The following is a 231,640-nucleotide window of genomic DNA, read 5'->3' as shown; positions in this document are numbered from 1 at the left end:
ATGTTTTTGTTGTAGGTATGCATCCTTTCTGTCTTTCCCTTAATTGTACTCAAACGTCTTCTTTTCATTGTAGCCGATTTGCCTCAAAATTGGTTAAGCACACAAATGCACGCTGTACAACTGTATTGTACATATTTTTTCCAAGGTAACTTTTCTTTGCCAAAGTTTGATTTTTTTATGAAGGTTAGTCTTTTTTGTTTTTATTTTCAAATTTATGTGAGTTTCCATGGGCAACACTAAAACGTTATGCCAGAAGCAAGGACAAGTTCACTGCTCTAATTTGTTCTCAACTGATTGCAAGAAATTTCGTTAATGTTGGAAACCTCCTTCCAGCGCTTGCTTTGCAACATAAAAAAAAATTATACATAGGACATCTCTGTTTCTTAAACTGCTTGCTCATTCTGCAGGTCTGCCTGCCATAGATGTCGTGCTACTGGAGAGCAGGCGAATTCGATTGCTGGTTTTGCCATTGCGTTTTTTTAGACGTTGTCTTAGTAGTTCTTGTAAATTTTGAGATTTTCCTAAAAAGCAAGCCGGGAAGAATATTTAGTTTAGTTAGGAAGCTGAAAATAATGATTTAGTACCCCTTTGTCACTAAAATAGATACTGTGTGCCGCTGTTAGTGTCAAGCCGAGATCCACGCTTTTTTGGCATTTTGATCAGAGTGGTACCCATTCTTATTCGTTAGCCTCTTGGTGTGCCAACTAAACTCTTTGTATACAGACACCTGCCCTCTGCTGGTACACTCTACCCTCATGTTCAGCGAGTGTATGAACCGGAGTTGTATCCACAGTCGACACTCGCTGAGCACGAGGGTAGGAAAATCTTTCCATTGCAGCAGAGCCATATATGGGGAGAGTCTGGCAGTCTATGATTTCGCTGCCGTAACGTCTCCCTTCCGAGTGAGCTGATCAGCCCGCGGCACAGAGCAAGAGGCGTGAGCGCATGCGCGTGAACTCTAGGCTGCTCCCAGCTGAGCGGGGAGGGCCGCCATTTTCATTCATTCGCCCGGCATGGGATCGATATTCAAATTTCGGTTCTTTCCTTTTATTTGGCAGGCTCTGGCAATAAAATGATATACCTAGTGTTATTCCTCGGTGGCTTAAAAACCCAAAGAAAGAAGTTCCTCCATGTTTGAACGCACTTTTATTTAGGCAAAAAAAAATAAATAAGCCCGTAGCAGACGACACGTAGCCTCAACAGTGCTCCGTGCAGACAGCTTTGCATCAAAATGGTGGTCGTCTCCTCTTTGTTTCCCTGCTGCCTTCTCTCTCCCTCCTTCGGCGTTCTCCTCCCTTTCCTCCTCTCCGGCGCCTTCGTTGCCACACCCGCTGGCTAAACTCTCCCACTATACGGCTTTGCATTGCAGTAGTAGTTTTATTTGTAGTCTTTACAGTTGAATGTGAATATTTGACAGAAGTCTCAGGTTGAGGCGAAAGGGGGTTAAATGAATGCATTTGATCATTCACCTAAATTCGGTACCCATCATTTTAACGCCTACGTAGCTTTGTCCTGGGGGGTGACTATGACTAAAATAAGAGGATCTATGTGCTGATCACGAAAGAATATGCTAGCCATTCTAATGTAGCTCTGCCAAGTACTTGATTGTGATTTGTTTTTATTTTCAGCTACTTGGGTGCCTCAAGATCTGGAGATCCTAGTGGCCACAAGCTTGGACTCAATCTTTTTCTGTGGTCTGGGCAGGACCATGGGGGAGGTAATCCCAGCAACAAGAGCATCGCAGTATCTCCCTGGCTGTGACTTTCGGTCTGCGTCACGACAGGGGAGTCCTCGTGCCACCAGGTGTTAGGTATGCCACTTGAAATAAGCATTTGTCTTACCTATTAATAGAACATAAAAAGCACTACTAAGCCTAAAATGAAAAAAAAACATATTCAAATCTTGGGTTGGATGAAATTCCAATTACAAAAAGGAGTCTGCAGACATGATTAACATGTGAACTTAAAGCCCGCGGATGTAGGTTCGACGGTGTCACAGAAATAACTTCCCGCAGATCGCCTTGCTCGTGCTATACCCAAACAAATTCTTAAAATAATCAGTGTGTTTCGTTGGTGTCATCAATCTTATGTCCCTACCACACTCACCAGTCGGGACATGTGAAATATAAAAAAACAGGAACTTGCACATTGTCAGCTCTGCAAAGATTTATATAGTAAACAGAGCATAGCACGTTCAGCTTAAGAAAAAAATTCAGTGCAGGCCTATGTTCATGGTTCACATATGTGTAATTGCTCTTTATAATGAAGTGAAAACTGCTTAAGTTGTGGCCCACTACAGGCTTTCTATTAGTGTTAAAAAGTGCGGTAGAAAATATGATTGCGCTTGGAAGACGGGGACATAGGAAGGACAGACACAACAGAGCGCTAACTTTCAACTGATTTAATTCAAGAACCTCAGCGTAGAAACGGACTGTGTCACCGCACCACATCTCAACCAATCCGTGGCAGGGCCACGGATTGGTTGAGATGTGGTGCGGTGACGCAGTGTGTTTCTACGCCGAGGTTCTTGAATTAAATCAGTTGAAAGTTAGCACTCTGTGGTGTCTGTCCTTCCTATGTCCCCGTCTTCAAAGCACAGTCATGTTTTCTAACGTACCGTACCAACTTGCCCAACAATCAGCACTTGCTAAAAAGTGCTATTGTGTTTTAAGCAGCTCGCACCAAATATTTTCTTGAAATACATAGGTTCATGGAAATTATTATGTAGATGTTGGCAGACAGTCATGGTGAGGCCAATCTTTAATGCCAAGTGGTCCACTTATTCAGAGTTAATTGAGTTTGTAAATATTGTAGGTCGCAAATTAAATTTTTATGGTACGCAATGGGCAAAATCATCCGTAATGACTAGCTCTACCTAGGGGAACTTCATACGTTTACTACGGCAAGATGGTTTCGAAAAACAAAGTATTTAGTTTATTCAACTCCTGCACTAACCTTGTCTTTAGAAACTTTTTATATTCTTTGCGATGCTGAGATAAGATTCTGGAAATAGTTTTTCTAGAACTACTCTAGATATTTCCAGTTCATCATTTTTCTCGCAAAGCATTCGAGAGAGCCAAACCCTGTAATGTACGGAGGGAACTCACAGAATGATGCGACTGACAGTTTGGAACATTCGGCACTGTAACAGTAATAATGACATGTCACTTATGTAATGTTCATTATCGCAGATCAAACTGCTTTTTCCGTCTACACTCATTTTCAGTAGACTCATTCAGCGAACTCCCACCTGAGACTGCAGCGCTGGGTTCTGCAAAGTAATTTGAATGAATATAGATGCAACAGGTTTCTTTGAGCGTGCGTCTAACACATATTCTTCATATTGAATCTGCTAACTGTATTCATGTCCATGTCCATAATTCCACATTCCAGCTTATTTTTATTTTGACATCTGAGTTTTCTTCAGTACTTTTCTCAACATCTGTGCTTGCTGAGCCGTACTCAAGTCCATACATCTTGTCTTTCGCTATTACATTAATATATAAAACTGTTGATGCCGAGTGAGAATTCAAGGTACCGAATCTGTCGTGCGAGCTAAATAAGAACCAATAAAAAGCTCTACAAAGGAAATTTTGTTAAAGGATGCTGTATGGGAATTAGAATAGCACATGCCATGCTAAAAAAAAAAAATACAAATTCTTGTTAGGTATGCGAGGATGACAGTGCTGTGCTGTTTCTGATGTGTCACAAAAAAAAAATCAGTGCCATACAGTGTTCCTTATGGAAGTACAAACTGTTGAATTCGAAGCCCAGAAGTTTTATTCAAGAATGTTCCTCAATACAAATGTATTTAGAGATCTGAGCCACTGACTCATACATGACTATGTGGCAAACATTAATTTTCATGTGGATTATAGTTTACAAGGTCTAGTCTGCATTGATTTATTGCATTCATGCTGAAACTGGGAGGGGTTCTCTGGGTATGAATAAAGAGATAAATATTTCTTGAAATCAAAACATTTGAGAACGGACAAAAGGAAGGATCTGAGAACGGTATCTTAGATTCTCTTCTTTTTCTTACAGTATCTCTAATGTTCACTTTATTTCACCTGATGCATTTAGTTTTTAGCGCAGCTCTTAGCACCCGTTTCCGCGTTTCGCGGCGTCGCTGTCGGCGTAACCACCCTGCTAAACTTGGCAGGAAATTGAATTAATGTTGTGGTCATGTGACGTTAATATTTCCGCTAAGTCTAGCTGAGAAACTGAATTTTTTTTATGGCTGACGTGACACGGTCATGCGACGTCATTTTCCCTGCTACTTTTAGCGGAAAAACTGCATTTGTGTTGAGGTCATGTGACATCAATTTCTGCGCTAAATTTAGTGGGAAACTTAACCAGCTAAATTTAGTGGGGAAATTTTCCCGCTAAATTCAGGGAAGTTTCCTGCTAAATGGGAGGGAGCAGAAGAGGAGGAGGGGAGGGGGAGGAGGGGCATACCTTCCCATCCTCCTCTTCAAGATCTGTGCTCTAATTTCACGTTACAGAGAATTGTAAACGTCTCATATTTCATCTCATGTTTATTCAACTTTTATATTGCAGGTGCGCTCGCAGCACAAATCTGGGTTGTGCTGATCCTCTACGCACAAGTTAGGAACTCCTGAGTGGCAAGAGTGGGAGTTTGGTCTGACAGCTCAAGGGACACCATTGTTCAGTATTGAATTTTTAATAATCTTCTTTTAAGCAAAGTTAAGCTTTGCTGCATGCAGTTCTTGTAAAAATAAATACCTGCAACCAAATTTACCAGGTCACGACATTTCGCCTCTGCTCTTAGTGGTCCTGGTGAGCCTCGGATAAGAGCTTACTGGTGTGCAAACACCATGCTTGTTTGAAACCACTCACTGATGTAGAGACTCGCTGACATCCAGCATTCCAATGAAACGCTTGATGTCCACAAGTCTTTCTTGAACAATGCAAGCGGGGAAGGAACCATACAATCGTATTGTATTGGGGGACATTCTACAGAGTTTTTTTTCTATGTTTTACAGATTTTTTTTAAAAAAGCCGTAAAAGCTACATTTACGCGGTCTGTGCACGTGAGTTATATGGCCAGGGCGGCATAGTATAAAAGGCTAATTTGTAATGATCCGTCGGCTTATTACAGAGATGTGCCAGACTTCTTTCAGAAAACTAGATGGAGGTTCATTCTAGCGTAGTTTTATCCCGCGAATCTGAATATCCCGTTCGTTTTCCTCAAAGATATAACTAAACGTGAGAAAACACAAAAAACATCCCACCAACAGTGACATCGTAAGAAGACCTTTCGGCCGCCAAGCGTGTGTCGCTTAAGGGCCGCGCGTCCAATCGCAAGTTTTCTAGGTATATTCTCCGGCACTGGCACCAGTCGTGACACATTTTTCTGCCCTTTTAAAAAATAGCATGTGCGTGCATAGCTTTGATAGGCGCTGAAGATGCGTGAACAAAGATTTTGAAAGCTGCTGTTGTGACATCGCTCTCTAGGGAGGTGCTTTCACAGCGCTTTAAAAATGACTATGCAGCCTTGATTAATTAAATTAGCAAATAATTTTGATATTTGAGATTCTGGAGGTCGAATGAAGAAGATTTAAAAGTGTTTTCTCAAATACAAAACTGCTTCAGCCTCTCTCTAAGTATAGTATGTTCGTGAAATTTTTGATCAGTGAAAATAGACCCATGGTTCCAATTAGAAACCTGCTAAGCATCATCAAAACACACTAAATCAATTTTCTTTGTAAAGATATAAGACGAGTAGCATTTTATGGCGTTATAAAAAAATGGTCAATTTGGACGCATTTCCAGACTTCGGTGTCTTACCAGAGCGCATCTTTGTACCTGCGGTCCAGCTGCCCGGTGACCGCAGTGCGAAGCCGCCCCCTCGCCTCCCTCGTAGGATGAAGGGAAGCAAGTCGCATGTGTGTTGCGTGTCTATGCCCCTGGGGAACAGGACCGTGGGCGCAGAGATGAGCTCTGATAAGAAACTGAAACCTAGAAACTCGTCCAAATAAAGCTTTTTACAGAATGCATAAAACGCTACCCCTGAATTATATCCTTCTAAAAAAAACTTGATTTTGTGGTTTTCAATGACTCAGCAAGTTTCTAATTGAAACCATATTTTCATTTTCACTAATTAAAAAGTTGATTAACAAATTGTATTTAATTATCTGACTGATCGTTACGACTAGGTCCCTATACTACGTACGCCTGGCCGTATAACTCGCCTGCACAAACCGCATTAATATAGCTTTCACGACCTTTCTAAACATATATGTAAATCTTAAAACTAAATCGCCCTGTACAACAGTGAAAAGGCGAAACCAACACGCTGGAGCCATACGGCTCCACCATGCTGGTATCGCCTTTTTGCTGGTATAGGATGCCCCATATTACGTTATGCATGTATGGTTCCGTCCGCCTACATGGTTCCGCCTATATCCACTACGCTGGTATAGGATGTCCCATAATACGACACGCTTGTATGGTTCCGCCCACCTGTATCGTTCCGCCTTATTCCACTATACTGGAGCCGCCTTTTTCGCTTGTATAGGATGTCCCATATTACGGTTACGCTTGTATGAGCCTTTTCCGTCATCTTTCCATCATCGAGATTTTCCAACAGGGACTGCCAATTTTAGAAGTCTCACCTCCATAATGACGACTGCAAAGGTATATCTATTTCCTTTGGGTGTCTCTTGTGGTATGAGTCAGTAAAATTGCTGGGCTTATATAAGTGCTTGAACGTCGCCAGCGAAATTGGACATACGCAGGAGGATAGGTGTACTCTCTTGCGCATACACTCAACAAAAATCAACAAAATGCAAAAAAAAAGAAATTGAATCTCTGGAAAGAATCTAGGCTAGGAACGTCTACATGTCTAGTACAACAATAAAAGAAGAAACCCAGGTTCCTAATTCCCATTTCCAATGCAGGCTTGATGGCCAACTCCTTTGCGTGAAAAGCATTTTGTTGTTCCCCGCCTCCGTGTTGACCGTTACAGTACCCCACATAAGTGCTTTGTTATCGTAGAACTGTATTACGGCGTTCTCTGTTCTATAAAAGTGGCATGTCTTTTTTCGTACATGATAGATTTGGAGTAAATATGTCACAGAAGCAAATAGTAGACAGTCATGTTGATTATTAATAGGACTTGTAGCGTATTTCTTAATGGTGAATCTTTTGGTAAAAGCTCCTTTGGCGTAGACATTTTCTCCCGTTATGTTTTTGGCAGTACCAAGGGTCGCTAAGCGACCCATGTCAATATGTTTGATATAAAATAATTATGGATGTCAGTATTGTTAGACACGTTTTGTTAGCTGGAGCTGTAAAATAGAATGGTAAAAATTGTAATTTAATTCACAATTTATATTAGCCTGGTTCAATTCACAATTTATATCAGCTTAGAGTTGTAAATAAACCTTTCTCGTGCAAAAAAAAAAAAACAATTAAAAAAAACAATGTTTGTCCTTTGTCCCTCTTCTCCAGGGATTATTTTCATCATTCTTGTCCAGCTCGCTTGCCCCTTTGCATTTAATTGCATTATAATTATCGGCCGTTGGTTTATAATTTTTATTTCACGTGCATTAAATTCAGAAATTCATAAATCAAGAAAGATATGGATCAGGTGGAGCCGAGCGAAAAGCTGCGCTCTCCGGAGCAAATATAAGCGTCGACCTTCCTTTCTGCCCTAAACTTCGTTTTCAAGTCAGGTGGCGTCCTATTGGAAAAAAAAAATTCAAAAAGTGGTGCGTGCACACGTACACACGCACATACTCCGGTTGAGAGGCTCTAAGAGATACGGAGGTACAAAGGCAGGCCTAGCTTTAAGCCTAAGTAGAAACAATGAAGACAATTTCGTATATTTTTTTATGATAGAAATGGCTCCCAGGCACGTCCCAGGCAACGTTGCCGAAATTTCAGCCGAAACCGGCGCTTGTGTGCCGCTCAAATTAAGTAAACAGTCGCGGTAACGATCCTTCCGGGATCGATCGCCGCGACGCCCCGAGAGTTGCGGGAGAAGCCAGGAGAAGCGGAGTTCGCGTGACGTTGCGTGAACTAGAAGTACGACTTTGCAAGAAACGCGCCAGCGATTGGCCGAAACGAAAGGCGTGGCCTCCGTCACGCTTTGGTTCGCAATTTTCATGAACACTTCCAATTTCCACTTGAATAACCACGCAAATTATGAATCGGACCCGAAATTATCATTAAGCCGTAAATAAAACGTAATTAGAGAGTTTTAGGGAACCGTTTTTGCACATCCGATACGGTACAATGGGACCTCCGGTACGAACTGCGCATGTGCCTGTTTTCTGCGATCTTACCGTAATGCGCTGGTCAAACCGTAAGGCACGACCGGCACGACCAATGGCCGACATGGACAGTCTCGCTTGGTTGGCAAAACGGCTATTTCGCTGGCGGAGAGAGCGTGCCGGGGCTCCAAACAGGAATAAAATAAATCGTGGCAGTGCCTGGCAGGAGCGCCATGTGTGACAGCAAGTCTATAAAGGTTGAGTGAGCAAAAAAGAAAAAAAAACAAAAAAAAAAACGCAAAAGGACTTTTTCAATAGAAATAAATTAGTGTTTAGCGTACTCAGAAATCGTCTGCTCGGAAGTTCAGTGGATTGGAACACCTATCTTTTGAGCTCGTAGAGGACCGGTAGTGGAGAGTTCGAATCCCGCTAGCGCAAACACCTTTTTTTTTTTTTTTACATATTATAAGTTTTTTTTTTGTTCTTTTTATACAAACATTGGATGTCCATTTTGAGCACTTATCACCCGTTTTTAAAGCTGCTGTTATGACTGAGGATTATCTGTAGTGGCAACAGAGTGAGCAACAGCCTTCTGCATCAATGCTCTGGGTACTTTTTAGTTTAAAAATGTTGCATGAATTAAAAATTTCTGTACAAATGCTAATCACATATATCCTATAAAACGAGCCCTTTGAATATTGGTTGATAGTTTTAATAGGTGTACAGCAGTAAAGTTTCAGGTTTTCCTTTATATTTTCTTCGTGGTCGTACCGTGCACGGCGCAACGATCGGTACTCGGGGCTCTGCTCGGGCGTACGACCGTGATCGTCTGCTACCTGTACCGTAAGAGAGTAACATCAGCGCCGCATCTAGCACCGTCCCTCCGCCTTCTCCTCGCAAGCGGTTTACAGCAGTAGACAACATCTTTCTACTTCGGGAGGTGCTAGGCGCTACTCCTTTTTCGCTCTAGCACTTTGGAATGAAGCAGCGTTGAAAAAGAACTCGTTGCGAGGAGCGAAGGAACGGATTGACCTCCTCGTAAATAAAAATAGAGATTTGAGACGTACTGAAAGATACGTCATTCCAAAAATATTTACACTGTATGGAAAGAAAAACAGAAATCATTACATTCCTTACTTATTTAACGAACTCCCAGAGTCCCTTATGAATATAGAATACACTAGGGTACTAAAAAGAAAACTAAGGAATTGGTGTCAAGTATTTGAGCTGTAGATATCGTAGCCTAACCGTTGGAGATGTTTCGTACTTTTATTTCATGGTTGCGTAAGTAGACTTGGCTATAAACACCTATATTTCATGCTCTAAAGTGTTCCTTTTTGTATTTATTTGTGCTGCTAATTTTGTGTTCCTTTCATTTTTTTTTTGTGCTGCGGAGTGTTTTCTTTTTTTGTAACAACATGTATTGTAGTTGGTCGCCTGACCCCACATACAAGCAGAATGCTGCTTTTGTGGGCCAGCTCTTTATTTTGTATGACTTGATCATAAAATAAAAATTGAATTAAATTAAAAATTGAATTGAACTAGCTTTGTACAAGAAAAATGGCCGCATCAACTTGAAAAAGTGAGTATATTTTGGTTATTTTTGTATTTTCTTCGAGATTTAATATTTCTAGTTTTATTTGACCATGGCTTTCTTAATACTCGATCCTGCATTGGGCCTCACGGGAAAGAGACAGGATCGCTAGCAGACGACTTCGAATGTTGATGATAAGCGCGCGCGAGCGTGTTCTTGTGCCATATCGAGTTTGCTTTTGGCAACGTTTCAGCATATCAGGACGTGTTTGGTGTAAACATCATATTTGGTTGATGTAAAACACCGAACCTTGCCCGCTGAGAACGCATGATTTATTAGAAAACAAGTTACCATGTACGATCGAGGCATTATTTTATTCCCCATGTATATCAATCTGGTAAACTGAAAGCAAAAAAACCCAAAATACGCTGGCACATCATTCGTGGTATCTGCACATCATTCCTGGTATCACAACTTTTTTGTTTACTCAAAAGCTACGCCAAGTTGAACGTCCTATGCCTTGCCGCCAACAAGCGGCTTCTCTTAGTGTATCGGTGCTCGGCGGCACCCGAAAGAAATGCGACTGACTCCGTGTCACGGCCCACCAAAAAGAATGTTTATTCCCTCGTGCCCCTGCACAAGTCACGGGCCCCACGGCACGCGCGTGCGTGCCTCGCTTATAGAAAGCGGAAAGTTCAAAAGAGACTCACGCCACACTTAGTGCGCAGACGGTCGTACAAAATCACTTTTTCTAAATTTCTTTCGCTGAATAGAGCCAACTCCAAGTCATGGCCAAAAAGATCGAGCGCCATTGTTTTCGGAAAGCTCGTCTGCTTCTTAGCAGACTAACATTTTAGAACTTCGCTGTGCCAGGGGCGACACGCCGTGGTGCGCCAGGTTTTGTATTACGGAAGCGCATTCATTCCAGTAAAAAAACGAGACGAACTATAAGTAGGTATACCATATTTTTGGTTCTCTATATAATTTGGGTGCGATGTTTATTTGCTTGAGTTTCTGCGATTTGTACAAACACACACATATTTGTCTTTTCTCGATGAGGCAGATGCAGGTTTCCGTTGCCAGGGGCGCGACCTGTACCGATCGTCTGCTATTGTCTGCAAATACGGTTCCCCCAAAGCCGTTTCAGGGCACACGATCGGTCCACACGCCCGATCCAAGGTATCGATCGTTCTTGTTTATCGATCGTATTTTGTTCCGGTTTCCTAAAACTCTCTATTATTTACGTTTCTTTTCGCTACGCTGTAAGCGGAACGGTCAACAATCAACTATGGTGTCGTGTTTACTTTGGGAACACGGCACTCGAATGATTCCTCAAAGTGCCCGAGCTCACCGGCGAGAAAGGCATAGTCGTCCATGTTGACAAATGCGACGAAACGACCGCGCCACCGCTCTGCTATGACCCACCGCGGTAACCACAGTCTCGATCTCCTAAATGCCACCGGTACCGTCTATTCACACTTAAGGCCACTCGCTACATCACCTCCGTTTTCGGAGGACCAGAAATGAGAAAGAAGATAGCTCTTTTCGGTTTATTCAGTTCTTTTGTAGCACAGAATTACGCCTCACAAATGTCTATAAAAAAATTGGGCAGTGTCCTAGGTTCCCAAGAAGTTTAAAAACACTATTAAAAAAAGTAATTAAAATCGTCTTCATTGTCTTTTTAAGAGAGCAACGCGTATGTGGCAGCCACTAAAAAGTGTCATTTATGTGTTCGTAAACGCTCTGAACTGTGCGAACAAGTTCAATCAAGAAAGATTGGGTAGTTTAAAGATATTCAGTTTTATGGTCAATCATCCAACAGCTTTAAATGCTTAAAGCCCTGCAAGAAGAGAAGGTGAAATGGGTGGGGGGGGGGGGGGGGGGCGCAATGATTCTTGGGAGCATAAAGAAAAAAACAAATTTTATACGGGAAAAGCAGTTTTTTTTTTGTTTTGTTTAAAGAGCGTCCCGAAAAATGCAAAAAAAAATTATTTATTTACTAAGTTATACAGGAATACCTCTAGTTCCATTCAAAACTTTTATACCGGGATTACAAAGGTTTGAAGTTCCTACGCTCGTTGGTGGTACAGTTTAAGAACAAACACGATGGGGAAGTGTCGCAAAGTTGTTGGTGTCTTAGATGATAGGAAGTTGGACGAGACTCAGGGGTATCGTCAGAAACAAAAGCTCATTAATTATGACAAATGGTAACTAAAGAAATGTTGACGTACAACGATTTATATTGGAGCGAAAATAAAAGGATCGAGGAATTTCAAGTGAGGGATTAGGTTCAGCTCACGAGTCTGTGGTAGGAAAGCACTGGCCACAGATTAGTCTAGATGCCATAGAGATGCTGAGTAGAATCGGAGGTGCGCGTCTGTCTTGAGGTCCTTGGGGATGGTCGGTTCTTCAGTCACAGCAGGAGCCTTTGTTTATGCTGGGCGCCCGATGTGATCACTGTCTTAGGTCCCTGCTTCCAACAAGATCTGGTCAGTCCTGGGCGGATTCGATCAATGACAGGAAAGCATGACATTTGGTTGCACCTTTTAGTGCCTGTACGATACCTTAGGTCCAATGTCCACATTTCCAAGCCTAGTTCGATTGTTCCCGGAGGATGTCTCGTGCACTTTTTTGTTTCATCCCGACGCGCTCTTTTTCATCATCTTTAGGATCGGCCATGAGAGGGACCAACTTACACAAACTATAAGATGGACAAAATTGGTCCAAGCAGATGATTGTACAGTCTTTGCTGAAATGTTAGAGCCCACTGTGGTTGCGGCCGGAGAAAGCTCGCTCCCAAGCAGTGGCGTTGATACCGTCGTCACTCTCTTGCTGAAGTTATTTGTGTGAGGGGGAACTTCGCTCTTGCGCAACACCACCTAGAGTCAAGGCCGTAGCACTTGGAGGCGTTCCGCCCTAGTGTCAGGAGGACGCAATCCTATAAGTTGGGCTTCTCTCTAGTCGTCGTTTTGGGGGTTTTCCAGTTTTCTGCTCTTCTTTCTTTCCGGACACTCAACTATCCGAACACCAAAGTAGTTGTAGTGCCGTATTCAAAATGTTGCGAAATATAATCGTAAGTTCAGACGTTTCTATAAGTTTGCATATTTGTATTAAGATACATGCCCCAGGTAGCACGCCAGAGGAATGCCCAACTTGGGCAAAGGTCTGGCAAACATAAGGGCCCAGCTTTGGCGCAGTTAGGTTTTTGCACCATGGCATTCATCAGTGCCAAAGTACGGTGCCTAAGTATAGCCATAGTTGGGCGATCCTATGGCATGCCAAAGTTCGGCTCTTCTCCGGTACGCCAGAGGAGTGCCAAAGTTGGTGCCATACTTGAGCCATAACTGCCATAGTAAATCCTAATCTGGGAATTCGGGGCATGCCAAGGTTTGGCATTTCTCTGGTCTGCCAGAGGAGCGCCAAAGTTGGTGCCATACTTCAGCCATAACTGCCAGAGCAACGCCTAATTTCGGTATTTGGGACGTGCCAAGGTTTGGCGTTTCTCTGGTCCGCCAGAGGAGCGCGAAAGTTGGTGCCATACTTCAGCCATAGCTGCCAGAGCAACGCCTAATTTCGGTATTTGGGACGTGCCAAAGTTTGGCTTTTCTCGGGTCCGCCACAGGATTGCCGAAGTAGTGCAATACTAGAGCTATAACTGCCACAGCAATTCCCAATTTGGGTATTTTGGACATGCCAAAGTTTGGCGTTGCTCTGGTCCGCCAGAGGAGTGCTAAAGTTGGTGCCAGACTTCAGCCATAACTGCCAGAGCAACGCCTAATTTCGGTATTTGGGACGTGCCAAGGTTTGGCGTTTCTCTGGTCCGCCAGAGGAGCGCCAAAGTTGGTGCCATACTTCAGCCATAGCTGCCAGAGCAACGCCTCATCTCGGTATTTGGGACGTGCTAAGGTTTAGCGTTTCTCTGGTCCGCCAGAGGAGCGCCAAAGTTGATGCAATAATTCAGCCATAACTGCCAGAGCAACGCCTAATTTGGGTATTTCGGACGCGCCAAAATTTGGCGTTTCTCTGATACGCCACAGGAGTGCCGAAGTGTGCCATACTTGAGCCATAACTACCAAAGCAACGCCTAATTTCGGTATTTCAGCCTCGCCGAGTTTGGCTTTTCTCTGGTCCGCCACAGTTGTGCCAAAGTAAGTGCCAGACTTGAGCCAGAACTGCCGCAGTAAATCTTAATTTGTCGATTCGGGGCATGCCGAAGTTTGGCTCTTCTGGCTACCCACTGAAGTGCCAAATAAGTGCCAAAAGTGGCAAAGAAAGCCGAGAGGCCAGCCCAAGTTTCGAATATCTCTGGTGTGTCACAGAAGTGCTCTTTTACGCGTCCCAGAAGAGAAATAAAATAAATAAGCGTTGGAAGCACGATAGTAAGATGTCATCACCTCCGTTCCCAAGCAGCACGGCAATACTTTGCAGTATCGTGCCAGTGCCGGCCGAAAGTCGGTTCCAATATCGCTCAACTGTCCAGTTTCGCACCACTGTTTGATACCCGGCAGGTATTGCCGTACAGCTGTTTCGCCCCGGCCTAGCGTTAGCGTAATATTGTGCGAAAACTCTACGATGCGTCTGCTTCGTATTGGCCGAACGTCGTGCAAGTATGTGTACGTTGCATGTCATTTGTTGCATATCCAATCACTTATACGGACAAACAAATTTTTTCGATCGCTCCCAGAAGTTTATTAAACAACTATCATTACACATAGTGTATTCTCAACATATTTACAAAGGTCACACTTCTCTGTAAAACGAAAAGCAAATTATAAAATACAATTAACACTGTCCTCATGCCAAGCAAAACTCATCACACGTAAAACCGCGGAGAATGAAAGGAAAGCAGGACGACTATCAGAATCATGCTTGCAGTGTACTTACTAATAAAAGAGCGATATCATGTAATCCTTGATAGATGCATAATCCAACTCAGGCACCCCACAAACACATTCGAGGAAGAAGGTTGAGCACATTCAACTGACGTCTCGTCGTCGGCGAAGGGCAGTTTTTGTCGAAGCGTGTCCAACAAACACATCACAAGTATTCCACGAACTCCGGTGAAAAAAATGACTGTTACCGAAAAATTGGCATGGACGTATTCCGACCGTTTACGACGAAAAAACACGGCCGCGTCTGCAACGCACGAAAGCAACAGAACACTGAAGAGTCCAGTTCGAAAACCGGACCTACGTGGCCTGCTTATTTCTATAACTAGGCAAACGGCGAAAACGACAGCCCCAGAGATCCCATCAGCGTGACAGAAAAAGTCACGTGACAAATTTTTGTCCAAACGTTTTTGTCCTACGCGTCCTATGTAGAGAGGTCACGCTGAGTCACGCGTTTCGCTTCATCCTTTTGATTTGATTAAAGGCCGGCCGGCAAGCAGAGAGAAGGAACCCGACCCTCACTTTCCTTCTCGCCACTGTGAAAGGAGGAAATCGCCTCTCGTTTCCTCCTCGCCGTTTTCCGACTTTTTTTTTTTGTTTTTTTTTTGCCAGCTGCCTGTTTTCATTTTTTTTTTTTTTTTTACAAGTTTGGGGTGGAGGAAATGAAAGCTTCAAGGATTTGAAAAGATTATCCAGAAGCCAGCCGGCACACCTGCGACAAGGAGCTGAACCAACCGAGTAGCTGTTTTGAGCGAGCTTGGCACTTGCTCTTCCCGACGAGTTGCATTGGCTCTTTTTTAGCATTGGTTTGGAAGACGATTTTTTGCTGTTGTGAGAGCACAAATGCCCTGTTCTGCTCAAAGAAGTAGTCATTGGAGTATCAATTTTAATATAAATATCTGATTTGGCATCTTTCGTTGTTTAGGCGGATTCATGGCGACAACGGGAAGTACGAGCGGCGTTTTCTGTATATCAGGGATGGCGCTCCATAGATCAGTGGTTCTGAATCATCATGGTTCGTAAACCGGCAGAGGTGACGGAGGATCCCATCCGTAGTGGGTCTAGTACTTTTCGTTGTAGAGCGTTTTTCTGTAGGGCATTTCGGTGCGGACTTTTTGGTGCACAGACGTTTCAGTGTACGGACTTTTTGCTGCAAAGACTTTTCGGTGTGGGACTTTTCGGTGCGCGGATATTTCGGTGCACGGACATTTTGATGCATGGACATTCGACGCTATGGTTTGCTCGCCGGTATCTCTTTTACAACGTACGCAGACACGCTTCACATCGTGTTTGTGCGTTGAGTTGATAGATTGTCTCCTCTATAAGGTTTTGGCTTTATTATTGGTCCTGCGTGTAAAAAACGACCCAAACAGCAAGTCGTTTGAAGTTGTTTTTGTATTCAGAACAATTTTGAATATCTTCAAATGTGCCTCGCCTCCTCCGCGTAATCGCAGAGCTCCTATTGTTAATAATAAATTGTGATGACCTCGCATGACAAAAAAAACAAAAAACAATCTAATTGTCACTTGTAACTCATTAGGGAATAAAGTAGGCGTGTGCGGGTACAAAATAAGTGTAATCAAATCAATTATCGATTTGAATCAAGTAAACAAGCCGAATTTGGTGAATGCTCAATCTATTTTCTTTGGTATCAAATGTTTGCTCATTCTGGTACGAAAAAAAACAAAAAAAAAACAGTGACCACAGATCATACACAGAGTATGATCTGTGGTCAACGTCTCCTTCCATGCCGTAATGATGTCGCCGGACGTAAAGAACTGCCTTACAATCGTGCTTATACAGGGTGTTTTTTTTTTAACGACTTGACATTTTTCTAGAAAAGACGTCAAAGTTACGCAATTGCGGTTTGTGCCTTATCTGTTCTCATCAAAAACACCAAATCATTCATTTTTAAAGAGATGTAGTGGACGTGAAGTGGCTCACGGCGTCCTAAAAAGCCTAATTTGGACGCGAATCGTGTTACCGCAATGTTTTCGGCCGCCGTACTCCTCGCCCCTTCTACAGTGGCGTTGTCACAGCGATGCGCATGATTTGTCGCTTTGGCTTCATGGCGTTAGGCTGTGCCACGCGGAGATGGAGCCCACATAAAATCAGAACTATATTTTCGCGCCCAAATTAGGAGGACGCCGTATAATAGTGTACGCGCGTTACATCTTTCTAAGAATGGATGGTTTGGTGGCTTGCGATTATGGCCAACACCTTTCTAAATACAAGATGCCGTTTTCTATTCTAATTAAAAGGTTAATTAGCGAATTTTAGGCAATCGGTCGGTTTTAGTTACGTTCGTTATTGAACCTAATCCTCGCCTGGCCGTATAGCTCACCTACACAAACCGCAATGGCGCTAATTTTCACTGGACAATTTGGTGGCTTTCGATTACGCCCAACAACTCTATAAATCAACTATCCCGTTTTCTTTTATAATCAAAAAGTCCATTAACAAATGTTAGGTAATCAGTCGGTTTTTGTTGCGTTCTTTCTTGAACCCAATCTTCGCCTGCATCTACAAAACGTTCATTTCCACGTTTTTTCTAATATCTAGTAGGTGAAAAAAAAAATGAAAAAAAAAGAAAACAATAAACGTTGTATATAAAACAGGGCAGTTCTTTTCTGATATAAATGAAGTGTGGGGCAGTCTTGCATGCATCTCTTTTTTTTTTTCCGGCCTATGAAAACAAATCCTGGGACATTCGAAATTGAGTTTATGATGGGGCGGGCGCTTTATCACGGGCTATTTTGTCATGTTTCAGAAGCTTTATTACTAGTCAGAAGGAAGCCACGCGAGCCTTATCACGTTGCAAACAGCTAATCGGGTGTTTCTCAAGCAGCTCTAGAACTTTCCATTTGACATTTTTGTTCTTAATACATCTAAAAAAGTTTGGTACTTAGTCCTAAACATTTAATCTATTAGGCATAATTAAAATACTGCAACTCTCGCAAGACGTCTGCCCAAAACATAAAGTTGGTTTCATTGGCGTAAAGTGGCTGCGTCTTTCATTTTTATGCTTGGTCTTTAAAGATTCGTGAAAAGCATTTGTGCCCTTATCTGTCAAGCCGCGTACGCGGACAGCGCGGCCTCCTCGGCAAGTTGCTCTCTCATCGAAGACGATAATGAATAAAAGGTACGATCAAAATCTTAATGCCTGAAGAAAGCGCAAGTTTAAAATAATTCTAAGGGTGTCAGTTGATTTTATTTCTACTACATTCAAATTTCAACTCTCGTCGCGGGCAGCATGAAAGGAAGCACTGCACTCTTGGCGCAAACCAGTGCCCAGTCAATGGTCCTACACTCAAACACGCATCACCACCCGACCTGTTTGAAAAATAAATAATTTCCAGTACTTTTGGTAGAAAATGCGAATTTTATACTGAGCGTGATTTTTTGTGGACCCAAAAGTCCTGTAGCCGAGATCGGTAGATCATAGCTTCAGGAAGACGAAGAACGACGGATGCACTGTTTCCCGCGGAAGTACTGTTTTGACTTTGAATTCCACATAAAATTGTATATGCACAAATTGTGGCACGATACCGAACTTGCTTGATTACTTTTTTTTTTTTTAAAGACAACATAACCAGGCATAATCTACAGATATTGCAGAATTCATTTTAATTGGCGTACAGCGCGAAAGACAAGTATGGACATAAAGAACACAATAGAGCTCTGCATTTCTACTGCATTTCTTTCTGTACTTGTGGACAGTTAGTCCGCATGACTATATTCAAAAACTGCCGAATCGTTTAAGCCTACAACTTTTTATGGGTTTTTTTTCGTAGATGAATTGTGGCGAATCACGGCTGGGTTCGGGAAAAGATCTCGCACGTGTTCAAGGACACATTTCGGCATGATTTCCTGCTTGGTGACGACGTTGAGCTGACCGCTGTTCCGCTTCTTTTCTAATTATCGGGGAACGCTAGACGCCTAAATTAGCGAAGCAGCCCCAAAACTTGCGTTAGCACACCTTCCGAACTCCTGGGTTTTTTTGCATCAGCGGACAAATGCGAACAGAAGAGAATGAAAACTTCGTAATACCTGCTGTCTTTTAATAAATGGCATAACATGCTACTATTGCTAGTTGCACTATTTTACGCGAAGAAAATTGTGATTTTGCGGTTCAATCTCCGTGTTTCCCGTTCTCTTTGCTGATACGCAAGGTATTTGTCGGGTGTCAAGTTTTCATTTACATTTATTGACAGAAACTAAATGCACGTTTGAAAAAACGAAGACATTTTATTCAAAGACTGAAGATGGATGAAATATACCATAAACCGTTTCAGTTTTTATGGAAGTTTGTTTTTACTCTTCTTAGTAGCTTCAACGAGGCGGCTGTCACTCTAGGAAACACCTGAAGTACGAACCTATATATTATGCCCCAGAAATGGTCAGACTGTGTCCCTCTGACTGCAATATCTTTGACTTGTAATTACTCATGATTATTAGTTTGTACAAAAAACAATAAACAAATACACAATAGTGATACAATCACTCTTCAGTGTGCCGTTGTTAGAACGACAAATTTTCAATTCTCTGGGTAGAGCTCAAAGTTCGGATAAAAATATCCATTTTTTTTCCTTCTGCTGTGATGTTCAAGTTCCGTTCACTCGAGATAAATATGCGGTGTTGTAGCGTGTGTGGCCGCATGCGGAAGTATCTGAATATAAAATAACTTGTTGTTGGGCTAGTTGGTGTTGACTATCTGAGTGTGTTCTAGAATTGCAGAAAAAGAGCAAAAAAAGAAAAAGAAGAAAAGCGAGCCAGCCCGAACCCTTCCGAGCTCATATCCAGCCTGCCTAACTAATCCCTGGTGTTAGGGATTGAAGCAAAGAACCTTGAAGGGTTACAGAGATTTTGTCGGGGGGCCGGTAAGCCCATTAGCACTCGTGCGAGAAGGCCGTAAAAAGCGAGGAGGAAAATGGAGGAGGAAAGGGGAGGAGGAAAAAAGAAAAGAGGGGGAATCTTCTGCCACGCTGAAGAAAATTTTGAGCGCCCGCCTTTAAAGCGGCTGTCGCGCTCGCTGACAGCCACAAGAAGACGCAAAAGCAGGTGGGGAGGATTTGCAAAAGGCGAGGTCGAAGGCGCATCAACAACGCATAAAAGAAAGGCCGCTTCTGCCGGTGACCTTGTCGCCTTGCCTAGTCTGTCAGCGTTCGGCTTCCATTAAAGGGGTCATGAAACGCTTTTCCAACTTTTTCCCAAATACTTTATTTGTTTGTATGTAAAGTATTTGTTTTTCCTGTTTCGCTTTCCTCCTCAACTCATAAATCGCGCATTCCACCAAACAGTTAAAGAAGACGAAAAGGGGGAGTCCCCTCTTGCTCGCACTCTCGTTTGTGTAATCCTGGACACATCCATTCTCCCCCTTGAAGATTAGCCCGTCGCTCAAAATTCAGACAAAAGTCGCTTTCCCCACCCCGTTCATTCCGAAGCTGACAGTGCTGTTGAAGCTACGTGCTCGTTGGGCCAGCCACACTTGCCACGTGAGCGTGGCAAATGTGGCTGCAGAGAATGAAGTCAGGTGATGAAAGGGAGGCGGCTGATTGGTCCGGCAAGCGCGTAGCTTCCACCACAATGTCAGCTTAGGGGTGAAGGGAATAAGTGAGGTCCGGTTGCGTGTGACGTCAGTTTGGACCCGATAACGCGCTTTTGGGACCGCGGTTCTGTCACAGTGAAAAGGCAGAGAGGTTTCGAAGGGGAGGAGGTACGAAATAGTCCGCTTTGTTTTCAAATTTTCGCACTGAAAGTCAGGCTTTTGACTTTCTACCTTTTTCTTTTGGTCCACTGAACGATGTGCTATTAGTAAAATCCCAATCTAAAATGATTTATCCCAACCCAAAAATCGTTTCATGGGCCCTTTAAGGGCCTCAGAAAGATAATCTCCTTTCTTGAGAGCGAAATGGACGGGGTAGTTATGTTTTCCGGGCTTGTCGCCATCCGATAGGCCTCAATTATTTCTCTCCCCATTTGCTCGCAGTGGCCTCCCATGGCTGTCGTGCCGGTGAAATTAGGAGCGCAAAACTACTCCACAAGCCGGGCGAAGACGTGATAAATGTAATAACAAAAACGGCTTGACATAACAAAAATAACAATTTAATTAAACGTTTCCCCTCCCATGCGGGAGGTATCTTCAGTAGAGCGCAGAGCGAGTGAGAGTCGCACAAAAAAGTTCGGTTATTTAGGCATAAAGTTTGTGTACACGTCCGACAGGGGGCCACGGTTCTTGTTTACCAGCGATGAATCACTTCCGCGTTTGTCGTTCTGGATGAACCAAGATTCCAGCAGCTTCCTCGGTTCCCACCTTTTATCCCCCTCCAAGGTCGATGCCTTGTCAATGTCAAATTGGTGTCCTGACGTCCATGCGTGGTCGACGAGTTCGGACATGAAGCGGGTGGCGGTCCCGTGCGTGTTCTTTTAGTCTTGTTTTTCTATTTCGTCCCGTCGCTCCAATGTATGAAGCGTCACATTTCTTGCACTGTACCTGGTAAATCACGACCCTTTCTGCCTCTGGCGGGGTCGGATCTTTTGGCTTGGAGATAACATTGGCGATTGTTCCGTAGGGTTTGTATACAGTTCGTACCCCCAACGGCCTAAGGCCGCGTCCCAATGCCTCCGAAACCCTTAACGTAACGTGTTCGTTCGGCTCGATCCAGGCTCCGATGCGACATTTGTTTGTTGGTCAACAAGAACGCATTGCTCTTAATGAGTTGAAGTCAGACAGCTCCATCATGATTTTAAAGGCCGATAAAGGAAAGAGAACCGTTGTGCTTGATAGGGATGACTACATGAAGAAGATGTATGAAGTTATAAACGACAGTCACTATTTTGTCAGGCTATCAAGAGATCCCGCTGCTAAGTCCGAAAGAGAGTTAGTTGACCACCTTCGAGAGCTGAAAAATAAAGGACGCATCAGTGACGACCTGTCGTCTCTTCTCCTTTGACGCCGCGACACCCAAGATGTATGGACTCCCCAAAATTCACAAACCGGGTTGCCCCCTACGCCCGATTGTATCTTTTATTAGTTCATCCACTTACAGCCTTTCCAAATATCTGGTTATGATTCTGAGCCCTCTTACAAGAAAAAATTAGTTTAGCGTCCGGAATTCCCATGACTTTGTTGAACTTATACGCGCTCAGACCCTGCTCCCGCACGAGGCTATGGTATCCTTTGATGTGATTTCATTATTTACGAATGTCTCCAACGCCCTGGCAGTTGATGTCGCCCGTGACCGGTTGTTGGCAGACCAGTCGTTGTCCACTCGCACAACCCTCCTTGTTGAAGACGGTATACTCCTTTTGCGTTTTTGTCTCAACCAGCGTAATCTTAGTTTTAATGGGGACATATATCCTCAGGTCAGCGGATGCCCTATGGGGAGTTCAGTTTCCGTAACCGTCTCGAATCTCGTCATCGAATATGTTGAGGAAAGGTAATGTCTGGCATTGATTTCCCCGTGAAGTTCTACCGTCGTTATGTCGATGACACTTTTGTAATGGTTAACAGAGAGAACGTAACTGATTTTCACCGCAATTTGAATAGTGTCCACCCCTCAATTCAGTTCACCTGCGAACATGAAACCGATAGTACCTTGCCGTGTTTAGATGTACGTGTCCATAGAACTAGTGAACCTTTTTTTTAGATGGAGACATCCGTATATCGTAAACCATGTGACAGACAAAACTTTCTTGACTACCACTCTCATCATTCTACTCAACACAAAAGCTCAGTTGTAAGATCGTTACTTCATCGTTCAGAAACTGTCCCATCTAAGTCAACAATTAGCATTCAAGAACTTAGCCATGTGCGGGAGGCTTTGAAAAAACGTAACTACCCCTACTGGTTTGTCAATCGCGTTAAGAAACAAATGTCCCGTCGGCGCCCGGATCGAGCCGAACGAACACGTGACGTCGTGTGCATCTCGGAGGAATTGGGACGCGCCCTTAGGCCGTTGGGGGTACGAAAGAACAATTGTCAATGTTATCTCCATGCCAAAAGACCCGACCCCGCCAGAGGTGTGATCTACCAGGTGCACTGCAAGGAATGGGATGCTTCCTACATTGGAGAGACGGGACGAAAAAGAATAACAAGACTAAAAGAACACGCACTGGATGTCGCCAATTCCACGAACGCCACCCGCTTCAAGTCCGAACTCGTCGACCACGCATGGACGTGAGGACACCAATTTTACTTTGGCAAGGCATCGACCTTGGCGAGAGATATAAGGTGGGGACCGAGGAAGCTGCTGGAATCTTGGTTCATCCAGAATGACAAATGCGGAAGTGATTCATCGCTGGTAAACAAGAACCGTGGCCCCCTGCCGGACGTGTACACAAACTTTATGCCTAAATAGCCGAACTTTTTTGTGCGACTCTCACTCGCTCTGTGCTCTACTGAAGATGCCTCCCGCATTGGAGGCGCAACGTTTAATTAAATTGTTATTTTTGTTATGTCAAGCCGTTTTTGTTATTACATAAATTAGGAGCGCAACCGGGACATTTTCTCCCGTGAATGACGATCGGGTGCTTGGACTCCGAAGCAGCTCTTTCGGCGTCCATTTGATGTTCTCGGAGTCGGTCGTTGAGGCATCGCCCCGTTTGCCCGATGTACCTGGTCCCGCAGGACAGGGGGATCGCGTACACTTCCTTCGCTTCCTCTCCTTCCGCAAGATTTCTCTTCCCACGGAGCGGGCGGGTTTTGAGGTTGAAGCCGAAAATAAAGTTCGCTCTTTCCACTTTTTTTTGCGTTTCCTCCTCTCCTGCCCTCCTTTCCTCCCTTCACCGACCTCCCCTGAGGGGCCAACACGGAGAATGGATTAGGAGACGCCTCCGTTAATCCGGCATAACCCGCCGTAGAGGGGGCGTGCTGCTTGACTAAAGATTATCTCGCTGCACAAAAAAAAAAAAATAAATAAATAAATAAATAAATAAATAAAAAAAATAAAAAATAAAAAAAACGTCGCGGGCAGCGATTTAATGCGCTTTGCCGGATGCGTAATGCTTCGTCCGCCTTGAACAAGCTGGTATGCATTGGACTAACATTTTTCGAAGCGCGGCAGGTTTAGTGTAGGTCCTATCATAATGGTCCTGCAAGACTTCCCTGCCCGCCACAAGCTAGCCAATAATTCAAGGACATTACGACGGCAGCGTATTCAAACAGTATAAAATAAAATGTATATAATATTTATAAGAACACCATCGTCTTCACTGCTTGGCTTTCAAATTTTTAGCGCCGCAAATAATCGTAATCAAAATATTTTTTTATAATTGAAGACCCCTCGTCGTGCATCGAACCCAAAATTACGCTTACGTGAAACATGATTCGGCGCAGCAGCAACTCAAGTCACCGTAATTTTTTTTTCTTAACGTGGATTTTGCTTTTTAATCTAACTGAGGTACCACTGGCAGAACACGAATCCCATACTTGGAAGGATCTGAAAACTCATATAGCTGGTTGAGTGAATGCAATACTATCGCATTCGTTGAAGCTCGATTTGTTGATTCGAACTTCAACAAATCACACGCACCCATTCTCCCTATTTCTGTTTACCCAGTCATAGTCGTTCCCTCACGATGCAATACGAGTACAAGTAACGGCAGTTTATGCAATGTTGACGATACACAGCCGTGATCGCACGGTTTTTAGAAGCGCTATAGAACGAGCACAAGCGTCGAATTTCGGTACTCTGATTGATTTCTGTCTTCCCGCCGTGACACCACACGAGAAAAGCGATTTTGTTCTGTCTGTGAAATTAGGAACAAAGAAATCAAGATATAATCACGTAATAAAACAACGCGAAATGGATCTCTGCAGCCAATACCCAACCGTTCGCGAGGTGACTGGGCAAAAGCATATATTACCTCCGTGCCTTTACCCTCTGCGCACCGCCAGAGAGAGTCATACAAACTCCTTTGCGCTATTATCAACACGATTGCGTTTGCAAGCCGGTAGTTTGACTCGGCTGGGATTCGTCCCTTCTGACTTTCATAGCTCTCTATGAAACCAGAAAGGTAGATACTTTTATCCATTGGGTTGGTTTGCCCGGGGCCTCCAGTTATTTACGGCCAAAATCACACTGGAGGCGCTTCAGCAATGTTCACTCTGGTCGACACACGTGCTCCTTAAAAATGCCTGTCATCAACTCTTTCCCAAAAGATACTTGAAGAGCCAATCTTAGAGACCGACGGATAACGAGGCCTTAGACCTCAAAGAAATTATAACAGAAATTTAGCGTCGTCATTCCCGAACTGGTTGCCGGACGAAATCCAGGGTTGGTAATAGTAACATAAGATACGTACGGCAGAATTCCCTGCCATAAATAAAATGATTTGGCTAACGCCAATGTAACGCGAAATAGGTGCAAAGAGTTTTGCGATAGGAAGCGTAAACCGAAAAAAAGGAAAAAAAAAAGAAAGAAAGAAAGAAAGAAAGAAAGAAAGAAAGAAAGACTGACTGAAGAAAAGGAGAAATTAGAAAAAAAATCTCTGGTGACTTGGCCTAAAAAAAATTCTGTTCATGTGATTTTTCTTGCCACGTGACCAAACAAAAAAAAACGAAAAAAAAATAACACGAGAAAAAAAACAACCCCCTGCCCGGTTTCGAAGCTAGGCCCTCTTGATCGTGAAACTAGCGCGCTATCCGTTGCGCCAGCATAACTTTTTTTTTTCTTTCTTTATTGCAAGTTGCGCCAACTTAACTCTGCCTGTAATGCTCACGCATTCCCACATCATAGGCGAAAGCTTAGGTGCCTTCGCAGTTTTTCATGCATGTGTTATTTTTATTTGTGGCAAGGGTTCACGTCCAGAATGCTTTCAGAGTTTTCGACCAAAACGAGTTTTCTTCATCCGAGTCACCTTGTAGAACCAGTAGACCGCACTGGGTCGTCCGGCTAATCAAGCAGCTATTTTCAAATTCTCTGGCGTGCCCGTCCTCGGATTCGAGGTCGCTGTTTGACAAGCTTAACTTTCTTCCACCTGGTAGCCGGAACCTCCACGGCCAGCTTTGTTCCGTCCCCACTCCCTCTCGAGAGGATGGCTCGCCCCGAGGCTAATCCCATTCTCTAAACCTCTTTCCATCCAACGGTTGACCTTTCCCTCCCCGTCCCCCAGCTTCGGGAGAGAAGGTTCTTCTCTGCAGAACGTCCCGTTTGTACAGCGGCTTTAAAGTTCAGAGATTGTCCTGTCTTTATCGTCCCTTTTGTGTCTCCACTTTTTAATGTTTAAAAAGTATCAACACGCTAAAATAGTACAATTTCCGGGATTTCATTTTCATCCCCCAAGTGTGATGCGGGAACCGCGCGATAGAGCCACGGTCGTTTCCGCACTTTGTTATCGCTAGGATTTGACAGTGCTCAATCACAATGCAAGACGCGCACAGAGCCACGCTAGCTTTTGCAATGCGCCGCATAAAGGGGTGTCCAAACAGGACACGACTCCGACAAATCGTGAAAATTGAAGCGGGCTTGAAGCGGGCGTGTCCGCTTCAATTTTCACGATTTGTAGGAGTCGTGCGTTTTGTAGTGTCCTGTTTGGACACCCCTTAATAATGATATATCTTGTTGAGACGTGCGCACATCCGTCTTGCGCAGTGTTAGCTCAATGGCAGCACTTTCTGTAAAGGCGGATTCACACCGGGGATAGCAGTCGCGCGATCCAGCTAAATCGCATCGCAAAAAAAAAAAAGAAAAAAAAAAGTAATTAGTTGGTCAATTTGGCGTGCGCGATGAGCGAGTCCAATGCCTTCGTTGGCGAGTCGCGTCTCAAAAACTCTCGCTCCGAACGCCGTTGGTTGGCTCGGCCTCTCCGCGACTAGAGTGCATCGCAAAACGTCGGGTCAGCAAGCGACTGCTCAAAACCCGTCACGTTTTGCCCGCGATGGTCGCTTTTGCGATGAAAGTTATGGCGCGACTAGATCGCATCGCCGGTGTGAACGCGCCATAATGTCGAACCAGTCTCACGGCGTGTCCCGATATTGGCTTGTGTACCTACGCGCGAGTAAAACATCTGGCACAATTTGCGTTTGCAAAGCCTGCTCCAGGCGCGTCAAAACATTCAGCCAACCTTTGGACTGCAGAAACCAAGAGACAACCAAAATAAAATAAAGTTGCCAGCCGAATAAAACTTGATTTCTATTTAATTAAGATGAAGACCACCCGCGTACATCAAATACCTCATCAGCCGAACTCCAAGGCAGTAAGCCTAGTTCTGGCACTTGTTTGGCACCTTTGGCCCGTCGCTGCCAGATCACAGCCAAACTATCGGGAAGCGAAGCCTAACTTGGGCACTCGCTTGGCGACTTGGGCCCAAAGATGCCAGATTTCAACCGAACTACAAGGTAGTAAGCCTAACTCTGGCACATTTGTGGCGATTTTGGCCCGAATGTGCTAGGTGACAGCCGAACTGTCAAAAAGTGAAGCCTAACTTTGGCATTAGTTTGGCGATTTTGGCCCGAAAATGCCAAAGCTCTGCCGAACTATAAGGTAAGCCTAACTCTGGCACATCTGTGGCGATTTTGGCCCGAATGTGCCTGGTGACAGCCGAACTGTCAAAAAGGGAAGCCTAACTTTGGCATTAGTTTGGCGATTTTGGCCCAAAAATGCCAAAGCTCTGCCGAACTACAAGGTAGTAAGCCTAACTCTGGCACATCTGTGGCGATTTTGGCCCGAATGTGCCAGGTGATAGCCGAACTATCAAAAAGCGAAGCCTAACTTTGGCCTTAGTTTGGCGATTTTGGCCCAAAAATGCCAAAGATCTGCCGAACTAACGGGCAGTAACCCTAAATTTGGCATTTGTTAGGCGATTTAGGCCCGAAGATGCCAGATAATAACCGAACTACCCGGCAGCGAAGCCTAAGTTTGGCACTTGTTTGGCGAATTAGGGCCAAGATACCCAGACTGTTGCCAAGGGAGGTCAGGTTTGGCACTACTTTGGCTTCTTCGGGCTTTTTAATACCCTAAACTGCCAGACGCAAGCCAAGTTTTGGCCCAGAACTCGGTGCTGCCTGGGGCGCCATATTTTTATTTTTTTATTTTTGATGTTTGGATTGGAATATTGTATAATTTCTACTACAAAATAAACGAAACTACCGCCTGGAAAAACAAAGAAAAAACAGTTAGGGCGCAGGCGAGCTGGTGTAAGTTTACCATTTTTTAGACCACCTGAGAATGGGTGAAACCAGAGGCATAATGCCGGTTTCCGCCGCCATTGGGCTGGAAAATTGACACTATTGAAACCGCATGGGTGTCCATTCGTAGAATTGCATCGTTCCTTTCTGGATTTTCTTTCGTATGTTTATGAGATTCGAATGCCGACGAAGGACATCGAGACGCCGCAGAAGAAGATGATATGCACAAAATTCACCGACGAGCTCAAGCACGACGATGACGTCTTTGAGTATGTAAAACACTTTCCACTCCCAAAAGGGCTCTACACTATGCAGCGTTTGCGGATTACTTCTTCCGTTATTATGTGTGCAGGTTCGTCTGCGAATTGTTTATGCTACGGCTTCTGTGTTCTGTTTCGGGTGTGGCTCGACAGACAGCACGAACCCTCTCGAGCGATATCGTGAGGCATCAATCGGCCGTTGCCTGAGGTAATAGTACCCAAATTTACTTATGGCGTTGGCTTGACTGTGTGGATACCTTTAAGAGGTAGAATTCTTTATGCCATTTTTTTATGTCGTATAAGACGCTACGCGATAGAATGATGCGTCCGTATCTCTGTCTTTATCAAGACATCCGTCTCGTGAGCTACTACCTCTGGAGGGTTGGGCTCTTCTGATGATGTATCGGTTGCGATGCAAGATAGTCATGCTTTAAATGTAATGAATAAGAACACGGGGGACCTTTCGCAGACAACAAATTTTTTTTTATTTAGCGTATGCGAATGTTTATTTCCGGGCGCGAAACAATTCACACGTTGAGCAGAACGGAGGAGGGCTGAAGGAGTGGAGGTTACAATCGGGAGCGCCGATAAGGATTGAGTCATCGTACCATGACTGCGCATGTTTATTTTTTTTTTTAATTTCCAAGCTCTGGCCAGATAAATTTTTTTTTTTCACGTCTTTTCAGGGCTAATGATGGAGATGAGACGTTCTTTTTTGCGGACCAGGAGTGAGTCCAGAGGGTAATATCGTCGGCATAAAGGGACTGCTTGAGGTCGGAATGGTGTCGAGTAAGGGGGGAAGGTTCATCACAGCGATGGTTGAAGAGAGTAGGGGAAAGGACAGAGCCTTGAGGGGTGGCTTAGTGAGAACGAAACGGGTGCACTTGTGATTGCGGATTTGAAAGGAGGCGGTGCGGGAGTGAATGAAACTTTTAACGTAGTTATACTTGTTAGATCCACAGTCAGTCTGCGCAAGGATACCTAGAATTGCCCTGTGTAGCTCGTTGTCGAATGCTTCATGTACATCAAGTGCAAGGATAGCTCGGAGCTGAGCGGTGCTAGGGATCTGGTATACGTCGTTGGTGATGCGGAGGATGCTGTCCTGCGTGGATACATGTTTTCCAAAGCCGATGAGGGTAGGGGGCAGGATGTTGTTCTGCCCAAGGTGCTATTCAAGGCGAGTGGTGACCATCTTTTCTAGACGTTTGCCCGCGCATAAGGTGAGGTAGATAGGGCGGAGATTATCAAGTGTGAAAGATTTTCTTGACTTGAGGATGAGTACGATCTCTGAATGTTTCCATTCAGATGGTAGGTGACCCGTTGACCAGATGTGATTGAATAGGGGGAGGAGGGTCGTGAGGTTGTCGGAGGAGAGGTTACGGAGCAGCTGGTATGTGACACCAGCAGCTCCGCGGGTGGGGTTACGCTTTAATGGAAGAGTGTGCCTGAATAAGCTCTTGTAATTCAAAGGGGGCGTCTAGGGCGGAGGGGAGAAAGACGTGGTAAGGGTACTTGGGGGGTGGGGGGTGGGGTTTAGGGTCGGTGGGGTAAAAGGCGTTTTGAAGGTTCGTCTCAAGTTCCGCAGGGGTGAGCTGGGTAGTAAGGAGGGTTCGGGCGAACGGGTCTTTTGTAGAGCTAGGTTGGATGAAAGATCGAAGGATGTTTCACGTCTGTTTGGCTCCAAGCTGTCAGTCAAGGGAATCCCGCAGGGAATGCCAGTTCTGACGCACAAGGTGGTCTGTCTGTGTCTCGGCCTTTGAAGTGAGGAGTTGAATCCGTTCCTTAAGGCGTTTATTGTGCTTTTGTTTTCGCCAGCGACGGATAAGATCCCGGCACGCGCCCCACAGGTGAACAAGGTGCTTGTCTACAAAGGGGGCTTCTAGTGCAGTGGCGAGTTGTTTGGTGCGTTTGGAGCAGTTTGCTTGTATGCATGAGAACGACCCCACAGGATTAGAGATATCGAGGGAGGTTTGGTTCCTGACGAAATCGATCCCACTCAGTAATTCGGGTGGAGCGATTGCTTGGTGTTTTCTTTCTGGCGTTGTACGTGACGGTGAGTTCGACTATGTGGTGATCGCTCCCAAGCAGTTCTTGTGTAATACGCCAACGGACTTGGTGGGAGTCCTTGTAGTAGGCCAGATCGGGATTTCTGTCCCGTTGGACAGAATGTTCCATACGGGTGGGGTAGAGAATGTCATTGAGGAGAGTGTAGGACTGTGCAGATGCTTCCCTGGCTTGTGCTAGACCGTTGGGTTAAGTATAGGGGTAACCCCAGCTAGGGTGGGGGGTGTTGAAGTCGCCAATGAAAAGAGCGTTCGTGGGTTGGAGAGTCCGCATAGCACCAGCAAGAAGGATTTTGAGGTTCGGGGCCTTCCTGTTCGGGTGACAGGATGTGTTGAGGAGTGTGAGAGGCAGGTATTTTGGTGTAGGAGGTTGCATGACGACACCAACAACTTCCTGGGTGTCTGTGACATGGGAGAAGAGGCCGATAGGGGCGACTGTGAGGCCTTTTCGAACAAAGGTAGTGGAACGAGCCGGAAAGTCAGGAAAAGTTTGGGTGTAGAGGACATATCCCGGGAGCGTGAAAAGTCCGTGCTGTTCTTGAATAAATATGATGTCGGGAGGTTGGGGTGTGGTTTGGAGGTAAATCTGCAGGGCTGCCTTTTTCGATCGGAGGCCGCGACCGTTCCACTGCCAAATGACAAACTGCTCTGTGGCAGACTTATTCACTGCGTTCGGATGTCATTGAGGAGACGCTGTTTCGGCGTTGTTTGGGGGCTTGTGTGTGTGTGTGTGGGGGGGGGGGGGGACGGGGCGTTTGCCTCTCTGGGATAGGCATAGAGGGGTAGTTGAGCCCATGCGCTCGAGGGCCTCGATACGCCGTCCGAGGTTATCTATTCTGTGTTCGATGGCGGTGAGTAATTCCATGATATTTTGGAAGGTGGGGGCCACAGGTGTTGATGTAGGAGGAGCGATTGTAGACTGTCATTGTGTGTTTGATTGCATGGGTTGCTGTGTGCGCACTGTTAGAAGGGCCGCGCGGTAAGCGTCTGTAGAGGAAGCTGGGAGGGGACGAGCAGTCCCTTACAAAAAATGAATTGAGTTTCAATTGGAAGTGTAAAGGACTCACTCAATAGACGGCCTTCAGTCTCAATTGACTTTTTCTAATGAGTCCCTATTGAACCGTGCCAGAGTATTGGCCACTGAGTCTTAATTGAATTTTTAGCAATTGCATTTCAAATGAATTTTGGCAATAGTGTTTCAATAAAACTTTTGCTATTGAGTTTAAATAAAGATATTGCAATTGAGTTTAAATTGAATTTTTGCAACGTGTTATAATAGAATCTATTACAACTGCGTTTAAAGAACAAATTTTTACTGGTTGAGGTTTTTTTTTGTGTAATTACTTGAAGCAGGCAATATGAAAGGAAACAAAGCATATGGAGGAGACGAACACAAACATTATAACTAAGCACTCACAACCCACTAATAGTACCCCCCTTCACTACCCTACCGCCTTATATGCACTACAAAAGAAAGGTATTGATTTGGCCGGTAACCACCTCAGCATTTATTGAGGTTCCCAGTTTGCTATTTCCTCCTTGGAAGTCTCATAAATGATAAACAGTGTTTCGAGGTTATTGGATTCTATCCCTTAATAAAATAATAGAAACACATTGGTACTGGCAATAATCGTTCGGTGTAGTAATCCACAAACGACCAAACTCAATTGCATTCCTAATGAGTAAATTCAATACAATCGATTATGAGTTCCTTATGACCAATCTCAATTGCATTCCTAATAAGTAAATTAAATAGGATCGATATTGAGTTTCTAATGACCAAACTCAATTGCCTTCCTAATGAGTAAATTCATTTGAATCGATATTGAGTTCTTAATGACCACACTCAATTGCATTCCTAGTGAGTAAATCAATAGAGTCACTATTGAGTTTCTTATGATCAGTCTCAATTGCATTCCTCATGAGTAAATTCAATAGAATCAAAATTGAGTTTCTAATTATCAAACTTATTAGACATTAAGTTTATATTGAGTTTCAAGTGACTCTATACGAACACAATAGAAAGTCAGTTGAAACTCATTGACCATTTTTGTAAGGGATTGGGGAAGGCGGGAGTGGCTGGATTATCCTGGGTGTGCTGAGACTTCTGGACCGGGCGGAAAGCTGGAGTCGATGTTGAAGCGTGCGAGAGGGCCCGGTGATGGGTGCCTTGAAACTGTTGGGACCCCGGCTCTGCTGCGGCTTGGGGGTAGAGAAGCCCTGCTGTGGGGGTGGAGGAGGTTGAGGTTGCGGACCTGGCTTAGAAGGGGCTCTTCCTCTGTGGGTAAGCTGGGCCTGTCGCTGCGGTGAGGGTGAGGACGGTCGGGAAAATGGGCGTTCGGCACGTCGTGCTTGGAGACGTTATTTGTACACCACTTGCACTGCTTTAGCATCCGCTGTGACTCTGGCAGGGCAGGTAGAGGGATGCTCTTCCCCGCAATTGAGACAGGAGGGGGAGCACTCATATCCTTCTGGTAGGGGCTTGCGGGTAGACATCGGCGCGGTGTCCCTAACGATGGCAGAGTGTTCATTGTTGAGCTATGGGGAGGTGGGGATAACATCTGTATATTGCTTGAAAGAAGAGCACCGTGCGAGGCACGTAGCATCCTTCATAGGTGATAAGGGCGGTTTCTGTACGTCCCATCATTCTTGCTATGATTATTGTATCGCCAAGAGCGATGAGGTTGTCGGTGAGGTATTTGCTAGAGGTGTGCACGGGTACTCCGTAAATTACACCCTTGCGAAGTCAGCCGGGGCCGCGGGATTGGCTGCAACACCGTAAGTAGCGTCTCCGATGGACAGGCTTTCGAGCTGCAGTACTTTGCTCATAGGTGTTTATCGGAATGTCTTGAAAATTGCGGCTGCTTCACGCACCTCGGTAGGCGTGAGCCGCACCTCGGTAGGGGTGAGGCGAGCCGCGGCAACGAGGCTGTGCATGGCTTGGGCCGGGCGCGTTTTTGCGAGGGAGAGTCCGTCGTGGTGGCCGGATGATGATCCGTGTGAAGGTCAGAAAAAAACTTGCGGCCATAAGTGACCGTTTGCCAGGGTTTGTTATCTTCAGGGCCCATGTTCGTGCGGGCAGATGGGGTGCGGTTGGCAAGGAGAGTGACGACTACGGCGCAAGGCCGACCCGGAGTGGCGCCGTGGCCCCCCGCCGGTCGCGTACTCGATCGGGAGCTGTTAGGCTTAGCGGTGCCGAACTGCCGTGGCCGGCTTTTCCGGCAATGCAAAAGAGAGTGCGTTGACTCACAGTGGTGTCGTAAAAGATCCTGGAGTGCCCGGAGCGGAAACGTGACCTTCGGCGAAAGATAGCGAATCGGCAGGAGCGAAAAATTCGGCGAAAGGGTCGGTTCCTGTCGGATCGATGCGAAGACGGGTTCATCCGGTTCCGCTGCTGGTGGCGTCCCCCTCATCTATCCTGAGGCATTGTTGTACCCATCTTGTTCTTACAGTGTGCCTCTATGTTTCTGTGCCCTAATAGTTTGCCTGTGTACACCTTTCTAGCTTAACTGCAGTGTGTAACTATCATTCTAAAAAAAAAAAAAACATGTCTGCGTTAAAAAGAGAAAGAAGAAATTGCCGCTACGAATGTAAGTTTAATCGCAGTGCTCATTTGTCAGAGCCGCTCTGCGGCTCCCGGTCGCTTCCCCTGCAACCATATTTGTTTACTAGACCACCTGTTTTTTCTAAACTACTTTATTTACAATTAAACATGTTTGTATAAAAAAAACGTGTTTTTACGACGTCATATTCGCGCGTGCTACCTTCATATTGCCGTCCGCAGGGCTGAGAAAGCAACGCTCGATCGCAAACCTCTAGAAAGTTCTCGTTTATTCTTGTTCCAGACGTAACTTCTATCGTCCATCCCTGCTTTAGTTGTTCCAGAAAGTGCGTGTTCATTCTCGCCCCGAGCGCGCTACGTTCGAACCTTCTCCGTTGAATCTTCGCGATAGTGACTCACCTTAGATAAGAGGCCGCCCGCGACCTTGTCGAGTCAGTTTCGCCCCAGCGTTCGACTCTGCTGCTACGCCGACTTCGACGCCCGCGACGCTCTGTTATTACCTTTTGTACCCTTTTATTTTTGACACAACTTCGCCACATTAAAGGTTTATTTATTCCTGTTTATTTCTTGTGTATTGGTCACCACCTGTGACATTTTGGTGGAGGTGCGGGGTAACCGCTTGCCCGTGCAGCGCTCCCCTCCGAGTTCCCGCAGTGCAAGTCCGAAACCAGCCTCCCGAGGACCGAGCGAAGACCAGATCGAGAACCGATCCAGTCGCTGCACCCAAGGTCTACCCCCGGAACACGGACTTCTGCCACCCCGGACCAGGCAGCCAACGATGCCGACGATGGACAACCAGTCGTCGCAGAACCCGTCCGCCGTCGCCGTCGTATACCTTCCCGTCGCATCCTGGACTCCGACGCCATTCCACGGGGAGGTCCACGAGGACGTTGAAGACTATCTGCAACATGACGAACGAGTTGCTCGCCATAACACATGGACTCCGGAGCAGTGCCTTCAGAACGTCTAGTTCGCTCTGGAAGGCACGGCACGCACCTGGTTCGAGAACCACGAAGCGTCGATTTCGTCCTGGCAAGACTTTCAGGCGGAGCTTCGACGCGCTTTGCAAGCCAGCAGCGACATCAGCGGGCCGAAGAACTTCTTCAAGCAAGAAGCCAAGGGCCAAACGAGAGCGTCGCAAGTTTCGTCGAGGACGTTCTCCGCCTCATGAACCGCGCCGACCCAAACGCTCCTGAAGAGAAGAAGCTGCTGTTCCTGATGCGACGAGTGAAAGAGACCATCTTCGGAGGCCTTGTGCGGAACCCGCCTATCACCGTCCGAGACTTCATCACCGAGGCAACTAACATCGAACGTGACCTTCAAACACGCGCCTCCCACTATCAGAGACTTCCTGGCTTCGCTGCATGCCCCCTCGCCGTACAGCACCAACACCCCGGACATACGCGAGATCATCCGGGACGTCGTTCGGGAGGAAATCAAGAAGCTCCTGCCGGCTACCCACCAGCCTGCTTCGGTGTCAATAGCCGAAGTTGTCCGCGAGGAGGTCCAGCGGGCATTCCAACCTGAGGCTCCTGCCAGGGTACCAGCACCCGAGGAGCCCTCTTTGACCTACGCCGCGGCAGCTCGGAGACCGGAGCCAGCCGCCCAGCAGTATTCGACGCCACCTCGACGTGTACTACAAGAGCCACAAACCTTCCGACGTGTGGAAGGGCAACCCCAGTTCTTCCGCACTGAACAACCGGCGTCAAGGAAGACGAATGTGTGGCGCACGGCCGATCGACGACCGCTGTGTTATCCCTGTGGCGAGGCCGATCATGTGTACCGCCGATGCCCATACCGACGACTCGGGCTGCACGGATTCCACCCAAACGACCCGCGCCCCCGGTACGGTGAACGCCCTCGGGAGATCGACGAGTACCTGCGACGACTCAGTCCACCGAGCCTGCGTCCCGCCAAGAGTTCCGATCGCCTTCGCCACGACGTCCAGCTTCGTCGATGCACCGACCCCGACGTGAAGGCCTGTCGCCCCGTGCTCCTCGCCGGGGAAACTAGACGCGGCAACCCCTGGAGGTGGAGTTGCCGAAGACGACCGACGCAAAGAACCTCCAAGAACGATGGAGCGCTCCTACTCTCCCGACGCTACGCATCACAACGACGCTCCTGCTTCGGTGTCCAACAACCTAAACGTTGTTATCGACGGCCTCAACTCATCGACACTGGTGTACACCGGAGCAGACTACTCAGTCTTGAGTGGGAGGCTCTCCCGCCGCCTTCGAAAAGTCATGACGCCGTGGGATGGACCACAAATAAGAACCGCCGGAGGACACCTGATTACACCAGTCGGGAGATGCACCGCTCGCGTCGAGATTCACGGCGAAACATGCCCTGTGAAGTTCGTCGTTCTGCAAGACTGCTCGAGGGACGTCATTCTTGGAATGGACTTCCTGTGTGAATACGGCGCCATCATCGACCTTTCGGAGAACAAGCTGACGCTTCTGAAGCCTGTCCCGTCGGTGGAAAATCCCAAACCGACGTTAGCTGCAGTGCGAGTCCTCGCCAGCCACGTAAACCTGCCGCCGCTGTCGAGTGTCTTCGTGCTTGTCGGCACCGAAGGAGCCGCCTGCGGTGTAGCACTGCTGGAGGGAAGCGTCCAAGTTCTCCTCGGACGAGGGATTGGCATTGCAAGAAGCGTAACCAAGCACCAGGACGGGCGTACCGTAGCCCTTGTCATCAACTTCCGGCAAGAGCCGCAGCACCTTACAAATGGTACAGCTGTGGGCTACGTCGAAGAAATTCAAGACTCAGCCGCGATCGCCGTGATATCAGAATACGCCTCTCCGACGCAGAACAAGACATTCACGTCCTCAGAGCTCGACATCGACCCGTCCCTCCCAGCCCCACAACGACGACAACTTCGTGACCTTCTCGCCGAGTTCAGTGAGTGCTTCTCCGAGTCGTCGAAGGTGCGCCAAACGACGGTTGCGAAACATCGGATGATTACTAATGACGACGCACTCCCTGTGCATCGGCCGCCGTAAAGGGGTCTCTGTGAAAGAAAGGGAAGCCATCCAGACGATATTGTCCAGCCCTCAAGCAGTCCGTGGGCTTCACCGGTAGTCCTGGTGAAAAAGAAAGACGGGACTCTTAGGTTCTGCGTGGACTATCGCCGACTGAACGCCGTAACAAAAAAGGACGTCTACCCGCTGCCACGCGTCGACGACACCCTGGACCGGCTGCGCCACGCCCGATACGTTTCGTCGATGGACTTGAAGAGCGGGTACTGGCAGATTGAGGTCGACGAACGAGATCGTGAGAAGACAGCCTTCGTCACGGCGGATGAACTGTATGAGTTTAAAGTAATGCCATTAGGGCTGCGCACAGCGCCGGCGACCTTCCAGCGCGTTATGGACACCGTCCTTACCGGCTTGAAATGGCAAAGCTGTCTCGTCTACCTCGACGATGTTGTGGTGTTCGCAAGCGAATTCGACGAGCACCTGAGACGACTGCGAGCCGTGCTACAGACCTTCCAGGCTGCTGGGCTGACCCTCAAGCCTTCCAAGTGTCGGTTCGCCTATGGTGAGCTGATATTCTTGGGCCACGTTGTGAGTGCTCAGGGTGTAAGCCCTGGTCCCGCAAAGACGTCCGCTGTCGCCGAGTTTCCGAAGCCATCAGACAACAAGACCGTTCGAAGATTCTTTGGGCTGTGCGCCTATTCCAAACGTTTCGTTCGTGACTTTGCGCAAATTTCTGCACCGTTGACGCATCTGACGAAAGACGACGTGCAGTTCCAATGGGGAGAGGAGCAAGAGCAAGCGTTCGGCGAACTCAAGCGAAGGCTCCAGTCGCCCCCTATCCTCGGACATTTTGACCTGTCGGCGGAGACTGAAATCCACACGGACGCCAGCAATACCGGTCTCGGTGCGGTACTCGTTCAGCGACAAGAAGGGGCAGAGAGGGTAATCGCTTACGCAAGCCGGCCGCTGTCTAAGGCAGAACAAAATTATTCAACGACCGACAAAGAATGTTTTGCTGTCGTCGGGGCGATAACCGATTTCCGCCCGTATTTGTATGGGATCCCGTTTCGCGTGGTCACAGACCACCACGCCCTCTGCTGGCTTGCAAACCTCAAGGATCCGTCCGGACGCCTCGCCCGCTGGAGCCTTCGACTGTAGGAATTCGACGTAACCATTGTGCATAAGCCCGGCCGCAAGCATAATGACGCTGACTGTTTGTCTAGGGCTCCAGTCGAACCTCCAATCTCCGGCGCCGACGGCGATGACGACTCCCGTTTTCTAGGCGCCGTTAACGCTACCGACATGAGGGCACCGCAACGCGACGACGCGGAACTTAGCTCCGTGATCGACCACCTCGAAGGTCGAGGAGGCTCTGTCCCAAGGGTCTTTTCTCGGGATCTACCGAGCTTTGCACTGCGGGGAGCCGTGCTCTTCAGAAAGAATTTCGGAACCAGCGAAACTCCCTGGCTAGTGGTTGTCCCCGCCAGCCTCCGAGAAGAAATCTTCCAAGCGTGCCACGACGACCCAACGGTCGGATATCTCGGCAACAGCAGGACCCTCTCCCGGATTCGTGACAAGTACTACTGGCCAAAGATTCCGAAGACCGTCCATCACTACACACGATCGTGCAATGGGTGCCAGCGACGCAAGAAACCGCCGTTAAAGCCAGCAGGTCTCCTTCAGCCGATTACCCCGCCAACCAAGCGCTTCCAGCAAATTGGAATGGATTTGCTGGTTCTTTTTCCACCGTTGACGATGGGGAACCGCTGGATAATCGTCGCCACCGATTATCTTCCTCTTTACGCCGAGACGAAAGCCCTTCCGTCGGGGACTGCCGTCGAAGTCGCCAAGTTCTTCATCGAGTCCATCGTCCTCCGGCATGGCGCCGCCGAAGTACTGACCACAGACCGAGGGTCATCGTTCATGGCACAGTTGACCCAAGAGATCCTTCGTCTAAGCCACACGGAACACCGTCGAACAACGGCATACCATCCAGCGCTCGATCCTGCGGTTTCGCCGACTTCGACGCCCGCGACGCTCTGTTATTATCTTTTGTACTCTTTTATTTTTGGCACAAGCTCGCCACATTAAACATTTATTTCTTCTTGTTTATCTATTGTTTTTGGTCACCACCCGTGACAATTTCATTGAAAAAGAAGATCATGCATCTAAAACCGAGAATGATTTCCCTGGAACTTCGGCAGATCTATGCGAGCTTAATGCTGTGGGAGCATCAAGCACATCACTAAAGCTCATGATCAAGCTCAAGATTGAAAATCAAATCATGGATTTTCAGGTGGACTCGGAAGCGGCCTACTAAATCATCAGTGAGGAAACATATCGGCAAATGTGGCCAAAACACCAAAGGCTAAACCAAGAAGATGTGACCCTACACACCTGGTCTGGCGAAGGAGCGGAAGTGCTAGGCACAGCTGATGTCCGGGTACGACACAAATCCAAGGACTACGTACTACCTCTGCTAGTGACGCGAGGAAGGGGCTGCAATCTGTTGAGAAGGAACTGATTCAACGCACTAAGAATCCGAGTGAGCGGAATACATCAGGTGGACGCCAACAACAACGTTGCAAGGGTTTTAAACACACACGACAGATTCTTCGGCTGCAAAATCACCGGACACACTGGCCCACCTGTGCACCTGGAGCTCAAAGAAGCTGCCAAGCCACACTTTCTCAAGGCACGACCGGTGCGGTTTGCGATGCGGACAGCAGTGGAGGCCGAAATTCAGATGCTCCAAAATCAAGGCATCCTCGAAACATCTCAACACTAGGAGTGGGCCACGCCACTCATAGTCGTGCGGAAGAAAGATGGCACTATCACATTGTGTGGAGGTTACCGTAGCACGGTCAAGAGAGAAGCAAGGACAGCGGTGTACGCAGTGCCTGCGATTCCCGAGGTGCTCGCGAATCTCCAGGGCGGATCAGTGTTTTCAACTCTGGATCTAACTCAGGCCTATCAGCAACTGAGCCTGACTGCTGAGACTGCAAACGTGTTGACCGTCAACACCACGAAGGGAATTTTCAGGGTCAAGAGGATGACTTTTGGTATTTCAGCAGCTCCGGCGATTTTTGAACGATTTATGGAGACAGTGCTAGCAGGAATTCTTGTAATCGGAATATACTTAGACGACGTAGGTATCAACGGATCAACACCCTAGCAACATCTGGAAAGGCTCAATACGGTACTATCGCGACTTTCCCAAGCAGGCCTTCATCTCAAAAAGGAAAAGTGTCGTTTCGCAACTGATCGAGTGCGGTACCTCGGACACCTCATAGATGCGGCAGGCGTTCATGCTACCGACGACAAGCTCAAAGCCATCAAGAAGATGCCTGAGCCAACGAATCGCACAATGTTGCAGTCGTTTCTCGGCCTGTTGGCAAGGCATAACCGTTTTATAGCAAATCGGACAAGCATTGAAAAGGAGCTCTACGCTATCCTCCAAAAAGACGCTTCCTGGAATTGGGACAAAAGGGCACCGGGAGGCTTTTCAACAATTGAAACAAGACATTACCCAGGAAATGGTGTTAGCACATTATGACGAGAAGAAAGGCTTGGTGGTATCATGCGCCGCAACACCGTATGGCGTTGGAGCGGTTTTAGCGGAGCCATATAAACATGGAAACAAAGCTCCCGTCATGTTTACCTCGAGAACCTTGAAATACCCTGAAAATAACTGTTCGCAATTGGATCGAGAAGGACTGGCGGTTGTGTTTGCCATGCAACGTTTCCACCGATATCTTGCCTTACGTCACGTGGCAGAAACCACCGACCATCAGCCTTCGCTGGGGATTATAGGGCCGAAAGCTCAAGTGCCAGCGGTTCTGTCACCGCATGACACGATGGTGTGTGAAATTAGCAGCATACGGCTACGAACTCGTCTACAGAGCAGGGAAACACAACCCAAACGTAGACGCGTTGAGCAGACTACCATTAAGAGAAAGTGAAGATTAACCGCGACCATCAGGGGATTTCCTTATGCTGGAAGCATTGACTAAGCCTCCCATGACAGCTAAAGAAAGACCTTGCAGACCAGACTGCTGTGGACCCCACGCTTCCTGAAGTTCTGCAAGCAGTCAAGAGTGGAGAGGTGAAGAAAATAGCTGGCGAGCGTTTCAGAGCCTACAAGATGAAGTCCACGGAACTACCGATAAACCGAGGTTCCCTGATCTGGGAATCACGCATCGTAATTCCGACTTCTACGAGACCAGAGGCGTTAGTCTTGGTACATGCAGGACACAGGGGAGTGGACGCCATGAAAACTTGCACCCGAAGTTACCTCTGGTGGCCGGGGATCGACAAGCAGATTGAGTCCTGTGTTGCCCAGTGCGACACGTGCCAGCGACACCAGACGGCAATACCGAAAGGGAGCAAGCAGCCCAACATGGGAAATACCGTCGACTCCGTGGGACACCCTTCATGTAGACTTTTCAGGACCGGTGGACGGAAAAGTGTTCCTGGTGAATGTGGATGCGTTCACTAAAGGGTTTGAAGTACGTGATGTTTGAGTATGATCTCAGCATCCGTCATCTACGAGTTACACAACGTTTTGGCGACGTTTGGTGTACCACGAAAAGTGGTATCAGATAATGGGTCGGCTTTTGTTTCCAATGATATAAAGACATTTTACTGCCTAAATGGAGTTTTGGCGGTCACAAGTGCGCCATACCACCCCGCATCAAACGGTCAAGCATAACGGATGGTGCAGCAGCTGAAGCAGGCGCTTTCTAAAAGAGAAAGGGAGGAATTTAAGTGGTTTCTTTCACGGCTCCTCTACATGCAACATACCACAGTGCACACGGCGACAGGCAAGACACCAGCGTGGATGATGTTTGGACGAGAGTTGCCATCTCCACTTGAGAGACTGATACGCGTACCCACGGACGAGGTACCAGCGACAACCGAAAATCCAAGTCAGTTTATGGTGGGACAATTCGTATGAGTTCTGAAGTTCCTATGTGGACGAACTTGAATGTTGGGGGTCATCACAGAGCGCCTGGTTTCGCGGTCATGAATAATCCACACGAAAGACGGACAAGTTCGACGGCACGTGGACAACATACGACCAAGGCTATTTGCTGCGCGTCAGTCGAGCGATACACCCTCAGCAGCATGGGGTTTGGACGTTCAGGCTGAAGAGGTACTAGCTGAAGCGATATGTGCAGAAGGTCACGAAGTGTGCGAACCTGTGGCCATGCCCATCCGGACAGGAACGCGGGAGCGACGACCGCCCACAAGATATGGGATCACAGCCAAGTGAGGGGAACGTTTGATGTATCTGCTTACGCTATAGCTGGGGCTCCATGTTTTCGGATAAATCCGAAAAACTCCGAAGACCGCCCGCCGGTAAAACTTTGTCAATTCGGATTTATCCGATAAGCTCCGAATGTTTATGTGCCAATGCCACCCCCCCCCCCCCCTCACAAAAAAAGTAAAAAAAAAACTTTTTTTTTTACAATTTGTTTGGCACGGAGACAATGGTCCTGGGAAAATGGCACCATAATTATCTTTCAAATCTCAGACCGTTGTCAAAAAGGGGCTTGCCGCTTGTCCCGTCGAGGTTGATTAAGGGCAACAGGTCATTGTACATTCGGGTCAGAACAAAAGCCACTCTTTTGGTTTTCAGTTTGAGCCATGCGATTTGTGATTTAGAGAAAGAAGAAGGTATGCTTTTGTAAGAGTGCAAGCTATGGACCACAGAGATTGTATTAAAAAGAGAAAAGGGACCGTTGAAACTCTATATCACATCCTTAACCACTCCACCCCGCGCGGCCGCGGGCTAGATTGATCGAATAGGATCGGATGACTACGAGCTTCGTAGCGACTACCCCCGGGAGTTTATTGATTTTAAGGTATCGAGGTTTATCGAAGCAACACTTGCGTGCGACTTTTGTCGAGGGACAAATTAATATTGCCCATAATAATGGCACGAACGTCAAATTCAACTGAAGACATTTTCATCGATGCAAGCGCGTTTTATTTTTTATCTGGCATAAGTTTACATCCGGTTATTATTTACACATTTGTTTTCAATAGGAAACACTGCGAAATTAAACTTCGAATTTCGAAGAATTGGGAACCAAAAAACATATAAACTCCCATAAACTCCGAATCCTCGGCAAAAAAAAAGAACTCCGAAAAACACCCTCCGAATTTGACCAAAAAATAAACTTCGAAAACACGGAGCCCTAACTAGAGCAAATGGCGGCACACGTTGGAAAGCGCGCAGTCCCCGCGTGGTGAGAGCACGCAGTTTGAAAGAGCACAGGTTTCGGTCAGTCGGGAGCCATGATTACAACGAACGAGTCGAGCGACTAACGGCTGCAACTGGGGTCTTACTCGCGATACATCACAGGTGGCAAACTGAAGCAGATAGGAACCACCCTACGTTTGCGGCATGGAGTTTCGCGGTTCTCCCATAGTGTTCCCCCACTATAATAATTCCTGGATCGCGCTTCCCCGCTTTGTCACTGCAGCGGCTGCAGCGCGAGTGCGGCCACCGGATGGCCATCTTCCATGCTGAATAATCGTATTTTTAGAGCGTTGCGGAAGCTGGCGCCAGCGTGTTGAAGACACGTTTTCTACTTGTTCGTCGTCATTTGCCGCAGAATAATTTTTTTTTAAAACTAAGGCTATATGCATGACGTCGTGCAGCTTGACCGGAGAAGGCCATACCCACGACGTGAAACTTTTTGGTTCCTGTTAAAACCAACTGTGAAGACGAGACTTCAAGAGTTATAGCGTAGCCTAGTGGTAACCCGTCCGCCTGATACCCACCGGACCCAGGTTTGATCCCCGGTGTGAACCTACTTCTTCCTTTTCCTTATTTTGTTTTCTCGGACAATTTGTTTGGTAGAGACATTTTGCGTTATTTACATTTCTTTTTTACAATTATCACCCGAAAAAAAAGAACTAATGTTTTCAACGAATTTTTCTTCAACTAAATGGTATGGGACCCCTTTCCAGAGGTGCATGGGGGGCTGCGAGGCTTGGGTTGCCGGCTGGACACCGCGAAGCGACGTGTAGGGGGGAAGGCGGGGGGGCAAGTGTGGTAATAGTTTTGCAATTAGAAGCCGCATAGTGTCGCCGCGGACGAAGGCAAGAGGGGGGGGGGGGGGAGGGGTTAACGAGCTCCCAGTAGTACTGTCCGGCATTAGCTCTCCGCGTCGTGCGTATAGCCACATCCGGTCAAGGTACACGACATTCTTCGTAGAGCCTTAGTCTTCTTTGAAACCATGTAAGCCGTGATGCTTGCCGTTGACAACACGTGGACATTTTTACGGAAGCGCAGTGCCGCACGAAAAAGGCCCAACTCGTCGAAAGCAAGTTTCGCCGGTCTCGCGGCGGGGTCAAAGCTGCTTCCTTGGCACGCCGAAGCACTGCATCTCTGTGCCTTCACACGTTTGGATACCGAACAATAATAGGCGCCGCTACAAATTTCTGAAGGTATGTCGCGCGTAGATATTTTAGCGTCATATATCGGCTACGGAGTTCTTGATCGCCCAGCTGCTGGTCACGTCTAAATACAAGTGACGCGCTCATTCAAGAAATAAAATGTTACATACCATGTGTCTCGAGAGTAATCCATACGGCATTTATTTAAACTCTGATTCGAAAAAAGTGAAAGCCATCAACAACTCCCTGTAACGCCGAGGAGGAGGAGGCAAGGGTACTGAGGGTCACGTGTTCTGGGGGGAGGGGGGGGGGGGGGCACCCCGCTAAATCACGTGACCCCCCGAAAAAATTTTACGCTAGGTTTAGCGAGGAAATTTTTCCGTTAGATTTAGCGGGGTGCTTTTCCGCTAGATTAAGCGGGAAAACCTTTCCGCTAGTTTTAGCGCGGGAATGTTTCCGCCAGAATTAGCGGGGGAATTTTCCGGTAGATTTAGCGGGGGAATTTGCCGGTAGATTTGGTGGAAAAGTTTCCCCGTTAGATCTAGCGCGGAAATTTTCCGTTCGATTTAACTGTGATATTTTTGCGCTAGATTTAGCGGGGAAATTTTTCCGCTAAATTTTGCGGGAAAATTTTTCTGCTAGATTTAGCGGTAAATTTTTCCGCTAGATTTAGCGGGGAAAGTTTTCCGCTAGATTTAGCGGGAAAAGTTTTCCGCTAGCAGTAGGGGGGGAATGTTTCCGCCAGATTTAGCGGGGGAATTTTCCGGTAGATTTAGTGGAAAAGTTTCCCCGCTAGATTTAGCGCGCAAAAATTTTCCGTTCGATTTAAAGGGCAACTCCGCTTCATTTTTAATAGTTAGAAAACTATATAGCCCTCTTCAGTATCATATAGGAAGACCCCAATGTCAAATATTACGATCTAATTCCGGTTATATATTTAATAAACTGGCCAGCAAACCTTCAAGCGAGCCAAGTCGCCGAAATCTGACAACTCTAGCGTGCGGCGCGAGGCGCAATCATCAGCGCAGTCAATGCCACGGAGTTGGAGCAGCCGACATTGAGCCACTACGTCAGAGGCATGACTAAGTCATTTTGACGTTTTGTTTGCTTTTACTTCACAGAGCGAAATTGAACAATAACGTCATGAGTTTCTCCTCCGGTGTTGGCTGACCGGGCGTTCACGTGATCACCGTAACGCGGATGCGCTAGTTTGCGCTACCCTGCGCGCTTATCGGTCTGTTTCTCCGCTCCTCTACTCCTCTTTTGTCTTCTCCCCCTTCCCCTCTCCCCCGGGCCATCACCGTCCACGCCATGCGAAGCGACGTGCCCGCGTCGCATGTCCTGTTTCTCGCTCCCTCCCGTTTGTCATAAGACCACGTGGTTCGACGTGACGTGGCCATGACTCTGACGACCCGAGACCAATGTTGCCTGACGCAACCGAAGTTTCGCTTTCGGTATCAGCTAATGTTTAAATTAGGATTACACAAATAATATTCCACATTTCGCGAATCCGAAGACGTAGAGTTGTTTAGTAGTGCTTTGTGAATTTGAATCACATGTAAGCCTAAATTTTTCGGAATTGAGCGGAGTTGCCCTTTAACTGGGATATTTTGCGCTAGATATAGCGGGGAAATTTTTCCGCTAAATTTACCGAGGAAAATTTTTCTGCTAGATTTAGCGGGGTAATTTTTCCGCTAGATTTAGCGGGGAAATTTTTCCGCTAGATTTAGCGGGGGAATTTTCCCACTAGATTTAGCGGGGAAATTTTTCCTCTAGGTTTAGCGGGGAAATTTTTCTGCTATATTAAGCGGGGAAATTTTTCCGCTAAATATGGGGGGAAATTTTTCCGCTAGATTTAGCGGGGAGATTTTCCCGCTAAATCTAGCGGGGAAATTTACCCATAATGCACCGCGCGGTTACGCCGATGGCGACGCCGCTCAAGCCGGAAACGGACGTCTAAGAGCTGCGCTCTAAAACAAAACTAAAAAAAGATTGACTCGACGAGAACGTCGATTACCGAGAGCTTTGGGCACCGCAGCCACTCCGAGTTTGATGAGAAACAAAATTAGGCTACTAATCATACATTCGAGGTCATTGTTCGGCCTATTCACACGAGTAAGGTTCATAGAACAGAAACGAAGGTCGTGTGGGCATCTCCTTCCGCCCTTCCATTCAGCAGGGTGATAGGGTGTACGGTCTGCAGGCATGGAGCGCCTAGGAATATGCCGTGAACCAGCTCGGCTCCTTGTCCGCTCCGTCGGTACAGTCGTAGTGGTTCCTGTGACGGCTTCCGGGAATCCTCGGCGTGTAGTTGAAGTTCTTTCTGTCCGTTCTTTACTTGAAGTCGGAACGCGCCCGAAGTCGAAGAGTATTTAGAAAAAATCCGTCGCCTTTTCGCGGCAAATATGAGCGACCCAGCGACGTAGATGGACATGTCGTCTGCAAAGTGCGGAAGACAGCTCAGGAGCTGTCTTGGTAATCCTTCGTAAGTCAAGCAAAATTCACGATCATTTCGCTTCGTGATTACGGATTTATAACATTTTTTCGTACGGACGTTTTTCGTCGTAAGATAGCTTTGTGAATCTGGCCTCTGTTTTGACGACATAATATTGTGGTGCAATAAATATACAACAAAATAGTATATGTTGGCAAATTTTTTTTATTTATGTGAGAAGTAAAAGGAGCATTCAAAAAGCTTCATCTGGTTTCAATCCATACGGCTCGGGCCTGCTAGCCGGCTGTTGTGCGTGGTGGTGTAATGGTGCACCTGGGAACACCCTCGCCTCGCCTCGCCCGCCGATTCCTTTGCGAGAGGATTATTCGCATATTGGGAGTACGAGTATTATCGCCGGGTGTCTCCGGTCAAAGGAAGGTGTAAGTGTGCGCGATACACCTAAAAACACCCCTTTTTTATGAGAGTGTACGCCGTCTCGGGCCAGGTCACTTTCGGGTACTAACGCCGCTGTTTTTTAATATACTTTAAGTTGTTGGTCAAACGGTCGATAAGTTAGGGATCTCTTAGACACGTCAGTTTTTGCCTGTAACAAACTAGATAATTTAAAGGCCAAATTAAATAATACGTGCTCGTAATCGCGCGAGTCGCATAAGAAAATACGCACAACACCCAACAACCGTAAATGAATATGACAACCGGAAGCTGCCATCTTATTTTTTTTTGTTTATCTTGAAAATGGCCCTATTCGTTTCTTGCCCGTACTTCAGTGAGAACCATGGTAAATGCGCCGTGTTTTTTCTGTAGCAATCAATTTAGGTACAAAAACGGCGTCGGTTTTTAAGAAACTATGCAAGACCTCGGCGATCGTTTTATCGAACTTCACTGCAACAAAGCAACTAAAAAAAGAAATAGAAAATAAGACTGAGCGGAGCTGACGCCAATGATGCAGGCCTAACTTATCCAGTTTGTAGGATGCATGTGCTTAGCGGCGAGTTACTGCACTTATCTTGCATGTTTATGTTTCTTCAAGCTTTCGCAGCGGCCTTGTCCGTGACTTGGATGCTCTAAGCCTGTGGTTCTTAAATGGGGGTCCGCGGACCCCTTGCGGCCTCTGAAGGCATTCTAGGGGTCGCTAATCCCTGCCTCAATGGTCAAGCCCGGCAATAAAAGTTGTCTTTCTTCAGATTGGAATCGGGCTGCATTTTTCGGGTGAGTTGTTTTGTGCGTATGTCAGCAAAAGAAGTCTATTTACACAAGGCTTAGTTACATCAATTGTTTAAAGCATTATCACAAATAACCAATATCTTTCTTTTCACCTCACCACAAAAGAAGTCCTCTATCATCATCACCTATCCATAACAGGCCCGCGCATGATCAATGGTTGAGAACCACTGTTCTAGGCCTTTCGCTTCATCACGCTGGTAATTGAACAATCCTACAACTAGCACCGAACAGGACACGATGCGCCTTCCGTTCTTTACAACCTCTTCGCCAAATCGAAACTACTTCGCGGCTATTATAAGTCCTTTCAATGTCGGCTCATTGAGCCTGTCGTCGTATTATTGTGAGATTCAAAATGTTTACACGCCTTGAACCGCTTAATCAAGCTTGTATTGCATACACGACGGTCCATCTCATCAAAATCTCGAGTCGGCGGCATGTCGATTAATTTTTGCTCGTAATCAGAGAGCACTAATGGTGGTAACTTTTTCACAAACTGGTTGAACGTCGTGATAGCAACCTCAGTACGTTGTTTCAAGATCACATGTCCAAAACTAGGAGGTGTGCTGAAATGATGTACTGCACGTGTGCGCATGTCCGGGCAGCTAGCCGCACCATTCGACTTCATAAGCGCATACGTGTGGTGCGAAGTCAACCATACCAGCGTGGCATGGGAAATAGCCGGCACTTGGTGCATCGTCCGTATGAATGAGCTTCTCATGCACAGCACACATAGAAAAATGCCTGCTTTATCAGCAGACAAAACGAAGCTTACAAATCCGTGTAGAGTCCTGCAAGACTTGTTGGGCTGGTTGGTTCCTTTTACTCATGCTATTGAATGATTTATACGCGAAAACACAGAGGACGAACACGAAGGAGTGGACGAGGACATGCGTAACTTTCAAGTAGTTTTATTTTCGGCCAAGTGGTTGAGAAAGCTTAATAGCGACCATGCGAAGCATGTGACAAAATAAGAAAAATAAGGAAAGGTACAAAACAAGAGAAATTCCAGACGTGCCAAAAATCACGGTATCAACCCAAATTAGATTTGAAGGGGACATTTCAAAACTTGGCAGGTTTGTCAGACGATAATTTTATATCTTTACTGGATTTGTAACTCAAATCTACTTTTAGCGTTCTTAACAATGGGTTCTACAAGAAACGCTAGAGTAGTTGCATATGGTCGTATGTTGCACCAGTGCTGTGGAATAATGTTTTTTTGGCAAAAACTGGTCGAATCCTAGATAACCAGTTTGGCGACCACAGTGTCCTGAAGGTTTCCGTAATTTGACGATATTAAAAATTAGTTTAAAGAAGCAACTCGGTGCACCTTTTGACGACTCTCTAGATGAAATATTAGGCGCCTTTCGGAGCCATGGTTTGGGCATGTCCTTTACACATTAGCTCCCGTTTTATGTCTCACTCCAGTTCTCAGATATCAGACTTATTTTAAGAGATGATCATACGCACTGGAGTTTCACCCCTCGCGTGCAGAAAGATATGTTGCCGTTTGACTCGGTCCATTCAAAACTTGTAAAGCGAGGTTAGGACACCTCTGCTTAGGATCTGCAGTCAGGAACCCATGCTCACACACAAGGCAGAGTAACTATGATAATCAATTGTCCTGACTGACGTGGGCCGGTTTCCCCTGTGCGGTCATGACGGCCGTCGCTGAGACGCTGCTCCCGGAAAATCAAGGGGACACGCAGAGAACGGGACGGGCCGCTTCAAAGAGCTTGCCAGCCAGAGGTGGTGCCGTATGTACATCAACTCTACCACAACCTGAAGAAGGTAGCGAGCGGGTACAATCTGCCTACCGTGTTTTCCGCGCCACACCAACTTGCGGGCGAGGAAAACAGGATAAGCACGATAGGTTCGAGGAGTTCTTCTAAACGATAAAAAGACAAGACACATCGTTGCAACAAAAAGCATGCCAGGCTGTGTGTGGAATGCTCTACCGCACTGGCGTATGATTAGCTCACGTGTGGGAAAGCCAAAGGGGACGTTCGTTAGTGACTGACACAAGGGCATAAGCTATCGTTAAAAAAAATATAGGAAATGCGTACTTGCCCATGCATTGTGGGATGCGACTTCACAAGATTAGGATCCTAGGAAGGAGTAAATATTATACCGCAAGAGAGGTGATTGAAGCGTTTTATATAAAAAGTAGAGAAATGCCCGAGTAAGCCACACTTAGGTTTCCTTGTTTAATACTAAATTTCAATTCTTATCCTGGTTGATACAGTGATTTTTTCACGCCGGGGATCTCCCTTGCAAGAGGGATCGCCGGCATGCCGAAATCACTGTATCAACCCAGATAAGAATTGGAATTGAGTATTAAACACGGAAACCCATAGAAACCCACATACGAATCATGCTTCGTATGTTTTCTTACTCTTTTTCTTCCATTGTAGTATTCCACGCATGCTCGCTATGAACCCTTCGCAGTCGCTTAGTGACGAATAAATCTAGTTCAAAGTAGCGCTTTTCCTTGTCCACTCATTTGTGCTTGTCCTTTGTGTTTGCGCGACAAGTCCTATCCAGTACCTTGTATAGTCTGCACGCGTAGATAGTCCAGATAGTATAATAGCTGAGTTTGGGATGCCCTTCTGGGAATTCCTTCCTGGCCTCTGCTCGCGTCCTGAGCAGACTTACGGATATGACATCGGAGGAAGCAGTGCCTAAATATCATCATGTTCTTGTTCAAAATTCTGCCGCACTTAACGCAGCCCAAATATTCCATTCCGGGCTCTTATTCTGTTTTTATTGATTACCACTAGTATTAATCACAGGTGAAGATACTCCGGTTAAAAATGGGTCGTCGACTAGATAGTTCAGGTATGTTACACGTGGCACGCCGTGCATGTATACAATCTACTATTTGCATTGGTTGTTTTTAGCGGAAAGAACTGCCAGCACGAAGGTTTGGCACATAATCATACGTGGCTTATACATCAGGGCATACGTGCTACAATTTTACAATACCTCCGGAGTGTTATCAAATATTAAGATTTTGCAGACGCACCGCACAACCTTATGTGGCTCGTGAGGCCTGCGCAACTTGTCTTGGTCATGACCTCGGAGAGCCGCCCACCTCCGAGAGCCGACCTCGGAGTGCCGTCCTCGGAGGGCTAAGCTGGTTTGAAAACGTACCCTTCGTATTGTTCCTTACTGGTTTAGAATTGCCCTAACCATAATCTGATTATCTTTGTAATCAACCTAAAACACTCTCCTGTCGGACACTGGGTTCCAGGATTCCTCCGTATAAAACTTGGTGTTTACTACGGTTGATCGAATGCCATTTCGTCGAAGCACATTTTACAGAGCGGGCACGTTTTATCGAAGCTCGGTTTAGAGAAAGCAGAGTCTTAGTTTACAGAAATGCCATTTATCGAAAAGGGGACACTCTTTATAAAAGGCTTTTCTACTTCACGCGTGTGTCACTTGTGCGCGCGTTAACCCAAGCCCCCTGCTGCGGTCCCGCCGCTTTGCGGCTGCAGTCTGGCGGCGGATCCTTACAAAAATGTTAACTCACCTGACTTATCCGTACAAGCCGCTTCGCGGCGGCCGAATTCGCTAAAGGAGGCTCATCGCCATTTTCACTAACTTCGGTTTCTCTATAAAGGAATTCGATGAACTGGGGTCGGTAAAACGGCGTTCGCTTAAACGAGCTTCTCTAAACCGCGTGCCTCCACAAAAAGGACGCCATTAGGAAGGAAAAAGGGGAGTTAGTAACGGTTACAAGTCATTTTGGTACTTACATAAGTAATCTGATTACGCTTGGAATCACTTTTTGATAAATGAATCCGAATGATTGGAAACATACTCTAGTAATCGATTACAAATAATTTGATTACTTGAATCGAGTAGCGTACAGGTCTCCGTCTGGATATGGCCCAGAGGGAGAGCGACGGCAGCTGTAGCATCGCCGCTTGTTGAAAGTGTCGGTAGCTTCATTGAACCATAAGTCCCATGCGCGTGGTATTAAAAAACCAAAATGATAAACAACTTTTCCTATGTTACCTTAGTTGTGACATAAAGATGCGACGTCCAAACTATGAAATGTGATCACTAGGCATGCGATTCAGAACCGATGCCAAGGGCGCGAGCTCTGGCTCCTTGCATCCTAAAAAAATCTGCACACCTTATTTCCCCCACAACACTCAATTAGCCTATCACCACAGCTTACAGAGGCTGCTGAGCGAATGACGGTGCCGAAACACATGATTAGACCAGAAACGCAGTCTCAGTTGTGATATTAAGCAATGCAAGCGTCCCGTTTTGCATTGCTTAATGTCAGAACTCAGACTGCGTTTTTTAGACTAATCATATTTTCGGCATCGTGATTCGCTGAGCTGGCTTCTTAAGTTGCGGTGATAGGCCACCCGAATGTTGTCCAGGAAAGTAGACGCACGTACTTTTTTTTAGAGTGTGCATCGCTTGTCAAGTATCTCAATAAACAAAATCGAAAATTCATCTTCTAGTAAAAGCATGAGATCCAGTACAAAGGCGGTACATCAACGCACACGAACTCTCTACAAAACGTTATAAATCTAAAAATGCAAGCAAGCAACCCATAATTTCATTATTTCAGTGTTCACAAAAACTGTGAGATGCTGTCCTGACTGGTAGGAAAAAGCATTATTGATATCTGCTATGGCCCGCCAAGTGGGAACCTCTTTTCTCTTTTGGTTTACTTAGTTTTTCCTCGATATCGCGAATCAAAAAATAAATACAACGCAATCATGGGAGGCGAACTGAATCTTAACATGCCACTTTAAACGACATGTTAGTTATAGTACAATTTGATGCGCTCATTAAAGCGAGTGAATGTGATATTATGATAAATGCTGCAACAAGAACTACGACTGAATCATCGAAATAATTGGATTTATTTCTTACAGGCTACAGTGCATCACATCAAATCTGTCGTGGTTCTAGCTCATATAGGCGATTACTTGGGTATATTATTGTGTATATAAAAAAGCAAACACTGAACATAAAACATAATGAGCAGTTCGCTATACACTTTCAGATTATAACGCCTGGTAACATTTACGACTTCAGACAGAAACTATCTTGTTTGAATTGTGATGATGTCTTGCATGAAACGAACTCAGATGAAGCATGATATTTGTTCTTGAACAAAAAAGGAAAGGAGAATATAAAAGCTGATTTCCGTAAAATGTTCAGGCACTGATAGAAAGGATGGGAAACCGTGAATTACCAAAGAATTACTCACAAATCTTCGTACGAAAAAAGCGTTATATAAAAGAATTATGTAAAAAAAGTCAATCGAACAACTAACAGTTTTCAAACGCTATCGAAACCAATTGAGCAAAGAACTGTGAAATGCCAGAAAATCTCTTTTTTTTTTGCGACTTTTTTCTACTTTCGTGTAATAACAAAGTCGACGTGTTTAAAAAAAAAAAAAAGCAACAACTAATCCTTGTTTTGGGTCGTTCTTGTTCCATGAAACAAGTGGAAGAGATCAACCACAATGGTTAAGAGCTGTCGAGAGAGTGTCAAATTCGTTTAATGAGTATCTTGTAAGTCTAATTAAAAAAGTGACGAGTAAGATGCTTGAAAATATATCAATGTTCGGAATAATCACATCCATGTTTCTCATGTCTGATAATTGAATAATTTCTTTTGGTGCCTGTATCACAACTGCTAGCTTGGATGGCTCACGGCTTGCTAAATTGTTTTGCACAGCTTTGTTTTATCTTGTGACCTTCTCAACATTGGTTTTGTTAAAACAAATGGTACTAGCATTACAATGATTACTTTAGCTAGTGTTTGAAGATGTCTGTGTGCCAGAACCAAGACCTTATCTGGGCACCAAATAGAGGAATGATTGATTGATGATTATTATTATTATTCTTTAATACAATCCTTCTCCTCCTTCTTCTTCTTATTATTATTAATTCATTTAATTCATTCAAATAAATGTTGTATTGTATTATATTGTATTATTATTACTTCCTTTTCTTCAGCTTTAAGCCTAGTAGGTGTTCAGGCGTGCATAGTCTAACACTTGGATGTCTTCAAAGAAACTTCAGATATCTGCAGGATATACTTCTTTTCATATTAAATGGATTTATCGAATCGGGCGTGATCCCTAATGAGCTTAAGACTGCTATTGCGCGACCGATCTTCAAAGGCGGGGATCCTAAAAAAATTAGAGAACTACCGCCCGATTTCGGTTTGCCCGTGCTAGAACATGTTTTTTTTAGAAACACATCTTTCGTATAATGAACCGTTTCATAGATAATTGTTCACTGTTTTCTTCTAGGCAATGTCGGTTTATATCTGGGAGTGGTACGCAATTGCTTTTAGAGGATGTAGCTGACAAAATGTACTTTGCTTTTGAGGGTAACATGTTTTGTTGTGCCGTTTTTCTAGCCGTCAGCAAGGCCTTCGATAAGGTAAATAATTCAGAAGATGTTATTGGAGAGGCTTTGGAGGTTCGGTTTCGGTGGACCTTTTCACTCGCTCCTGACAAATCAGTTAGAAGGTAAGGCCCAGGTGGTTTGTATAGGTAAAGTTAGTAGCTCAACGCATTTTCTCGAAACCGGCGTCCCCTCAGGGGTCGGTGCTATCCCCATTACTTTTTAATGTTTATGTAAATGACCAACAATCTGTTATTTCTGATGTAATAGTTTTCAGTATGCCGATGAAACCTTGCTTGTTTCACGACATATCAATTTCGAAAAGGCGGTTCACGCTCTAAAGTTAAATGTGCTTAAAGCTATGGATTGGTCTGCGTCCAACCGTGTAAGAGTTAACCCATTAAAAACTAAACTCGTCCGTTTCCGTAATCCCCTGAAACCTGAATTTTCTAATGCCCCTTTTCTCCTACACAGTTCTGGTTGTAAACCTTGTTCTTGTAAGCCTGTTCCCTGGGTAGACAATACAAGATATATGGGTCTTGTTTTTTGGATATGATATGTGGTGGAACAAACAAATGGCTCATGTGTGTAGTGTGCTAAGGGGAGTTGCATGTATGTTGTATAATATGAGAGTGTTTGTTACTTTTAAGGTTAGAAAAACGATTGTTTATACTCTTGCGTACAGTGTACTGCGATATGGGGTGACGCCACATGCCCATTGCACAAGATATTGGCGCTCTAAACTCGACAACATTTTGAAAAGAATGTTGCGAAGTGTAGCGTACAACTTAAGTTTTTTATACAGTGACGATTTTTTTTAGAGATTTACAGATGCCAAGATTACGTAGTTTGTATACTGAAACTGTTGTGCTGCGCCACGTTTGGACTGAAAGTTTTAAAACGCTTCATACACCATCCTGCCTCCCCAGAACGTCTCCTCGGTATGAAGTACAAAGATGCGTCACTAGATATTGAAAACGACTGCGGTTATTTCACGTCTCAGATATTTTAATACCCTTCCTGAACATTTTCAGTGTTACTGACAAAGGAGAGTTGAAAAAGTTGCTTCATCATTATGCTTGTGAAAGCTAATTATTGTGTTGTTGTCATTTAGACTTGAATTGGGAGGCTGGTTAGTTGCAGCTTATGATCGGGTGTTTGGTTCTATGTGTGTTATTTGTTTTGTTCTCGCTTATGCATACTTGTTTTTTGGATTTGACTTGGGAGGCTAGTTAGCCGAAGCCTTCTTTACGTGTTTTTTTATTTATGCGTTCTTTTTTTTTCGCCTATGCGAATTCGCTGGGTCCAGTCCTACAGGCCATTGTCGGCTTAGATGGACCCGTCATTTGACATACCGAAAGCGTTGTGTGAATAAAAATATTATTATTATAATTATTATGTAGCAGCAAGAGTTGTGATTCCGATAACGGAAACGTTGATGATTATTTTATATGCTTACCAGATTGGGATGATCAGATTATTGCCCATGTTTTGCTTGGTAGATAAAATTGAGAGATGGTATCGAGTAGTCAATGTTTTTATCAGCTCTAAAGCGCCTTATATTCTGGAATATAGTCCAGGGACTATAGAGGTTTGAAAGTTGACAATTTACGCGGCGTGGACTATCTACGGGTGCGGACAACGAAATGATTTGCTTTTTAATTTTGTTCAACATGATGAGATAATACAAATTTTGTACATCCCAGATTTTTTAATGATGAGTTCTTTGTCATAGAGGTTATTGTTTCGTCTGTGCTAATAAAACTCGCACTTATGAAGATGCGTTGATAATTACGATTTCACGTGCGACCTAGGGGAACTATAGTTCGAAAAACACGACAGGCAGCAAAAAATATTGAACATTATAAAAACAATAAAGCGTTTGAAACAAATGAGCCGCGTAATTTTGTTAAGAACAAAAACTGGCCGGAAGAGTAGCAATTAGGCAAACTGATGCAATGCGAGTTTTCTTAGATTTTTTTCACATACTTAAACTTTTTTATATCTACATTATCAGTGCACATGCGCGCCATGAGAGATCCAGGTTTTAACTTGGTGAATTTTATTCAATTCAATATGTATATTGAATTGTGGCCCGCGTTGGTTACCACAATGCGCACTTCTTTTGAATGTTCATAATCGAGTTAGGACTGCAGGAGAAAACACGGATGAAATCTGGAGAATTTCCCATTGGAATGTTCACCCTGGGGAAAAAAAAGGAAGTGCAACTGTAACTCCTTTGTAATGTCTGGATGGCTAATTTATTAGAACTGTGCTTCACAGAAAACAATGAGAGTATAATTGAATAAAAAAAAACGAAGGCAGTCATTTTTTGTCAAATAAACTATTCCAAAAAAGAAAGCCGAAAGAACTAATGTATCTCATTGTAGAAAGAAAAAAATAATTTAGAAATAGCATAATTTAAAGGAACAGCAGGTTTTCCTTTGACTGAATACATAGGAAACATAAACATAGTTACCTTGGTGTCACCGGAAAGAGTTGAGCACGTTGGTTACACATATTTAGGAGACACCTGCTGAACAACCCAAACACACAAATGTAAGAAGGACGACAGAGACGCATTCAACCGCTGGACTACCAACTGAAATTTAATGAAACACCTCATCTTCATCGACAGGCTAGGATCAATCATACCTAGCTTGCTTTACTTCCTCCTCTTTTTCTCATTTTTAAACTAAGGCAAGTACCGCCCACAAGTAGACAGACGAGGAGGTTGCCTTAGTTTAAAAATGAGAAAAAGAGGAAGAAGTGAAGCAAGCTAGGTATGATTGATCCTAGCCTGTCGATGAAGATGAAGTGTTTCATTAAATTTCAGTTGGTAGTCCAGCGGTTGAATGCGTCTCTCTCGTCCTTCTTACATTTGTGTGCTTGGGTTGTTCAGCTGGTGTCTCCTAAAAACTTTGGTGTCGCTTATGCTCAACTTTGAACCAGAACTGCGCCACGGAAGTTTTACTTCATATAATCATTTCGTAGGTATTCCCTCAGATTCACTTATCAATGATTGTGTTAAAACGCTTTGACTATTATCGTTTAAAAGAGCTCTGCAAGAATTTCAGGGCTTTGCTTAAATAATTGTGGAAGTTGATGCCTGACACTTCTGCAGTGAATTACAGAAAACACATTTTGCTTGGATACGCCAGTTTTTATTTAAAAACAATGAAAAATATCCAGGTTTTTGCCGCCTCTCAACTCGTACATCGTCTTCCGGGTCACGTGCGCAGTGACGTCACTTGAGTAGGCGCGGGGTTCCGGAAAAGTTCTCTCTTTAGAGCCATCAGCGAGCAGCGAGAACTCATCTGCTCGCGACCGCGTGACCACGTGCTGGCGGGCGCCCCGGGAAATATACGGTGAAAGGAGGAAAGTTTCATCCGGGTCCGGTCATACCCGTCCTTGCCCGTCCGGCGCTGTCCCCCTCCCCCTCCGGCTTCTGGCGGCTATTTGCGGTTTTGTGGACCTAGGATAGAAGGCGCCACTAAAACTCCGTATAATGAAAGTTTTGTCGATAATACCAGGGTTATGAAGCATTTATATAAATGTTGGAACGACAAGATTTATAGAAAACTTACCTTATATCGAGCAGGTATTCGCACAACTTGCTATCTTTTTTTACAACTACCCAAGTGACGTCACTCCGCTTGTTTCTCATGGCCGCCGCTCGTGGCTGCAGGTCGGGAAATATTCTAAGTTTTGCCTCGCTCTTACGCGGTGGAGTCGCAACATTTTGATGAAAGGAGGTGTGTTTTCTACCATTTGTGACAGAGTGAACAATATAAAAAGCAGAAAATGCCAATTCTTTCAAGGTTAAAATCGTTGCACAGCTCCTTTAACGAAAAACTGCAGCACTCTTCCGGTCACGTAGCTCTAACACCGTGCCACTGAGGTTGCGCACCCCATAATATAGGTAGGCAAGATTTTTATAAAAGTTCATATGCCAAAAGATAGGCAATATTATTGAACACAACGAGAATTAATGTGACTCCGTTGTCCACATTTTTATGAATTATTATCCTGGGAAGTGTACTTTCGTTGTGTCTAGCTTTTTTATTTTCAAACTCTCCAACGTTTCTTGTTAATTATAACTTCGCTTAGTACACCGTGTTTGACCAACGCCACCGAAACTGTATTTATTGTTTAGCTAGGCTGAGAGAGTTTCTGAAGACACATGCTCGCGTTACTATCAGTGGCATATCTTTTATCGTTCTCCGTGAATATCCTTGGATACCGTGATCACGGAATACAAGACGGACGGTTGATTGGTCTTACAAGAACATCGATTCCAACGTGCTGTCGGGTTAGAGGTATAGGGGAGATGGTAAGGCCCGTTCGCTCAGATTTTAACGCCATCACACAACGATCAAACACTGACACAGTGTGGATACAAAGGCTGCGTCGGCGCGTTGCCGTAGATCGAGTTTAATCAGTGTTTGAGTTGACACTTGGGGTCCAAATCGTTGAGTTGAAGCTGTCGTTGTATGATTACGATTCTGAATGAGGAGGAACTGAACAGGAATTAAATATACTCAAGAACAACTTGCAGCGGCATTTAGGAATACATGGCGAGCGTTCGTAGTGGCAGCAATGCCAAAAGTGTTAGACATATAATGTCAAAATCCGCGCAGTTTATAGTCTCACCTGCGCACTTTTACTTCCTTTAATAAAAATCTTTCATTTATGCTTGTAATTATTTAGTTCATATAATAAATTTAACTTTAAAAAGGCAAACACGTATTTTTGCACAAATTCATGTGACTGCCTCTTTAGAGATGAGAATCAATTTGTTTCACCGAAGCGCAACTAGAGGGGTCAGATGCCGGGTGATGGCGGCTTACGCTATAAATACATTTCAAAATTATTTTGTTCTATGATCTTCGTAATATTTTAACTATCAAGAAACTCCCTACATCTTCTAGTGAGGCTGTGTTCAGTGTATATAATCCATACATAAGGCTAGTAAAAGCAAGCCTTAAAATACTCATTTTATTGTGGCTAAGGAATGAGGATTTATTGAGATTTTTGTTGAGCTGTCGCAGTCACCCCTTCCTAAAATAAGCTATAATACGATAGAAGCAAACCCAATTGAACTTTTGCGAGATGTCTAAAAGCAAGAACTGAAGAAGACGTTTGCCAGCCAACAGCGACGCGAGAGGGCCGAAGACCTCCTTCGAGCAAGGACCCAAGGCCTAAATGAGGCACACCCGCTTCGTCTAGGATGCTGTGCACCCGATCGCTCGCGCCGACCCTCAAGCAATCGGCAAAAAAAAGCTGCTTATCCTCATGTGGGGTGTGAAGTATGACATTTTTCGTGGTCTTGTTCGCAACCGTACTTCTACCGTCGAATATTTTATCACCGAGGCCATAAACATGAAACGTGCCCTCTTCTCAAGAGCTAGCCACTACCGTCGACACTCGAGCGTAGCTGCTTCTTCGCTATCGTGCTACGACATCAGTTTCAGCATCACTGGCATCCGCGACATCATACGTGAAGTCGTCCAAGAAGAGCTGAAGAAGCTGCTGCCCGCTGCCACACGCACGGCCCCACTTTCCATCGCCAAACTATTGAGAGAGAAGGTTCAACGAGTTCTCCGAACAGAGCGACTGCTTTAGGACATCGTTGAAGGTATGCTAAACCGCCGTTGCAAAGCACCGCATCGTTACCAGGGACGACGCGCTCCCTGTGTATCGATCGTCGTAAGGAGTCTCCGTAAAAGAAAGAGACGTGATCAAGGAGGACGTTTAAGAGATGCTGAACCACGACATAATTTAGCATTTAACCAGTCCGTGGGACACTCCAGCCCTACTAGCTAAGAAGAAGGACAGAACGCTCAGGTTCTGCGTGCTCTACCGGAAGCTAAACGCGGAGACGAAGGAAGATGTCTACCCACTCCCCCTAATCGACGACACGCTAAACCGGCAACGCCACTCTCGATACTTTTTATCGATGGACCTGAAGAGCGGCTACTGGCAGATTGAAGCCAAAGAACGGGACCGAGAGAAGGCAGCTTTCGTCACGCCGGATGGACTGTAAGACTACAAGCTCTTCCGCTGACTGGAAAGTTGCTGGCGCCGTGCATTTCCCTTCGGACTATGCACGGCGCCAGCAACGTTTTAGCGTGTCATGGACACCGTACTGGCAGAACTGAAGTGGCAGAGCTGTCTCGTCTACCTGGACGATGTCGTAGTGTTTTCCGGCGACTTCGACGAGCACTTACGGCGACTTGCTCAAGCCATTCTTCAAGCCATATGGACCGCCGGACTCTTCCTCAAGCTGTCAAAGTGACGGTCAGCCTATGATGAACTCAAGTTCCTAGGTGGCCTGGTTAGTAACGAAGGCGGTCGCCCAGACTCAGAGAAGACTCGCGCCGTCGCGGCATTTCCAACGCCGAAAAACAAGAAGGCCGCGCGAAGATCCCTTGGACCATGTGCCTACGCTCAGCGCTTCGTTCAGGATTCGCAAGGATTTCCGCACCGCTCACAAACCTCAGAAAGGACGCCGAGAATTTCAAATGAGCCGAGGAGCAGCAGCAGGCAATTGACGAGCTGAAGCAAAGAGTATAGACTCCTGTTCTCGGACCTTTTGTGATCAGGATGCGGAAACCGAGATTCACACGGACGCTTGTAACACAGGACGTGAAGCGATACTGGTTCAAGCACAAGAAGGCACCGAGCGAGTCATCGCATACGCCAGTCAGACATTGTCCAAGACGGAGATAACTTACTCCACGACTGAACAGAATGTCTTGCGGTCGTCCGGTCAATCACGAAATTTCGTTGGTACTTGTAAGGGAGCCCGTTCCGTGTAGTGAAGGACCACCACTCGCTCTGCTGGCTTGCAAACCTCAAAGACCCTTCGGGACGCCTCGCTCGATAGAGTCTCCGACTACAAGAGTTCAACATGACTGTAGCGTACAAGTCAGTCCGCAAGCAAAGCGACGCCGACTGCCTGCCCAGGCCCTCTGTCGAGATACCTTCCGGCAGCAGCGCCGACAATGACGATGTGTGCTTCCTAGAAGCAATGACCACCGACAATCTGGCACGACGTCAACGAGACGATCCTGAGCTGTGGGCACTAATTGAGATATTGGAAGGGCGCGTGAATACCATGCCACGCAGTTTCTCACGATCCTTGCCGACATTCGCATTCGAAAAAGTGTACTCTACAAAGAAAACATCGGGGACAACAACTGGACATGGATGCTGGTAATCCTAACCGATCTTCAAGAGAATATATTCCGAGACTGCGACGACGAACTGACGTCCGGACACCTAAGTTACAGCCGGATACTGGCCTGCATTGGCAAAAGTATTACTGGCCCAAGCTTTCCACAACCGTTCACCTCTACACAGAATTATGCAACAAGTGCCAGCGACGCAAGAAACCGCCGACGAAGCCGGCAGGTCTCCTGCAGTGAGTTCCTCCGCCAACTGCACCGTTCGAGCAGATTGGAATGAATCTACTTGGTCGTTTTCAGCAGCCAAGCCTTGTAAACCGTTGGATAATCGGAACCAGTGATTATCTAACACGATACGCCGAGACAAAATTATTTCCCTCCGGGACTGCTGTGAAACTCGCCAACGTTTTCGTCGGGTCCGTCGTCCTACGACATGGCGCTCCTCAAGTCCTTATTACACTTCGGGGATCATTGCTCATGGTGCAGCTAACACAAGAAATTATTCAGCTCAGCCACACCAGTCCTCGCCACACCACGGCCTACCACCCGTAGACGAACGGGCTCACGGAGCGGCTTAACAATACAGTCGTTGACATTATCTTTTTATACATCGACGTAGAGCACTAGACGTGATACGATGTGTTGCCCTACGTCACGTTTCCCTACAACACTGCGCTTCAAGAAACCACCGGAGTTACAGATTTAGATCTGGTACGTGGTCGGAAGGTAATGGCGATGGCCTACGCTATGCTGCCCCACGAGTCAGCTGACGATGGGAGCGGCGACGCTCAGGTGGTTGCGCATAACAACAGAAGTCTGCCAGTTCGTCCGACTCCGGATTTAAGACAAACAACGTGTCGACGCTAGCCGCTACAGCCTTCATCCGGAAGGAAAGTGTGGGTGTGGACATCTATTCGCCGCCGCGGTCTCAACAAGAAGCTGTTAAAACGCTACTTCGTAGCCTACAAAGTGAATCAAAAACAGTGAGCGCGCAGGCGAGGTGGTGGATATTGATCATGATGTAGAAAAGCCGAGACTGTGGTAAAAGCAGAGAAACTTGGTCGAAGAAGAAAGACAGGGGAAAGTACGTCTCAAACTCAACTACTGCGTTTATTTCCTCAATGTCTTATATATCCACAACCTAACAACCGACGTAACAAGGTCAACCTTTGTTATCCATACAATCCTACCCACACTGGTCTTCACCTCAACCGTAAACGGTGACCTCAATCCCAAATTGACAGGTTAGGACCTTAAGGAAAATAAACACACGGACGAAATTCCCTTCCAGCCGGAGTATGGAAAGGCTGTTTTTCATCTAAACGAGAACTAATAGGATTTCCAACTGAACCCCTGCCCGACAAAATTACTCATCGCACATTCACTTACAACTATTAAGTTACAAGTTACAACTATTAAGGATTACAGTCACTACCAGGACTATCGTCGCTGGAACTCGGGAGAAAAGGAACTCTTCGAGCGGCTGTGGTATTTGAAGCGAAGAATAGTATTAGACAGTCCTAAGAGTATTCGAAGACCAGAGAAAGGAGTGAAAGTACACCAAGTTCGGGACACGTGACGGACGGATCTAAATGTAACATTGTTAATCCTTGCAATGTGGGCATCTCGGACAAAGCAGAGCAGATGTTAAGCAAAGGCCCAAAATTTTGCTTACATGTTAAACCTTGGAGGTCGGATGTTTTTGCCTCGATTCAGGACATTTCGAAGGTGACCAATTTTGACGAGAGGGTAGCGTTTGTAGATAAGGCAGTTGATAGAATGGAATGTCTTCTAGATAAATCTTATCAAGCAGAACGAAGGAATTACCGAGGCGTGGTTTCAGTTCAGAGAGAATTGGGAAGAGGTTCGCTTCAAGTGGTGCAGACAGATAAATCCGGCAAGTTCGCTATCCTGCCGTCGACGAAGTTCGAAAGAAAATCGTCTGACGCTTTGAGTTCTCTTTTTTTTGAATGGAGGGGAAATATTGGCAAACTGAAAAAAGTGTTGTAGCGGTTTTAAAGGAAGATGGGTTAGACGCACTGGCAAAAAAAGGTTACGAACCAAGCAGGAATGACGTTAAGTGTAAAGTTATTTTTGTAAAAGATCACAAAATAGACAGGTCCTTTCGTGTAGTGGTGAACGAGAAGGAAACGTGGCAGCACACATTCTCTCGATTTCTTCAACAAGGGTTTAATATTGTGCAGCTCGAAAAAAGTCTCGCCCTTAAGAATTCGAATGAATTGATCAGTGTCCTGGAAGGAATTCATGGAAAGAGATGTTCGGTAGTTTCCATGGACATAGACCACTTATATTATTCGCTGGATAAGGCACGTCTAGTGCAGAGGGTTCGTGAGGCTTTGGAATCGAATTTGGTTCATTTTCAGTCCAACCTAGGTATACCAGTGGATAGCTTTTTGTCAATTCTGGATCTATATCTCCAGGAAACGGTAGTCGAGTACAGTGAACGAAAATTCGTACAAAGAGATGGCGTATATATAGATTCATCGGTTGCTCCAATGCTAGCAGAAATAGACCTTAACACCATGGGTGCTGCCGTAACAGATAAACTGAATTGTATTTCATCGAGTACGGGCTTTGTAAGGAGATATGTCGATGACATATTGATCTGCTCATTTCGCGAAGATCTACTCGAGTTGGAACGCAGAGTGAGAGGAGCGCTGCCGGAGCTTAAGTTCACCTTAGAAAAGGCGAATAATGGTATTTTACAACTTCTGGACTTACGCATTCTAGTGGAGGGGGGGTTATGTTGGGAGTACGGAAAAATGGCCGAAAAACCCGTTTTGAGTAGGAAAAGTTGTTATGCTAAATCAGTAAAGGCAGGTGTAATCAGGTCTATAATCAGCAACGCACTAGAGAAGTCATGTGGCCATTTTATGGGCTGTGCGGTAGAAAGGCAGTGGTGAAGGTTAGAAGATGCAGGCTATGACAGTGTGTTCATTAAAAGACAATTGGAATTACAGCAAAAGGCTAAGCAACGACCAGAAAAGGAAGCAAAAAGACATTATGCGGTTATTCCGTATTTTCACGCAATTTCTCAAAACCTTAAAGCATGCGCAAAAAAATTTGGGATAGATGTAGCGTTTAAGTCCGACTTTAAGCTGAACCGTGTGACACCGTTTCAGACGAGTCAGAAAGTGTGTTGGAAAGCGCAGCCGTGAAAAGTCGATTGATTGCAAGGAAGGGGTGGTCTATGAAATACCACTGGAATGCGCTTTCAAATACGTGAGACAAACGGCAAGGTGTGTAAATGACAAATTGGTAGAGCACAAAAGAAATTTGCAAAAATAAATGCACCCAATTCAGAGATTGCTAAACACATTAGTGAGTGCAACTACTGTACGGCACATTGGTCGCAAACTCACATTGTACACAGAGAGTGCAACAACACTAAGAGGCTCATAAGAGAGACAGTGCGTATGAAATCCATCGGTAATTGTATTAGCCATGCTTCGATGCAACTCGGAAGTAGTTCCAAAAAGTTTCTTTAAATGTAAATATTTTTTCGCCGCCTTTTTTCGTCGATTAAGTTTCTCTGCTTTTACTACAGTCTCGGGTTTTCTACATCATGGCCTACAAAGTGCTTCGCCGATTCGGAGATATGAACTGCGAGGTGATACGCGACGGAACATTGACTACATCACGCTGCCCTCCAGGACCGAAATTCGTCCACGTCGTGCGTCTCAAACCGTAGTACGATATATATATAGTACTATGAACTGCATTCTTGTACTACGCTAGATGGCACCTTGTTTTACAGGCTTCCGTAGTGCGCCATTATTTTTGTTTGTTTTGCTGTTTTGTTTCCTGACACGTTGCATCGAGACGATGCGCTTTCAAAAGGGTGGAGTACTGCCACGCTCGTCGTCGAACGAGCGCGAGCGTGGCCGAATGGTTACCGCGCTCGGCTATCGCCTGCAGGCTCAAGATTCGATTCCAGGAAGCGGACTCCTCTTTTTTTTTTATTTATTCTTTCGACTTGATATTCTTGTAAGTTCAAGACCCTTGTCACCTGATCGAGTTACGAGTGGTCTACGCGCCTACCGTTCGGCGCCGAATGTTCCAGAATGCCACGCTGGTACAAAAGATGCTCCGCGTGGCGGTCCTGAGTTAATATCGCTATCGCCATTGATCGTGCTACTCCGTTGATCTTTGACTTCTGCGGCGCTTCTTCTTTGTATGTTTGTTTTCGACACACGTTCACCAACTTAAACGTTCAGTTTCTCTACATTCGTCGCCTCGTCATCTGTCACTTGTGACAATATGAGCCATACATGAATAAGGCTAGTAAAAGCAAGCCTTGAGATAGGGATTTTATTGTATCCAAGCAATGAGGATTTATGGAGGTCCTTGTTGAACTTCCTCAGTCAGCCCTTTTAACTTAAGATATATAGAGATAAAACTAAACACAGTTTAACGTAATAAAACACGATTTGTTTCAGTACGTTACGCAGATTACACGTTCAAAGCACAGATGTTTCAAAACTTAAAGAAACATAACTATATGAATACCACTTGGGAAGCGGCTGAAATGTGGAAATTTCCCAAAAAGGCTAAGCTATGCGATTTTGTGAAACATCGATTCTACAATACAAAGGAGTGTCTTTTCTAATACACGTATATCAAATAACTGTACACTTAGAAATACAAAATTTACGGGTGTCACTCTAATATATCTGCAGCATCAAGCTTCTCAAATGACGTACCGGCAAAACTGATCTCAAACATAGAGAGATAAGTATGATTGAGCGGTGGAGCTTGCGAGCGAACATAATGGAAAACCGCGGAGGCGACGATACAATCAAAAGATATTCTGGTGCTTCTCACACCTTTTTTGCGTCCCCTCGTCGCTGGGGTATTTAAGTGTGTTCAAACTTCCAATTTGCCTAGTTTTACATCTCCGCCTTATGAAGAACTTCAATCGTACGATAAAGAAAATTGAATAAACTTTTGAACATGCAAGGAGAATATTGTGGTATGAGAGTGCTCGTTATAGTGACACACAGAATTATTTTTGAGGATCTCGTTTCACACCATAAACATTTACTCACCGATACTTGCCAGGGCTGTGGGGGTAATATTGTACATGATGTCGCAGTTCTTCTACCCTGTTGTTTTCGCACCATATCTAGAAAGGGCAAAAAATATAGAGGTTTCTAATCTTTGTAGCGCCGAATTGGAGCTCAGCTCTTGGGGAGGAGGAGGGCGGAGTAAGGAGGAGAGTGTATCCACCTCCTCCTCCTTCTTCGTACCTCTTCTCCTCCTGGCCTTCTGCCCTCCCGTTTAGCGGGAAATTCTTTGCTAAATTTTCCGTTAAATTTGGTGAGCCAATTTAGAAAAAAACATCTTCCGCTGTATTTAGCGGGAAAATTGAATTGGTATTGCGGTCACGTGACGTGAATTTTCTCGGTAAATTCATCGATAAACTGAATTTAAGTTGAGGTAACGGGGCAAGAATTTCCCCGATAATTTCAGCGGGGAAACTGAAGTGATGTTGAGGTCACCGATCGTGAATTTCTGCGCTAAATTTAGTTGGAAAACTTAAGCGTAAAATTTTCCCTGGTAAATTTAGCGGTAACTTTTCCCACACTGCTACGCGCTCAATTATGCCGACGCCGACGCTAACGCCGACGCCGACTGCAACGCCGACGGCGACGCCGCTCAAACAGGAAACGGGCGCCTAAGAGCTGTGTTCTGAAACGTAGCAAAAACATACTGCTAATCGAAGGGTACCATGCTCAATATATTGCGATTATTTACTGTTTTCGGCGCCTGCAAAATTTACTTTTAACTCTCGTATCCCAGTCAGTGAGAATGTTTTTATTGCATCTCGTGTAAATTTGTTCTAGTAGGTCTACTAGTCAGTTCACATGAATAGATGAGCTAAATGTTTATTACATCACATCTTCTCTGTCATCGGTCTGTGTTTAATATTTTTTTATGGATCAGCACAAAATAGTACACTAAAAACAAATTTAATTTTGCAGATAAATAAAAAGGTATAATAAAAAGTGTAAACTTGGTTTATATGTCGAGTTAACTAATACTACATGAAATATGCTTTGTACGCGATGGTGGCCAAACTAGGTAAAGGTTCGCGGCAGAGTTCAATGGATTATTAAACAAAAAGTACACTTAACATGTGCTAAATGTGTTCTTAAGCTGTTGAGAGTATTCCGCAATCTACTCGTTACATACTTGAAGGTTCGTTGGTATATTGTTCTTTGCCAAGAAACAAAAACACTCAAATCAAATACGCTTTTATTTTAATGTCACATGGCCAAAAAGCGCATGACAAAAGGGAACTGGGGCAAATAGCTGTTCAGGAGCAGACTGACGAAGAACCCAGATCACCATACAGTTTGTAAAATCATTCGTAAGTGAAGTGAAAAATTCTGCACATATAGCCAGAATTATGATAGCTCTAAACTTTATATGAAAGTATGAAATGATTTCTCTTGGTTAGAATATATGTTTTGCTTTTTTTTTCTCGGTTTAACTGGAATGGCATGGAGTCGCCCTAAAGTCACGTTCTTCCAAGGATTGGGCTACAGTTTTTGAAATGTCCTGCTGGATCTAGCACCAAATTCTGCCGCCGAGATTAATATTATCGACATTTGTTAAATATTATTTACTGGACTTATGAAGAATATCAAGATGAAACTTACCATTGCATTTGAAAGGAAAAACAGCTGGTCTCCTGTTAAGTTTAACCCGGGGAGCACCTCGTCAGTGTCATTAAACTTTCTGAATGCCTGAAGTAAATGGAGAGCAAAGATCGATATATTAATCTTAAGCTAGATATATCGACTGCCCAACAATGCTTTACTTAACTCCTCAAACTTTCTTACCAGATACGCCGCTCTTATGCCAGAATAGTCGGCAATATTTTCACCCTGAGTATTTATTCCGTTTATCTGAAAAAAACATATGCGTTGCATTACTGGAAAGAGCGTAAAATACTATAAACTATCGCTCATACCTCCAGAGAGAGAATGTACATATTCCCATAACTTCAAACTAATCGCTCTACCTCAAAAGTGCGACTACTGAACAACGATGGCTAGGATGCATATAAGATGAGTAACGCAGCGATTTACCCGAAACTTTACTGGCTCACTTTGTCATTCGGTGTTAAATGGTATGTGAATTGAAGAAAGACCTGAGCTGGAGGCGGAGTCATAAAGCAGTGGGACATAGATTCACTACTTCATTCTTCTGCTGCTTTTAATTATATCATCAAACTTTCAGTATCTTCTATTGATAATAGCGTCACCTCTCTTTCTCTCTCTATATATATATTTCAAAACTCTCTTATACATTGAGAATGGTGATCTATGTTCACATCGATAATGAACTAGACCGTAGCAAGCATGTGCTTGACGAGATTGGAGAATTGCAGGTTAGTGGTGGAAAGAACAGAATCTTGTGAAACTTTCACCACGTTTTACGAGAGAATTAATTTGGCATACAAACCATGTAAACGTGTCAAGCATTTTTTTCAGAACTTTCTTTCCAAGAACGTTAACTATGCAGTTGTTTTCAGGTAAATGGGAATATTTTCAACGTGTTTAACTAGTCGAAGATTTTGTGTAATGAAACGGTTCATCTGAGCGGTGATGTAACCATCCCCGTTGGAATGTAATCTCAAAAGATAGAGAGGGAGAAAGAAAATCGGTTTCCCTCATAGTTTACGTATCACTAAAATAGGCTTTTCGGAACATTTGGCCTTGAGGCACTGACATTTTTCCTGTGCTTACATCATGTGCGGTATTATAAAATAATAATACCAAGTTTACTGTCTCCTGGATTCTTTTTTTTTTGTTTAAGTAACTTCCTTGATATAGTTTCCTAAATTAGTGGCCACACGAATCTACTTGAATAAAGCTCTGGTTTCTGCCGCAAAGCAATGGTTTCGTGCGGCACAGGTAGCGTTTTTATTCTCTTGGAGTAACGAGGCATTTAACCTCGGGTCTCACCAGATTTTTTTCGCTGTTGGAGTTCACTGTCCTAAGACAGTACTTGCCAGAAAATTTCATATTTCTGGAACCGGGTAGCGAATTTCACCGTATGGTAATACTTTTGCTCACACACTTCATTATTTTGTTTGTCCTTTTCTTTCTTTTTAAACGGAATATTATTTAAGGATGCGAATGGTTTGATATTAGTGAGCTCGAGATCTGCCACACCATGCAGAACACTCATTGCGTCCTCCTGTTAGTTCAGGTTACTGCCTGCCTCTAGTCTACGGCCTTCTTCCCTTTACCCGGTGTTTACAGTATGACTTTGGATCACGATCACTTCAATCTTCACGATTAAGCGTATCGACACCGAGGTGACACCAGTTATCTGCCGGGTAACCTACTATTGAAAAATTCCCTTGAATCAACTGGAGCGCCGTCAATGGCAACATCAGCGGCTTCTACGAAACCGTCTGCAAACGCTTTATATACGGCTGTCATCGCTGTCCAGCCTTGAGTGAGCACGGGATCTGCGAGGACATGCAGACTACTCATGGCGCTTTTTTGTTCGTACAGGCTGGTTCAAGTCTCGTGTTTAACGTGAAAAAGAAGCAATTTGTGCTTACTGGTGTCTCCGTGCTCACGTGTGTTTTGTAAAACTATGTATGACTGTGCTATATGGGGGGCCTTTTTCTTAAGGTTTAGGGTGACGTTGAGTCCAATCCCGGTCCGATGAGTGAAGCTGAACTTAAAAAAAAAAAAATGAAATGCATGATATGCTAAAATTAGTCTGTGAACGGTGTCACGTAAGCGCTGAGACTTAGTCGGGAACAGTGACGTCACTTAACGAAGTCAAACAAAGCCAATAGTCATTAAAAACCGCCATAACTGATATTAAAAAGAAATTGGCTGATGTCCAAACTAAAACTGCTGCCGTGACGTTGCTTCGCGAAGAGAAAACTATGTGTGGCTTTGCTATATGTTGGGCCTTTTTCTTAAGGTTTCGGGTGACGCTGAGTCCAATCCCGGTCCGATGAGTGAAGCTGAACTTAAAAAAAAATAATGAGGTGCATGATATGCTAAAATTAGTCTGTGAACGCTCTCTCGTAAACGCTGAGACTTAGTTGGGAACAGTCACGTCACTTAACGAAGTGAAACAAAGCCAATAGTCTATAAAAACCGCCATAACTGGTATTAAAGAGAGATTGGCTGAGGTCCAAACTAAAACTGCTGCCTTGAGGTTGCTTAACGAAGAGGTTTGCATGACACGAAGTTTGATTGAAGTTCTTAAAAAAGTTAGCTGGGATCTACGTACAAATAAAAGAAGATCGTTCTCCTCGTGATAATTTAGCTTTCTACAGGATTGCTGATACATTATATGAAACCCGGCCACAAACAGACGACACTGTATTAAATTTATTTAGGTGATCACTAAAGCTCCAAGTAACGGAAAAGCGATTATACGTGCCCGCAGAATTAGGACTTACTGTGAGAGTAAGTGTATACATGTTATGGTAATGTTTGCATCAAGTAACTAAAATAGAAGACAACATGTTACTCTCCAGATAATTGCTAAAACCTAGTCGTGTCAGCATGAGTGAAACATTTTCGCTTAGTTACGCAAGTAGAAATCTAATATAATTTTCGAAAGTAGAAATTGGCGTTTTGAAGCTTCGATACAATAAAATGTACATTAACATTCAGTGCTTCATTTACTATCCGGTGATCGATACGATTCTTGGAAATGGTCCTACTACAGCATGAGTAGTTGCAAATGCACAGATTTCTCTCTTTTTAGTAACCCATCTGAGGCGTCGGGATCGGAATAACAGACCGCGAAGTGTAGTGGTCGTGTTGTATTCATTTGCAAATGTATCAGTCCTTTTCACTAATAATTGATGCTTTGTGAAAAAACGTGGTGAATTGTGTTCAAGTGTCTTTTTTTAAAAGATGATGTTACTGTTTTGACAGAAACTATGTTTTGTTTGAAGTTGCGTGGCTGTGAATTATTTGATGGACTAATAAAGTATAACATGTAGAGGAACGACAGATGGGATAGGAGTGGTGGCGATGTATTTATTGCAGTCGCAAATCATGTAAATATTTTTTTTTGTAAATACGATTAGCTGTTTAGAAATAATTTGGATGTATGTTGGTCCTAACCGCAACAAAGGAATTTTGGGAGAATTTAGGACAAACCCTCGAGACTAGGGAAAAGCGAAATACCACTCAACACACCCTGATTCTGCAAGATGCAAGCTTCGTCCCCTTCACGTTTTGTTCTCCTGTGTTGTGTTGTTCTTCGCCTTTCCTCAGTCTCGGGGGTTTGCCTAAATTACTATAAACCTTAACCAGGTCGTTTGCGCCTAACGTTTTCTACATCCCCTAGCGTATCCACATTCATTAAAGCTCTGTATGACTCATTAAGTACCTTATTTACAAGATTTACCGTTTCTTCGATATTTCCTCTAGGTGACTTTAATTATCCTCCTATTGTGTGGACAAGGAGTAATTCATCTACGACCACATATTCATCCGAATGTAATGACTTTCTTAAACTTTGCTTAGAAATTAACTTAATGCAATTAGTCACTGAACCTACGAGAGTTACCCCGTCATCAACAAATGTTTTGGATCATGTTTTGTCAAACCATCCATATCTTGTTTCTCGCATTTACATCTACCAGGACTTACTGACTATTGTTTTAGGCATTTTAATGTTAAAGCTGCAGTGCCCAAACCCTCCACTCGCACAAAACTAATTCGAGATTATTCGAAAGATGGCTTTGAGAATATTAAAAATAAACTAGCATTATTTCTAGATAATTTCGTGGTGCGGTTCCCACACAGATTAGCTGAATAAAATAGGCAGTGACTTCAGAACAAAGTCAATTCACTACCTGGAGCTGAGCTGGTTGGTATGACATGATTCTGAAGGTTTCCAGTGGAACGTAGAGGGAAAAAACCCGTGTTTTTTTTTTCTCTCTATGGTCAACTGGAAACCTTTAGAATGACATCACTAAGCAATCTGTCCATTCCCATTAGGACAGTTTTTGAGACTTCCCAGCCACCGTGGTTTAATAAAGCCTTCAAGCGTCTTTCAAATAAAAATAAACGTTTATTTAGTGCTGCTAACTTCACAACGTGTAAACAACGTTGCACAAAATATCGCACAGCCGCTGAGGCATACCAAAAATACATTGACAATGAAAAGGTTTATTATTTTCATGCGCAAACTACCGGAAATGTTATTAGCAACCCATAAAACTTTGGAACATTGTGTGAAAATATCAAATTCTTCAGTTGTGCTAAAAACACGGAGCGGCACTGGTATGCCGTAGAAAGCGAGTCCTAATGTTTTTAGTACAGATTTCGCTAAATCTTTGTCACGTGGTGATAAGCAAGAATGTCCAGTATTGCGCAGTTCTGAGTTTTTGCGAATGGAGCACTCTGCCATATTGTGCTGGGGTTGAAGATCATAGTGATAGGTTAAAGTTATCTCCTTTTGCAGGAGTGAATTGTAGAGATTCTAAATAAAAAAAGAATACTAACGCATATTCGTTAATTATACTAGGCACACTGTGTCAACAATCTATGCAAGAGTCCGTTTTTCATTCATAGTGGAAGGTAGCTAAAGTGTCTCCCATGTAGAAAATAGGTGACAAACATTCTCTTTTCAATATTCGGGTGATTTTCATTGCAGTGCTTTCTGCAAAATTCATGGTCATATAATAGTCTCCCACCTGGTCACTTTCTTGGAACAAATTTTCTAACCCATCTCAACATAGTTTCAAAAGACATTTTTAAGTGAAACTCAAATTCTATCACTCATTCATGATCGTCATTATATAATAAACCTAGGATCGCAGGCTGACTACATATTTTTGAACTTTGCCAAAGATTTCGAACAAGTCTAAAATAACCTTTTGATTCTTCGGCTATCAAAAATTAGGAAGCCACTGAAAAAAAATGTTTTTTTCCCAGTCTGTCTAAAAAAATGTTTTTGTTTTCAACAGTCTGGTTGGGACACGCGTGCTAAAAAATTCACTTTAAGCGAGAAAAATATATATATTTTTTGTGTGTGTGCAATATTGACGGCGCAAGATTTATTTTAAGTTTTGTTCATGATGTCACGAAATGGTCATACACTCTTTTCCCCTCGACGAGATGGTCATACACTCTCTGCACCTCAACGTAACGGCAAAGCCGATCCATCTCTCCTCCACGCGCCCGAAACGCGGAGAGAAAACTAGTGGAAAGGAAATGACTACCGACTAAATCGCGTCTCCCGCCGTCAATGTTGCTCAACTTTTGTTTTTCGTGTTAAATTTATTTTTTGAGACGCGTGTCTTAACCAGACCGTTTTTTCTACTCAGTAGTCCTTCAATATAGACTTTAACAATCTTGCATGAATTCAATCATCCTTAACCAACCATTTGTAACTGTCAATAATTCCAGCTCTTCTCTCGTTACCGTTGCTTCCGGTGTTCTGCAGGGATCTGTCTTAGGACCATAGCCATTCTTAATTTATGTTAACAATCGTCCACTTCACATCCCCTTACCTATCTGTATACCTGCTGATGACTGTGTGATTTATGGGGAAATAATTGACCATAGTGGCGGCTACGTGCTCCAGTCTGATATTAACAATATTGTCCAGTGGCGTGACATGTTCTAAGAGCCTTAATTCTGACGAATGCAAATCTATGCGCGTATCGCTAGTCCGACGAAAATTCTAATTACCATCCTAATTCAGCGAACTTAGAAGCTGTTACATTGTACAAATATTTATACGTGCACTTAAATTACAATTTCTCCCGGAAAACTCATATTGAGTACATCACGCGCAATGCTAATATGATGTTAGGTTACCTTAAATGTAATTTTCACCAACGCCTGTTCCTTTGAATTTAATTTTGCAGAGAACCGTAATTCGACCCAAATTAGAATATTCAGCATTGATCTGGGATCCCTGTCATAAATTTTTCATTGATGCATTGAAAGCCATCCAAAACAGATTTGCTGGTTTCATACTCACCAATTATCATTACACAAGTAGTGCAATAAATATGGTATCAAACCTTATGGCTCCCTCCCTTATTTCCACGTCGGAAAATTTCACTTCTCTCCTCATTTCGCAAAGTGTAATTTTATAATTCTATACTACGGAACAAATTAATTGTACGCCGAATTTAATTTTGCTCATCAACAAAATTTTGGCGTCCCAAGCGCTAACACAAATTACATTTCATTTATCCTTTCTTCCTCGTATATTTAAAAAATGGAATCACCTTCCGGCTTCAATTGCTTCCATAATGAACGTGGTGCATTTTAAAATCTTCGTTAAATAATGGTTAACTAGCGTTGGTATCATGGCCGCGGAGTCACTGGAAACATCGCCGCTGGGCGCCGCCGATGCCGTAATCGCCGAGGAGCGCTCTATCGCGAGGCCTTTCGCTATAGCGTCCGGCCGTCGGATCACGGCACGGCGACAGTTGGTCCGGTCCGGTTCGGTCCTGGGTCCTGACCAGGAGCGACCATTTTCTTCTTGTGGGAGTTGCCGGTCCAGGTCCAGTGGGACCTTGGGGCAGACCAGGACTGCCCCGACCACAACCAGCTGTTATGTGCTACTTCGGTTGTTAAAGGAAGATCCACGATTATTTTATCCGACCATCATGTAAGTTAGGAATTTCACTTACCGTCAAGTTCACTTCCTTTACGGTAACATTGCCGTACTGTTCTATGAAGCATTGAGCTTTTTCTAAAAAAATTCGTTTAGCGCTTTCGGTCCACCAGTTTCGCAGATGTCCACCAGCATCATATTGTCTTCCTGGTGGCAGAAGTGGACCAAGCATAAACGTAAGCATAACAATATTTATCTTATCTGTAGCTTAGCCCCACGTTGCCGTAAAACAAAAAAAAAGATTACACTTAATTGCGAGCTCAAAATATGTTTTATCTTGTACAGTCCGTTAAATAGTAGGGGCCGGAAACATGCAGACATCCTAGTCGTCTTAATTTCGAACTTTCCGTGTTAGAGTTTTCCATATTAAAAATACTTGGCAAAAGAGCCAGAACACGTGCCTCAACTCCGCTTACTTCAGTTCCTTACCGCACAATAATGTCTGTCTGCTACAGTCACCTTTACCATGGCAGCGAAGCCTCTCCCGGATAAACGTATACACCTAACGCAGCTTCTGAATCGAGCAATGGCCGACGCAAGCTTCCAAACACGGTCTGCTAAGAATCAGCGCGGCAATTCTAGCCAAAACCGGACGCGCAGGCGCTGAGGTAGAACCTGAGAGCAGGACGCGCTCGTATGGTAAGCCCCAAGGGGCAAGCACGCCGCTTGGGACTGGCCAGACGAGAGTCCCTGCAAACCGGCGAACGCGCCTGCCTTTGCATCATCGCGTGCTAGTGTTGCGTTCGTTGTGAGAGGCTGCAAGACTCATTGGTGGTGATGCTTGTGCACGCTGAGCATCACTATGTGTATTCAGCAGTGATGACGTTTCGGTGGAAAGGTTACAGGAGAACCATACCCAATAGGCTTATCCAATACAGGAGACCGTACCTTGTCTTCTATATTGGGCACGCGTGGTCTGTTTGGAAGCTTAGATTGGAGACCCAAGCTAGTGTTTGCGCGTATGCATTATCAGACGACATTGAGAACATAGCGTCGGCTGTTGCTAGCTTCCGACTGCGTTTTCGTGTGCGTCTATCCAGCAGTCGCTTCGGTTTTATAGCCACGGTTACCATAGCACATGGTATTTACCATTTGGAAGAAGACGGCGATTTGTGGCGACCAAGTGAGCGTTTTGACTCTTTATCATTGCTTCTCAACGGGCGGAATGTGAAGAAAACGATTTTAAGGCAACGTTACTGTATATATGCGCGTAGGGAAACACCCGAACGCGGTGACTGCTGGGAGACAATGACGTTTATTCTAGCGCTTTTGGTTGCGACTACCGAGGGCTGGCGGCGCTGTTTGTACCGGTAATGCGTATAACGATGCCGCTGCTTACATCTCTCTTTAATAAAATAAAACAAGACTGGAGCTAAGGCTTTGCTCAGTCACAGTTTATGTAACGACGTGTCTTGCGGGGCTGCATTGAGGTTCTCCGTAGTGCGACGGGTTGGGTTCCCGAAGGCTGTGGCGTCGTCGTTGCGGGGCTGCGGGAGCGGATCTGCTCTGTTGTGACGAAGCTGCTGTCCATCTTTGTTCGCCACTATGTAGGATCTGGGTGCAGGATCGTCTGTGACTACGACTGCTCGCGACCACTGAGAGATCCGACAGTCGAACACGGAGACCGTCGACCCAGGGTGCAGACGCCCCAGACTTCTAGTACCTTGGTTGTAGTAGGTCTGTTTGCGCTGGCGCATCTCCTTAAGTCTTGCAGTCACCTGCTGGGGTGGCACTGCCTCAGGCTCTAAAAGCTTGCGATGCGTAGGCAGCAATGTCCTTGTCCTTCTTCGCATCAGACGCTGAACTGGGGACTGCAGGAGCGTGTCTCTTCGCATATTCCTTCATTCCAACAAGGCGCTGTAGAATTCTGCCGTGTCGTAGGGAGTCCTTCTCACAAGCTTCTTTGCCACTTGGACGGCTTGCTCGTCCATTGCGTTTAAGCGGGGGTAGTGTGGACTTGATGTCGCGTGTATGATGTAACAGCACTTCATTTGTTAAACTGTGGCCCATTGTTACTGATCTGCCTGTGGGGCAGACCATGCATAACGAAGACCTCTTGGCAGAACTTTATGATAGCATCTGACATTGTGTGTTTCAAGCGTCGAAGTTCGAAATAAAACGAATAAAAAACCACGATGATCACATACTTTTCTGGTGCTTGGTGGACAATATCCATGCCAACTGTCTGCCAGGGCAGTTCTGGGACATCATGGCTCATCATCGGCAGCCGTTGGTTCCTGGGCTTGTGTTGTCTGCAGAGCGCACATCCTTCCGCTTCTCGTGGATGTCCGCTGATATACCAGATCAAAACATGACGTCTCTTGCACGTTGCTTTATCTTTTTGTACCCCCCTGGGCTGCATGCAGGAGGTCTAGGACTTCGTTCATCATGGTGCTGGGAATGATCAGTCTGTATGATTGAAAGAGGAGGTCGCCTTCCAAATGGATCTCATCACGGTTCGGCCAGTAAACTCGGATTCGTTCGGGGATGGCATTTTTATCTTCTGGCCACTGTGTGCTTGCATACTCTCTCACGGTACGAAAAACCTCATCTTGGTTCGTTGCCCGCTCGATCTGCGGAAGCCTTTCCGCGGAAACAGAAAGCTCTTGGATCACGTTCACTTGAAAGTGTTCTTCCTCTGGCCTTCTCTTTCGATGGAAACCGATACAGGGCGTCTGCGATGAACATCTCGTTTCCCGGCCTGTACTTTAACTGAAGTGAGTACTTCTGGAGAGTCAGGCACATTCTTTGCAGACGTATCGGACACTGGTGAAGTGGTTTCCTGAAGATCGCCTCAAGAGGTCGGTGGTCACTTTCCACCAGAATGCACGGCTGAGCGAATACGTAGTCGTGAAAGCGTGAGCAGCCATGCATAATGGCTAGCATCTCCTTTTCAATTTGTGCATATCACTCTTTAACTTCAGTCAGTGAGAGAGAAGAGTAGGCCGGGGGGCTTCTATTCTGTAGGATCACAGCTTCTACTTCTCGTTGGCTAGCATCTACCTGCAACACAAGGGACTGCGTCTTGTCGTAGTATGCCAGAACCGGTGCCTGAGATAGGGCTGTCCGAAGACGCTCAAAGATCTCTTGTTGGGAGTCGGTCCAGACCCAAGCGTTGTCCTTCTTCAGTAGGTAAGTAAGTAAGTAAGTAATATTTATTTTCAGCAATATTGTGCTGAGGGCACCAGACAAAAAGCTTCCATGAGGTAGCTTGACTGGGCCTGGTGCCCCTGCACTTACAGGGCATTGTAAAAAAAAAAACAAAAAAAAAAAAAACAACAAGTACTACAGAATACACTTTGACTAAACAAAACAAACACGTACATCTTTTTTTGTTAAACAGTGAATATCATTGTGGTCTATAAGGAACTTGTTAAGTAATGAAGGCAGGTTATGCGCAATAGATTGGAGTGCATAATTTGTACGAAAATGAGGCACGTTCCAGAACTCTCTGCGTCTGACAAGGATGAAAGATTCACGTTTTGTCAGATGGGATACATTAGACAAAAAAGAAGCAAACTCAGCGGTCGAAAATAAATAAGAACATAGCAAACGGTACTCGTATACACTGGCAATCCTCATGATGTTGAATTTAAGAAATAATGGCTCAGTATGAGTGTCGTAAGGCACGTTTGCAATAAAACGCAGCATTTTCTTTTGTAGGATCGTGAGTTTGTTAATATTAGATTTGGTTGTTGTGCCCCAAACCAAATGACAATAGTTAATTTGTGAGCTAAACAGAGCATGATAAATTTGCATTTTAATATTTACAGGCAACAAGGAGCGACAGTGGCATATTATTCCAACAACTTTTGACAGTTTCGTAACTAAGTATTCGATGTGATTATCCCATTGCATATGTTCTGAAAAAATGACACCTAGCGTTTTGTGCTGTTTAACTATTTCAATCTGGTCAGTTCCAATCTCTAAAGTATAATTACTAATAACGTGCTTATTTACAGGTCTAAACAAAATTGCTTTGGACTTTACAGTGTTTATTTTAAGACCATTTATTTTTGACCACGAAAGAAACTTTTCCAAAACTAAGTTTCCCATGGGTATAAGTTCGTCCATATTCGATGCAGACAGAAATATACTCGTGTCGTCTGCATACATTACAAAACGTGCTTGATGGCAAATATTGACTAGATCATTTATATATACATTGAACAACAGAGGGCCGAGTATGCTGCCTTGGGGCACACCAAACTTCAAGATTTGCAAAGAGGAAACATGATCACTCACGGAGACAGATTGCTTACGGTGTTCTAAATATGAATGAATAAGTATCAAAGGCGTGCCACGTATGCCATAACATGAAAGTCTTCATGTTATGGCATGGCAGTCTTGTAGAGGTGCACTTAACTCCGACATGTTCGGGATAAACCTGGCAACAAAGTTCACCATTCCCAGGAATGTCTTCCTTTCCTTTGCATTTTTTCTTTATTTCTGTCTGCGAATACCTGGGACCTGAACTGCAAGGATGTCCTGTGCTCTGTTCGAGTCGATCGAGAGTCCTTTGTCGGTTAGCACAAAGCCGAGGTAGCGTACCTCAGCTTTAAAGAAGTGGCACTTGGCCAGGTTCAGTTTGAGGTTCACCTCTTATAAGCGTTGCAGGACACTTTGTAGACGTCTGGCGTGCTCTTGTTTTGTAGAACCCCACACAGTATGTCGGTCATGACCACCTCGACCACGTCGAGACCTTGGAGCACCTAGGGCATTGCTTTTTGAAAGACGTCTGGGGCAGTGGCGATTCCGAACGGCATCTGGAGGAATCTCTATCTTCCATAAGGCGCGCTCGTGGTGCAGAAATACGAGCTGGGCTTGTTAAGTCGAATCTGCCAAAAGTCTGTGGCGGCGTCTAATATAGAAAAGTACTTGGCCTCCTCGATGTTTGTGACGATGTCCTCCAGCGTGGGCATGTGGTAATGCTCTCTCCTGAGTGCTTTGTTGAGGTCAACTGGGTCCAAGCATATTCTTATCTTGTCTTTCTTGACCACAACTATCATCTGGCTGGCCTATTTAGTCAGTTCGGAGATAAGGTTATTACTCATTTTGCTTGCATTCGGTCGCGTTGAGCTTTGACCTTGTCACGGAGGACCAGTGCTACGCTACGGGCTGGTTTAACTACACCTTGGTGATCCTTGGTGCAGTTTCATGTGGTACACCACTCCACGTAGTTCACCTAGACCCTTGAAAGTCTCTTCAAACAGTCGTGCCATTTCGCAGGGTTGGCCCTCTTCTGCCACTCTGTCCACAAGTTTGATGAGGCCTATCTCCTGGGACAGTTCACCACTGAAGGTTGCTTGCACCGGCTCTTGCACAACGAAAAACTGTGCCCGAGTAGCTCCGTGTTTGCTGGACACTTGCAGAGTAACCTTTCCGGCTGCTTTCCTTTTCTGGCCGAAAAATGTGTTCGGTAGTGCGTTGATTGGCTTCAACTCCTTGTGTGCTATCGCCTTCAGTTGCTTGAGGGAAATCACTCAACAGTTTGTTCCTGCATCCAAGTTGCAAAACCACTGGCTTGCCTTCAATGTTGATCTCGACTTTCCGAACTCCACATTTTTGCGTGTAGCTCAAGAGACGGCATGTAAAACGCAGCGTCCTTCGCATTCCACGCTGCCAACTTTCCTGGTCTTCATCTGTCCGGCGCCTCTCTTGTTCGGCTTCTTTGATCGGCAGACGCTTGCGAAGTGGTTGAGTTTGCCGGACTGCTTGCAATTCTTGCCTTCTGCAGGGCGGGCTTGGCTCTTGTGCTACGCGTAACCGCACTTCGCGCACGCTTTGTTCTTCTGTACGAAGTTAACCTCTTCAGTGCCGTCTTGGTGCTTGTTCGCGTTGCCGCGGCCTACTTGAGTCGTTTTCTGTATCTCTTTTACCTGCTGCTTGCTTTTCTCTCGTGTGTGACAAACTTCCCCGAGCTTGCGAAAGCCTGGGTTCTCGTTGATCAGATAGAGGGCTTTGCAACCGCTTGTCCTTTATGCCTAGGATGATGCGGCTCTTCCACATCCTCTCTTAGACCTGCCCCTACTTGCAGATCCGGATGAGCGTACGAAGCTCCGTCAGCCATTCATCGAAGCGTTCTCCCGACTGTTTGTCTCTCGTGCCGAAAACGAAGTCGTGGGACGCGAGGTTAACGATGGGCTTGCAGTGCTCCTCAAATCTTTCGAAGAGCTTTTCTACGTCGTCGCGATCCGCTTCCGTTTCAAAATTGAACGTGCGCAAGATCCTCCGTCACTTTTCGCCGATTACGACCAAAAAACGCCGCCGCTTCAATTTCTTTACGCTTCGTTGCGAGCCCGGTCTTAGTCGCGTAGAGCTTGTACTCACTCGCCCAAAGTTTCCATGCCACCCAAAAATCTTAAAGGGACCACGAAGGCAGTTTCGAAGTTTTATTCGACGATTGAAATGTATGTCAGGCACGTCTCAGATACTGTTGACCAAGCTCTAGCCCGAACAGAAGTTTGGGTGCCGCACCAATTGAGCAAACAGGCGCGGTAATAGTAGCGCCGGGAACGATGCCTGAGACCCCACCGAGGCGGCGGCAGAAAGGTGAACTAAAGTGCGCCGTCGAAGCGTGACGACAACGGGCTCCTCGTCTGGCGATTGGTTCAAACGATAGACGCGCTCTTGGTCTCGATTTCGGTGGTGAGATGTGATGAAAAAAGTTTATTTGAACGTTGTATAATCTTTTGAAGTTTTAGTTGGAAATACCGTGTATAAAAGCATAATCTGAAGCGATCCTTTCGTTTGTCACTGGTTGAACGCATCCCGCACTGCTACCTCGGGCGCGTAACAAGCATCGAGCAACCATGGATAAAATATCAAAAAGAGGTACGAGCGCCGGGGGCGGCGGACTTTTGGTTTTGGTTTCGTGCGTCGTCTCGTGTTCGCTATGCGAACTGGTGTCTCACCAATCATGCCGCGTTTATGTGCAGTAGTAGGTTGCGCGAAAGTTCGGATAAAGACGTGCGGTCGATCGGGCGACGTTAGTTTGCATAAACTGCCGACCGATGCACCAATGCTGCGCATTGCTGCATCGGTCGCCAATCCAGGTTTCTGCGTCCTTAGCAGCATCTCCCGTTCTGTCGGCGTGAGGTCGCTGAACGGGAGCTCAAACTCGTTTGCGAGTACGGCGTTGTCGTCCATTTCTTCCAGGTTTTCTTCACAGATCGCCGTGCACTAGAGCGAACCACTGGAACCACACTGAGTGTGCACTAAATCCTACCGATGCCGACAGTGCTCCCTGACGTTACTTCTCTTTCCAGAGGCGAAAAGGGGAAGAAGAAATCTGAATGTTTGTTTCGGTTTCGCAAATTTATTTGCAGGTACAGAAATAAGAGTCGCAACGTTCTAGAAAAAGTTGTGTGGCATGCCAGGACCCCAATGCTTTCGAAAACCCCTTCTTTTTTAAAACAAAATTTAAATTGCCTTTATGGTCCCTTTAAGACGTATCCAGGGACTTCGGGGCCGGTAGCAAGGATGTCACGATTCCCGCTATCGCTGCAGTAGCCATTGCAGCGGCAGGGCTGCGCGGCCGTTTGGCGAAGGCTGACCGTTAGACCTTTTGAGATTGGGTATTCTTCGTCGGTCCTTTGTGTCTTCTGACACCTGTGGACCGCGCGTAGGGGCACACCCGAACGCGGTGATTGCTGAGAGGCCAAGACGTTTATTTGTGCGCTTTTGGTTGCGACTACAGAGGGCTGGCGGCGCTACTTGTGCCTATAATGCGCATAACGATGCCGCTGGCCACAGTTTCTAGAACCACTTAGTTGGGAAACTGCCACAGAGCCTGCTCTGAAAAAGTGGCACCGATCCGTACTCGAGAACCAAGCTAATGAGGATCACACCGCCGCCATTACTCCCGCAGCGGCAAGATGAGGAACTGCATGGAGTACCGCATTCGGCAGCGTCCGCTGTGACTTCTATTTTGGGTTTAATCGAACATTTTGGCGACGAAATAGATACGTGGAAGGGGTATCAGGGGTGCCACCCCCGTCTCCCAAGCGGACGCGCAGCGATTTACTACCGAAGGTAGAATGCGCCAAGGTCGGGACGCGCTATCTGAAATCACCGCTAAGACATTGTTTTATAAAAACAATATTAATAGTGCCTCAAAAACTTGCGAACTAAAAATTTTAGAAAAAATCACGCGTCCGTCATTTTGTACTGAACTTTAATAAAAGTTACTGCAAAAAAATTGTCTTTCCGTTTGTTTTTACGCAAAAACATGCTTTCAGAAAGCGCAATGTGACAACAGAAAACTAAAAGATTAGCAGTGACGCTGCTGTCGTATTTAGCTCGGCCTCCGTGGACGGCAACGGCCCAGGCTTCAACGGTGAGTTTGCCAACTGAGTGTTTTAGTAACGTTGGTTCGAGGTAAGGGCCTAGGGGAAGCCTGATGCTTCGACGAGTTTTACTCGAAAAACAACTTTTTTGGCTATATGGCGGCCGCTTCTGTTTACTTAAACGTAGGGCTAAAGTATCAAACTTATGTGCGTACTCTGCGAGTGTGTGTGTGTGTTTCTGTCGTGACGCTCGGAAAGCGTTAAAAAAAAATAACATCGACAACGACAAGATGCACAAGCACATGCTCGGAGATAGTGAAGTTTCCGAGCCGGTCGAGAACCAGATACTCCACAGTGCCTTCTATGAGGGGAAAACGTTTGACAAGCTGTTCCCGCAGGAATAGCTCGTCAATATGCAGGTAGTCCAGGAGTAGAACCTCGTGAAGATCGCGCCCGCGTCGAACAACTTTTTTGGAGAAAATTTGGGTGTGATCAATTTCCGCTGATAGCTTTTTGACTTTGTAAAGGTGCTATCGAAAGGTTATCACTCTAAAGGGAACAATAATCAGGCGTGCCTGGAGCACGGGTTTTTACAGAAATCGAAATTAGGGGCGGTGTTTAAATTTCTAGGCTGAGGGGTTAGGGATGGGGCATTGAGAACATAGGAGTTGTTGCGAAGTGGGGGGTGCCTTTTGAAAAACAAGGGTGGTGTAAGTCCCCCCCCCCCTCACGCCCCCTCCCCTCCCGTAGGGGTGTTTAGGGAAATCACTGGCGTGGACCATCTTGATTCAAGAAAAAAATTAATTCAAGGCAGTCAGCGAACGTGTTTGACACACATGCAGGGGCTCATTCGGAGTAATTTAACTATGTGTCGCGCAGCCTCATCGAGAGAAAGGTGCGATCTTGCCATCCTTGACTTACCGCCATAAATACTTGTAGCGGCTTAAGCTGCATTAAACTGCATCGCAGTAAGATGTCTTGTCCTGACTTGAACATAACGCCGCGTCGCCGAAACGGTGCAATATTTCTGTTCTTCTGAGCGATAATCCTCATACCCCACCCCGTATGCCGACAAGAATTATGGCCGACAAATTAAAAAAAATAAAACTAATTGAAACATCTAATGTTCATCTCCTCCACTTTTTCTTTTTTAACAAGGCTCGGGGGGGGGGGGGGGGGGGGGGGGGAGGGGGGGCCTTTTTAGTTGAGGTAAATCTTATGTGATAGCTGCTAAAAATGTATGAGATTTTTTTTTTTCACAAACGTTATTAGAATGAGAGTCTTCAAAAATCGCCTTATCGAAGTATGAGCAAGATATAAGGAACAAACTGAACTGCACTACCGTATTTTTCGGTCTATAGTCCGCACCTGCTGATTGGTTCACAAAGGCCGACTTCAGCCGGAAGGAAAAGCTTTACCTTAGATAGTCCACAGACGGTGCATAGTCCGCACTTGGTGCCCAACCAGAATGTAAAATTATCATACACAGCACATCTCGACACATGTCAGCTGCATTAGTGTTCACAAAGCAGCTTAAATCATAAATAAATCACCATTATTATACCACGGGCGTCCGAAAAACTTTTTATAAGGAGAAGGAAACCCTATTTTTAGGTTGGGGAAAGGGGGGGGGGGGTAAGCGGCAGTTCCTTTTCAGAGGCGTTGCTAGTTTTAGTAGAATGGGAGTCCTTGAATCGGTAATATTTTTCTTTTATCGAGGGAAATAAGAGTAACGCATACTCTGAAAAAAGCCCGTGCGCCTATACCATCCTGCACAACACTTACGGGGGCAGCTCGGCGAATGACGATGCCGAAACATATCTTTACACCAAGAAACAAATTTTAGTTGTGACATTAAGCCATTTAAGCGTGACGTTTTGCATTGCTTAATGCCACAACTCACAGTGCGAATTTTGGTCTAAACGTAGGTTTCTGCCTCGTCATTGACTGAGCTGCCTCTGTAAGTTGCGAGGATTACCTCTCCAAGTGTTGGTGCGAGAAGTAGACTCACGTTTTTTTTTAGAGTGTATAGTTCGTCCTTTTGGATAGTACGCACCGAATAAAATTGCAACTCTTTGAACTTGCACAGTCCGCATAATATACACCACCAATTACGGTGCGTTAAAGTTTGATACAAATATAATGGCTACTTACCAATATTGTCAAACCCATGAGTAATTTCATGACCTATAATTGCCCCAATCGCTCCCATGTTGATTGATCTGAAGAATAAACAAAAACATTACACGCACATCTGGAAACACACTTAAACTTTCTTATGAAAGATTGACATCATGCAAAGTTTTAGGATGTGACATTGAATTAAATATGTTTTTGTAACTATCTAACTTCAAGAACTTCCCAGAGGGCCCTCACAGACATGGTGTTTCGAAGAAGGGTGTGAAATCCAATTCTCTAACAGTACATAAGAAGAAGACCGTTGTCACAATTACTTCCGAAGGCGCTGCCTCGGTCGCTCCGAACAGGCATTTGAGAAGTTGCCGCTTCGCAGAGTTTTTGTATTATAAATTTAACGTTATTGTTCCGCGGATAGAATAGTGTAAAACCCTTACTGTTCGCGAGTCCTTAATATTCGAGAAATTGAAAAATTTGCGAAATTTAAGGGCACGCGAAAATTTCGGGCCTTAACAGTTTCAACGCAAACGTTTGGAATTCGCGATAATTAGTAGCCGCGTTTATGTCCTTTGTAACAGTTTCGCGAAAAAGGGGGGACGCCAATATAAAGAGTTTTACAAAACACGGTACGCGGCAAAGGCATAAAGTATATTTGGGTTGTGACGTTGTAAGGTCCCCGTCTTATTGTTAAACTATTTAAAAAAAAAAGACGCAGGAAGCGTGATTCATGTAAACTGTTCTTCAAATGTTCTTCGTTTTGGTGCTCACTGTATACAATGTTTTAGCCAATTTGTCCCAATTATTTGAAAAAGCTGTTACACGCATTGAACAAACGAATGCAGTGTTGTTCAGAGCCCCATTGAGCAAATCAATCCGTTTTCATGGTGTGCCAAACTGGCTACTTAATACAAATGGCTTAACTAACTTTCTAAGTAATTATTCGCTTGCAAACCTTTCCATACGAATGCTGTAGAGAGCATCGAGAAAGATCTCATTTTGTGATTTACATAAAAGTAGTATTTCGGTACATTATTTTTGTGTTTTAGGAAGAAAAATAAGGCCCACAACATATAAAAAATATGTTAGGTGACTGTACCCTCCAGCGAACTGCGAGATTAGTGCTCTTAGACACGTGAGGTTTTTCAAATCTCGCGCACTTCCTTTAAGGCTAAAGGAAAAATAGACACCCCAGGGCCGCCTTGGTGAATGCGACACAGGGGGTTGTGAGAATCAGCCGCGCTATCTCGTGAAGGGACACAAGAATGAGACCCACAGTCGTGTTCGTTGGTTTACGTATTTGTCTTTGCTCCTGTGCCCCCATAAACGTGTGAACTGACGGCGCTCGTGCTGGCTAGCGCGGGATTCATGTTTTAAGGCCACGGTGAAAGAAATACATTTAGGTGATGACTCTGTCCTATGCAGCGACCATATTATGTTCGACACACCGAGCATGCTTCACTCTCACGGGGATAGATGGCGCTCAGGTATAAAAGGGCTTGTGAAGGCTTGTATAGAGGGTTTGTGAAGGAGATTATGCATTCTTTACTCGGTCCCTGTGTACTGAGTGGTGAACTGATGAAATTATGTTCGCGCATTTGCATTGATTTCCATTTCCCCTTCCGGTTGCTGTTTTTTAAACGAGAACATTCCGATGATGAATCGCCTTGACAAAATACTGGTATAAATATAAAGCTTCTCGACACAATCTGCTGGGTTTTCAATAATTCAGAGTAATCTAAAATAATTCAGTTAAACAGCTGGGCGGTGCTCGCATGTTTTGTCAGACAACGTTTGGTAACAGTCCCGTAAATTGTTTACACACATTGCGTGGCTTATCGGGGTCGGGGCAGTTTTTCCATCCTGCTCGTGCCTTCTTATTTAAAGAAAAATAAATTCTGATAACGTTACATAGCGGAGCCGAAAAATTCTTTATTTGGGCAGAAAGGCATTAGTATTACAAATGATTTATTCATACGATGTCAACTGGTGCTATGCTGCATAGAAATCGTGTCAGTAGAAAACATCTTTATTTATAGTGACATAGAGACAGAAGTGATGACACAGTATGATGACACACTGATTTAAATGAGGACAAACTGACTGAAAGTCAAACAGTAGTAGCAGTCAGAGCACTTAGATCACTTTTCATCTATACACTCACAATATGGTGTCGCCCTGTCTTACACGTAAAGAAATACCTGAGAAAAAGTTTTGCTTTAAAATGTATACAAAAGCTGAATTCACTGCATACTACTAAATTACGCCATTTCCTACATCCCGCGTTTCTCGCCCACGCTCTTAAACTAATACGAGCACTGCTTTACTTGTTTCTTTTTTCTTGAGGTTGTTTGTTCCTACTCATGGTAATATGGTTACAGTGTTGTCGCATTTCCATGCTGATGTGTTGGTGGAAGAACTGGGCAATAGTTTCTTTGTGTTCAGCGCATGGAAACGTTACTGCGCATGAGTCAAGAACACTGCCGATTGTGCCCCTGTAGATAGACTGGTGGCTTTTATTTTCCGCAAATAACTGTTCCACTTTCTTTTCTCTAGCTGGAAAAGGTTTCTGTTGGCGTGCATAAGGCCTGCTTTGTTCTTCACGTTTGTCAGTGCTGCTTCAGCAGAAGCGTTCTTGTCGATGCTGAAAGCGGTTCGGCATGCAGGGCACCCCGTTGCTTTTTTTTTTCATTTTCACACTAAAAACCCAGTTACATAATATAGTATGTAGTCCGCAGTCTTGGTTCCTTCAGCCTTTTCTGTCCAGGCATCTTCGGATTCCCAGTTTTTGACAGAACTTAGACTGTCAAGCTTGGTCTTCACTTAATCAACAAGATGAGGAGACAACGGGATTTTGTACGTTCTGATCAGGGCTGTGAGATCTTACACGTCAAGCAGGCACGTAGCCAGGGGGGGGGGGGGGGGGGCATGGGGCCCGGATCCCCCTCCCTCCGAAATTTTCCATTTTACTGGGACCCTCCTCTCCAACCCCCCTCATACAGCATTTTGTCATGGGCGCCCCCACCCTCTCCCCCCCCCCCCCCCCCGAAACAAAATCCTGGCTACGTGTTGGTCGTCAAGTAATTACCTCTCCCCTTCAACTACTCTACAGTTGCCGAACTTCCGAGGCTTCAGGATAGAGTAAATGCACAAGGTGGAAGAAATACCCTGAATCGCAGTTGCGAACGAAGCACGTCTTTCCCATTCTTATAGCATAACTTCTTCTGGTTAAGGCTCACCGTCGTGCACGATGGTGGTGCCTGTCATCGCCACAGCACCAAAGCAAAACACGAGGCCTGGCGCTGGCCGCACACCACCACCACACCGCGAAAAACCGAGCTCGCTACGCCGCCGACTCCGTGGTCGCCGAGGAGGGACCTCATACCCATGGTGCTCATAGCTCAGCGCCATCCGCGGCGGCGCGGAACTAACTACTCCTGGTTGGAGGCTACCGTCGAACACGATTTGGTCACTCGCTCTTCGCGTGATGAGCGGCCAGAGTCATGACCTAACTGTATTTCTTCCACCGTGGTTAAGGCATAGCCTCCTCTATACTGACAAAGCCTGGCAGATCGCCACAAGACGCGGCCGCCGAAATTGAAAGGTAGAGCGGCAGACAACGGATGAGAGGAGGGTCACGTGATAGGCGCCCCGCTGAGGCGAGGCGCTGAAACACACTTCTCCCGAGCGATGAAATGTCTGTTCGTGCTCCTCGGGTTCCTCGCGCTACCGCTGCTCTTCTCGTCGGGTTTGAAACCCTCGTTTCGGGTCCTCGCCGCTGCAAAAGCTGTTCGTTGACGATTAGGTTCCCCGAGAAATTCTCTGCGCTACCAGATCCTCGCGCTCCAAATCTGCAATCGGGCACTCTATGGCTCCGTCGTCGAACTGCCACTCATTGTGAGTATAGAGGAGGCTATGGTTAAGGAAGTTGAGATGGTGGGTAGGTCACGAGAGGTTTTTTGGCTTGAGTAGTTCGGAAGATACCTCTATTGTAAATAGACGAATTTTCTTCTCTTGGTCGAGTCTTGAATATTATTTTCGAGTGGTGATTTTCTACATCCTTCGTCCTCGGGTCCTGGCGCAATCCTTAGTAAAAATAACCATCTTTACTGGAGTGTCTTTCAAAACGCTCTGAAGTCTTTGTCTTAAAGGGTTAGCGCGTTAATAATGTTTAAAAACATTAGCGAATTAATTTGTGTTAATTAGCCAGTTTGACTAATCCCAAAATATATCTTCACTTGCTTCCTAGGACTGTAAAGAATACTGCTTATGTTCGACACGCGTATAGAGTGAACGATCTTTCTAAGCCTGGGACAAGCTGGTTGAAACACCCTGTGTTTAAAGAATTAAGCTAAGATCCATTGTCCATTTTCATCTTATATGCTGTCTCGCACTGGACGCACTGATCTGTCGCGCTTTGCTGTCTCACGCAACTGCTGTATCGCGCGACAGAAACAGTAAAATAATATACATTTCCCACGATGATTCCAAAAAAAAAAAATCCTTCGCAAGACGCATGGACTAAATCAAGAGTGGCCAGTGTGACATGGGGTTGGAGCCGCAGACGAAATTAAAAAAAAAAGTTCAGAGAGCCGCAGAAAAGAAATTGGAAAGAGGGGCTACTTTTAATAAGAAACGATACCGAAGAAGCTGCCATTTCAGAATGGGAAAAGCATGATTCTCGACTACAACAAATAACACCAAGGGTCACAACGTTTCTTCAAGCGGTAAGCAAAAATGAGTGCATGGTTCGCATGTCAGCCACTGCCCCTGATGCCAGTTATGCGTATGCAGTTCGAAATTATTTATAGAGAAATATAGGAAACACGGTCACAGGGGACACATCCCTGTGTCAAAAAGCAGTCCACCATGTGTATGTCGGATAGTGTAAAGCTGCGAGCACTGGGCTTTTTTTTTAATTTTAGAACTCTCGTCTTGGGGACACAGGAGGGGAAGGTGGCCCCATTTACCAGGGAGCCGGGAGTCGCACTTGGACCTGCGACGAGGCGCATGCGGCTCGCGAACCGCCGTTTGTCAGCCCCTGGACTAGATTAAGGATGGCATTGAGTAGCCCAAGTAAAATTCATAAAATGTATGCCATGCGGTGAAATGTTGAAGAGAATGAAGCAAATATAGCAAGATTATGATGGCTCTTATTCATCTGAATGCGAAATGGCGCCGAATTAAAGGGTGACACAAAACTATCAACTCACTGCCTCCGGTCTTCCATAAACGTTTTGCGAACTCCTGCATTCAAGCCAGCCATCAGCAGGTTATGATGTCACGTAAGCTCGTAAAAAAAAAAAAAAATTGCCGCGGCAAAATATAGTTTGCATTAACCCAAAAATGAGGTACGAATCTGATCTAGTGTCTTTTTGAACCCCTTCTCTATAAAAGTACTAACAGAGTGCCTACGCGTGATACCAATCCCTGAGGGACGCCGATACCCATCGCAGGTGAATTGTCCGTGTTTCTATTAATTAAAGTGTCAGGAAAAGAATCTAAATTATTTTTAAATGGCTGACGTGCCCAGAGTAAGTACCTAATGGAAGTATCTTCTTTCGCAGTTTATATCGGGCATTGTTGAAAATAAATGTTAATTGGGCCATATTCGTCGAATCGTGCTAGTATTCCTAATGTAAACCAAAAATCTCACATAGCACAAGTCACTGAGCGCTTCCACATTGCCCCCCCCCCCCCCCCCCCCCCTGAAGTTCGTTCCCACAAAATTATGCTTAAAATGCCGAATCTAAGATACGATACTATAAAAGCATTTAGCAGACATTAAACCATAGTTTCGAGGAGTGAAGAACCTTTGTTTTTATTAATATACTAAGTACTTTGGAGGGGGCGGATTGGGCGCTTAGGTCACGTGGTGTCAATTTCCCCGCTAAATTTAACGGAAAAAGCAAATTGGTGTGAAGGCCATGTGGCGTCAATTATTTTGCTAAATCTAGTAGAAAAATTGTATTGGTGTGTCAAGAATGGTCAGGTCACTTGACGTGAATTTCCTTGCTAGATTTAGCGGGGAATCTATAGGTGTTGAGTTTACATGACATTAATTTCCCAGCCAAATTTAGAGGGGAAACTGAATTGGTTTATAGGTCACGGGACGCCAGGTCGGCATCAATTGTCCCCTAAATTTAGCGGGGAAAGAGAATTGGTGAATACGTCACGTGACATCAATATCCCCCCGGACATTGGCGGGGAAACTTAATTGGTGTACAGATCACGTCACATCTGATCACGTGACATGAGGTCAGGTTACGTCAATTGACGTTGCGGGTCTTAAACACCAATTTAGTTTCCCCACTAAATTTAGCGAGAAATTCCCTGATGGACGGATTGACGAAATAAAAATTTGGGATTGGGGGTTCCGTTAAGCGTTTCATGCTTTAACCGTTAAGGGTTTCATGCTCAATTCTCGTCTCTGCTTATTCAGTGCTCTTTGATCCACATTATATTGCTCTCAGGAATAATAAGGGAACCTATCTTTCAAGCAATTGGGTTATCCATACAAACACGGCTAGCTGATTTTCAGGAACTTAAGAGCTTAACGGGATATTTGTTTATCTCAAACTAAATTCAATTGTGTCCATAATCACCTCTAAGAGGACGGCTTTTTCCAGATATTATAATATCGTTGTGTTGACAACATTTGTAGATTTCGAGTTTTGATTAAAAAAAGAGTCCGATCGGTCACATATTTTGTTTGAAAGAAAACTCTTGGGAGGAAAAGACATCCAGGTTAGATTCTGCTCTTGGGAACTTAGGTCCTTTATTTTCCACCGTCAGTTTTTGGGTTTCGGTATCCAAGAATGGGCGGAGGCACACATGGAACGAACCACGTTTAGGACGTTCAAAACGGCTACCACGCAAGGAATTGTAAACAAAATTCATAACATGGTTTTGGAACTCGCCGAATATAAGTGCGTAAAGTTATGAAACCTGTGAGGGAGCGTTTATGAACGAGTAGTTTTCACTTACTCTTTCGTGTTTTCGACGTACACCGATAAATACCAATATTTACCCCCGAGACGGATTTCTCCGAATCGGTGAAAACCAGAAAATGCCAATGTTTGAGGTATCCCTGAAGGGAAAGAAAAGCCAGCTTTTCGGGAAAAAACGTTCTACCTTACTTTTTTAATTGTTTTTCTTCTCATTGACCCGGAACACAGCCGCACTGAACTATTATTATATATAATTTATATTAACGTTATGTAATTTATCATATATGATATAATTTATACTAACGTATAAATTATACGTTTTTTCTCTAGTAATTATACAGTCGCTATACAACACAACCCCGATAAACACCGATTTCTCTCCGGCATTGAAATTGGGCACCAAAAAACACCGATTTAAAGGAAAGATACTGTAGCGATACGTTCCCGGCAGGACTGCCGGAGGCTTTTACCAGACGTGTTCATCTGAATTTTATGAATACCAGAAAAACCTAAACGCCATTGGTTGAAGGCAGAAAAATGAAGGAGGAACGAGAAAACCGAGGTGCCCGAGCAGACAAGGAACGACCGTATCCACGAGCTATGAAGCTAATCAGCACCGGTTCCAGGTTCAGACTCTTCCGATTAAGTAAAATGTTTGAGTTACGTTTCTCGGCTGTTTTGTACGGTACTTGACCCGTACGTGGGGTGAACAGTGAGGAACGTTATAATATAAACACCTATAAATAACCTCCGAATTTCGAGAAAATTAAATACCGAACACACGAAACCTTATTTATAGTTTAGATATTAAGATAGAAGTTGCCTTTATGCAATGTGAGTGTCGCATCTCCTCAATCGGAGCAAATTAGCTAGATTTAGCAATTTCGCTGGATGAGCAAGGATTAATAGAACTGTAGTTCAAAATTCTTCCGTATCCACCATACTCGCTTGAATTGGCTTCCTCGTACTTCAACCTGGACCCGAGACTTATAACATTTCTGACTGGTGGAAAATTTGGGCAAAATGAAAGAGGCCATCGAGGCTGTCAAGTATTTTTTATGAACCTAGAAGAAAATCACTTTTCAAAGATAATAGAGAAACTAGATGAACATTGGCCCAAATATGTTGTGCTTCGAGGGATATGCTATGAAGAATAAAGCATAAATTAATTAAGATTTAGTTTGTTTTCATACTAATTTAGGATACTTCTGAATATCCGCTTGAATTGTTTCTTATTTTTCGTTATTGTGGATTTATGCTGCTGTATGTGGTGTTCTGCGTATTATGTACTCATTACACTGCAATGCGCATTACACGATTGAGTCGCGAGGAAAACAAAGGCAAAAGAATGCCACCTCCCTTAAAAGTGTAAACCTCAATATTTGTTTTACCAATCTCAAATATTTTTTTTTTCAGTTATAATTACATTTACCACATTGCTGGTGCAGTGGCTGACGCGTTTTCGTATTATAGTAGATTATTTTGAGAACCCACTCATTTGAATTTGTAAAGCCACTTACGAAGGCACACCGTCTTGAAAAAGTGGCGGCTGAAGTATTCCAGCAGGGAAGGCTGAAATATAGGAGGTATGTTTGACCTAAGCATTCAGCAATAACAACCACTGATGCACTAAGTAAAGAGTTCGTTACAATTCTCAAAAATACTAAAGAACATTTTTGGAAATAAAAAATGCAAATGATCTGTAGTGAATTTAGGAGATGAATTCAAAAGGATCTGTAATTAATTTAGAAGACAGTGATTAAAGGTATTCAGAAAGTTCATGCAATTTCTACATGCATTATGAGGTCTCTAGAACTCTCCGCTATGAATGTCATTTTTTTCTCATTTCAGTTTTGTTTTATAGGAAAAGTTTCCGTTCCTGTTCAACTCAGGAACGAAGAAATAATGGTCAGTAATGGTTTCTAACAGTTGGTGTTCACGTAAAAAAAATCATAATCAAATTAAAAAAAGAAAATCTTTTGTTTTTAAATAACGTAGGTCACCAGGAAGCTTCGGAAAGTGCTCAGATATTACAAAATATTAAATTGAAGAATGCGGGGAAAAAAACCTCGAGGAAGAATGACTCAAGGAGCTGTGGATGATCTCAGAAGGAGCACGTCATTAAGTTTACTCGGTGAAATCAAATACCTCCGTTCAAATCAAGTAAATTGCTACGCCGAGAACGCCTGCTCTACACTGACCTGTTTAGCTGCTACTCAACGGCCACACGTGCTCACGTTTACAGTTCCGGTTGGCGTTTCATTCGTCTTTCCCTAGATGTCAAAACGTTCGTGCTTCTTGGAAGGCGTCGCACCGTATCCAGCGCTCCCACCAAGCATGCCATGTCCAGTCGGCCTACCTCGCTTGTCGAATAAAGCTGAGTGTCAGCCTCAGTTTTTCTTTTTTCTTTTTGAAAAACGCTTTGAGAGAATTTTCTGGTTCCTCTGACAACTGCCACCTACCGACGGCTGTCACCTTCCTCGTTGTGTGGAGCGAATACTAAAGTACCTGACCATTTTCCTTAAACCAAATAAAAAACCGATAAGGTTTTGGTATGACTCCGGAACAACGTCTTAAATAACGTTTCGATCACGTTTTATTTCCATCCAAAAATATTGTTTTTTGGTTCTTTGTTTTTCGTTTTGACACACTGTTATTAATATACAAATACGAATAAAAAAATTTAGAACATAATTTATAGCCGACTTTTATTTGAAAAAGTAAGAAGCAAAAGTAAAATGAACATTTAAAAGTTAAAAGTAAACGACTTATAAATAATGGTTGAGCGCAAAAATTGCATTTAACATTTGAAAGGATAGCGGTAGTCTACAGTGTTGCAAATTATTGTTGGAGTGAATAATAACCAAATTACACTTTCCGTGTAGTGAGCAAAATAGAACAGAGTATATATGCATTACACATTACAGAGTCAAAGTTAATTGCTTTTAAGAACGTATAGTGTTTAACGGAACTACAATCTCCCAGGCATCAATTGCGAATAAAAAATCCCCCTTTGTTTTTGCAAAATATTTCCGGTGGAAGAACAGCCTTTCGGGGCTTCGCTTACTCTTTGTCCTCAGTCACAAGTGAACATATAACCTAATTAGGTACATTGGAAAAGCAAAATGTTAAGAACCCCTATGTTACCCATATTTTATTCATAAAGTGAATGAAATCAATTAAGTGTAAAGTTTATAACTCCTGAAACATTGAAAACTCATTAATCTAAGAAACGTTTATCGGTAGTCCCGGGCAGTGATTCGACCATAAAGATTCCCGGAATCTCCCGGTGCCAAACACCAAGAACCCGTAATTTGCTTTGCAGGTCGAGTTTGCCTGCGATCCTTCAACTGGTTAAAACCAGTCATTTAATATTGCATCCATAGTAAATTAAAGAAAACAGGTCAATGTTACGGGCACAAGCTGAGCACGTTTGTTCATTGCTAGAAAATGGGCTCTGCTGAACATGAAAAACACGCAGAAAAATATTATAACATTCGAACCGCTGGACTAGCAACATTTAATAACGCCTCTTTTTCCTTCTTTTTCTCATATCATTGATTCCGTTCTTTTTTTTCTTTATAGTAACTGAGATTTTCTTTTAAATTTTTTACACTTTATTTAGGTTTTCGTTTTCTTTACACTTAATACGGCATTTTTTTTTCCTGCAGCGGATTCACCTTTCTGCTGTCGGAATGTTCTCATTCCTTCTCTTTTGTGTTCTTTAAGCAATCTTCCTCCTCAACCTTTGCCTGGAACTCATGTCACTCCGCAGGAAAATCTTGTCTGAGTTGTGTAGTGCAACGGAAGGGACACTAATACAGTCCTCGCCTTTTTCTTCGATGGCTCGGGCATCCAGCAGTTCACGGGCGAGTTGATTTTTATGTCGCCCCGCGATATTGACGTTGCACAGCACTGCCTCGCGTTAGCAAGCGCGACAATGGGCTCCTGGGTGTCCTGCTGCTGCAAAGTTTCGTAGAGATGTGGCATGCTCCCTGGCTCCATCATTAATACAGCACCCTGTCTGCCCAATATAACATCTCTCACATGATAATGGAATGTTATCATCATCATCATTTATTATTCCTTGAAGGCCCAGGGGGCATTATACAAAGGAGTGAACACTTCAAAAAACAAAGAATTAACACAACTTTTTATAAACAAAAACACGCTCTAATCTAGTTTTGGGTTAAAAAAAAATAAGCTAATGGCTGCCGAAAATTTTTTAGTGTCAGTTATGGAAACAATTACATCAGGCAGTGACTTTCAGTCGTCAATGGCCAATGGTGAAACTAGACACTTGGTGAGTGACGGTCGATGATGAAATCGGGCGGAGTTTACAAGAATGGTCGAGACGAGGGAAAATACGGTAAGGAGGCGATAGCAAACTTTGTCTGGGATGACTGTTGTAATAAAAGATCCGATGAAAAAGCGAAAGACGAGACACCCTGTGGCGGTGAGAAAGAGTGTCAAGGTTAGCTGATTGGCAAAATCCTGATATGCTTGCGTAAGCGGAATAGACGGAATAAATAAAACGGAGGGCTCTGTTTTGAACGAATTCCAGGTTGTTAGTTAGGTATTCCTGCCACCATGAGCATATGGAAGAAGCGAATTCTAGTTTAGTTCTGACCAAGGTAGTATAAGCTAGTTGTTTTACTCGGGTTGTAGCTTGCCTTAGGTTACGGCGAAGAAATTCGATAGTGCGGTTAGCATTGGTGATGACAGATGTTATGTGAGTAGTCCATGACAGGTCAGATGTCTGATGATTTCCTAGATATTTATCGGATGAAGAAGCAGTTACTGGGATGCTAGCAAGGTGGTAAGAGGATGATAGAACATGGGAACAGCAGGAAACGATATCGATTTACATTTATTTTAGATTCAAGCCATTTGCCATTTATGACACCACTAAATTATAAGTTAGGGATCGTTCTGCAAGATTAGTTAATCGTGGCGTGAATGAATCGGTCTATAGATGACACAGTCACGGGCGAACAAACGTACTTCAGGAGTGATGCCATGGTGGAGATCATTAATGAAAATTAAAAAAAGAGAAGGGGGCCAAGAACGGTTCCCTGAGGAACGCCAGACATTGGTGTGCTTGTGGTAGATTTTACATTGTTAATAGAAGTGTACTGAGTGCGATTAGTGAAGAATTCAGAAATGCAATTGACTACAGAGGGGTGAAGATTAATATCTCTCAGTTTCATTAAAAGACGCTGATCATTCACCTTGTCGAATGCTTTGGAGAAGTCAATGAAGATGGCGCTAGTTTGAGTACTGGAATCGAAATTTGAGTAAACGTCAGTCAAGAATGCTGTTAGTTGATTTTCGCATGAGTATGAGTTGCGAAATCCGTGCTGGTGGTTGAAAAGGGGATGATGAGAGTCTAGAAAGTTTTTTTAATGTTAGAATAGAGAATATGTTCCAAGAGTTTGCATGAAATGCTGGTGAGCGAGATGGGACGATAGTTGCTGATTAGTTGGCCATTGCCTGTTTTATGAACGGGTATGACGTTAGAAACTTTCCAATCAGATGGAACTTCAGAGAGTTCAAGAGATTGAGAGAATATGTTGCAGAGGAAATTGGAAGAAATGTGTTTAGTGTTTAATAATACCTTAGAGTTAATTTAGTTTTCTCCGGAGCTGTAAGACACCTTCAGTCGATCTATAAAAATTAAGTACTCCACTGCGGTCAATTAAGATAGGATTCATTAGAGGGTGAATAGATTCGCACGAGTCGGAAATATTTAACAAGTCCTCGTTAGTAAAGATGGAGCAGAAGAAATTGTTAATAGCAATAGCACCGTGCTTATCTGAACGCGAAAGTCCGTCGTCATCTACAAATTGCAAAGGAAGTGATAGTGCCGGATTGATTAGTTTCCAAAACTTCTTTGGTTTGGTGGCTAGTATGTTGGGGAGGTTGATGCTACAGGTTTTTGGTCTTGGCATAATTATTGACAGTTTTGTAAGCCGTAGCGCATTCGTGGTAGGCGTTCCAAGGACCCGTAGTGTTGACAGCCTTACTACGCTTATGGAGTCTTTTTTCCTATTCAATTTACTACGAATTCTTTTATTGTACCAAGGGATAGTGCCATCTGATATAATACAGGTCAGTGGACTAGAACGTTCGATTAGGTAGATCATTTTATTCTTGAAGAGTGTCCAGTTTTCATTAACCGTTCTTTCCAAGAACGTAACTGACAAACTATGATCAAAATCTTTGAGTCTCGAGTTGATAATTGCGTAATCAGCTCTAGCGTAAATGCGAATAAATTCGCAGTAATGTGATCTACGAGGAGCAGAGAGAGAGAGAAAGAGAGAGTTAAATCGAGGACGAGATTGTCACTAATGCCAGGTTAGTATGTGATGTTACTGAGGAGTGAGGGGTCTTGGCTTAAGCATGAGTCGAGTATATTTCTACAGTGATTAGTAATTCTAGTAGGCTGAGTGATAACATTTGAAAAGTTCAAATCTATACAAACGTCTATAAATTCTTGAGAAAACGCACAACTAGAAGAGAGGGCAGACCAGTAAATGTTCGGGTAATTGAAATCGCCAAAGAAAGTAAAAAAGGCGTTAGGGTATTTAGTTGCGATTTCAGAAAGACACTTATATAGCTTGGTAACAAATTCTTCATCACTATCTGGCGGTCTATACCACTCCCCCACTATTACGGGGGGCGTTGTAGCGAAGTACACCCAAACAACTTCCAAGTCGGTAAGGACCGGTATAACCCGAGACGGAATTTTTTTTTTTTTTTATAGCTAGAAGCACACCTCTCCCCCTCCGAGCAGATCTACCACAACTATACACATGAAAGTTTAGATACAAAGGAAAAAGTTCAGAATCACATATATCAGGGCTTAGCCACGTCTCGGTACGAACAAGGAAATCTGCGTTGCCTGCTTCTAGCAAGGAAATCACATCGTCTCTTTTTGGTACCAAGCTTCTAATGTTAGTAAATGAAATAGAATGATAAGAATGTTTACTACAGATATCCTGGCGTTTTCCAGGTTGATTGGGTGACGAAAAACGAAATGAACGCTGGCATTGCTATGCACTTTTTTCCTTCACGGTACCAAGACCGCCGTCAAATACGTAACACTTATTATCTATAAACAGCGTATCGTGACGCAGCTTGTAAGTCGTGCCTTTAGGGTTGACAAATCAAGAAGGCGACGGCTCGCAAGTCGGTCAAAAATTCGAAAACCTTCACACCTGTACCTTTGAGCTTAAATACCGACGAAAGAATGCCCCCTTTATCCGTAAATAATGAAAACTTCACAATTATAGGGCGACATTTTAGTGGACTGAGCGCTCCCAAGCGGTGCGCTCTTTCAATTTTACTTGAGTCGACATTCACGCCTAGGCTTCTGGAACGCAGGCGAGCTACCAAGCCAAGTATATATATATATATTTTTTTTACATAGGCCGCACCTTGTTTTGTGCGCGATGTTACATGCTTCTTGCTGCCTAAGTTGGTTTTCGTTTACCCTGCCGCACATTGAATACCCCTTGTTCGGCGCGGAGGTTATCACTTGGACCCCCCCCGGCTTGCGATCTTTTTTAGCCGGTGAGTGATGCTATGAAGGTATCGTGCTACAACAGCGGGATTTCCAGTTTCTTTCTTTGTTGTTCGCTCGATGCCTTCCTATCCGCGCTTCAAATTTTGTGAGATTTTTTTTCACATATTGATGCCAGGAGTGTTTCCGCATACCCAGCATCAAGTAGCCTAGATATCTGAGTGTCGAAACTCTTCTGAATCTGGTGCTCACGTGACTTCTTTAAGGCAGATGTTAGAGCAATGGTGGCGACCCCACGTTTCACGTTCTTTGAGTGTCCGGATTGGAATGGAAGAAGCCCTTTGTAGGACCGAGCTTGGTATCTCCAGCAGACGAGGCCATTTTTAAAGTCTAAGGCAAAATCAAGGAATCTGACAGATTTGTTTTCGGGTTGTTTATGAGTGAACTCAAGACCTTAGCAGCTCTCTTGAAAGCATCTCATGACATAATTGCGGCAACCTTTGTCTTGTTCTTCTACCTCCGTGTTACAAAGTATTAAACAATCATCAACATAGCGGAAAATGACTTCAATCCGGGGATCTTTTATGCTTCGTTGGATAGCAAGTCCGCATGTTGCGAGAAACACATCACTGAGGTAAGGAGCCACTCGAGACGCGATGCATACACTCCTTTTCTGCACGTACTGCTGATCTTGATAGGACACCACCGTCGCCTTCAGGTAAACTATTAGCAGTTCCAAAAAAGCTGTCGAAGGACATACCAATGCGAGGCAGTGTTGTGCAACGTCAATATCGTGGGGTGACATAAAAATCAACTCGCCCGTGAACTGCTGGAAGCCCTAGCCATAGAAGAAAAAGGCGAGGACTGTGTTAGTGCCCCTTCCGTTGCACTACACAACACAGAGAAGATTTTCCTGCGGAGTGACATGAGTTCCAGGCAAAGGTACAAGACGAGGAAGATTGCTTAATGAAGATAGAAGAGAAGGAATGAGAACATTCTGAGAGCAGAAAAGTCAATGCGCTGCAGGAAAAGAGATTCCGAATTAAGTGTAAAGAAAACGAAAACCTAAATCAAGTGTAAGGAATTAAAAAAATCTAAGTTAGTGTAAAGAAAAAGAAAACCGGAATCAAGGATTAGCAGAAAAGGAAAAACGAGGCATTATTAAATGTTGGTAGTCCAGTGGTGCGAATGTTATATTTTCTCTTTGTGCTTTTTTTTCATAATCAGCTTGCCCCATTCACAAGCAATGAAATAAAATTGCTCAGCTTATGCTCAGCAAGGTACTTTTCTAGTTCTCTGAGCACGCCTTTTTTCCTTTAACCTCCTTGATCCGCATGACCTCTGTCTCTTAATCGCAGCACAAGTCTGCCGAGGAAGAATGTTCTTACGTAGTATCAAAAACATAATAATCCTGGTTGACGTGCAGAATTTCTTTGGCGTATGTGAGCCGTCTAAGGGAGATTTGCAGCAAGTTTCAAAAAAGTCTTCAATCCGAAACCCGGCGCCAAGACCGCTTAGTCACAGATTTCTTGAGAAAAATGCCTCAGCCACAACATCTTTCTAGATAAGCTGAAAATGACGAGGATCACAACCGAATGGATGTGAACGCAGCATTTCCTCCAAGCATGGAAACACCACCTAGCAGGAAGAACTACTGCAAATACCAAAAGGTCTTCGCTTCGCGTCATCGGTGACGTCGATCTTACAGAAAAAGCCAAGAGGGTACTAGAGCAGGGCTAAAGTTTGCAGTACCGCCAACGCTTAAGGTCGTTGACAAGGTTGCACTAGTAAGACACATCGGGGCCAAAGGTCCAGAAGAAAAGACATCGCGGATCATAAATGAAGGGTTGCTTGCCTTGCAATAGTAAGGAACCCTCGACAAATGCAAACGAGTCTTGACTCTACAATGCAACAATTGCGGACCAAAGATCTAAAACTATGCGCATCAGACAGAAGAGAAGGATTGAGAACATTCCGATAGCAGAAAGTACAATGGTTTGCAGGAAAAGAAATTCCGAATTTGGTTTGTCGTCCTCGATGAAGGAACGTAAAAAGAAAGAACCGATCAAGTCATCGCAAAAAATTTCATTCCAGTGGATCAAAAAAGAACTGAATCAACAAAAATTCATCCTGAAGATACTAGAAAATATCCAGCTAGGCAGTCTTGTCACAAAAATCAAAGCTTTGAAGATTAACCTAGTGCTCTTCTTTTTCTCTGCCAAGACACATAAAGAGGGAGTTCCGCTCCTGGCAATTGTAGCAGAAAGAAATACTTAGCAAGCACAAGTCACAAAATTTCTGACCAAACAACTGTCCCAAGTGCAGGTACAAGACCCCTTCAAGATTCCTAACTCAGAAAGTGCGATCTCCTTTCTCCAGGAAAATGGTTCTAACATTGCCTCTGGATATTCCCTTGGCATAAAATATACGTACTACTCCATCTCTCTTGCTGGCCTCCCAAACATACTTCGAGAAACAATTGAACAGCAAGGTCTCACGTCATTCCAAAGTGCGGCTGGCATGTCCCTCGACAACGTTTTTTGGAATTGCTGAGTGTTTACCTGAAGGGGTGGCGACGGTGCTGTCTTATCAAGAGCAGCAGTATGTTCAGAAAAGGGGTGTATTCATCGGGTCTCGAGTGGCTCCTGAACTCAGCGATCTGTTTCTGGCAACATGCTGACTTCCTATCCAACGAAGCATGAAAGATCACCGGATTGAAGTCATCTTCCGCTACGTTGATGATTTCATAATACTTTGTAACACGGAGGTAGAAGAACAAGACAACGGTTGCCGCGAGTATGTCATGAGATGCTTTCAACAGAGCTGCTAAGGACTTGCGTTCAATCTTGAACTGCCCGAAACAAATCTATCAGTTTCCATGATCTTGTCTTAGACCTTAAAGATGGCCACGTCTGCTGGAGATACCAGCAGAGCTGGTATCTCCAGCAGGCTGAGCCGAGCTGGAGAAACCAGCTCGGTTCTGTAAAGGGTTTCTTCCATTCGAATCCGGACACTCAAAGAACGTGAAACGTGGGGTCGCCATCACTGCTCTAACATCTGCCGTAAAGTCATGTGAACACCAGATCCAGAAGAGTTTTGACACTCAGATATCTAGGCTACTTGATGCTGGGTATCCGGAAACATTCCTGGTATCAATATGTGAAAAAAATCTCCCAGAAGTTGAAGCGCGGAGAGGAAGGCATCGAGCGAACAACAAAGAAAGAGGCTGGAAATACGGTAGTGGTAGCATAATACCTTCGTAGCATCACTCACCGGCTAAAAAAGATTTCATGCCGGCAAGAGGTCCAGGTGATAACCTCCGCGCCGATCAAAGGGGTATTGTATGTGCGGCAGGGCAAACAAAAACCAACGTAGGAACCAAGAAGCATGTAACATCACACACAAAACAAGGTACGCCATTGTAAAAAAAGCAGTCATTTATAACATTCCATTAACATATGCAAAGTGTTATATTGGGCAGAGAGGGCGCTGTATTAATGATAAAACCAGGAACATGCCAGATCTCTGCGAAACTTGACAACAGCAGGACACCTTGCAGCCCATTGTGGCGCATGCCAATGCGAGGCAGTGTTGTGCAACGTCAACCATCGTGGGGTGACATAAACATTAGCTCGCCCGTGAACCGCTGAAAGCCTTAGAAATCGAAGAAAAAGGCGAGGACTGTGTTAGTGTTCCTTCCGTTGCACTACACACCTCAGAGAAGATTTTCTTGCGGAGTGACTTGAGTTCCAGACAAAGGTAGAAGTGGAAGATCGCTTCAAGAAGGCAAAACAGAAGGAATGAGGACATTCCGACAGTAGAAAGGTTCCGACACGAAAACCTAAATAAAGTGTAAGGAATTAAAAAAAATAGGTAAGTGTAAAGAAAAGAAAACCATCATTAAGGATTAGCGGAGAAGAAAACGAGGCATTATTAAATGTCGCTAGTAAATTGGTGAAAATGTTATATTATTTTCGCTGTGTCTTTTTCATGTTCAGCTGGCCCCATTCACAAGTCGATCTCATATGCATATATTTTTATAAGGCGTTCGATAGGGTACCGAACAGAAAACTATCAAAATTAAATTGCTTTGGACTACAACAGATTAGTATTAACTGGGTTCAATCTTACTATTCTAAACCAGGAGATATATTTACAAGTAGGCACCAAGAAATGGTCAACTCTTTAAGGGGTACTCCGCCGATTTTTGAGCTACCTCAACTAACTATATTTTCTGACTCCCCGGCTTTTACCCTTTCTGGTATGCTATTTAGTATCGTGAAATTCATAATAGTTATTGCGAAATCGGCAAATGAAAATGATGCAAAAAGAAACATTCAAATATACCCGCCCCTTTCAGGGCCGTGACGTCAGTGGAAGGTTAAGCTTGCCAGTCGGGCGAGCAGTGTAAAAAATAGATAATGCTAATCATTTGTTCCGTGCTGGAGCGCGGGGACTGGAGCGAACTTCCAAAGCATTCATTTGACACCATGAAACTGCTTCGAATCAGTTGGGAACAAATTTTACAGTCCAAAGAGTGAACCCCAGCACTTCCACTGACGTCACTTTTTCATTGTTGCCAGAAGAGACTTTCAGTTTGAAAAACACGGTGAGGACCAAAATTGTAAATTCAATAACTTCGTGAAAAAAATTATTTTGACCTAATATTTGGGATACTATTTTGGCGATGTTGTTTGGCGAGTTTAGCAAAATTTCAAGCAAATCGGGGACCATGGAGAAATCGGCGGAGTACCCCTTTAACCGTTAAACCAGGGGTTTTCACACTTTTTGACTAAGGGGCCGGGTTAGGCATCTTCAAAAGTCTTGAGGACGGGGAAGAAAAAGTGTGATCATAAACGAAGAAAAACTAAATTAATAAACACAACTAAGAATTTAAACACAAAAGTGAATGCTAACGCAAGTACAGAAAATAAAAACTCAAGTTAGAGGAGTACATTTATTTTAGTTTGAAATTTAATATTTAGTTAATTATGAAGCTGCACAACAATTATGACCACGAAATCTCGCCGATCATAAACCAAAACGCGTGGAAACTTCGGCAAAATTGCGCAGTGCAAAAGACTAATGAGATAAATAAAACTAATGCTGACACGATGTACATAAGAACGCCACAGAATTTTTACATATTTACAAAGTTAAAACATGAGGCCAGGGACTAAGATTGGTGATACTGGTGCTAGCAATTTTCAGTCATGGCGAAAGAACCCCGTTGAGATCCTGTTACTTTCACGTCAGGCGTTGTCTGGACGATTGTACTACCTGTTCAACAGTAAGCTCTCCGTAACAACTAACATCACTAAATATATATCTTGACTGTATAGAGGAATCGTGTTACACGTTAAATATAAAATACATTTTGTAAAGTTTGTATATGCCCATATTATAAGAAGCGGAGCTTCCTTTTGTTAAGAGTAAGACTTAAAGTGTCTCGGGGTTACCTTCCCAAAAGATTTGACGCGGAGTAAACGCGTTGATACCGCCTGCTTAACGACATAAAGGAATCCATGTTTGCTGATAAAAAATTAAACCCCGCAACCAGATGAGTTAAAACTGGCTCGTATAGAACATACATAAACCCGCCCTTAGAAGATAGTTGTCATATATGGTACACGTATACCATAATATTGATCCTCCAATCGAGCAATCTACAACCATTTCAGACAAGGCGAGAAATCCAACGCTTAAAAGGTCTTTTTTTAAATTATTAACAGCTAGTTTAATTTTACCCCAAAATACATATATTCGCCCAGCTGGTAAGAAGGGTAAGGCAGATTACACCAGTAGAAGAGAATCCAAACGTCTTACAGTGGTGCCGATATTTTCAAGCAATAGGGCCATTCTATGTCAGACGTCCCAGATGTTGCCGCTAGACCCCTCCCGATTTTTAAAAAAAAATGAATGTCCATTTGTTACAATGTCCATAGCCATTCCCTAGAATATTTTTAGTGAAAACATATTTTTGATGACGTGAGCACGGTTTTAACTTTTAAAAACGTCGTGAAACTAGGCATCACTCAATAATTGAAAAAAAGCAACTTTCTAGTGAAACACCCAACAATATTTTTTCTTAAATCTGGACTGCTTTCGACTTACAATGTGGTGGGGCTCGTAAAGGTTTTAGTTTAAATATTAATTAAAAAAACAAAAAAAACTGTTTTCGCATTTTTGTTGTTTTATCAAAAATTACCTAATTGCTCCCGTGATTTAATCGAACTTTTCACCGGCTGCCCTGCAGATATATAATCTATAAAAAAATTTTAATACCGCACGATTAAATATCTCGCAGTAAACAAAAATCCTGAAGTTGCGAAAAAGTGCGTTTTGACGCATAAACAGCAGTTTTTTTCACCCAAAGGTGGTCCAAGTAAAAATACAAAATTAGGTGGGTTTGGAAGAACAATCGATAAGCTTTTGATACGGAAAGTTTAATGAAAGTCATTTTTCTTCAAAGCGAGAAGACATTTATTGAATTTGAACTCTCGCATCATAATCTGGCGTCGCTTCTTAACTCCTCTTCGCCGCACAGCACGCCACCTGCGATGATAGCTGATACAATTAGGTTCAAAGAAAGAACAGTTTTCTGCCGCTTCCTCTTGGCCGTCTCTCCGGCTGCAAAGGAATAAACGGCGGGTATCGTGTAATAATCGGAGGTGCCGCCAGCGCGTAGCAATAGCATGCCCGTATTGCCTTTTGTACTCTAGGGCGGCTTGAGACGCGATGCGTAATACGGGTGGCATCAGTTGACGTGGATTTCTCCCAAAAGGGAAACGCGATAGTATCGCCGTGAAATCTAGCCTTCACACATACTGCAGTGAAAAGGGGAACTATTCAGCGACGCAAGAATTTGCAGTTTCAATGCCGATTTAAACACAAACGAGGCGCGAGCCTCCAACTGCGCGCATTAGTTAACACCACATCGTCTCGTCGCATAAGATTTCCCGTTCACGGGGCTTTTGTGTTGCTGTCTACATCTGTCCAGACGTCGAGAAGAGAAAGTGATTGTGGTATGTACGTAAGAAACAACTAGGTTACTAGTCGATGCTCTTACCTGGCAGCGCTAAGCATTTGCAGATATCAAGACAGTGGAAGTCCACAGGAGGACGCAGCCGCGCAATAATGTCAAAATAGTAAAAGCCATAAAGCAACAAGTGTAGAAAAAAAGCCTCTTGCCACCAAGATGTACCCAACAACTCGAGATCCTACCTACCGGCGTGCACACACTGTGACACCGCGCACGCTCTGCCGGGCTCGACGGTGGCGTGCTCTGCAGAGAAGAGGCGCAAGAAACGACGCCAGGTTTGCGCGCGAAAGCTCAACTTCAAAATACTTTCTTTCCTCTTTAGAATTAAATTACTTTAATTAAACTTTCAAGAACAGAAGGAAATAAACTTTTTTTGTAGATGTCCTCATGTTACCTATTTTTCTTTGCGCCACCTTCAAGGCGAAATTGACGGCTCTTTAAACGGCAAAACGCAATTTTGTAAAAATTTAGTTTTTTTTTTGTGCAAGATATTTAGTTGTACGGTATGATACCTTTTTGTGTACAATATACCTACAAGGCTATCGATAAGAGTATTCACAGCCGCATGCAGCAAAGCCTGTAGTTCATTACAAAATATAAATATGCTAAAATGCTCATATATCCCTTATTTTTTAAAACTGCTTCAAGCATACCAAATTCCATCACCATGATCCTTATTACATAGCAATCGAAACACCGTAGAGTTTTTTAGTCAAAAATATTCGAGTGTTCCGTAAAAAAAAATCTTACTTTCTATCAATTACTGAATGACTTGTGGTTGCAGCCTCCCCCGTTTTACTAGTTCAAACCGCCATCACCCCATGAAATCTGTTTTTCGTAAATATATATATATATATAGGTAAAGTAAGGTAAATATAAAAACAATGGACCGGAGAGATTTTGGGGGGTTAATGGCGCAAAAGCTACGAGGCCATCTGCGCCAAACTAGTTGTAAGGATCATTGTACTAAAGGAAAGGTTTTACAAAAGATGGACCAAAAGGCTAGAGTCGGTGTAAAAGGCCAATACTGCTAAGAAATTCCATTACCCGTTCAAAAGAGACTAGAGGATTCTCTCCCACAAGGAGAGCAGGATGAAATGGGATCTGATATTGGAAAAATTCAGGGAAATGAATGCGGCGTTTGGGCTGAAGGCCGGGACACAGCCACAAGATATGCAAAACAGTGAGCCTGTCACCACACTGATCACACACAGGTGGATCTTCTCCCGAAAGCAGATGCCTATGAGTTATAAGTTAGTGTCCAATTCTCAGGCGGCACAACAACGTTTCATGAAGTCGGCTCTTGCATGAAGAGCTTTCCCAAACTCCTAATGTAGGTTTGGTTACATGAAGCTTGTTATCGCACTCCATGTCCCATTTCAATTGCCAAGAATGAAGAATTGAGGACTTCACCAAGGTCTTAATATCTTGATAGGGTAGACAGGAGAGCGATTGTGGAAGGTTCCCAGCAGACCCTGCAAGTTTGTCGGCTTCTTCATTGCCATGAATGCCAATGTGACTGGGCACCCAACAAAATTTTATATTTTGACCCCCATGCAAAGCAGAGTTAAGTTTATATCGAATCTGTTGTATAAGCATACTTTTAGTATCTTTAAGAGAACAAACTGCAAGAATCACACTTTGAGAGTCAACAAACAGGACTGCCCTCAGTATTTTACTATTGATAATATATTCAATCGCCATTGATACCGCATAAAGCTCCGCAGTAAAAATGCTGGCGATACAATCAAGTCGTTGAACCTTGGAGAAGCTTTCAGAATACACAGCACAACCGACAAAAGAGGAGGTCTTCGCACCATCAGTATAAACATGAAGATAACCATCATACTTATTTCGCAGTTCTCCAAACTCTTGCTTAATTACAGCATGGGAAATGCCGTGTTTGTTGAACTTTGCGAGAGACCAGTCGGATTCAACTCGCTGTGTTTTCCAAGGTGGAATACCGTTGACTTTCCAAACGAGGACGACCTGGTCCAGAGAAAGGTTCAGCGAGGAGCGAAGATGTTCAATGCGGAAGCTTAAGGGTCTTACAATGCTTGATTTATTTTCAAAAAGGCGATATAACCTTGACCTTGTGAGGGAAGAGTAAGTTGGATGCTGAGGGTCGGCCAGAATCTTGTAAGCATATGTTAGACTAAGATATGTACGTCGTTTGTTCAGGGACAGCTCATTGGATTCTGCATACAAACTGAGGACGGGGGACGTCCGGAAAGCTCCTGTTGCCAGTCGCAAGCCAAGATGGTGAACTGAGTCCAACATCTTAAGGGCAGAGGGCCGAGCCGACCCATACACTACTGCACCATACTCAAGGCGGGATCGTACAAGGGCATTGTATAGCTGCAGGATACATTTTCTATCAGACCCCCAAGACTTGTGAGATAATACTTTCAGAAGGTTTGTCGACTGAAGGCATTTTTGCTTCAGCGCTTTAAGGTGGGAAATAAAATTAAGCTTTCTATCAAATATCACACCAAGAAATTTGTGCTCTTTCCTAACAGGTATAGGAGTTCCATTCAGTTCCAGGGATGGATCCAAAGAGAGCCCACGTCGCAAAGAAAAGGGAACACAGACCGTTTTTGAAGCAGAGAATTTGAACCCATTTTCGTGGGCCCACTTGGACAGTTTCTTTATGGCTAACTGCAACTGGCGCTCACAACTAGAAAGGTTACAAGACGATGATGAAATCTGTATATCATCAGCATAAAGAGAATATGAAATAGAGGGTGGCAGCAGTTGTGCGAGTGAATTCATTGTTAGCAAAAACAAAGTAACACTTAAAACACCCCCTTGAGGAACTCCGTTTTCTTGAACAAAGGAATCAGATAGGGCTGAGCCGAGACGAACTTGGAAAGTCCTGTCTGTCAGATATTCCTTTATGCTTCGCAGCATACGGCCCCGGATATTACAGGCATACAGGTTTCGGAGAATCCCATACCTCCACGCTGTGTCGTATGCCCTTTCTAAGTCGAAAAAAACCGCAACACAGTGCTGCCTGTTTACAAATGCCTCACGTATCACAGTCTCCAGGCGAACTAAGTGGTCAAGGGTAGATCGACCTTGGCGAAAACCACATTGATTGTTATCAAATACCCTCTGGCTTTCTAACATGTAGACCAGTCGCCTGTTTATAAGCCTTTCATATGTTTTCCCAAGGCAGCTTGTTAGTGCAACGGGGCGGTAGCTTGATGGTTGTGAGGGGTCTTTGTTAGGCTTTAAGAGGGGAATGATATGTGCGTGTTTCCAAGCCCGAGGGAAACATGCCTTTTCCCACAAAAGATTAAAAAACAGGAGAAGGTTTTCAATGGATTCTGGAGAAAGGCGGCGCAGCATTTCATAATGGATTCCACCGGGACCAGGGGCAGAAAGTTTTGTCACATTAAGAGCCATCTCAAGCTCGCATCGCGTAAATGGCTGGTTATAGGATGCTGGATTTCCTCCTGACATGACAAGTTTTTGTCGTTCCGCACGAGCTTTTAATTGTCCGAAAGTAACACTGTAGTTGGCCGAACTAGATGAATTATAAAAATATTCCCCAAGTATGTTGCCATTATCTTTTAGTGATGAAGAAGGGGCATTAAACGTTGGAATGGCAAAGCACCTGTAATCCCCATTTACTTTCCTGTATCTGTCCCAGGCCTCTTTGGCTGGGACAAAGCTGGTTAAAGAAGAAAGATACTTCATCCATGACTTCCGCTTTGCCTGCTTCCTAGTCCAACCAGCCTTGGCTTTTCGTCGCTTGAAATCAACAAGGTTGCTTGGAGTGGGGTATCTGCCAAATCGGCCCCACGCCCTATTTTGGTCCGCCCGGGTTGTCGCACACTCCTTATTCCACCAAGGTTTACATTTCTTCGGTATATTACCAGATGTTTGTGGAATGGACTGCTGAGCAGCCTTTAGTATCTGCTCAGTAACATAAAGTGTAGCGTTCTCAGGGGACATAGACGAAAGAAGCGAAGGATCTAAAGTGGAGTGAAGATTAAAAAGCGCCCAGTCTGCCTTGTCTAATTTCCACCTAGGGACCCTCTTTAAAAGATTAGGCAATGGAACGGTACTCTCTAAAACAACTGGATAGTGATCACTTCCAAAAGGGTTATGAAGAACCTTCCAGGAAAAACAAGGAAGCAATGAAGGTGAAGCAATAGAAAGATCGATGGATGTAAATGAGTTGTGTGCCGCACTAAAAAACGTTGGCTCTCTCCCATTAAGAAGGCACAACCCCAAAGACAATAAAAGACGTTCAATCACACCACCACGGGAGTCTTGACGGGTACTACCCCACATAGGATGATGAGCGTTAAAATCCCCCAAAATTAAAAACGGTTGTGGAAGCTGTCCTATACGTCCCTGAAGCTCTTGAAGGTTTAAAGGAGCATTAGGTGGCAAGTATAAGGAAACAATTGTTACAAGGCGGTCTAGAAGGAGACGTACTGCAACAGCTTCCATTGGCGTGCAGAGGGGGACTTGAGAACAAGCAGCTCCCCTCTGTACGACCGCTGCAACACCACCAGAAGGCGTGGAAGAGGGGCGATCTTTTCTAAAAACCTGATGACGTCTTAAAATATTAAAAGAATTAGTGTTAAGATGGGTTTCTTGCAAGGCGAGAGCGATGGGTCAAAGCTGATCCATAAAATAGTTGACATCATCAATATTTCTTAAAATACCGCGACAGTTCCATTGCATAAAATGTAACTTAGTCATCTATAAAAGGTATGTAAATATAAAAGTGAAAAATAAACTTAGTAAAATGAGTATGACTGTAAAGTCAACACAAACTAGGTGGAAGACATTGGGATCATCATTTGGGTGGGACAACAGGCTTCTTATTCCTTTTATGTTTACTGGAGGGCGTTTCCCACTCCATATTGTCCTGGTCGGACCCAGGAGCGGACAGATTGTCAGCATCTGTTGACATCTCCACCTCCTGAGAGGTATCCGTTGTTTTTAGAACAGCACTTGTCCGGCCAGGTGTGTGGGGGGGCAAACCCCGACCACGACCGGCTGGGAGGGTTGCAGACGAACTGGGCGACGGGTCGTCTGAGCTCGTCTGGTCCCCTCCTTTCATAGGAGCTGCATGGGCACCATGCTGCTCCTTCGGTAAGGGGGCCCTCTCTAGCGAGCAAGAGCGAGAAGCTCGCTCCGTCTCCCCAGGGGGCGACCTAGGAGAGGGGGCAGGCGCGGCTGCTGCCGGCCTGTCCCTGAAAGGAGGAGCTGCACGCTTGCTACCACCAGGGGCTGGAGGAAGCAGCCGCTGGTCCTGTCGGGGAGCTGGGGCCCTGCAGTCGGCCGCCAAGATCTCGAGAGAGACCTGGGTGGCCCTTGACTCCGAGCGTGGTGCAGGGCCCCTGCGCACCACCTCGGCAAAACTCCCCTTTGACAAAAAGGAGAACCGCTTCTTGGCTTCTGGGTATGATATGTTTTCTTTTACTTTGATGGTAAGAATTTCCTTTTCTAGCTTCCAAGAGGGACATGCACGATAATAAGCAGGATGTGGTCCACCGCAGTTAGCGCAGAGGGCCGCAGCCGCCTCGCAAGTATCGGAAACGTGACCTTGACTACCGCACTTCGCACACGTCTCCTTCCCTCGACAGCTACGTGTTCCATGACCAAAACACTGGCAACGGAAGCACCGCTGGGGGTTGGGGACGTACGGGCGAATGCGGCAGTTCAAGTATCCTGCCTTGACTGTCTCGGGGAGGGTATGTCTTTCAAACGTCAGGATAACATGCCTTGAAGGAATTTGTTCGCCATCTTTCCTAAACATAATGCGTTTCACGGCGACGACACCGGCACCCTGGAGTCCCTCGAGGAGTTCTTCCTCACTAGTGTGCAAGAAGTCGTCCTCAGAGAGTACTCCACGGACAGTATTTAGTGTGCGATGAGGACTCACCGACACCTTCACGTCAACGATGGTAGTTAGTTTAAGAAGTGCGTCACTTTGTTTTTTTGTATTCACTTCCACGAGAAGGTCTCCAGTGTGCTGTTTTTAGCCTTGTAGGAAAACCCTACAAGGTTTTCTAGCACCTTTGCTACAATAAAAGGTGACAGCTTGGAAACAGGTCTTCGTTCATCCAGCGAATGAACGATGAAAAACTTATTAAACGTTTCTGCTTCATATTCTTTGTCGATGGTTTTTTGTTCGGGGCAGCGCCTTTTAAGGGCGTGCCCTGAACGGGGTTTGGAGGGGTGGGGCGCCATAAAAGGGCAAAGAGTGTTCGGAATCCGCGGTGCACCGCCCACCACCGAGCCCAACAAGGGGTTAGGTAACGCACCATAACAAGATGGGCTTGGCTGGAGACGTTACGGTAACAGTGCTGCCGGGAAACTATACCCAAGTGTGGGTCAAGACAGAGGTCTATTGCCACCCAAGGTTAGTCCTTGCCGCCAAAGAGGGGTGAAAAAGGATCAAAAGAAATGAGAAGGAAGTGAAAGAAACAGGAAAGGTAAAAGCGAAAGATCGGAGGGGATAGTAGAAGAAAAGGCGACTATACTGAATCATCCTGGCCGGGCCTTACCAGGACTTCCGTCTATGAGAAGCGGGGGCCGAAGTGGTGTATTGCCTCGCCCGGGGGGCCCCGAAGGGTCCAACCCTGCCCCGGGCTCAGCTCAACCACCAGGATGCCCTTTTCCCCAGACACGGGAAAGCCACGCACAGTCAGACGTGGGCGGGCAAACCCGCATGGCTCGGGGTCCGTGGAGACGCCACTCTCCAAACACCTGCTTTCACAGGTGCCCCCTGCGGGGAAACAATGGACCGGGAAAAGTTAATAAGTGAAAGATGCGTACTGTCGGAGTTACTAATTCGAAGTTTATTACGACGTTTCGAGCGGGGACCGCTCTTCATCAGGTGATGAAGAGCGGTCCCCGCTCGAAACGTCGTAATAAACTTCGAATTAGTAACTCCGACAGTACGCATCTTTCACTTATATATATATATATATATATTTGTTAGAGAGGCACCACAAACGTTACGGTGATGAGCCATCAAATTTATTTTAGGAATCGGAGGTGGCTGTGGGGCCGCTGACATGGCATGGAGAAGTCCTGATCACTTGGTGCCGCCTGTCGCTTAGGCATCGCGTTTCCAGCCGCCCTCGTGTACAAAGGGCACAACGGGCCAGCCATTGCTACGCGCTGGCGGCTACTCCGATTATTACGCGATACCCGCCGTTTCTTCCCTTGCAGCCGGAAAGACGGGCGAGGGGAAGCGGCAGAAAACTCCGTTCTTCTTTTGACCTAATCGCAGCGGCTATCGTCGCAGGAGGCGTGCTGTGCGGCGAAGAGGCGTTAAGAAAGGACGCCTGGTTGGGGTTTAACTTCGAAAATTGATTTCTCGCTTTAAACAAAAATTACTTTAATTAAACTTTCAGAATCAAAAGATTATCGATCGTTCTTCCAAACCCATTATATTTTCCATTTTTACTTTGACCACCTCAGGATGAAATAAGCGGCTGTTTATGCGTCGAAACACACTTTTTGCAACTTCGGGATTTTTGTTCGCTGCGAGATATTTAATTGAGCGGTTTTAAACATTTTTATAGGTCATATACCGGCAGGGAACCCGGTAAAAAGTTATGTTAAGTTCCGGGAGCAGTTAGGTATTTTGTACTAAAATAACAAATATGTTAAAATTTTGAAAAATATTTATTTAAAAAACATTTAAATTAACAAAACTTCAGAAATCCAGCCACATTGTAAGTCGAAAGCCGTTCATATTCAAAAAAATATTGTTAGGTATTTAACTAACTTGAAGAAAAGAAGTCTCTTCCCGAAATGTCGTGTATTAAAACCTCTACTGCTGTTCAAACATTTTTCTACGTTTACGACTTTCTTGGTGAAGACTTGTTCATTAATACAGTTAATCATTTATTGAGTGAGGCCTAGCTCCACGCTGTTTCTAAAATTTAAAACCGCGTTCACGTCATAAAAATTTTTTTTTCGCCAAAAATATTATAGGGCATGGCTACGGACATTGCGGTAAAAAGCCATGAATTTTTCTTTAAAAATCGGAAGGGGTCGAGCGCAACGTCTGGGACGTTTGATATGGAGTGACCCAATACTAATTTGTTTTTTTCTGATAAGAACGATTAAAGCCAGGAGCCAATTGCCGAACGAAATCCTGTATGTAGAAACGGCACCCCAGCCTTTGAACATTAATCACTCAGCTGTTAACCTGTTAGAGTCACAAACTTGTACTGCGTACGTGTTAACATATGTGAATTGTCAACCGCTCCCCGCATTGATGTGCGTATATTTGCAACGGATACCCTCTGTGTAATGTCAATCAAGAGAGTGTTGATAGTATTTTCAAATAAATAAATAAAAACAAAATATCAAGCTACTCTAAGTTGCTCCTGCATAGTTTCAGTCTCGTTTCGATCGGTTTACTAGGAAAATCGACAGCGCAATAAAATATTTATGTGAGAGATGCCTTAACAACGTGAACTCGTGTATAGTGGTGACTGTTTTGAGCCTGAGGAAGGAAAAGGGAAAATCCAAAATGGATCTTTACTGCTCTGGAATTTATTTATTGTTTTGGATACTTACTGATGTCGTTATCCAGCACACCGTAAAACGCATTTATCACTGCCGCACCTGTGACCCACCTGAATAGTTTGATAAAAGAATTGTAACTCTACACATGAGTGGGATCTATATCAAACAAATAAATCCAAGAAAACAGGCATTGATAATACTCACTCATCTTCTCTCTTATATGGTTTTCGTAATCTGAGAAGTTCCTGAAGGTGGTGATTGAAATTCAGGCCGCGCCGAACATTCACAAATGAAGAGTTCAAAAAAATTGCAGGCACCTATGAAGAAAAGAACACACACACACACACAGACACACACACACGCACGCACGCACACACACACAACACACACAAACACACATGTTCATAATTTGCATGTCTCGTCTTTTCCCCCCATAAAACAAACCATATTTTAGGACTATAGATAACACACTACAGCTTATTAATGTAAATGTTACGCGGTGCGGACCATCATACAGGTACAAACTAGGCGATAATTTGTTTCTTCTTGATCATGCTTTATGACGATACATGACGGATTTTGTAAATGGAAGCATAGTTTAATGATGATGGTAGATCCTTCTCGAGCTTATAAAGGAGGCATTTGTGAAATGTATACTATGTATGAAATTATGTTTTCTCGCTTACTTGGCATGAGGTGTGAACTGTGAACCGGGTGTGCATCATGCAGCAGGTGCATTCAATTCAAGGAAAACCTTTTTTTTTTTTTAAGCAGAATTTTTTTTTAGCGGACTATGCACTGAGAGCCTACTAAATTTTGAAAATAGGGTATTCACATATAGCATATCTAAAAATAATTACGTTGAAAGCTGTGCCTTCGAGTCAAGCGTGTATTTTTTTCAACTGTACTTTTTTTAAATATTTAGAGTTGTCGATGAACACCCTCTATATCCGGCCAGCCGCATGAATCGGGTGCTTGGTTTTGAACTCGAACATATAATTTTATAAAAAGGGGGTGAGGTTTAGGCGAGTGCCGTCTTCGACCTCTTTTTATCTAGGAGAACACAAACTAGATGAGAGAATAATCGTCATGATAAGTTGGCTGATTAACTAAATTGTTTAATTAATTTTAAATATTGGTTTTAGGAAATATGTTTTAATTGCACTACTCACGTATATTATTATTGCAGGACAGAACGATGAGCAAGTGTAGCAATACTGCATAAGTTTTCAGGTGTTAATTTATCAACTTTCACGTTTTTATTCCAATTCGAAAATTGCCCGCAAAAAGAGTGTCGCAGCTCTGCCCGCACTGCCGCTTGGAAGAGTGACGTAGTCGTTTCAATTATGTCTGCACTATCTCGGCAGTGTGTTCTTGGTCAGTGCGCCCAAGACATGTGTCGACGTGGCTGAAACGACCACGTCATTCTACTAAGCCTGAATGTGGACAGGGCTAACGCCCATTTTTATACTGCAACTTCACCTTTTTATTGGTCTTTCCATTGACAGCAATTGCCGTCATTCCGATGTATACGTAAAGCCCCTCGATGTTTTTGCGTTTATCTTGCAAGTAGCGTCAAACGCGCCAGTGCACAAGGCTCGTTTCTCGAGCCGCCCTTGGAAGCGAATGGCGGCGCAGCTCTGAATTGAGCGGCCCTTGGAGGGGAATGGCGGGGGAGCACCCGCTCGTGGAACGTGTCTTGCGCGTTTCCACGACAGTTGTTGGCGGTCCTGGTAAAAACGACTTTATCAATGGGCTTTAAATATACGAAATGCGTCATCTACTAGGCGCGAGAAGAACTAGATCCGCCATCTTGGTTATGTCCAGAAAAGCGGCGGGATGGGCTGGTGCGCGCTGGTGTGTGCTGTGCGATTTTCTATTTCTACCAGCTAGAAGCCATGAAATTGCTCTGACTCACTCTGCAAGCAAGGTGGAGCCAACGACAGCAATGGGAACACGGTATGTATCACGAATGTATCGTTCATTCGTTTATTATTTCTATTCGAGCCCTAGAGCAGTTATCACGAGCAAACCATCGTCGGTTTTTCCTCTTTTAATTTGACAGTTGGAATTCTATCACTAAAACTACGTATGTTTTGAGAATAACGCTTTGGGGGAACTAAAATGGGTGGTGAAACTTTTAGTTCTTTAATTTGCTCTTCGAAAATAACGCAAAAAGCGCCGGTGTAATGTTCGGAATAACAGTCTCGCTATGTGTACACTTAGCCTGAACAAAAGGATGCTATCTGTCGCTAATGTAATGTACTGTAGGAAAGAGCACGGCTGTTTTCAACGTACAGGATTTATGTATATCGGGGACTGCAACCTTGCAAGATATAACTGTGACGGCGCAAACCTGTTGACTTCCTTCTTTACCGCGATGCATTCGCGACGAGTGCTTTAAATCGCGGCGAATTTTTGATAGTGAATCACTCTATTGCTTGTAAGCTTCTTTGTTACCCTTCGGTGGCTATAAGCGCTAATAACCCACGCCGCGAAGGTACTGCTCTAATCTACATAAAGCCTCACTAACAGCAAGGTGGGAGCCACGTTGGGAGCATACGTCTCCTAATGATTTTACCGTTTTGCGTCTTTGCAACTTGTCAGTTCACTAAAGTGCCACTATGACGTCCTAAGTGCAAATAAACTACAAAGGCGCCTTCAGTGCCGCCTCTGCAGCGAGCGCGACGCTTTTGAAAGCCTCTTCTCTTCGCGAGTTTTCATTTTCACAACGAATTCTCCGAAGCCAAGTTCTCAAACTCGTCCTTTCGAGTCCGCAGAACACAATTTGTGAGATGGGATGTACAGTGAAAAGCTGTCGGCGTGCCTCGGAAGTAAATGTGGTGACTCTAATCTGAAGTAGAATGCTCCCAATTTCAATTACCGATTTTAAATAGGCACACATAGAAGCGATCTGTTCGTAGATCGTGGGTTCTTTTTAAAACACACTTTTAGTAAGTGGAGCTTCCTTGGTCCACGCTCATATGCAAAAGTTCTTACATACCTTGAATCGCAGACCTGTATCGACATTGATGAGGGCCGCGTGTACGCTCCGAAAGCCAAACCCGTACGACTTGCTCTGCTGGTGAGACGACGTCGCTGTGGACGCGCACAAGTTGCGAGCCCGTCTTCAGAAAGGGTACGTAAAGGTTTTAAATTGTTTCGCCGCAGGCTATGGTTTGAGCTCGTAAAATTCCATCGTTGCATCATTCCTCCGGCGGGCTACACGGTCAATGAATACGCCGAAGCGGCTCTCCGGCTCTCCGAGTTAGACTTAACTAAGATGGCCGATATGATGCATGCGCTGAATGTTGCGAGACGTCCTAGCAATTTATCACATCTCGCCTACTGCCGTTGCAACATGACCCTAAAAAGTAATCACTAAAAAGTTCATGAAGCGATTTTAGTTGAAATAGCCTGCTTACCATGACGACTATCCCCTCAACTGATGTCATCCAAGCTTCATAAATACATTGTAAAGAGGGCATCTGTCTAACTCTCACCCAGTTTAAAGAGACAGTTGGAATTAATATTAAACAACCTGTATATAAAATATAAAAAATGCAACCTATTGGTTGTATTGGCATATTTATGCAAAATCGGGATAAATCAAGACTAGAACGGCTGAAAATATCTTGAACACAGAAACAAACCTTACCAAAATATGAAATAATATTATTTTGTCATCGGCGTAATATAACTTACGTATTTATAAAGGTCATTAAGATACGTCTCGTTTAGTATCCAAGAAGGGTATCCAATTTTTGCTGTCATTTTTTGAAGCTGAAATGAATGACCTAATTAGTACATGGTCACAATACGAATAAGGGTCAGTACCTTCTGCATTGCCTCCTCACGTGTAGATTTATCCATCCATGTATTATTTTCAAGCATCTCTCCAAAAGTACTGTCAAGCACACCCACCAATTCGTCAATCTGATAGAAAAAAAAATAATCATCTTAAAAGAAATTTCAACATTTTACCACAGGAATACTGACCTGTATGTTTCATATCTTCGCCCCTTATTTTGTGAAGTACCCCAATACACAAAAGACAAGTAATGTACTGTTTTTGTTCCAAAACAATTGGTCACTTACGCGAAACGCCAGCTCCACACATTTTTTTTCTCCTCTGTACTATATTTGGCATAACCGGGCCCCTGCTCCCATGCAGTTCAGCATATAGCAAAATGAACAACGCAGCAATATACTAAAGCATTGTAAGCAGCTTACAAATCTATACATTTCAACGCTGATCAGATTGCACAAGTTGAGGGGACTGCTAAGACGATCGTCGTCCTCGTCGGTGCAGCTAGAGCTGATGGATTGAGCTCGAGCACATTCAATCTGCGAGGTGATTATCTAGAATCAACGCGATGTTACCTCGGCCTCTCACACTGTAATAAACAGTTAAATAGTAACCGACTCATCGAGTTACTACACTGTCGAAGAGGGTCAAGACAAGAGCGGACTGAATAGGATATATCACATTCATGCAACGAGGATGCTGGAAAATTCTACACTCCGCTTTTATGGTCGCGAGACATTCCACCCGACAAGGAGCAATGGCGACTATCATATAAAGTTCCAACCTTGTCTTGATGTCGATGAAGTTATGGTGGACGCGGACGAGAACTTAAATATTGCATCAGTTCGTGCCGAGACATTCTAGATGCTGAATTGTTTCTCGAATAAAGCGTATCAGGAGCTAGTAAAGAAACTAAAAAAACACATAACACCTAAAAAATTGAAACAATTCGAACGGGCGAAACAGTTTTCGGCTCGTCAGGAAACAAACATGAAATCTTGCTTGCAGAGCTCTCACATTTTGTTAGCACCTGTTCACTTGTCTTGATATTTCTGACCTTTAAATTTGCCTTAAATGGCCTTCCATTGAATGACCTTGAATTTGACTTTTTTTATTTCTACTATGCTATTGCACAGAAAGTGTTTTTGTATTATTTATATCTTTCACATTTTATCAACATCATTCGATATAGTTTGTCCACTGACCCTAGTACAAACTTGTGTATAAATCATGTGTTTGAGACTATCGGGCTATACCGTGAAAATATTTATAATTTTTATGTTTGTTTTTTTCTGCTATTAAATATTGATCATTTGGTTGTTTTTCATTTGATTAGTTTGGCTATTGAATGTTTTTTTTAAATTTTTGTATAATGTGTCTTTTTTCCGTCTTAATGGTTATGTGGCCCGTTGCACACCCAGAAGGGGCTAGTCCTTGTCAGGCACTTATGCATCTTGCCTTAGGCCCTTCTGCAGAAGAATACGCAGACACAGATAAAGAATAAAAAGGAATGAGAATAAATCGGTCAAATAATTTATACCAGTGCTTCGAACAATCATCACCGACTGCGAGTATGCACCTGAAGCCCATGCCCAATCTTGCACGCTTTTGAAAGCGTTCATCGTCACTCTCCATGACACAGGCGTCTGTGCACGCCTGGTACTCGATATTCCAGAAGGACCTCACTCTTGACGGCGCCCTCCCCTTGGCCGAGTCCTACCCAAAAGCCGCAGCGGAGTCATAACGCCTAGACGGAGGACACCACTCTGCACTGCTCGTCAAATAGGTGAAGCTGTTTACTTCTGCACTGTGTTGGGTAAAGTACATCTAAAAGGTATTTCAAGTAAAGTATAAGTAAATGAGACGTGGTGTACTTGAAGTAAAGTACTAAGTACACTGGATGCGATGTACTTGAATAAACTACTATAAATCCAATGTACTTTCGAAGTACAGTAAACGTATTTTAAACCTATTTTGAAAACGTTAAAGACTGCTTTTAAACGTTCCTCCGAAAGAGACATGAGAACAGGAATCTGAGACTTCTTTCTAAAGTACCCGATTACCCTTCACATCTTGACGGAATAATCTCCATGTCCACTGCTCACCAGCAGGACCTATTGGACGGTTCTTGATTCGTTGAAGCGCCAAAGGTACTTTCCCAAAAACGAAACAAACAAGAAAGACAAAGGGATCCTCCCTTCTATGGTCAAGCAGGTGTTGGTAAAACATTCATTCAGGAAATTACGCTAGGTTATAGGCGTTGCCACCAGAAGAATTGGCAACGTCATTTAAGGAGTTTTGGATGAAGATTAGAAAACCCGTCAGATTCATGCAGATCACCTCTAGCAAGGTTGACATCAGATGATCTTGATATTTTAGCATTTAATATGAATGTCCCCCGGTCCTCCCAGTTAAACACCCACCTGGAGCCCACCAGTGTTGTAGGCAACACCAAAAAAGTAACGATATACGTACTCGTTATTTGGCAAATAGGGAAACGCGTTTCTGACCTACGCTACCTCAAAATAAAAGGAACGCGTTACCGTTACCAATAAGAATAACGCACCTTACTTTTGTGTTACTTGTTATTTATACATTGATGGCAACAGCGTTTTTTTTTGTTTTTTGTTTTTTTTTTGCGACAGCGTTTTTCGACATTGTGACACAAGATGTAGGCGTTGGGGGTGTTCTTAAAGTAGGACCTTTCGCGTAGAGAAAAGACAGGCAAAATATTGAAGGTATGTGGAATGAGTGAAATAATTAATGACTTGGCGCCTATATTTTATACCAGCTTAAGTCCACTCTCATCCGACGATACCAGCTAATGGGGCCAGTCAGCAGCCTCAAAAGCACAACTGGGCCTGTTTCTTCATGATTCGTTCAGCGATGATAGAACACGTAAAGAAACATCAAGAACACCATGATGGTGCCCGCTTGGCGCTGTCCGATTAGTATCATCAGCTAAGCGCGAAAAAAATAACGTTTTTTCAGGTATTGGGAAGAAAATGTAGCGAGTAACGTAGCTACGTCACCTGTTACTAGAAATGAGCAACGTAAGTACGTTACCCATTGCTGTATTAAAAATAAATCAGTACGTCTCTACGTTACAGAAAAAAATCTGCGTTATCGGTAACGCCGTTATTGTAACGCGTTACCGCCAACACTCGAGCCGCCGGCATTAAAGTGCCTGATGGCTTCGTACTGGAACCGGAAACAAGTAAGACATATCCGACTCGCAACCCCCGTGCGTTACAATTACAAGTCTGCATAAGGGGTAGGAAATATGGTGACTGCTAATGAGGACTCTAATCATCATTGGCGCAGCTCGAGCGGATGACCTGGGCTCGAGTGCATTTGTTCTTCTGTGAGCTGGCTATTTTAAAGCAGGCCATGCCTCTTCGATCTGTGATACAGTAACAAAGAGTTAACGAGTAACCGCTTCACTGGATTACCAAACAAGTCACCAGAAACCTTAAAAAAAACAAAAAAAAACAGACCACTCTATATGCTATTGTAGTCGTGGACAACGGAGAATGAAAGAAAGAGTTAGCAGACAATAAAAAGGTACAAATCACCCAGCAAAGACCTCCTTCAACGGCGATGATCGCGGAGGGGGTCGGTAGGACCATTGAAAATCGAACCGGTAATGGTCGCCGTCGGTGTTGAGTCCACAACAAACAAAGAGGAAGCCACACATGAAACTATTAAAAAAAAAAGAGCTTCACGTTTTTTTGAGCTGCACGTTACACGTTTGTTTATTCGATTTCGCGGCGTTGCTAGGGGCTAAAACGAAAACAGAGGAAAGGAATAACGTAGTCAAGCTCACACCGCCCGGTAAGTCGCACGCCGCAATATGCTACGTGCTAACAGTGCGTGACATTTTTTGCTTTCGCATTTCTCTGCCCAGTGACTTTGGCAGGTTGATTGCTTGTTCGCTTGACGAAGCAGTTTAAAAGTATATAGAAGTACTTGTTGACGTGCGTGTCCAGGCTATCCCTGCACACCGTGCCTTTTTTTCGAGTGTCCATCAGCGGCTTCAAGTACGCCTTCAGCTGGACTTTTGTTTGGTGCACTATATCAGTGAAAAGTGTGTTGAAGACACGTCTGATGTTACTGGCTAGGTGAAGAGCTAAGTTGTAAGGTGGTGTCGTTTTCACATACGAGTATTTCTTGTTCTCTCTACAGAATGGCTTTCGAGGTGTTCCATGTTTCTGATTGCAGTTGGACTTAGCAAGCATGACAAATTTGACTTGCTGCCCACCCGGCTACATAGGAATGCGTTTTCAGTTGTGCATCTGTTCTATAATCCGTGAAGTTCTCCGTCATCTCCGTGGAGTTGTCAAAATCATCTGTTGAGGCGTCAGTGTTGATTTTTAAGCCAGACTTGGATAGCTCTTCCAGTTTAATTTGAAGTAACTTAATTACTCACGTCTGTTCTGTCTTCGGGAAGCTGAAGCAGGATTTTCAACCACACCTTAAAAAATTGTGTTTGCAGTGGTAGGCAGTACATGGCATGCGTGTCATCTCCAAATATGCGCTAGTCTATGCCGCAAGGTGGCTGTTTAAACATCAAATGATGACCCATAGCAGACTTCACCGCGTACTCTAATGAAATCCGAATAGCAATGTATAACGAGATTACACTTGTTAATATACATATTAAGTATAAAAAAGCACATTTGAAAATTTCTGATTAGAAACTCAATTGCAGACGAAAATAGCAGGTTATGACCGTGCAATCACTTTCTAAACTTTGCAGAAAAGATGGAGTTCTCATCGCAGACGAAAATATAAGAAATGGGGAGCAGTCGTGGACAACGGAGAATGAAATAAAGAGTTAGCAGACAATACAAAGGTACAAATCACCCAGCAAAGACCTCCTTCAACGGCGACGATCGCGGAGGGAGTCGGTAGGACCATTGAAAATGAACCGGTAATGGTCGCCGTCGGTGTTGAGTCCAAAACAAACAAAGAGGAAGCCACACATGAAACTATTAAAAAAAAAGAGCACGTTTTTTTGAGCTGCACGTTACACGTTTGTTTATTTGATTTCGCGGCGTTGCTAGGGGCTAAAACGAAAACAGAGGAAAGGAATAACGTAGTCAAGCTCACGCCGCCCGGTAAGTCGCACGCCGCAATATGCTACGTGCTAACAGTGCGTGACATTTTTTGCTTTCGCATTTCTCTGCCAAGTGACTTTGGCAGGTTGATTGCTTGTTCGCTTGACGAAGCAGTTTAAAAGTATATAGAAGTACTTGTCGACGTGCGTGTCCAGGCTATCCCTGCACACCGTGCCTTTTTTTCGAGTGTCCATCAGCGGCTTCAAGTACGCCTTCAGCTGGACTTTTGTTTGGTGCACTATATCAATGAAATGTGTGTTGAAGACACGTCTGATGTTACCGGCTAGGTGAGGAGCTAAGTTGTAAGGTGGTGTCGTTTTCCCATACGAGTATTTCTTGTTCTCTCTACAGAATGGCTTTCGAGGTGTTCCATGTTTCTTTTTGCAGTTGGACTTAGCAAGCATGACAAATTTGACTTGCAGCCCACCCGGCGACATAGGAATGAGTTTTCAGTTGTGCATCTGTTCTATAATCCGTGAAGTTCTCCGTCATCTCCGTGGAGTTGTCAAAATCATCTGTTGAGGCATCAGTGTTAATTTTTAAGCCAGACTTGAATAGCTCTTCCAGTTTAATTTGAAGTAACTTAATTACTCACGTCTGTTCTGTCTTCGGGAAGCTGAAGCAGGATTTTCAACCACACCTTAAAAAATTGTGTTTGCAGTGGTAGGCAGTACATGGCATGCCTGCCATCTCCAAATATGCGCTAGTCTATGCCACAAGGTGGCTGTTTAAACAGCAAATGATGACCCATAGCAGACTTCAGCGCGTACTCTAATGAAATCCGAATAGCAATGTATAACGAGATTACATTTTTTAATATACATATTAAGTATAAAAAAGCACATTTGAAATTTTCTGATTAGAAACTCAATTGCAGGCGAAAATAGTAGGTTATCGCAAACGATTGTGGAAAAAAAAAAGAACATTAACCAGAAAGTTGCAGACGACCCTCCAAATGTCCTGGCATAGAGTACGAGACGAACCAGCTGGAGTAGCGAAGGAAAGAAAGTACAAACTAAGCCAAAGAAATCAAAGCAAAAGACGCAATTATTCGACCGTCATGTAAACAACAGAAAGAAAAAAAAAGCAAAAACAACCGCATAAAATCAGGACGAAGAAAGAGCGCGGAGGCGTAGCGTCGCCTTCAGCATAGAAAGAAAGTAGACTGAAAATTGGAAAGAGTTCCGGGACCGTACAACGGGTGCCGACCTTTATAGTAAAAGACGCAGGAGATGCTAGTCATCCCGCTGCTAAGAAGCGAAATTTGTGCACCGTATATAACGTCACCAAAATCACCTTTATTAGCGGTACGACACTCTCCTCTTTTTTTCGTTTGCTCGCGCAAAAAGTCTGCTTTTTTTTTGTAAGTCCGCTTTTATTAATTTCAGTATTAGCTTCAGATTTGCATGTAGACAGTCGACCTCTTTCAGAGCATACTGACGTCGCAATAACGTACGTGGTTCGAAATTGCTTTTTGCTTCTTCATCCGGAGACGATCTTAAGAGGAATAGCCAGCTCGCCTATTCGTCAAAACAATTTTAAGCAATACATTCATTAGAAATAGGAATCGCAACAACAAAACGAATGAATCGATAAGAACAGTAAAGTTGAAACGCAGCTATATTCTCGCATTTTTGATCATTGCCCTTCTTTCAACAAACAGGGCGAAGTTGCATTCATGTTTTGCCTGGCCTACATAAGTTCTGACAGAGTGTTTCTTCAGGAGAGCCCTAATACTTTACACTGAAAGCTGTAATATCTCTTTCAAGCGAAGAAAATGTCCTTTACTCCTGAGGTGGCACCTACTTTTTAACATTCAAAGCAGCGAATACCCGTGATTTTTCATTGGTCACCTCGCGCAGAGATAGTCAACACCAATCTGTTGTGGAGAATTCGTCTGCTAGCGGAAACTCCGAACTCGCTATGGGCGCTGCGATCACTTTGTGCCCGCGCTCCGCGGGAGTGGCCAGTATCGGCTTGTATGGCATTTGATCAAACAGTGCATGCTGCCCGCAGACACCCCTCGAAACGCTCCGCTTCGCTCGGCGAAAACTTCAATATAATCTCAAACCCCAGCGTGCGGCGAGCCTCGTCAGAACTGCCAAGAGTTCGCCAAGCGACCACGTTCCACTCTCAGTGTCGACCTATACAAAGGCGCTTCCGACTTTGGCGAGCGTTGCGGCATTCACATGAGCGGACAACTTTCTGAAGAATGTATAGCGTTGCCCGCTGCTGACGTCAGCAGCGGGCAAAGCCTTTTCGCGTTTCTTCATAAACAAGAGATTTTGCTGCAATAGTGTCGCTGATAATAGCAGACGGGCTTTATCGTGCGGAAGGAGATGATGAAATGACGAGATCAGGTGCGTACTTGGTCTCTTACGCCGTGCTTTTCATGGGCGGAACGTGGCAAATTGAGTTTGAAATAAAAACTTGACGCAGATGGTTGATCTTCTCCAGCACCTAACATTTTTACGATCTTTACACGAAAAATATGTTTAGGTCGCAATTCCTACGAAGTTTCTTTTACAGAGATTGGGGCTAAACTACCGATGTGCCCCCAAAAAACACACAAATATCTGTAGTACCTCAATACCATACACATGTTTAGACGAAAATTTGGCAATTCTACTGGTTAAAAAAGTGAGCACAGCCATGCGCTGCGAACAGTAGGCATAAAACGTCTATTGAAAGCTAGTTACATGATGATGGGCATAAGCTTCCTTATGCCCATCAATCCTTACCTGACCGTGCAATTGCAGGTTATACACTTTGAACAAAAACTAAAACTTACTTTGCATTTGAAATATTTACACTGCGAGATCTTAATCTGGGCTTAGAATAGGCCGAAGCAGATTCGACTTCGTGCAGAAACAACATAGCCACTGTACTATGACAGCTGGGGTCTTTAACGTGAATCACGCAGTCGTGGTTTATCTACCGCACATCTGAATGATGCAAATTGACATCGAAATAGGAAACACGGGGAGAAAGCTAGTCGGGTACTGCAACAAGAACGTTCGGGCCATAAGCTCTGTTCTGCTGGGAACTGCTCTAACATGCTTGACCACAGGGTGGACGTATGAACTAATGTTAGTTTCAATGGAATTCAGCGATTCATTTCTTAGCAATATGTTTTGTACATTTGTGGCGAAGAGGTGCCCTTAGTCTAGATTGATTTACTGAATCAATTCGTTCATCCATTCAACTCTTTATTTTCCGTGCTAAGGACAGATAATGCCAGAATAGTGATTGAAAAGCACATTTTGTGTGTCATTAATATACACAATTTGTATGGTTAATGAAACTGGCGAAAAGTGTAACAAAACAATTGCAATTACGCTAAGCAAAAAGCAATAAATACAGGTACGAAAGTAGCAAACAACATTCGCGGCATATTTTGAGAAGTTCACAAAAAACATGTTTAGGACTTACAGAAAACAGTTAAATATTAGTAAAAAACGCTTGATCATTTGCATACAAGAGTTGAAGATGCCAATGCTGATGTACAGAGCGTGTTATAAAAATGTATTATGTTCATGGGTCTGGTTAGATTTATCTTTCCAACAAAGAAAGTGGCAGTAACTCTTAATATTACCCTTGGTATATATAGGTCGATACCTGACGCCAGGCTCGGATAGTCTACTAAACTGTGCAAGTGTTTATGTAAAAATGAGATCGCTCTAGTTTTCTGGTGTTTAGTGCCAAACAACCATATCGTCGCCAGAGTCTAGCATAATTGAAATGAACAGTGCGACCAAGGTGGTAAAGTAAACAGTAATAAATACAATGTCTTCACTTTTTCTATCATTGCTTGGTTACTAAAACCAACGCAATTCCAAACGGCCGAATCAGGCTCAAGTTTCGTACGCATGAAAAAATGGTACAAATCGAATATACAAATTCAGAATAAAAGTTCTTCCAAAATACTATGAATGATGCCTAACACTCGAAACGCAGCATTTGTAATGTTCGGAACATCTTAATTGAAAGGCAACGTTTACTTAACGTATACTTCTATATCTCTCTGGCACTGAACCCTAAGTAGAAGGGACGAAACCACCGTTTTATAAGGATTTAGAGTTATATTGCGGTCGCACCAATGATGCACCACATTAACATTATTCATTAGTAGTACACAGTCGTGACTAGATGAAGCCTGCCGAAAGAAAATGCAGTCATCAACATATTGTAAAAAAATATTTGAATGGCGGTTACAGAAACTGAGATCATTTATGAATACATTGAAAATAATTGCCCATAGTATGAACCCTTGCGGCACACTCGAGTATGATAGATAAGGCATAGAATGTAATCCCAATATTTAAACAGATTGTCTCTTTCTGAAGAATAACTCTAAGTAAATAGAAAAACTTTTTTATCCACTCCATATGACCTTAATTTATGTAAAACCATTGAATGATCAACCAAGTCAAACCGCTTTTACAAATAAAAGTACACGGAACTTTTACGCCCGCGCTCACTGACGATCGGTGGCACTAAGTTTAGAATTGATACCAGATTGGTCTCTACAGCTATAGCAGTGGGAAAACCGTGTTGTGAAATGCATTCTTTTCGTTTAAAAAATTGCATTTCCCGGTCATCCCTACAAATACAGGTGAGTGGGAACGCTCTGAGGCATTGTAATGATTACAATATATAAAGATTTATGATAAAAACTAAAGTTTGAAGCGATTGAGCCAGATGATAGACAAAACGCAGCGAGTGTTCGTGCGAGTTGGTGGATGTTGATCATGTTGAAAATTTCACAAGACTGTGGAAACTTTTGCCTACCTTTTTGATAATAATAATACATTTTATCAATGATAGATTTCAGATAAAAGAGCCCGAGGAAAAAAGATGTTCATAGACAGCTTGACGAGCCCTCTGCCCCCTTATCAGAAACAAAGTATTTAAAAAAGGTACAAAAAGGTAAAAAAGAAATTATCGAGTTCTATTATGAAAACTAAGCAAAAAGCACAAACAACATACACACACACTATTGTTCGAGAAATAAAAAAATACGACGTAGTTCAGAAAATAAAATTGTGTCTCTAGTTTTTTTTTCTTGTCTACATAATTCAAAAACTAAGGAAGCGTAAATTTTTGTATTTGATAGCTATAGTTAGTTTTAGATCTAGGAATTTTCCAGCATTCGACAAACGAGTGGAGTAAACATACATAGGGGGCTAATTCAGTCAATAAACTCAATTTTCTTATGTGTCTTAAGCTTGTAATTGTAATTTTTTTTTAATATCAAGCACTTCGAAGCGTTTAAATAGTTATTCGGTATGAGATTTTTATAGAACGCCTGAAATAGTTCTTCATAATTTTTTCAGTAATATATGTAGTTTTTCTTTTATTTTAAGTTTGCGAGAGTAGTATTGCCTCAAACCCGATAGCAGTATGTTAAGAAAGAATAAAAAAATGAAGTTTAAATAGTACTTTTACAGAGGTTGGGAGCACAGATTGATGACGATATATTAACCCTTTAGCACCTGAAAACTTAGAGTTAACATGATGCATATGATCATTCCTAACATATTTTCTAAAAAGAAAAATAGCGCCTAAAGTCTTATGAGAATTTACAATTTCTATTGAACCTGAATTTAATATAATGTCTTTGTTCAAAACCACTGGTTTGTTCTTAGTAAAGAAGAAATTTCTAAGCAGAATTTTAAAGGGTCTTTTGGGGGCAAAGGGTTCAGTCTGGGGTAGTTCGGCGTTTGCTTTGACAGTGTGCAGTTCTTACAGTTGGGTGTTATTGTTCGATAACTAAAGTTTCCATTTCTAATGTGGGGTCACAGTTTTGCAGTAGCCGACGTTCAGACGTTCTCTTTCCCGTGTGATTTTGCTTCTACCAAGTTTCGTATGTTTTACCACAGTATAAGGTAATTTTCAATCAGATAAGACCATAGGTGGTTCGACTAGCTCTACTATATACACTTTTCAACTACACTAGTCTTAGAAATTGCAAAGAAGACAACTACAGTAGAATAACTGGCATGTCCGCTGTGTGATTACATGACCGGCAGTTTTCAGCATTTACCCATACCTTTAGCTTAAAACATACTGGCTAATGTTCGAGCACACGTCGTAATGCTTTCTGTGGAACAAATTCTGAGTCTCCTAAGGGTGGGCATGTTCGTCTGCAGGCTGAATCAATCATGATCTATAATTTAGTGGAAATATGCCAGCCAAGTAAACGATTACGTAGCTTGTTTTTAGCATTTGCTCGAATGGCACTACCACTTTCTTATATATTATGTTGAATAGCACTGATAGCATTTAGGTCCCTAATTTAATTTCGCCTATTTTGCTTTTTTACGAATAATATTAAATAGATAACGTGCCCCTTAAACACATATATTAGAATCATTCTATTTATTATTCAAACTCAGAATGGATATTCGTAATTTTTTTTATTCAAATCCGGATACAGTAAACAACAAATTATCGGACAAAGCCTTTATATGCATTTAGAAAAGGCAGGCATTTTCAGTGCAGGTGAAGTTTGTTTAAAAAATTAACTAATTATACTATTTCGAAGGTTTAGTCAACGAAACGCATTTATCGGGATCTTGAAATGTTTTGCTTACAGTTTTCTTGGCTTTGGGATCAAACCTCTTGTCCACGTAAAGACGACCTAATGCGTGTGTCATTGAGCTTGATATACGGGTGAGACACTTCTTCCACCATGGTCTGTCTTTCTTTACGCCGAATGCCTCTTTATTAAAGTTAAAGAAGAGCTTTTCTAGGTTTTTGGATGCCCCAGCACCTTGAGCTCGGATCCGAGTCCAGTACACAAAATTGTACAGCGTAGATCTGCGGAAAAAATGCGCCAGATCACGTACATATTAGAACGGCGTTTGTGAATAGGTCGCCACATTCATCCAGCGTAGGTATTCACCTCTATGTCTAATATTCTACTAACCGGCGCACGTCCAAATAAGCAAGAATTATAGGACAAGACCATATATGCAGCTAAAATATTGCCACTCGAATCTCCTAGCAAGCGCGTCCATGCTTTACGTACTTGACTCCGACACAAATGGTCCGAGGTTCGATGCATGGGAGCCGACGCACCTTTTTGTTATTCCTGTAAATGTCGCGTTCCTGTAAATGTGCGTTCTGGTAAATGAGAGAACCCTTTTGTTATTTTGAGAAGCAAGTGTGCTACGCACTGTACATTCTACGCCGTTTGTTCCACAAGCCCGCGCGTTTACTGTCGGGATCAAAGGTTTGGATAAGATCGGAGCGCCGACAGAATGGACCGTTTCCCATTAAGCTTCTGCGCATACGTACACTCCCGCTGTCGCCATTTTCGCAGGGCACCGTTCCCGGTGCCCTGCGAAGATGGTGAATTCGCCTAGAAGTTGATTACAACTTATTCCGTAGACAAGTACAAACGCGCAAGCGATCTGTGAAATGTGAAGAGGCACTCTAAGCTTTTATAGCGCCGAGGTAATTTCAGACCATATGGCAAACTTTGGAGGAAATTATTCAACGCTTGCCGCGAGATTAGACGCTGCATAATTCTATGGATAATCTGGAAGAGTACGCGTAGAAGAGCGGTCAATCGTTGCCAACAAGTAGGTTGCAGCGCACTTACCATAATAATAGCTGCCTTGAAAGAAGCAATCCAAAATATACGTCGACACGCTCAAAGCAGGACAACCATACAAACACAAAAACGAGAAGGAAGGCTCCTTGAAGTTTCAACACAATGCGGCGCACAAGCTGTCATTTGCCGAACCCAACCAAACCGCTAGAATTCCTGACTTCTTTTAAGAATCGCTTGTTGCCGATATACGCGTAGGACTTTTCGAACACTGATAGCTTTGGTGCACATCCAATACGGTGTCGAGAGACATCCTAATAAGTCCGCAGGATTAGATGACAGATAGAAGCAGGAAAGACCAGCGAAGTTCGAACTGCAACTGAAAACAAGCAGACACAGAAAAAATCGGCTGCCAGGCGCGCGCCCTTCTCGATCTCGATGCTTATCAGCCTGTAGCTCGCGCGCTGCTGTGGATCACGTGACAGAGCTGACCAGAGACGAGGGAGGGGGCGAGGTCAAGGCGCAGGAGACCGTGACACACCCCACCCTTGTATAAAAAAAAAAAAAAAAAAAAAAAAAAAAACTCGCGGTTAGGTTTTTTTTTTTTTTTTATTCCGGTCAATGTTAGGGGAGAGGGTGCACCAACCGGTGTACCGCTGTACACGCGCTTTCCGCCTCTCTTCGGATTATCACAAAAAGTTGATTGCGCCGCGTTTGCAGCCTCGGAAAGCGGGCGAATTTTTGCAGCACACTTGAATGCTGGAAATGGCGCGCGCCGGGCCTGCAGCTCGGCTTGCCCCCGAGCGAAAACGCACCCAGTACGAGCTCGTAATTTGACTGCTGCAACAGCGGGCCTGCTCTCGCAATGCTCGATGTTCGTGCAGCCACGTGCTCGCACGTTACTTTCGCTGAGTCTTGAATAGACCGATCTCCCGAAGCGTTCGACGCATGCGCGAGGCAGCCATAACTTTAGTTCACGGGAGGCAATCGGAAGTGCAAAAGACTGTTCGTACCGTGCACGCGCAGAGCTCCAGCGAGTTTGTCGCGCGCACAGAGACTAAAGTTCCCTCGATGCATTGCGGCAGCGGTGGCGTAGTCAAACTGGCTGGTGAGATCGGTGAAATGGAGTCTAGAAATATTTTCTTTCACGCGGTCGCTTCCTCTGCGCGAGAGGTTCGAGCTCAATAAGTAAATTGAGGTAACAAAAACGCAAAAGTGTTAAAATTCTCTCAAAGATACCGGCTCGGAACGCCGCATGTTTACGTAAACAAAATTTATTGTTGTTGCAGCATAAACGAACCTCAGCGCAATCAAAATATTAATATAATTACTTGCATTACGCGGACGATGGTAAATCGATGAACCGGCACTCCTGGCCTTCCCGAACAGGCTGCCACTGCTGAAACTGGCGTTACTATGCGGAGAGCCGTTTGATTAAACCGGTACCGCTTGCCGGTCACCGGTCACCCGACTGTGGAACATGGTCACCGGTTTGAGCAAACGTGCGACAACTTTGCCCAAACGAGTGAAACCATTTGCCCAGGCAACTGACCCGTTTGCCAAAGAAGAGAACAAAGAAGAGACCCGTACGAGCCATAACGGTCAAATAGGTGACCGTTATGGCTCATACGCGGACCCCTTTGAGCCATGCGGGTGACCCCTTTGACAAAGTGGTGGCCGGTATGGCTAAACTGTTAACGGTATGAACCCGTTTACTTTCATATAGGCGCCAAATGTTTTTTTTTTTTTTTTTTTTCAGTAGGGATACCTCAAGAGCTGCACTCTAATTCGGCGTTACAGGGAGTTGTAAGCGGTTTTCATTTTTTTGTCTTCACTTTTGTACATGACGTTGTAACGTCTTCTAAAGAAATCTAAGCAATGCCTCCTTAAGCACTGCATTCCATGCACTGTAAGGCCTGAAAGGTAAAGGTTTACCCAGCTCCTCCACCACAAATGTCACGAATGCAGGTGACGAGAAGCCGAACACTGAATTGAAGGATAAAGGTTTAATTGACGAACTTGTGCTAAACAAAAATAAGTAACGACAGAGCGTCAGGCAGCAGAAAAGCGGGCCGTGATTCGGCGGCACTACAGAGCGCTAGCGAGATTGACTCGACAAGGTCGCGGGCAGCTGCTTATCTACCGTGCGTCACTATCTCGAAAGTTCGGCAGAGAAAGTTCGAGCGTCGCGTGCTCGGGGCGAGGATGAACTGTCACTTTCGAGAACAAGAAAGCAGGAGGAAAGTTACGTCTGGTGCGAGAATGAACGCGAATCCTCTAGAAGTCCGTGACCGAGCGTTTCTTTATCGACCCTGCGGGTGGCAATATTTTTTTGAATACTGCACACCTTACAATGTTTATAAACCCAGGGGGAACGTGAAGACAAATCGTTTTGCACGTAGGTTTGTGATATCTAAATTTGATAATAGTGTAATTGTATGCGCTGACTTACATATTTTCTCCTTCCAGAAGTTCCTCAATACGTTTAATGTATTCAGGCTCCTTTACAATCACACGTTCGCTCTCATTGAGTGTCATATTGGCCGGTTCAAACCAATAATTTAATAGTTTCAGCCATTCAATCTGTAATGTCACAAGGGAAAATAAAACCGCAACATACAGTGAGGATTCCATTTCTGCAGAGTAATGTCCAGATGTCCACAAGGATCGAAATTATAATACAGTATACATATGAAGAACAATATACCAGTTCGCAACTTATGCTAGCCTTTATCCTTTTCATTTAATTTTATTTTGTTACCTTAATGACCCCCGATTGGGTATTACATAAGGGGTGGGTACATGAATGTATTATATATAAATGCCAAACGATTTTAAAGCCCGACGTGTCCTGTCATCTTTTTCATGAATGTGGATGGGCAATTGATTGCAACAGCGTAAGAAATGCAGTTCCAGCTCTGAGCTACTCGGGGAAAAAATGAAGCACGATATGCGACAGTGCGGGTGCTTGGGCGTGCAACTTGGTGTGAATGTCCGGTGAGCTGCGATATGCGTGCGGGGGAAAGGGGGTAAAAGATAAGGCTGTTGACAAAGGGAACGAAGACGCGCTCCGGGCACCATAGCTGTACTGTGAGTGAGCGGGAAATAAGCGGTAGCACTCCTGTTTTTATGATTTGTGGTGGCTCACATAAGCACGTTATGGAAGGTGCTATTCGATGTTTGGTTAAAGGGGTACTCCGCCGATTTCTTCATGGTCCCCGATTTTCTTGAAATTTCGCTAAACTCGCCAAACAACATCGCCAAAATAGTATCCCAAATATTAGGTCAAAATAATTTTTTTTTCACGAAGTTATTGAATTTACAATTTCGGTCCTCACCGTGTTTTTCAAACTGAAAGTCTCTACTGGCAACAATGAAAAAGTGACGTCAGTGGAAGTGCTGGGGTTCCCTCTTTGGACTGTAGAATTTGTACCCAACTGATTCGAAGCAGTTTTATGGTGTCAAATGAATGCTTTGGAAGCTCGCTCCAGTCCCCGCGCTCCAGCACAGAACAAATGATTGGCATATTCTATTTTTTAGACAGCTCGCCCGACTGGCAATTTTAACCATCCACTGACGTCACGGCCCTGAAAAGGGCGGGTATATTTGAATGTTTGTCTTTGCATCATTTTCATTTGCCGATTTCGGAATAACTATTATGAATTTCACGATACTAAATAGCATACCAGAAAGGGTAAAGGCCGGGGAGTCAGAAAATATAGTTATTTGAGGTAGCTCAAAAATCGGCGGAGTATCCCCTTAAGGGTCTTGTAAAGTGCAATGGAGCATGATCACAATAATCATTTTGGACGGAGATGTAGAGGGTGCGAGGACCAGAAACATCGCATACGCTACCGTGTTACGAAACTTTCGTTTCGGTGCAGCAAGTGGCAGCAAAGACCCGTTTTGGAAATTATTATTTTTTTTATCGCAGAAAAGCAATTTTTATATATTTCAATCTACTGTAAACGACTTAATTTTTGCGAGGACCCAATTTTCGCGAATTACGCGATTCGCCTACAATTCGCAAAAAAATAGGTTCCGCGAACAATTCCGGTAAAATGTAAACACATTGGAATATATATTGAGATCACACCGCGTCGCAAAATTTATAACCCGCGAATTATTGCAGAACTTCAGCTTTAACCTAAATTCCGAATGATTGAGCCCACGAAAATTAAGTCGTTTACAGTAAATGATGATGCCTCGTCGTTTCGGGCAATACATATATAATTTGGAGTGCCTGTGCCCCTTTAAGAAAACCCCTCGAGTTTTCTTGGGTAGGTAGGTATCCCATACAAATGTAAACAAAGTTTGTTCACGAGACTCCTCAGAACTCCTGATTCTTTTTTATTTAAAAATGTTTGAAGAGAAGTAATGACAAATCTTCGAAGCTCTTGCACAGTAGTCCGTGAAAATCAATTATATTTTGTCATGGGTGTTTTGACGTTCGATCGTCAATGATGGTCCCGGTCATTGTAGAGGTCGCCGCCTATCGACTTTGTGAATAGGCTGCCGCATTCCTGTCGCGCCCCCTCTCACTGTACTTAGTTGATGTCGCTTGATTAAATTCATTTCTCTATTGTGTTCGGGAACGTGTCGGTCGCATCCTGGCTCGCTGCACCCTGTCCTCACGGTACGGGCCCTCGATCCATCAAACATGGTGTCTGAAGTGAATCGTCCTCGACGGTATCCTTCAGGACGCTATAATCATCATCTCATGTCCAAGGAATCGAGCCTGCAGTGGGTCGGCGTCAGTCTACGGCAGACTAATTACAAAGTCAATAGGTGGCGACCTCTACATCTCCCCGTTTATGAAAGATGAAAGATTGAGGAAGCCCACGACATAAAACTTCACAAGTTTAAACGAGTCGGCCGAACAACACGTTGGCAACTACGAATTCGCAAAACACCGTCGCTGTCAGTTGGGACTGGGACCGGCTCAGTGGCAGGGGGCGGCCCTGTCGGGCTTGCAAGTCGTGGTTGTACAGGAACCAAGGCGTGTTGCGCTGATTCGGGCTCATCTTGTGGTTGTGCCTCTCCACCGAAAGGCACAAGATGGCGGAGATTTTGTTGAAGAACACCACCACGTTCTGTCTCCACCATATAACTTCGTGGTCGTTGAGCTAGACTCAACACTGTAGCGCGCACTTGATCAGGTCACACCCAGACTTGCTCTCCGGTTCGAAGTGACGGCAGGTCCCTGGCCGCGTGACGCCGGTTGTAGTTTGCAGCCTGTTGTCTTTTGTAGGCTAAATCATTGCTCGCGACTTTGTCTCTCGCTGGCCAATTTGAAAGGAGCTGCTCGTCGCACTTAGGAACTGGTGTTTTCAGCTGCCTCCCCATCAAAAACTGGGCTGGGCTGATATCGTTCAATTCCGGGGTGTCTGGGTAGCTGAGGAGGGCCAGATTCGGGTCATCTGCCTTCCGAAAGAGGTATCGTATTATCCGGATCATTCTGTCAGCTCCTCCATTAGACTGCGCGAAGTGAGGGCTGCTGGTTACGTGGTCAAACCCGTAAGATTTAGCGAAATATGTGAACTCTCTCGAAAAAAATGGAGGACCGTTGTCAGACCTTAAGCGCTGAGGAATTCCATTTCGAGCGAAGATGCCCTTGATCACGTCGATGACAACCTGAGCTCTCGTGCTTCTTAGCGTTACAACCTCTGGGAATCGGGAGTAGTAGTCCACTACTAGGATGAAGGTCTGTCCATTAAGGTGGAAGAGGTCCACGCCGAGCATATCCCACGGACGACCAGGGAGAGGGGTGCAGACGAGCGGCTCCGACAGGTTCACACGAGTGGAGGCGCACTGTTCAAAATTGGTAACCATGGAAGTGATCTCCGCAGTTATGCCTGGCCACCATACTGGTTCTCGAGCCCGGGCTTTGCTACGGTTAATTCCCTGATGTCCCTCGCTCGTGCAGCCGCGTCAGCACCGGCAGCCTCAGTGAAAAGGGAAGGCTGAAGCTTACCATTCCTGGGCATTCTATCTCAACTGCGAAAGCAGCAGATGCACCTAGTCGCACCAAGGACCTAGGTGCCACAGTAGCGATGGAGGTCACGCCTTCGTCTCGACTGGAGCACTGCACGGGCCCGGGCCAGCCCAAACATCCATGCACAGCCCGGCCCGGCCCGCGGGCCTTGCTCGGGCCGGGTACCACGCATTTTCTCGGGCCCGGGCCGGGCTCGGGCTTGAACAAAATATTTTGCGGGCCGTGGCTGGGCGGTCGTGTGCCACAAATTTTAAAATGTTGAAAACGAAAAAGCTGCTCATTGATCTTTTCGGTTCAATTAAAACAAACATGCGAAATGCAAAATTACTAAGCTGCTGTTAAAAAAAAGTCTTGCACTTGGAAAGCTTTCACGTGGATAAAAGGAAACGTATGGATTCCTCCACCATAGTGAGAAAGTTCGGTCAAGAAACCGAGGGCACTCCAGTAGCAAAGTACAACATGAGTATATTTTTTCTCTGCGCTTCAAACTGAACACAAGAAAAACAACGTGAGATTGATTTTGCTTTTGTGCAGGGAGCGTTACTATGCCGCCAAATATAAGCTGACTAGATATTTTTATGCTTATACACCTTTTTGAATATGCACTAGTATGATTCTGATTATTTCTTCACAAAAACATGTAGAGAGAAAAGTTCTCTGAAACGAATCGAAAAACGAAAAGCCCGATATCTCTTCAAGAAATACATAAATAAAGAATACGGCACTTTTTTTTTTAAGTCACTTATACACTGCATATATCGCCAATATTCTCGAAAATACACAAGGTCGGGATATTTATTGTGTCGAAAAATCTCGTTCCAAGTCCAAAAGAAATTTAAATCAAATATGCTCGCTTTATGCTTTATGGCTCATGAACATAAACTATCGGGCTCGGGCCGGACTCAGGCTTATATTTAAAACATTTTTGTCGGGCTCGGGCCGGGCTCGAACTTCTGTCTAAAAATTCTGCCGGGCCCGGGGCGGGCGCGGGCTATGCCTCTTCCGGGCCGGGTCGGGCCGGGCCTAGAAAAATAAATATTCTGTCGGGCTCGGGCCGGGCCCGGGTCGTGCCTCTGCCGGGCCGGGTCGGGCCGGGCCTAGAAAATCAGGCCCGTGCAGGTTTCTAGTCTCGACCTCCTGGTCCCGTCACTCAGTCCACGGAGCCAGTCTCCCGCTCCTCTTCCCTAGCGAGAACTTCCCCGTCTAGGAAGCAGCACCTGCCACGTGCGACAGATGATACAGACTGGACTGTGGGCAGACCTAGCACATTGACCGCCGCCCCATCAGGTCAAGGCAGGGACCGTGGGTTGCCCCGCGATCCCTAGACAACTCTAAGGCTTCTGGCAGGCCTGCGAGAAGTCACCAGACGCAGAAAAACTGCAGATACCGGCAACCATTCTGCTCCAGAGCCAGATCCTGAGAAAATGGAGTGGCGAATCCAGAAACAAAAGCATAAAGGGAAAACAACAGTATTTCCTCCTAGATCAGATCATCGCACACATCACCCCCTTTTTCTCTACCACTTCTCTGATACTTAAAATTCCATGAAGAATGACGGCAATCATCCAGTTGACTTGCCGAGGTCTACTGAGGAACTTTGATGATATTGAGTTTCTCCCGGAGGAACACCACCCACTTGCTTCATGTTTATAAAAAAACGCATCTCAGTTCCAAGCATACAAAATTTTCTTAGACGCTATCATATTTTTAGAAAAGACAGAGAGGGTGTGTCTGTTTTTGCGGGAGGAGTTGCAGTGGTTGTTCCAAAGCACCTTCCCTGATCTGGAATCGCTCTTAATACTGGGCTAGAGGCAGAAGCGGTGTGCATCCTCCTTCACAAAGTGGTGATTGTATGTTCCGCGTACATTCCTCCTTTTCGACAAATGATTATAGTGCGCTTTTACATCAACTTCCTGAACCTTTCTTTTACTTGGCGATTTTAACGCACACAATTTTTTGTGGGGTAGTGGCCACATCGATGCCCGTGGTCAAATGGTCGAGTCAATTTTAATGTCGCATGCACTTTGCCTTTTTAACACTGGAGAACCGAACAATTTTAGCCCATCATCATTATCGTCCTCATGTGCTGATCTTTCCATCGGTAGTGCATCCATTTTTACTTCTTTTACATGGGCAGCAGGCACTAACCCATATAGAAGTGATCACTTTCCTATTTTCTTAAAGAACACCATTCCTGTAAAGTGCATGCCAACGTGGACTGTCCGTTGGAAGTTTGAGAAAGCGAATTGGTCTCTTTTCACTGAGGCGACACAACTTGCATGCACGTCACTTGATGAACTTTCTGTCGAACAAGTTGCAGAGTTGTTAATTAATTTTATTCTTCAAGCTGCACAGCTTGCTATTCCTAGGACTCCCGCGCATCTCCCGCTGCAACCCAAGCCGTGGTGGGATCAAGAGTGGACTGTCACGGAAAAAACAAAACTGAGCCTGGGGTACCTTTCGACGTTACCCCACGCAAAGCAACCTCCGTTGCTTTAAGCAAATGAAACCTCAGAGAACGTACATCCGACGTCAGTCAAAGCGCAAAAACTTCCAGGGGTACGCCCATTCCATTAACAGTATTTCAACAGTCAAAGAAGTCTGGGACAAACTTCATCGCATTGAAGGGAGATACCATGCCTTCTCAGTCCCAATCCTCTCCTAGAATGGGGTTTGTCCGGAAAGTCTAAAGAAGCTAGCGTATCTTCTCGGTGAGCATTTTGCTCTTGTATCGAGCTCCAAACATTATTCTTCTGCATTTCTCGCATACAAAGCGCGTGCAGAATCGCATGCTGTGAAGACTACAGGTGCAGCCCATGATGACTAAAGTCTACCTCTTACGATGCATAAACTCGAAATGGTCCTTCACTTAACTAAGCCTTCAGCTGCAGCACCTGATGGCATACACTACCAGATGCTAACACATTTCCATCCAACACATTTCCAACACATTATTTCTTATTTTGTACCCTTTTAATCGAATAAGGCACGAGGGCAAATTCCCTTCGGCATGGAAGGTAGCCACTGTTGTTACTCTTTTATAAGCTGGTGAGGATCCTTTTTCTGTGTCAAGTTATCGCCCTATCGCCCTTACTAGCTGTTTGAGCAATACTTTTGAGGGTATTGTGGACAAAAGACTTATGTACTATTTAGAGAAAGGAAAACATCTTGGATAAGAATCAAATGTGGGTTTCGTTCCTGTCGTTCTACGGTTGACCATTTGGTTCGTCTTGAGACCGTAATTCCTGAAGCTTTTGTGAACAGACAGTTGTACGTATCAGTGTTTTTTATATGAAGAAGGCATATGACACAGCATGGCGTCATGGAATTCTTCGTGATTTGTGTGAAGTTGGGGTACTAGGTAGGATGCTTGCTACCATCAATAGCTATCTTTCTAATCGAACCTTTCTCGTGAAGCTAGGAGTGTCTTTCTCTCAAGAATTCGTCCAGGAGACTGGGGTCCCTCAAGGGGTTGTCCTCAGCGTTACTCTTTTTTGGTAAAGATCAACTCAATATCCCGTTCCCTACCTTCCTCTGTGCAATATTCACTCTATGTCGATGACCTTCAAATCTCTATTTCATCGTGCAATCTTTCTTTTTGAAAACGGAGGCTTTAAGTTGCTATCAACAAGCTCCAAAAGTGGGCAGATGAAAGCGGCTTTAGTTTCTCTCCAAAAAAGACAGTTACTGTCTGTTACTCCAGTATAAGGGGAGTCCCTGCGAATCCTTCGCTATATATGCGACAGACCCCTATCCCGGTGAAAGTAGACCACAAGTTTCTGGGGATCACTTTTGACCGTAAGCTATCGTTTGTGCCTGATATAAAAATTCTGAAGTTAAAGTGCCAGAAATCACTGAACATCCTTAAAGTCTTGTCCCACAAGGCATGGGGCTCCTACCGTCTATGTATTTTGCAAATCTATCGCTTGGTAATCGGCTCACGCCTAAACTATGCCAGCTTTGTGTACGGATCTACTAGGCCATGAGGTTTTAAGGCACTCAATCCCATCCATCATCAGGGACTTCGCTTGGCAATACGTGCCTTCAGAAGGTCGCCTGTGCTCAGTCTCTACGCTGAGGGAAAAGAGATCCCTCGACAGACGGCGATTCTCCTTGGGATTTATGTATTCATTAAGGATACAATCAATCGCTCAGCATCCAGTGCGGGAGGCAGTGGAGGGCACAAAATATAAAAGGAGGTTTGAAAACAAGCCTAGCATTCGCGATGAGAAATAGGATTATGGCAGAGACAGTTGGAATAGACGGTAAGCTTCCAGTTGCTGCAGTTCCAAAGACGATGGCACTATGGGATTTCAAGTGCACACGTTGCAATTTTTCACTAACAAAGATTAATAAAAAGGATACCCCATCCGAGGTCATGCGACAAGAATTTTACGAACTCCAGAAGCAGCATGATTCTCATTCACACTATTACACAGACGGCACAAAAAACGGAATCATTTGTTGGCTGTGCCATGATCGGCCCATCAGTAAGAAGGGTTCGTAGGCCAGATTAGTTGGCGACTGTTTTTACTGCTAAACTGCGCGGCCTTCTGCTTGCTATAGAACACATCATCCAAACACGTAACTCCCGGTCAGTTATATATACAGATTCGCTGAGTGCGTTACGGGCTCGGAAGTCACTTGAAACCCCAAAGGACGCCCTCATTCTTTTATTACAAAACAAAATAGCAGCAGCGACCAGGAAAAGATGTAATGTTCTATTCTGCTGGGTGCCGAGCCATGTCGGAATCCCAGGGAATGAAGAGGTAGTTCCTGCTGCGGGCACTTGTGGCACCCGTACTGTGGACATTAGTGGTATCCCATTCAGAGATTACTGTGCCCTAGTCAAATATCAAGTTAAAGCTCAGTGGCAAACAGAATGGAGCCTACAGGTGTCTAACAAACTGCACATGATTAAGCCCCTTCTTAGTGAATGGAAGAGTGCTAGGCATAGAGACAAGTTTTATAAGGTAGTCCTCTGTCGTCTACGCATTGGGCACACGCGGCCGACGCATGGACACCTTTTGCGTGGGGAGGACCCTCCGGAATGTGAGCATTGCCAGGAACCTTTGAGTGTCTTGCATATCTTTCTCGAATGCCCTGCATATGATGATAAACGCCGCCATTACGTCTCCCAGCTCTACAAAAAGGATGTTCCTCTACACCTATGTGTGTTGCTTGGAAATGAGCCACTACTCTCACCCACCAAGGTTTTTAAGATTTTAAAAAGTATTGATCTTTTACACAAATTGTAGCATTGTTTATAATATAAGCTCCTAGTATTATTTTATACATTTTTTTTAAATTACCAGCCACTAAAGCTTTCTTCACCAAAATCCTCTTGTGCAATAGTATCCTTTCTTGGCGCAACATAGCCTTAGTTCCTCTTGCGCCACAAAACTCCAATTTACTTCCACAACTACTGGGAATCCAACGAAATACAATGGTGCAATGCTTTCTAGCTGCCACAATAATTTTGTTCTGGATTTCAACAACAAGGCAGTTCTTTGTAGGCAGCAGTGAGGAGATGGCTCGCAAGGCACTAAGGGGATCAGTGAAAACCCCTGCCAGGTGTATCCTGTGGCGAGCTATGTGTTCCGTAGCCAGCAGGAGGCATACAGCTCCGCAGTCAGGATGGTAGCGGTAGTATTTATCCGCTTTACAACTTCCACTGAAAAGCCAATGATAGAGCAGCCAAAAAAAGTCTCAGCTTTTGTTTCATCTCTATAAAACTTTGTATGATCTTCATACAATTGAGCGAGTTTATAAAGTTCTTACAGAAGAACCGCACTTGGAGTGTTTCCATTGCTATACTGTGCAAGAGACAGGTTGCAGTGTATATCAGGGTGTTTCCAAGGTACTACGATGCGGGGAAATTTGACTACCTGGGATGCCACTTCTAATTCAACAGACTCTGCCAAGGTCTTCAGTCGCACGTTGAGCAGAGGTGCCACACTAGGTTTTGCGAGGAAGTGTCGTTCCGAGCATGTTTTTTGAAAAACACCTCGAGGGGGGTGCTAGGGGACACATCGGAAGCGAAGAGAATACATTATGCCCAATGCGCATCTACGTCTTTCGATTCAACACTCATTACCCACTGCATATAAACTGGGTACAGTGGATGTACGAAATGCACCTTTAGCCAAACGAGGCCCAAGATGACGAACGGCATCGAAAATTTTGAGCACAGACTGTCTGGCAGACCCATAAACAAAGGAGCCATAGTCTAGTCGGGAGCGTGCCGAAGAGTGATTTATCCGCAAGAGGCACAATCGATCTGAGCCCCGAGACCGGTGCGAGAGGAACTTAATGATATTGAGCAACTTTTGAGTTTTCAGTTTCAGTCTTTTTACAAGGGCATTAGTATTCAGTTCGCTATCAAACGTGAGACGGAAATATTTGTGCTGAGGTCGGACACTTACATTACTAATGCAGATTGTTAGGGATGGTTAAATAAGGATTTCAAGGTTGCGGGTGAAACAAGCACGTGCAGTATTTTCAGGAGAAATCTTAAATCCAATACTGTCAGCCAACTTAGTAAGCTCGTTGGCGCCCAGCTGAACCCTATGTTCACAGACTGAGAGGTTACAGGAGTAAACTGAAATTAGTAAGTAATCGACGTAAAGAAAATACTGAACCGACCAAGGGGTTAGAGAACCAATGGAGTTCATTTAGCTATGAACAAGGTGACACTTAGCACTCTTTGCTAAGGAGTGCTAAGTGTTAAATGCTACAGATGCTGTAGCATTTAACAATATAAGCCATTTGGTGCAAGAGCTGAATGCTTTGTGATATGAAGAACAGCGGGGAGCTAGTGGAAGTTGAATGTAGCGTTATATTGCTCATGTTCACCTCCTGAGGTTTTCAAGGAGTTGCTCTCAGCCTTCAGTTTGTGTTGAAAAAAAACTAGATAATAATTATGTGAACTAGATACATACTCAAATTGTTCTCCACAAATATCCGCTTGTTCCTCGACAGTGTGTGGGCATGGTCCATTCTTACAAAACAGGGGGATTTTAAATGCATCATAGGAACCATTTATCTTGTGTCTTCGATCCGAGACCTCCTTAGGTGACGTGCTGCTTTTTATAGTATAAACATAGCCTTGCCAACTTTAATGATTTGGCTTTTTTTTTCGTATGTAGCGTGCACACGCCTTTATTTCGCGAAGGGATATGAGATTATCTCTAGGGGCGTATTGCCTCAGATTACCGCAATCCAGATTGTGTTTCTTGCGTGTCTCTTGACATTCCGAATTCCACGAAGTGTTTGGCCTTCTAAAGTGAAATTGAGATGTTTGCGGGATGGACAACTTGGCTGCTGCGATGATGTTGATGTCTCCCAGTTGATGACTTCATCAACTGGGAGACTATACAGACGAGAATACACTAAAAGCGGTGCCTGCACAAACAGGTTCCAGTCAGCCTTGTCAATCTTCCAACGAGGAGGGCGTGTATAAATTTAGGGGGGGAAGGAGGGGCAACACTGCAGGGTAAAAGAGGAGAAAAATGATCGCTTCCAGGTGTATTGGAATCTTCCCTCCAGAGATCCTTTGGAGGTAAAGTAGCAGCACCAACTGGAAGGTCGATGGAAGTTGATGACAAGGTTGATGGACTAAAGCAGGTTGGCCGGCCCGTATTAAAAAGACAAAGACTTTGTGTGGTTAAAACTGAGTTCCTATTTTTCCTCTGACATCCCGAGGTGTGCTCCCCCCATAAAGGGTTGTGACTACTTAAATCACCCATCAGAAGGGAAGACTCATGAGGCTGGTCTAACAGTGAGTTAAAATCTGAAAATGTGAAGGTAAAAGAAGGTGGCAGGTAGAAATAGCATACTGTCAGAGCTTTATGGTGCATGACACGAGCAGCAACTGCTTCAGGTGGTGTGGACAGTAGAACCCCTGTACAGGGAACTTTTCTTGGGTGCACCACCGCAACTCCCCCTGAGAAACTGCCGAAGCTCGGACGATCTTTCTCAAAAACCTGGAAACGTCTAAGGAAATTAATACGGCTGGAACTCAAATGACGTCTCTTGCAAGCACAGCGCTCGTGGCTTGTACTCTTCGAGAATATGCTCTACTACATCCGGGTTTCTTAGAAGGCCACGACACTTTCGTTGTGCTGAAGCCATTTTAGGGACGAAATCCGGAGCACATGGCAAAGTGAGTCAGTTGCTTCACTTTGGAGGAGTGACGAGCTTTTTAGATTTTTGTTTCTTCAGTGCCTGCCACTCTATCTCGTCCTGGTCAGAACCCGGAGTTCATGAGCGGGCAGACAAGGCAATTCCAGTGTTCTCCTGAGCCCGCAAACAAACTTGCCTGCTGGCATGGCAGAGTCCGCGCCGCGAGGCCCCAATCCGCGGCCACGACCAGAACTGTGCGGAAGGGTAGTTGATGTACTGGGAAGGGGTTCTACCCCGTCCATCTGCTCCACCTCGTTTCCCGACAGGGAAGCTGCATGCCACCCGCGTAGCTCCTTGGTTTCTGGCTGCCTCTCCAGGGACCGATGATGAGGGCCTCGCGTTTTCTCCTCCATAGGAGACACTTTGCGTTATATTTAGGATCGAATGAGTTGGGATAAACACATAAATTATGTTTCGGTAAACTTGTCACAAGTCGGTGGGTTAGTGTATCGTCATCGCCATATTCTGCCAACAAATGTGAAATTAATTATTTATATTTCATTATTTTTCTCCCATATCCATTACTCCTTCTTAGTCTGTTTTAACACTACATATACAAATTTAAACAAAATATTTGTAATATAAAAGAAATTATTGCCAAGTATTTGTAATGTCTCATAGTAAACGTCTCTTTAAAAGTTTAAATTTGATACCTGTAAACATATCATATAAATATCGTTTATGTCTGAACTATAAATCAGAAGTACAAATAAATCTTCGAGCCCTTAGTGAATTGGCGTCTCTCTCGTCAAGAGTAGCAATATATCCTACTCGAAACCCGGAAATTAGGACGCTTCATATCTGCAAAATCACCTACGGTGAACAAATATGAAGATATGGACTTCCTCGACTGCATAATTCTCTAGTTACTCGCAACATTGATTTTCCCGCAACATCAGCAAAAAATCATCGAACATTTCTTTTTTTTCAATTATGATTGCTTAGTCGTCATATTTCATAACCTCAATATTTGTTAAGTTGAGTAATCCTGCGCTTGTATGTATTGATGTAATACTTTCTTTTGTTAGCATCTTATATAGTCGCACGTTTTTGTAATATTGTCGTGTTGTCTATCTCTGAAATTGTTTGTTTTTCTCTAAGTTTTTTTTTTTTATTACTTGTTTTGCCACAGCTGTCACGTGTAAGTAGAGGGGTCGAGGGCCGGTCAGGCTGCATCTGTCTTCCTCCGTAAAACTTGTTTTGGACGGAAAAAAATACATTAATATTATTATTATTAAAGTATGAATGTTACCCTTCCACTCCCCTAGTTCGTCTGCGGTGTGCTGGCGTGGACGGCCACGTTTCGCTGCAGCCGAGGTTGCAGCCGGCGGTAGAGAGCGTGATCTCGTGAAGCGGTTGCAGCAAGCCCCCCCCCCCCCCCCCCCCCCCCCGGTAACGCCTCCGACGAGATAAGCGGCCAAGCACATGCTCTCGTAAAGCGGCACAGCCCCCTCCCCCCTCCCACACACACACACACACCTTCCCAACCCCCTCAGGAAACGCCTCAACCGAGAGCGGTGGCCGAGCGCGCGATCTCGTAAAGCGGCCGGCGGTGGCTAACTTGGAGCCGTTTGGCTCAGCCAATGGAAGAATGGGCATTTCGTCCGCGTTTTCTTGCGGTTAACGACGCCGCCAGCTCCGCTTTTTGGGATAGTTAAAGGGAAGCTGAAGCACTTCTTGACAAAAACGAGTTAGAGGTGAATTTTGGCGTATTTTTATTCCTTGGATCTGAATATCACCTTCGTCTTCCCGAAGATGTAGGTAAACGCGAGAAAACGCGAAAACCATCCGACCAGTCGTGACGGCATACTAGGATCTTTGAGCCGCCAAGCGCATGTTGCTCATGTGGGCAGCGTGTTGAATTGCAAGCTTGCCAGGTATATTTTTCTGCGCTGACGCCAGTCGCGAGGTTTTTTTTTTTACCTTTCTGAAAATAGCAAGAGTGCGTGGTCGTAGCCTTAACAGGAGCCGAAGAAGCGCAAGAGCAGGGAATCTGGAAACTCTTAATCTGACGTCAGGCCCCGGGAAGGTGGGGCTTCAGCCGCACTTTAAAACTACACTTCTCCAGCCAAAGGGCACCAAATCGAAAATAATCTCGATATTTGTGATCCTTGAGTTCAAATGAATACGATTTAGGTGTTTTTCCTTAAATACAGAACCTCTTCACTTTCTCTCTAATGCTCTCGCATTAAAAAAAGGCTAGGTCCTTAGTACACCTGAAATGTTATCATCAACCCTTAAAGGCCCAAAAAGCTTCCTGAAGATCGAACCCATACGCCAGACGTCATCAACATTATTATTTTCTAAATCCTTGTTTTTCTTAGAGATGTGGAAGGAGAAGTTGAGAGAGAGAGAGAGAGCGAGATTTTGGGGTTTATGGTGGAACAGCTATAAGAGGCCATCTGCGCCAAACTGATAGAAAGGATTATTGTGCTATTGACGGGTTTCACAAAAGTATAGCCGAAAAAGCTAGGATTGGTGTAAAAGTCCAGTATTACCAAAAGTTCTATTACTCGTTCAAAAGAGACTAGAGGGTTTTTTCCCACAAGGAGATCGGAATGAAATTGGATATGTTGTGGAAAAAAAGTCAGGGAAATGAATGCGGTGGTTGTGCTCAAAGGCGGAAAAAAAAACCAAGAGTTGCAAAACAGAGCCTGTCAGCACACTGGTCGCAGACTGGTGTATCTTCCACCGAAAGCAGATACCTATGAGTTATAAAAGAGTTGCCAATTCTCAGACGGCACAACAATGTTTCATGAAGTCGGGTCTTGCATGAAGAGATTTGCCGAACTCCCAATGCAGTTTTGTTAACATGGAGCTTGTTGTCGCACTCCATGACCAATTCCAATTGTCAAGAATGAAGAATCGAGAACTTCACCAAGGGCTTAATCTCTTAATAGTGCCAAAAGGACAGTGCTTGTGGCAGGTTACCTGCAGAGCTTGCAAGCTTGTCCGCTTTTTCATTGCGTAGTATGCCGATACGGCTGGGTACCCAACACAATTTTATATTTTGACCACCATGCAAAGCAGAGTTCAGTTTATATCAAATTTGTTGAACAAGCATATTTTTAGCATCTCTAAGTGATCAAACTGCAAGAATGCCATTTTGAGAGTCAACAAACAGAACCACCCTCAGCATTTTCTTATTGATAATGTATTCAATCACAATTGATACTGATTAGTGCTCCGCAGTAAAAATCCTGGCAATACAAAAAAGTTGTTGAACCTTGGAAAAGCTTTCAGAATACACAGCGCAACTGACAAAAGGGGTAAATCTTGCCACCGTCTCTGCAAACTTAACGATAACCACACTATTTTATATGTAGTCCGCCAAACCCTTGATTAATTGCAGCACGGGGAGTACCGTGCTTGTTCAACTTCGCTAGAGACCAATCGGACTCAACTCGCTGTGTTTTCCAAGGTGGAACACCGTAGACTTTCCGAACGAAGCCGACCTGGTTTAGAGAAAGGTGCAGCGAAGTGCGAAGATGTTTCATGCGGAAGCTTCAAGGGGTTAGAATGCATTGGTTATTTTCAAAAAAAAAAAGAAAAGCGAAAGAACCTCGACCTTGTAAGTGAAAAGTAAGTCGGATGTTGAGGGTCGGCCAGAATCATGTACACATATGTTAGACTCTCATATGAACGTCGTTTCCTCAGGGACAGCTCTTTAGATTGTGCATACAAACTCTTAATGGGGGACGTCCGAAAAGCTCCTGTTGCCAGTCGCAGGCCGAGATGGTGAATTGGATCCGACATCTTAAAAGCAGAGGGCTGAGAATATCCATACACTAGTGCTACGTAGTCAAGACGGGATCGAACAAGGGCGTTGTAGAACTGCAGGATATAGTTTCTATCAGACCCCCAAGACATGGATGGTAAACCTTTCAAAATGTTTGTGCACTGAAGGCACTTTCGCTTCGGCGCTTGAAGGTGGAAAATAAAAGTGAGCTTTTAATCAAATGTACACCGAAAAAATCGGTGCTCCTTTCTAAAAGGGATAGGGGTTACATTTATTTCCAGGAATAGATTGAAAGACAACCGGCGGCGCAAAGGAAAAGTCACACAAACATTTTTTCAAGCAGAGAACTTGAACCCATTCTCGTCGTCCCCCTTTGACAGTTTGTTTATGGCCAACTGCAATTGAGGTTCACAACTGGAGAGGTTATAAGCGGATGATGAAGTCTGTATATCATCAACATAAAGAGAATATGAGATAAAAGGTGGCAGCAATCCTGCGAGTGAATTCATTGCTGGGAAAAATAAAGTCACACTTAAAACATCCATTTGAGGGACTCCATATCCTTGAGCAAAGGAATCAGATACGACTAAACAGAGACGAACATGAAAAGTCCTGTCCGTCAGATATTACTTTATGCATCGCCGCATACAGCCACGGATATTACAGCATACAGACTTCGGAGAATCCGATATCCCCACGCTGTTTCATATGCCCGTTCTAAATCGAAACATAAACCGCAACACAGTGCTGCTTGTTTACAAATGTCTCGCGTATCACAGTTTCCAGGCTACCTAAGTGGTCAAGGGTAGATCGACCTTGGTGGAATCCACGCTAGTTCTTTTCAGAGAGCCTTTGGCTTACTATCATACTTACCAGTCGCCTGTTTATAAGCCTTTTAAACGTTTTCCCGAGGCAGCTCGTCAGTGGAATGGGGCGATAACTTGATGGATAAGAGGGGTTTTTATTAGGTTTTAGAAGGGGGATGATATGTGCATGTTACCAACCCCGAGGGAAACATGCCTTTTTCTACAAAAGTTTGAAGAAGACGAGAAGGTTCTCAAAGGATTGCGAAGAAAGGTGGCGAAGCATTTCATAGTAAATTCCATCGGGCTGGGGAAAGACAGCTTAATTAATTAGCGGCCATCTCAAGCTCGCATCGCCTAAAAGGTTGGTTATAAGACGCTGCATTTCCTCCCGACATGACAAGCCTTTGTCTCTCACCACGAGATTTTAACTGTACAAGGGTAACACTGTAGTTGGCCGAACTAAATGAATTATAAACATGTTCTCCGGGTATATCACCAATGCCTCTTAGCGACGAATAAGGAGTGTGAGATGTTGAAATAGCAAAGCACCTATAGTCTCCATTTACTTTCCTATGTCTTTCCCTTGCTTCTTTGGCAGGGACAAAACTAGTTAAAGAAGAAAGATACTCCATCCACGACTTCCGCTTTGCCTGCTTCCTAGTCAAACGAGACTTATCTTTTCGCCGCTTGAACCCAAAAAGGTTGCGTGAAGTGGGGTATCTGCGAATTCGGCAGCACGCTTTATTTTGGTCCGCCCGGGTCGTGGCACACTCCTTGTTCCACCAAGGTTTGCATTGTTTGTGTCTGTAGAATGTTGGTGGAATGGACTGCTGAGCATCCCTTATAGTCGTTTGCAAGTTAAGAAGGTAGGAGAAGCTCCTCCCACAAGCGTAATGCGCCGGTTTCAAATCCCTTCGCAGTCGAAAGAACAGTTCACTGGAAACACCCTTTGTTCCGCTTCAGTGGATAGAAAATGGCTACAGAGTGGTGCCCAACTTGTCTCGGATCCCACTTTTTAAGAAAGCGACATTTGTATTTATCGGAGGGGGAACCGAGCCCCTGAAAGCAGCCTTTGTATGCATCGGAGGGGGAACCTAACCCCCGAAAGTCGTATTTGTTTCCATGGGAGGGGGAAAACTTTAATCTCCGTCTCGCGGCTTCCACAATGCTAAGTCAAAGGCGAAATTTAAAGCAAATATTTAGAGAAATGCAAGACCTACCTCTCGCGTTGGCCGCGACGTCACCGAAACGATGGGACGCTATTGGATGCGGAGGTAGCGGAGGGATATATGATTCCCTTTGAGAGGCATTTTCCGCTACCTTCTTGACTTGTAACCTACTATACTATCTGCTAAGTAACATGAAGTGTAGCGTTCTTAGGGGACATAGAAGAAAGAATCGAAGGATCTACAGTGGAGTGAAGATTGAAAAACGCCCAGTCAGCCTTGTCTAACTGCCACCTAGGGACCCGCTTTAAAAGATTAGGCAATGAAACGGTACTTTCTAAAATAAATGCATAGTGATCACTTCCAAAGGGGTTATGAAGAACCTTTCAGGACAAACAAGGAAGTAATGAAGGTGAAGCAATAGAAAGATCAATAGATATGAACGAGTTGTGCACCGCACTAAAAAAAAGCTGTCTCTCTCCCGTTAAGAAGGCACAGGCTAGAAGACAATAAAATACTTCCAATCACACCACCACGGGAGTTTCGACGGGTACTATCCCACATGGAATGATGAGCGTTAAAATCACCTAAAATTAAAAGGGATTAAGAAGCTGTCCTACAGCTCCCTGCAGCTCTTGAAGATTCAAAGGAACATTTTGTGGCAAGGATAAAGAGACAACTGTTACAAGGTGGTCTACGAGGAGACGCACTGCAACAGTTTCCAGTTGCGTGCAGAGTGGAACTTGAGAGCACGCGACTCCACTCTGCACAAACATTACAACACCACCTGAAGGAGTGGAAGCAGGACGGTCTTTCCTGATAACCTGATGATGTCTTAAAATATTAAACAAATGGGATTGAAGATGGGTGTTTTGCAAGGCCAGAGCAATGGGCCAAAGCTCACCCAGGAAATAGTTAACATCATCAATATTTCTCAAAATATTGCGACAGTTCCAGTGCATAAAATATAACTTAGTCATATATTAAGAAGTGTGTAAATATATAAATATATAATGGGTGAAACATAGCAAAATAAATAAAACCACGGAGAGCCAATGAAAATTAGGTAAAATATATGGCCACAATAAGGCAGATGACGGGGTCATCATTTGGGCGGTACTACAGGCTGTTCGTTTTGGATTTACGGGAGCGCGTCTCCCATTCCATACCATCCTGGTCAGACCCAGGAGTGGACAGACTGTCAACATCTGTTGGCCTCTCCCCCTCCTGAGAAGTGTCCATTGCACTAGATATGGAGCTAGTCCGGCCTGGCCCTCGGGTGCAAACCCCGGCCACGGCCGGCTGCAGGAGTGGTGGACGAACTGGGCAAAGCGTCATCCAAGCTCGTCTTATCCCCTCCTTTCACTGGAGCTGCATTTATTCCATGCTGCTTCTTTGGTAGGCCGGGGCCCTCGCCAGCGAGCGAGAGCGTGAAACTCGCTCATTCTCCCTAGGAGGGGACCTAGGAAAGGGGGAAGGCGCGGCTGCTGCGGGCCTGTTCTCGGGTGAAGGAGCAGTACGCGTGCTACCATCAAGGGCTAGGGGAAACTGCTGCTGTCCCTATCGCGGAGCTGAAACCTCAGGTCGGCCGCCAAGGTCTCGGGAGAGACCTGGCTGGCTGTCGACTTCGAGCGTGGTACAGGGCCCCTCTGCACCACTTCGGCAAAACTCCGCATCGACACGAAGGAGTCACTTCTTAGCTTCTGAATACGATATGTTCTCCTTCACGTTAATGGTGAGGGTGTCTTTTTCTTGTTTCCACAAGAGACAGCTACGATAATAAGCGAGGTGTGGTCCACCACAATTAACACAGTGGACCACTGCCTTTTCAGAAATGTCAAAAACATGACCCTGACTGCCACACTTTGCACACGTCTCCTTCCCTCGGCAGCTGCGTGCTTTTTGACCAAAACATTGGCATCGGAAGCACCGCTGGGGGTTGGGGAGATAAGGGCAAATGCGGCAATTCAGGTATCCTGCCTTAACGGTCTCTGAGGTTGTGCGCTTTCAAAGGTCAGAATGACATGCTTAGAAGGAATTTGTTCACCATTTTTTCGAAACATGATAGGTTTAACAGCGACAGCGCCGGAAGTTTTCAGTCCCTCGAGGAGTCCTTCTTGACCTGTGTGCAAAACGTCGTCCTCAGTGAGGACTCCACGAATGATTTTAAGTGTGCGATGAGGACTCACCGACACCTTTACGTCAAGAATGGTGGTCAGGTTGAGATTTGTTTCACTTTATGTGTTTGCGTCCCAACGAGGTCTCCAGAGTACAGTATTTTGCCTTGTAGGAAAAGCCTACAAGGTGCTCTATAACTTTGGCTACAACGAAAGGTGACATCTTCGCAACTGACTTCTGTTCATCAAGAGAATGAACAACAAACAAATTTGTGAAGAATTCTACCACGGGATTTTTGTGGATGGTTTTTTGTTCAAGGCATCACTTTTTAAGGGCGTGCCCTGAAAAGGGTTTGGAGGGGTGGGGAGCCATAGATGGGCTAAGAGTGTTCAGAATCCGCGGTGCACCGCCCACCACCGAGCCAAACAAGAGTGATGTAACGCACCATAACAAAAATGGTTTTGCTGGAGACTTTACTCTAGCACCACTGCCGGGTAATTATACCCAAGTGTGGACCAAGACAGAGGTTCATCGCCACCCAAGGTTAGCCCTTGCCGCCGATGGGGGGCGGAAAAAGACTAAGATAAATGGGAGAGAAGTAAAAGAAACAGGAACGGTGAAAGTGAAAGATCGGAGGGGATTGTACAAAAAAGGTGACTAGACTGAATCATCCAGGCCGTACCTTACCAGGACTCCCGCCTACGAAAACCGGTTACCAAAATGGTGTATTGCTTCACCCGCGGGGCCCCGAAGGGTCCAAACCTACTCCGGGCTCGACTCAACCACCAGGATGTCCTTTTCTTCGTTCACGGGAGGCCACGCACAGCCTGACGTGGGCAGGTGAACCCGCATGGCTCAGGCTCCGTGGTGACGCGATTCACAAAACAGATGTTTTCACACGTGCTCTCTGCGGGGGAAACGAGAAGTAACTGTCGTGCTTAACTTTCAGTTTAGCACACTGAAAAGATTTGTCTTGTAAAATGGGAGCAAGCACTTTAATAAGGTTGAGAGCTGGGCTAGTTGGTAACTTTTGTACGTAATCAGATAAAACAACGCAAAAAGGTACAAGAAGAATCGAGAAACCGGACAGGACCGAGCGCTGTCCAGTCCGGTTTTTCACTTTGTTTTGTACCTTTTTGCGTTGTTTTATCTCATTATGCCGAGCAAGCACCGCCTCAACATCACCACTCGTTCTTGCCGCGTGAAGGCGTTAGACGAACAGTGCTTTATGCTTCTGCAATCTCCGAACCAAAGTCAGATTACTGCCTGTAGAGGATCCCGATGAAGGCTTGACCTTTCGATTCCGTTGAAAAAGCCACAACCGTCGGCGTTCCTTTCTGAATTATTCTCGGTCGTTTGGGGTGAAGGTTGACGGATAGCGGGAGCGAGGTCTGTCGATTGGGGAGTGGGGCGGGAGCACAAGTTTCATGTTCAGTCCATTTGTGTTTCTTGTTGTTTCATGAGAAACAGCGCGGCTAGTTGTCTGTTTTCCTGCCTCAGTAGCGAAAGTTGCGGGACCATGGCGCTTCTGGGATTCCCGTGATGGTAATGGCACCGGCATTACACGTTGCGAGGTCAGACGACGCAGACGTTCGGCGTTCCGGGTCAGGGGCATCTTCAAGAACGCGTTATGTGCCTTGACGTACGAATCTTCTACAATGAGAGCGTCAATCTTCTCTTAAAAGTGGACACAAACTTGCTGACACAGCCACACGTGTCACAGCTTTCGGTCACCGGTGCAATTTGGTATTCGTTGTTGTGCAGAGAGGCGAATTCCTTGGAATAATCTTAAGCATGAACGGTGACATCTTGAGCGCCGTCGCGCGTCTGGAAATTTTGACACTTGTATGTACTTGAGCCGCCAATCATGAAGAACTCGTAGTCGTCTCCCACGGCCTCAAGGCACTTGCAGTGAAGCCGCGCACCACAAAAACCACAGCAACGTAGATACAGCGACGTAGAAGGCGGACGATTTCGTCGGCATCCAAATCATGTCCGAGGAGCATTGCAACGGATCGCTAGAGCATGCGACGGCCTACATTTAGTGCGCAGCGCTGAATGCGGACAGTGTTGAATGAAAGATAAGATTACTAGTGTGCAGCTCTTCAGCGGAATCTACTCTACGTAATGGGATTGGCTTACATAGGCACTGTTCGCGATACAATACAAAATAAAAAAAACGAAGTAGAAAACATATGATGAACAACACTGCAGATTGAACTTCTTACAAAACGTTAGAACTAGAAGAGACAGCGTCGATACACCAGATTTTTTAAAACTTTAATGTATATGTTACCCTTTAGAATTATTATGGTGATTCTACTCTTAAACCTAAAGTTCACATGGAAAAACATTTATGGAGCACAGACAGTGTTAAGATCCGTAGAGTGTATACAAAATACAGAAAAAGATGTAGAATTTATAATATACTTTTCTTATTAAAAAACTACCGGAGTCTTTATTCTTCATAAGTTCATTAAGGACGCTGAAAAAAGAACTAAAGAAATGATGCCACTTTTATGTTCCTTAAAATTATGAGACGAATTTATTGCGAATGTTATTGTTTTCGTATCTTTGTTCTTGAGTGATTGTTTTAGCCTAGTGTGCTATGTGCCTGGTCCATAATTAACTCGATTATTTATTTTTTATTTTTTCTGGCAGTATAATTTTTCTCTTTGACGTTGAATGCTTTGGTGTCTTTATATTCGTTGTATTTTCTTATATCGCGCATACATTCGTTATATTTGTTCGTTTGCATCGAGCATGCATTTGTGGTATTCACTTGTTTACATCAAGCTCATTTCTACATGTAATTTTTGCTGGTTGCCTGACCCTACGAGCAAGCAGCTTTTGCAGGACAGCACTATTGTTTTTGGTATTTTGTTATTTGAATAAAGTAATTAATATTATTATTATTATTATGATTGCTATTATTACTTTCCTCGTCTTGTTTTCGAGATGATACAGCTTACGCCGACGGCGACACCGACGCCGACGGCGACACCGCTCAACCCAGGAATGGGCGCCTAAGAGCTGCGCTCTAAAAGGGACGTTTACAAATCTCTGGAATGCTAAACTAGAAAGCAGCTCTTGAAAAGGAGGAGGGAAGGGTATGAAGGGAAGGGATTGCCCTCCTCCTCCCCTTCTCCTCCCCCTCCCCTCCTCTGCTCCTCCTTCTCTTCCTCCTCCTCTCCCCTCCTCCTCTCCTCCTCCTCCGCTCCTCTGACCAAAGGTTTGAGGAGCGAACCTTCGGTGAGCATGGAAATGACGTCACGTGACGCGGACATGTGACGTTATTTTCTCCGCTAAATTTAGCGGGGAGAATGACGCCACATGACTTTGCATCAGGCCACCCGTGAACAAATTCAGTTTCTGCGCTAGATTTATCGGGAAAATTTACGTCACGTGACCTCAACACCAATTCAATTTCCCGCTAAATTTAGCGGGGTGACACGCTGACGCCGCGAATCACGGAAACCGGCGCCCAAGGACTGCGCTCTAAAAATGTTTCCTTCTGGATTGTTCACACTGGCGACCACCGGTAGTCGCGCAAGCGACTAGCAACATGCGACAGGCGACCACCGATGCTCACAGTGCTGGCGATCGGCGAGTAGCTATCGTCGAATAGGGTCCTGGAAGCTACCGTGAGCTGCGGTCGATTCCGTCCTCCCAGCAACAGTTCGGGTTCGTGTTTTGCTGCATTCGCACTTTCTTTGTCTCACAGCTACAGATGCGTCGGCTTTCCCATATGAAAAAGACTCGTTTTGTTGGCATGGGTCCTTCTGAACCGCACAAAGAAGCACAATCGCTAGATCGTCTCGCTCGAGCTACCGCGTTGCAGTTCATACCTGTCAATGATTTGCTGCCAGGTCGTGTTCTTTTTCGGGCGCAGGTTCAAATCGGGGTGCTGCTTTTTATAAAGAAATGGGTATTTTTTCATAGCGCTGACTAGAGCCGCCGCAGAGACCTCCGTGGCTCCATATCAATGGCCGCGAACAGAGGCGTGGGACGGACATATTTGTTGCTTCTTCCACAGAAGATCGCCGTGCCGGATGTAAACAAACGCGAGGCGCGCCTTACTTCACTTCCGAGGCGACGCAGGTTGGTTCAGCAGCCACACGACTCGGTGCCCGGTGGCAGAAATTGGTCTGGAAACGACTGCTTCAAACCTGTTGCTTTCGAGACTTCCGATTATCGCTTTTGCGACGAAAGTTGCCGCGGGACAGCTACGACATGCCAGTGTGAACGCGCCTTTACAGTCGATGTCGTGCGGCAAAACCCCTGTAACGAAGACACGCTAGCTCAATTTGGGTGAAGGTTTTTTTTTTTTCTTTTTCCCCTTAAAAGACCTCTTAAAAGAAAAAAAAATTAAATAGTCTGGTTGGGACACGCGTGTCGAAAGATACATTTTACGCAAAAAAAAAGCAAACATTTTAACCGATATTGACGCCAAGAGTTTTATTTGAAATTCTGCGCGCAAAGTCCATGACGTCATGGAATGGCTATTCGCTCTTTCCACCTCAACGTGAAGGCGAAGCCGATCCACTTCTCCTCCACGCGCCCGAAATACCGAGAAAACAAGTGGGAAAAGGTGACTACTAAATCGCGTCTTGCGCCGTAAATATTGCTCTACATTGTTTTTTTTTGCGTAAAATTAATGTTTTGACACCTGTGCCCCAACCAAACTTTTAATTTATTTTTTCAGTGTTTTTAAGGAAGTCATATGCTACTTATTTCTTTGCCATCACAAGCTTGTTCAAGTCACTATGAACGGGCAAGGAGAGTTTAAAGAAAATAAAAAGTGGAGTTTCCTTTTTAAATATTGAAGTGTAATTTTTGCCACACTTAAAAAAAATCAGTATCGTTTCTGTATTACTAACATAACTATAATAACGGCTAAGCATGATCGTTTATATATCCGTAATACGCATTTAAAGATGATAATTTTATGTGGTTCGTCTTCTTTTATAAAAATTAGTTCGTTCGTAAATAATTTGTTGATGTCTTTAAACTTGCGTATTTACGTGTTTCGTAAATATATTTGCATATAAATCTTTTATTTTGATTTTAGTGATCTATCCACATGTTGCATACCTGTCATAAAACAGAGAAAGAATCATTATTACGTATATGCTTCGGTGTGATATTGACGGCTCTGCGAATTACCATAGGGAAACCTCGATATTCGCCAAGCCTCGACCTTCAAATTTTGTATCTCTGGAATAAAATTACTTTTACGTTCGCATATAGCTAAATGCTTCTCCAAGAATTTGGCTTTAACATATAATTTTAGATAAATATTAAAAAAAAGATGACCTGGACTATCATTGCACTATCGGACGTGGAAACACCCTGTGCTCAAGTACACCTTGTTCCGCCCCATCAATATTCAGATGAATGATTGAATTGTAAGTGTAGGTTATAATTTCCTGCCTATTCTAATAAACATAGGGGAAGCATTGTAGTGTACTCTAATATTAAATAGATTGAGGTTGCTTTTGATTAAAAAAATATTGAAATCTTTGCGTTCCGCTTACCTTCGGATATGTCTCTGACAAGATAGAGATGTTCATTTCGTTGTACGTTGAGGACAAGTTACGCCAGTCTTCCTCAGACTTTGAGTTCTGAAGAAAAAAAAAAAGAAAAAAAAAAACGAGAACAAGCGAGTCATCGCCGTTATTTTTATGTTCTCGAAATATACCCGACATTTTGTTTTTGGAGAGTTATGTTTTGTGCGCCATATTTCTTTATATGATCCCATGCCGGGAGACTACCATGTTTTTCATAGGTACCCGCAAGTTTAGTCTAGGTAATTTAACAATCCCGCCCAAAAAGTTTAAGAACGAATTGAAATTGCAGTGTGCAGAAATAATTTCGCACACAACCGGCGGGGATCATTGGGGTAAATGTGAAATCCCGGTAAGGATTTCCTACGTAAACCGCCTAAAATATTTAGATTTGTAACACTTTTTGACGATCGGGTTGGTTTCTTGGCAATATGCATTTGAATGGTAAAGCGAATGAAAGATTTGTTCTTCATGGAAAGTGTACTATCTGTGATAACGTGCTCCAGAGCTTTTAAATGATTCCAAACCTTTTCTGATAACGATACTGAGCTGGTCTTTTTTACCCGAGAAATGATCTCTTTTACTTGTCAATATAATGACTTTAAGGTCATTCAGAAATCTCGAAAGTAAGAAAAATTTGATGAAGGAGTCATAAATATGTGCATGTGAAAATAAGGGAAGAATATTTTAGATTGTCTGTGAAATGACTTGTAAGGCCGAGGAATGAGCCGAGGAATGGAACCACCTCCCCGGTTTAAATGCTACTATAACTGCTACTAACTTGTTTAGAAATTCCATATAGCTATTTTAGCAGTGACCCATGACCTATTATTGTTATTATTCTTTGTTTGTTGTATATTTAATATTGTTGACTTGTTACTACATTACTATCTTTGTTTCATGTATGTGCTCTGCCCCTCTGTAATGCCTTCGGGCCCTGAGGGTACTTTCAATAAATAAATAAATAAATAAATATATTTCACTTCGCATAAGAGCTTCATAAGTAAAATATGAATATATATATATAGGTGAAGTAGGGTAAATATAAAAACAATGAACCGGAAAAAGTTAATAAGTCAAAGATGCGTACTGTTGGAGTTACTAATTCGAAGTTTATTACGACGTTTCGAGCGAAGACCCGCTCGAAACGTCTTAGTGAAGTACGAATTAGTAACTCCGACAGTACGCATCTTTGACTTAGATATATATACAGGGTGTTTTCTTTCAAGCTTAACAGATTTGTTCTAAAAAAATCGTGAAAGTTACATTATGCCCCTTGTGGAGGTGAGTTATACGGCCAGGGGGACACATTATAGGGGGCAAATCGTAACGATCAGTCGGCTAATTAATTAATATTCGTTAATTACCTTTTTAAATAATGAAAATAGACATATGGTTCCAATTATAGAAACTTGCTCAGCGTCATCGAAAACCACTAAATCAGTCATTTTCAGAAAGACTTTCGGCGCGTGAGAAGCGTAGTCTGGTACTAAAGTTACCACTCGTGAAGCAGGTACAAGGCTGGGGCTAGATAAGAGACGGAAAAATCGCGCGGGCGCCTTATCGCAACCGCTAGCTTTGTACCTGCTCCACGAGTGGTAACTTTAGTGCGCTACTACTCTTCTCACGCGCTCAAAGTCTTTCTCAATATTACTAATTTTGTGGTTTTCGATAACGCTGAGCAAGTTTCTAATTAGAATCATATGTCTATTTTGTTAATTAAAAAGTTAATTAACGAATTTTAATTAATTGGCCGACGGATTGTAACGATTAGCCCCCTAAAATATGTGCCCCTGGCCGTATAACTCACTTCCACAAGCGGCATAAGTGTAGCTTTCACGGCATTTTTTAAACAAATCTGTTAAGCTTAAAAAAAACACCCTATATATACATATATACATTGCTTTACAAAGAAAAAATTTTTTTCTTTTATTGACAGCTCCATAAACATATTCAGTGAAAGTGGCGAGGAATAGCATACTTGAGGTCTACTTCTTAGCACTGCGCGACACTGTCTACACGAACACGACAACAATGGATCTCTGCATTTTACTTAGGCACAGCGTTGCGAAGTACAAACTTTTATAACTTAGGGTACTGCCCTAAGTAATAGCTTCTTGTTTTAAAAGTTGTTTTTTACGATTCTACCAGATGGCCAATTTGAAAAGAAATACAGTAAAATTTTAAATAGCCTGTTCCACTGAAATGTATCGCGTTGGGTACTTGGTACTAAAACTTCATCAAACTCAGAGAGGTGAGCATTTCTTGAAGTATCCCGACATTGTAGCACATAATAACACCACTGAAATCCACCTAATTGTTTTTTTTTTTTTAATAGAAGACTTTTTTTGAGAAATGCATAAAACCACAAGGCCTGATTATGAAATTTCAAATTGAATAACAAATGAATTCGCTTTAGCGGAAGATAACATATCTATGGTGTGTCGTCCGAAAAAATCCGGTTCGATCTAAAATAGGTCGTAAAAATCGGCGCCTGCACGACGCAACCTAAACGTTTCGTCAAGAATTTGTTTCACAGGTCCGTTTTAAATTCTAAGACTAAAAAGCCTTGCTCCCTTTGTGTAAAACGTATATCCAAAAAGCTAGCCAAGGTTAACGGCGGACGGCGACGCAGTCAACCGAGTGCCGGGGCGCGTGTGGCGCAGATATTTATAGATGGCGTCCGGAGCAGCGTCGGATTGTGTAGCCTTTCAGCGAAAAAAAAAAAACAGACGACACGCAGACAAAATCTGTGGGCAGCAAAAACGCGGTCGCATAATGCAAAAGCATTATGCGACCGCGTTTATTTTTAATTTTATTTTTTTAATTCGGTTTTACTTTGTCTTGCTTTTTCTCGTGCGTATTTCTTTTTAATCATAGTTGCATTATAAAGTATTTTGCAAATTTTAATCGACGGCGGTTGTCCCTAGCTGTCTCGAATAAAGTCCTTCTTAGTCTCGACATAGAGGTGCGCTAAACGGGCGCCGCGTCACTCGACTGGTCGTCTGCGTCGCTCTCCGCCGTTGAACATGGCAAATATTTTAGCCCTCTTTTTTACAGAAAGAAAGCTACGCTTTGAAATTTTACAAGATAAAACCGACTTTACAAATACAGCTTTGACGAAATGATTAGATTGCTACGTGCAGGCGCCGGTTTCTACGGCCCATTCTAGTTCCAGCCTGGTTATTTCAGACACCCAATACTTAAGAGTTACTATTGAAAGGTATTATATATTACCTTTGCCAGTGTGGCCTCAAACTTTAATATTTCCTCAGAAAGTTTCTGAGCCTTGTCCTCAGTTAAGTTGGGCTTGAAGACCTTCGCAATTGCCTGAATAAGTTTCTTGTAGGCCATAACTATTTTCTTACTGGCTTCTGTCTCCTGGTTGATCAGTTCATTTCGACCAACCCAGCCAAACGAAATTTGGTCGAGCTTAAAAAATGATGCATGTTGAAATTAATTTGTTAATATCTAGAATATCACACATATACGCTTAAAAACAGCATATTTCATAGTAGTGAAACATTTCATTTATAGAATTCTTATGCGTGCAGCTGAGAACACATGGAGAATTAGAATGTGTTGTAACTCTTCCGTTTCCACTTGTATCATGATATCTACATTTATATTTTGAAGCTAACGACCAATTGAGCTATATTTTATCCAAATTAATGGTGTTCTCATTATATGATCTCTTTGCGGTTGTGTGATACGTTCGATAACCACACTGATTACGATACAGCCAGGTTAGCTAAAACAATAAGCGTCCTTGTTTAGAATAAATATATGCGGTGGCCGGATACATTAAATAATACATTCAAACGTCTACTCAAATTAATCTCACGTAATAAATTTAAAACCCGCTCTGAGCGGCTGAGAACTAAGAAAATTGTTTCACGGAATAACAGTGAGTGTGCAGACGAGCTGGCGATAATTAATCATAATGTAACATCTGAGATTGTAGAGCAGAAATATTAGGGAACTTTCAAGTTAAAGGAAAACATAAGACTCAAAGAAAGTTATATTTTATACGTTTTTTTGATTTGAACGTTTTTTTCTCATTACGATAAAGTACTGCATTTTGATTAATTTTATATTCCAAAAGCCCGTTCCTGCGACCTAAGTTGTTGACTCCCACGTCCCGATCTAGTGATCGCTTGGCTGCCAGCACAAAGATATGGTTTTTTACTACAGCTCGTGCAAGAATTAAGTGTATGCCGTATCGCCGGCTTTATCCATAATAATAATAAAAAAAAGGTATCGGTTGCTTCAAGTTAAAACCTCTGGCCCATGGATCCGCAGGTGGCGGGTTCGTATCCCGGCCGAGTTGCCCGCATTGGTCGAGGTGCCCGCATTTGGTCGAGGTGCCCGCATTTGGCCGAGGTGTCCGTAGTCAACTGGCGTATGTGCCTAAAAATGAATCTGATTTGTTGGATTGCGGATCTGATGCGGATGCGGAAGGGATCCGGATATCCCTGAGTCCGACTCTGGATTTTTGCCGAGCCTGCCGGTAAACGTGTGCGACTGCAGAGGCTAGAGTTCATAAATGAGGATACTTATAAGTGCATCGTCAAATGTTTTGTGAAAACAAATCAATCTAAGAAAAAATTTACATCTTTTCTGTTTTTTTACGTTAGGATTTGACATTAATGAAGGATTGCTTGAGAGCGTTCAATCTCGCGAAAAAGCTGTCAACAGGGAAAGTAAATATTGCAGGGGCGTCCATAATACCGGGAAAGTGTGTTCTTGTTTGGCAGGAAAAGAGCGGAAACCGTTCTTCGGTCAAATGAAACCCAAACACGTTCAAGCCACAAGAAAGGTGAAAACTCTTCGGCAAGTCGAACGTGACGTGTGTAAGCGTTTTCATTCTGAACAGTTGGTATGTTGCTGCTAAGTATGTGGTTCAGAGCACACAGTTGCGGAATCATGTTTACAAGCGAAACCGGTATGACATATTGCCATTAATGAATATTGTTATATTTTCACATGAGTGCACCCGCGTCTTACCACGTATATATGATTACGCTCCGGTGAATGGCGGCCTCTTTTTCCTGCTTTTCAGTACTTCACATAAATATAATGACACAGCGTAATCATATATGCTTTACCTTTACCTTAATTAATGTTTGCGATTAGAGAATACACGTCTGCTTAAATTAGTGTTTAAAAAAAATAAGATTAAATATTTCTTTTCGGTGCATATTCTGGCTAGAATATCGCAGTCTCCCAGGACCGCCTCAGAGCTTCGATAATCCGGCCAAAGACGCGGCGTGTATCCTGAAAGGATGATCGCTTCTTTATAAATAGAAAAAAAATCAGAATACCATCAAATATATTTCGCCATATGGTGACTCGAAGAGGTCTTTGTATGAAGGTAAGCAAACGTCTTATAAGGTACCAAGCAGACGATTAAAAAAAATGCATGCTTGACTTTATGATATAATGTTAATGCGACGATAGCTGGTTGGATGTGGTTCCAAATTTTGGGTATGCGATTCGGGTGCCAATACAAAGCCTTCGGATAGGGATCGTATGCGGATGATGAAACTGTTATTTGCAAAAGGCTCTAGGTTTAAGGTGTATGACTTTTCTGTAAGACCACAGTGCCGCGGGATAAAACATTCAATTCTGCAAATACATGTTTACAACAGGAAGAAACCCGCCACTCCACCATCATGCATTTAAAAACTCCACTTTTCCCCAAAGTAACTGGAAGATCAAATCACTGCAATACACGGAAAAACCTCGGTCAATGTCGAGGTTAACAAAAAAAAATTGCTTTGATTATTTTTATAAACCCAGGAGCACAGAATGTGTTGTGTGTATTAGGATTTGGTATGCTTGGTGGCGGGGAATTCTGGGTGCTTTCGGATGCGCAGCACACGCCACGCGCTGTTGTAATCTCCGGCGTCATCAGGCTGATCGAGACAAATTTAAACTTATTCGGGAGAATAGTGTGTCACGAGCATGTCTTAATAAAACAGATTTCCGTGAGTTCTGCTTCTTTGTGGGTTCGTGTAGGGCCTCGAAATCTTAATGCTCATGTTTTGTCAGAAGTCCCTTGTTGTAACCGATGTAATCGCAAGGGAAGGGGGTCTACTGCACCCTGTGCTCTATCAATTGATTTTAGTCTGAAGTTCGGACGTCATACGCCCACTGCGCTATCCCTTGATACGTTATGATTCACCCCGAGGGACGGTGAATATACGCAGGGAGCTACGTTTTGTCTGGAACCAGATGCGCGCACCGACTAACTATGCTGGACAAGGCATCAATCGCCACCAAAAGTCGCTTGCGGACTATACCACACTGCGGGCGAAATGAATTGAACGCACTCTAATAGGGTGAAGAGACGAAATTCCAGCGCTCATTTTATAGCTTTAATGTGTTGCATGTTCCAGCATAACCTCAAAAACACCATTCTTGCGTTGAAAGGCACAAGAAAACTAATTTTAAAGCTAAATAAACGATCTTTCAATGTGCACCTGGGGGATGCATGCGGAGCCTATTTGGGAGGTAATTTTGCAACGCTGGGGAAGTTGTTACGTGGTCATGTTGTAGCAAGTTCTATCGGAGCAGCGCCATTCTTTGAAATTTCAACATTTTCCTTCTTAGCTTTTCTCCTCAACTCACAAATCGCACATTGAACCAAACAATCTAAGAAGACGGAAAGGAAGGACTCGACTCTTTCTCGGACCCTCGTTTGTGCACCCGGATACTGCCATTCTCCCCCTTGAGGATTAGCCAGTCGCTCATAATTTGGACAAAAGTTGCTTTTCCCAGCCCGTTCACCCCTAAGTTGACAGTGCTGTGGAAGCTACGTGCTCCTTGGGACAGCCACACGCTCGTCACCCCACGGGTACTTCGAACGGCTCGGTTGTAACGCGTTGACCACCCGAACGCTGACAATGTCACCAACGGCAAAACTCATAACCACGCCAGCCTTGCTACGCCACGAACGCTGGAAATCTTTCCGTTTTCGTTTGCGTCGGATATCTCGTGACGCATCGCGCTCTAAGTTCGCTTCTCTTTGAGCGCTTGCTCGAGTGCACCGTTTGGAACGAAAAATCTAGACAGTCGTTCAAAATACAAAAGGGCGATTATCATTTACGGTTATTATCCGGCATGCTTAACTCATTTCCGAACGGAATTTGAATATTCCTATTTTCGTTTCCGTGCCCCATTTAACTGACCGCATAAATCGGTTTCTTAAGTTATCGCGTTGGGATTTACTACAGGGGTGCCTGAAGTTGGTAGTTCTTTCCCTAAAATTGTGGAAAGATCGGCTCACCGGAGTAAATGAATAAAAATCAAAAACTATATTTTCTCTTTACTTTGCATGTACACTAAAAGTGTCACGTGTTACCGTGGCGCTTGTTTGGGCCGAATGATGTGAAGAATAGGTAAGCAAATTCTTTTTTTTTCCATTTTACAAATGTTTCAGTCGTAGTAAACGCCAGAATGGCGTAAAACGATTTTATCATGATCTTAAGACAATTGTTTTCGATATATTTAAAAAAAAAAACAAGTTTTTTTTTTTTTGTTATTTGGCCCCCGGAGGTTTTATGTATTAATACTTTCAAGTAATAAATGCACCAGCTCCGAGCACCTCGTTAGTAACTAAGAGCGCGCTAAGTGAAGAAACCGATTTATGCGGTCAGTTCATAGTGCGTTCAATCCATTTCGCCCACGCTGTACTTATCACCCAATGCCCGACTGCAGTCTACAATTTGTTGGAGCCAATCAAGCAGTGCCAAAGGTTCATCGTCAGGACGTTCATCCTTCTCGTACGAAAGGTGTGAGAACGGTTAAAGTTCCTAGATATAAGGTTCCTACAAGTAGCGACATTCTTTGGAGCGCCGACTGCGTGACGGTGCAGATTTTAGAAAGCGATTACCGGCGTACAGCACAATACACCTCGTTTCAGCTTCGGTCCGAGCGCGGCCGATGTTATGAGCCGAAGGGCCCATCAAACAGAGAAAGATACACAATGTCATGGCGTGCTCCCTGCATTTGATAGGACCAGCCGGTATTCGCCGTCTCTCTGTGCGTGCTCCTCCGCCGGCTAGTCTTATTATGCGCTGAGAGCACGCAATGACGCTCCGATTTTTGCGGTGTTTGATTGGCCCTTCGCTGATAACATCGGCCGCGCTCGGACCGAAGCAGAAACGAAGTATGGTAAGCAGAAAGACGCATTTTGCTCCTATTTAATGTGCGACGTCATTCGTCTGGCTGCCGTTACTTCTAAAAAGAATCAAACACGGTACTTTACGAATAGTGGTTCAAATCGAATAGTGCTGCGTCATTGATAGCTTTCACAGTGGTAGGGAAACCCAAGACATACCTGTTCCCTTGTAGCGTCGATGCTGAGAATGACGCGGCGCTATTCTATTCGAACCACTGTTCGCACACCCTTACTTGGTACGTTTGCTATCACCGACTCAATCAATCGTGCACAATGAGCCGCCGTGACCTCGCACTTTTTCTTGCGTGATTGGTTGAGCCGAAGATAGCAAACCGACAAAGAAGACAATCGAGTTCCGTGACGATGCACTTTCTACACTGCTTGATTAGGTATTGTTCGTAGATGGTTCTTGCCGTCCAGCAGCGCTCTCAGCAACCCGCTACGAAACCCGGAACTCTACAGCCAAGGCCATGGGCGCGCGGGCGCAGTAGCGGCTTCTTCTTCTATGCGGAGTCCTTAGCGGACAGGGAAACGCGGTCTGCGAAAACTCCCAAATAACTCCATTGGACCGCAGCGTTTGCTGCGATCGGATATTAAGTATAATTATGTCGAAATAAGGATGTCTCGCTGCCGGTGATCGCCTCTAGGCTAGGTATAATCGACGAAGTATGGCTCGCCGCCGACGGTCTCCTACGGAGTAAGAATGCTGAACTAAGTATGGCTTGCCCCCAACTAGACTGCGGGTTTCACAGCGTTTGCGAGACTAAATCTACGCGCTATTATTAGGGAATGGTCGATTAGACCTATCTTACTGATAATTCACTCTTTTGGTGACATAATGGTGCGTAGAAATTTGGAATATATACCCAGACCGGAATTGTGCAAGCGCTATCGAGTAAATGGCGGCAGTGAGTTTGTTGTCAAACAAAAAAAGGCGAATACATAGCAACCGGTGCTAGCGTCAGCACGTCACTGCGACGTAACCGCCTCGCGGCGCATCGCCGCTCGGATGTGGTCGGTCTAGATTGATCCACATCTTTGCGCGCGGTGCGCCCAGCGCCTAGCGCCGAGCTGCGCAAAAGCGAATATGACAACCGTTTGTTTGGTTTGTAGGGTCTGGGCTCGGTACTGTGTTCTTCCGTGTGCGGCTTGAACGCTCTCGTGAGAATGTTCTAATCATCTGCGAAGTTATTCGAAGTCCCATGAGTGAGACGGAAGGTCTTGTGAAATCAACAGGTGGGTCTTCACCAAAAAGAACGACGGTGCCGAGAAGCGGCGGTATGACGCCGAGTGAGATTGGTTTGACGCTTTGATTTCAAGGTGGGAAATTTGCTTGCCGAAATGGTACTGCCACAGCCAAAGAAGGAGTGAACACGCCGGATGAAAAAAGAATGCCGAGACGGTGCACGTTGTACCGGAGAGACATTTAGCTTCGTCGTGTTTGTCGAGTCAACCTTTAGATGCCGCCGGGCGACGAAGAAGCGAGTTGCGTGTTTAGGAATTTCTCTGCTGGGTTGATATTTTGGACTGCGTTTGTAGGTATTTACTCTCTTGCATATTGTTTTTATGATGCTCGGGGATAACGCTTTGTTACTGCTCATTACAATGTTTCGGTCATAGCAATTGATAATTATTTCATTCGGTGCCAGTTTCTTGGCGTAATGTAAATAAAACATATCCGTGCACTTTCAAACGGAATCACAAAGTGTCTCATAAATACTGGACGTTTCTCAAAAGAACAGTTTGGGCAAGCCCTATCTCTTTAATCTGGGCAAGGAGGTTATAATGGGCAAGGGGTGGCATCTGTGTTCTCCATATATAGAGCGAAGTGCAGCGGAAGTATGCGTGGCCACGAAATGTTTCCTTATTATCTCGGCTATTTGGACAATAAATTTTCTCTGCATTTTTTTTTAGAAAATCCCCGATCTTTTATTACAGTCTTGGTCATTTTCATCATGATTCGAAAACTCAGTTAACGGACGTCGTCATGAAAATATGGGGCAAACAACCGCGTTGCCATGACATTGCCGTGGCTACACGGATGTTTTCCCCACAATTTCAAGGCGGCGTTCACTGAATCGGTTTGGAACAGGCGAGATTTGGAGTTCAACCGTTGCCTGACCAGTATAAAGTCGGCGTATTGCGGACGCTCTCGAGACCGCGCCGGGAGCGTCGTCTAGAATGAGTCGTCATAGGACGGCTTTGGAAAGAGAGCTTGTCAGTTGTTGTACGCACGAACGCTGAGAATGGATCCGCTGGTTGAGAATGCGGTACAAGCCTTGCTTTCGGAAGGTGTTGTTCTTCTTTCGCCATGAAGAGAATGCGGGTTCGCATAAAAACTTCGTTTCGTGCGCCGACCGTATAGCATGCCAGCCGCGACAGCCGCTGGCTTGCCGCTGTCCTGGCTGGAAGAATGTCTGCAACGCCAGGGCCAGCAACTCTGTCACCGAGCCCAGTACCAGCGACTGTGCCTCCAGCTCTAATGGGAGTCACTGCGCCGCCGGCGGCCTCTAGTAGAAGGACGCAACGGCGCGTGCGACGTCCACCTCATTGGCTCACATACGATGAACATTTCCGTCAACAGCTTTGACTAGAGTGTTGTTGTTCCGCCCTAAGAGAAGAGGGGTGTAACGGCAAAACCAGCAACATAGTCTGGCAATTCAGACACCCCAAATAGGGACTCGAGGCATGAGCACCCGACCCGCATTAAAGGTTCGACGTTCCTTTAGTTCACACCGTCGTTTTGGTTCCTTGCTGGTTTCCGATACATGGTGTCAGAAATATACTGCTGACTGTCCTTGCACCGGCATAAGCCACAACGCCAGCTAGGGAAGAATTCAAGCCTCTAGAGGGACTCAGACTCAGCGGAAACCTCGCACAAAACTGTAAAAAATTCTGACAACAACTGGAGCTGTTACTGGAAGCCACGGAGCCAGAGAAACTACGCTCGGCGAAACAGAAACCGGCAAAACTCCTACACAACCCAGGACCGGACGCTCTGAAAGTGTACAATACCTTCCAATGCACAGATGTAGAACGCGGAAGCTACAACCTTCTCCTTGAGAAGTTCGAGACCTACTGCACGCCTCGCTGCAACGAGACGTATGAGCGCTACGCATTCCGGTCCAGGATGCAGAAAGAAGATGAGCCGTTTGAAAGCTACTTTCGGGACCTCCAACTCAAGGTTCAATCACGCAACTTTGGTACCCTCGCCCACTCAATGAAGCGTGACCAAATCGTCCATGGAACCGCTGACAAAAATCTACGGGAGCGCATGCTTCGTGAAGAAAGCTTAACTCTAGAGAAGGCTGTGCAGTTTTGCAAAACAGCTGAGCTAACGGAAACTCACAAAAAGGCTTGGGAAGCACCAGAGCACCTCCTCGAGCCAGTGTTGGCATTGCAGAAGGAAATCGAAGCACAGAAATGTAGCAACTGCAATCTACAGCACGAGCCAAGGTGCTGCCCCGCGTATGTACAAGTCTGCTCGAACTGCAAGAAAAATAATCACTGGGCAGCGTGTTTCAGATCGCGAGAGCACGGGCACGACGACCGGAGGGTATTCAACGGCGTCACGTGCGAACATGATGACGCTTTGGTGCTGGAAGTGCAAGCTGCCAGAGGAGACAAAGCCGACTGGCTGGTGGAAGCGTCAGTGGCTAACCAAAAGGTCCTACTTATGGCAGATGTGGAGCACAGGTAAGCATTCCGTCACACTGTTTATTTAAAAGGCTTAACAAGGCGGGACAGACGCAACCGAATGGTGCCATCTTGAGGAGCTCCAGCGGCTACCAGATTGGTCAGCTAGGAACAGTGTGTCTTCCAGTAGAAATCGATTCCAAAAACGCGACAATTGAATTCTTTGTCGTGAAGAAAGCTCGGGAGGCACTCTTAAGCCTTCGGGCAAGCGAAACATTCGGGCTCGTGAGTCGAGTCGGCAGCGTCATAGAAAAAAAGAACAGACCTGGAACGGAAGGTGGCTTCGTACTTCCCCAAGCTTTTCGAGGGCCTCGGCTGTATAAGCAACCCTTACTAGATAATCCTGAAGATCGGCTCTCAGCCTGTTATTTAGCCGGCGCGAAGAGTACCACACATGCTGAAGTAACCACTCAAGAGAGGGCTGGACAGAATGGAAGCCGCTGGGGTCGTCACCAAAATGAGCGAATCCACTGACTGGGTAAGCACGCTAGTATTTGTCCGTAAAAAGGATGAAAAAATCAGTCTGCATAGATGCAAGGAACAACAAAAGAGTGCCTCAAGAGAGAGAGATCATTACCAGATGCCAAAAAAAGAGGACATTAAGGAAGACCTGGAAAACGCAAGTTTTTTTCACAGCTGGATGCCAACTCAGGATTTCGTCAAATTTCCCTGGACGACAAAACCTCAAATATTTGCACGTTTGGCACGCCCTTTCGGCGCTATTGTTTCAAACGACTGCCGTTCGGCACCTCCTCGGCACCCAAATTTTTCCAAAAAAAGAATGTCAAAGGTTTTTGAAGATTAGCCAGGTGTAAAAGCCTACATAGCTGACAGTATCATCTGGGGCGCCACGGAAGCCGAATACGAGGCACGGCTCTGTACGGCTCTACGGGCGGCCAGTCGCGCAAAACTCACCTTGAACAGAGAGAAATGCAAGTTCGGCTTGAGAGAGGTGGTTTTCCTGGGAGACAGGATCAGTGCACTTGGCATACAGCCTGACAAGAGTTTGGTGGACAACCTAGTAAATACCAGTTCCCAAAGACAAGAAGGATGTTCAACGCATGCTGGTTGCGTTCACATATTTCAGTAAGTATCTGCCTAGGTTCTTGGATCGGACTATCCTTCTACGGAACCTGCTCAAGACGGAGTCAGTATTCGAGTACAGCGTCAACCATGACAACGAGTGGAAAAGCGTCAAAACCTCGCTGACCACAGCACCAGTCCTTGCCTTTTACAATGAAGCACTTGAGAGTGAAGTGTCCACGAATGCGTCCAGTTATGGCCTTGGATCAGCTCTCCTCCAACGCCTTCACACAGTGTGTAGGCATGTAGCTTATGGATCGCTAGAGCTGACAGAATGCGAACCTCGATACTCCTAAATTGAAAAGGAAGCACTGGGACGCACGTTCGGTTGTGATCGGTTTCACGATTTCATTTATGGAAGACCCATACCCTTGGGAACGGACCGCCAACCCCTCATCGCTATTGCAAAAAAGAATGTAGGGTACATGCCCCCTCGCCTCCAGCGCTTTCTTCTGGACTGATGAAGGATGGCTACAAGTTTCAATTTGTTCCGGGCGAGGAGCTAGTACTTGCAGATGCGTTGTCACGCGCACCGGCCCCAAGAGACTCAAAACCCGTGCCTGAGGAATATGATGCCGAAGTGCTTGCGGTCGAAACACTGTCAGACCTGGTGAGCGACACCACAAAGACCAAGCTCGCTGCAGCGACAGCTGGGGACAAGGTATTGCCGGAAGTCATCAACGGCCTTCAGGATCACCGACCGCTGCCTCAGTCATCCACCTCCAGGGGATGCGCCGAAGAAATGTCTGTCGTTCAAGGAGTCCTCTTAAAGGACAATATATGGTTATTGCGAAGAGCCTCAGAGGAGAGATGCATAGAAGGTTACATGATGGTAATTTGGGAGTCAACAAATGCAAAGGCCCGTCTTCGAATGTTTTGGCCTGGAATGTCAGCGGACCATTGCACAAATAGTTAGCAACTGTTCAATGTGCAAGCATCATGCATATCAACAACCAGCAGAACCACTGTCGGTGAGAGCAGTGCCGCTTCGCCCATGGGAGCGCGTTGGTGTGGACTTATTTCAGTATGGCGCGCAGACATACCTAGTTGATTTTGACGCCTACTCCAGTTTCCCGGAGCTTCAGCACCTTACACATACCACGAAAGATGCAGTGGTCAGTGCGCTGTCGGCGATCTTCGCAAGGCATGGACTACCAATCGAGGTGTGCTCCGACAATGGGCCCCAGTTTAGTTCTACCGATTTTTAGGCTTTCGCGCTCAAATACGACTTTCGGCACGGCACTTTGAGTCCAAACTTCCCGTGCTCAAGTGGTCTAGCCGTGAAAGGCGTTCAGATAGTCAAGAAGATTACGAAAAAATCGGAGCATGCACAAGAAGATTACAAGCAAGGACCTCTCAACTACAGATCTTCACCTCTGGAAGACGGCCGATCACCAAATGAACTTTTGATGGGAAGAAGAATCAGGTCGAGCCTGCCCGACTTCACTGGACCGGCTCCAAATGCAGTGCACAAGCGTCAGCAAAGCAGCCGGGGCAGAAGACCGCTTCAATCTCCCTGCAGGGAAGGTGGTTCGCTTCAGGAAAAATATTTCCTGGGCAAAGAAGGCTAAATTCCAGGACTTGGTGGCCCCAAGATCCTACCAGGTCATCACGGAAGTGGGCAGAACACTGCGAAGGAACCGACGACAAATCCATTCCAACCCCGGAGAACTTTACCCCTGAAGGGGAAAACAGCGAAATCGAGGACCACGCATGCTTGTCTCCAAAATCCAGACTCTCATTTGGGGACCAGCCTACCGGGATGGACACGGCGTCTGCATTCCCAGGGCCAGCGACTCGGTCACCGACCCCAGGGTCAGCGACTGTGCTTCCAGCTCTAATGTTAGTTACTGTGCCGCCGGTGGACTTTAGTAGAAGGCCGCAACAACGCGTGTGTCGTCGATCTCAGAGGCTCACGTACAGTGAAGCTTTCCTTCATCAGCCTTGGCTATAATATTGCTGTTTTGCACTAAGAGAAAGGGGTTTAACGACAGAACTAGCAACGTGGTCTGGCAACTCTGCCACCCCATGTTGGGGCGGCAGAGACTCGAGGCACGAGCGCCCTTGCCGCCATTAAAGGTTCGACGTTTCTTTGGTTCACACCGTCGTCTTGGTTCCTTGCTGGTTTCGGACACAAAGCAGACCGCAGGCATGGAGCAGATGTAGCGTAACGCAGTCGACCGAGCAGCAAGCAGACGATTGGAGCTTGGTTGGATTTAGGTTGGACGAAAGCGCGTCGGTGCGCAATGCAGTCTGGGATTTGGTTCTTTTTCCGGCGTCGGTAGGCATGACCTCATGCCGGGTCCTTAACTATTTAAATGTCCTTGATTCTGCGCATCTATGTCAATGAGGAAGAGGGGCCTAGAGCAATAAACTGGTATCCCATTCACCAGGCAAAATTGACCCCTACTTGGCTGCAGTCATGTTGTACAATTTGATCACTAGAAACGGGACCGTACCAAATCATGAGGCTTTTCCGCAAAAATGAGACGAGATTTGCATTCGATTGCTGTAAAAATATGAGGAACTATTTTTTCAATACTGTTAGCACACGAGATCAGTGTCTAGCTCCGATAAAAACCCTAAATACAGCAACCCGGTTGACGACATCTAGCAGAGGCATCGTGAAGCTGCCCGAGTGTTTGTCGTAAAGGCACATTTTGGACTTAAAACGAACAAAACATACCTTATCCCGTCGATACTGTTATTACAGATCTATAAGCAATTATTTGTGCGTGGTACTTCGTTAAAATCTAGACGTAAAGCTATAAGGTAATCTGTCTAGAGATCAAGAATGTGCAACATGGCTGCGGCCCACTTTCGGCTGCCAGTTTATCGCTTTAGGGCCCTCTACCTTGCTGCTATATGTCAAGAACTTCGTTACGGTGTTCAAGGGTTCACATACGTTCTGCGGTAAGTTTTCTCCAGAACTGACACGCCGTGCGTCTCTAGTTGCTGCAGCGAAGTTGTCCCCGTTGCATTTGAATTTTTAAATGAATTTATATAGACTCTACATAATTAATAATTAAAACAACTTCGATACCTTTTTTTTTAAATTTCCGCGTGTTCGGATAGAAAAGAAAAGTAAACACTGCGTTTCTAGTGTTGTGAACATATACGTTTTGCGGTAATGTTTTCTTCGACATTAATGCCCTAGTAGTAGTATAATGGTAACACAAGAACCAGGGATGGGCAAAATACATGCAAATATGTATCGAAATACAAATACAAAATACTTCGACAAAAATGTATTTAATTACAAATCGAATTACATTTCCAATAAAGTATCTAAATACAAGATACAAATACAACCAAATGTATTTGGTCTCCTCCAAATACTTTTTCAAATGCATTCCTCAAAATCTGCGTCAGCGACTTCAGGGCACCTGAAACGGGTTTCTGGGAATCGCATTATAATTTTGCATTGCACACTCGGGAGTTAGTGTGCGAGGCTCTAGTAACGTAATGGAAATATAATCACAAAAAAAAATGTAATCAGCCTGAGCGTAGTAGGTGAAAAAAGCACAAAGCTCCAAGCAGCTTTTCTTGTCGATTACATTTTGGCATAGACAAACAAAGAACCGAGACGACCAAGACGCGCAGCATTAGCTAGAGAATTTTGAATTGTTGCAACTCGCACCAGTTACAAAAATCTCGACGACCCGCGTATTTAGAATGTTCCAGGCAAAAATGTGGAGGGAAATCAGGCTGGAAAGCATCACAAGTTGTCACAGGCACTTATTTAGCCAGTCTGCCTGTGAACGTCGATTTGGTCACAATTCTCGCCCTGGACTAGCACCGTAATCGCAGTCACCAAACGCTTGTGCTTGACAGAGAGACACTGCATTCGGTGCAGGACGTAGTTTTCTTCCTGCTCTGAACAGTGACAATAGATATGAGGGATGTATTTTCGCCCACAAAATTGTATTTAATTACAATTGTATTTGAAATACCCACGTTTTAGTATTTAAATACACACGTCAAATACATTACCCAATTCGTAATTAAATACAAATGCAAAATACACAAAGTATTTGAAATACGTATTGTAAACACTTGTATTTGAAATACTGCCCATCCTTGACAAGAACATATGCGCCGGTTTTACTTGTTTTAGTCTTATTCTGGATACTTTATGTTTTGGACATAAAAAGTGCGTTTTAAAGCGAAGTACTGCCAGTCGCTATACGTTCGGTACCAATGGTGGCCCAGCTGCTATCTGCACTGCGCTACCATTGATATCAATAGGAGTTGCTGGATCGCGCTTCCCTCCTCGGCGAGTACAGCCACCGGACGGCCATTTTGCATGCAGCAAAATCGCACTTTTGGAGAATCCCAGAAGCTGGCAGCAGCCAGCTGAAGACACGGTTTTTGCTCGTTTGTCGTCATTCGCAGAAAAGGTTTTTAAACTTCGTGTAAAGGTGAAAAGTGACTTTGAGAACACTTGGAAATGTTTACGGAAGCGCTTCGCTGCAAGAAAAAGCCACAAGCTGTCGAAAGCAAGTTTCGCCGGTTTCGCGGCGTGATCGAAGCTTCCTTGGCACGCCAAAGTCCTACGTCTCTGTGCCTTTGCACGCTTGGATACCGATCAAGAATCGACGCCGCGGCAAACTTTGAATGTGTGTCGCTTTCGATGTTTTTGCAGCACATATTGGCCGCGGAGTTCTGGACCGCCCAGATGTTCCTGCGCAAATTCCTATCAATAAAGGGGGAAAATATACGTGGTCACTATTAGGCACTATTAAACATGGCTATTTTCCAAATCCACTAGAATGGACCACATGGTAGCAGGAATAGAACAACGCTGTGGAGCAAGGTACGTTTTGGAACACAAAAGCATGACGAGATAGAAAATTTTCTGAAACCCGGCCCATATGCTCGGGTTCATTATTTCGCTGTCGCCCCCCCCCCCCCCCCCCCCCCGAAAAGTCCCCCTCCTCTCTTCCGTCGCCACTGAATCAGGCTCCTTTCTGGACTGCGAGTGCCGCAAGATATTAATACAGTCGCCATAGTAAAGTAAGTAGGCATGGAAGCTTTGATCACGCCGCGAGACGGGTGAAACTTTCTTTCGACGGGTTGTGCCTTTTTCCTGCGGCGCTGCGCTTTAGTACAAGTTGGCATTGCAGCAATGGGCACTTCCAAGGGCTTTCCGGAAATTATACCCTCCGGATTTCTTAACAATGTGCACAGACGTCTAGATGAATCAGGAATTTTCATACATTTTCGGATAGGCCCGCCAAGAAAATGACGCATATGTCGCTTCCGTTGACAAAACCAATAGCTGTCCTTTTACGTGCTTGGACACGCGCAATGTCCAAGGTGCAAGAAATGCTTTGACGGGTAAAACCAAATTCAATGAAATGATGCGATGATACGCAGTTAGTTGTAAAATAATGCGAAGATAGCGGGGAAAAAAAACTGGCTCTCGAGTCCGTTAGCTACCAGAGAGGACTGACTATCTTACCAACCCCGGTCCAGAGGTTGGGGAGGCTCCGCCATTTGAATGTATACTGTTAGAAACCTTCTGTTTTGCTCCCATCCTTAATAACTGAACGCCCGCGTGGCTGCTTTAATGTCGGGCAACACTGCCCGCATACGAAGGGGTTGTGAGGAATCAAGAGGGATTTAAAAGAGGCTGTTTTATACTTACGTAAATCACGTTTGATTGAATATTTTTAGAGTCCTGGGATACTGAGGAACTAACAAATGGAAAAATATTTGATTGGTCGAGTAGCTGAGTGTAGTTTCTGTAAGGTGATTCTTCTTCGTTCAGTAGTGGCCACTTGGAAAAGCCACCTCCCTTAAGTACCTTCAGCAGGTCATTAAATTTCTCTGTTTCGTTGACAGCTGTGTGACGTACAAAAATAATGAAATGTGGTGAGGTACATGTGATATGTTGACAAAGCTTCTTTTAAATGCAAGAGCCTCTCTACCGTCTCACAACCGCGAGATAGTGTACGGCCGTTCACCGTCGCGTCTAAATACATCAAAATCTAGCGGGCAATCCTAAAATGGTGTGTAATTATACACCAATTCAATTTACACATTCTGTGTAGCTGACAGCGTTTTCCCGATAAGTATTGCGAGAAAACCAAAATTAGCTTTCTCGTACCGAGGCACTCCGATAGCACCGCGCTAAGGCCGAGATTCACGAATGTGGGAAAATAAGCAAATGATCTCAACTGATACCGCATTACTGTTATTTTGGTAGCATCCGGAGAGAATGCCACATATTAGTAAACCCGAGACTGCAACAAATTGAAACATCTGGTCGGTGCATAGGTGTACGACGCTGAATTAATTTCTCTAGAACTACGGTGGGATGGCACGAGAAATGAGAGGTTTGGGGTGGATGTAAGAAAGACCGTGCTTTGTCAACTCATTCCATATGGGCTGCTTCTGGCAGCTGGAGATAGGTTCACGGACTCGTGCCGCATGACGATGGTTGGTGCGCAAGAAGCAGCGTTGGCAAGAAGTGAATCCGTGTGGCTCGGAGTCCCGTTGAAGCAATCTTACAGCACCCCGCACCGTCATCTCCGATTCGTATTTTCGGAATGGCGTGAGAAGTAAATCGGCGGACAAATACTGGGTGAGCTATGGGGCCATTTCAAACACACGTTACAAATATTTTTCGGGCAAAGCACACACGGATAAAAGTCGCCGTCGGCGCCTCCGTGTCGGTCGCGATAGCATGTTTGCCGAGTCATTGTTGTACCACGTTCAAATATGGTTTGACGCTCGTGACGTCACTTATGTGACCAGGTTTTCGTGACATTCCGTGACCAAGTTTTCGTGGCATCGTCTTCTAAACCTTGCACCCCTTTCAAAATTTATCTTAAGTGCACGACGTCACTTCCGTGACCAAGTCTTCGTGACATCAACTTCCTTACTTTGCACCCCCTTCCACGCGCGTAAAGAGACGCAGTTCTGCGAAAAAAAAACAAAAAAACTCACAGATAGTCTAGTATTTCCGTAATCTGGCTCATTATTTGGAGCATGTTTATCATATATCATGCGTATATTTACTTTCAGGGAGAAGGCCTGGCTATATTTTGCGAAAATATAAATTTGCTAAATTAGGATATATATTCTTGCCCAAATAGGTTGAGGAGCTGTCTACCGTATAGCTTCTGCTTCCGTTTAACGCTGAGGACTATATACGTTATTTACAAATATTAAAAAAAATATACGGAAGACAGTGCCATCGAGCTTTAAATTAAAATAAATCAAAATGGACAGAAGTTTGGTTGGTACACGAGATGTAGGCATGTTGTAAATTGTTCGAGTTGACGCCTGTCTTTTTATGACGACCATTAGTGTCTTTAGTTTGAATAACCTCGCTGGATATGATTAATAATAAATAAATATGTTTAGATTCTTTCAATAGTGAAATGTCTGCTTCCACCGGGTTCTACCAGGTCCAGCATGTTTAGAGCTTGCGCTTACTTTTATGTCACTTCTTAGCGAAGTAAAAAAAAAAGAAGAAAACTGGACATTTATTTTATTTAAAGCAGATTAATTTGATTTCAGTGAGAGTAGCTAAAAATAGTGAATATATCACTAAATACATTTTTAAACTTGGCACAATGATTGACTAATTAGACTAATAACAATGCAGAATAAATAATTACTGTAAATTTAAAGCACAGGTTAATCAAGAACTCTTTACTTATGTAAACTCTGCCATAGTAGAACATTGAACATTTTGTCTTCTTACGCCGGCTAAAATCCTCTATATATTTTTTTTTCGAATTCTCGCTCGCTTGCAGTGGGTCATGACTTTCCTAGTTTTCGTTTCCTTCCTTCTTTCTTTCGTCTTCTGGTTCGTTTTCAGTACGAATCTACGTAACAGAGGAACGGGGTGGATGATAGGAAGCAATCGAAAGCAGTGCTCAGACGAGAACTGCTTTCTGCTCGTGTTCAGCCTGATATGAATCATTCTTGCTTGATCGATTCTTTGGTTTCAGCACAAAACAGTGTACACAGAAAGCTTCACATGATAGATGAACGGTGGATAATTCATATCTTCACAAATATTTCTGCGGGGAATGCTCGATTTAAATTGTCATCGTACAACTGGTCACATTTAAATCATGATTCAACCCATTTTGAATTTTTTTCCAAACTGCTTGAAAATCGAAAGTTCCTATTAAAACCCTAAATATCAAACAAAACATAAAGAGCTTAGCTTTAAATATCCATTTCAAAACAAAACACATAACGGCACGAATATGAGATTTTTTCTTATGTCCATCATAACGTGAATGTGTTGCCTCATGGGCAAAGATAAAATGTAAAAGGCCATTTGTGCATGTTTTGAAAGGGCAGGTCTTAGATCAATCCATCGGTGTGGACAATTTATTTGTTAGGATTTGACCCGCGAAGCATGTGTATGCTACCAATGTATCATTTAAATTTACTACAGTTATAGCATTTTGCTAAATTCAGTGCGAGCGAACAATATAATATGTGAGCTTTTTATGTGCGGAATCATTATATCTGAAAGTGTTAAGATATTCCACGGTGAATTTGGTAATTATAGTTCACAAACAAATCTATGCAACCCTCATTTTAAAAACTACCCTTTGTGAATGACAGCAGGGAAAACGCGCAAAGTATATTGTCACGGGTGGTGACTAATAAATAAGAAATAAACAGGAATAAATAAACGTTTAATGTGGCGAACTTGTGCCAAAAATAAAAGGGTACAAAAGAAAGATAACAACAGAGCGTCGCGGGCGTCGAAGGCGGCGAAGCAGCACGATCAAACGCTGAGGCGAGACTGACTCGACAAGGTCGCGGGCGGCCTCTTATCTAGAGTACGTCGCTATCTCGAAGATTCGGCGAAAGCGGTTCGAGCGTCGCGTGATCGGGGCGAGAATGAACACGCACTTTCTAGAAAACAAAAGCAGAAGATACATGGATATAAATAATAGAAGTTACGTGCGTGCGCTACATGAATAAACGGGAACTTTCTGGAGGTCCGTGACCGAGCGTTGCTTTCTCAGCCCTGCGCGCGGCATTACTCCCCCCTTTAAAAGTGCATCGCCCCGATGCAGTGTAAAACAAAACAAAATAAAAAAGAACGATAAACTCAAGAGTCTTTTGGAGCATGCACATAAGGTCCACAGTCCTATCGAGCGTAGTACGGCTTCAGGCGCACGACGTGGACGACCTCAGGTCGTGGTGGGCGGCGTGACGATGTTCGTGTTCCGTCGGGCATCACCTCGTAGTTCAGCTCGCCGAGGCGACGAAGTACCTTGTATGGTCCAAAGTACCGTTTCAGCAGTTTCTCACTGAGGCCGCGGCGACGGATGGGCGTCCAAACCCACACACTGTCTCCGGGCTGGAAGTGAACGTCCCTGCGACGAAGGTTATAGCGGCCCGCGTCGGCGCGTTGCTGGTCTTGAATCCTGAGTGGGGCGAGCTGGCGGACTTCTTCGGCCCGTTGAGCAACCACCTGGGCGTCGTCGCTCTCACTGTCAGCTGGCTAATGGGGCAGCATCGCGTCCAGCATGGTCGTTACTTTGCGCCCATGCACCAGTTGAAAGGGTGTCACTCCGGTGGTCTCTTGTACGGCCGTGTTGTAGGCAAATGTGACGTACGGCAACACCTCGTCCCATGTCTTGTGCTCCACGTCGACGTACATGGAGATCATGTCGGCGATGGTTTTGTTGAGTCTCTCCGTCAGCCCGTTGGTCTGCGGGTGGTACGCCGTGGTGCGACGATGGCTGGTGTGGCTGAGACGAAGGACTTCTTGCGTCAGCTGGGCCATGAATGATGATCCACGGTCTGAGATCAGGACTTCGGGAGCGCCGTGCCGGAGGACAATGGACTCGATGAAAAACTTGGCGACTTCAACAGCCGTTCCTGATGGAAGGGCTTTTGTCTCGGCGTACCGCGTGAGATAATCGGTTGCGACGATTATCCATCGGTTTTCTTGCGTCGACGGTGGGAAAGGTCCGAGTAAATCCATACCGATTTGCTGGAATGGGGCAGATGGCGGCGCAATAGGCTGAAGAAGTCCTGCCGGTCTCGTCGGTGGCTTCTTCCTTCGTTGACACTCGTGGCAAGATCGGGTGTAGTGGTGTACTGTCTTCGCAAGCTTGGGCCAGTAGTACTTTTCGCGTATCCTCGCAAGGGTCCTGCTGTAACCAAGGTGTCCCGCCGTCGGGTCATCGTGGCAGGCTTGAAAAATTTCTTCTCGAAGACTGGAAGGGATCACCAACAGCCACGCCGTGTTGCTGTCGCTGAAGTTCTCCTTGTACAGTACGCCTTGTCGGATGGAGAAGGTTGGCAGTGTTCGAACAAAACCGCGGGGAACGGCGCTTCCTTGCCCCTCTAGGTGTTCGATGAGTGCTCGCAGCTCAGGGTCGTCTCGTTGGAGTGCTGCCATGTCGCTTACATCCAGAGCGCCGAGGAAACACTCATCGTCGTCCTCTTTGGTGCAGGCAGGACCGGCCTCGACTGGGGCCCTTGACAGGCAGTCGGCGTCATTGTGCTTCCGGCCGGACTTGTACACCACGGCCATGTCGAACTCCTGCAGTCGTAGGCTCCACCGAGCGAGGCGTCCGGAGGGGTCCTTCAGATTCGCCAGCCAGCAGAGCGAGTGGTGGTCTGTGACTACGCGAAAAGAACTTCCATACAAATATGGGCGAAACTTTGTTATTGCCCATACGACAGCGAGGCACTCCTTTTCGGTCGTTGAATAGTTCCTCTCCGCTTTAGACAGCGTCCACTTGCGTATGCGATAACTCGCTCGGCTCCGTCCTGCACTTGGACTAGTAGCGCACCCAGTCCGGTGTTACTGGCGTCGGTGTGGATCTCGGTTTCAGCAAACTGGTCGAAATGGCCAAGAATCGGGGGCGTCTGGAGTCTTCGTTTGAGCTCGTCGAATGACCTCTGGTGTTCTTCTGTCCACTCGAACTTTACGGCGTCCTTCGTGAGGTGTGTCAGCGGTGCGGATAGCTTGGCGAAGTCTCGAACAAAGCGCCTGTAGTAGGCACAGAGCCCGAGAAATCTTCTCACGGCCTTCTTGTCAGACGGCGGCGTAAATGCAGCTACGGCGCGGGTCTTCTCGGGGTCAGGTAGAACACCCTTGTTGTTCACGACGTGGCCAAGGAACTTTAGTTCCCCATAGGCGAACCGACACTTTGCTGGCTTGAGTGACAGGCCGGCGGTCTTGATGGCTTGTAGCACGGCTCGAAGTCGTCTGAGGTGTTCGTCGAAATCTCGTGAGAATACCACGACATCGTCCAGGTAGACGAGGCAGCTCTGCCATTTCAGACCTGCCAGCACGGTGTCCATGACGCGCTGGAAGGTGGCTGGTGCTGTACAAAGTCCGAACGGCATCACTTTGAATTCGTATAGTCCGTCGGGAGTGACGAAGGCAGTTTTCTCCCGGTCACGTTCGTCGACTTCAATCTGCCAATAACCACTCTTCAGGTCCATCGACGAAAAATATCGGGAGTGGCGCAGTCGGTCTAACGTATCATCGATGCGGGGGAGCGGATAGACGTCCTTCTTTGTCACGGCGTTCAGTCGACGATAGTCCACGCAGAACCGCAAGGTTCCGTCCTTCTTCTTTACAAGGACGACTGGGGACGCCCATGGGCTCCTTGAGGGTTGAATGATGTCGTCGTCGAGCATCTCCTGGACTTGATCTTGAATCACTTTCCTTTCCTTTAAGGAGACCCGATACGGCGACTGGTGGACAGGAAGTGCGTCGTCGTCGGTAACAATGCGATGTTTCGCCATTGGTGTTTGGCGAATCTTTGATGTCGTGGCAAAACAGTCACTGTATTCGGCAAGGAGATCAATCAGTTGCCGGCGCTTCGTAGCTGGGAGCTCGGGGTCAATGTCGAGCGGCGGCGGCGTCGTGCTTTTCTGCTGTGGCGACGAGGTTTCCTCGGAGATTGCGGTGACCACCGCTGGCGCTTGAAGCTCCTCGACGTGGCCCACGGTGGTACCGTTCGTTAGGTGCTGCGGCTCCTCTCGAAAGTTCGTCACAAGAACAGTTGTACGTCTATCTTGGAGATCCGTTACGCCTCTTGCGACGCCAATTCCTTTTTCGAGGAGCAGTTGGACGCTGCCTTCCAGAAGAGCTTCACCGTGCATAGCGGCGTCGGCCATAACGGTGACGAAAACACTCGACCGCGGCGGTAGATTCACATGGTCGGCGATAACTCGGATCGCGGTTGATGTTGTGCTGGTCTCCACCGGCGGTAAAACAGGTTTCCGCAGCGTCAACTGGTTTGCCCCGAGGTCGATGACGGCGCCATACTCGCAGAGAAAGTCCATTCCGAGGATAACGTCCCTTGAGCAGTCTTGCAGAACGACGAACTTCACAGGGCACGTTTCACCGTGGATCTCGACGCGAGCAGTGCATCTCCCGACTGGCGTGATGAGATGTCCTCCGGCGGTTCGTATTTGGGGTCCATCCCACGGCGTCATGACTTTTCGCAGGCGGCGAGAGAGCCTCCCACTCAAGACTGAGTTTTCTGCTCCGGTGTCCACGAGTGCCGATGAGTCGAGGCCGTCAATAACAACGTTTAAGTTGTTGGACACCGAAGCAGGAGCGTAGTTGTGATGGGTATCGTCGGGAGAGTGGGAGCGCTCCGTCGTTCGTGGAGGCTCTTTACGTCGGTCGTCTTCGGCAACTCCACCTCCAGGGGTTGCCGCGCCTAGTTTCCCCGGCGAGGAGCGAGGGGCGACAGGCTTTCACGTCGGGGTCGGTGCATCGGCGAAGCTGGACGTCGCGGTGACGGCGACCGGAACTCTCGGCGGGACGCAGGCTCGGGGGACTGGGGTCGTCGCAGGTACTCGTTGATCTCCCGAGGGCGTTCACCATACCGGGGGCGCGGGTCGCTTGGGTGGAATCCGCGCAGCCCGAGTCGACGGTATGGGCATCGGCGGTAGGTGTGGTCTGCCTCCCCGCAGTGGAAGCACAGAGGGCGTCGGTCGGGCGTTCGCCACACATCGGTCTTCCGGGGTGCACGGGGCTCCTGGCTGGCGTACTGGGGCTGGTCGTCGTGGCGTCGGTCGTGCTGCGGCGCAGGAGACTGGCGTCGGGGCGGCGCGACATAGGCGCGAGGAGGAGGCGGTGGCCGTCGGGCCACTGCGGCGTAAGCTAGCGCGGGTTCTTCGGAGACTGCTGCGCTGATGGGAGCCTCTGGTTGAATGGCTCTCTGCACCTCTTCCCGCACGACCTAAGCGATGGAGAGCGAAGCTGGTCGGTCCGCGGCGGGTAGTAGCTTTCGCAGCTCCTCCCGGACGACGTCGCGAATGATCTCGCGAATGCTTGGGATGCTGGAGCCAAGGTCGCAAGCGGACGGCGGAACCGCGCTGACGCCGGGTAGCCTCTGGTAGTGGCTGGCTCGGGCTTGCAGGGCACGCTCGATGTTCGTTGCCTCGGCGACAAAGTCTTCGACAGTTGTCGGAGGGCTGCGGACAAGGCCACCAAAGATGTTTTCTCTCGCGCCCCGCATGAGGATTCGTAGCTTCTTCTCCTCTGTAGCCCGAGGGTCGGCGCGGGCGCTCAGGCGCAGGACGTCCTCTACGAAGCCGGTGACACTCTCGTTGGGGCCCTGGGTTCTGGTTCGCAGTAGGTCCTCGGCTCTCTCTCGGCGGTGGTGGTTGATGAAGGTAGCCTTGAGATCGTTCTTGAAAATGTCCCACGACGTCAGGGAGGACTCATGATTCTCGTACCAGTGCTTGGCAGTCCCCTCAAGCGAAAAATAGACATTGTGTAGGCGCTGCTCGTCTGTCCAGCAATTGTGGCGGGCAACGCGTTCATACTGGTCAATCCAGTCTTCGACGTCTTCGTACTGCTCGCCGTGGAATGGAGCCGGTGTCCGAGGAGCGACGGGTAGGTAGACGACGGCAGGAGCGGCGGGAGTGTGCGACTGGTTGGCCATCGTCGGCTGCCTGGTCCTGGGTGGTAAAGGTCCGTATTCCGGGTGTAGCCCTTGGGTTCGGCGACTTGATCGAGTCTCGACCTGGTCTTCGTTGGGTCCTCGGGAGCTTGGGTTCGGACTTGCAGTGCGGGAACTTGGGGGCGCTGCGCTGCACGAACTTGCGGTACCCCGCACCTCCACCAAAATGTCACCGGTGGTGACTAATAAATAAGAAATAAACAGGAATAAATAAACGTTTAATGTGGCGAACTTGTGCCAAAAATAAAAGGGTACAAAAGAAAGATAACAACAGAGCGTCGCGGGCGTCGAAGGCGGCGAAGCAGCACGATCAAACGCTGAGGCGAGACTGAATCGACAAGGTCGCGGGCGGCCTCTTATCTAGAGTACGTCGCTATCTCGAAGATTCGGCGAAAGCGGTTCGAGCGTCACGTGATCGGGGCGAGAATGAACACGCACTTTCTAGAAAACAAAAGCAGAAGATACATGGAAATAAATAATAGAAGTTACGTGCGTGCGCTACATGAATAAACGGGAACTTTCTGGAGGTCCGTGACCGAGCGTTGCTTTCTCAGCCCTGCGCGCGGCAACATATTATAACCTTAGGCTTGCTTGAAATGCCCGTGGGTTTTAATTGCTGCTGATGTCACTTATAACGTAGACCTCTATGAACTAAGGCGCACTGACATGAACTTGGCTGGGAAAGCAAACCCTTTCCGTTCTGTAAATTCTCACCATCACTATGCAGTGCGAAGTGGAAATAGCATAAAAAAACGATTAGACTCTTCAGTAGCCGTAGAAAATAAAGCGCTAAACTATTTCGGAAAAAAAATAATGCGGTTTATTTTCGTCAGATGTGTATTGCGACGTCGTAGATTTTCCGGTGTATATTTAAAAGACAAAAAATGTGGATGATTTTCAGTGTGTATTATTTTCGACTGTGTGTGTACGATATATTCCAAAAGGACACAAGAAAACGGTGATTCTTGTTGAAGAACTAATGAAAAACTAAGAGTTAATTCTTGATGGGAAGGTTCTTGACAAAAACAGTCTGAGATAATACAAGCGATGTCTAGAAATTGATGTTTCTTAGTTTCTATATATTTTGTGCTTTAGACACAAACGGTTGTTGAGAGGTGCGTTTCTATTTTTACGGGGAATGGGTTCTTCAAACCGACGGATATTAATTGGTGGTTTTTATAATAAAACTGGAAAGTCTTTGGCCTATTTATAGTTAGGCATCCCTGTTAAGGGTTTTATCTTTCTTCAAAAATGGGGGGGGGGGGGGGGGGGTATCTGAGTTTACCTTCCCACCGATTTGGTGTCGTTCAGTAACAGTTTCGGGTGTTGTACCAAAAAAAGGGCGGTTGATTGAGGGTAAAGTTGAAACTTTCAGGCATTGGTTTATATTCCCAACGTCCAGGGAGCGCGTGACCCTTTCTCTCAAAAGCGCACGCGTGTGCACCCCGCAGGCGCTTTGGATCATTTCGTGAATCTTGCCACTTCGCCGCCAATGAGGACTCGGTATCAAAAAAAAAGGGAATGCGATATCCTGGCTCCACCAATTAGTTACTTTACCTTGAACAAGAAACTTACGTACTTTCACAAACGCAGACTCTGTAGGCCAAAATAGCCTTATTAGTAGCATTCTGAGGCTCTTTTCCTTCAAGTGTAGCGTTCAATAAACTATCTGGATATAAGAAAAATATTCAAGATATTCAAGCTTAGTTCAATGTCAATTCTCTAAGTTGTAAAAAAGAATGTAACTTCATTCAAATCAAGCTATAAGCAGTCAAAATTATTTCGTAGTCTTATAACGTTTCCACATTTATTCCCTGGCCACAAATCACGATTTATGGCATATATTTGCCAACATGTTCACCAGATGGCGTGGCCATGATATTAAAAGACGCAGCGATAAGTCGTTTTTTTTTTTTTACGTTAGACATTTATGTGTGTATGCCCTCAATGTTAATACGCGTTTTTTCGATCTTGTCCTACAGTTAACATTCAAGAGACTTTAATTATGAGGGTGTTATAACATGAGATAACGGTAGCGGGTGCTTGCAAAATAATCTGAAAAAAGATCCTCTTCGGAGCTAGCAACTGGCAAAGGACATTTTGTTAGCGCTAAGCGTCTATGGTCGTCGACCGCTTATGAAAAGCAAAGCGTGACTTATGTTGTTCACACTCCCAGTATTGGGATTATTTCTCAGCGTTTTTATCGCGTGATGCCACACACTGATTGGCTGTTGAGTCCTGAACAATAACGAGAGTTCCGAGCAAGTTAGGTGAAAAGCAAGTCGCCTGGTTCTTGCACAGGGTTGCGGTGATGCCAGAGCGACGCCAAGCACCTATTGGTGTTGATTGGATTTAAAGGATGTAGTGGGTAGACCTGAATGCTTGATGGTTTTGGGTCTACCCACAATCTGTTTTCAATCAGCCAATAAAACCTCGGCGTTCTCACGTAATCGTAACCCCTGCGCAAGAAGCCGACAAATTTTCACTCCGCATTGATTAATCATTAAGAAAAGAAATCATTGCAACCGCGAACAAAGCGACACACGACACTTAGAAGCGCTTGTCTCTGATGTCATTTCTAGTCAAGGTTGGTATGGTGATTTTTAGATCAAGAAACGAAGGGCGTGACTTATTATTCCAATGCCTCTTGCCTCGGTATTTGTTATTCGGTGTTCTGATTGGTTACTGCCGCAACCTCATGGGTTCAGGATCGTTACTAAAAATCGATAGAAATTCTATGACTATGATAAGACTGATATTTTGGGCAAATATAAAAAGCAGCAAAGAAAACAAAATGGAAGGACGGATGCACAAATCAATCACATTAGTGATTGTCGAGTTAGAGTTTTGAATGTTGACCACGACCTAATTGCTCTAAACAAGGATTATGACGATCGACTTTATGGCGACACTTTTATTTTGATAGTACAAGATGAAACCTCTTCCGATCCCCGAACAGTGGGATGAAAGACTAAAGATAGGGGTCGTTTGCGCATCGACACCCTCAGGTGCAATGTTTTCCTTTTTTTTCAGTTTCGATTCAACTGTTAGTAGAAAGTCCTTACTTATTCGTGGTGTATTTTTGTCGTATTTTGCGCTCTTATTCTAAAAGAAAACATGTAACAGTCCGCGATTTTCACGTGGCAAACTTTTGTATTGCATGTTTACTCCTTAACGTAAAATATATTGATACAATGCATATATATATATATTTAGTGAATTAAACACTGTAATAAAATTCAGTAAGAAATACTCAAACTGGCTTTCACGCTGCGGAATTCTCGCAGTACGTAGTCACATTATCACGCACGGTTAAGTTAGTTTTATGAGAGAATTATTTTTTTTCGCTCTTTAAGGTCAAACAACTAGACAAACAAGTTATATTAATATAAGAGAGATATGCATCGCAGACTAAATTCGAGAAGCAGGATAATACTTATATTTAAAGGGATCATACTAGCTAGATATTAAAAATTTCATTGTTTTCGACAAGGAGAGTCGTTGGGGTTTTAGAAGCGTCTCGTTCTGGCCTACTGAAATATTTCCTGAGCTTCTCGGTTAGATCCTTATTAGCAGATATTGGTCTGATACGCTAAAGAAAACCGCAGGTTACTCTAAAAGTTCGTTCTCCTAATAAAAGTGCACATGCTCTTGATTTTGAAGAGCCTGGATTTCGTTACTGGAGATATCGTGGAAGTGGTTAAGCTAATACCTACATAGTGGCGCAGAAGTAAATAAATAAAACAAACAAAACAACAAAAAAAGCAGGAAACATCAAAGCTACACTTGCGGTTTGAAGGACACCTTAAATGCTGTATTCTGAACGGAAAAAATTGGCATACTCGGCGCTTGGTACGTCCACCCTAATACTAAATAATATATGCGTTTAGTGACAAACGTGCTGGTGGAGTTCCAAAAAAAAAGAACGCATATAAGATTGCTTTACCTCGAAAAATAGACATAATTATAAATGGTATGAGGCCCAAAATTCATTGTCTTGCCCTCGAGGAGATCTAAAGTGCATTTTGCGATTGTCGTTTCATGCCACAAAGTCAATCAACGCGCCCAGTAAGCATAGAAGAAACCAAAAGATTACACTTATTCGCCACCTTTTTTAAACCGACCAAACATCAGGACCTGCCCTTTATTCTTATATCCATCCCGAAAGAAAAAAATTTGCCGATATGTTTGGTCGCGTTATTAAGAAAGAGAAAAGGCAACTCTGGCTTTCCTAGGATTCTTAAAGCGTATGGAATGAGCTTGCGCCATGAAACACAATTTTCAAATTCTCTGTGTCCTCTTAGATACGTTGTCTAGTATTCGATCAAGACTCAAGATATAAAGAAAGGATAATATGAAAAGCTTAGCGCCCTTAAAATTGGCACCGGCCGCAGCAAAGTTTAGGCAGAACATTTCACTTTTTCTATGCCTCTAATCAAGTGGTACAGTGAATTTTTTAAGACGATATAAATATTTTAGTTTGACAGCCTTAATGAAAACATACTTTTTAAGTCCATTTCAAGCTTATCATGAAGAATATGAAACATTCCGATTTGGGTATCGTCATCAGGTATTTTGTGTGTTTTTTTCCAGTTCCCACAGGCGTATTCATGGAAGTCAGTACAAGGATCCTCAGACTGGTTCATGCTGTCCAACATCATTTTAGCTGCATAAAAATTCTACAATGAGCTTGTACCAAAAATATAAACTGCGGTAATAAAAGGAACTCGAAACCCCCAATGAGGTGCACTTGGTCTGCACCCTGATCTATCGCAGAACAACAAGTATTATGCTACATAATTACGTCACTAACGAGAAAGACAAAGCAGGAGGTAATCAATTAAGATAGCCAAAAGATAACAAACAGAGCAGAGTAATCTTTTTCCGTATTCAATTCTTAACGTTTCCTTGTGAACTTTGATTGACTCCGCCACTCACAGTTCCTTCACCGTCACCACGCTTCCCTTTCAAATCCTCCCGAATCCAACGCCTCTGGTTGTCGCTACATCCAACCCCACGTGTGATCGTGACATAAACCACAAATATGCTTGAGCTCAACAACCACTTTTTTATGAAGGAAATATGAGTTTATAAAGCGAAATTACCAGTAAACAAATCAGAAGTAACGCCAGCAGTCTAATATGCCAACTCAGATAAGAAACAAATAGAATAAATTATATAAAACTATTGTTTAAAAAAAGGGCAGAATGAATTGTACTCAACAGGTACGGCAGGCGGGGCTTCACCTTTCACTTGTGTAAACATTCAAACATCACCGCCTTAATTTGTTTATTTAGTCAGGGCGAATGCTGAACCGACAGACACGCGGGCAGCAAACATGATAAAGGCTGGAGGACCGAGCAAGGTGGGCAACGATTGCCGGCCGCTTGTAGCTCGAACGTTTCTCGGTAAACGTGCGGTGTTCGAACGTGGCGAAAGTTGGTGCACGAGACCTCTCTTACCGAGACGACGCAAGCGGACACGATTTGTCGACCGCTCGCGTCGCATTCTCATACTTGAGCAAACCTAAAGTGTTGTTCGGGGCCAAAAACATTTTTTTCTTTAATTATATTATTTGGTGTGTGAAATAAAAATTGTTACTGTGTTTTAAAGGCGGTGGAAGCGCGCGATGTTTCGGTGTTTTGGTCGCGTCGGAGAAAAGCTATTCTAAACTCTTGCGTGGTGTGCCTTAACGCAAGCGCTACATTTAGCGCTAACGTGATCCTAAACTGCGCGCGTTATTCTAAATAACTGTCAATTAGGACACAGTTTGTTATATTACGAACGACTTATCAATAAGAAAATTGTTTACACAGAAACACTTGGTACTTTTACGAGCGCTTCACGAAGGTGACTTCATCACTACTTTCTATAAATCATCCAACGTGATCTGTGGCTGCAATAAATAGTCAGTTACGTGGCTGTACTGTTGAAAATTTCGCGAGTTGGTTGTGCATTAAGGAACTAGAAACTGTTTGAAGACGGGCGAAGGACGATAAGTGCCAGTTGCATCTAAGCATTCTCACCTCTTTGTTTGCAGGCATCTGTTTCACACACATTTTTGGGGCTCATATCTGGTACGATTTGAAAGGAAATTGAATTATTCATCTTGAGATAAGATATGAATGATTTTAATATTAATATTTTAAATTCTTTACTTATACTCGTAACACGTTTGAGGCTGACAGGCATGAATTAGTCTACATTATACCATGCAAAAGTCTTCAAATGATACTCTGACTATATTACTCACCCATTAATGATTTTGCAGCGCTGAGTTCAGCTAACAACAAAATCAAGTAGAATCTCCAGATTGCCACCAACTGCCGAGCATGAGGAAGCATGTGCCTCTGCCCCGATGACCAAGGCGTACTCCAGCGCATGCTTTCTGAAGATCACATAATATGTTTGTTATTCGCATATGAAAAAGAGCTGTTTTAACCGCAAATGAGTTTTTATTTAATTACTTTTTGAAAGTCTTGTCATGTAAAAGAGCTTTTATCGTAGTGAATTACATTTGATTAGGGTTTTATAACACTCCCTGCGCACTGATAGAGCCGTTATAGTCCTCAATTCTCGTAAGTGGCCCTAACGCACTTGCCAGACACGGTATGGAATGTCGATTTTCAGCAAGGTTATTAGTTTAGTTGTGTATCAGCGTTACATGTTGAGCCAAAATTAAAACCCGAGCTTTTCGAATGAAGCTTCATTGCTGATCTTTAGCAGTCTACTTTAGACAAACATGCTCCTTCTTTATTTAAAAGACCTAAAAACTACCTAAACGTGCAGTGAAGCAATCGACCACACGTCAAAATCAACGAAACGCTTGCCCAATGCAGATCAAGGTGAAAATTATAATTATTCATTCTCGTCTCAATGCAGGTTATTATTGATATAATAGTTTATACGCGTAACACCAATAGGATCAGCAATATATTACATGAAGGTTGCAAGTAAATCACGGATTAAGGCCCGTTCACACTCTTGCGACCTCTTAAACCTGGGTTGTTCCAGAGGACGCACTGGCGTCATCTCTCGGGAAGCAGTGTAAACTCGGCGGTCCGGCATATTTTTTTTTTTATTTCTCGCGCATTGTCCTTTTTTTCTTGGCTCGAAAAACTTTTGTCAATGTCATAAACGAGCCTTTCTATCGGTATTACGCACATTTGACCTCGGAAATCCCGCAAAACCTTCGCTCGTGTGAAATGCAGTTCCAGGGTCACCGCATAGATGGCGCCACAATGCCAGTGTGTTCCCTCATTCTAAAAACATTTAAGAAGTATTAAGAGATCTCGTCTCTTTCTGTCGTACTCGGTCACAAGAGTGTGAACGGGCCTTTAGTCTAATAAAATGCCACTAACACGTAGAAAGCAAGACTGATTCCTTCAGCAACGTGCCGGCTCTCCCAAATGTGTCTATGGAGCAAAATTTTAATAAAAAACAGGCAACCGTTTTTCGTCATCCGCATTCCTTCGGAATATTACCCTCTTGTGCTTTGTTGCACAATATAACAATTTCATAAATCAAGAGTTTGTCTACTTGGCTGAGAGCAGTCAAGATAGGGGAGGTACAAAGAGGCATGTCGAGTTTCACAGGTGATTTCATAAGAACGAAATGCGCTGTGACATCGAGCGATGCCAAGGATATCAAACATCAAAATAGTAGTCAAATTTATTGTAGCTCGATTTCCTTGTGAATATTTCTGCTTATCTTTGACAACAGCATTTAGACCTTCTGGTAGAAAACATGATAAAATATATGCTTCCAGCAAATTGCACTTAGGTAATTGCTAAGAATCAGTGTTTAGGAAGCTTGGTAACAAATTATAATCGGAAAAAATACGCAACAGTTTGCAACCTCTTGTGATTGCTCTTTCACTTTCGTCAGCACTGACTCGCCAATATGAAAAAAGCCATCACATACGCTCGATCATATTGTCAAGGCTCTAGAACTCAGAAATGTTTTTACTGTTAGTTGAGGAAGGCTTTTTGTAAACTGAGGTATCCGTTTGTCATATAAAACCAGCCAATAAAAGGGCCTAAAATCTAAGAGCTCCTGCGGCCGCAGTTCTTTGAAACCAAGCTTACTTATACTTCACTACTGCCATAGAAAAACTTACATTCATGCAGATAAATGTAACAAGATATATGACAAAATCTGTGTTTATCTTAAAATTGTCGTAGTTTCTTTGTGAAACGACCAGAAAAGGTACCTAAGATGTGCATGGTAAAAATAAAACCATATTATTTTTAATTTTTAGTACCTACTCTCTAAGCTAAAAGAAGTTGGAAAAAGGTAGGAACGGCGCGTTTTCCTCCATTCTATTGACGCACCACCAACCGAACACGAGAAGAAGAGAGGAACGAGGCGTTTTTTTGCATCTCGAGGCAGGCGGATTAAGGGTTTCGCCCTACCGCCTCCTCTTCTTTCAAATTCGTTTTTTGTGCGTATCGCGCTCGTTGTTTAATAAATGTCGGTAGTTCACTGAGCTTCAGCGCCAGCGAAGGCCACCTGTAACTCTGTCGCCCAGTCCAAACGTGCAGAGCATTTCGGTTGCATCGATGTTTTTTACCTCTACTTTTATCATACGAGCAATCGAAGCCGGTAAAACACAGAAACACAGCGAAGTTCCGGAGCAGTGTCAGCAGGGCTACGTACACTGGGCTAAGAAGGCCGACTTCGGATTGCGGAAGGACGTATCAATGTTAACGGCGTTATGGAAATCGCGGAAGCTGCGTCCAAAACAGGAAGATTTTGCAGCCTGGGGCCTGGGTACCTCCTGTGCTGAGTTCAATTCTGCTTTCCGATGCCGAGTGCAAACCGGCAGTCAAGGTGGTTCTGTATTTCTGCGTGTCAGCAACATTGCACAATTATCGCGATGGCAGTGTTGTGCGTTTTGAAGAGAATACTGAAATTATCATCCATGTGACCCTGTGTTGGAGTATCAGTAATGTAACAACAAGATGAGATGGCGCGAACTGTCGGGCATTGATGCCGCTGTTCCGGCTGTGATCAGAGGGGACGATGTATTGCAGGTTGACATTTCGCTTTACATCAATGAGATTTACCACCGCTTGAGAGATTACGTTTGAGGGCATCGACCTGCGGATAGTCATGCTGGAGCGCTGGTCTGAACCTTAGCTGCTATCGCACAGTGTCTAATGTGACTGCCGTGTGCGATATTCTGTCGACTCCTACCCGAGAGCGATTCCGCTCTGTGGAAAGGGCTGAACAGTATGGAAATGAGACGGAAAGTACTTTTATTTACAGTTTGGAATTTTAAGATTAAGAAAATATGATAGGTAAAATCGCTCCCCAAAAATGGCTATTCTTTGCTTTCTTGTATAAATATAATGCGGTTCCTGGAAATATTGCCCTCCAAGTGGAGCGCTGGGATGAGTGATAGATGTTTTTGAGCTCAACACGGCGTAGTGTACATTTAATACCCAGAGCAAGTCGCGGCTTTCACTGCATTCAAGTTGATCGAAAGCGATTTCTCTGTCCGCGAAACATCGCTTACAGCTGAGTGAATACCTTCTCTACAGAGGTTAATCCAAGACGACGATTGCAGCCGCAGGCGAACAACACAAATAGATAACTAAATAATACAGTAGCAAAACTGCCTACCACGTGTCGTGCGGGGAACCCAATACACGGATTGGGACCGGATTGGAGCGGCTTGTTTTATTTGCTTTCAAATAGTTGCGGCATGAAGGTTTACTTTTCACAAAGAGTTTCATTACATGAGAAGCTCAATATAATGTCAGAATTATAGCATTACTGACAAAAAAAAAAAAACTTTTAGCCTTTTTATTGTGGTGAAGAAGGAAGAACAGAGGAGCTGTAGCTTCGGTTCTTGGCGGCGGCTTTTGAGGCAAGCGATGTGCTCTTCTTTCGCAAGAGAATCTGAAGCGCTCGACGCAGTGAAACTCGAGGCGACAGCGACTTCGCGCCGGTTGAGAATCCATTCGCACTGCTGCGTACGTCGCCGCTCCTTCCGCACCCGGTTTCCTTTCCCCGAAGAAAGGGCACGCGGCCGACCCATCGTGTGTCCATAGATGGCGGTAGCTGTACAGAACTTTGTGTAGTTTTGTGGCGACATTTCGTTTGGTACAGGGCACGAAACTGTGGAAAATAGCCCTTAACAGCTCCGGTGTAAAAATCAACATGCTAGGAATATTGATTATTGCTTAGGTGGTCACCGAAAAATTCTGTACCTTCAATACGACGAGTATAAACATTAGAAAAAAAACGGAGAGCCTGGAAGTAGTTATTGGTTAAGTGTCATGTTGTACTGATGTTTGTATGTGGAGTGCGTGCGTATGTACATGCGCTTAATGTATATGTTGAACTGATGCTTGTAGTCTCCGTAATATATCTAACAGTGTGCATAGCAAGGGTGCCCGCAGGGCTCATAGCGCAATGGTAGCCTGAGCAAATAAATATATTTTTTGTAGCACATGAATTGGGCGGTACCTAGCGCCACCTAGCCTAGCTACTTGCAATTACACTGCTTTACCCTGCCATCCGGTGGCAAGCGATTTAACCTTTTTTGACACTTCGCGATAATTTTTGGTTACCCTGCAACAATGGTCCACGCCGCTTCGAATTTGCTCCTTCGAGAGCCGCTTTTGGTTTCTCGATTGGTTTACCACTTCTCCGGGATGTGCGGTTGACAAAGGAATTGTGGCTCAAGGATTAGTAAAGGTAAGGCATAAAGTGCGCGAAGGAATCGGGTATGGGTTGTCTCCGTTTAATATCCCGGTGGTGATGACGAGAATACTGAAGGAGTGCTTTCGAAAGGCCAGTTTCTTTACCTGGGGGAAGGGGGGGGGGGGAGTTATCTTTGGCAGCGGCGGCAGCGAATTGTCCACCATCATAATTTACACCCTTCAAACATTCACAGAGTACATCGACGACAAGCACTGGAACATCGTCATTCACGGAACCCATCTGCCACGTGCCGAATCCAACAAGCGCAATCAACATCCTGCTGCGCAGCCATTTGACGGAATTGGACGGGACAACACAGCGCCACCACCAGGACCAGCATAAAGGAGGCTGCGGGCTGTGACCACCACTTTGGCAGCGGCGGCAGCGAATCGTCCACCATCATAATTTACACCTTTCAAACATTCACAGGTTGGAATCAATATCTTTCTTAACACGTTTTACCGTTGAGCAATCCGCTGACGCCGCTGCCTTTAGCGTCTTTAGCGTGTTTTTGTCCTTGTGCTTGAAGCGTTGAAATGAGTGCTGACCATGCAAAACTCTGTGACGATCTGAAAAAGAAATTAAACAAGATCTACGCGAATTTCGTAGCTCCTTTGAAAGGGACCTACGGAAGGAATTGAGAGAGATCAAGGCTAGTCTTGAAAACTTCAAGAAAGATTTTGAAGATCTGAGGAAAGAGGTAACCACCGTTAAAAAAAGAAAACACTGGCTTGAAGACTGAGAACGCTGCGCTGCGACAGGAATGCGAGAACATAAAAAAAACACGCTGAGCAAAACGGCCGGAGGCTCACACTCTGTGAACGATATTCCAGAAATTGAAATATTGAGATAAAAAACGTTCCCGAGGTTTCAGGCGAAAACGTGTCCGCTGTTTTGCAGAAGATAGGCGAGCTGATCGAGGAACCGATTGCGGAAAGTGACGTTGACATTTGCCACCGCGTGCCAGCAGGCAAGCAATCAGCATGCATGTCCCAACGTCATTGCTCAGTTCGTTCTTCGCTCAAAAAGAAACGCGGTCATCGAAAAAGCACGGAAGAAACGAATGACAACTGCTGACCTCGGTCATGCCTCACGTACCGCTATCTACGTTAATGAGCATTTGTGCCCCGAACTAAAAAAGCTTCTGGGAATGACAGTTGCAAAAAAACACGAGCTGAAATGGAAATTTGCTTGGGCGAGGGGAAGCATAATATATATGCGCAAAACGGAAAACTCCAGGATTGTTTCTATCACTAACACCGATGACCTTGCTAAATTAATGTGACATGTTTTATTTTATTCTACCCGGTTTACAAAGCTGTTTTCTTTTTGTTTTGTTTTTATGATGGCTTTCTCAGCCGAACTAACACCAAATCTGATAACCACAAACTTTATATCTTGTAAAGGTAGTAAGCTATCTTTCTTTCATTGGAATTTATGTTCCGCGCGGAACAAGGAAGATGAACTTTGTATACTTTTACGGGAGTTCAGTTTTCAGTTCGACATCATCATGCTAACTGAAAATTGGTACCAAAATGAGCTAGAGGTACTTTAAATGAATCACTACAAGGCATATTTTTTAAACCGTGAAAGCAAACGTGGTGGGGAAGTCTTGATATATGTTAGGAATACCCTTTGCTGTAAGATTTTACCATGTTTTTCATTTCTTTCCGATGACCTAGAAGTATTATCGTTGAAATGTGAACAACAAATGTTAGTGTTATGTATAAACCCCCAAATGGTAATATCGAAGGTTTCTTTCACACCTAGAGAGGTTTCCCGATTTCGTAAATGTCGGTCAATATGCTCTTTTTCTTGGCGGCGACTTTAATATAGATATGATACGTCCCTCAAGTGCGCAGTGCTCATTTTCATCTATACTTGAATCTAGTGGTTGTGTGAATGTTATTACGTCACCAACTCGCATAACAAGCTCCTCGTCAACACTGATAGATTTGTTCGTTACTAACACTGATACACGCAACACGTCTGGCGGAGTTATCAACGCACAGCTAAGCGACCATCTGCCACTGCACATGTTTACAATCCACGCCACTCCGAACAAAGAAAATAAGTCTGAAGATCTACCAACGTTCCAAAATATAAACGAAACCACCCTCGAAAAATTTAAGTCCTTAGTAAACACCACAGACTGGAATGAGATTTATAACTTGGGTAATCTTGATGACGCATACGATACCTTCTTAACAAAATTTACGCGTATATACAACATAGCATTTAAATACCAGCCTATTTGCCCAAAAAGTTCCCGACAAAAACCTTGGATAACCAGAGAGTGCTTAAAAATGATAAGGAAAAAGAACAGGTTATACGGAAAATTTTTAAAGACCGGAGATTCTGATGATTTATGCTGCTTTAAAGCATATAGAAATCGGGTGACAAAGCTTAACTATCTTCTATGCTTATTTAATGGCCAGTCAATGTCCAGGCCAGACCAGACATGGAAAGCAACCATTAAATTATTGAACCGGTCAGCACAGCTAAACCATGTAACCGAGATTAAGGTCGGAGAATCAACCTTACGAGAAAAGGCCCTAGCCGATACATTTAACCATTATTTTGCAAACCTAGTACAGGGCACACAAAACTGCGATGCACCAATTTACATAGGAACGCCGAATGAGAGCAGCGCTTTCCTCGCCCCCACTGATGAACATGAGGTTTATCATATGTTTAACACAATTCAAAATAGCAAATGTACTGATATTGACAACATTCAAATCAAGCCTGTTAAATATGTACTGGACATACACCCATAATTACCCATATTTTCAACATTTCAATTTCATCCGGAATCTTTCCTAAAAAAATGCAAATTCCGAAAGTTATAGTTATTTTCAAAGGTGGAGACAAAAACGATTATTCAAACTACAGATCCATTTCCATTCTTCCTGTGTTTTCGAAGTGCCTAGAGAAAATTATTCATCATCTGACTTCTTTTTATGACGGTTTCTCGCTCATAACCTCATCACAATATGGTTTCAGGAGGGGTTAGTAGTGCGAGTTCAGATCAACTGAACTCGCACTACTAAATCAAAAAGAATTCATGTTAAAATCATTCGAACAAAACCTTTTAACTCTTGGTGTCTTTGTTGATTTCTCTAAAGCATTTGATCGCATAAATCATACCACCTTAATTAATAAACTTCAGTTTTAGGGTTTCCGTGGACTAACCCTAAACCTGTTAACATCGTATTTAGAACTTCGTAAACAATCTGTTTTTATAAACAACTATTCTTCAGACTTTCAAGCGTTAAAAACAGGTGTCCCTCAAGGAAGTATATTAGGCCAACTTCTGTTTAACACTTATATAAACGACATTGTAACGATTAGCCCAAACACCACTTTCATCATTTATGCTGATGACACAACACTACTTTTTCAGCTAACAATATCGACACACTTGCAGAAACCACTAACAACACACTGGAATATTTACATAAATGGAGCGAAGCTAACGCTCTACTAATTAATACATCTAAAACAAAACCGATTATTTTTAAGCCACATAATAAATTGGTAAATATTGACTTGCGCCTGAAGCTTGGCCCCTCTCTCATTGAAGTCGTCCCAAATGTAAAAACCTTAGGTGTAATGTTTAATGAAAATATGTCATGGGACACCCACATTCAAAGTGTAATAAAAAAAAATTTCAAGTATTGTTGGCCTTCTCATCAAGTTCCGTTCAAGCTTGCCAGTCAAAATTAAGCTTCTCATTTACAATTCTTTATTCATGTCACATTTGAACTATTGTCACTTGGTCTGGGGCACATCAACTACAACTAACTTGGACAAATTAACGATTTTTCAAAAGAAAGCAACCCGAGCTATAATCAATGTATCACAATCAACCCACACGAAACCATTGCTTAAATCATTGAACGTCCTATCCTTAAACAAACTGTACGAATACACTTTACTTATTCGATATATAGCAAGTATTAAACAAAAGACGCCTGACATTAGTAACATAGCAGAATTAACAATAAATATTAGACCTTATAACGTACGTCACGAAGAAGTATGGAGGATACCATTCAGTCGAACAACCTATGGAACTCAAATGCTAAAACATCGCCTTCCTTTTTTACTAAACCATTTAATTCAAAATAACGTTATCATCGAACATTTAACATCTCATTCCTTAAAACTGATGTTTCTGTGAATATCTATGTCATACAATTGTATTTTAGCATATAGAGTGTATTTTTTTCCCTTCACATTGTAATCTATAGCCCAATTTTAAACGTGAATTTTGACTATTGTTACAGTGATTTTTTTTTAGGTATCTGACTTTTTTTTTTCTTTCGATTGCTTGCAGTTTGCTAAAAAAGGGGGCGTGAACCTCGTCAGGCCGACATCTCTCGGCTTTTTGTTCATGCCTCCAGTGCCTGTATTCGTGTACAGACGCAAATAAAATAAAATTATTGATTGATTGAAATAAATAGAGTTCGCGGCAAGCTCGTGTTATGCTTTTATGCGCTGCTCCTCTCGCCCCGTACAATAGACGTAGCGTCCTCGTTAAGCCTTACTAAGCTTGATTTGCTCGATTCGGGGCCGCCATAATGGGATGCAGTGGCGGAAGAACTTTGCTTCTCTGCTTTCAGGCACTTGGCCAAAATAATAATTGGTCTACTATGAACTCGTCGGCAAATTTCTGTATCAATTTTAAGCAGGAATTACTGATCAATGCTATGCCTTAGCCGTACGCTTGGTGTAAAACATTTTAGAACTTCATTATTTAAATTTTATGCCCGAAACATCCATAGACTGGAAACACCTTTACGCCTTGACGGCTAACATCACTGATATTGTTTTGTTTGAAAATGTGATAACTAATATGTGCAGTGTGTTTGTCCGTCCTTTCTCGTTTTCTTCCTCAAGTTTACTATCCATACCAACCCGCTCGTTCTGTCCCTAATATGTGCACTTTATAGTTATTTTTATATCGCTTTCAATCTACAGTGTACCTACCTTGAGGGTGTTTGAAATAAATAAATTATTATAAAAATAAATTAAGAAACTATTACTGTGACTAGTGTCGCTCCCACTGGTACTCGTAGGAACCATCCGATTGAATAGAAATTGTAAATCAAGATCTAATGACTGTTATATTGCTAAATATCCCGTGTACAAAAAATTGGCTTGGTAAAGAATCCAAAAAAAATGGAGGTAACTATCCTTCGCTTTACCTTAAGTTTGAGAGCAGCAATCGCCACGAGGCGAAAAGTCTTATCAAGCAATGCCGAAAGCGCAACGTCATGGCTTGCGTCATTTTTTTCTGAATGTATTATCATCAGCCAAACCTATGAAGTGTAGTAAATATGCCGGGACCATGTCCTTTAAATATACGCGCCGGTGTTTGCGTGTTTTCTGTTCTTGAACTGCGCTCGGTCTTTGGCTCTCATTTAATATGGCGGGAGGAAATTCACCGATTGCTTTCTTAAGATGAGATAGCGTAAAATTAATTACATTAAGAAATGAAGCGCTTACTTTTTGCCCCTCTCCCTCTTAATCGTGAACTATATACTTAGTCCGAGCAGTTTTGTATCCTATCATGAACCACATAATATAGTAGAATGTCGACGTTATACAGAGCTATACAGATTTAAGCAAACAATCATAAAATATCTCCTAAAGTGAAGAGCTGCAACTAAAAAAGGGGAATGGTCTTTTATATCATTTTTTTGATAGCAGCTGGTGGACACAGTGAATTATGTTCACTAAATGATTGATCATTACATCTGATTATTTTGCGTCTTCATTCGTGAAACAAGGACATTGAAGTCTGACTCAAACTAGAATAAGTGTTGAAAGGCGTAAAAACCTTTACGGAGTATAAACATCATCCTTGACCTTGACTTTTACAAAGACTAAAGGCAAAGCATATTTTAAACTTCGAAACAGAAGTGCATGCATGACAGGCGGTGACTGACGCGGTTGGTCTGATGTACATACGGTGGAACAAGGCTGCCAGAGTGAAAGTTGTATTTTACTCTTTGCAGTCATGTCTTGTCAACATGGTCGCCTCCATGCGATAGAAAATGTTTCTATACTGTGGCTCATCCGCAATAAGTAATCAAGGCCAAAACTCACTTATAAACAAAATCAGCAACGGCAATAATTATATGAAAAATGGTTGATGAAAATAAGGTTAAAAAAAGGGGGCGAAGAAAGCAACAAGTACGACAAAACGTATCTGAAGTCCCGACTAAATTTATTACTTGAGACGAAAAAAGAAGAATAAAATACAGTTCTAATATTATCTTCGCCAGAAAGCATCCTTACACCCAAACACTCGTTATCCCGGTTTTCCTAATCAGGCTAAACGTGATTTCAGGTTGTGTCAATATTATACCAGATATTTCATTGAAGATTTTAGGAATGTCAGTTCTTTTTGGGACAACACGACAGATGGATTGCTCAAACAGCTGGCCACTAAATATGAAATGTAAAAAGCCTCGATAATTTCTCTAGCGACGTTCGTCCTGTGCCCTCACAAGATCCTCAAATCAGTGAAGGCTATCTGGCGCATACAGTCTCTAAAATGAAAAGTTAGAGAGCCACCCACCATTGCTTTGAGCAAATACGTATACTCCCGGCGTATGCCGTTCAGACACCTCCCTGTCTGCCAAACGAAGAACTTTCCACAGGACAGGGGGATACGCTACGCAACGTACGAAACGCACGACAAAAACGGTTTTGCATATTTTTTGGTGCACCTGATCTTTTCACAGTCTTGAGGTCTTGCACCGAGTCTAGCACAAACTTGGTAAACTTGTTGTAGGGCTAAAAAAACATAGGAACTCGAAATCGACTTTTAACCTTATCAGGCTGTGTGGAAAACCGTAGATGTGCAGGGCCACTACCATTCGCTTTTTTTCAAAATCCACACTTCTCTCAATAGCTTTAGCTTTTTTAAAGAGAGATCTCGCCACCACCGTCAACAATGCTTGCGAGAACCCTCTTGCCATGAGTTTGTTGACCCAAGACAAGAAAACGAAATTCATCATATGCGGGCATGCCAAGCCAAGAAACGAAACGGCGATGCCCTTCTTCACCACTTTTGAAATGGCTGGCATGAGGTCCAGGTCTGGTTTCTCCGACCGGTTACTAAAAGACCAACGTGCGTGCTAATTCCCCATTCAAGAGGACAGATCCAAGACCTGCAGAACCCTTTCTTTTTGATTTCTCCAATGTAAAACTGAGGCCACTCCCAAACTTATAAGTATATACAATACTGAAGCACGCGCTGTATCTCCCTCCACTATTTCACGAACCTCTCGAAATCATCCACATACTTAAACACCGTTTCAAAGAATAAATTTCTTCATGGGCTCAGTTTCGACCTGTCATGTTTCTTACCCAGTGACCCAGTATACAACTTTGTTGCAATAATTGCGTGGTTTATGTAGCTAAAGATTACAATACGTCGGTTTGTAGCGACAGCTTTGAGCCTACTTTTTTCTAGTAAGTGCAACACGCCCGCTACCTAAAGTGCAGGTTCTGCCTGTTCTTCGAGCTCAAGGAAAGTGATGACTGTTTTAAAGCGGCGGCGAGCTGCACGTTGAGTTATACGGTTGGTCTCTCGTCTTCTTCGTGCGTGGAACCGGCGACATGTTGGCAGTACAGCTTACCGTTTTCCTACTGTTCACACAGATTGACTCAGTTTCATCGAAGCCGCGCGACTGGTGCTATCTGGAAGAGGACTCTGCTTCCTGCCAAGTCATCTGCGACGGCGATTATCGGCTGTATTTTGATGCCAAGTCCGGCGTATTCATCGATGGAATCAATGAACCAGGGGCCATGCATCAAGCAACGTTGGAACAAGAACGCCTACAAAAGCTGGCGAGCGGCACTCTGACTTCGGGGCGTGGAAACGGCGACATGTTGGCAGTACGGCTTACCGTTTTCCTACTGTTCACGCAGATTGACTCAGTTTCATCGAAGCCGCGCGACTGGTGCTATCTGGAAGAGGACTCTGCTTCCTGCCAAGTCATCTGCGACGGCGATTATCGGCTATGTTTTGATGCCAAGTCCGGCGTATTCATCGATGGAATCAACGAACCAGGGGCCATGCATCAAGCAACGTTGGAAGAAGAACGCCTACAAAAGCTGGCGAGCGGCACTCTGACTTCGGGGCGTGGAACCGGCGACATGTTGGCAGTACGGCTTACCGTTTTCCTACTGTTCACGCAGATTGACTCAGTTTCATCGAAGCCGCGAAACTGGTACTATGTGGAAGAGGACTCTGCTTCCTTCCAAGTCATCTGCGACGGCGATTATCGGCTGTGTTTTGATGCCAAGTCCGGCGTATTCATCGATGGAATCAACGAACCAGGGGCCGTGCATCAAGCAACGTTGGAACAAGAACGCCTACAAAAGCTGGCGAGCGGCACTCTGACGTCGGGGCGTGGAACCGGCGACATGTTGGCAGTACGGCTTACCGTTTTCCTACTGTTCACGCAGATTGACTCAGTTTCATCGAAGCCGCGCGACTGGTGCTATCTGGAAGAGGACTCTGCTTCCTGCCAAGTCATCTGCGACGGCGATTATCGGCTGTGTTTTGATGCCAAGTCCGGCGTATTCATCGATGGAATCAACGAACCAGGGGCCATGCATCAAGCAACGTTGGAACAAGAACGCCTACAAAAGCTGGCGAGCGGCACTCTGACTTCGGGGCCTGGAACCGGCGACATGTTGGCAGTACGGCTTACCGTTCTCCTACTTTTCACGCAGATTGACTCAGTTTCATCGAAGCCGCGCGACTGGTGCTATCTGGAAGAGGACTCTGCTTCCTGCCAAGTCATCTGCGGCGGCGATTATCGGCTGTGTTTTGATGCCAAGTCCGGCGTATTCATCGATGGAATCAACGAACCAGGGGCCATGCAGCAAGCAACGTTGGAACAAGGACGCCTACAAAAGCTGGCGAGCGGCACTCTGACTTCGGGACGTGGAACCGGCGACATGTTGGCAGTACGGCTTACCGTTTTCCTACTGTTCACGCAGGTTGGTGACACACTCTGTCGACCCCATTTCGGTGTCTTTTTATTGCCGGTTCCACCCCAAAAATTGTATAACACGATACGAGCGTGTTCTGAAAATCATGTACGCGTGAAGCGACGGTTTATGTTGATGCGCCAGGTAGCCTTTTATTTACTGCTCTTGCTGCTATGTGGCGATGTCGAATTGAATCCTGGTCCTCTAACGGAGACACAAGTCAACGAAATTCTAAAAGGTCAGAAGAGCTTGATGGATAAGCTTGTCTCAATTGAAAAGAGCCAAAAGTCTTCCGATGTCTGTCCTCACGACCTGCGCACACGGGTAGATTCAATTGCGACTAATTTTAGAAGGCTGGAGCAGACCTGCGCAGTTTTAAATGACTTGAAAAACAAATGGCAAGAACAGCAAAATTACCTAGACGTTCTATCTGGGAATCTTCATGACTTAGAAAACCGAAGTCGTCGTTGTAATCTTCTCTTCTATGGTGTTCAAGACACCAATTCCCGAGAAACGTTCACGTCATCTGAGGCACTTGTAATGCAACTTTGTAACACTAATCTGGCCATCGACACTGTTGAAATCGAGCGAGCTCATAGACTGTGAAAGTTTTCTGCTGGTAAAAATCGTCCGATTATTGCTACCTTCAAATCTTTTAAGGAAAAGCAAAACGTCCTCTGAAATGCCCGAAGGCTGAAGAATACCCCGTGTAGCATATCCGGAGATTTCTCAAAACCTGTTCAAGAAAAAAAGAAAACGCATGTGGGATTATGCAAAGGCGCATCGACAGGGAGACACTAAGGCAGTTTTAAAATATGACACCTTGTTTTTGGGCGATGCGAAGTTTTCTTGTAATCTTACCACGAATCAAATTGTCCGGCACTGACTACGTGAAGTCCCGCGAACAACTTGCTCGATTTCTCTTCTTATTATCAATTGTAGAAGCTTGAAAAATAAATGTGATGATTTCCAGCAGTTGGTCTTGATGACTAAGCCCCATGTGGTTATAGGCACAGAGTCGTGGTTAGACGACTCGGTACCTGACGCGGAAGTATTCTCTGATAGTTTCGAGTGTTACAGACGTGATCGAGGGTCCCGCGGTGGTGGGGTGTTTTTTCTGGTTGATGAGGCCTTTTCCTCTACAGAGATAGTGTTAAACACCCAAAATGTCGAAACTGTGTTTTGTCAGATAAGATTGACTAATGGAAAGTGCTTAGCCGTTGGTTCTTTTTTTCGGCCACCGTGTTCAACGCCTAATGATATCAGGTGTCTTTCGAATGCGATTGAAACGATCCCGTGCGATCATATTATTATTGGAGGAGATTTCAACTTGCCAGCTATTGTATGAAATAATGCTAACTTCAGGAGGACAGTTGGTGGTGAATTGTATGCGGAGTTTTTTTAGCCTGTTGGACGTTTTTTCACTAGAGCAATATGTTACTGAACCGACACGAAATGATGATACGGGACATATCTTGGATATCCTGCTCTGTCACACTTCTGGCATTGTCGAAAATACTCATACCGTTCCAGGTATTAGCGACCATAGAGCAATAGTGTCTCAAGTAAACTTAAGTTGTTCGAGCAGAAGCAAATCATGTGAAAGAATCAAATCTGTGCCCGAGCTGATTATTCAAAAATAAACTCTGCGCTGGAATCTTATCTTCCCGTTTTCGAAACTTTGTCCGAGTCTTTAAATGTCAATGAGTTATGGATTAAACTAAAACGAAAAATCTTTAGCTTGCGCGACGAGTGTGTCCCATCGCGCATGCTAACAACAAAACGAGCGCGTGACAAGCCGTGGTTTACGTGAGAATTGCGTGGCTTACTCAACAAGAAAAGAAGAGCTTATATCCAATACCGTAAAACCCGTCTTTCGACTGACCTTGCTAAACTGAAAGAATTGGCTAGAGTAGTACGGGACAGGTTGGAACAGGCTAAGGCGGCGTTTTTCCTTAAATTAGAAGACAACTTTAGGCGTTCCTCAAAATAATTTTGGAAATATGTCCGAGCCAACGGCAAACATAATTCTTCCGTCCCAACCCTTAAACATAACGATGCTCTCGTCGACAGTGATAACGAAAAAGCCGGGCATTTTAATTTATATTTTCGGTCAGTTTTTACACCTTCGCACACAAGGACTGTGGATTTTAACGTTCCAGCGGCAACCAACGTTATGCCTGAAGTTGAATTTGCTGTTTCTGGAATTCTTAATCAATTGCGTAACTTGGATACAACCAAATCGACTGGTCCGGATGATATTCCTGGGTGTATTCTCAAATCTTGTTCAAGTTCATTATGCCTATATTTTGTCATACTGTTCCAAAAATCGCTATGTGAATCTTCGCTTCCTTTAGACTGGAAGCTTGCGCGAGTAATGCCAGTGCATAAAAGTGGTCCTAGAGCCAGTGTCGAAAACTACCGACCAATATCTTTAACAAGTATTTCATGCAAGATAATGGAACATATTCTATATAGTAATATCATGACTCATCTTAGTGCATCTAACCTTTTACATCCGTCGCATAACGGATTCCGGCAGGGATATTCTTGTAGTACGCAATTAGTTGAATTTTTTCATGACCTTTCTTTGGCAACCGACAAGCGGCGAAGTATTGATTGTATATTTCTTGATTTCAGTAAGGCTTTTGATGTCGTTCCTCATGATCTTTTAATTTCAAAACTACACGCTTATAAACTTGATGACAAAGTGTGTAACTGGATTCGGGAGTATTTGTCGTTCAGAAAACATTACGTGGTTTTAAATGGCTCCCAATCGCACACGGCCGACGTCTCTTCAGGTGTGCCGCGGGGCTCGGTTCTAGGACCGCTTTTATTTCTTCTTTACATAAATGATATTGCTGTTGATGTTCGTTCTACCATTCGAATGTTTGCGGCTGATTGCGTTGTCTATAGAGAGATTAATAATGCGCAGGATAGTGTGATTCTGCAAAAGGACCTGGACAGCATTGAATCTTGGTGTCAGTCATGGCAAATGTCTTTGAACGTAAGAAAAACTGTACATGTCACTTTTACAAGGAAGGTTTTACCGCCAATATTTCGTTATTCGCTAAATGGAAAAGTTATAGAAACCCCAAATGAATTTAAATATCTCGGTTTATACTTAACATCCGATTTGCGTTGGAATGCGCATGTTGACTATGTTTCCGCGAAGGCCTCAAGGATGCCAGGTTTTCTGCGACGAAATTTCAAAACTGTACCTCAGTCGCTCAGAGAAACAATTTGCTTTTCACATGTTCGTTCTATTCTGGAATACGTTTGCGTTGTCTGGGACCCTTATACCGCCTTTTCTATACAAAAACTTGAAAAAACACAAAATCTGGGTTTGAGGTTAGTCTTAAGTAATTACGATTGGCGACTAAGTATTTCTGAGTGGAAGCATAAACTTAAGTGGCAATTATTAAAAGATCGCAGAAAGCACCTCCGTCTCAAATTTTTTCACGATATTTATTATGGCAAAACCAGTATAGAAAAAATAAGTATATGAAACCACCTTTTACCGTATCCAGTAGAAACGAATATGCTTTAAAAATTAGAGAAATTCCTTTTCAGGGTGACTTACTGCGACTCTCCTTTTTTGTAGAGACCGCGCGCGATTGGAACTCCCTTCCATCCCGCGCTGTCTTAATAGCTTCCAATGACGCCTTTTTTCACGCGCTGAATGCGTGAGTTTTTTTGTGTGTCTACATATTGTTTGTTTTCCCCCCACTGTAATGCCTGATGGCAAAGTGGGTACCTGAATAAAGAAATAAAATAAAGAATAAAAGTCAGGTACTTTTGTCGGAGCAAAGTTGTCCTCAAATTGACGTTTTTGAGGAGGCATCCGCTCAAAGCTCAAGCATCTGCTCATCGGTCCACGGCCCCCAGTGGATGGCGTCCTCGTCTATTTTCAATGATTATGCGTCTTCAAAGTTGTATTCTCACTTCTTCTTTCATTGCCACATATTTGACACATCTATATTTCTCGGCCACTAGATGCCACTTTGTCTTTCTCTCCTTCTCGAGCAGGGTCCTTGCGCCCTGAATAAACATGATTGGCCTGACGACGGCTGTTCAGTCACGACGTCCCTGCCGTTGTCCCTCGCTGGGACACGACATCCTTTTGGCGACGAGGATGCTTGACGGTCCCTGCTAGACTCCAAGTTTTTCGGGCGACTGCGCGTCTTCGCCTACCTTGGTCCGCCGATCTGCGATCCTGCCGCAGCTCAATTCTATACTCAGCGCAGTTAGGCCTTACCGCAGCGTTCGGACAAAGGCCTCGCTCCGAGAACGTTGACGCAGCCTCCTGCTAGATCGGACCACGTCCGATCTGCTAGATCGGACCAGACGCGGTGGTCCTCACATCTCCTGATGTATCACTTCACGGTTGGGTATCAGCGAGGCTCTGACAACCATGTGGCGGACGCTGTCACGCTTGCCACCCTAGCAGCACATTACGACCGGCTCAAGCTTGAGCCAGACTGGGTAGCCAGGGGAGTTTCACTGGGCCTAGATTGTTTTGCACCATGGCGCTAGGCAGCCCCACCCTGGTATGCCAGTCTGGCGACCACCGGCAGTTCCCTGTGTAGCCATGGACTGGCTCACCACTGGAATTATGGACTGGGCCAGGTGGGAAGCTCAGTGGTACCCCAAGCTTGGCTCTTTATTGTATATACAGCATGGGCCAGGTTAGGGGCCGGGTGGTCAGCCAAGCTTGGCTAGACAATAGAAATTCACCATGCAGTTAAACCAGTTTAACTGGTCATATTGACAACACACGTCATAAATTAATAAAATTCAATTTATTTCCACCAAAGATACATACTGCAGGCTGCAAAAATAAACATAAAAACATATGTACATTGCAAAAATAAAATTGTCATGATATTATTCATGTGTCCCTTGGCGGTTGGCGAGATTCTCCACATCTTCTGGAGTGTCGGGGTTTCGGTGGTGGCTAACATAGTGCCGCAAGGCATCTGAAAAAAAGAATAAACATCAGTAATTAGATCCGTGGCAGATTTATTTGCACCCGTCTGTTCTAAAACGGTAATTAACTAATGCCACTAATAAAAAATATGCACTATCATAAACAGTATGAGAGGGAATATGAAGCGTGTGCCAATCGTACATGTGGTGCCAGTCTCGCGGCAATTAAGTAGAAACCGCATGTAATAGGTTCAACGAGCCACGAGACAAGCGACAACGATCCGACCGCATCACTGTCGTTCGGTCACTCGCGCGACGCGGCAAACCGCATGAAAGCGACGGGAGCAAGCGACCAAGGCGATGAGCAACGATTTCTAGAAATTCAAAACCCCAGCGATGCGACAAGCGACCATGGGGAATCTCCGCCGCTCATCGCTGACTCTCGTCGCTCGCTTAATCGCTTACATGCGGTTCAGTCGTCCGCTATGCTTACGTTGCATAGCGGACGGCAGACTAGGAAGGCAGGAATGGGCAACAGCAGGATCCTCTACTACGTGGCTAACCACTGCGGTAGAGGATCTCTGAAGCTGAATGTATACACTGGCGGTTGTATTACTAGCATGGCTGTTCCAAATTGGGTTGCAAAAAGGTTCGGTTTCACACGATCCTGATTATGAAAATGAATCCAAATGGTCGAGCCTGCTTACCTGGCTCGCTGGCGCCGAGACAGAGAGAGCCAGTGCCCGCGCTGCAATGAGGACGGAGCGAATTCCGAACACGCCGTTCTGGGATGCGGCCATTTCGCCCGCAAGTGAGTGGAACTCAGGCGTCAGGAGGACGGCAGAGGCAACACTCAAGGCGCCGGCAAACTATCTTATTTAAACACAGCTACTTGGAATCTCCCCAAGGAGAAAAGCAGCGCGAACAAGGACCCAAGTTCGCGTTACTGACGCCACCAGATCCCGTTTTCTTTTTTTTGGGGGGGTTTTCGAAACTGCGCCGCCGCCGTCTCAAAAATGGTGCTTCGAGCGGACGCGAGAGCCGCCCTGATTGGCCCGCGCGCTCCCTGTCCTTTCACGTGAGCAACTCTTCTCTTTCAAAAATTCCGCGCTGCGCGCGGGGAGGCCGCATCATCCCCGGTCCCGGGGCACTGGCGCATTCCCGGCGCGTGATTCATCTGGAGGGTGAGGGATCTTTCCCGCGCTTTGCCAGGCACCCCGCCTCGGGCACTTGCCCTTGAAGCGGCTTCTCCGTGCAAGCCAGGGTAGATAAAGGCCGCGGTAAAAAGCGGGAAAATGATAAAGTTGGAGTGCGACCAATTTCGATAGTTTTATTTCGAATTTGTCCGGTACAATTCCCCTACAACCAGTTCATTTTGGGTTTGGCCTGTTCATATCCAAACTGTTTTCAGAGTATTTTTCTCCTTTTCAATGGGAAAAGCGTATTCTTTTTCAATGTCTCAAGCTAAAACAGACTTCTTGCACTCAAACGTAACTTTCTAGTGCGAGGGCTCTTGCCACAAAGCACCAAAAGTATGTTAGGAGAACGCTCATACGAATTAAAAAAAATGGAAAAAGTTAAACGAACTATAGAGTCACAGTGGATTTCAGCGGGCATTCTGGGTCCGATAAAATACGAGCTTGAGCCACGGAACATTGCATAGCGGCAATTCCCTGAAATTCCTTGACTCACCCTATCTTCGATCCGGCAACATGCCCGAATATTGGCTGTTGCTTGTGTTGAGCGGACCAGGGAATTCCCGCGAACTACCATGGAACCCCAAAGCTTGGCAGAGGCATTGCTACACTGGCCATCAATAACCAAGGAAATCGATTGCTCAACCAAGGAAGGCGTTCCCTGGCAGTTCCGTGGCTTTCTGGAGCAAGGAAAGACTATGAAACGCCAGGCTGGCATACAGACGTAAATGGCTGGGCAGTCGTGGCCAAGCTATCACAACTAAGTGCCAACCCTGGCCCCAGCTAAACCAAGCAAGTGTGCTACCTGGGCAGTAGCTGACACGGAAGGTGGGACATCATTTGAAGTGGCGATTGTGTCGTTCGTCACTCCTTGCGTGACAAAAGAACAGCTGCAGCGAGCCACGACAGATGACGTCATCCTAAGTCAAGGGATGGACTATGTAGTTTCATCCTGGCCGTCGCACAAGTCTGTCGCACGACATTGTTCCCTTTTCTCATGTCCGCGACGAACTCTCAGTTTTAGATAACATGCTGAGGAGAGGAGAAAACGTAATTCCTACGACACTGAGAAATACACTGATTGAGATTGCTCACGAAGGTCATCCAGGAATCGTCAGGACCAAGAGCCGGCTCCGAGACATCTACTGGTGGCCTGCCATGGATCGTCAAACTGAAAGAGTCATCAGAAGCTGCCTGGTGTGCCAAGCTACAGGCAAGCCTGTCAAAGCTTCACCAACACCCTTGCAGCCAGTTCCACTTCAGGAGCGGCCATGGGCCCAAGTAGCCATCGACATTGTCGGTCCATTTGAACACGCAGAGCCAGCATGCCGGTGTGCCATCACTCTTGTTGATTACTTTTCTAAATGGCCAGAGTTTCAGTTCTGCCACGACGTGACAACCTTTCGAGTGATGCCATTTCTGTCAGCAGTCTTCGCTCGGGAGGGTTATCCACGTTGTCTAGTGTCAGAGAACGGGACACAGTTCACGTCATTACAGTTTAACGATTTCCTAAAAGACCGAGGCAAAAACTACGTCTACTCGACGGTGTACTATCCGCAAGCCAATGGGCTCGTCGAAAGGTTCAATCGAGTACTGAAAAACTTCATTTTGCTCGCTGCCGCTGAGGAGCGTCGTTTACAAGAAGCAGTCACCGACTACCTAGGGGTGTACCGGTGTACCACACATGCTACATCAGGCCTGTCGCCAGCGCTCCTCCTTCACGGAAGGAAACCGAAGACTCGCCTCCATATCCTGGGTTTGTGACCTAGGGGATTTCTTCGCAACCCAGTGAAGGAGATGAAACGTCTACGAGAACCAGTATTCCAACCCTCTTAAAAAAAATGGAGTCCAAAGGGAGTCACTGCTTCCATGACTCTCTTCGCCGCCTCCATGACTCCATTTGACGCTTCACGACTCTCTTAAAGAGTCAATGATTCGTGTGACTCTGTTTTGACTCTTCCCCTTCTCAACGGGAGTCACAGGTCAGAAGCATTTGCCCCACCGAAAAAAAACAGTGTGAATGCTGCTTCGAGGCGTCCAGCCGGCAACCCAAGCCCCGCCGTTTCCCTATGCACCTCTAGAAAGGGAGTCCCAGACCATTTAGTTCAAAGCTTCGTCAACAACATTTTTTTTTCAATAATAATCGTGCAAAAAAAGTAAAGGAAAGAAATATGCACAAAATTTCGTCGACATTCATTTTTCTCAAGAATAATTGTAAAACAAAAGTATCTTTATTTTTTGCATGAAACCTGGGTTCGCTCCGTATGAAGCGGGCATCTTTCCACATGTCTACTCCTGCGAGTACTCGTTTTGAGAATTCGTTTTATACGAGATTCAACAAGTTTCGTTCGTGCATATCATTCGAAACCAAATCCTGCGTCTGCATTTTACATATCACTAGAACCGTCGTGGGGTGCGTCTCTGGGAGTGGGTGAAGGTGCAGCAGCTTATTCAGGACCATACTCCGTTTGATACATAGCGTGCATCGCAGTCGTAGCTAGCGCAACGGTTTGCATCACCGACCGTATCTACGTTCACCCCATAAAATAGTGTGTCTCCCGCAAAAACACCTCTAAAAAGTTTTAAAAATTTGCCTCCTTGGAGCTAGTAACTGATAGTGACGTTATGATTTCGACGGAGCACAAAATTACAAGTTGTTTTCAATAAAAAGGAAAATATAATGTGAACTGCTTTAAATTGTTTTCGTTTTCGTCCGTGCAACAGCCGCTGTGGGTTTTCGGGTTGTGTGGCCCTGGCTGGTTTTGAGAAGATGGCTTCTTAGGCAGCAAGCTCAAGTGCCTCTCCTGCTCGGATATTTTCGAAGATTCGTTGTGCGCAGACATTGAAGGAGAGCAAGCAGGTGATCGCCAACATGTACGCGAGTTCAAGAACGCGTTCCCCGGACAAGTCGGTCGTGAAGTCCTGGAGGCGGTCAGTACCAACACCGGAGTGTGCGCCCGTACTGTCGAGAGGTACAAGGCGCAGTGTCTATCTAGCAGCGAAGCGAAGACCTCGTCATGTAGAAGTTTCGAGCACGGGGACTGTCAAGCATGCCGAATTCACACACAACGCCATTCCTGAAGGTGCATCGCAAGTACCCCGAGAGGGGGATTCCTACCCTTGACAGCAATTTCAAAATAAACTGTTCAGACCACAACTATTGTCGATTAACGTCCCATTATAAATTTTGGGACAAGACTGCTTTCAGTGAGATTCCTCATTCCACGCTGCACGAAAGAAAAATATAACTCGCCGCTGGAGGCAAATAACACTTGCAAAGCGGGAGAGCAGATGGTAGAAAGGTGGCCTCTCTTATAAATAAAAAGCAAGAAGAAAGGAGGAATTAAAATATGCAGTTCGGTAATGCGCACAATCTTGCACAAAAAGCATGTATAAAAAAGAATAAACAAAAAACTTTGCGCGTCTACTGGGTTCGCACTACTGCCACCGAGATGTTGGTATTGCCAGAGCAGCGCTACCACTCGTCCAAGAAACACGCGGAGGATCACATTTTTTTAGGTATTTTCATGCGCACCACTTCAGTACCTTTGACAGCTTTGCACGCTATGTATGAAGAGGAGTATAAGTGCCCATTTAGAGAACCACACCACCTCACTTCGAGTTGAAGCACCGCCGAAGGCTCGCGTCTCGCAGCGCCGCCTGTTGAATAACCATTCGAAGAGTTTGCACGCTGTGAAGGTAAGCGCGTTCACACCGAAGAGCTCTCTTTACAACGCCCCCACACACAGAGAGCTCAGAATTGAAGGGGGGCCACTGAGGTTTTAAGAGCCACTGATCGTAGTAATCGCATTCCAAAGACGCCGCGTTGTCGTAGATTGTTTTTCACCAGCTAAGTCCCGTAGGAATGAGGCCAAGGCCAAGGCTGGGGGATTCATCGCCGGAAACGTAAAGAAACCAAGCAAACGACGTGAGGCTCGCGGACGCGGTTCGTGTGAGCCTTGCTTCCGAGAAGACTGCATATTCTTTCCGGCGGGCACACAATACTTCGACAGCATGCTTGCGGCTGATGTGGATTGCAGGAAGTGGATAACAGGATAACAAATGCACAGAAAATAGGTTGAGCACGACAGAGCACGCACAAAGAACGATTGTCGCCGCTATGTTGAAATAAAACCAAGCTGAGCCAGGCCAAGCTACAGTTTAGTACACAAAGAAGCTGAGACAGGCCAAGGTTCAGTTCAGTACATAACCAACATACTTCATTACAAAGAATTAGATAAATGTTAAAAACAAATATTTTTTCTTTAAAAGTTCTAATGTATGTTGACTAAAAGAGGAACATTCACGTTGCGTCAAATGAGTTTCGTCGTAACCACTGTCGTCGGAACCAGCGAACGTCGCCGCATCGCCAACTCCACCGTAACCAAAATCAAAAACAAAGCAAGCTGCAAACTTTCGGGCGGTTTCAGGCCTTTAGGCTTTCAAAAAAAAAACAACATCGAAGAACGTTCTTCGAAAAAAAAAAAGTGTCCCAGCCTCGGCGTGCCCATGGAACCAGCTGTGGGTTTGAGTCTACTTGGTGAGTACTCGCCTATTCGTTTGACTTTTTCAGAGCTTTCTTTTCGGAGCGTTTTTGAAGTGTCCTCGTGTGTGTGTGCAGGAAGCGTGAAGGCGAACGTGTGGGGCTCCTTGTCGCACACGTGCTTTGCGCATTGGATGACCTTGCATCTTTTCCTAAGGAAGTCCCGCAATCGACCTGTCACTCAGCGAGCAGTCAGCGTCAAATTGCGGGAACGTACACAGAGGCGAAGGTCCCACCGAAACCGGAGGAGGGGAAGGGGAGGACGGGACCTCGTAAGTGTATCAGGAGCTTTATCTCGTGGATCGGTGGAAAAGACGAGTTCTACAAATCTGGTGGCGCCTTGGTACCACGTAACTAAGCGGTGTGTTTCGCGGAACCCATGACTGCTAAAGGTACCCATTACGTGCTGGCGCTCGTATTTGCACCCCGTTTGTTTTCACTGCGGGTGTTCGAATTCAGTTTCGATTCTCTGCACTGATGATGCGAAGAGTATAAAGAGTTTTTTTTTGACTAGCGCACGAACTTTTTATACAAAATGCTGTATATGTTGCACTTGTTTGCTAGCCCTGTGGCTGTAGTTTATTGTGAAGGTTGTGGGAAAAACGCGCATTGAGTAGTTACAATATATATATATATAAAACTGAGAAGAAAAAAACCCTTAGTGAAAAACAGCAACAACGGACGATTTAATCTTCGACGTTCCGGCCGGAGTCCGGCCTTCGTCAGGAAGACGTCAGGCAGATATATATATATATATATATATAATGTAGTGTCGAGTACCGTCCGACGGCACTCGTGCAGAACGTTCACGTGCCGTGCAATGGCACTCCACTCGCGTCTTCAAGTGCCGTCCGAATGTCTTATGTAAAGCAAATTGTCAAAACGAGTTTTTCGAAGGTGTAGCATAGCTTAGTGGAAATTGTAGCATAGCTCGCCTCATAGGCAGTGGACCCGGGTTCGATCCACAGTGTGGGCTTACTTTTTTAAATCTTTTTCTCAAACATTTTGTTTCGTCGAGGCATTTGGCGATATTTACAACATTTCTTCTTTACCATTAACACTGGGGAAAAAAACGAATGTTGCTGACGAGACTTTGCTTAAAGGGACCCTGCAACAATTTTTTGACTCGTTTATAATTTGCACCGAACTTGAGCGCACTGAACGTAGTAACTTAAAGAAACTTTTGTTACAAAAAACGAGCAAGAACGTACAAAAACGAGCAAGACGAGAACGAACGTACAAAAACGAGCAAGAAATAACCTCCTTCATGACGTCGTAGGTCCTGGCTTGAGTGGTCGTGAACTAGAGGCGGAGTAGTGAGCTCATTTAGCGCTCACAGCTGCCGCACTCCGTGGCGACGGCTCGAGAGGGCGCCACTAAAGCACGTGTTGGGTAGGCTGTATGAAGCGGGCGGCCAGGGCGGCTCGCACTGCATTTGCTGCGCAATTAAGGACTAATTTTGTATAACACTTCATTGGCCCCAAACTACAGCAAACACGGTGTAAAGATCAGTTCACAACGGGAGCCACTTCGCGCTGCCACACCCCCAAATGGCCAAATCGCCAGCCAAGCCCGCGCCGAAAGCCTTCGGAACGCTCGGAACCGGTCGGATCCTCGAGCCGGTATACGACCGCAGCGCCGCCGCGTACATCCCGGACCTTTCTACGCTCGCTGTTCGTCGGAGCCTCATCCCACTAGCCTTTTCTAGTATGCGCCGTTTTTTCCGCCGCTTGGTGGCGGGTTTGTCGACGAGTCTTTTCTTGTTTTCGTACTTTATAAACTGCATTTGTTTCTTTTCTGATCTAAATTACCGAACAAAAACTACTTTCATACATAATTAAAACGGTTCGCGACACTCATATTTTGTATTTTGACTAAAAAAAAGCTTTTAGCGGCTCTGAACAGTGGTAAGCTTAGGACCAAAGAGTCACATATTGCACGCGTTCGGCAACACGGGTTGCCCTCGTAGGTAGAGGAGGTTTCCACGTCTTCCGGTTAAAATATGACTCACTGATATGTAGTTACTCTCAGCGTGCCCGCTGGCTTGCCCGAACCGCAAGAGACGTGGAAACCGCAAAGCAGGTAGGCGCTTAAATATGATTGCAGGGCCTTTTTAACAAAATGGTATGGGCGTCCTTTTTGAGGTACATGGGGACAGCGGGGCTTGGTATGGGACAGAGGGGCTGGACGCTACGAAGCGTCATGTGCAACGGGGCCAAGTAGGTTAATAGTTTTGTAATTAGCAGCCGCATAATGTTGCCGCGAGGCGGCATGAATGTATGCGGGGGGTTGGTTAACGAGCTCCCCAGGGATGCACGTGCTGTTCGACTTTCTTTCGGACGGAACTTGTAGGCGCGGGTGGAGTGCCGTTGGACGGCACTGTAGACAGCCATAAAAACAACAGAAAACAAGGTGTTTCGAACCACTTTCTTGAAAAGATCATGAACTTATTTTTCAACTACTTCCTCGGCAGCTTTCCTCCTCAGTACTTAAGCAAAGTGAGAAACCATGTGGTCGTATTTCGCTGAAACCCAAAGTTTTGCCAGCACTCTGAGAGCCGGCATGGACAAAGCCCTACATAAATCTCACACTTCACATTTTTGCAAGCGCCGACAACCATGAAGGGAGCGACGAGACAAGCAATGGCGACCCTTTTTGCTATGCCTCACCCATCACGACGAGGCACACCACATGAAAGCGACAGGAGCAAGCGACCAATACGATGAGCGACGTTTTCTAGTAATTCAAGAACCGAGCAGCGTTACAAGCGACAGTGAGAAATCTCCGTCGCTGTCGCCGATGCTCGTCTAACTGCTTGCTAAATCGCTTACAGGCGGTCCAGCCTTAATTGTCTGAAGCGAGAGACACGTGCCACGAGTGAGTGCCGTGCTGCCACTCACTTCCAAGTGCCTCTCATTTCAGGGCTACACTGCCATTTCTTCAATGTCCTGCACGGGCCTCCTGCTCAGACGCTTTGGTGCCACTCACGAAACTAGCACAAACTCAAGGGGTTTTAGGCGGGGTTAGCCATCCGGTGTGTTTGCCGCACCATTCTTTTCGGTGCCTCGACAGTCCACAGTCACTTCGCAGTCACAAGTTGGGACGCCATGACGACAGCGGTACTTGTGCCTGCTTGTCTTATTCACCATGCAGAGGTTTGAAGACCAACTGCAGACGTTCGACAGCATGACACTTTCGGTTTTGTAACATCATTGTTACTTCCTTTGGACAACTCTTAATACATGGGAGGAACAGTATGGCTATCGCACCAGTGGAGAATACGTCCAGGCACTATACCTGTACTAAACCTTGCTTGAGCACGTGTTTAGTTGTGATTATTTTTACACTTGCAGCGTTACCCCCGAGGCAGGGTTTGCCCACCAGAAGAAAAATTTGACTGGGCCATAGGTAAGGCCAAGTTCGACTCGCGCTGCTGATCTTGTTGTCCCTGTGTCTCTACAAGGGCGAGGACCTGGTCAGTAGGAGTGTGATGGGCCAATCTCCCAGGCGTGACAAATTATGGCGCCGTGGGAGTGAAGCCCTTACACCTGCCAAAGTGGATGCAATTGCAGGTGCGTGGCTTGCTGCATGTCCACCTTCCCGGCTCTAAACTATGTAGAAATTGGCAGGTTCAGCATCGTGCATTATATAGGGTTTATAGACCATACGCGAAATAGCTCTTGGATATCATCATCATGCCGCTTGGAGCCGACATGTGGTGGGTTTTGCTATCTTGAATGTTCAAATGCCAGTATAGCTCGACTCGCCTCAGCATGAACTAACTGCGCAAGCTGTGCAAGCGCAAGCGGGTAGCCTCGACTGGAGGATGGAACCGCAGTTTATGTGTGTCCACAAGTCTCCAAAGTCTACGGCAGAAGCTTCCGAGGGAGTCCCAAGCATGCACCAGCAACTGCGGGAGGATGCATGGGCACTGCTATCATGGAAGCACTTTCCAAGATTAAAGAAAAGGAACACAGTTGGCAAAAACTTGAATCTTAAGGCCCGTTCACACTCTTGCAACCCAGTACGATCGAGAGAGACGATATCTGTTAAAACTTCTTAAAAGTTCTTAGGACGAGGGTACACACTGGCATTCTTGCGCCATCTATGCGGTGACCCTGGAACTGCATTTTACAAGAGCGAAGGTTTCGCGGGATTTCCGAGGTCAAACGTGTGTAATACCTATAAGAAAGTCTTGTTTATAACGTTGACAAAAGTTTTTCAAGCCAACAAAGAAAAGATAATGCGCAAGAGAAATAGTAAATATGCCGGACCGCCAAGTTTACACTGCTACCCAATAGATGGCGCCAGTGTGTCCTCTCTTTGTAAGCGGTTTTAAGGAACCCAGTTTTAAGAGGTCGCAAGAGTGTGAAAGGGGCCTTTAGAGAACCATGCGGTGAACGGATAACTTAACAGTTCATGCGTTCTTGGCATTAAATTCACTGTTCATCAGGTTGCCGGCAGGCCTCTTCACGATGTATAATTCGTGCATTACTTTGGTATTTGTTGATTTTTCTGGAAGCAGGCGCCAGCAGGTGCGGGTATAGACAATGGTAATTATATTCGTGCATCTGTACAACTTTTTTGTTATTTTATTTTAAAGCATGCAATTTAGTTTCGAAAGTACTTCGTGGTTCCCATGGCGAAGTTGCAAACATTATATTGGTGCGCTCAAACCCAGTCCGAGGTCAGAACTAATGCCAAGGCATTTAAAAAAAATGTGACCAGGAACAACGTCATTTATTATGTTGTCAAGCTAGGCCTCGCATATGTTAGCCGAATCGGGTCCACTAACACTCACCCATGTAGGAGGGTGTGTTTAGTGCCCATGCTTGTTGTTTAATTAAACCTTGTACATGATTCATTACTACGGAAGACTTGCATTACGAATGAGTTTTCTAGTTGACTGTGGTATTCCTGTTAACAAACCATTGTATTAGGTATGTAGAAAATAACAGTGAAGAAGTGAACTTTGGTCGTTAATGGCAAAAAGGTTCATATGGAATCATTTTTGCTTCAGTGGAGGCTCAAGTGTGCACGACACTGAAGGGACTTTCCTTTCAGTCGAAGGAGACAAGGGTACCACAAGAGCCAGCGAGGGAAAGAGGACGGGGCCTCTTGGTGTCAACGCCTTGCCGCCTGCGTGGCTGTGCCCCGAACCGTGCAGTTTCTGCCGACGTAAACAATAGGGCCATTTGAAAGTTTTGCGGATAAAAAGAAACATGACTCACTTGCATGCCTTGTTCTAAACAATCCAATGCAGCACTGAAATTTGCGAGTTGCAGATAATGGTCACAGGTAGGATAGATACCCTCTACATTCTCAGAGTTCTGTGGACTAAGGGGCTGCCAAAAGATTACACAGCAGGATGGCGCCCCGCTACAGAACACCAGCATGCATATGTCGTACCATAGCCTCCTTTATACTGACAAAACCTGGCAGATTGCCACGAGAAGCGGTCGCCGAAATGGAAAAGGTGGAGTGGCATACAACGGAGAAGAGTCTCGCCGCAGCGGACGCGAAACACGAAAAAAGTATGTTTCGGGTCCTCGCCATTGCAAAAGCTGTGTGCTGACGTCCAGGTTCCGCGAGGAATGGCTCTCTAATGCTGTTGTGCTACCAAATCCTCACGCTCCAAATCTGTGACCAGGCACTCTATGACTCCGTCGTCGAATTTGCAGGCTTTGTTTGTATAGAGGTGCTATGGTCTTACTCTAATCCACTTTACTCCTTTTTTTTTCAGGGGGAGAGCATCGTTTTGTGTGCATTCTTAAAAAAGTGGATTAGACTGTTATGATTAAATTGGTGCAGACAACCACTAACAAGCTCTGTTTGCTTTCGTCAGGGCCTACGCTATTCTTATCAATTCCTATCTTCGCAAAAGAAAACAAGATAGTGGAAGGGACAGGAGCGGAGGGAAGCCGTGCCGTTTGCGTGGTCGATGTAACTACTCATGCTAAAGATAAATCACATGTAACGATGGTTGTTTAAGATAAATCTGTTTGAAAGGGTGTCTTCGCTATGCCAATCTGTAACTATATTTTTTTAAAGCTAGAGACCAAGTGAGATAAGTATCAGTCGCTGTCTTCTCAACTGGTTATTTCAATATTTTATTAGGAGTACTTGGCCATCACTTAAAACAAAACCAAAGACCAGACTCGGGCTCATGTTCGAAGGCGGTTCTTTCCTGCCAAACTTCAGAAACATTCTCGACGCAAAGATGATAAACAAATTACTATTAGTTTTAGAGTCCCGCATTTCTGCATGCAAAAGATGCCTATATCGGTACAGCACACGAAAAGTTATAGGATACTTTGTAATGCAGAGATGCATTATTTTGTTGCTCAGATGGAAAATTGTGATGATTACTTCCTTGTAGTAGGCCTTGTACATGAAGCGTTCCCTCACATGCAGACAGATGTTAAAGGAAGCTTTTAGCCCTCTCTAAATTTTATAGTGGCTTGCTTTAGTTACAACTAAAGGGGGAGCACAATAAGACGGGGACGAGAAAGGAAGAAACAAGCGCTCACTACCACCTAGTTTATTAAAAAAAAAAAAAGTCTTCCCTTCCTTCCTTGTCCCTGTCTTAATGTACTGTTTTTTCTATTGCAGCCACGAAGCAGGTTGCCCAGCAACGAATTTTAAAATGCTTTCTATGACTGTACTAGACACTCTAAGTAGATATGCCCCAGTCTTGTCTAGCACCTTCCTTATGCAGGGTGCTGCAGAAGAGGTACAGCTAGACTTGGTACCTCCCCTCTTTTCTCAGTAGGGACCGTGCCCCTTGTGCTTCAAGTACTCTCAGTGCACTGAGTGATTTATTACTTATGTTCCCTTTGAGCCTTAAATTGATATTCTTTTAAAAGAAAAAGTAGACAATAGCAGCAGCAGCCTCCCCCGCCTCTCCACTCTCTATCTCTCTCCATGGGAATATTTTAGGTTCATCCTGATGGCTAAAATAATTTTGAATGCAATGGTCTGCATTTTTATGGTGTTCATCTGTATCTTGATACATCATCAGGGTGTCTACCAACCTGAAATTCTCAGGGAAATCGTCAAAAAGTTGGCTTGATCAGAGAAAATGACCACTGAAAGTGGAACGGCGATACGGAACAAAGCTTGACGGTTGCGCATGGGCACGACTAGAGTGAATAAAGTTTCCAAATTATGATCCTTCGACCCTGAAGTAGTCAGGAAGTTTTTATCAAAATAGTCAAAGGAAATTCTAGAAAAGTCAAGTAATTCGAAATAAGTAATTTGGTAGACACCCTGATACACTGGTTCTACCGTACGAAACACTTCACAATCAAGTGAGAATTAGGGAAAGCGAAATATAGAAAGGCAGCAATGGGCGTCTGCCTCACTTGCTTTCACACTGCTGCATGGACTTTCCATCTCTGACACTGTGGGCACTTAACATGTCCTCGACAATTTTACTTTGCTCACATACATCTTCGTCTGACTTCCAGAACTTATTTCTTATCATTGAATTTTTTTTTCCCAGGACCCAGTGAAGACTTTCGGCGACCCGGCGTTTCTTTTGACTAGAAAGCACCCATGAACTTCTGGCAGCATGTGCGTTGACTGCGAGGACGTGTGAATCGACGTCCTGCACCTTTCGGCAGGAATCTCTCGGGTATTAGCCATGTACTGAGCGTAGAAAGGTCAGTATGTGGGGAGTGTAGGAGAAGGTCTAGGGACAGAGTGTCCAGCAACGTGTTTGCGCGACTTCAGTCATGGAGCTCCAAGCGATAAAGGCCTGCGAAAAAGAACTCGGTCTCAAAACTTCGGCCCTGAAGGAATGGGTAGACCAGGAGAGGGAAAATGAGAGAGCCGCGAGAGCGGAGGAATAAGAGACGAGTATCGAGACAGAGCAGAAGGAGAGAGCTGCGAGAGCGCCGGAGCAAGATAGGAGAATCGAAGCAGAGAAGTATGGGAGAGCCGCTTGAGCGCAGGAGCTAGAGCTGAGGATCAGTCTGCAGGAATTATAGAACGCGGCGCCGATTTCTGTAAACGCGAGTCCCGCCCACCACGGGGCCGGGAAAACGCTATGGAAAAGTCCTCAGCGTTGGCTTCACACATTCGACGAGAAGAAAGACGACCTTGACGCCTACCTGATGCGCCTTGAGAGGTAGCGAGCGGAAAGATGTGGCCCCGTGAAGTCGGGGTCTACGGCGCTTAGCGTATGCTTGGCAGGAGAGGCACTTGGGGTCTTTTCTAGGCTAGCCCCGGAGGAGTCTATCGAATATGAGAACGTGCAGACGGCGCTCCTGCAGAGGTTTCGGTTAACCGCGGACGGCTTCCGAGAGAAGCTTATAGGTGCTAAGCTGGAAAAAGGGGAAACCGGTACGCAATATGCGGCGAGGTTTTCCATTCTTTTCGACAGTTGGGTCGACATGTCCGGGACACCAAAGGATTTTGCCGCATTACAGAATTTGCTGCATACGGAACAGTTCAGTCTGAGCGTTCCGTCAAAAATGTTGCTTTTCTTAAGGAAATGGAGCAAAATGTTTTTAAAAAGGCATGAAAACTGTTATTTTTGTCATCCACATCTTTTCGCAATATTACCCTCTTGTGCTTTCTTCCGCAATATAACAGCTTTATAAAGCAAGAGTTTGCCTACGTGGCTGAGGCCAGAGAGAAAATATAGGAGGTACAAAGCCGCACTTCGAGTTTCATATCTGATTCCACAAGAAAGAATTGCGGTAGGGGACATCGAACGATGTCAAGGATATTAAAACATCGGAACAGCAGTCAAATATATTGTAGCCCAATTTCCTTGTGATGATTTCTGATTTTCTTCGACAATAGCATTTATACGTTCTAGTAGAAAACAAAATTAGAGCAACGCTTCTAGAAAATTGCACTTATGGAATTGGTATAAAACAGTATTTGGAGAGTTTGATCACAGATGTTAATCTGGAAAAAGATGGAACAGTTTGCAACCTCCTTTGATGGCTCTTTCACTTTCGTCAGCACTGACTCGCCAATATGGGACAAGCCATCGCATGCGCTCGATCATACGTTTATCACGGCTCTAGAACTCCGAAATGTTTTTACTGTAAGTTAAGGAATAAGCTTTGTAAACGAAAGTAATTTTTTGTCATATAAAACAATTCAATAAGACGCTCTAAGATTTAAGAGCTGCTGCGACTGCAGCTCTTCGAAACCAAGTTTGATTATGCTTCAAGGCTGTAATCGAGAGACGTATATTCGTGTAGATAAATCTCACAAGGTATATGACCCAGCTTGTATTTAAGTAAATGTTGTTGTATTTGATTTGTGTGCGCCGAGAAACTCAGGGAGAGGAGGAGAAGAGAGCATGCGGGGAAGGCAGAACGCCGAGCTGTGATTGGAATGATTCAAGGGTAGACCTCAAACTAGCTGCCTTTGTGTCCACTGCACTCGTCGAACGTGTTCAAGTGCAAAAGCGAAACGCCGGACACCAGCGTTCCGCATTCTATGACGTACGACGAGTCCAGGGTAGACAAAGGCTGCTCGTCTTCTATTTTTCCTCACTTTCTTGGCGCGTAGAGAACGACGACCCACGGGTCTACGCCGATCGCATGACTTCAGTTTATTCGCTTACAGTGAGTCATTGCACGAGACTTGTTCTTGTTTTCACAATCAAAAGCCGTAAATAGGCATATTGATGGTACTGTTTTATTAATATATGTATCGCGACATACTTTGAACGAGTTCAATTTCACTTGTACGCCCTGTTGAAATAGATTTTTCACGGGAATTTCATTTCCAGTAAAAAAATCTTTTTTACTAGATTATGGGACTCTTTCCCTTCCGGTAAAGCCAGAATTTACCTGAAGTCACCAGATTTGCCTAGATTCACCAGACGTTACCGGAAGTCACCGGATTTGCCGGAATTCACTGGAGATTAGCGTGTTTTTTGTGCTTTTTTTCGGCCGTCAACGGAAGGCACTTAAGAAGAAGCCTGTCAACCGTGGGGGTGTATGTTTTTACCGAATCGTCCAGATGCAGGATCAATTGGAAACAATTAAAACCGTATGTTCATATAGACATGAAAGTTTTATGTCTTTATTTCACAGGTTTGATTGCAGTGAAAGAATTTGCACAGCTGCAGACAGAACCAACAGACCAAATAGGAAGAACTGAGTTTTTTGTCGCAAAAAATATCTTTCAATGTACTCAGAATGCCACTGGGTGAATTCCCCGATGTGCGGTAGTTCAGCTAATAAAATCTACTAGGTGCACCACACGGACACACACTGTCAGTGGCCCGTTTAGTGAAAACGAAGAACGTGCAACCAACATCCGCCACCGTTGAGAAATGCTCAGCAGAGTCATGGTGCCTTCCCTGATGCCGTCACTGAGGCATTTCCGGCATCTTGTTCCTTGCTGGATGCTTCTGAAGCCGGGCGGACAAAGAGGCGTAAGAAGCAGGTGACAGAATGATATTCTATTTTTATCCGCACACCCAACTGCTCTGGAAGATACAGGTTGCACACATGGAACGGGAAGCCGACACTGAGCGGCCGTTCGTTTGCGCGTTCAGTTAACGCTCGTTGACGGAGAAAAAACCGGTTTCTTCAAAAGAAACAGCAAAAAGCCCCCCTCACAATTTCCCCATGGACCCAACGCGAGGTAGAGAGGGTGCGCGGAGACGCGCCCCTGCCATAATTACGCGCCCAGTCCCCGGCTCGTCTCGGCTTTAGTCGTTCCCCTCGCGACGGCTTTCAGTGAAGCTCGGTAAACGGGGAAACGAGTGACAGCGGGTAAAACTTCGAGCAAAATCTGGTAACCGAGAGTGGCTGCCGGCAAAACTTCCAGCAAAAACTGGTAAACTACGCTGGTTTCGGATGAAAACGAGGGCAACTCAGCCACTTTTCACCGGATGTCGCTGGAAGTTTTCGCCGGATTTTCAATACGGAGGGGACACGAACTGGCACGCTTTCGTCGACGACATCAAGTTTGAAGGTCACAAAACTCCATTTCGATGGGGTACGGCACGCGGCAGCGGCCCTTTTGCGCTGGGCAATGGCTGAAATTTGTTCTTTGTACAGCTCAGCGGCCCTCGGAAAACTGACGACATTCACTTAACTCGTGAGGTTTATGCCAGTGAAACGAAACCCTAGCGGAAAGATGACCAGTTCGATTTCTGCAGCCACTCAAACTACAAACGCTCATCCCGGTCTCGGCTACGCTCGACACCACACAAACGTTTGTCGTCTCAAGCTGCTCGGCTGCTAGGGTCGTTTACTCATCGTGATTCGTGGCGGGCCGATCGCCTTTGCTTCCCTGTTTTAAAACCCACCGTACGGAAGGGAGCGCTACTCTACGAGCAAATTCTATAGCAAAGCGAGGACGCTTCGAGAAGCGCAGCGTTCGGACGCGCTCAGCACGAGCTCCGTTTGCCGAACCATCTTTTTGACGGAAACCACCAAGGTAGGTCAACTTTTCTTGACGTGGAGTTTTCCAACGTACTACAGCACGCATCGAGTAATTTTAGACCCAATCCGTCTGGAACTGTGGAAGTTACGACCGTATTTTGACCCGACCATGCCTAGGCTTAACGCCAGCCAAGGAGCGTTGCTCCCGCTCCGGCTGCCACGCCGGCCGCAATGGACTCGGCAATGGAAACCGATGCTCCCAAGGACTCCAGGACCCCTTCCGTTAAAACCAAAAAGAGGAAGTTTCAAAACGACGCCGAGGATTCCGTTTCACTGACCCCTGAAAGCGAAGACAACGCAGGCTGGGACCTTTGTGCAACGTCGCCGCCGCTTGCCTGCCAAGTGCTCTACTGCCACCGCCGAAAGACTTACCAAGGACAAATTCCCCGTGTTGATTCGTCCGCGAGGCCAGCATCCAATCACGGAAATCCCCAAAGGTGACCTTGGCAGGGCTCTAATTAAGCTCGCTCAGCACCCATCGCTTGGCAAGTACATGTCTACCTAGATGGACGCTCGCAGCAACTCGATCACGGTCACCGCATACGACAGCACTCAGTCCGATCGGATTTCTCAACTTCACCAGATCCCGAGGGAAAACAGCACGCCCTTCGAAATTGAAGCCCTGCACCTCCGACCCCGCGGTACGTCTCGTGGGGTTATTCGTGTCGACCCGGAGGGGACTAACGAACTGCTCAGGGATAATGTAGACTGCGAACGCGCCGCGGTCCTCGACGTCAAACGGATGGGACGAAGCAATTTCGCCATCGTCACCTACGACACACCCCGACTACCCGAGACGGTGCGCTACTTCACGGACATCTGCAGCGTGTCACCTTACGTTCCGCGAACGCTAGTGTGCTTTCATTGCCAAAAAGATAGTCACCTGTAGAAACACTGCCCCAACGCTGCGGTTTGCAAGACATGCGGTAGGCAACAATACGAAGGCGCCTGCGCAGCCCCCGCCGCTTACTGCACGCTGTGCACGGCGGAGGGTCACCTTGCAACAAATCCTAAATGCCCAGAATATGAACGCCGACTTGAGAAAAACAAAAGCCGCACGGAGCGCCGGCCACGTAGCCGATCGCGCCGGCGCACCGCCAGCGCAGCTGCTGCGCCACTCCGTGAATCATCTCCGACGCCGTTAAACCTCAGCACCTACTTTCCACCACTGTTCCCGGACGCGCCTCTTACGCCGGTGACTCTGAAAGGATCGTACCGCAGTCCCGCACACAAAGCGGTGAACTTCGCCGCGTCTTGCAGTAGTGCCACCGAAGCAGCTGGTACGACATATGCAACTGCGACATCCGGCAAGCCGAAGAGGTCCAAAAAGGCTTCCGCCCGCACCAAGCAAGAGACCCAAGAGCTAACTACGCAAATCGGTGAGATTCAGCAACGACTGCAGGAATTATATCAACTCCAGAAAGAACAGGAACAGGAGGAAGAGAGGGAGCACCAACAGCAGCTCCGCGAAGGGAGGCGTAGGCGTACGCTGACGAACCGCGAGCGGCGTTTATCCCAGTCACCTGCTCCCCTCAGGCGTACCGAAACACCAACACCCGAGCCAGCGGAAGCCATCACGCTATCACAAATACAACAAATGATTGTCCAAACGCTCCGCAACCAGCTCCCCCGTCTCCTCGCGGAACACTTCAAACAACCAGAAAATACCTCCTCGGTAACTCCCCAACAGAGCTATCATGGCCGCGCCAACTAAATCAGTGCTCCTCCAATGGAACTGACGTAGCCTCGCGGCCAACGCGAGTGAATTAAGTGAGCGATTAAGGACACTAAAGAGCAAACCTCTCGCGCTCCTTCTCCAAGAAACGCGAGGAACCGCACCTGGCATAAACGGGTATAAAGGATATTTCCAACCTAGTATTCTCCACCACCCTTCCGAAGGTCCGCCCACCATAGTGGCCCAGGCAGCGGTGTTTGTGCGAAAAAGGCATTCATCACTGTTAGATAGACACCACAAGGTTCGACACAGAGTACCAGGATGTGGTGGCCGTGCGCATTTACTCGCACGGGACAGCGCTCTTTGTAGCCTCCGCTTACGTCGGTCCTGGTTGCGGCAGAAACCGAAGCGACAACTACCAATGGCTCAGTAGACTACGCACTCTATATCCACTGGACGAGGTAGTAGTGGGCGGCGACTTCAACGCCGCCAACACATCATGGGGCTAAAGATGGACTTCCCCGCGCGGTCGGCACCTCGAGGAAGAAGCGAACGATGCGGACCGCTTCCTTATAAATGATCTCGACTACCCTACTAGATTAGGTCTCCATTCCGGAGAGCGAAACACGACACCGGACTTGACCTGGGCGACGAAGGAGACCATTCGAGAGTGGCGCTGCAACGAGGACCCCAGGAGCAGCGACCACTTTCCCGTTTGGCTTGAGCTTCAAGGTCGAGTGGCCGAGAGGAGAAAGAAAGTGAAGTATGTGGACTGGTATAAGTACCGTGAATTTATCCAAGAGTCGGAAGAGGCCTCCTTTCCTGTAAAGATTCTCCAAGCATCGGAATCGGCAACGCGCTTGATTGAGTTGGATGCCGAAACTCCAGCTCCCGATAAACATCTCCTGAACCTCCGGACGACTCGGGAGCAGCTACACGACCAATATCTGCAGAAAGGCAAAACCCACACAGAATTGGTTCGCGTTCGTCACTAGACAGCGCAGATTCGCCGCCATTCCAAACACCTCGGTAGACAGCGATGGGAGGAGCACTGCGCGTCCTTCGGTAAAGACACCGGCCTCCGCAACCATGGGGCACTTATCAAGCCCTCAGCGACAGGAAAAAAAACGCGAGGAGTTGTCGAAACGGTGCTACTGACCCAGGGTATGAGTCATGAAGAGTTTGAAGAGGAGGCCGCTAATACCTTCTTCCCGCAACCTGCACGCAGCCCCCTGCCTCCATCTACGAACCCGAACCGGTGGACGAGACAAATTAGCTCGAGACAACATACACGCCAGCCGAACTGCACACTGATCTTGAGCAAGTCCAAGTCCAGAGCGCACCAGGAAAAGATGGAATCACCTGGACCATGCACCTGAACCTCCCCGCACAGGAGAAAGACACCCTTGTGGATACCGTCAACGAGATCTGGGTGAGCGGCCAACTTCCGCCTTGGATGAAGCACGCCGTCGTGGGCCCCATACCTAAAGCCGGTAAACGCCCCAACGAGGTTCCAAACCTTCGTCCAGTGTCACTCATATTGACGATCTGTAAGCTCCTCGAGTGGCTATGCCTCAGCCGTCTGAACCATCACTTAGAGGAGGTTTCCTTCTTCTTCCATCCTCACCAGCCTGGCTTGCGTCCGAACCTGAGCACACAAGACAGAACTAAACTTCTGAGAAGACTCCTTAGTACCAAACGGGGACGCAGCCGGAGCGTGCCTAGCATCCTCGTTGCGGTGGATC

At 44.8% G+C, this 231,640-nt stretch overlaps 1 protein-coding gene across 1 annotated transcript; it reads right to left on the bottom strand.

Annotated features, from left to right (window-relative positions):
- Nucleotides 1-56,233: 56,233 nt before the first annotated feature.
- LOC8041670 (neprilysin-4-like) lies at nucleotides 56,234-192,775 on the bottom strand. Its single transcript, XM_040217498.1, has 20 exons — nucleotides 192,646-192,775; nucleotides 192,419-192,466; nucleotides 190,893-191,058; nucleotides 187,972-188,057; nucleotides 178,109-178,305; nucleotides 162,732-162,926; nucleotides 159,465-159,551; nucleotides 134,372-134,502; nucleotides 130,958-131,183; nucleotides 119,271-119,369; nucleotides 119,139-119,216; nucleotides 115,638-115,750; nucleotides 115,485-115,543; nucleotides 93,873-93,924; nucleotides 85,424-85,491; nucleotides 74,998-75,128; nucleotides 68,189-68,254; nucleotides 68,006-68,092; nucleotides 66,389-66,465; nucleotides 56,234-56,333 (listed from the first exon to the last, which is right to left on the bottom strand). Exons 1-20 carry the CDS (start codon nucleotides 192,773-192,775, stop codon nucleotides 56,234-56,236), a joined length of 2,196 nt encoding a protein of 731 aa, XP_040073432.1.
- Between the last annotated feature and the right edge of the window lie 38,865 nt (nucleotides 192,776-231,640).

The sequence above is a fragment of the Ixodes scapularis genome, unplaced genomic scaffold (genome assembly GCF_016920785.2).
Source record: "Ixodes scapularis isolate PalLabHiFi unplaced genomic scaffold, ASM1692078v2 ptg000292l_1__unscaffolded, whole genome shotgun sequence".
In the NCBI taxonomy this organism is placed as follows: Eukaryota; Metazoa; Arthropoda; class Arachnida; order Ixodida; family Ixodidae; genus Ixodes; species Ixodes scapularis.
This window is presented reverse-complemented; position numbering and strand designations above follow the sequence as displayed.

Excerpts from the sequence above, each read along its gene's own strand:
- LOC8041670 (XM_040217498.1), bottom strand. The coding sequence starts at position 192,775 with ATGCGCTGGAGTACGCCTTGGTCATCGGGGCAGAGGCACATGCTTCCT. Across the intron at positions 188,058-190,892 it reads GAAATGGACTTAAAAAGTAT|TTTATTGAACGCTACACTTG; the intron begins GTTTTCATTAAG and ends ATATCCAGATAG. Across the intron at positions 56,334-66,388 it reads CACAGCCCTGGCAAGTATCG|GGTGAACATTCCAATGGGAA; the intron begins GTGAGTAAATGT and ends TTTTTTCCCCAG.